We start from the raw sequence: 288,358 nt of genomic DNA, 5'->3' as shown, positions 1-288,358 counted from the left end.
CAGGTTTACAGGCAACAGCCTGATACACAGCTATCCAAATATACTTAGAATAGAAGGAATTTCCATTTGCACTTTAAAACTGAATCTATTCTTTTAACAAACACACACACAAATTCAGAAGAGTTTTGGTGAGTTTTGCTAGGCAGGAAATCCATTATGGAAGCATGGATGCATTTCCACCAAAATAGAGAGTCCTAAAGTACAGTGGTACCTCGGGTTACATATGCTTCAGGTTACAGACGCTTCAGGTTACAGACTCTGCTAACCCAGAAATAGTACCTCGGATTAAGAACTTTGCTTCAGGATGAGAACAGAAATCGTGCTCCAGCGGCGCGGCAGCAACAGGAGGCCCCATTAGCTAAAGTGGTGCTTCAAGTTAAGAACAGTTTCAGGTTAAGAACGGACCTCTGGAATGAATTAAGTACTTAACCCGAGGTACCACTGTATGTGATGTTTTTGTAGTTCATTGTTGTAGAAGTCTTCTTCCGAAACAGAGCCTATGTAGTTACAAATTCTTGATAGGGTGCAGGTAGAAGCCAACTTCCCCATTTCTCATTTCCTACTCTTATCCTTTCTGTATGTACTTCAGTCCCAGAATATTGTGGATTCTAGAAGGCAAGTGCCACTCATAAATAAGAAACATTGTTTTTAGTATGATGGCAGCTAAGCAGCAATGGTGAGGTCTTCTGGCCATCACTAACATGTGCCATATGGTTCAGAATCACCCAGAAAGCTCAGTTTAATAGGAACTCGGGATCTAACTCACCGGGAGCAAGTTACATAAATGCCACATTCCAAAAGCATGTTTTCATTGATATTATGTGTCTGCATGTTTGACATACAATATTCCCTCTTTTCTTTATATCCACAGGGTTTGTTAGTTTAAGGCGGTACCCAGAGGGCAGCTTTCTTAATGCATGATTTAGCACTGTTGCACTTAAGTAAGAAGGGGAAATCCTTCAAGGCAGAGGTACCTTCTTGCATTCATTCTCTCTCCACTGACCCACTAGCACCTGATATGTCATCTGGATTAGCAAATTTACATGGGACTTGCAGATCCCAGGGCCATTCCACACATTCATGGCAGCAAACATAGGTTTGACATAGAATGGGTATATAGACACGGACACCACTCTCTTGGCTGAGAATAAGTGTAGTTTTAAGAACTTTCTCAGTGAATGTTAGGGAAAATGTTTGTTTGTTTGAGAATTTACTCCTAGCTTTAGTGTTGGTGTATGTGCTGCTGATGCTATGGACATACATATGATCACATTGCAGACTGAGAACATTACACACACCCTATAGTCATGGGAGAGAGAGAGAGAGAGAGAGAGAGAGAGAGAGAGAGAGAGAGAGAGAGAGAGAGATCTGGAAATTTAATTCCCCCTCCTCACTCTCAGAAACAAGAGAAGGTTTTAGATCTGAATGAAGGACAAAAACATAAAACATTTGCAAGAAACAACCAAGAAAGATGACCCAAATTCAAAGCATTATCTTTGTCTTAAACAAACAAACCAAAACAGAGAAATTGTGAATTGCAAAATTTTTAATACCCGTCATCCTCCTTGGCTTCACTCAATTTTGTTTAAAACACTCTTCCATTTCCTTCTAGTTGTGAGGGTGGGAGATGGGGAGGGGCCTCACAAGTGGAGTAGCCTAGGGCCTCTCTTCATCTAAATCCGGGCCTACCTGTGGATAATCCTGATGCCTTTGCATTCCCAATGACGTTACCAGACGTTACCAGAAGTATAACGGGGTCCCAAAAGGGCTCCTAATTTCACTTGAGAACAGGCAAGCTATTTTCTGAATTTCGGAAAATGGCTCTCAGTTAGCTGGAGCAAATTTTAAATCAAGCTGAAGCAAGATGAAAGCAAAAAGTCACCATCCACCTTTATGCTGACCCACCTTTGCTACCCCACCACCTGATACTGGTGGGCCCCCTGCTGGGGTATACACTTCAAAAACAATATCTGTAACCTAAAAGCCAGATTTACTGAATTAGTTTCACTAGCAGGAGCTAGCACTAGGAGCCCGGCTACTGCAATGGGGCTTCCTCCATCTCCTTCTTTCATGTTCCCCATCAAATGGTTTGGGGGGTCAATAGAACCCCAGAACAGTGTGAAGGAGGAAGAGCGGGGAGAGTGTTACCTCAGACAAGCACTGATAGCGCAATCTCCTTAATGCTACTTTGAATTCCACCCTCTGTCTGGAAACATTTTAAGATATTGTGCTAAAATATATGTTATTACTCAGAAAACAGAAATCTGCATAACTAACCTTGGAGCACAATTGTTACTTAAGGCTCTTTCGGATAATTCTTCCCCATTCTGTCATTTGCTCTGCTTTTACTTTAGGTGTTGTGCCTCAACCTAGGGTTGTCAGTGACAATAAACTACTACAGGTACGCTATATTATTATTATCTATAACCACGAGAGCCAGGGGCAATTCTGTACTGGCACAGTTAATTGAAGACTGAGATCTCTTACATAATATATAGTCTTGGCAAGCACCACAAAAAGACTCGCAGAGAGTGGAGAGGTGTGGAACAATTTCAAAACTGATGTCTGCATCTCATCAGTTATACTATTTACGGCAAGAAAGGAAAATTTACCAGAAGAAAAAGACCTGGGCTGCAATCCATATCAACACATTGCCATGCTGAAAAATATTCAGGAGAAATCTAGAATCAGTCAGAAAGCTGGACATCAACATGTTTCTTTCCTTTTCTAAGCGTTGGTTTAACGTAAGTACAATGAGTAAATGCATTTCCCCCCCTACTTTGGCTAAATGACTTGCATAAAACGGTGCCTGAAAAAAGCATAATAAAATCATCTAATATTGTAGAGTTGGAATGGACCACAACAGTCATCTAGTCCAACCCCTACAGTCCTTTCCATCTTTCAAAAATATTTTAGTCTGATTATGAAATCATTGCACAGCTCCAAATAGCAATGGCATTTGTTTGCTTCAGGTGATTGGTCTCCTTGGTGGGGGGGGGGGGGATATACAATCAATAAAATCTTATGTGTGTCCATAAGGATTTCCTGGGCAAAGTCCTCTGGTTGCCCATTTTTCCATCTGGACCTGCTTACCTGAAAATTAAGCAAATATCAATAGACAATTATAATGACAGGAATAGAAGTGGGTCCCAAAAACACAGATCTCAGGAGACAAATGCCCAAAGGTGCATCTTCAGCAAGGTATAAAGCATTTCTATATTGTTCATTTCATTGAGATGCTTGTTGTTAGCATCTATCTGCCTCAAGACACAATAGAGTGTGCCTCGGGGGGAGTCAAACCACTGGAGAATCACAGTGCCTGCTGTGGATGTAGAAATTGGTGACTCATAACTGCTGCCTCCTGTGTTGTTTTTGCTGCATTAGGAGCACCAAAGTAAACTCTCCAGAGCACAAGCTTGGACAGTGTGTCATCTGGGCTTCCCGGATGACATGACCCCACTCTCAGCTTCACTGATGTAGTCCAAAGGAAAGCAGAGCAATTCATTTGGCACCAGCTTGGCAGCAGGATTTGCCAGAAGGAGGTATATAAGATGCCAGCTAACTGTCATGGGGACTTCACTCCAGATTTGTGTAGGGTTCACTCTTTAACCTTTTCTTCTCCCAAAGATATCCCACTAAACAGAGGGTATGAATTTTATCTCAGGGTTTACTCCCACAGACTTACTCATGAATGAGTATAGCCATAAGACAGCCAAGGTTTGGGATCAGAGTTCTCCTAGATAAGCTATCTTCCCAGGTTGATGGGCCCCATCTGTCCCTCATTATCCTATATAGCATATCCAGTAGGTGCCTTCTTGGCTGTTGGACCCACTATTGGTCTTGTCCACTCAATCCTCCAGAACCTGTATTTATATACAGAGCAAGTCCCAAACTTGCTGAGCGTTTGGGACCCATCAGCTACCCTCACCTGGTTTAGCCAGCCAGTCGAAGCCATTTCCTGGGCTGTGGCTGCTGTCACATGCTCACAGCTTTTAGGAGCCACAGGTCATGCTATGCCTGGACAAATAAGAGGATTCTGTTTCCAAGGATACATTTTCAATATCAAGGAAGTGTCAGAGAAGGGAAACCAGACTGGAAATTCAGACTGGAAACAACTCATTTGTAACTTTGTGTTCATTGTCTCATTTTAGTTTCTTTCACTCAGTTTACGCACACCAATTTTTTCCTAAGTACATCTAAATTTAGTATAGGTCAATAAAAGCTCTAGGTTTTGTTTCAAAATAGCAAAGGTAAATCTAATTTATTGTTGTCCCTGATCTGCTGTTAGAGGGATTCTTTCTGAAGTTGAAAGAAGAGGGAGAAATGCTGGCTGTTGCCTTGATGTAAGAGGTGGACAGAAAATTAATTTCTCCAAATCTGTTTTGTAGATTAAGAAATAAAATTGAAATTTCTGAAAAACTTGGTTGAAACCTTTAGACATTACTGTTTATGAGGGACTGCTTCTAGAAGAGCAAAACCACCACAACTAAAAATATTCACTTCTCAGCTACTTAATTGCATATATCATACATTCATTCAAAGGAACAGTAAGCCTCTCCTCCTCCAAGAGGGGAGGTGTTGTGGGTGGGACACGATTTCTGCATCACACAGGGCGCGTTACGCCCCCTGCCCCACTCACCTGGCTGGCGCACCACGCCCACAGGTAAGTAACCAACCGGGCGGCTTGGAGGGGGCGTGGTTTGGAGTTTAACTTACTGCTGTGCCAGCCATTCCGCCTCATTTTCCACCTTCTCGTCGCGAGTCAGCTTGGAATCAGCTAGGAGTCATCCAAAATCATCCATATTGCACTCACAAGCATCTGCTTCCCAAGAATCAGTCAAGACAAACTTACTGGTTCAACTCCAGCCTGCATCTCTGCTGGTGTCTGTCCAGACATCCACCAATGTACTGCTTCCTGACTTCTTGTAGCTGGGATATGGTAGCTGGGTAGCTGAACCCATAACCTATTGGGAATCTCAGGTACGATACAAACGCAGTGGAAGTTGCTTCCAGTATCAGTCACCCCATGGAAACAGCTTTAGGTCCATATGGTTTATTGTTGCAAAAGACAAGCCTCAGTAAAATAGTTCTGGACATAATTATATACAGCTTGTAGGTTTTTGCAGATACAGATTTAGGCAGATACATACAAGTTCAGATTCATACATTAATCACAAATATATCGTTGGAGCAGTGGGATATTACCGGAGCAACTGCCTTGGCTGACCTTGGACCTGTGATTTAATCATCCATTGGATGATTTACATTCATGAAGGAAATTAACCCCTTCCCAGGTCCAGTTACTATGCTATTCCCACTCTCAGAAGTGTGGGGAATGACATCCCAGCAGGGCGTTTCTCTATGTTAGCCCATAAATTGTGGAACTCTGTCCCTACATAGGTGTGTTTAGCATCTTCTTTGTATAGCTTTCTATATACACTGAGAACACACCTCTATACCCTGGCCTTTGGCAGTTCAAGGTATTTTGTTGTGTGAGACCTAGTTATTTTGCTGAATTTATCCTGTTCTGTTCTGTTCTGCCTGGAGTGGTTTTACTTGTTTTTATAATTCTAATGATGGGGGTCATTGTTTTGATAAAATTAATAATAAGAATACCTTTATTGTCAATGTACAACCTGTGTACAATGGAATTAAACAAGCCTCCCTCCCCCCACCCAAACACTCAATCACATTGAACTCTGTGTGCTTATCGCTCAACACACCACCTTGCAAGTCAATTGCACTATGTTATTTTCCGTTCAACAGCCTAACAGCCCACGGATAGAAGCTATTTTTTAGCCTGTTGGTACGGCTGATTATACTTCTATATCTCCTGCCCAAGGGTAGAAGATTAAAGAGGTGATGGCCGGGGTATGAGTCATCCCTGAGAATTTTTCTCGCTCTCCTAAGGCAACGGTCCCTTGTGATGTTATCTAGCAGACTCAAGGGACAGCCCATGATATCATGTGCTGTAGAGACTTTCTGTCCGTGGCTGTCAAGCCAGCATACCACACTGTGATACAATATGAAAGGAGACTTTCTATTGTGGACCAGTAAAAGGAGTTTATCAATTGTTGTTTTACATTACTCTTTCACAAGACCCTGAGGAAATGGAGTCTCTGTTGGGCCTTTCTGACCACCTGAATTATGTTGATTTTCCAAGTGAGGTCCTCGCTAAGGTAAACTCCCAGGAATCTAAAGGAAGAGACTCTCTCCACACAGCCCGCCCCCCAATATACAGTGGGGCAGGTTCCCCTCTCTTCCTCCAGAAGTCCAACACCATCTCCTTTGTCTTACTAATATTTAGGTGCAAGTTATTCTCTAAGCACCATGTAGATACTTTTTGAACCTCCCCCCAGTACGCTGTTTCATCTCCACCTGCAATTAGGCCCATTATGGTAGTATCATCTGCAAACTTAATAATTACTGTGGATGGATCAGATGATATGCAGTCATATGTGTACAATGAGTACAGGTAGAGACTTAGCACACATTGATAACTTTATGTTACATTGTTTTAACTCCCTCTCAAACCTTATGGAGAAGAGCAGGTAAAGAAAGCATATACGTTAAATAGAATAATCAATAACTGAGCAATAGGGGATCAAAGTTTCAGTTAAGTTGGCTGCTATTCAATATGAAACAAAATTCATTTTTTTATTTAATGTTAATAATTAATTTTCTTCCGTGATCATCTTTCTCTGAAAACGTGAAGACATGCAGTAGAAACAAGTTTGGCCAACACCACCTATAGATACAAATGTGGAAGTGTGAGGCACCCTCAGTCAGAGAGTACTTATTTGGAAGAACACATGTATAAAAAAGGCAATCACATTTAGACCTCATTTTCACTTATCCTGTTTCCTCTGGAGCAGAGTTATGATTTGAAACAGGATATGCATCATACTGCAGCTATCAGAATTATCTGATCTACCCTGGATTTAAAAGGGTTTGGACACTGTGGTGACAGCTGAAAATAATGAGAATCTTTGGAGCAGCCAGGAAGGAAGGAGAAAGGTCTGATCCTTGAGCATTTAAAATTTACAGTCAGAGAAGTGATGACTGTGGTGTAATAACATAAGTGTCTAAAAGCTTCTTTATGGCTTTACAACCAGAATCTTGTGACCCATTCTCATGCATAAAGGTTCTAAGAGCAAAACTCTGCACCATCTGACAATGAGCTACTTTGAGTTACATTTCTCAAAGCATTAATGAAAGGGTTTGATGAAAACATGACCCTCCAAGAAACCTATGCTGTAGGTGGTGATAAACATGGCTTCTTCTACTGTTGTTTTTGGATCTGCGCTATCTATTTCAACACAATCAAGTTCTCAACAACCCATAATGACGGTAGGCTGATGCTCTCCCACTGATCCCATTTGACCAGGCACATGTTTTACTGGCACAATGTGGAAGAGATGGTACAAAACTTCCCCATCATGTAAAATGATTGGTCCCATGGGGTTTGACTGGTCTGCTTGGATTCCACATCATTCAGAGGTAAATTGGTCCAGTGACTCAAGTATACCATGTGGGTCAGACAGAATCCATGGCAGTTCAGTTCAGTAATGAAACTCATACAAATCACCAAAGCACTCCAGAATGAGTCCTCACACCTTGGACAGATTGGACTTCTGAAGCCAGTAGTGCTCAGAATTTTACCACATGTCAGGCACTGATGTTTGGTAAAATGATCAGCATCCCCACTCCCCACAGAGATGGGAAAGCTAGTGGTTGTATCAGGTAAGCTAGAGTCAGCCACATTTAGACTTCAGTTTCACTTACGCTCTTTTCTCCGGATTAGAAAACTCTCTATGAGAGGTCAGACTGACACGACACTTTAAAAGCAGTGGGGGGGCATGATTTGGAAATGCTCTTCTTGGCATCAGCTGTGCGAAAAAAATAAGTTCTGCATGTTTGCAACTGATCCTATCTGTGGACAGCACTCATTGGATACTGCTCTGTGATGTCCCCAATTAACCTCACTGTCCTCTGCAAATTCTGGAGCAATTTTGTACTTTTAAAAAAAGGATAACATTACTATTTCTATTGATAAATTTATTACAGCAAAAGATATATGTGGATATGTACCCATGGCTTTTTAAGTGAAAATTAAAAGCAGGCAGCCTCTCTGAAATGAGCGGGGAGAGCGGGTTAAGAATAACAGCTGAACCAGCATTCAGCTTGCTGGTATGTACTTCTTCTAAATCAGCCTTTGCCACACTGGGACCTCTGGTTTGGGGCTGATGGGGCCTGTAGTCCAAATCTTCTCGAGGATACCAGGTTGCTGACGCCCTTTCCTTTCAGCTGAGAAATCCACGATAAGTTCTCTTTCTTTACTATGTTGTCTTTAACCATAAACTTCCCATAAACAAGCCTTACTTAGCTTCCTAGGTGGTTGTGAAGACAGAATGGGAAAACCCAAGAAGCTCCTCAAAGGAGGAGCGTTTACTAGTGACAAATAAATTAAAATGAATTTTGTCAGTCTTCTTCTTCTTCTTTTCAATCTTTATTTTAAAGTGCATCTGTGATTTTATTAAATGTCCTTTAGTGTGAATGTCAACATTCACAATTTACGTTCGGACATGATCACTGAGCATATCAATAGTTATGTCATTCAGTGTCATGCCTTGAAACAGCTATGCCTCCTTGATAATGAATTGAATGTAAGACTAAACTTAAGAAGGAAGCATATGCTGCACTTCTAACCCCACCCCATCGGAATGTGTTGGGACAAACTCCAAACACCTTCACGGACCTATTTTTCAGCTGTTACCTCAATTATTCAGAGTGTTCCTTCATCTGTTGACATGATCACATATTGCAGTTTTCATTTATCCTCCCTGGGCCCAACTTTCCTTCCTGTAAAACTGCATATTCTAGAAACTGAACTGTTATGAAACCACAAGGATAATTCAATAAACACATTCACTATAGCAGCGCTCTTGCCAAGTATTGCCATGGCTACAATGTAAAATAAATGGCTTGTTAAAGGAAATAACAGATAATGCACCTGATTTGATTCTGCATATAAATCCCTGTTTCAATAGAAGTTTCAGCAAAAGGACACTGCTACTGTTTCCAAGGCCACATTCACACAAATAGCTGGTTAAGTAACCTTGAATCAGCTGCCCTAATCAACATTTTGTATTTGTGTCTAACCTCCTGCTGCCACACTCTAGAAATAGAACACAGAAAAGCAGAGCACTTCAGGCCCATACTTTGATTTGTGCACAGATTGGGCCTGAAAGTAATTTCTGATCTACTCAGGTGAATGAAGTTTGCCATGTGTGTAGAGCTGAAAAAGGTGCAGGAAAGAGCAAGCAAAAGGGGATGGAGCAACTCCTATGTGAAGAACAGTTAGACCATCGGTGGAGGGGGTTAGCTTAGGAAAAAAGATGAGGGAAAGAGGACATAATACAGATGTATAAGTTAGGCAGCGAAGCTGGAGGCAGTGGCAGATCTGTGGATATCAGGCTGGGATAGAAAGGGACGATGAAGAAGCAGCAATGGTCAATACTGGATAGTTGGAACACCACTTCACACCATGCCGTTGTTGTTCCAAAAGGAACAAGTGATCTTCACTTGTTAAGTTGCTAAGCAGCTTTCTTCTGGAGTTCTGGACTTCCCAGAGGCATCTGGTTGGCCCCTATGAGAACAGGATGTTGAACTAAATGGGCCATTGGCCTGATCCAGTAGGCTCTTCTAATTATAGAATTGTAGAGTGGGAAGGAACCCTGAGGGTGTTCTTATGACTCTCTGCCATTGGTTGACTGCTGGCATGTAGAATCACAGAGGCTTAAAGAGAAACTAGTCTGATACTCTTTGTTTTGTGATAGTAAGGTGGTTCATGGGCTACATGGCCATTATAATCTGGCCTGTGGTGGGAGCGTATGCAAGTGTTAGGATAGGTGTTAGGATAGGTGATTTGAGAGGTGGAATAGGATAGCATTCTTCATTCCCATTTCTATTCAAAATTTGAATTAGTCTTGTGGTTAAACTTTTACAGTGGTCTTTGGGGCACCATGTCCTTCAATAAAATCTGATTTTAAGCTGTATTTCAGTCAATCGCTGGATTTTATGTTTTAATGTATTGTATATTTTGATGTTAGCCACCCTGAGCCTGGTTTGGCTGGGGAGGGCAGGATATAAATAAAAATAAAATTATTATTATTATTATTACTATTATTATTATTGGAATAGTCCAAATTTATGCAGTGAAAATAGAGGAATGTGAAAAAGCATGAGAATAGCAGATAATCATATCGCAAAAAAACCCAGCAAAGGTCATATTAAGGGATAATATCTGCCCAGTTAGCAAATTTCACTGATGTAAATAACGTGTGGTTCTTCAGTATGATCCAGAAAAAGTAATTACACAGGCAATTTAAAATGTGTATAAACTTTAGCATGGAAGCCAGTAAATATAATCTGATATACCTCTTGTTCTTCTCTTCTGTTAAGGTTTCAGAAACAAAACATACAATCCATTCTTTGCAGTTTGTTTAATCGGATAAAAACTAATTATTATGGTACTTGTGGGTTTTATTTGAAAGAGTTTGGCATGTCTTTGGGAAAATACAATCCGCTTCAAATAACTTTGCATTGTTCATGCATTACATTTTTCAAAAAAGATGCAATGTAAAAGAGCCAAACACTTCGAACTGCATGTCCATCAATGTTTCGTTTGAAAATCTATGTATTGGAGAGTCTTCTAACCATATTTACTCAGAAGTAAATCGTATTGAATTCAATGGGGCTTACACCCAAATAAGTGCAGTGTTTGGCCCCATCTGCAGTAAACATTTAAAGCAGTATCATACTACAGTGGTACCTTGGTTCTCAAACTTAATCCATTCCAGAAGTCCGTTCCAAAACCAAAGTGTTCCAAAACCAAGGCACGCTTTCCCATAGAAAGTAATGCAAAATGGATTAATCCATTTCAGACTTTTAAAAACAACCCCTAAAACAGCATTTTCACATGATTTTACTGTCTTACAAGACCATTAAAATGAAAGCAATAAACAATGTACTGCAGTCACACAATCAATCAGTAGCTGAACTGGGTTCCACACAGTCACAAAAACAAAACAAAAAAGAGCCACAAAAACACAAAATGAATAGCAAAAACAGACAGACCTAAGCGTAACACTCAAAACAGAAGTGTGGCACTCAAATTGGAAGTGTGGCACTCAAATTGAAGAAGAAGAAGAAGAAGAAGAAGAAGAAGAAGAAGAAGAAGAAGAAGAAGAAGAAGAGTAGTAGTTTGGATTTGATATCCCGCTTTATCACTACCCGAAGGAGTCTCAAAGCGGCTAACATTCTCCTTTCCCTTCCTCCCCCACAACAAACACTCTGTGAGGTGAGTGGGGCTGAGAGACTTCAGAGAAGTGTGACTAGCCCAAGGTTACCCAGCAGCTGCATGTGGAGGAGCGGAGATGCAAACCCAGTTCACCAGATTATGAGTCCACTGCTCTTAACCACTACACCACACTGGTATAACACTCAAAACGGAGCACGGTTTCTGAAAAAAGTTTGCAAACCAGAACACTTACTTCCAGGTTTGCAGTGTTTGGGTTCCCAGTTGTTTGAGAACCAAGGCATTTGAGAACCAAGGTACCACTGTACTTTAAACAGCCATGGTTTCCCTCAAAGAATCCTGGGAACTGTAGTCTGTTAAAGGTGGTGAAAGTTATTAAGACAGGCCTATTCCCCCTCACAAAGCTACAATTCTCAAAGTGGTTTAACAATCCATCCCGCTTCCCATGGAACTTTGTTCTTTTAAATTAGTCCTACAAAAAAAAGTCTGCAGGATGTTTTGCAGATAACTTTTAGTAAAAGGTCTGGGGGAGGGGGAGTTATTGTCCACCAAAATGCATTAATTATGTAGTCCTGAGTCAGTTACCACGAAATTTTCTAAGCCCTTGACTTCAATTGAGCAAAAACACTTTAAGGCATTCATGCTCCTAGAAAATGAAAAGATAAAGTTCTAAACACCAAAGATACAGCCACAAATGTGTTAGGTGGTGTCTTGCACTAACCCTCTACGCATGTTCTAATTTTAGCACAAATGATGTAGTGTGATATTTCCACTAAGGCAAATGTGAGGAACTGGGCAAAGCCTTTGCAAATTGCCTTGTAACACATTGGTCAAATTGTGTCCCTCCTAATCTGTAACTACATTACATCATGAGTCATTCAAAGGAAAGGGTAGAGTTTCCTGTTCAATTCATTATAGAAAACAGAGTAACATTTAGAAAGTAAAGAACAAGAAATGAGAACTGTACCTCTCAGGTACAGATCTTTTTCCCATATGATTTTCTCTCATTTTTACATCATTCTAACTAACTGGCTGCAACTTTTTTCAGCTAATTTTATTTTTTAAGTTACGGAGCTCTAAAGACAGATGTGACAGAAATCTCAAAGGAGCTCAAGCAGCAATATGCATAAAGCAGGAATGGGCAAACTGTGGTCCTCCCATCAGTCCCAGCCAGCGTGCTCAATGGGCAGGGATTACGGGAGCTGTAACCCAACAACAGATTCCTCATTTTTGGTATATGGCATCATATAGGCTGAAAGCAAGAAAGTTCACGGGGCAGCTAGGCTTACAATATATTTAAAACTATTTTGTTACATGCCAAGTGACCACCAAATTGTTTTTAACCCATATGATTAGGTGTAGCAAAATTATGATTAATTATGCACAATATGCGAAAAAGAATATATTGCACTTGTAATATGTATAAAAAGTCAGGCCTCATGTACTATATTTCTGCATCATCTTTATAGATATACATACATCAATACATACTCATATTTATACAATCATAAGTATGGTTGATTTATTGGTTTATGTGCTGTTTACATTAAGAAACTTGGGGTGTGGAGGCTTATGTATATAGTGTCATACATATAATAATTCATATAATATGTAAGGATTGTTCATAATATAATGGAAATAAGTTCGAGATTTCCCAAAAATTCCATCCCTATCTGCAATCAACGCTCAGTTCCTCTTTTGTTGTGTGCCTTTCAAATATATTTTTGCAAAGTTTCTCTTGGTGAATACTGCATTTTTCCTCCCGTCAGACTACTATATGGTGTTTTGTTATTATATGATCTAGTTAAAGAGGAACTGCCATTGTCAGAAAATTGTTTTGAGGGTTCTTAGCCTCCTGCAAAGGGTACTTTTTCTACTTTCTTCAGCTATAGCAGATCATGTTTAAATTAATCCTCCTCAATGCGGCTTTCATATGCTAACTGCTGCAATTGAAAGGCAATGTTTTGCAAAATACAAAAGCAAGGCACCAGTTTGCAAAGCATTTAAGCACATGATTAATTTGGGAGTGGGGATAAGTATGTGCTTACAACCGAACACACCTTTATGAACAGAAGATAACTTAATTGAAGGGTTCTACCTGTACGACCAGTCTCAAAATCTGCTTTTACTATTCAGCTTGCATTTCCATTTATGGTTACAAATTGGATTAGGAAGGAGCCTGTTGGTTTAATTCATTTCAGGAAATCTTAGCTAGATGAATTGTGACATGCTATGAACACTATCAAGTTGTCATTCTGATTTCCTGACTTGGCTCATGAGAGGAATTGGCTTCGGTCAATCATCTTCCTAATGGAAATGACAGAATTCTTTTCCCAGGAAAAGTTGTTCGGGTGTAGCAAAAGGAAGGAAATGACCACAACTTGTTGCAATGGGAGTGGGACAACACCCCCTGACACTTTTCTTTTATATCAAAGTTGGCATCTTTGAATGAAAAATCAATGAGTTCAACCTCAGTCCAGACAAGACTGAGATGCTCAAAAGGCCAATTGACCTCGCATGGATGGCTCATACTCCCCCTCAAAGATCACAAGCATACTTTAGGGGCTACTCTGGGACCAAGCATTGCTCTTGGATTGTGTCCACTGTGGCCTACAGTGCCTTTTTTGATGCTTCAGCCAACTGAGGCAACCCCTCGATCATTACAACCTATCTGGCCACTCTTACGCTGTCTTTCAGGCTGGATGGGTCATTGTAAATGCTACAGTTTTGGTAATAGTTGATTCACTGCTGCCTCTACTGGTGACAAATGGTACTTTTAAGCCAGAACTCTCCAATGACCTTGCGTCAATATGCAAATACATTTTTATTTCTAAGGACTTTGGCCCTTAAGTTGCCTTGTAAATATTCCGGAACTGGTTTAGAATTATTGCCTTCATTTATCTATTTCAGGGATGAGTAGTCTTTTTTAGTCTGAGGGCCACATTCCCATCTAGGAAAGCTTCTGGCGTCTACTGGCCACTTGAATGTGAATATTACATTGCCTGCACTCTCACACAACCCTCTCTTGTCTTCCATCCAGGCAAGCAAGAAGCATCATCATGAAGACTTTTTATTACTTTTCCAGCAGGGACTTTCATCTGAAGTTCCATTTTAGAAGTTATAGTTAACATACCATGCTATGCAATTAGTGAACAGGAAAAAGATTTTAAAAATAAATAAATTGTCCAGTAGCACCTTAGAGACCAACTCAGTTTGTTCTGGGTATAAGCTTTCGTGTGCATGCACACTTCTTCAGATACACTGAAGCAGAAGTCACCAGACCCTTATATATAGTGGGAGGGTGGTGTGGGGGTTTTCTCAGAAGGGTAGTAGATTGGGAAATGATTGTGCCTTCTCTGTGTGTATGCCTATGAGAGTACATTTAGACTTCAGACCTGAATGCACATTCTGGGAATAAGCTCAAGTGAGTGGGACTTAATTCTAAATAAGCATGGAGAGGATTGAACTGCACAGTGGCAAAAGAGACTTTTAAAATATGCTTTGATACTAGGGGACTTAAGCACGTTGTCTCCTCCAAAGGCAACATATGACGACTTTTAATGTGTTCAGAAAAGTAAACTCTGCAATGTGTGAAAAGACAATTTGGGGTCCTGAAAATACACACAGTGCTGTGTTACACTTATTACATAAATGTGAGCTACAGATACACTCATACCTCCAAATCACATTAACAGCACTGTGTCTTTTATAAGCATCTCCTGGTACTTATACAAAGCTACTCTCCATGGTCTCCCTTAGCTACACATGGAACCCATCTGCTTAGATATACAACATGCCTACAAGTAGCCATGTTAGTAATTTATTACAATGAGTTTCAAAGAGGTGCTCCTGGAAGGTTGCGTGAAATTTCAGCAAAATATCAAGTGATGTTTGCCAATGCTTACTCTAAAATATAGCACTTCACACGTGCTGACATCCCACAATGCCAGCTAGACCAAACAACTCTAAAGGGCAGAAAGAAAAGCAAATTCTCCTGAGCACCAAATATATGCAGACTACAGAGAAATTCAGCTGAATTTGCTATGTTATTACAGCAGTCTGATGACAAGCTATTTCATTAGTAATATCTGATATACAAGTAAAGATGGAAGAAAATGGTGTGTTCTTATATCTGAAGTTTTTCCTTACATAAACAGGATCTATTGCATTTACATGTGCCATCTTAAAAAGACAGAGAGCTAATATTGAAGTAAAATGTTCAGGCAGGGATAATGGGGCAATTTGACCTGCCTTATTGAATGTAAAAAAATGGGTTTATTCATTATACTCTGCTAAAGTAAATTGTTGGACCAGTATTCCCATAAAGACAAAAGGATCAATCAGTATAAATTAATAATAATGAAAAAAGAAAATGGAGATGGAAGATGGAAATGCTTACACACCGCTTGATGTTTATGACCACCAGGAGCAAAACTGAGAGTGATGAAGGATGAGAGGGATGAAGGAGGACAGCTGGAATAGAGCATGAGACTCTTAGTATCAGGTTCATGGGTTCAAGCCACATGTTGGGCTTATAGTTCCTGCATTGCACGCAGTTGGACTAGATGACCCTCGTGGTTCCTTCCATTTCTATGATTCTAGTCTATGAGTCACATTTAAAGGTGAACCTACCTAATTTACACTTTGTGACACAATACACAGATGTAAACACAGCCATCCTTTCAAAGTCACTTCTTCAGATTTTGCAATGCAGTCAGTTCTCCAGCAGGGTAATGTGTACAAAAATGCATATACTGGGCTAAAGCAAGATACAAATGAATATATTTGTGAACATAACACACACAAATGCATTCTATTGGAGGAAACTGCTTTGCAGAAAAGTGTATAATAGGGAAAAAGTCATACAAAAGTGTGTATAATAGGAGAAATTTGCACTAAAATGCTGGTGGGTTTTCATGGGGACTTAATAATATGATGATGATGATGATAATAATAATAATAATAATAATAATAATAATAATAATAATAACTGGAAGCTGATGTGGAATTATGGAGGACTAAAATTTGTTTGTTTTTTTAAGAGTTCAGATAGGAAAAATGTGAAACTGACAGATCTGCCCATCCCTATGGTGTCATTAACTTATAAACCAACAGTTTCTACCTGCAGACGTCTGAAAAGTTCATCCACAACAGAATCTTGGGTTTATCTGGTGTTTTTATGGAACTTTATAATAGGAAAGAATTTCATCACAAGGACTAGACTTTACTAGCAATTTTTCCTCACCCAGAATGGATGTTTTCCTCTTTGTTTCTAGTCAGAGATTCTCATTTCAGCATTTCCCATCCTGTTTACAAAATTAGAAGCACTCCTGACTTTTGGCACCACAGTTTCATATAGATAGATATATCTTCAGCATCTTTAGCAGTTCTACATGGAAATTTCTTTGCACAGGCCTGTTGCCCTGCAAGCATTTTACAGACAACAGTAGCACAGTGAGAAGAGCTTTGAAGCAGACACAATCAAAGCAAGGGGTGTGGTTGTGTCTGTGTGTGTACTTGCATGCTTGTGCATGTATTTATGCATGTGTGAGCCTAGATACATTTTGCATTCATTTCAGAAGCAGCAACCTAGGATTGCTTACTCGTTCTTGTGATTTTGTGACCTATACACCAGTGCGAAATGACAAGGTATATGTCCTGATCAAACTCAAATCAGCCACTATGGTGTAGCACAATTTCAGCTATAATGACACCCCATCCATATTCACATGCTCTCAAGTGGAGAAAGAACTCCTTCTCTCATAATACTAAAACCCAGGTTCATCCAATGTAGCTAAATGGTGGAAGATTCAGGACAGACAAAAAGAAGGACTTCTTCACACAGTGCAGAGTTAAACTATGGAATTTGCTACAAAAAGATATGGGGACTATGAGCTTTGAAAGCTTTATACAGTGGTACCTCGGGTTACATATGCTTCAGGTTACACACTCCGCTAACCCAGAAATATTATCTCAGGCTAAGAACTTTACTTCAGGATGAGAACAGAAATCGGGCTCCGGCGCCACGGCAGCAGCAGGAGGCCCCATTAGCTAAAGTGGTGCTTCAGGTTAAGAGCAGTTTCAGGTTAAGTACGGACCTCTGGAATGAACTAAGTACTTAACCCGAGGTACCACTGTAAATGGATTAGACAAATCAATGGAGGATAAGACTTATCAGAGTCGGTTTAATCTGGCCCCTGTGGCAGTTTATTTCCTGGGGTAAAATCCTAAAAAAACCTCAACAATTTCAATCCTAAAAAAAGGTCAACAACTTTGGTTGGGCCCTTCATCAAATCTGGCCCTCTTTGAAAAAAGATTGGATACCACTGGCTTAGTGTATCAGAAGCTATGGGCTACAGCTGTACTCATGAACGGTTTGTGGGATTTTCATGGGCATCTAGTTGGCTGCCGTGCGAACACGATACTGCATTAAATAAGCCTTTGACAAGGTTCTTTTTCTGTCCTTCTGCTTTGTCTCCCTTGCTCCTTGGAGCTTTAAAGTCCCTAATTAAAATACCGTATTTTTTGCACCATAACACTCACTTTTTTCCTCCTAGAAAGTAAGGGGAAATGTCTGTGCGTGTTATGGAGGGAATGCCTACGGGTGGCGGGGGGGGGGGAATTTGCTGCAGTCGTGAGCAGAGGATCCATGGTTCCCCTTCCTTCCCTCCTCCGCGGCTCTCTTTGAAACAGCAAAGCAGGAGAAGAGTCGCTGAGTGGGGAGGAGAGAGGGACAGAGAGCCTGCTTGTTTTAAAGGAGCAAAGCGGGAGAGGAGAGGAGAGGAGCCGCTTACACGAGTGTAAGCGGCTCCTGTCCGGTTGGCTCCTTTAAAGCAAGCAGGCTCTCTGTCCCTCTCTCCTCCCCACTCGCTAAATAACAGCAACGTTTTTTCAAGCAGGCTCTCTGCCTCTCTCTCCTCCCCATTTGCTAAATAGCAGCAAAGTTTTTTCAAGCAGGCTCTCTGTCTCTCTCTCCTCCCCACTTGCTAAATAGCAGCAAAGTTTTTTCAAGCAGGCTCTCTGTCTCTCTCTCCTCCCCACTCATCTTATAAGAACCTTCTCCTCTTATACCCCTCTTCTGCATTATTAACAGCATCCTTCTCCACCCACTCCACGCGTGTTCCTTGTCCCTTGAGTGCTTTTCCTTCCCTGCCCACTTAAAACATGGTTACAAAGCATGGATCCACATGGATCCTCAGGATTTTTCAACTGGGTCACCCCAAATTCACCATCAGATCACATAGCATGTCCATGGCTACAGCTGGCACCAAAAAAATCACGCACCCACTGTTGCCTGGGGCCGCAGTGGTGCAAAAACGTGGTTACAAAGCACGGATCCACATGGATCCTCAGGATTTTTGCATTGGGCTACCACAAACTCACTGTCAGTTCACATGTTTGTGGCCACAGCATGAACCACAAAAATCATACATCCACTGTTTCGTTTAGAATATTTTTTTTCTTGTTTTCCTCCTCTAAAAACTATGTGCGTGTTATGGTTGGGACCGTGTTCTAGAGCGAAAAATACAGTAATTCTGTTAATTGCCTTAGGCAATGAAAAGGAACTGAGACTACTCCAAGGCCATATTGGATCCGCTGCAAGAGATCATAGGGGTTTGCCTTACTCTGAATCCATATCATGCTGAATTTGAAAATGCCTGCATAAAGGAATAATGGCCTTTCTCTCTCAGAGGTAAGAGATGCAGGACCAGCACCAATGTTAAAGGTGATGGTTTTGCTTGCATGGAGGTAGTGCTCTGGAAAAGGCTTTACCTGGTTCTTTCTCAAGATCAGGGAGTTCTATTGAAGTGCAGGAGTCCTGCAGTCTGGATATGGGGTCGAGGAAATCAGAGTGAGGGCCGGCATAAGACAACTTTAATGGGTAGAAACAGTCAACCATTCACACAGCAGTCTTAGGTCGTCTTCTGCTCCACTGACCCTGTGGGATCACAAATGTGGTGCCCACAGACACACATGTGGCCACAGAGGCCATCCCAGGTCTCTCTGGGTCTCATCTCCCTATCCCCCCTGAAATTAGGCATGAAAAGAAGCATTCTCCTTTAGCCAAGAGAATTGGGGTGTGGGTGGGTGAGTGGGTGTTGCCCACAACAGTTTTATCCAGTTTACAAATGTGTCCACGGTTCTAAAAATATTGGCAACTCCACAAATTACTAACTTTTTGGAAAGGCCTGGCCAGTGTTCCAAATAATGTTTAAAGTGTAAACTATTGTTATCAATGCATTGGTGGGAGTTAGCTGTCTTGTTTATATAGCATGGCTGTGGAATCACTGACTGATCGTACAGTAGGGCAAGGCTAAAGCTATGTCCTGGCACAGTCATAATTTGTACAAGTCCTGCAAGATTGAAATCAGGGTACCTACTCCTAAACCAGGGTGATTGACTGTCCTTCCGACTTCTGAATATGTCGTGAAAGAGCAGCTTGCTTTGCACCCACTTAGCAAGCTAACAGTGCTGATCTCCATGCTTCAGAGAGCTTTGACTGCTGTTTTCTCCATACTGAGCTGAGGCTACAAGCACGGAAGTCAAGGAGGTCCCCCTCCAACATCCTCCCCACCCACCCCCCGTTAACAGGTCTAGGGTTGTATGATAACATTTGATTGATGGATCACTTTCCCACCTCCCAGCCCCAAGTTGGCAAACCTGATCCTCAGTGAAGGCATAATACATAAGGCCAGCACAGCAACTTTGATGGTGGTCGCATAGAAACAAACAAAAAGCAACTGAGCAAGTGAATAGGAGTTTGTTTAGAAACTGTAGGAGCCTGATGTCATCTATGGGCAATGCTCGCCCTGGCCCAGGCTTCTAAAATATGAGACACACATGTTGCACATGGTGTTTTCTCATTTGAAAATGGCACAGCCACTGCAGATTTAAAACACTGGCTGTGATCTTGGAGAGCATCCAAGAGTTATATAATTTATCAGACCTCCCCTTGCCCTTAGACATCTGGGAGGTTTGCTTCGTTTTTGAGGCTATGTGCTCCTACAGTTTCATTCGAACAGTTTCACTTCTGACCTCCCAGCCCCCACCCCACCCCTTGCACCCACCCAACCGCGAGAGTGGCTTAGCTCATGCACACAAAACCCATTTCACATAATTCCTCTGACTGACAAGGGACAGAAAATGCTCAGTGTGACACTTTCTTGTAAAAGCATAGCGGGGCGGTCTGCTGCATTATGACTCCGGGATTAGAAAAGACACGAGCAACTTTCAGGAAAGGCCAAGCTCCTGCAAGAAATATGATGAGAAAAGCTTTGTTAATGCAGCTGAAAGGCAAGATAATGATTTATTGACAGGTTGCTTTCATTTAAACAGGCTTTTGGCCAGGCTGCTTCAGTTACAGGTGGTGATACACGCTGAGGAAACAATATGTTTTCCTCAGAATTGAGGTCTAAGTTCGGAGATAAAATATAAAAAGGGGGGAAAATACACCCCAAGTAGGACAGCTGACAAAATATTGCAATGTACCCCAGTCCCTAAAAGGGTGTTCCTATTCAGGGTTCAAACCATTCTGGAACAGGAGTCATATAGTCCTGTTAAGGCATTATGCCATAGAAGAAAGCCTCGGGGGGGGGGAGGATTTCCTCCCCCCCTTTCCTTTCTATTGCTGTATGTATAGAGAGCTCCAGCTTGGAAACTGAGCATTTTATTGCTCTAGAGCAGGGGAGGAAGGACATGAGAGTTTTGGAAAGTAGGAAAGGGAAAAGCTTCCTTCCACCTGAAACATCTCTGTATGGTGCAGGGTAGCTTCCAGACCTACGTCCCCCACCCCTCTGATCCCCAGTGTACAATATTGACTATAAGCTATTGGAAGCTTGAGCAGGCACATTTCCTCTCTGCCCCACCCTCCATTTCCCCCACCCCAACTGAGAAACCATGTCTCAACTGCTTTCTGCCTCAGCTGACAGAATCACACGCCCAGCCCAACTCCTGATTCCTTGAGACTAGGGGTGGCCCTCCAGATGTTGTTCTATTTAGCCCCACCCACAGGGGTGGCCTGTCTCATTTTACCACTGAGGAATGTGCCGGCCCCTGCTGTGCCCCCTCCCACTGCCAAACACACCCACCCCACCCCTTCCACCACCACCAGAATGCCCCCTTCTCGCTGAACTCTGTGAGGGAAAGTCATTATGCAAGGTCTTGACCCTTGTCTTCTCTGCTCCAGGGGAAGGGGAAGAGAGCAGCGATGCTGTGCACCGAAACTTGGCAAGAGGAGGCTATTCCACTAGCGGTGGAAGTGGTGGGGTGGGTGGGCAATCTACTGCCAGAGGCAGCTGCTTCACCCCACCTCATGGGTAAGACAATACTGCCCACCTAGCATAGTCAGTTATCAGAGGTGATGGGAGTTGAAGTCTACCAGCATCTGGAGGGGCACAGGTTGTCCAGTCCTGCTTTGGGCCCCTCTTTTTCTCTCTCACACACACACTTTTCTCTCTCTCTCAAACACACACACTTCAGGAACACTCCAGGTTTGTTGCAGAGCTTCCTTTTCTTTATTCATGTACACACTTCTCTGTGTGCTATGTTGAAACAACTCCTTTGTTGTGATATGACTCCATTTCACTTCCAACCTGATAGGCACTCAGCCACCTGCATTTGCTAATGGGGGAATTATGTGATGCTGTGGCGGGATGCTGGTGGCGCTGTGGTCTAAACCACTGAGCCTCTTGGGCTTGCTAATCGGAAGGTTGGTGGTTTGAATCCCCATGACGGGGTGAGCTCCCATTGCTCGGTCCCAGGTCCTGCCCACCTAGCAGTGCAAAAGCACACCAGTGCAAGTAGATAAATAGGTACCACTGTGCCGGGAAGGTAAATGGCATTTTCATGCGCTCAGGTTTCTTTCACTGTGTTCTGTTGCGCCGGAAGTGGTTTAGTCATGCTGACCACATGACCTGGAAAGCTGTTTCCCTCGGCCTGAAAGCAAGATGAGCGCCACAACCCCAGTCACCTTTAACTGGACTTAACCGTCCAGGGGTCCTTTACCTACGTGATGCTGTACCAACTTTTTTGAATGTCTTTAGCCGCACAGTTTCATATATCTTTTGTAAGTGAACAAAATAAAGACATATTTAATGGAAATCCAAAGGGTATATCGGTATGTTCTATGTAATTCAGATCTTATAATTACCTGAGCTATGGAAGGCTACATTGGCTGTACATTTAAAACCATACATTTAAAACCTGAATTCTAAATCTCTGTAACCTACCCTGGGACCTGCTGGTGAAGTGCGGGGAATAAATTTATGATTATTTCTTACTGTTGTTGTTGTCATTGTTTCTCAGTCAAAGAATCTTGGGAGCTGTGGTTTTCTTGGAGTTGTAGCTCTGTAAGGGGTAAATTAATAGGATACTTTTGGGAATGTTGTGTTTTAATGAATGTCCTTTAAATGCATGGTTTGTATACAGGCCATGTGTGCATCATTTGATCTTTGTGAGGGGGGTGGTAAGGGAAATGCTATTCAAAGAACAGGACCCAGCTAGATAACAGACAGTGTAAATAGTATATCTGCAAGTCAATCTGTTTTTTAAAATCCACATTAATAGCAACAAACACACTGAACACTGATGAAAAGCCAAATGCAAATGTACAAAAACTTTAAACTGTTCAAAATCGTCTGCTCTTTCCATTGTTATTTTGACATCCTGACCTCTGCTACTGTAAAAACCAAAGAACATCTCAACACTGGGTGATATTCCAAAAGTGTTGGATTATTTTGCTTCAAGCCTACCTTGGAGCGAAATAGAAACTGAAATATTTATGGGTTGAAGTATTGGTTTTTCATCTTTGGGACCACAATTCATGTAACTCAAGCTGTATCTGACATCTTAAATAAACTCAGTTGTCTACAGACACCCACCCACTAGTTGGGCATGACATAATATGGCTGTCATGAAGAGTTTATAACTGAAATGAGAGACTTCATGGCTCTTTTTTTCCTGAAGTATAATTTCTCAATCAGGATGGAGAGGAGGAATTAGAGATGGCAGTGTCTCTGGCAGTGTAATCCCCAAAGCAGCTAAACTGTAATCCTCAAGCCACTTTGGTTTGGGGGTACACTTCTCAACTGCTTCACAACTATTTTTACTCAGAACTAGTCTAAATGCATCTGCACCAGTTGACAGCATATTAGCAAACTATCTCCCACTTTGGCCACATAAGAAAATAAATAAGTCATGACAGAAGTATAACTGAGCAGAATTTTCTTCTGGATTAGACCAAAGGCCTATCTAGTTCAGCATTTTGTTCCACTGTGGCCAACAAGATGCCTCTGGAAAACAAGTACAAGGGCAGTAGCTGTCTCTTATTGTCCTTCACATTTGTTATTCACACCACTTGTCCATGCAATTCAGTGTTGTCTTACTCCAGCCTCCAGATGTTTTATACTACAACTTCTTGACCATCTTTCCTGAACAATGGCAGTGCTGGCTGCAGCTGATGGGTGCTATAGTTCCAAATATATTGGGTAGGAATGGATATATCAATCAATTTTGGTTTCTCTCAGTTTTCCATTTCTCCAATCTTCAGTTCTCATTTCTGTAACAATTTACATTTAAAAAACCATATGACAATTTGTCAGCATTTTTGTGAAAAATTCTCTTAATAAACACATTCCTGTATGGAATTTTGACTTTTGTACACATTTGTGCATGCAGTTTTCCCTAATATAATGCATTTTTACATGTTGTTTGGTTGCAGAACATCATCGCAAAATTCAGAGAAGAGCAAAATTTAAAGGATAGCAGGATTTTGGTTCACATATTGCTTTGGGAAGGGCAAATTATGTGTTTTCTCTTTAAAGTGGAAACAAAATCTATTTTCTTCTCCATGCATCCTCCATTTCTCCTCCAGATTCTGAGGAAGACTGCCATAGACAAATTCACACTCTCTTCTCACACATTTTTTCATGTTTTCAATCCTCTCAACACATGAATACATGAAATACATGAAATTGCATGTATTGAATTGCAGGCTTAACTGTTGATAGCCAAACCAAACATTTTATATGCAAAGACAAGGACTTGGTTATCATCATAAAAAAGCTAACAGTGCAATGGTAACCTTTCTAACAGAACTAGAAACTCACCCTCAGTCAGTTCACATTTCATGCGTTATACCTTGCAGTTACAAGTGACTGCCAAGACAAAGCATGACATCTCTACAAATTAATATGCGTTTTGAATCAATATCGAGGAGAATGAGACTTCAGTCAGTGCAAGGAATCAGACTTTTGATCAATTGTCGATATCAGCTGCGTCAACTGCAATAAAACTGAAATAAGAAGCATACTGACATTATTCAAATAAGCCAAGTTCTTCAGTGCATTTAAATCCAGTGAAATTTCAGTGCAGGAGTAACATTTCAGGAGTAGACAGTGTGACTGAAGGCATTCGGCATACAATCATCAACAAAATATTTGTTTTCTGTTCTTTAATGTGTGTTTCAGTAGTAAGCTCTGGTTGACAAAATGCTTGGAAAGCGCAGTTACAAGACTCATACACCTTGGCACGCTAGGCTACAGGACCATATGTTCCCACTTCAAAACTTGTAAATACCAAGGGAAGAACTTTCATGTGGGAATCAGCCAGCAGATCTTTTTCATCCTCATGTAAATCTATAAGCTACGGAAAGGTGAGTAATTTAGGCTCCAATGGAATCACACAGTTGAGACTTTTCACCAAAATGAAATATAAACCAAATTAAAACAAAATAATTGGATGGAACCACTTGGCTTCCTAAGGATCTTGGGACATTTTGTGAGACTACAGAGAAACCTGTGGGTCAGAATGGTAATCTGCACTATTGGGGCAGCCAAAGAGATTGAAATCTCCACCAAAATGCAAACACTACAAATATCCGAGAAGTAGTTCCATTTCTAGTCGTAGAATTATTCTAAGTGAAAACACTGTTTAACTATCAGAGTTCCAGTATGTTTGTTCTGTATCAGTGCCATGAAAACTCAGCTGAAAATTCAATTGCTGATTTACATTGGTGCCCAGATGGCAGAGAAGAGTACCTGTAACCTGCATACAGATCATGTTTAGTGCTCAGATTCAGCATTTCAGAAGTCTCCCATTGAGAAACACATCCTGAAAAATGCTGCTAGCGATTTCCCCTCCTTGAATTCCCTTTAAAGCAAAAAGCACCCAATTGACCTCAACTTTTGTTTTAGGCTTTTTACTTTAGGCAAAAGTCTTAGTGACTCTGTTCCTGGGTCTTTTCAACCAGCTTCTGCAATGAAAACTCTTGGTGGCACTGAAGCACCTCCACTTTGGAAGAAAGGTAGAGGCAGCTCAGAAGTTCATCTAGAAGCTTGGGGAAGCCAGAGGCCCACCTGCTTTTCATTTCTTGGCATTTGGCTTAAGTGGGAAGCTAGCAGAAGGACCTCTCAAATCCTGATCCATGCAGCAATAGGTACAGTTGGTCCTGGCACTTGATGAGAACTGATGAACCTATACAAGTGTGTGAAACTGTTTAGTGGAAAGGGGGAATAATGGAAAAAGTTGGGTCATCTAAAATGCATGTAAAATCAAGCGGTATATAAATTTTGTGATGAAATAAATGAAACACAGAATCTGCTAGAATCTGAAGAAGTGCGCATGCACACAAAAGCTCATACCAATAACAAACTTAGTTGGTCTCTAAGGTGCTACTGGAAGGAATTTATTTAGAATCTGCTATGATTCCATATTATTATTATTAGATTTTATTATTAATTGAATTTATTATTATTATTATTATTATTATTATTATTATTATTATTATTATTATTTGAATTTATATACCACCCTTTACCCGGAGGTCTCAGGGTGGTTCATAGAATAATCAGGGCAGTTCACAGAATTGTTAGTTATTGTTATTGTTATTACCACTACCCACCCATCAAGTCCCAGGATGTATTACAACATTAAAACAACATTAAAAACAATTTTCATACCATAGAATCTGCTGCCCATCATTACATTTTGGACCAGATTCACCTTTCAATCCCCAACTGGGACAAGGCACTTACAAAGCATGAAAGCCAATTGTACTTTGAGTACAAATGAATCAAGCTGGTTGATTCAGCTGCAGCTGATTCATCTATTCAGTCTACCTCGTTCTGTGAGCCAACACAGCTACAAACACTCTGAACTAGTTTAGAACTGGAGAACAGGCACCAGGTTTGAATGTGGGAAAGATTTATTTCAGACAGCTTTGAAGGTGTTTTTATGCAATGAAATGAGCACATGAACATTTGGAGATGCCTCTGACACAGGTAGGGTGGTATTTACTAACTCAGCAGACACTCTATGAGGCGCCTTATCCCTTTGCCTTTTGGCCAACATTTATCAATTTTTCTGGCTTTTTTACCCTCTTTGTTTTAAATCATGAAAACATGTTGTTGTTGTTTTGTTCAGTGTGCCATTCCATGTAAATGCTTAGCATTATGAGAAATGTTATTCCAGCTCCTTTCCTCTGTTTATACCAAAGAAGCAAAATGGATGCTTCAGAAATTGTGGGTTTGTTAGCACTGTATTTCATGCATTATCAACTAAATATCTGGCATGACCCAGGAGGCCAGCTCCTGGAGAAGTCACTAAGACCTGGCTCTGTGCAGGCTCCCAGGCCTCATCAAGAATAAAGTTTGATTCATACAACTCCACTTCTGGTGAGTTGTTTCATAAACCACAGATGGCAATACAGACATTTGGCCCGATTCATGCATCTTGCTTCGAACTTGTCCCACCCCCTCCACTTCTTAATTGCTCTGTTATTTAAATGGGATTGTTTTTATTATGTGCTTTCATTGTGAATGTAAACATTTTAATGTTTGTGTAATGGGTTTTTACACTTTGTAAACCACTTTCAAATCTGTTTTGGCATTAAGCAGTATATAAATATAATTTAATAACAATAATAGAGTGACTTTCTGGCACAATGCTTCTTCTTCTGCATATTTATAGGAGTAATTATTTTTCTATAAATATAACCATCTTGAAAATTCTCTTTTCAACTAAAAAGCAAACTTTAATATATGCGGTCTCTTCCACAGATCAAATGTCAAGTTTTGATCATAAACAAAGCATTTTGTTGGAGGGTTTTGGGGATTTTTTTTTAATAAGTTGCACAAACACAAGGGTCAAGAGCATAGCCAGTTGTTCTTATTTTTAAAGGAATGAAATACCAAATTCTTAAATAGAGAATATGCACAAACTTCCAAACTCTTAAAGTGTTGCTAATAGGGAAAAACTGTAACTCACGCTTCATGGTGGAGGTTTTGCCTCTACAAAGGAACTGCTCTGGCTAAATTAAAAATAAGATGGAAACAGCCTATGGCCTCCACTAATGTGGCCCTAATTCAAGTCCAGTTCAGAAATTTGTAAATGCACGGAGGGGAATCTTACATCTCAAAAGAAGTGCCTTGGATAGTTATTCCTTGCAATTGGGATCCCTGTATGGTTGGAGGAACAGCCGGGTAAGTAAGCTATTTGCATTCAGCTGAAACATGGGTAGGTACCATCATGTAGGCATCTGTGCTTGGTGCATGGACAGGGACAGGGTTCGAAGTCATAACTTGTGGAAGAGAATTTCTAAATAGGGCTTCATAAATGAACAATTCAGTAATTTCTCAATAAATCCATTTTTCAGTAAGTGAGACTTAGACCCAGCATTGAAGCACCTGGGCACAATCCAGCCACAGTAATAAACTTTTGGGTCCCATTGATTTCAGTGGGAGCAAGTTAAGCATCTGCTCAATTGTCTTGTTAAAACAAATAACATGATATAAAAATGCTTACATTTGGCAGAATTGTGCCTACTGTGCCTTCTGCTGAATGCCTTTTGTTTGCTGATTCATAAACTGAATTTGTTGTCTGAGCTTGTTAAGTTGAAAAAGAGAGCAAATCTACTATACCTTGGAAGACAAACTATTTGATGGGAGGCATGTATTCAGTTTGTTTATCATTTCAAAGGTCTGGTTTCATAAATGTACTGGATTTCCTAGTCTGCTCACAAACTAATAATCTAATTAGACTGGGAAGTCTTTTTTATTTTCAAAATAATTGCCAAATTAAACTAATAACAGTGCTGTGCCTGAGAGCTGAGAAACATAAATTATAGAAGATGATGGTGATAATAATCATGTCATAATAGGTCTGGCATTTTGATGTGCAAAATTAGTGTCCGACGGCAAAGTTAGTATCTTGCGTTACAGCACAGGTGTTAATTATGGCTTTATTCATATTACTTGGCATCTGACTTAGTGAAGCTTACTATGAGAAAACGAACCATTTTGATTCTGGTATATCCATGATGCAGAGATCATGAAAACGTCAAATACAGTGGTACCTTGGTTTACGAACTTAATCCATTCCAGAGCTCCAACTTAAACCAAAGCATTCTTAAAGCAAGGTGTGCTTTCCCATTAGGGGACTCAATTTACAAATGGAACACACTCAACAGGAAGCAAAACATGCTCTGCTTCCAAGGCAAAGTTCACAAACCAAAACACCTACTTCCAGGTTTGCAGCGTCTTTAATCCAAGTTGTTCATAAACTAAGCTGTTCTTAAACCAAGGTACCACTGTAAATTTAAAAGTATGGACATGTACCCAGTAATCACAAAAGATGCATCTTACGATGAAAAAAAAAATCACACCAAAAAAGTCAGATTGCCTATATAACATTGTTCTCTAAATGGTGCTGCATTGACCAAGGAAAGATGAGATCTTGGGAATTAAAGGCAGGAAACCATATGTGAGAAATGTGAAGAATTTGGAATCACCATGAAGAAAATGCTCAAGAGCACTCTCTCCCTTTCCTGTTCAAGACCCCCTTCCAGAATCCTTTCACACAGCCATCAGCAGACTCTTTTCATAGGACAGAGTCCACAAATCCCTTCTACCCTCTCACAGGATCCGCCGGAAGTCACACCACATTTGCTTTAGAAGGCATCCCCATTACCTCAAATTTTAACTTTTGATGTGGCAGGCAATTGATAGGGATTTCAGCAATCACATTATTCTCAATTCCAAACAGTTAGGGAAGTCCACAGCAAGACCCTCTTGCAGGCGCACTGTTGATCACTTTTACACATTGAAGCTCTAGTCTTCCATTCTAATCCAAAGAAATTTGACCTTACTGAAGAATTGAAAAATTTGGCCTTTTAAAAATAGCTCATTCTTCTCATTCTCCAAGCACATATGGGATATGTCCAAAAATGCTTGCAAAGCATGAAATTAAATCGCCCCCATCCTTTTTTTAAATTCAAAAGTAATCAAACAGAAACTAGCCAAAGCATTTTTTTGGCTTGAGAACAAGGCTTTCAAATAAGAAATTCCAAACAAAGCATTACTTCCATCATTTTGTAAAATTGTAAACACCTGAAACAAGAATGTATACTGAAAGTACCTCCTGTAGTGTTTATAAAATAACCAGAGTCAGCTACTACAATAGCAAAATACTAATGCTATGTAACTGAAGATATTATATCACAGTCTAGCTAGATGCCCATCAAATGGCTGGACTGAACATGGAAATCTGTCCATATAGATGGGTTGTATCTGAGTGAGTTGATTGGTTACGTGCCATGTCTACTTTCATTTCCTATTTCCAAGCAGTTTTGAACTCCACTTTGCTCTTGTTCTCTGCTTTCTTTGTGAGCTTTACTTACCGTAATATTATTTTAAAATATGAAAGGATATCATCTGCTGACAACAGGCACTGTGAAGGAAAAGGCAGGCCTACAACCTGAGCTCAAAAAATTAGTAATTTATTTTGTGATGCACACCTAATGTGTTCAAACAAATGTCTTTTTACAGGGGCATGAAACCAAATGACACATATGTATACTGTTTATACTATTCCATTCTGTTTGAATGGTTTTATGGATTTTATAATTGTAATGGTTTGATTTGTTTTATAATTGAATATTCTATTGTTGTAATCTGTCCTGGGACTTTATAATGAGGGAGGGTGGAGGTGAGAGTAAGAAATCTTATCGATGTAACATCCAAGCAATGCTATATAATTGGTAACAGCCACATTTCAAAAACAAGGGTGAACAATGTTAAACAATGTCAACATGATACTTTAAGTGTAAACTATTTGCTTTTTCTCCAAAAGTAATAGCTTTAAAAATAATAATAAGTAATAAAATTAATTTAACAAAATCACACTCTTAAAAAATGAGGCCTCAGAGTAATATAATATGAAGTTTGAATAAGACATGGTAAACAATGCCCCTAAGATAGAACTTAGTCAAAATGTGTTTGCTGTACTTCATTCTGTGCGTGACTCTTTGTAGTTGCCAGAGTTTGGTCGCTTTGATGCTCCTTGCAATGAGTTAAATATACCTTCTGTTACTTCTGTATCAAAAGTTGCTACTACATATCAATGCTGCACTTTCATGCATATGCATCTGGTCATTGGGCTGCAATGGTTCTGCTTCATTCATTGCTTGTCAATCTGTTTTCTTTGCATTCCACTTGGTCTTTCTGTAAATACACCTCTCACTTTCTGACTCCTTCAGCACGTAATAAGCAAAGTGACCATCTTCAAAGCTGAGCAGTAACTTTTTCTCTTTTCACGAGCGATATCCTATAATTTGGTAACAATAAGGTCAGTGTCTACCTCTTTTGATTATATTTCCCGCTGGGATATTTTCCTAATTTTGACTAGGCTTTAAGATAAAGGATATTTGAAGCTAGAGGTGACATATTGAAACCCATATGTCCACAAAAAGCCTTTAAAACAGTAATGATGAAATGGGGTGTCACTAAACAGCCTCAGCCCAGTATACCTGAAGGAGCGTCTCCACCCCCATCATTCTGCCTGGACACTGAGGTCCAGCGCCGAGGGCCTTCTGGCAGTTCCCTCATTGCGAGAAGCAAAGCTACAGGAAACCAGGCAGAGGGCCTTCTCGGTAGTGGAACCTACCTTGTGGAATACCCTCCCATCAGATGTCAAAGAGATAAATAACTACCTGACATTTAGAAGATACCTGAAGGCAGCCCTGTTTATGGAAGTTTTTAATGTGGGCCTTTTTAATGTATTTTTAATCTTTGTTGGAAGCCACCCAGAGTGGCTGGGGAAGCCCAGCCAGATGGGCGGGGTACAAATAATTTATTTATTATTATTATTATTATTATTATTATTATTATTATTATTATTATTATTTCTGTTCAACCCACTTCAGATTTGTCATGTGATTTTTTTTCAATTACCTGAGCAGTCATGACATCTATTTGCAAGGTGCAATTGGTATAATGACAGTGTGTTTTTCTATTGGGAGTGGAAAAATTAATTGACATTAACACCAGTGTAGCCAAAGTTGAGAAATGGGGAGTCTGAAATAACACTTGCTCATTTTGGAACGTACAGAGTAATTATATACAAAGCCCAAGCTCTCCAAAGTGCTAATACAGCCCTTCTCACCATCCCTTGGATCTTGGCACCCACAATGCTGTTGTAGTCTACTGAAGATCACTGCTGTGCCTCTTTTCGTAGTTGTCATCACCACTCTCCCTATTTACCAGTATGTTCAAAGAGAAGGTGCTCACAAGGAGGGCAGGATGGGGAATCCTGCAGGCCTTGTCAGATTCATTACCATGTTCCCAATATTACTTACGGCAAAAATAATCAAGAACCACAACGGCAACATTAGAAGTATTATAAATACTATTCACTCATATTTATTCTATACAACGATCCATCTGCTTTTCTGGGGACAAAAGCAATGAGACAACTGATGCAATCTCTCCCTTTTTTACCAGCAACAGCAGTAAAAGTACCAATTATACAAGTTTAATGATAACACTGGTGCCACTGCTAAGGTCAGTGAGAACATATAATGAAACAAAATGAACAGCCCTGCTCAGACATTTTTGTGGGGAGAATAGACTCAAAGAATAGTCATCTTAGATAAGACTAATGGCCCATCTACTACCATATCCTGTCTCTAAGATGATATCAGGGCCAGACATCTTCTAGGAGGAAAGGAGCAAAAGGCCCATCACAGACAATTATATTCTTCAACTCAAAATGAGTGCTTGCCATTTTGAATTATAGATGTTTTTACAACCATGCAGGCATACTGAGTGACATTCTTAGGTTTCTTTATTATACACTGTATAGTAGAACATCACATTTTGGACACAAAGAGGAGGATGCTTCTGATCCAAATTATTATGGAGTGTCATGTGCCATATTGCTTTTAGCTCAGAAAGCAAGGTTTAGGGTTGTTGTTTTTTTAAAAAAAAAACTTAAATAGCAATGTATAAAATTTTGAATGGAATATTTCTGATGTCTACAGCCAGAATGGAATGTTACATTAATGAGAATAGGAGGAAATTGACACAGAGCTGACAGTCCCAGTGAAAGTCTGTTTAAAGTAAATTGGAAAGCTAAACAAGATGAAATAATAAAAGAAGGCTGGCTCTTCAGTGTGATCTAAATCAGCACAGCTGCATTATACTAATGGGGCAGTATTAAACTGGAATGTACTATAATAAAACTATCTAATTTCAAACGTATTGAAGTGTTAAAGTCTGCTGTCACCTATCACATGTTTTAAAATGCCCACTGATTTCCAGTTTGAATGACAATAACACAAGCAACAAGAGTTTTTCTGCCTACTTCTTTATCTTACCCTATATCCTGGGTTACGATTATTCAAGAATAACATTAGAGGGTGGGAAAGGACTGGTGCATTGATTTTTTTCTTCAAAACTCTGTATCTTTCCTTACTCTAGGCCAGGCACAACTATTTTCTTTACCAAAGAATACCTTAGTCTGAAGAAAAAACTAAAATCAGTTGAATGAATACAGAAGGCTGGAGCAAATATTTGAAACCTAACCACTGTTGGGTGAAGCAAGAAAATGGAGCATGTCTGACTGCCCTCTAAATCCTCTACTGTGATTTGGAGTTGTGAAAAATGCTCAGTATATACTCCTGGATTTCTGGTTTCAGCATTTGGCATTGAGAATGAACACATACACCCACTCCAGAAGAAACTGCAGAGGGGCTGTATTGATTTCCCAATACCACTCTGGACTCCAAACCTGGTCCAGATCAGGTGCCTATGCTTTGGTGCACAACACTGATGTCATCACATCACATTTCAGAGCTTGGAGGCAAATGATGCTGTATCCTTCAGGATGATAATGAGGATCCCTCTACTGATTCATGCTGTTTATATCTGGGATGATAGGCACACTGGTAAGAATGTTCCTTCAATAACTTCAGCCAGGTGTTAGGACATGGAGGGGTAGAGGGCAGCATTGCCTGTGGCACTCCTGATCATCATTGTGGTGTGGATGTGATTCATTCAAGGCACCCCAGGGTGCCCCGGCACACTGGTTGAAAACCACCGACTTACACAGTAACTTGATAATTACTTAGGAAGTAGCAGTTACGATGTGTTGCCCATGAAAAATGAACAGTAGTACATTTTTTAAAGCTGTAGGAATTATTTTAGTTGAAGCTTTAACTTTAAAATTGAATAATAAGGAGTTAGTGATGGGAATTCAATGTTCTCTCATGATTGCCAACATTATGGTTCTTTTGCTTAAAACGTGCTTACACTGTTTCTGTAATGTTTTTATTACATCATTTATATCCAGAGAATGTCATTCAATATAACAGAACACAATACCCATTTCTGAATAGACATGATGTGGCAAGTTGGTAAAAGCAGGCCCACACTGGCCGTGGATCACTGATCAGTTCAATCATTTTTTGAACTTCATGTTTATAATGCTATTTTGAGTTTTGGAGGAGATTAGGCTGATTGCCTGGGCTCTCTTCTAATTATTGGAATCGTCAGGCTAGCTTCCTGGTGAGGTGATAGCGTGGGTGATGGGCTATTAGGGGGAACAAAAGAAGGGGCTCTATTCCATATTCTAATGGGTAGTTAGAAGGACAAAGGCAGATTGGAGAGCAGACAGTTGAGTGGTGTGAGTTAGAAGCTAGAAGAAAAGCTGCAGACTGGGAAGCCAAAGAGAGTCAGAGCAATGTTTTATTTCTGTTTGAATCCAAGGTTATTGATATATCACCCAGTCTTAATCCCAGATTAATTTCCCCTGTATATTAGTTTGGACCACAATGAAAAAAGGAAGTATGAATTGACAAAGCACTAATCTCTTTCTTTCTTTCTTTCTTTCTTTCTTTCTTTCTTTCTTTCTTTCTTTCTTTTTCTTTTCCTGTGTGGCATAACCACAAATCCCATTTTAATTCTAAAAGGTAAATCCTAGCATTGTTGTTTTTGTTGTTTTAAAAGGGAGGGTGGGCTGAACATGAAGTGCCAAGGTACAATAATGCTAAAACCTTCATCTACCCAACTGTTAACACATTAAGTAAATGAACAAATATGCAACACAAAAAAGTTGATGATGAGGTGATCCAGTGCAGAGTTATATGAATTTAAATCTTACTGGAGTGCCTGACGTGCTCTGGTCCATGGGGTCACGAAGAGTCGGACACGACTAAACGACTAAACAACAACAACAAATCTTACTGAAATTGATGGGGCTTTAAGGCCCCACACAGAGTGCTTAACTTAACAGAGTGATTAACATCCCCCATCCACCACACTGAAGCAGTTTTGGATATGGCAGAGAGGCCACAGTGCTTGATGCTGTTAGGCTCCAATGGTGGAAGAGGTTCCCACAGCACCTGTCAAAGTACTGCTGCAGCAGTATTCCTGCTTGTGGTAGCCCTGGAAACCCACAAAATGACAGATCTGGGATAATCAAGGAGCTGCCCAGATCCTAAGCCAGTCCAGCTAATGGCAGTGAGACCAATCTGGGCATTTCTATAGCACCAGTCTACAGCTGGCATAGCAAAAGAAAAGCAGGGAAAACCACCCCACCTCTCTCCTGGCCAGATGTAGCAGTTGCTCCCTCAATTTGTTCAGCCCTGCCACTCCCAAATGAGAGTAAGAGTTGCTTCCAAAATCCTGCCTGGAGTCAATCAGACATACCGTAAACATCAGTTTGCAGACTTGCACCACAAGGTAAGGTGTTACGCATGGAAAGCTTATTTATTGTAGACACCAAAAACACTAAAATGCTCTCTATGTGGTCATACATGCACCATCTCTATTATGGCAGTGGGACATTGGTCATCCCTGACCATTTTTATTGAGAGAACTCTCTACAGTGGTGCCTCAGGTTACAGACACTTCAGGTTACAGAAGCTTCAGGTTACAGACTCCGCTAACCCAGAAATAGTACCTCGGGTTAAGAACTTTGCTTCAGGATGAGAACAGAAATCGTGTAGCAGCGGGAGGCCCCATTAGCTAAAGTGGTACCTCAGGTTAAGAACAGTTTCAGGTTAAGAACGAACCTCCAGAACGAATTAAGTTCTTAACCCGAGGTACCACTGTAGTTTAAAAGTTGCCCAAGCTTATGAATTTGTTTCTTTATCAAAGCTGCTTCGTGGTTCAATCTAAACTCACTGCCGTTTTCCTGAAAACAAACAAACAAAGGAACCGCTCCCCTCTCCCCTTGAATTTTCATGTAATGCTATTCTGAATTTGTCCACACCCATTGTTGACATAGTTACACTTTTTCTGTGTTGGATTCTGACATGCTCTTCTGAGAGCAGGAGCGACTGAGATGCAGCAGAGGCTCCCATTAGAGGTAGGGAGTAGATTCTATCTGCTGATCACAGTCTCCTTACATCCTCCTGTGCTCAGCTTTCCAGGTGCCACAGGTAACTTCTATCTAGGGGAAGGAGGAATTGCCAAAAATTCCCACTCCCGCCCATGAGTAGAAGTCAGTTCATGGTTGGTCTGGATCCAACAGCCTTCTGTTATTTTCCTACCCATTCTTATCTCCCATGGATTTTCTTCTGGTTCAGTCATGAATTAGTCTCTTTATGTAATTTGAAGATTATGGTGACAAAAATGAATTGCATGGAATGATTTATGTGTTAAATTAAATATTGCTCAAGAGCGGTAGCACAGCTTGAACATTCAGTCTATAACTTTCGCTCCTGATTATCCTGAAAAGAAATTAATTGAACTTGTTGCTTTCAAGTAGGTTTGACAATGACATCATCGTTCCTCCTATAGTTCTCCTTTTTTAATAATAAAAAAAATCAGCAACCTTGATGCGTATGCCAATGAAAGTTCTGCACGTACTTTGCATTCCTGTACGCCCTGTCTCTAAAGAACACTGGCACTGTAAGGGAGTTTGCCTGCAGGACACATTAAATCATGTTACATGCACTTTTGTAATTCTTCTATTAAAATGTTAGTTGGGGGGGAATAAAAGGGCATTTCCCCCCCAGTAACATCCTTCAGAGGGTTATGTTGTGGAAATAAAATAATTTCAGAGACGCTATCCAGAAAAGAAACATTGTAATGTGTTTGCTGTTTCTCAGCATATGAAACTATACAGGAAGAAAATCCTAAGGACATATGAACCCTGCTGGATCAGACTAAGGGTTCATCTTGTCCATGATCCTGCCTCTCATAGTAGCCAACCAGTTGCCTCTAAGGAGCCCATAAGCAGGGCTTGTGCGTGCCCGTAGTAATCAGTGATATGCTGCCTCTGAACATGAATGTTCTGATTAACGTTCAAGGCCAATGAACTTACTCTCCAGAAATTGGTCTGATCCACCTTTAAAGCTGGAAATATCCACACTATCACTGAATATTATAAACAATGGCACTTAAACAATGGAGTTATTTTAATTTTAAAAAATAAAGTTATAGAGTGGGACGTGTGCAATGCGAGTATGGCAGATGTGTTTAGGAATTGACTCTGGAAGTCTCTCTCCAATTCTTAAAAAAGGGGGTGGGTGGGATGTTTTCATCAGCGAAGAGGAAAGGAGTCTGCCAAGTTAAGCAAATGTGGAATCTGGGTAGGTACAGGCATATGGAACTAGATAGGAACTGAAGATGGCTTTGCTTCTTTTGTCCTAAAAGGTTTTTGATCTTCTGCAGGTCCTACTAAAAGGTAAATTGCTTTCCTTCTCTAATTTAACACATGTTTCAGAAACCAGCTCTGGTCAAAGCACTAAACCATCACAGAGATTGGAATCTTTTAAATATGTCTAAATTGTTCCTAGAGTCTTTAATGGACCACAGTGAAATTATTGAGTTAAAAGCATGGTGGAAAATGGAAGCATCAGCATTTTGTGAGTAACACCATTCCTGAGGGAGTCCCATGGCTAAAACTGCTATCTAAACACATGTTCACATTTTCCACTTTAATATTGTGGAAGCTGTTTACTTAAACACCACATGTATTAGGCAGCCATTTTTTTCTAGCCCCTCGTTACATCGTTAAATCTCTTTCCAGTGGGCATTTCAAAGCTGCTGTATAAAAAATAACACTGAAAACTTGTCACATCAAACAGAAAACAGTAGAATGAAAAAGGTGATCTATTCCTCTGCTGATCTTGACATCCCAGAGGGTCTGGAGGGAAGGAAGCAGCTTGTCAAATATTTAAATGCAGTGCTTTTTTTCTTTAAAAAAAATGTTTAGGGGTACTCTCATTTTGACTCAAGAAAATCACCATTTTATAGTTCAAATCAGGAAAGATACCGTATTTTTTGCTCTATAAGACTCACTTTTTCCCTCCTAAAAAGTAAGGGGAAATGTGTGTGCGTCTTATGGAGCGAATGCAGGCTGCGCAGCTATCCCAGAAGCCAGAACAGCAAGAGGGTTTGCTGCTTTCACTGCGCAGCGATCCCTCTTGCTGTTCTGGCTTGTGAGATTCAGAATATTTTTTTCCTTGTTTTCCTCCTCCAAAAACTAGGTGCGTCCTGTGGTCTGGTGCGTCTTATAGAGCAAAAAATACGGTAAATACAGTAAATGGACAAAAGTACAAAGATTCACAAAATGTTCATGGGTAAGGGTATGCGTACCCCTGCGTCCTCCCAGGAAAAAAGCACTGTTTAAATGTAAGAAAAGTCTCAATAACGACTTCTAATTCTGAATATGGGTGAAGTTGTTTATTATTATTATTATTATTATTATTATTATTATTATTATTAAAATCTGAACTTTATTCATTAGCATCAAGATAAAAGAAGCAATACAATAAATGTAGATAAAGTATGTAAGATACTTTGCATCATGACAATCCAGCTAAAGCTACACTCAAATCAGTGGAACAATTCATAGGGATTACTAACTTGTCCCAATGTCCTATTGATTTCAAAAGGACTTAGCCACAACTAAATTTACCTGGATCAGAGCAAATATACGGTAGGTAGAGTATACCCACAATTATATTCACAAAACTTAGCCTGTGCAATATTAGTTGCCGTTTATCATTTTCAAAAGTTTCACTCTCCTGATCCATTTCAGTTATTGCCAGCTACAATGCAAGACAAATCAAATAATTGTGGAGATCTTATGTGTGGCTGATACCAGAACAATACAGCCATGTAAAAAGAAAAAGAAAGAAACAGGCTACAAGCCAGGTACCTGTCTGGTCAAGAAGTAGGGCTTCTAGCCCTCTAAGACCACAGCCCCATACACACTTAGTTAGGAGGAAGTCCCATTGAACTCAATGGTGTATAATTTTGAGGTGGCATACAGTTAGTAATTTTTTAGACCAATGTTTACATGCAAACAACACATATGCATTGCTCTGACGTTTCACACAATTAATAAGGAAAGGATCTGGAACATCCCTCTGTGGTTTCAGAAGAAGACCTTTATTAGTATCAATGGACATGTATTAATGTGGAGGAAAGGATTTCTTCAGACTAAGTCAAAGTGTAAAGTACAAAAATTCTGAACTAGTTCCTTGGCATTCCATTAACTGAAACAGAACAATGTCATGTTACACCAGATGAAAGCCTGGATCTAAGATTCAGCATGCAAAGTGTTTTTGATTTCCAGATGAAGCCATTTCTCTTGGTGGAAAGTTCCTTTCAAATAATGTGCTACAGAATCTGGTTTCAATGGAGACTTCTAATTCTGGATATGGGTGAAGTTTGATTTTTCTTTTATTTGGTTCCAAACTTTTAAAAGCATGTCGAATGGCATTATTACTCTTTAAACCAAATGATTCCATGTACTAGCATTTGATATTAATATGATCGGGGCTCAGTAAAACAATATTTCTTATATACACAAAACCCTGGGCATCTTGTTGCCTTCAAGTGGTTGGCTCCATCTGTTATGGTGACAGTCTTATCATGTCACAGTACAAGGGCAGCATAGAGTGCATCTGGAAAGCTAAACCTTTGAGTTTGAAATGGAGACATTTGGTTAACCATTTAAAATGAAGATATAAGACTACAGATAACCATCTTAGTAACAGCTACTCATCACCATATAGGGCCAAACAGCATTTCAGAATTAGCATAAACTCATCTCCTTTTCTTTTTTTTAACTTCACCACAGACTTCCTACAGTCTGTGGTTTTGTATTTATTGTATAAGGTCACGTCACCCAGACCTAAATGTCCCAGGACCAATTTACCTCTAGTGATTGATTCTCCTTAATTCCTAGACCTAGACTGTGTACACATTACTGTTTACTCTGCTTCCAGTGTGTTCCCACCCCTGGTGTTTGAAGCTGGGTACACACAACATTAGCCACAATCCATATGTACCCCATAGTTACTTGAGAAATACTGCCATCTAATGCATTTTCCCTCACACCAGCTTCCATCCATTTTGAAAATGTAAGCTGTGGTTAGGCTGAGGTGTGTCCATTTGGACAGCCATTGTGTATGCACAGGTGACAATGCACGCACAGATGAATAGCATCATTGAATAGGAGTTTGGGGCAGGAAAACAAATCAGGTAATGCACACCTGGTGATGATATCCCTGCCACATCCCTGGTGTGTTCATAAAGCTGTGTTTTAAGCCACTACTGTGTACTGATATAGGTGATTTTCAATTTTTACAGGTTTGGGAAGTTAGTCTGGCTGATACCAGTGAGCTCCTTCCAAACCTGTAATCCTGTGTACATGGTTGGAATCTATGAGAGGAAGCCTGCTGAACTTCTTGGTGTAAAGCTCTTTATTTACACCTAAGGGTTAAAGATATATACTCATTGTTAACAGACACATGTCCTGATACCATACGGACGGTAGGTTTTATTCGTCTGAATAATGTTGGGTCTATATATGTGGTGGACATATAGGTGCAGTCAGATGTACACATTGTAACAAATCTCACTTTATCATTTTCCTCTGAGCCACAGAAAGTAAACACAATAGCATGGTAAAAGCATACTACTTGTATATCAGGAAAACAGTCCAATGTTGTGCTTGATACATTAGTATAGTGGTACCTCAGGTTAAGTACTTAATTCGTTCTGGAGGTCCGTTCTTAACCTGAAACTGTTCTTAACCTGAAGCACCACTTTAGCTAATGGGGTCTCCTGCTGCTGCCGCGCCGCCGGAGCCCAATTTCTGTTCTTATCCTGAAGCAAAGTTCTTAACCTGAAGCACTACTGTATTTCTGGGTTAGCAGAATGTGTAACCTGAAGCGTATGTAACCTGAAGCGTATGTAACCCAAGGTACCACTGTATTACAACCTCAACAGTAACTTCCATATCTGAGCAGATCTTCAAAAATCTGAAGTATCGAATGTTTTTTACTGAGACAATAAATATAGCTATCTGATACGTGACAAATTCAATGGGAAAATACAATTGAATTCCATGGACCTGGGTTTTCATATTATTTTCAGTTAGCCGAAGGGAAAAATAATAAATTAATTAACATATGGTTTCAGTTTTTTCACAACTAAACAAAAAAGAATATGAGCTGCTTTAATTGCTTATACTTTACATCTATTCAAACTCACCATGTATTGATAATGTGCTACAGAATCTGGTTTCAATTGGGTCTTCTAATTCTGGTTTCACATCAGGTTTGATGTTTCTTTTATCTGGTTCCAAATATTTTATAGCATGTCAAATGGCATTACTTACCACGAGCTAATGAGGCTAAACAATTTTACAATCTTATAACAACTATCATTTGTGAGGGTTTTTGTGCACCAGTACTATTGAAATATGGTATAGACTTTTATTTCTCATGCTTTGTTGAATCATAGAATTGCAGAATTGAAAGGGACCCCGAGCCCTGAGGGTCACGCAGTCCAACCCCCAGCAAAGCAGGAATCTCAAATAGCTCATACATGTCATATAAACCCCACCTCCCAATACAAAAACACATATGTGGAGCACTGGGGTCCTTTGCATCTGAGCAAAAGGGTATTTAGGAATAGCCATTCTTCTTTCTTCAGGTAACTTAAGCATCACTTCAGTAAAACAAAAGCAACTAAGTCTGCAAATCTGATTTACAATAATTCTGTTCATATTTTATGGACAAGCTCTGGCAACATGGGAGTAGGTGTCTACTTGCAGAAGGGGGCTTCCCCTTCCTCTTCTTCCTCTTCTCCAGCTCCCTTCCTGCAACTTGTCTCCATATAGCTGAAGTACACCCCTCCCCCATGAGCAAATTTTGAGAGTGTACAAGGGTTGAAGTGGGGAGAAACGAAACCAGAGGTCTCATTACGCAAGAGGATTTCCATTCCACAAGAGGGTGGACATTATTAGATGTTACCCTCTAACTGCAACCTGCTCTATAACCTGCTTTACACATGCAATATTACATATACAATATTATCTTCTCACTGCAACGCTAGTAGCATCTTCAGACAAGCAATGGATGTGGGCAGGTCTCCAACACAGTATTATTGTCCAACACATCATGTATTGAGGAGTGCCATAGGTGCACCAGAACTCCAGCACATGTAAGAAGCCAATGGACTGGTTCAAATATACAGAATTATGCTCCCTCTGTTGCTACTCCTTTCTATGAGTTTTTAACACTGCAAAAAGCTATATCCAAACAGCAAATTTATGTATATGAAGCATTATATATTTACATCTATGTAGTATCATGTGCCATATTGACAATGCAATAAATTATATTGTCACATAGAAAGGGTATCCTAGGAACAATTTAATTTTAGTAACTAAGTTAAATAAGTTGCGTCCTATTTTATTTAAATAAATAAATAGGAATCCTGCAAAAAAAAAGTGAACATAAAATATCCATTGAATCTATCATGCTGTTGGATATTCTGAAGACACTCAGGAAATTTATTCCACATGTGCCATATTTCATTCCAGAAAGGCTATTAAAAGTGTTGAACAAACTCATGCTTTTTTTAAATGTAAAAATGGGTGCATCATTGAGGAAAAATTCTATTTCACAATTATCAGGAGTGTGGAATCCATTATTTCTTGTAGGATTGACTAGAGATGTTCTGTACATAACCTTAGAGAAATAGCTCCCAAATGGAACTCTGTCCCTGATCCTACCAGAATAAGATTCAGATTATCCAACATTTAGTAGTTAACTGTATCTCATATAAAGCAGGGGATGGGGAACCTTTTCCAGACCTTTTTGAGCAACCTTCCAGGGTACACATGCCAGCTGTAGGAGAACCAGAGGCAAAAGTTGACAGAAACAATGGATATGATATTGACTTTGTCAAGTAGGCTAGTTTCATACCTGCTGTCATGTGTCTCTCCATTCTGGCAAACAAGAGGTTTTATTATAATTCAAGGACACATTCCAGCCAGGAAAAAACACACATAAGGGTGCTAAGGTAGGCTGGCGAGGTGTGCCTGAGAAGGAAGTGCAGGCTGAGGAGAATCGTGAGGGCCAGATAGAGCCCTGGAGGCTCAAACCTGAGGTTTCCTATCCCTGCATATAAAGGATAAGCAGTAACTCTAGTTCATTTTTATATAATCAATATATTTGTTCAGCATAATTTAGGAGTGGTTCCCTGGATGTGGCAAAGCCACTATGCTAGCTTCACTGGAGAAGGGGAGGGAAGCAGTGGAGCAGCAGGAAGGTTAGTGCAGTGCAAACACACCAGTGGAGCCAACCCACTAAACAGCTACCCACCTGCCAGGAAACTAGCTTAATGGTTCCGTCCCATCCAGCAAGGTATTCCTGGGGTAATTAGAATATCAAATATTCATATTCGCAGAACACAACTCCCTTTAGAATGATGGCACTGTAGCTAATGAATCTCCCCTTTCCCTTCTTTCTTTTTCTCTTTGCTTATACGTTCCTTCAAATTCGGGGCTTTTAAAAGCTGGCATTAATTAAACATTGTAAAGTAAGTCGCCATCAGCCCAACACCATGACGGATCAATGTGCCAAAAAGCTCAAGCAGGAGACTAAATGCAGCAGATTCCAGAGCAGACAGTAAGTGGAAAGCTGGAGAAACAATGATCCTTGTGAAATGGCCAAGTGCTGGCTCACATTTATTTCCTATGAGATAAATCCCAAACCAGCATATCACTATTTCTTTAGTGTCAGATTTGAATGGAAAGAACCAAATATTTTTCATAGGAAACCTTTCTTTCATTGAGATTGCAGCCCATTTGATCTGCCTCTTGGATATGAACACACACAAACTTAAATTGCAGAAGCACGGTCCTCAAAGGAGCAAAAGAATTATTCTCTAGGTACTTTATCAAGGTGAGATGAAGTGATTAGATCTTGGAGTGTTAATTCCAGATCCTAATGTAAACCCGAGTTGCCATACTTGGTTGGGGCCCATTTCAGAGGTTGGCACAATACTCCATCCAGACCGACATGTTGCATAATACATTATGGGCAATAAGGCTGGTTCACTAGGGAAAATGAACCTTGGTCAGCACCCACTTGTCTACTTTCTTACAAGCAATCCAAGGCTTGTCAACTTCCTCCTCCTCAGGTCTCAAGTTTTGCCCCTGTAGAACTCAGCATAGAAGATTACGGCGACAGAACTAAATCTCTTGGTTCTGCCTGTCATAACTAGGAGTCTGCCTACTGTTGACCTCTCAACCTTCTGCCCTACTCCAAGTCCCAAGGGACAACCACCACCATTGGGTAATTTAATTAACAACAATTCTATGTATTTACTAAACACACAGGTTCAGAATCAACTGCCTATAATTTCTATGGAATGTACGGTACTTTCAGTAAAAGTTCTAGGGGTTGTGGCAAAAGAGCAATTTTTCATCTGCTGTGTTGTCCTGAACACCTCCTGTGACAAATACAATCCAGTCTGAATTCTCTCTTTTTCTCTGCTATTTAAGAAATGTGCATATATATTTTTATTTCCCTTGCTTTCTGGCAATGCGTGTGCTTGCATATTATTTTCGAAACTGACCTTAGGAAGAAGGGGAAAATAAGAAAGAATATGCCTTCAGAATACTAATAGCACAGGTTATTTACTTGGAAAAGTCACAATAATAATACTAGGTTATTTGTTAAGTTACTCTGCTATTTTCTGAAGCATCCACTCTCATGCATTACCACAGTCCAGAAGGTGGGCATTTCGTGATTAAAACCATGTGTCATAAACACTGACTCTATGCTCTGTAGTCGACCGCCATGTGCTGTTGTTCATTGTGCAACCACCCTTCCTTGTGTTTTTAAAATGAATGACCTGAACTGTATTTTTCCACAACACAAGCAAACATAAAGGCCATGAAATTATGGTTTTTAAAAACATATTAGGGATTTTTAACATATTATACTTATGACTATAGTTTGCTTCAAAATAAACATTTCCAGACTCTCATCCAAAGAAACAGTTATATAATGCAGAACACATTAATTATTCCTGATTCAACTCAATATCTACATTGAACACAATGTGCTTTGTTTTCTGTTGATAAATGCTATGCAATCCTATTTAACTGTAGCTGTTATGCAAGTGAACTCTATTTTCTTCCTTCCAAATATTGAACTGAAATAAAAGAGTTGTGTGTATTTCTTGCTCTCCACACACATACATACTCAACTGTACCTATACTGTAGATTTCAGACTGTAAAATATTATGAGGAATATGTTCTCATAATATTCAGATCCAGTGGCTCTGAGTGTGCACATATGCTCCAGGAATTTCTTCTTACTCTCAAAATAATGAAGGAAATGGCCAGCACATAATAAACACACTTTAGTCAGTCCTTTGCAAGTTCTAGAAATCTAAGTAAGTGATGCAGGTGTGCCCCAATTTACACAGGGGTTATGTTCTGGGCCCCGACACACATAAGTGAAATTGTGTAAAGTGGGGAGCTCCCTCTAAAAAGCCTCTAAATAACCCCAAGGTGGCTGTCACCGATTGAAGCGAAAGCTCTGAAAAAGCTCAATATGGAGGTCAAATGGCCAAAATATTGGGAAATTTTGGAACAAGATGGAGATAGATTGAAATTGCAGAGTTTTGAAAAACTAAAAAAACAAAGTGCGTGATTGGCTTCATTGTTATTAGATAATGGAGGCATATAATTTGGACAAAAAAATTGGCTTCCAGGTGGAAAAATCAAAATTGGAAACAGAATTGTTAGAACCCAAAACTAAGACTTTGTCAAAGATGTATAACTTGCTGTTGAAATGGAATACTCAGGATGAAACGGTGAAATCTGCAATGATTAAATGGGCACAAGACATTGGACATAACATAATGATGGCTGACTGGGAACAGTTATAGACCACAGGTATGAAGTTTATGGCATGTAATGCCTTAAGAGAGAATATTATGAAAATGATATACAGGTGGTACATAACCCCAGTCAAGCTTGCAAAAATCTATCATTTGCCCGATAATAAATGTTGGAAATGTAAAGAAACTGAAGGTACAGTGGTGCCCCGCAAGACGAACGCCTCGCAAGACGGAAAACCCGCTAGACGAAAGGGTTTTCCGTTTTGGAGGCGCTTCGCAAAACGAATTTCCCTATAGGCTTCCTTCGCAAGACGAAAGCCCATAGGGAAATCTCCGGGACAGCGGGGAAGCGCAGCGCTTCTTCCCCACTGTCCTCGGACCTCCTCCGAAGGCTGGCGGTGGGGCGGAAAGCCCTTCTCCCCGCGCCAGCCTTCGGAAGGCTCCTCCGAAGGCTGGCGGTGGGGCGGAAAGCCCTTCTCCCCGCGCCAGCCTTCGGAAGGCTCCTCCGAAGGCTGGCGGTGGGGCGGAAAGCCCTTCTCCCCGCGCCAGCCTTCGGAAGGCTCCTCCGAAGGCTGGCGGTGGGGAGAAAAGCCCTTCTCCCCGCGCCAGCCTTCGGAAGGCTGCTCCGAAGGCTGGCGGTGGGGTGGAAAGCCCTTCTCCCCACGCCAGCCTTCGGATGGCTGTCCTGAAGACTTGCGGTGGGAGGAGGGTTTTCCTTCCCACCGCCAACATTCAGAATGCTGTTCTGAATGTTGGCGGTGGGGAGGAAAAACCCTCTTCCCACCGCAAGCCCCGGGAACAGAGGAGAAGCGCTGCGCCCCTTCCCCTCTGTTCCCGTACCTGTCCTGAAGGCTTGCGGTGGGGAGAAAAGCCCTTCTCCGCACCGCCAGCCTGGCAAGCGGTTTCCATAGGAACGCATTAATTGATTTTCAATGCATTCCTATGGGAAACCGTGCTTCGCAAGACGAAAAACTCGCAAGAAGAAAAAACTTGCGGAACGAATTAATTTCGTCTTGCGAGGCACCACTGTACATTCTTTTACCTTTGGTGGACATGCCCAACGATTAAGGCTTTCTGGGAAATGATATATAATGAACTGAAAAAGGTATTTAAATATACCTTCTTGAAGAAACCAGAGGCCTTTCTCCTGGGCATAGTCGGCCAATTGGTGTTAAAGGAGGACAGAATTTTCTTTATGTATGCTACAACAGCAGCAAGAATACTCATCACAAAGTATTGGAAGACACAAGATTTACCCACTCTGGAAGAATGGCAGATGAAAGTGATGGACTACATGGAATTGGCGGAAATGACTGGTAGAACCCAGACCAGGGAGAAGAGTCGGTGGCAGAAGATTGGAAGAAATTTAAAGACTATTTACAGAAGTATTGCAAAATTAATGAATGTTAGAATGATGTTTGATTGAAGTTAAGCGGTTTCTAGCTGTAATGATATAAAAGAATATGGAAAAATTGGATTTCTAAATAGGTAAAAATTTAATGTTATAATATATTAAGATCAAAGATCAGGATAATAAGGAGGGAAAGAAATTGCTGAATTAATTAATTGAATTGGAACACAAAAAAGGGAGGTATGAGGAGGTCAGGGAAACAAGGATATGAATGTAAGATATGGAAAGGTTGATTTTTTATTTTTATTTTTTTCCTTTTTTCTGTAAGGGTACTTATTTTTTTTATTCTGTATTTTTCTTGTATTTTTATTTTTGTCTTTTACTTTTGTATTTCTTGTTTTTATGTAATTCCTTTTTCTGAAACTTTAATAAATATTTTATTAAAAAAAATAAAAAGCCTCTAAATAGCTATTTCTCCCTGTTCTCCAGCTCTCTCTCCAATCCAGACCAAAATATCTAGGGTTGGACTTCCGGGTTAGCGCCTCTGGCAATAGCGGATTTCCTCTGACCGGGAGGAATCCGCTTCGTGAAACTAGGGTCTGGACGACCACGGCAAGGCGGAGACCCACTAAAAACCACAGGCGGGAGAAGCCTGTGAACGTGGGATTTGGCCAGCACCTTTTGCGCCTCCCCTACTTGCGGGGAAACCCAGTTTCGGGGATCCGGAGCGACGTGGGGTGAACGGCACGGTGCTTCAAGTTGACTGCTCTTTTCACAGAATGATGCCGCATTGCTGTTGCCAGAGAGCGCTGACTTTTTCCTGTGGACAAAAGTCAGAGATCGCTGACTTTTTCCTGTGGACAATTGGATTTTAAACAACTGCCTGTGAGTAGAGCGGAAAATTGCATTATGAAACATCTTAATTTGGCACCGAAGTGGGAAGGTCTAAACAGGAAGTCCGCCTTCCACTTTTGTAAATAGATTGAAGCAAAGACATTGCAAGCTAAAGTCTGGAAAGTCGTTTGTAAAGGACTAAATTTCCATCATTTAAAACTACCAAACCCCCCTTGGAAGCAGGAGAAGAGGGGGGAAATCCTAGACTGTTTAAACCTGCAGGAGAGAGAGTAAAGAAAGATAAATTTCCACCGTCTTGAACCTGGGAACGGGGTGTCAGAGACATACACTTTGGGGAAGTTCATTGACTGTGAATAAAACGTGTTTTGACAGATGATTAAAAAAGAGAAACATATTGATTCCAATGTATCCTTTTGCACTTAAAAGGAACAAAATATCTGAAAAACGAAAGGAATTTTGTTGCTGGATCTGCTTTTAAAAAGACTGATACAAACAGAAATTGTTTCCTCTAGAGGGAGCTTGTGAAACTGTTGCTGGAGTCGATCTGGGGAATTCTACAGCTGTGGAGATTAAAGATCGTGAGAACCAGACATTTGACCTTGAATAAGAATGTGCCCAGAAGAAGTTCTAGTGCTTGCTTTTTGCAAGACAAGTGCTTTACTGGAACAGCTTTCCTTTCCCAATTCAGGTAGGGCTCTGGTCCTCAAATTCATCTGTTTTTCTTTAAATTGCATCATATCAGATGTCAACTTATGTTCATTGAGTTGCCTTTGAATGGATGGGGCTCTCTCACACTCCAGTTGTATTGTTTTACATTCAGCAGCAAGGGTTTTCTCCCTGACTTCATCCGCAGTTTGCCGTGTCAAGGTAAATTCCTGTATCAATCTCTGGATGGTTTCTGTGTTGGTGTTCACCTTTTGTCCCAGATTGTCTGTTTTTCTGTGAAGCTGTTCCAGCGAATCATTTATTTTCACTAATGCGACCACTAAGGCCTCTTCTGTCGACATTTCATCTGTTTTTTTCCTTTCCATTTGCCATAACACTTGAGAGATTCAAGGTCATTCTCAGAGTCTCACAATTTTTATCTTGCAGCTGGAATAAAGTAACCAATTTCAGAGACTTCCACTAGGGGGAAACAGTTTCTATTTATAATAGTCAACAATGTCCCCTTTAAACGCAACTCATACAATCCAAAGTTAGTTTCAGATTTCAGTTACTTTTTACTCCTTTTTAGAAGCAGCCGGAGACAATAGAAACAATGTATTTCTCTTACTTTGCTAGCTGTCAAGGAACGTTCTAAGTGCTGTCAATGAACATTCCAAAACGTCAATCCTACTGGCAGCCCGTTCCCAGGGTCAGAGCGGCGGTATTTTAACTCCCTTCACTCTCTCCTGCAGGCATACTCAGTCCACAACTTCCCCCCTCTTCTCCTGCCTCCAAGGGGGGTTTTATGCTCTTTACCGATGGAAATTTAGTCTTTTACAAAAGGCTTTCCAAGACTTCAGCCTACAGCCTCCTTGCCTCAGTCTGTTTACAAATAGGGAAGGCGGACTTCCTGTTTTGAACCTCCCCATTTCGATGACAAATTAAACGTTTAAAATCCGATTCTCCCGTCTCAGCTCTACTCACAGGTAATTACTTTGGAGTCAAATTGTCCACAGGAAAAAGTCAATGCTCTCCGGCAACAGCTATGTGGCTTCGCTCCGTGAAAGAAGCAGACGATTCGAAGCACCGCGCTGATCACCCCACGTTGCTCCGGATCCCCGAAACCGGGTTTCCCCGTGAGTAGGGGAGGCGCAAAAGGTGCCCGCCGAATCCCACGTTCACAGGCTTCTCCCGCCTGTGATTTTTACAGGTCTCCGCCTTCGCCGTGGCGGCCAGACCCAAATATCCACGGAGCAGATTCCTCCTGGTCAGAGGAAATCCGCCATTGCCGGAGGCACCAACCCGGAAGTCTCCATAATGTCCAGAGTCCTGTGTCTTGTGGGAAAGCAGATAAGAAACAATTTATCTACTAGATTAAGTTCTCCTCCAGATTTCCTTTGTATCCTGCATTCATGGTGTTTTGTGGTCCTGAAGAGCATGGGATGGTAATACGTGATACAGCTTTCAATGCTGTTGGCATTGCAAAAGTTTCAGGGAAGTCATATGGTTTTCTTTCCAGTCAGTGAATGTAACTTCTTTTTGTCATCCTGTGACTTTTTGTACTACAAATGTTTCAACTCTGTTTGTTACACTACAGTGCAAGAGTGCCCCTCTGGCTGGCAATAATGCAATAGCAATAATGCAAATAGCATTGGGGAAGAATCAGAGCAACTAAAAATGCAGACTGTGTGGATGGTCCAATATGAATCCACTACTATTACGCCATTATTGCATCAAACACATGTTTCTAAATAAACCTGAAAAAATGCCCCCCCCCAAAAAAAAACCACCCACCCAAACACCAGTCTGGATGAGCCCTGTAAATTCTGTGTCCTTGCAGGGTTAATATTGTAAGTTCCTTTTACGTACTTTTAAATAACTGAGCTTAAAAATCAGTTCCAAGTCCTGCGTCAATTAGGCATTGCATGAAGGACCAAATTAGCAAAGCTTTTGCAAGATCCCACGAGGTGATATCTTCTCCATGTGCACACAAGCAAGCTTCAAACTGGCCAAATCGCTCTTTAAAAGGCTTGATGCTTTGTCAGAATTTCAAGTCCACTTGAATTCTACACAGTTAGAATTCCTGGCAAAGAAAATACAGAACTGAAAAAGAAAGCAGGTCCAGGAAAAAAAGTCATGGAAAAATCCTGACAGCAGCCACTGGTAAACACAGCAAAATGTGGTGTTTTGACCAAATAAGCTGCAAACGTCAGTATCGGACAGCATACCATTCCCTTATCTGATGCATTTTTAGATGGCTGTTTGAGCACTTGAATGGAAATTTGCAATTAAATAAGTTTGCAGAAATGGATGGTAATGTATGATGAAATATACTTCCAAGCTTGTCCTCCTCTGCTCCACTCGCAATACAGAGAGATGCTGAGATTTGGATGCTGCAAAATTCTTCTTGAGTGGGCTGTTAATGTCCCTTACATTCCATGATAAAAATTTATAACTACTTGCTTTTCCTACATTTCATGTACTTAAAATAAAACAGCCTCGAGAGGCTCGTTACCACACACATAACTCTCGCACTGACAATAAACTCTGCATTCCTCTCCTTAATAAGTACAGCCTTTAAAACAGTCAGGCAAGGAGAAACAGAAAGTGCATATTTCACAAATAATAAACTTCCTTTCCTTTGCCAGCCCCCTTTTCCCCCTCCCTTTCTCTTTGGTTCTTTTGTTATTAAACCACACAATGTATCCTCTATGAGGTTTTAGTTATCACTTGGAGAAAAGGAACTATTTAAAAAAGCCTAATTTTGCATTCCACTTTAACCTTGCCACTTCTTTTTCACCAAGAACACACGGTCAGTATTTCATCCAATAATATGAAGGGGACAAAAGAAATATTGGCAAAATATTTGTGAATCTTTCAGTCTCATATTTGACCAGAACTTCCCTTTGGGACTAAATTTTGTTTCTACTTCAATTTTAATATCACTTCTTAGGGGCCTTGAGTTCCTGCATATATTTCCTATGATGAATCCAAAATTCATAGAATCATAGAATCATAGAGTTGGAATAGACCACAAGGGCCATCGAGTCCAACCCCCTGCCAAGCACGAAACACCATCAGAGCACTCCTGATATATGGTTGTCAAGCCTCTGCTTAAAGACCTCCAAAGAAGGAGACTCCACCACACTCCTTGGCAGCAAATTCCACTGTCAAACAGCTCTTACTGTCAGGAAGTTCTTCCTAATGTTTAGGTGGAATCTTCTTTCTTGTAGTTTGGATCCATTGCTCCATGTCCGCTTCTCTGGAGCAGCAGAAAACAACCTTTCTCCCTCCTCTATATGACATCCTTTTATATATTTGAACATGGCTATCATATCACCCCTTAACCTCCTCTTCTCCAGGCTAAACATGCCCAGCTCCCTTAGCCGTTCCTCATTAATCACTGTCAGAGACGGGTGGAATGCGCAGTGAGCCAATTTGTCCAGTGCAGACTGTCCTCATTTTCTTTTTTTCTTCTTTCTTTTTTTAAAACGAAAGACCAATGGAAATTCTATCCTACAGAGATGAGACATATTAGTGAAAAATTCAGGATTCTAATATAGCCAAAATATTGCCTTAAAAAGCATTCACACCCAAAGCACTCTTGCAGGAATGGGGAACTCCCCAGCTGTCATTGGACTACAACTCTCATCACCCCCAGCCAGCATGGCCAGTGGCTAAAGATAATGGGAGTTGTAGTACAATGGCATCTATAGAGTCATAAATTCCCCGTTCCTGGTTTAAGGACATTAACAGACAATCTGTTATAGTGCCATAAATATACCATTGTTACTCAGGAGACCCAGAAACCTTTCCTTGAGGAAGCATTTTTATTGCTTGTGAATATGTCAGAGTGAAACGGCAGTATTTTTGTTGCTTGGAAGATGTATTTTTTTCTCAGTGAGGACAGAATTGCCATTCATAGGGCTCCATGGTATATGACTGCAGAAGCATTAGGTCCATGTATTTAGTGGCATAACCAGCTGACCCTCCTATTTCCTGAGACGTTTGGTTTTAGGGACTTTGAGCCATGGAAGCCGTTTCCATTTGAGTGGTTCAAATCTCACTGACTCACTTGGTTATCAGTGCACCATTAGTTGAGATGGGTGTACAGGACTTGGGCTAGTATTCTAATTCTTCAGAGAATCTAAGGCAGCAAAGAGAGTAAGGTGTGCCTTGTTAAGGTATGATTTGATGACAAATGTTCTGATGCAATTCCCAGTGAGGTTTTTTTGTGAATGGTGCTATGGGTGAGGAACAACTTTCATGTTTGTGTATAAATGTTGAAACGTCCCTTCCGTTCAACATGGATGTGAAGTTCCTGCACCATTTTGCCTCTAGATGAAGATGCAGTTCTCACCTCCTATGAGCTCTCCTATGGAACAGATTGTGTGCCAAAATGTCTGTGCAAATGTTTCACAGTATCCCTCTCCATGACTGTATCAGCACTCTTATACCTACTGCAGCCAACACAGTGAGGGGGGAAATTGCATGTTCACATCCTTTAAATGGCCCTTTGGGTATAACTTATGATAACTTATCTCTCTGTTTTTATCTCATCGCAGTTTTATAGGCTCTATTTTTCTGGCCATAGTTCAGGACTGGGTGTGGGCATATGACATCTAGATATGTCTGAGTAATTGTGGTTGGCAGACCCTACTACCTAGAGGCAATGCAATTCGTTCACTGGATACAGCTTAGAAGTTTGAGGCTTCTCCAGACAATGTCCACAATCCAGCACAGTTAAACATGATTAAATCCACCAAAGTCAATAATGTGCTGAGCAGATGGCCACAATTATTTTCGATGTTGTTGCCACAGTATTGTCACTGGGAGTCAAGACATTTCAAGCCCAAATAGCTGTTTTGCTGCTGAACTATCCCAAGTCACCAAGCCACTATGGCCTGCCAATGTGATTCCCTGTCATGGATTGGCTGAGCCATAGCTCAGTGACAGAACATCTGCCTTGCACACAGAAGGCCAATCCCTGGCATCTCCAGGTAGAGTTGGGAGAGACGTCTGCCTGAAACCCTGGAGAGCCACTCCCAGTCAGTGTAGGCAATGCTGAGCTAAATAGACCAATACTCTGACTCAGTATAAGGAAGAGCCTTATCCTCCCTGAGGTTGTCTACCCTTCTTTTAAAGCTATTCAAGTTGGCGGCCATCACTACATCTTGAAGCAATAGATTATGTGGTTCTATTCAGTACAGGTCCAAGACCCTTTGCCCTCTCTCATGACTTTGTAGTTCTTTAGAGCCACCTGACTTGCCTGAGGCACACGCCTGCCATAGCAGCCTTTACCTCCTTCCTTCAATGACAGTGACAATGAGCTGCTCTGTTCCTATTGCTCAGCAAGCACCTCTCTCTCTCTCTCTCTCTCTTTTTAAAGGGAGGAGCAGCAGGTCCTTGCCTTCTTCTGCAACATTATCTCCTCCCTCCCCAGCCGTACTGATTGGATGACAGGTAAAGTGCATATTGTTCAATTTGTGATCTGCATGACGGAAACCATAGCACAAGGGGGAAAGTGTGTTTTGACTGATCCTCTACAATGTTAGCAGCTGCCACCATAAAAAATATGGTGAGGGAGCTGGTGGGCTGGCCTACAGGCTATTAGTTCACCACCCTTGATATATGTCAATTCTGTCATTTATGAGCATATAAACCTAGATCATGTGGGACTTTGCATAAAGCCTTACTTATTTAAGCAACAACCATATCATTTTAATACAAACTCATCTTAGTCAATTTTCATGAGGTGGAATGTGAGAAGAATCCATTCAGTAAGGAGTGTGCAGCATTTCAGAGATTCTTCTCCTATGTAAAACATACAGAGAGAATGAGGACAAAATGATTAATAGTGTCCCACTGTCCCTTTTAGGCAAGTTCTGGGAGAAACTTCAGCAGATTTGCTCCCTTGAGGTTTCCGTGTAAAAACCAAAAATTAGCCTTGGTTCTCTCAAAAAGCCAAAGTCAAAGATTTCATAAACCTCAGCAAGCCATTCTGTAAACCAAATTCAAATGCTGCACTAACAATAACAGAACAGTGAAACTGGGTCAGTTTTGACGTATGCTAGTTCTACTCTAAGGCGTAATTTGATGACCTTTTTTACTGGTTTGGTCCCAAGTGAATCAACACAGAAAGGGAGAAGAATCCAGACATCTTCGCATGGATGTTTGCTGCTGCTGCTGCATGCTTGCTGTTTAGTGTCAGGATTACCCAGCCCTAACCCTAAATCATAGCTGTCAACTTTTCCCTTTTCTTGCGAGGAATCCTATTCGGAATAAGGGAATTTCCCTTAAAAAGGGGAAACATTGACAGCTATGCCCTAAATGGCTCAGGTTGTCAGCTATCTGTGGGAAAAGGAGAACAGCCCATTTCCCTCTCCAGCCAAACAGATCTTCGGTACTATTTTTCAGTGCCGGATTTGTTATTTACTAGGCACAACATGTGAAACCACCTTACCCTGAATGATATCATTGGTCCATCTTGCTCTGTATTCTTTCATCTTTCTGGCAGCAGCTATCCAGGGTGTCTAGCTGAGGTCCTTTCCATCAACTCCTACCTGGTCCTCTTAACTGGAGGTGCCAGGATTTGAACATGGGACCTTCTGAGTGCAAATAATGTTATTTATTACTAGAAGATAATGGCTTCTCCAGAAATGTTCCAGTCCAGCAAGGCATACCATGCATACATCTCCAGGTACTGGACGCAAGTTGGAGAGCGAAAGAGAAAATCACCTTTAGCTGGGGTGGTATTCATGTTCCAAAACTGGTTTCCATACTCAGATCACCCTGGCTATACAAGGGTGAAATGTTTCTATCAAAGTAAGGAATAAGGAGCTTGACACATTGAATTTTCTGTGTGAGACATTTTGTGATGTCTACTTGCTTAAACAATGGACCTCTGCATGAGCAATGGAGCTTCTCCTTTGTCTCTCCTCCTTTGTAGCAACCAAAACCTGCAAATTTGGGGCATGTGTGAAGAAATCCTGTTGTACACATGGATGTCTGCATGTACTACATTAGCTCTCACCCTTTGTGTGTGAATGAAATGGTACTCTTAGCATAATATTTCAATGGCCTTAAAGCTCTAGAATCAATGACCAAATATCATTTATTTTATCATCTTTCAAGGAATATGAGCACCTTCACTTCACTTGTTAATCCAGTCATAGAATCATACCAGTATGTTATTCAGCAATATTTAAACCAGATGCAGTCTGCCATTCTTTTTTTTTTTTCATTCCACTGTGCTTTGCTAAAGTGCTGCTTTCAATAAGAATTGTTGCTTCAATATATTTAAGGATCAGATGTCACCCAATTGCAGCCTCTAATGCAAGTTCTTAGGTTACTCTGGGCATCACTAAACAGTCTCTTAAGTTTGGATCTTGGAGGAAGGGTACAATTATACATGTATTATTTTCCTTAAGTAAATGTTGAATAAATCACTAGATGGATGACTTGCTGCAGAAGTGCCAAACATAGATACTTTTGGTCACATGCAACTCCCAGGCTTCATTTCTCTGTTTCCAAGCTTTGGTCACCTGAGAGCAGACATTATGACTCTAAGGCCTAGTTCACATTTTTTAAATGTTCCACTCAGAGCATCTTCTTGTCAGCACAACCTAATGAAGGAAGTAGTATCTGATCCAACAGCCCTACACTGATTTGGTCAGATGATATTTTATTGCTAATTAACTTTGCTCCTGCAAAGTTCTCTTATTGTGTGAGGAACATCTTGCAGAACACACCAAAACAAAAGAATAGGGGCACAGGAAAAGTATTGTTCTGGGCCCAGAATACCTTAGGAAACATCATTTTCATGTCCATTGAGATTACCAGGGCAGCTCTTCTCAGATCTAAAGTCTTGCTTTAGAACAGTGGTTAGATCTGCCAATAGAAGGAGCAAGCCTTTAAAATGCTGTCCCACCCACCCCAAAGAAAACATCTGAACTCATTCAAGAAACAGTTGAATGCCCTGTTGTTTAGAAAAACATTTGGAGAGCTACCTTGAGTGTTTCATTTCCTTCTCTAAACTGCAAATGCTGGCTTTTAATTTGGTTTTTTTGTTTCTTGCTTTCTGCTGTGATTTTGAAGTATACTTTATTGTCATTGCCTTTCTATCTTGTTTTGTACAGGACAGTTGTAAGCATCTTTCAGCACTGCTTGTAATGGATGATCAACATATGATTGTCATTTTCATCATCATTATCTGGGCTTGGGGGAGAGGAAGTTGTGTCTCTGTAATTTGGTGGGCATGTAGCAAATCCATGGTGGAGAAGCCTTGGGCGCTATCAAAATATATGTCCTGAGTTCCCATCCACATCTTTCTCTGTCACACAGCAGAAAATTCCCTGCAACTACATGTGTTTTAAATGACGCCCCTTGAACCTATTATAAACTGTCATAATGCATACCTGACATTATTAGGCATATTTTCCACAGGCACAAAATGTAAATCACCAGCTTGCTATTAAGCAGCAAAAATTCATATATAATTAGCTGCATTTTGGAAATGCAGTTCTATGCGGTTTTTTAAAACAAGAGTGTTCCAAGCCCACAGTCACATATTTCCATAATTTCATCATTTTTATTTGGATGTGAATACAGTTATATTGTGGCATAGAATCTGCCTCTCCCCAGCCTAAACTGTTGTCCTAAAACAATAATTTGGTTTGTGACATTCTTGGAATTAATGAATAAGAAGAGCAGCTTGAACAGGAAATAATGGAACAAATGTTTTAACAAAGCATTGGATGACTTCAATAGGTCAAGATGTAGTCAACATTTATTTATTATATAGGGGTGGAATTAATTTATGCTTATGTTAGCATTCTACTTTTGTTTGCAAAGCAGGCCAAATCTGCAAATATTGGGCCAGGAGTGGCAAAGCCAGTGCCATTTTTCTAGAAAAAGAGGTGCCAGAACTCACCATGAGCGCCTCCCTTGTTCTCTTATAATGGCAATGGCGTTTACCTGAGAGGTGCCAAAACTAAGTTCCCGTGTATTCTGGCTGGGGGGGGGGGAAACAGCTCTGAGCAAGACCTTCTCTGACAGCCCACTGCTTGGATAGTTTGTGGGCATGGAAGAGAGAAGTGGAGTGGCGGGCAAAGGGAAACAGAGAGAGAAGTGGATGGCAAGAAGAGAGTGAAATGGGATGACAGAGAAAAGAGCGTCTCCCTCACTTTTGGCTCAGGCCCATCCCCCATTAGCTTGCCACTATATTGGCCCCCAAGAGATAAGTCATGAGGGAATGTAGCCCTTGACAGAAAAAAGGCTGCCCACCTTGCATTGCTGTGTAGGGAAAGTTCTAATGTCAGGCCAGAATCTTTTATTTAAAGCTAGAAGAGCATCATAGTATTAGAGGGTGGTGCATAAAGCTAGATTCCTGAAACAGGACTGGCCAGAAGTAACACAAGCAGCTGATTCCTCATGAGTACAGCTGAGATTCACAGGGCTCTGCCTAACATCCAGAAAAGCAAGAAAGGGGAAAACATTCTGCTATTGTATTTATACAATAATAAAAGGTAATAATGCAACGAACTTCAGGATCTGAACGCTGTCGGTTTCTGTGCTGATGTGACATTTGGAGGAAAAACACGTTATTGGAAAACCAGTGTTTCATCCTGTGTTTTCCAAGGGCCTCCTCCAAATGTGTTTTTGCTGCTGAGAAGTAGAACCAAGATCCGCTTAAGACATTTTGTTGCCTGAAGTGAAGGACCTGAGGCAGCAGGCGAGATTGGGCCATGTGCAAATAGAGGAAGGCATTGTGTGGCAACAGGAGAGAATAACTGGAGTGCTCAGGAAGAACACTCAAGGCATCCCTGAGACATACAGCAGGCTAACAGGAAGCAATTTTTTCCCCACTGATCTCTTAAATGACCCTTAGTGAGGCATTGTTGTCTTTGAAGAATGTAGATGAGGGAATAGAGAAAGCTAAATTACCTTGGTAGTTTCAAAACATGCCCTAACATGTTATAGTTCTTCTGGATAATTGTCTGAGGAAAGCAAAAATGTTTTGTGCTATAGAGATGTGAAAGAGTGCAACTTTGAAATACATTCTATTAATGCAAATAAAACTATATCAGAGAATGTTTTAAATTCTCACTCCATGATAATCCTTTCAGGGTTCCCCCTCCCCCCCCCCACACACACACACTGGAGGTGCAATATGTGGCTACGGTGCTAAAATAATCCTTCCTGCCTAAAATACTGGTGGTCTGTGTTGTTCTCATTGTTAAGACCTTCAAGTAATTAAGATGAGATTTCCTTCAGTTCTTTTATTCGTTAATATTTTTAATAGTCTTGGCAGGTTTCAAAAGAAGCAGATTTTCAAATGAAATCTGTTAAACTTAGTGGTAGGAAGCTTGGTATTTACATAGATTATTCCTCTGTCCCACAACAAGCAAGCATTACCTTTGTCATTTCTATTTCTAAATGACACATTTATTTTGCAGGTTTATTTCAACTCTATATTCAGCTGCAGCTAACCATAGGTTAGGTCTGCTACTGTAAAGGGGTGAAGGATTTTCGCCTTTTAGCTGCAGTTGAAAATGTGTTCCAGAGATTTGAAGGATGCTTCAGAACTGCATGGTAAGTGACACAGATAGTCACTCACGGGGAGCAGGGAGAAGGGAAAATTGGTGAAAATTCTCTTATGCCTCCACTGGAACAAAAGCCATTCCACAATGAAAACAGCAGCCCTGGATTTCGCCCAGATCCACACCCCAAAAAGTTTGCCACCTAACAGTTCAACAAAGCAGAAGTAATAAGAGCGTAGGAAGGATGGTGGAGCTGAAAGTAAACAGATGAAGAATATATGTTTAGTTCAACTGACACATGGTCAGTTTCAGGAAGGTATCAGGGCTGTGGGATTGTGTCAAAGCATTCATGGAAAATGTGGGCTTTAGAGTAGTGCACAAATGCCCTCTCATAATTCTCCACCCTATTTGTGGACAGAGAAATTAGGAAGGGAGGCATTTTACCCATTTTCTCCAGACACACCTTCTTTACAGACCTTGAACTCCTTGTTGGCTGGCTGTGTTTCTATGTTAAAAGTGTCAGTGGATGCTTGGGTGCAAGCAAAAAGAACTGAGATCCTACCAAACAGCTATGCCAGATATGGAAATGTGAAATTAAAACAGGTATACTGAACCAAGCTAAAAGCCATGTATTTAATAGTTTTGTGGAGGAAAACATCATTTTTAATTTCTTATGTTATTTGATCAAGATTTGAAACATGGACTTTGTAGTTCAGTTACAGGTTTCACAGTCATTATCTTACATTGGGCTACTAGCTCTTTTATTAACTGGTGACTATCCTACACAGCTATTGAAGCACAAGTTGCCCAACTTTCGCCTTCTTTGTTTTTTGCATTTAATTGTCTTGGAATATACCCTGTATGCCACAGAGGTTTTCGTTTTAGGGATAGGTTCCCCATAAGTAAAAAAGAAGAATTGTATGTGTGGAAAATAGACCTGTAACCAAATAGCCAGATTCTAGGTTGTATGTTTTCTGGTGACATCAAATCAGCTCATGAAAGAACCTACTCTCAGTGTGAGCACAAGGGCTCCATTCATTGCATTGGGTAGGGCAGTACCACAAACTGTTTATTGTTCCATTGAAGCAGAGCCACTGTATGAGTGGGCTTAGCCTGTACCACCAGGTCTAGTGTCTGCAGTGTCCTAACACTTCCATGAGATGGTACAAATGGAAAATTATTCAATTTGCACCTGCAGGGAAAATAAGATGTTTTTATAACAAATAAGTGGAATCTGTTTTCACTTTCTTTCCAATTTCACCTGCTAATTTCAACCATTTTGCAGTACAGATTATGACAATTGATGTCACCTGCCACCGTTTTAAGTGGTCCCAATTGGAACTTTTGAATCTACAAACAAGCTCCTTGTACTATAGTTTCTTTCATCAATCTTCCCTGTTTTACATCTGCTATGTATATTTTATACTTCTATATAAACTCATTTCTCTTTGACCCAGAGCATATATTTTCAATGTAAACTCTCAGCTGTATAAAGACCACCTATATCTTGCCACCCACATTTTCCAAAAGTGTTTCTGAAGGAAAAGCTCTCTGTTTGCTTTTTGTAAGTCGACGGCCCTACCAATATATATAAGATGCCCCAATTGGGAAAATGATGAAGAAAACATACTTCTGTTCTGGTCCAAATCCAGAATGGGTTTTTCCCCTTCATAGTGAAAAATGCAAACATTCAAAACACATGTGGTCATTGCCTTTTGAGCTCTTGTACAGATGGCTGAATTTCAGGGGACGAGGTTCTGTAAGGGGGAAGAGCTCATTCAACACTCAAGAATATCTGTTGCTGGAGAGGGACCCTATATCAAGCTGCTTGCCATTTATTCATAACCAAGCCAGCTCTGTGCGACTTTTTGACAAGCTCTTGATAAGTCCTGGACTCAAACCTAAGATTAAGCATCTTGCAACCATTATCAGTTGGGAGTTTCACTGCCTCTCTCTTCTAATTTAATGGTAGGAATACCTTAACCCCTCACAATATACAAATCTGGAAATGGTTCTGGCTTTTTCAGTGCTACAAGTGTCAAAAAAGCTAGAAGCTAAACAACAACAACCCATTCATGGTGGTAAAAGTGTGAGGACATTCTCTGGTGTTACCTTCTGATGACAAAGGAAGAGAAGGAGCCATGTGATTAAAAAAAATTAAAATGGTTATTTATCACGTGCTACCTTTATTTTATTTTTTTGAAAAAAGTACAGCTTACAAAAGTCATAATGAAACAGCTGAAGACAATAAAGCATCTACAATGCTGGAACAGAAAAATGTAGGGAGTTACTATGCATAAGAAGAGTTTGCAAAAATACAGTTCTTCTTCACATGAAAGGGGCTGATGAAGACATAACATTAGCACAAGGATGGGCTGATTGGAACTGGAGTCCATCAAGGGTTACAGGTCCCCCATATCTGCATTGCAATGTGGGTGCAAACTTCCAAAGTCACATACATACAGCATAGGAGTGAGGATGTAAACTTGGGAGGCAAAGAGAAGGTGTTAGTATAAAAGATAGTAACCTTATGTTTGAGGATGAGTTGGAGTGGTTTCCCTGAGATTGTCCATCACATTTCTTTGGGATGGCCCATATATAGGTTGTTCCCAAAATTTATCTATTCAGGTGTATTCATCCATCTATCACTGGAAAGTAGAAGGGTGGAAATCTTCAACATCACTTAAGTGACGTTCAGTTGTGAGTACAGAAGGAGCAGGTAACTGTCTGTGGTCTCCTCTTTCCTATTCATCCATCTTTTCAGAAAGTGCTTCAACTGGTATTTTAGTTACTGTTGAACTGGAAGCAAACAAAACAACAGCCACTCACAATCCTCTTTTGGGATGCTCACCAACCTTTCTTGTGTCACCAAAAGCTGAGTGGAAGATGAGCACAATATGCAGCAATTAACTGATGAAGATTTTCATAGGGTTGAACTTTAACATTCAGCTGCTGATTCAGCTGTTAGAAGCAAAACTAAGTGGCAACCATCGTTCAAGCTATCAGAGACTGTAACTACCTGTCTTCCAAGGTAGAATGTGGCTTCCTAATACATTCCTTTCAACCCTGGTAGATGTTTAGGAAGACTCCCCACCCCACCCCCAAAGAAGCTGTGTGCCTTGAACAGTTGCATGACAGCAAAAGGTTAAACAGGTGCAAATTTCCCTATTGTAGCTCTATGTTGTAGGGGAAAATGATATTTTGATATTCTGCTTGCCATGTAGGTATTAAAGTCACCAAGTCTCTTTTGGGATGGGGGGGTGAACAGAGTATCTCTGAACTATGGCAGATGCTAAAACTGCAAGAATTCTCTCTACCAAGGAACTTGTACAATATAAATTCCAGTTGGGGGTGGGGAATAAGACAGCAAAATGCCTTCTGTGAGCTGTTTTGTCAAGCTGTGGTTTCTTCCATATTTGAATATTTGGCCCCGAATAGTGTTGGATCTGTTTCTCATAAGAATTTTTAATATGCTGCTCAGTGAAAAGAGAGAACAGAATATGATGTAACAACAGAGTATAAGCACTGAGAAAGAGATACAGATTAAGGTATCTTATTTTGGACTGGAGATAGCAGATGTTGACAAGACAACAGCTGTCCTAAGTGTGTCAACACATCCGAAATTTCCACCCACGTCTAGCCCACACATTAATGGGCAAACCCAAGGAAATCTCTGCGTTGCTAATCTCTGTAGCAGCTGCTTTTAAAAAAAGACACACACACACACACACACACACATGGTTTGTCTTCCAAAGCTTCTGCAGGGTGTGTTATCCTCCTCCTACAGGTATTCTTTCCGTTTGGAGCTGGATGATAGTTCTCAGCTGACTCTTTTTCCTTGTGCATTATGCCAGATCTCTATGTCCATTCTATATGGCAAATACATTAGTAACCTGGGTAAAAGTGTAAGTGGGGGAAGGGGGAAGCTGCTTGTTTTTATGTGGAATGATTAAAACATAAGCATAAGACCACATTGTATACATCTTTTTAAATGAAATGTCTTTGCTGCATTGCAGCAAAGATCTATCTATCCCAGTGCTATGTATTCCTCTTATCAGCCAGCTACTACCAGGAAACTCTCTGCAGGCCCAGATGATCGCTTGTAATCAGTGCCGGATTTATGTATAAGCTAAACAAGCTATAGCTTAGGGCCCCACTCTCTTGGGGGCCCCAAAAAAAGTTTGAAGGGAAAAAACTGGATGTACATTTCCAAAATATAAGATTTTTAAAACAAACAAACAAACAAACAACCCTACATACAGCAACAGTGCTTTGTGTTGTGTAGGCTCCTCATATGTAAGTAATGGGCCCCGCTTGCTGGCCTGCTTCCTAAAATATCACTGGTTTGCTCATTTCTAAAGGAACTTTTGTTATTGCCAAATACCATTGTGTTTGCATTATTAAGTTTGTTATGAATAAAAAAATCATTTTAAGTTAGAGCTTAATAATTATTTCACTATTAATATACTTCCTCTTAATTGTATTTCAGTTCAATAATTACTTTGATAAAATGCATATTTTGTTATGTGCAAATGGCTTTAGATACCTATTAGGTCTATAAATTATCATATAGCATATATTCAATGCACAAAACAGTGACAATTTGTTGTTGACAGCTGGACATATAAAGGGCCCCATTACCTTCAATAGCTTAGGGCCTCATCAAACCAGGTAATGGCACCTGGTGACCAGAGGTCTACTGCCTGATTATGGACGTTCCATTTAAGTAGAGGCTTTGCATAACTACATTATATGGTGAGGTCTTTAAAAGAAAAATGGCAGAGGCTCATACAAAGGTCTTTTCCTGTGGCAGTAATGCTGCTTTCTCTTAATCTTCAGCACCAGCCATTATCTCACAATATCAGTCATCAGATAATGGGGTAGGATCAGCTTTGGTACCATGGAACAGGCATCTGGTCGGCCACGGTGAGACCAGAATGCTGTACTATATGATCCAGCAGGCTTTTCTTATGTTTTTACATTATGCAGGCTTCTGTATTGTAGGAGCCCATGCTCAAGCATGGCAAATGAGGCTGGAGGGGGGGGGGGAGGAAGGGGATTTAAAATTGGCTAATGGCCCTCTAGATGGCAGGAGTAGAAAAGGAAGGAACTTGTGGTCCATTCCACAGTGATATTATTGGCACTGTTTAAAAAGCACTTAGACTACTAAAGCAGCCTTCATCCTCACTGCAAACCAACCACAATAAATGGATTTGGGAGAAGACTGTGTTTCCCAAGAGCTTGGTGTAGCATTTTGAGCACGCAGAGACTTCTCTGCAATCAAGTGATGATAGGGTTAGTTCAATGGCTGGTTCAGTGATGGATGCACAGACAAACCACAGCCCTCAGAGGAATCTTAGTGGTTGTCAAATGGTCAGAAAAAATCTCAGAAGTGAAGCTGTCATTAAATCTCCAGGCTCAGAAATGCAGATGGGATAATGAAAATGCAACCAGGAGTGTTGGTGAATTGACAGAATTGAGTGGAGGGCCATCAGCCTTCCTGTGGGTAAAGAAGCCCCTTGTGGTTGGTTGGTTGGTTGGTTGGTTGGTTGGTTGGTTACCAAGGCAACTGCAGTTACGGTTGTTAGAGGGTCTGGTCTCAGTTGCTTTAAACATCCAAAAATAAACAGCTTTTCTCATAAGGATCTGGTGTCTGTCTTGTGGTGGGAGCTAGAAAATACCTCTATACCACTTTTACAACAGGAAGCACATCAATTTGCTCCGTAGCACTACTAGTAACCTGATCCTTACCATGTTCCATTGATTTCAGTAGAATTTACTTCCAAGTTGGGATTCACCGTTGCAGATGCTCAGCCTTGAAGAATTGAAAGAGATCTCTAGTCCACCGGAGCGAGTTGACCCATTGAAATCAATGGACCAATTAATCATTACTAACTCAAGTCCAATTATTGCAGTTGGTCTACTGTGAGTACCACTTAGTTGAATACCACCCAAGGAATATATTATGTGTTTCTGGAGAAGGTCATTTTAAAACACGTTTCTACCTTTAGAGGGAACAGAACAGCTGATTTACACCTCTGCAATCTGAGAGAGATGTTAGCAAGAAAAAGCTAAAGGAATTGGATATGCAAAAGTAATTGATACCTTTGATATAACATGAACAAAAGCTTCCAGAAACAAAAAGTGAGATCAGCAAAGAGAGGATTGTTTTTCTTGGATGGGTTTTAGGTGCGGACTTCTTCCAAGGAAAGGTAACATGGTGACAGAAGCAGTGGTGTGAACATACAAAAACAAAAGCCTTTGATAATATTTTGACGTTTTATCATGTGACAATAAAAATTTAAAGTTCCAGGAAACTTAACAGATTTTGGAAGGGAAATGGTTATCCTTGTGATGCAGAAACTAAGGTAAAATTGATTTTCCATCTCATTTTCAAAAATAAATTGTTTCTCAGTGTTATACTGCCACCTTCAGCATGTAAACTGCTGTGGAGACATTAGCAACCTCGAGAATGGGATACATTCTGTTTCAGAATATTACTGCATGAGATTTGGAATTACTGGGGTTGAAGCAAAATACCTTCCTTATTAAGGGGTCCTTTCATTGGCAGCACCCCACCTGCTCTTCACTCCTTTTCAAATTACAATATTGTGTACTGTGGCTGACATGTACTCTGAAAGGGATTTGAAATTTGAAATACGCAACAAGAAAGCCCTGGGTCAGCTTGTCTCCCTATGATCTTGGGTGCTGTGTTGTGTCATGCTAGTGCAGAAAAGGCAATAAAATCAAATATTGTTTAAAAATAATCAGTGCCTTTAAGATGCAAGCTATGTTTTTAAAGTTATTTTGTGGGATGCTGTTTTAATTCATTCATTTACAATCATACCTCGGGTTGAAGTAGCTTCGGGATAAGTATTTTCGGGTTGTGCGCTGCGGCAACCCGGAAGTAACGGAGCACGTTACTTCCGGGTTTCACCACTTGTGCATGTGCAGATGGTCAAAATGACGTCATGCACATGTGCGGAAGCAGAAAATCGCGACGCCTAGACGTGGGTTGCATTCGCTTCTGCATGCGATCGGGGCTCCGGAATGGATCCCGTTCGCATCCAGAGGTACCATGGTAATATATCTAAAGCCTACTCCTCTTGCCTACAAAGGCTTCCCAGAGCAGCTTCCACAGAGTGTGTGCAACAAGGTCTTCAAACTGACAAGGAATTAGCTTTCATCCCAGCTATGAACATGGTTCCTATTGTAAACTGGGAGGGATATTAAAGCATCTTAGTATATGGATCAGGTTGGGCACAAGGGCTGCCACTGATCTTTCAACAGCCATCAGATATGCAGAAACTGTAAGGATTGTAGAGCAAATGCTTTGTATGCACAAGGTCCCAGGTTTAATCATTTTGAATTCTGATTCCCCTCCCAGTTAGATACCCCTCCCAGTTTCATGTCATCTGCAAATTTGATGAGCATTCCCTCAATTCCTTCATCCAAGTCATTTATAAAGACGTTGAACAACAATGGGCCCAGGACAGAACTCTACTTTGTCACATTTTTCGCAGGATGATAAGGAACCATTAATGAGCACTCTTTGGGTTTCGTCAGCCAACCAGCTAAAAACCCACCTAACAGTTACCGCATTGAACCCATATTTTACCAGCTTCCTCGCAAGAATATCATGAGGGACTTTGCCCAAAGCCTTACTGAAATCAAGATACACTATATCCACAACATTCCCCTGATCCACCAAGCTTGTAAGTCCATTAAAAATAGAGACAGATTTGTCTGGCATGACTTGTTTTTGAGAAACCCATGCTGCATCTTAGCAATCCTTTTTGAAGTGGTCAGAAACCAACTGGTAGAGCTAAGAATGTCCTCTTTCTGAAACTCTAGAAAGCAACCGTCAGACTGTGCTGAGAGTCCTGAGCTTAAATGGACCAGTGGTCTGACTTAGGATAAAACAAATTCTAATGGTCCTAAATTTGGTGAGAAAGTATTTTCACTTTACAGAGGAGTAGTAAAATTTTAGTTGGTAATGCTCTGCTCAAAGATTCAACTCCTAAATACTTTGGGATTATCCACACCAGAAGAAAATGTGGAGCCTATCCTAATGTTGTCTCAGACCTTTCTAACTTTAAATGTGGGGTTTTTCATGTTTGGGCTTTCTAAAAATAAAAAACCCTATATTTAAAGGGGAAAGTTCTGGGACAATAGTGGGATGTTGAGGATGACATGTGGACTCAGGCTGGTGCAGAGCCACATTTTCCTGTGGTGTGGACAAGCTATTAGAAGTATGCTGCACTGAGCTAATAATAATAATAATTTTATTATCTATACCCTGCCCATTTGGGTGGGTTTCCCCAGCCACTCTGGACTTTCCTACTAACTTTCCTACTAACTTCCTATTTGCATGCCTGGTGGTCAGTCTAGCTTTGAGCAGAAGGTTAAGATGAAGACTGATGTAGTGCAGCAGGCATGTCCAACAGGTAGATCATGATCTACCAGTAGATCACTGGACATCTGTGGTAGTAGATCACTGGCTCCTCTCAAAGAAGCAGCCCCTGGAAAACTGTGGTCCCCCTAAAAAAAGCTGAACATTTTTGCCCTGCATCCCAAAAGGGGCCTTTCCCTCTCCCCCAAAAAAGCTCAACAACTTTGAATGTTCCCAACCCAATTCCCCTCTCCAGATGTTTTGGACTACTATCCTAGTCCATTGGCCATGACAGCTGAGGTGGATGAAAGTTGTGGTCCAAAACATCTGGAATGCACAAGGTATGTGGAGGTAGTCTAGTAACTGAGGCACAAGTGTAAAACAAAATATGAAACGTGAGATGAAGGACCCAGTGATCCTGACAATTTATTGTGTTGTTCCAAAATCAGGCACCTAAATGAGAAATGATGTAAGAATTTGTACTAGAATGTCGTAATATATTTTGTGATGACAGTCATTCAGTGTAATGGTTATGAAAATCAGTGCACACACATAGAAAACGTTTAAAAAATAGTAATATGAATTCCCATGCATGGCTGAAATCCTGCAGACTCGGTAAACTAAGTTCTGCTAGAAAGATACAAATTATGAGTAAGCATGTTTGGAATTGAGGTGTTAAGTATATAGAGCTTTTTGTTTTGTTTTTTGTTTTTTAAATCTAATGGAACGGTGGAGCCCAAATGTATTGCTGACGTTTAATTGGTATTTCGATACTCAAGTGTACTGTGAAATATCCTGTCTCCTTCTGTCATGCAAGAGCGGCCATGGACTGGAATCAACGTACTGTGAGGTCTCCAAAGCCAATGTCACTGCCAGATGAGGTATGTGTGGACCACGCTGTAAAATACCTCAGACATCCTTTCCCCAAAGAGGGGGGGAAATGTTGATGAATTAAAAGAAAAGGCAAGGAAAGAGTGAAAGCAGGTTTTGCTAAAGGACCCTGATGGATTCTAGAATCCAGAATATTATTATTCCTGTGAGAGATCCATAGTTATTAAAGGAGTGTTGACAGGCAAAATTCCAAAAAGGGTTTAATATATGAGGAATGTATTTCTGGTCATTACCAAGAATCCAGCAATTTTATTACGAAGGGTTCAACATACTTCTTCCAAGCCCAGGGAGGCATATTAGTCACTAAAGCGAAGAGTGTGTTAATGGGTGTCACTATAAATGGAGAAACTTTTTTTACCTCTCGTCGTGAGCACCTCCACATTACCTTTTATTATATACATGGTTTCAGAAGCTTGTAAAACATTTTATAGAATTCCACAGCAATGTGCTGAAATATTGCTGCTGTAAAAGTATAAATTAGACACTTCTGGAACTTTGCGGTGGCAACGAATGCATCAGCTTTTAGTATCCCTACTGAAGTTGTAGCTCAGGATATTAGAAGTGGGACTTCCTGAATATTGCGTGGACAGGCGGAGTCCCCAGATCCCAAGCGGTCCCCCCTGTCATGTGGAACAACGACTCAAGACAACGTGCTATGGGATTAAATTGGCCACGACTTTATTAAATTTCAAATGTGGGTAGACCTTGGCTCAGGCACTGGGCGTTCTCCCTCCCCAGTCCCCAGCCGGGGACCTAGGGAGCCTCAGGGTTATCCAGTGGGGGGGGGATGGGCCGGCTCTGGAGAACATATGTTCAAGCAGAGATAGCCGCCCCCGTTACGCCACCGCCGCAGGGGAGAGCAATGACGACCTTTCAGCGTACGGTCAAAGCCTCCCTTCAGAAACCTCTTTAACGGGGAACCCTGGTATCGCCGCCGCAAAGAGGAAGATGGACTAAAGGATTCCGCCCAAGGCCTGATACCACCAAAGTTGTGATGTTTTGCTATGGGAAAGGCGAAACCTGCCAATGCAGGGAAATTCCTTTCCGGCCCTTTAACAGCGACCTTAACGTAGCAGCGCCCGCATACCTGTGAAGAAAAGTTAACCTGCAAAACCTGTGAAGAAAAGTTAACCTGCAAAATAAGACATTAACTGAGGGTGGGTAGGGTGGGAGAAGCTCTGGAGCCAAGTGAGGATTCCCAGGTAAGATCCTCCCTCTATTGTGTGGGCAGGTAATCCCTCCCCCTACCTGGCCTGGTCTCCTTGGCAACGCTTCCCCCAGGTGGGATTGGACAACTGACTGGGGTAGGCGGGGACCTCCAGGTATCCCACCTGAGGGAAGGCAAAGCCAAGCCTATGCTGATGGGGCCGCTCCAGATCTAGGGCTGTGCACGCCCACGCAAAGGGCGCCCCCGTTTTAAGCGGGGAGCGGTCATTACCACTCTTTTCAGTTGATAGAAAGTCTCTGCCCATTCGAATCTCTTCAATAATCAAAGCATATGGACACTGAATGTTGCTCATTGCCTGATATCGCACTAAACAAGCTTGGCTGTTAAAACTTATAAATATCTCATTTAAAACAATCTGCATAGTCAACATTTTGGCCAAATGCTTACTGTAGTATTGGTGGTGGATGACACATCAGTATTAAGGAAATGTGCTTGTTGCTGAAAGTTCCGCTACGATGCCTGCGAAAGATTTTATGGGTGCAATAATTTAAAATACCTTCATTCTTTTCAACAATAAAAATAACAGACAGCACAATCCTATGCTTGTTTACCTGTAAGTTCCACTAAGTTCAATGGCAGCCTGAAGTCTCCAGGGGCACTAAGACTAGGCTGCAATCCTAACACCATTTACCTGGGAGTAAACCTCATTGAATTCAATGGGACTTACTTGTGAGTAGACATGGTTAGGATTGCAGTCAAGCACATGTGTTGTAGCATACCCTGCAGTTCATTGTAGACCCATTGAAATTAATGGGCATGACTAAGTTAGATCCCTTTGATTTCAGTGATCCTACTCTGAATAAAATTTAGCTGAGTATTTTAAGCAGAACTTGGTTGGAGGGTCTCACTTGAGACTAAGGAGCGAGATGAGTATTAGAAAAAAATCTGTGTGGATAAGCTCAACAGCAAAATTTTCAGAAAATTTTATCCCTTGTTATGAATCATCTATATCTAAGGAAATTTTGCTGCTATTCCTTTGGATATTTTAAAAAGTCTGAGGTTTGGGGACAAAAATGGAAGCTGAACAGTGAAAATAGAAGATAAGGTGGTTTGATCAGTTTGTCTTGTAGTTTCCCCATAAAACTGAAAGAACAAATCACGGCTGTCCCAGAGCAATCAAGCTCACCATAGGCTATCAATATCCATGTGTTGTGGTCTGCCTGGAGCCTGATAATCAGCCATGTTTTTACAGCTCCAGTCAAGTAGTTGACATAGGGTATTGCTGAATACATGGTGGGCTGCTAATCTGACTTGGTGGTTACAAGTCCAGCAGCCTTCCTGGAGGAGTTAAACCTTTACTCCCTGCATCAAAATCTAGGGTGATGTTAGACTTTTAATGTAGCCAGGCTGCCATCATGTGGTTTATGTGGGAAATGGAAGCTGTTCTTGTGGGAAATGACTTTAGGGTTAGCAAAAGCACAGATATGAATGTGAGGTATGCATTTAACCACTTTTGTCACAGATAGAAAGTATGAAAGTTTCCACAGGAAATTGATTCCACATATATCTTTGAATTTGCTCTAATGTGCAAACTTTGACACAATAACGTGCAAACTTTGACACTGTAGCACTTTAATGATTAAGGCAGGAATCAGCAGGGCTTACTTCTGGGTGTATGTTTGTATTGTAATTCAATTACATTGTGAATTTTGTATCTTGTTTATTGTGTCGTAAGTTTTATCAGTCAATCAGTCTGTCTTTTTAAAAGTTCCACAAGACTCTTCTAATTTTGGTGCAACAGGCTAACCTTTCTGGAATTTAGCACAATAGCCCTTCTTTTCCAAGGAGCTGGACCAGGTGGGAATCCAGAGTATGAAATCTGGTAAAGAGCCACAGCACCATCTTTAGCATCAGCAAAATAGATTGCAGCAACTGGGCCTTGCAGAAGTACAGTTGCTAATGTTTAGGCCGAGCCTTAAGACTCACTTCAGTAGCAACCACCAACCCCAAAGTCAAGGTCCAACTGCCATTACAAGCCAGTTATAACAAGGTTATAAAATCGTATGTTATAGGCAGATAGTACACAACAAAAGCAATATTCTCTAAATATGTAAGATAAGAAATGTTTAATAAGAATAGCATACCCTCCAATATTTCTCCAATGAAAATAGGGACTTCCTATTCCATAATGATAATTTTACTATTTATACCCCACACATCTTACTGGGTTGCCCCCACCACTCTGGGCAGCTTCCAACATTTATTAAAAAATAATAATAATAAAACATTAAACATTAAACATTAAAAAAACTTCCCTATACAGGATTGCCTTCAGATGGCTCGGGGGGCAGATAACTCCATGCCCTCCAACATTTCTCCAATGAAAATAAGGAAAAGTGGGACATTCTGGGATCAAATCAGAAACCAGCATGGCTTCTCAAAATCAGGGACGTCTCTGAAAAATAAGGACACTTGGAGGGTCTGGAACATGCAAGCTTGCCCCACCCCCTAGATGGCATTGCATGTGCCATTTGTGCCCCTTTCCAATGCATGGTCAGTTTGAAGGTGGCATATCAGAGTATGGAAGTATATTCCCAGAACTTCCTTCAAGGAAACAAGAAGTCCTGGTCAATCAGGCTTCCCATTCCTATGATGGGAACAAAACATGACATGTATATATTGCCTTGTTCAAGCCTTGGCTTCTGTAAGCACAGCTACCCCAAACATTTTCAAAAGCCCATGCACACGCTCAGTACCCACAGGATGTAAGAATTGTTGTAAGTGGGCCTTGAGACCAAAAGGACATATCCGCCTTGACTCTGGCAAGTGTCCTGGACAATTGTGCTAGTCTTTAACTCTGTGTGTATAATTGACTTGCAATACCAAGTAGGAGTTTCAATTTTATCCTTTCCCCACATCTTAGGAAAGGGCTTTGTTTAGAAAGAGCATCTCAGACACGTTTGCATGGTGACCTTATCAATACCTAGCCTTTCTTGCTGCCAGAGAGCAGTCAGAAGAGTTGCACAGATATTAAAATATTGGGCTGATGGGTCTGAAAACACAATCGGCTGCTTTTTGAAGAAATATGGCTGCCCTACGTAATGACCTCTGGGATTTGTATTTGTCCCCCTGACTGCAACCTAATAAAAGATGGGCAGTCCATGCATGGGTAGGTCTATTCCTTTTATCTTCAGATATTAACTGAGCCAACAGAACTAAGAATGAAATCTATAGCTGAACCACATAAAATGTTGAAAATGGATTCCAAAGAAGGTACAATTTCACTGTCGTTTTACAACCTCACTGAACAGGCAGAAGTTCATTTCACACCAAGAAGCATTTTTTTTCTCTGATAGCAAACAATAGCTTAAACTTGGGGTCTCTATCAAGAAGACTAACATACTTTTTGATTTGGTGTGATAGCAAATATGCCATATAAATTACCTTTTGTGTGCACATATGACCCACTATTACTGCTCTGAGGCTCATGGTAGGAACCAAGAATCTGCTTCCTCTTGACTAGTCTGTTTAAAAAAAAACCATATTCTATTATCAATACTTGTGTTCTTACTTTTTGGCTGCTAACAACATTCCAAATAGACAGTGGACTTGCTGATAAAGCCATAACATCTCAAGCACAAAGTGACCTGCCATAAAGTTCATGATGACACATGTAGCATCATTTCAAAAGAAGGCATCCATATATAGTCATTTAACATTTGCTTTGTCTATCCTAATCCCTTAGGAATCCAAGTCATGTGAATCTGTGTGCCACCATATTGTGTCTATTTTATGCGAGTGCCTAGCAAATAACTGGCAACTGCAGCACATTTTATATAAATGAAATTATTGCACTGCAAGTTCTATAACAAAAATTTCCATGTCTGTTTTCACTGCTATCTGTGGAACATCTCTCAGGGACTTGATTACAACGAAGATCAAGCCAAAAATATTCTTGTTAGACCCATGATTTCACAATGACAATCTGCCAGGCTTGGGCTTCATATATTAGTATTTTCAAAATGGCACTAATAAGATTCCCAAAACCAAGCAGCTATGTTCTCCCAAAAAAAGTATACTACCCTAATTGTCCCTTAAAATATGAAAATCAAATCTTACGGGGTTGTGGGGGGAGAAAGGATAGAGGAGCCAGAGGCAAGAAAAACTGATGTTCTTTCTTTGCTGTATTGGAAAGTATTTGTGTGTTTACAGGGCGATTCAGAACTTGTTTTTTGAAACCACAATGTAGCACAATGTAACAGCAATCTTATATTTCAATTACATCAGCATACTACAGTTTGGGTTGTGTATTTTCAATTCACTGGTCACGCCAGTTTATAACTTGATGCTACTCCAGAAATTGTTCTCTTTCTCTTTCTTTTGCATAGACACACATGCACACACAATTTGATATTCAAGGTGGGCATCATACACAGACAGTGCCCCCTTCTGAATCACATTTTGTGCATAAAAAATGTTCTGTATTTCAGAAGACTTATCCAGCACATGGGATGTCTTCATGGTGCTGGGGCATGTCACATGTTCATGAGCATCATGACGCCCATTTGGAGGATATACTAACATATACTGAAACTAAATCAATGGATGATATCCAATGTTACTCATACTCAGAACAGAACTATTGAAATAAACAGACTTAATTTGGTCATGTGTGTCTGCTGTGACTGTCAATGAATGATTGATGCATCTGACATCATTGATGCGTCTGGCATCATTGTTTCAAGAAAGACCATTTACTGTATCCCCAGCAATGACAGTTGCTGCCTGGTGCATCTGCGGAGAAGCCTGGGGACAGGAATTGGCTGTTGTATGACCGCCAGTGGCGTCTTCAGCCTCAGCCGGTTGCAGGGTCTTTAGGGACTTTCCATTCAAATTTCGAATTTAAAACAGCCAATCAGAGCCCAGTGAAAGTTCCTCGCTTGAGACATTCCTACACCCCTCAAATGTCTTTGTCTGGTGTGATTAAGCCACTTCTGCCTTGAGGAGGAAGTGGGGCTGCGGGCTTCATGGCCCCTCCACGTGCGCAGAGGGTGGGAGGCCAGCCCTGTGCGACTGGGGGATTCCCAGCTGCGTCACTCCCCTAGCCGGCCAATTGAGTCAGTCCGGGGGTGTGGCCTGCCCCATAAAGGCAGGACACAGCCGGGGATCTCCCTCTGTTCCACCTCCACCTGCTTCAGTTTTCCCACCCTCCCGCCCTTTAAGGTTTTATTTCTTTGACCTTGCTATGGACTTTGGTTGGTCGCCGTTGAGCGGCCTGGTAGGAATTTTTCCACTTGGCAAATTGGCACCAGCCACTTGGTTTTTCGCCTACCTCGTAGCAAATCGTCACAACTTTCTGGGTATTGGTGGTTAGGCATTGGAATAGTTCTGTAGATAGAAAGAGGGGAGGTAGTGCCATCACCTGCCCCGCATATTGAAGGGTAGTCTGTTCAAGGATTCCAGGAGGTGTGGCCCTGTCTGAAGCCTAGGGAGGTTAGAGCCTAAGGCACGCCCCCTATCGGTGACCCTGGGGGAGCCCCTAGTTGATGTGCATCAGCAAGACTCCCCCTACTGGTGGTTGACCCTTCCCGGACTTCCAGCGGATGGGCTGGAGTCAAATATAGTTGGCTAGCTCCAATGCTTAAACCAATACCACTCATGACCTGTAACTAATAAAGTTGTGGCCTTTTTTAGCCCATTAACCTTAATAATTGTGTTGTGTGTCATTATTTCTACCGGGGGGGGTCGGGAACTCGCCACGCAAACAGGGCTTTTTTTTCCAGCCAGAGTTCACCAGAGCTCAGCTCTGACACCTCTCAGGTGGGTGCCATTGCCATTCTAAGAGAACAAGGAAGAAGTTCATGGTGAGCTCCAGCACCTCTTTTTCTAGAAAAACAGCACTGGTGATTAATGTCACCAGTGAGCCTGTGAGGCTGATCCCCAACCTCCCTTAACTCAAAAGGGAGTTTGGTAACCAATATTTATACCCTGATTGCCTTTAATCATTGCATAACTATATCTGCCAATGGGAGAGCCAGCAATCATGACTAGTCCACCATCATTCCTCCCTGGAGGTCCAATAGCATTTTGAATAGCTTTCAAAATGGCATTTACCAAGCTGCATCAGGGGCTGCTGTTTGAGAAACAAAAGTCCAAAGTGTCTCGGGCATATGGAGTTATTTGTGCAATTCTTTCAATCAGATCCACACAAAAATAAGTCTCATACTGAACTGTAAAGCAATAATTCATAGATTTTGGTTTCCAACCCCAACCAGCAAGGTAGTTTATTTACTGGTGTAACTGGTACAAAGAATACTGCAAATAATTTTGCCAGATTTTTTTCTTTCATTTGAATAACAAGAAAAGCAGCTCTAGGTGTACTGAAACCAGAAATTTCAGTGTTTTGTTATACTTTAATAATAGCCCAATTAATCATAAGATAAATTTAAACAGAATAGAACATATGCATTTTCTAGTTTTGCTTTTAGCAGCCAAAACAGCATTTGAGGAAAACATTTGTTTGAGCTCAGGAACATTTCCATAATTAATGCCAAATCACACTATCGCAAAGGGGAAAATATTTAAATTGGCTGTTAAAATATTCTTGATAGCAAATCTTTTCAAGCCAAATACTTGATGCTGTTTTTCACTTTAGTATGTTTTGTTCAGTGCTCATTACCACTCTAAGAATAATCATTTTTCTTTTCATAACTGCTGGACTAATTTGGTAGTTTTGTGAACATTTCACTATGTCACACAAATCACTTTGGCAAATTTACTTAAGCATGTTCTTAACTGCGCATCTTAAAGAAAAATAACCAGTGGCATAGGCCCATGACTCATATTCTTGGTAAGCTATTTATTATGTCTATGGCCATGTGCTGGTCTCCTACTCCTGCCCCAACTTCTTAGTTTGCCCCACTGAATGATGGATGGTTAAACAGAGGAAAAACCCAGCCAACTTGAACAAACAGTTCTAGCTTCTTGATATTCCTGGCCTCAATTCCAAAATCAAATAGGTTCCAGTAAGCTAACAGAGAAGGAAGCAGGGTTTTTTCTTACCACACACTAAGGAATCTTGATTATGTAATATCACATTATCTTTCAACCCAGTCTTTCAGCTTGCTGCATTTTTGTGACATTTTGATGATGACATTGCAGGTAACTCTGCTGACACTAATGGTTGAGATTGGTGCACAAGTAAAGCTGTCTCTAAAGTGGGTCTTTAAAGAGCCGTCAAAGTCAGTGCTAATTGAGAGTCAGAAGATCTGGTTTAACTGGTGCAATTGCTAAACTTTTCGGATGCCCCTTAATGTCACCACGTATCCCTAGGGAACTTTGTCAACTGTTGGGCTATGAAGTCCTATTGTGAATGCTTTAATCCTCACTTCCTAAACTTCCTAAACAGAGAATATATCCGAAAGTAACCTCAAAAAAGCATGCTTCATTTTTCAACATATGAACTAAAAGGGCAGGTAACATAGTCCATCTACTACACAATCTACTACAAAGTAGCCTTCTCAGAGTGCCTCGCTGGGGGAAGCAGAAACATTTCAGTCAATGTCTTGCTCTTCAAGCCAATGCTGGCTACTAACACTATTGCAACATCACTTCTGATAACTGATCGTTTTATGCACAGGCATTTACTGAAAAGACATAGAATCATAGAATTGTAGAGTTGGAAGGGACCAAAAGGGTCATTGCCATTCATATTATTGCCATACCAACGCAATGAGAAAAAGGAATTAGACTCCTGGGTCAGGATGTTCCCATGTTTTCCACAATTACTTTAAGTACTCACAAGTGCTAATGAGGTCCAACAAGTATATGCGATAATTAGACATGAACAGAGGAACAGGAAATCTATGGGGACCTATGAGAGACTTTAAAAAGCTCTAGAGTCAAAGTCAGAAAATAGGTAAGATTGTTGTACTAAGCAAATGGTGAAGGATATGAGGCAGCCATATGGTATTAGCCACAGTGGAGACCTGCTTGTCTAATAAAAGACACTAGGCTGTGTGTTAGTTTAAAATGAACAGCTAAGATTGTGTATGGGCACCAACTGGCCACCAAGCTTAAGCCTTGTGATTTGAATCTTTCCTCTCAATAACTTTCCAGCTTTATTTTGCTTTATTTCGATATTTGCTATAACACATTTCCACAAAAGATCAATGGAATAAAAATAACTAGAAAACAGCATAAATAAATAAACCATTTATGTTCTGCTATCTTGTCTAAAAAATCATGAAGGCAGTGAAGAACAAATCACAATAGAAAATAATACGCATAATTTGCACCAAAACAGATTTTAAAACATTGCAATATTACTATGAAGACAAACCATCCATTTTGTTTTTCTGAGCAACTTTCCAAACAACAACAGAGAGGGCTGTCTATTTACCACAATCTGAAAATATATGTGCATGTTTATAGGCGTTTCCAAGTTTCTGGAAGAGGGAGAAGGGGAAAGGGATTTGAGTTGATTCTTCACGACTGTATTTTTAACAGAACGGTTTATTTTGCCATTCAACATGTGCTGAACACATAACACTCAAGGACTCCATTCAGGAGGAGGGGGGGTTACATAGCTTTCCAGCACTAGGGGCTTATATAAGTATATAGTTGGAAGCACTCATAGTGGTATCTGCTTTTCATGCCAAGACTGATTTTTATTTGGAAGTGGAAAGAAATGAAACAAGGAAATGAATGGTATACAAAATTTAGTAACATTCTACAAGCCAAATGAAAATGTGTTGACCTCATAGAACAAGACACAGTCACTGATTGAAAATAATGTTTTATAAATGATGGCCTTAGATCTATCCATAGGCCATGACAACTCTATGGAATGATTTCCAAGTTGTTCACAGTAAGTGTTGATGGTTCTATAATGCAAACTAGCTCCAAACACCAAAGGCTGAGTTTTGAATAGATAACTTTATAACTGGGGTGGGGAACCCATGGCCCTTTGGATGTCACTGGACTACAACTCCCATCATCCTTCACTATTCGCCATGCTGGCAGGGGCGGATGGCATTTGGAGTTCAACAACATGTGGAATTACCCGTTATAACTGGTTCTATTGGATTTGGGAGGGCAGACTTGTTCAAATGAGTATTTGAAGCCATAGTCATGGCCCTATGTTAAAGATTGTGTTCTGACATTATAATATCAGGAGGGAGGAGGTCCTACAGCTTATAGTTAGAAAACAGTTCAATTGAATTATTTGAAATTTAGTAAGTTTGAGGATAGTCTATGTCAGATTTGGCATAGAAAGGATTAGAAAATGGCAATTTGTAATGAGTTAAATATGTGATGAGCAACTTCAGAAGTCAACAAGTGGTGTGGGTGGGTGGGTGTGTTTCTTTTCAGACTTTGCTGGAGTGTTTGGGGAAAATATTTCTGCATTTGCCCTGCATCTTTTGGGAAACTGCTTGTTGTGTTAGGTCAAGGGGAATGCCATTACCCATGAATTGTGTGACCTGTTTGTAGATTTATTTATTTTTAAGGCAGTTTTGTAGTCAATGTTACTCAATGAGAGCGCATAAGGATGTTCTCCGCACATGCTGTGTGTGAACCCGCTGTGAGAGAACATTAAATGTGAGAAAGGAAGAATGGGAATGAGTGACAGCCAGAGGAATATAAAAAGGTGTATCTGTGTGAAGGACAGGAATTTGGTGGGGGCAGGCCAGGCCTCAGCCTTGAAGTGTTTACAGTTTGGGTGGTTCAAGAGGATAGAGGTTAGGTGTGAAGGAAGACAGGGAGATGAAATCATGGGAGATGAGTAAGAATAGTTTGAAGGGCATGAAGAAAAGGAGGCAATATACCTGAGGTGCAAATTGGCTGGATTCTGGTGAGCAGCTTTTGAAAGTAGAGTAGAGGCTTCAGAAAAAAGAGAGGAAGGAAATTTAGGGGGCTTGAGTGTGCTTAATTTGCTGGATTTCCCATTTTTCTATTGCAACTTTTAAGACTTGCCAATTGACCTAAAAAGCCACCTAGGCCCACTCCTGCACCTTTAGCAAACATAAAATGTACAGGAATCCACTGGAGTGATTGTGTAGCACCCTGCTTGTGGTTAACGCTTAGCTGGAATGAAATATTCAATGCAGCAATAGAGAAATTAAAATAATTATTTATTTGTCAGACAAATAAATGAGAGGCACAGTGGTATATGGTTACCAAGCTCTGGCCTGGCCTCCTGCCATTATGGCCAGCACTTATATTCCCTTAATCCAGCCCCCTTTGCTCCTCCTTTGGCTGCCTCTGTCCAATCAGCCTGGTTGGATTTCCTATTGGCTGATTGCTATAACCAATCCTAAAAGATACACCCATATCCTCCTGTCCTTATATGGAACACAAAGAGCTATATATTGTTACATCTATAAATGACAAATAAGTAGTAATATATCTTACATGTGTCTCAACAAGGAATCTTAATTACCAGCTCACCTCTTGCCCTCCTTGCCCTATTGCCTTCTAAAACAAATGGTTAATCTTAAATTTTTATCTTAAACATATGTCAAGGATCTTGAGTTTCACATCAACATTGAAAGATCTCCTTCATTTGAAGGTTTCTAAACAAATGTCTGACAGCTTATATATCAGGACAGCTCGGACGGCGTCTTCCCGTCTGGCAGGGGGGGGCTCATCTGGTGGCTGACTTAATTTCAGGATACAACTCTTACAACTATATGAAATAAGAATCTAGCATTTGTTCCTTTGCATAATTACATTTAAGCAAATATATTTAATACATAACACAGGTAGCCTCTTAAAAGGAATAAGGTCTTTGTAAAGTAGAAAAGGGACTCAGTAAAAAAAGGAACACAGTAAAAAACCGCTTTAAAAGAAACCTCTTCAGTTTACACCCCCCCCCCTTCTCCAGCCAGTTGCTTTTCCCATTAGCTCTTCCCAACATTTATTGCCCTCAAACTCTCTCAGTTTAAGAAAGAAACAGCTTTAAAAGGAGACTTCCCCAAAAATGCTTTTTTTTTCTACCAGCTAAATGCTTCTCCATTTGGTCTTTTTAACCTTAGAAAGAAGATCTAGCTCATTTTACTGGGAGGCACATTGGTATTATTTTACTATTTACTCATTCCTAATTATATTTATCTCTGCCTTTGTTATCTTCTGTAACATGTAGGGTCAGTGTCCTTACTCAGTCTGTAATTCCAGCTTTTACGACTTTGAGAATTGCTTTCTGCTATACATCAAGGGGGCCCTCTTGTCTAGGAGGAAAACATTGCCAGTGTTTTCTTAAGCAGCTGATCTGCCGGGCATGAAACTTTTGAAAATCCTTAAGCTCTCTCTTTAATATACAAGTCCTGATCAAACATTAATAAAATGCAGGCTTATGCCTGATGCCTCATTCCCCCCTTTCAAGCTCAAGGACCTTCGTCCCAAGTGTCCTTGATAGCTTGACCTTCATCATATTCCTGAGGTAAAGCTCTGTATAGGGCCATGATATGAGGTAGAGTTTCATTTGAAACCATCTTGCTAATTGTACTTCTAAAACATGAAATGATACATGGCATCATACATAAAACCATTACCACTACCGTCAAGAAAAACAAGCAAGACAATAGTATCCCTTTGAGTCCTGTGACATTAGGTAACCAATTGGTGAGCCATCCCATATCCCATCCTTCCCATGTTTGTACTGGGACATGTGCTATATTCTCCATCTTTGTGGCCAACACACGGATTGCCTCACCATTATCTGAAATGTTAAAGCAACAGGCATTCCCTGTCAAGTTCAAGACTCCACATAGGCCTCCCTGCTTGGCAAGTACATAATCCATTCCCATTTTCAGCTGCAAAATGGCGGCTCTACTTTCATCCAGCTGTCGTGCAATAAGTCTCAAACTCTGGGCCGTTGCATTGGTTACAAGTTCCACTACTGCTTGCAATCGAATTATTCTGTTTAGATTATAAATAGGATCCCGTGCCCCTTGTATGAGCTCACCAGGATTCCAGGAGGCAGGATCATAATAGGCTATAATGCGCTCTGGTGGCCAATCATCAGTACCGCTCCAACTTTGGGTACTTCCCCCTGCTATATGAGAAATATCAGCGTTTCTTCGTGTACGCTTGGCCAAATTAGTGGGCATAATCCACATTGGTGGTAATACCCATCCCAGGAAACAAGTCCCACTCCATTTGGAGGGGAGTTTCTTGTATGCCCATTCTCCACATATCCACCACAACCATCGGGTCTGAGGTTTTTGGTACGTGGAGTACAGAAGGCGAAATATCAAAAGAGGTAGAGAGTTCACAGTGCAGTATGTTAGATTGCCTTTTTCTGTCACAGTTATGTTCCATACCACTTTCCATGCATGAATAAAAGGAGGTGCACAGGGCAAGGCATTCCGAGTTCGATAGGTAGTATCGTGTGCCCAGGTATTCTTAATATTATCCCAAGTATAGTGACAATGAGAAGAGCCTATTATGGTAGAATCAGCTGCATCTGATGATTTATGTACACAGAATTCCCCCTGTACAGGTATAACTCGTAATGGTTTAGTTGAGTTCCATCCGGGGAAATTCTGTATTTCTGTTTGGTGTGGTATTTCGCTTACCATACCAATGGCATCTAATGGTATCGGTAATAAGGGCATACCTCCCTCTGAATCATCTGGCCCAAGAGAGCAAACAAGGCAATTGGTCCTATTTGCAACATTGGCTACCATTTCAGCTAAACCTACCCACATATTGTGGTCATGGCGGAATCCATATTTAGTCAATTTGGTCAGATTCAAGGACCCTTCCCCTTCCCAAGGGATCAGGATTAATAATAAAATCATGTTGATGTCTAGCATATGCATTCCTTCCACAAAAGATTACCTTATTGTGATAGCAAATAAATATTAGTCCCAATATAATTCCCCCAGTGACAGAAATGGGGAACCACCAAGACCAAAACATATATCCCGAGGATCCCCAATGAGTAATATCTCTGATAATTGTTCCACAAGGGGGGGGGGGCATTCAATTAATTGTATAAGAGAATCTTTCCTTTCACAATCGCTGGTTCAGATGCTCCTCAAGCTTCAGGCGTGCGCAGGTCAGCCAGCTTCCAGGTTGTGGCTGCAGCAGGCCGGTCGTCTAATGTTGCCCGTGACCTAGCCCGTTCCCGGTAGGGCTAGATACAGGGGTTTTTGGAGAGAGTCAGTTTTAAAGGATTAGAGGGGTCACCTTTGCATGTCCAACTGCCTTCGGACTTCTTCAAACGGGAGTGATGAATCCAGGGGGTCACCTCAGCTACCTTCACCGCTGTTGGAGTAGAGAGCAAGACGGTGTAAGGTCCACGCCACTTAGGTGCAAGTGGATCACGTTTCCACTCTTTCACCCATACGCTATCGCCAGCCTGGAACTGATGAATCGGCTCGGCAATGCTGCACGGCGTGCGCTCGAGGGCCCACCTGTTAAGATAAAAAACAAACAAACAAACACGGGAGAGAGACAAAAACACGGGAGAGAGATTGCACTTGTCCCTGTGTCGCATGGTCTCCTATTTGTTTGAGGTCAGTTGGAATATCCTGAACAAAGGAGGGCGGCCTCCCATACAGGAGCTCAAAAGGTGACAACTTAAGTCTTTTTGTGGGTGTGCACCGAACACGAAACAGTGTTATGGGTAACACGTCTACCCTCCTGAGACTTTAGACATATTAGTGGGCTTCTGGCATGCCCTGCAGATACCTTGCACAAGCGTCTGGCGGTAGGTGGTAAGCCTGGCCAGGTGAATTGCATTGTTTGGATCCCAATTAGGATCTTCCAAGGGAAAGTTGTCTTGGAGATGACGGTCAATATTAAAAATATTTCCCACTCTGGCCTGCTCACGCAAATATATCTGTGCCTTTTCAATTATGTCTCTCCTTTCCTCAGTGGTGAACAGAGTATTCAGGAGCTGGCGGCAATCTGTCCAAGTAGGACTATGAGTATTTATTATTGAAGTCACCAAGTCCATCATAGCCTGAGGTTTTTCTGCAAAAGATGGGGTGTGTGTTTTCCAATTCATCAGATCCGTAGTTGTGAATGGAATGTACTGGAGGGTCGAAGTTCGAGGTGGCCGTGGTCCGAGTTGCCCGTTAACCAGCACAGGCTCCTCAAGTGCATCAAATACTCTTCTGAGAGGGGCTACTACGTGATCTTTCTCTTCGCTTTGCTCTAGGGGCCTCAAATCATAGGGGATGGTATTTGTCCCAAGGCGTTCTTTTAGCAGCCTTATACGCCTGGCTGTATTGCTTGCTGACCGATTAAGGTCTCCCTGTAACTTCTGTAATAATTCTCTAGGACTTGGATGTACAGGAGTTTGGGGTAGGCAATCAGTTGTTCCACTAAAAGAGACTGTAGATGGAGTTCTACTGGGACTCACAGATGGAATAACCGCTTCTGCTTGGGCTTTATTATAGGCCTCCAATGCCTCCTGAAGATATTTATCATAATCTATCAAGGAATCAAGTTCTGTGACTCCAGCCCCATTATTCATTCCACTTTCTTGCCTTGGGGTTACAACTGGTGGAGTGTTTGGATTAGGCTCCCTTCGATGTGGAGCATAGGGTGGAGGTGGAAGCAGCTCTTCCTCTGGTCCCTCAAAAATGGGTTTGAGTTTATTTGGCAAGATTCCTTTCCTAGCTTCGGCTTTTACAGCCAATAATTTGCATCGTTGGACTTTGCATTCCCTTATCCATGGAGGATTTTTATTTAATGTGCTCAGCCAGGAATCTATATATGAAAATTGTTCTGGGCACCCTCCAGTTTCTTTGGCGATGTTAGACCAAAGTTTGCTTACTAAATTTATATCAAAGGTTCCTTGAGATGGCCATTCAGTATTTTGCTTCGGCCACTCTAATTCACATAACGTTCTCAGGCGCTCTGGCGTCATTTTGACTCCATACGCCCCTGAGAAGGCTTTCTTAAAATTATTTAACATACATTCAAGAGGTGTATTTTCCCCTTTTGAACCCCCAACTCCCATTGTATGGCCCTGTGAAGTATCCACTCAGTCACTCACACACACGCTTCGTGGGTTTCCTTGCCTGGTGAAGTCGCCTTACCAGGAACCGAAGTACTGCCCACTCCACACTCAGGTCAGCTACAGATTGCTCTGTACTTTCTCACACATACAATGCGCTAGATACTTCACCACACACTACCTCCCAACTTTCCTTTCCCTACACCAGATCACCATCTGATGTACCCAACCACCTAGCGTACTCAGTTCCCACTTACTGAGACGCAGAAGTTTGATCAAGACTTCTCTTCCTCCCAATTAATTGGAGGGCCAAAAATCCCTTTGTGCACTTACCCTTGGTTGGTTCCGTTTCCCCCCGGTCCGTCGCCGCCAGTGAGCAGGGTATCAGACAGACGAGACTTCTGCGTTCCCCCTGGAAAAATTTACCAGTGCGCGCTGGGTAAGCAGTTTAGAGATCCTCTCTCTTGTACCCTGCCCATTAGGGCGAAGGGGCTGCGTTCCAGCAGACCACTTATCCGAGTCACAGGAGCACCATAAAATGTAGCACCCTGCTTGTGGTTAACGCTTAGCTGGAATGAAATATTCAACGCAGCAATAGAGAAATTAAAATAATTATTTATTTGTCAGACAAATAAATGAGAGGCACAGTGGTATATGGTTACCAAGCTCTGGCCTGGCCTCCTGCCATTATGGCCAGCACTTATATTCCCTTAATCCAGCCCCCTTTGCTCCTCCTTTGGCTGCCTCTGTCCAATCAGCCTGGTTGGATTTCCTATTGGCTGATTGCTATAACCAATCCTAAAAGATACACCCATATCCTCCTGTCCTTATATGGAACACAAAGAGCTATATATTGTTACATCTATAAATGACAAATAAGTAGTAATATATCTTACATGTGTCTCAACAAGGAATCTTAATTACCAGCTCACCTCTTGCCCTCCTTGCCCTATTGCCTTCTAAAACAAATGGTTAATCTTAAATTTTTATCTTAAACATATGTCAAGGATCTTGAGTTTCACATCAACATTGAAAGATCTCCTTCATTTGAAGGTTTCTAAACAAATGTCTGACAGCTTATATATCAGGACAGCTCGGACGGCGTCTTCCCGTCTGGCAGGGGGGGGCTCATCTGGTGGCTGACTTAATTTCAGGATACAACTCTTACAACTATATGAAATAAGAATCTAGCATTTGTTCCTTTGCATAATTACATTTAAGCAAATATATTTAATACATAACACAGGTAGCCTCTTAAAAGGAATAAGGTCTTTGTAAAGTAGAAAAGGGACTCAGTAAAAAAAGGAACACAGTAAAAAACCGCTTTAAAAGAAACCTCTTCAGTTTACACCCCCCCCCTTCTCCAGCCAGTTGCTTTTCCCATTAGCTCTTCCCAACATTTATTGCCCTCAAACTCTCTCAGTTTAAGAAAGAAACAGCTTTAAAAGGAGACTTCCCCAAAAATGCTTTTTTTTCTACCAGCTAAATGCTTCTCCATTTGGTCTTTTTAACCTTAGAAAGAAGATCTAGCTCATTTTACTGGGAGGCACATTGGTATTATTTTACTATTTACTCATTCCTAATTATATTTATCTCTGCCTTTGTTATCTTCTGTAACATGTAGGGTCAGTGTCCTTACTCAGTCTGTAATTCCAGCTTTTACGACTTTGAGAATTGCTTTCTGCTATACATCAAGGGGGCCCTCTTGTCTAGGAGGAAAACATTGCCAGTGTTTTCTTAAGCAGCTGATCTGCCGGGCATGAAACTTTTGAAAATCCTTAAGCTCTCTCTTTAATATACAAGTCCTGATCAAACATTAATAAAATGCAGGCTTATGCCTGATGCCTCAATTGTAGAACATGGAAACCAGCATGAACCCTCACTAATTTCACTAAGTTCACCAGTGAACTAGTTGTTATATGAAGAGAAGCAGCAGCAACCAGAGCTCATGGAACGCACCCTATTTCTCATCTCTCCCACTGAGTTTTCCATCGAGGTTCTCATTTCAGTTTGAAGTTTGCCTGATGAGAGAGTTGTTGGCACAGTCTTCTCAAACCATAATTCAATGTGGGTGGCATTGGTTGCCATTTGGGTACTTGTAACATAGAATGGTGGTTTGAATAGCATTCTGGCTTCAGTTGAATGGGTTGAATGGGTTTACTAGTGAAGACACAAAACTGGGACTTGGGTCCACTGCTGTCACTAACAGCACTCTTTTCACAAAGGTAGTGGCAAAACTGGAACTAACCACAAGTTACATTACCATACTATACCAATACTGCCTACATAACATGTCTATTGAAACCTTTGGAAAACTTTGGAAATATGATAGTACAGTGGTACCTCGGGTTACATACGCTTCAGGTTACATACGCTTAAGGTTACAGACTCTGCTAACCCAGAAATAGTACCTTGGGTTAAGAACTTTGCTTCAGGATAAGAACAGAAATCGCGCAGCGGCAGCGGGAGGCCCCATTAGCTAAAGTGGTACCTCAGGTTAAGAACAGTTTCAGGTTAAGAACAGACCTCCAGAACGAATTAAGTACTTAACCCAAGGTACCACTCTAATTGTATGTGGATATTTATTTATTTATTTTTAATTATTTAACTTACTTATCAAATACCTATCTAAGAATAAGGTGCCTCACAAGTGGAGCAGCCTAGGGTCTCTCTTCATCTAAAACCGGCCCTGGGAATAAATGAGAATCTGGAATGTAAGATTTAAGGAATCCATATTTTAAAAATGTGTTCTGAAGGAGTACAAATGAAAATTAACACCATGGAATGAAACAGTGGGTTGCCAAAAATATGCCAAAAGCTTGAGAAGTCAGTGTTTCACTTATTTTGTGGATTTTGGTATACAAATCTGTATAATTGTCAAAATGAAAAGATCATGATTAAATGTTATTGTAATGCAGAACCATGATTACGGAAAAAATGTTATTGTCATGATTGTACTGAATGCTTTGTTACTGAAATGTGGTTACTGAAATGTTGATGGGAGTACTGCATTTTTGCGCACAGTGCTGTAAAACTTAAAGTTGGCAATTCAGAATTGTATTCATTCATGTGTATTTTAATTCATGAAAGGAGGCAAATTGTTATAAAGGAACAGACATCAAGAAGAGGTATTCTGTAGGGATGTGCATCAGATTAGGACAAATCCCATATCCTAAAGAAAAACAAGATGCCGGGGGGTGTGTGATATGGGGCTTCTCAGAGGCAAAGCAGGATCCATATGAGGTGACACAAATCAAAGTAGAATTGCTAAAAATAATAGAAAGTAACATCTATAAGCTTACCATACAAGGAATAATCACCATATAGGGTGCAGTGATTGAGAAAGGGAGAAAAAAAATATGAAGTAGGGAGAGAGAAATTGGAGAGCTCCATTGTGGCTGAGTGACAAAGATTTCATTCAGAAAGTTTAAAATCATCATCATCATCATCAATCTTTATTACGGTCCAGAGACCCAACAAAACATTACAAATTAATACAGAGTTCATACCATCCACCTCCAGGTTAATCAAGCACTTTGTTTGGAATATAGGGCTCGTTAGTTTAAAATCAACTTTGTTTTATTTTATTCAGAAACTTTAAAATCAATTTTGTGCCTTTCACAAAGACCCCTGGACCTATTAGCATGTCATTTGGCAGGTTTGTTGCCCAGAGACACTTCTCTTGTGCCTTCAATTTTCAGCCCAATTGCCCACAAAACACTAGAGGAGATTACATTTAGAGAGAAGCAGTTTGTAGCAGTTAAAAACTGAAGCTAAATGGTTTACAAAATGCCTAACAGACTAGGATTAAGCTCTAATTGGCAACTATGCAAACTGAAGTGACAACATACTTGCAATTTTATTATATACTAGGGAACCACTTTCAAATAGTGGACTGTCCCCCCTCCCCCCAAAAAATCAACTTAATTTTTCATTATCCAAAATACATTTTTCTCAAAAGAACAAAGCATACCAAACAGACAACCAGTTAATTTGAACCAGGGCACGTCAAAACATGGCAGAACATATTTGCAATGCATGGCAAGAGCCCTTGTGGAATAGTCTCCACTGCATAGGGCAAAACTAGCCAAACATCTTGCAGGGGCGCAATGTTTGTCTGATGACACTCCCCCTACCTAAGAGACACATACAAGAACATAAAACAGAACTTTTTAAAATCTCCTGTGCCACATGCAGTCTGCCCAAAAGCACAACCTAAATTACTGAAGTGGTGCTCTCAGTTAAACTATTTGAAATACAGATACATGTGCCATTTCCAACAATATGATAATATTCTTTTAAAAATTCCATTTCTGAAACTTAAGCATCCATTAATATTTCATTGGATTTTTAAAAATAGCATCATTTATGCTAAACATATCAAGTGTTTGTCCTTTTGCAACAGTCAATTTTACTTCTCCTTGTTTTTCCTTCAGATTTCCATCCATCCCAAAAATATGTTCAAAATTTTATTTGCCAGCAGTATACATTTTTTTAAAAAAATTTCCATATAATTTAAAAATGTTTCAGTTACAGTTGCTCAATAAATTAACTGAGAAAGTTTGACATCTAGAGACGCCCTTGATTTTAATTAGAATTGAGGTTGCCTGATTAAATTAAGAAGTTCGTATAATGTGTTCTCTTATCCTGAAATAGAAGATGTGAGCTAAGTGATTGCATTTCAATTCCATCTGCCAAATGAGATCATCTCTAGCTTTTTGCTACTGCAAGAGCACCTCCTGCTGCTAACATTATAAAATCTGTATTGCTTGTGTCAACTGTGAGCAATGTTTATATGGCAGTGAAGCTGGATGAGCATCTTCACTGAAGATTCTTCCAGGTGTGCCTTCATGGATATGTCAGGTTTGAGGCAGCCATTACTGTGCCCCTAATATAGAAACAGGGACGTGGGTGGTGGTGTGATCTAAACCACAAAGCCTAGGGCTTGCCGATCAGAAGGTCAGTGCTTTAAACCCCCACGACGGGGGAGCTCCCGTTGTTCGGTCCCAACTCCTGCCCACCTAGCAGTTCGAAAGCACGTCAAAGTCCAAGTAGATAAATAGGTACCACCCTGGCAGGAAGGTAAACGGCATTTCTGTGCGCTGCTCTGGTTTGCCAGAAGTGGCTTAGTCATGCTGGCCACATAACTTGGAAAGCTGTCTGTGAACCAACGTCGGCTCCCTCGGCCAGTAAAGCAAGATGAGTGCGCAACCCCAGAGTTGTCCACGACTGGACCTAACGGTCAGGGGTATCTTTACCTTTTAATATAGGAACACAAGAAGTAACCATAAATTACTTTTGATGACTTAGCACTGCATTGCTGTTTGACATATTTTCCCCCTGTTTGACATATTTCCCCCCTAAGAATGCGCCTGGATCATATAAAATAATTACAACTAAGCCAATTGCACTCATGAGTAATTAATTCAGTTGTGATTTGAAACAAGACCTGGAACCATTTGATGGATTTAGCCACAAGGGACAGGTGAAATTGTAGTAAGCATTGCTCCCTCAATTGGGCTGTAAATCTATTCAAAGGAATCCAAGAAAGTTTGGCAAAATTGTGCTAAAATAAACTGACTTTTATAGAGATTGCGATTTTTATTTAAGCTATATCCTTTAAGTCCTATATATTAAGGCAACTGCAAACAACATGGAGCACTGCTCCATTGGAGCAGCAATTTACTTTAATAACATTGGTTTCCACTGCTGACAAAATGTTTTCTAAGAGACTCCGGATATAGCAAGCAATTTATAGTGCTTTGTGGAATTAAAATATATATATATATGAAAAGTGATTATTTATTTACTTAAAATGAACCACACAATAAAACCAGTTATCATCAACATATATACGTATATATATTGTATATATGTGTGCTTATGGGCTTAATTGTCAAGTTCCTCTATCAATAGTGCTGTAAAATTTCTGATGGTCACCATCTGGAATATTTCACTCAACAAAGCAAAATTGCTGGATTCTTTTAAGTATATAAACTAACCACTATAATTTTCTGGAAGAAAACCTAATTGTATTATTGCTGCAAAAGCAGAGTTGGTGAAATCTAATACCCCTTGGCTGTGCACTTAACAAAAAAGGCTTTTCTCCTTGTTCAGGGTCCAATTAACCATGAGACATTCCTGAGCAAATGCCTAGCTCCCATCCTCATTTTACCAAGGGCTTCTATCAGAACTGCTGTTTCATTAGTAGTTCCTTATCAAGGAGATTCCAAACATCAGACTGAGCTCGAACAGTTCTTCTACCTGCCGACAGTTAATGAAATGGCCACATAATGCATTTTAGTGCATCTCAGTGCTCCTCAGTTGCCATCTTGTAAACTCAGAATGAAGATATAAAAATATCTGGGTCATGTGTATCTATACATTTGCATACCAAGATGAGAGGGGGACACACATCATTCAGAAAACCCTGACAAGGCACACACAGAGACCCACCAAAAGCCCACCAAAGACTGCATAGGCAACAGAGCCCACATGCTGCTCACACATGAAAAGAGTTGATGAATTCATGATTATTAGGTCCTACCTCTCTCTACTGCAACACACACAACAATGTCACAGTGTCTCCACTTCATGAGATTAAGTAGAACAACGATCCAGCCAGGCATTCCTCCAGTCAAGATTTTAATTCCTTATGTTGCTGCCTCTGGTCCTCACTTTGCATTCAGCTCTCACCTGTGGCTTGTAGAAACTATCAGCATGTGACAACAGCCATACTCTAGGAAACAGCTTTGACTGGACATCTGAAATCAGGTAAGAGTAGCCAATGGGTCTCAAACCCTTGTTGAGTTAGGGACTTTGCCTGCATGTGAAGACAGCCGTCAGTGGGTTAAGCAGATGAGACCAGTAGTAGATCTGACAGTCAAGAAGGCAGTTACTGCACATGCTGTAGAAGGAAGTGAGGGGCAGATGGAAGGTAGACCATCTAGAAAAAAGAAAACTCATCCTAAACCTCCGCTGCTTTGCATCTGTGAGAAAAGCTTCAGGAGTAAACCCCAAGGAAAAATCCATACCAGCTACTTTGCAGGACATCATGGGGAGAAGAAAAGGCTACGGAGCAAACCCTACACAAATTTGAATTAGAGTCCCTAAAACAGTTGGATGGCGACTTCTATGCTTCCTTCTGGCAAATCCTGCAGCCAAGCTGGTACCAAATGTATTGCTCTGCTTTCCTTTGGACCACATCAACAAGGCAGCCCAGGACTTCCATACACAGTGCCCAGGCTTGTGTCCCAGGGAGGTCACATTAGTGTTGCAAACACACAGCAGTATGCTTTCATCCCTGGAGATGCACTCCGTTGTCTCTCAAGACAGATGGATGCCAACAACATGAAGTTACTCACAAGCTCTGTTTTTGAGCACTATATAAAATGGGAAGGAGAACTGTACAACCCAGAACTCACATTGATTCCACAGCCCTCTTTAGCCAAGAGAAGCTGTTTGTAGCTGACCTTCAGGAGAGGTATGTCCCTTCCACAAGTGCCTATATTTCAGAGAGTTTGACAGTGAACAGCCTAACCTCCACAAATGAGCCAAGTTTCCATCCTTCATCAACCACATATTGACTAATTGAGCTCAGAATGGGATAGATGGTTTATTTTTCTGATTCATAGGGAAAACACTTTTGATTTTTTTAAATATAGATATAGATAGATGCAGAACATAATAGATTTTCTGTACAATAAAATCTGTTCAGACTGTAAGGGGAAAGATCACATTGACAACAGACTCTTCCCTTGTGTGCTTTGGACAAGGACATGTCCATGCTTTGCAAAGTGCCAGGTTAAATGGCTCTAAATAAACGTTAACAAATTGTAGCAAGGAACACAGCTGGAAAATAGGTTTATTGGAATTATTTCTTACTAATGAAATCTAACAATCACCAAAGAGTTAAGGATCCATTCTTCACACTGTAGATAGAGACCATGTTTGCTGCAAAATAATCCCAAAGATGAACACTAACTGGGTGGGCACTTTGCAAAGTTTTTACATTTGGCCAAGAAAAACTTTCTTCAATAACAAACAGCACAGGGAGAACAGAGTCTTCTTTTTTCTTCCAATTCCCAATCAGTGTTTCTGTACAATAACAATCTTAGTTGCATGTTTGCTGCTTTTGCTTCTCTTGGGGCAACTGTCCCTTCCCTTGCCGGGTCTGCAGATGAAAGGAGCCAAGCCGGGAATTACTCAAAAAGAATGTTGGGTCAAACTACAGCGAGAAGATAGATATTGCTCTATTTTTAGCTATGATGTCTTGCCTAGAGTTTTAAAATTCTACCCTGGGCAGAACTCCTGTTCCTTCAAGTACTTAGAAACAAGGAAACATTTAATGGGGAAATATATATAAACATGAATAAACATGATCAAATTCCATCTATTGGCCTGTCTTGTCCAATCTTACTAACAACAATTCTCCTGGATCTCAGCCAATGCCTTTTCAATAAAAGCATTACCACTGCGCTATGGTCCTGCCACCAACATTGCCCCATGGCTTCTTTCATCATTAACCCAAGGGGAATTGGCAAAACTCCCATTTGCCACATTTCTCTTGGAAATGCAGCTCTCAAGCGAGGGAACAACATTTTGCTTGCCCTCTTACTGAGAGTGAGAATCCTTAAGTCAAAAAGTGTATGTTATGAACCTAGTGTAGAACAGGGCAGTAAATAAGATATGAAAGATGGGAATAGTACAGGGAGGTCTGTATGCGGATGCCACAATTGTATCATGCAGGAACAGATACCAGCTCTGAGGAAATAGTGTCAGCATCTTGTAAATTAAGGTGCCATTAAAAAAAACATGCTGCAGTTCAATACACAAAACATTTCGTTCCTGTGCAGCTATGGTTTTCAGGAAAGCTCCAGCAATAATCTCCCCTTCACTTCTTGTTTCATGCTGTGATAATTGAACACACAGCATGGGTAACTTCCCTATAGCCCATGGGTAGGCAGACTAAGGCCCGGGGGCAAGATCCGACCCAATCGCCTTCTAAATCCAGCCTGTGGACGGTCCGGGAAAAAATGAATCTCTGGGTTATTTGTGGAGCATAGGAATTCATTCTCCCCCCCCCAAAAAAAAAAAGATAGTCCGGCCCCCCACAAGGTCTGGGGGACAGTGGACTGGCCCCCTGCTGAAAAAGTTTGCTGACCCCTGCTATAGCCAGTAGCAGCCAGTGTTTGGAGCTGCCCTCCTGACACCAATATCACTGCTGTTTATGTAGACAGGGCAGAGTTCAGGGCTGTGAGGACACACTGGCAAAGCCAATTTGGCTCTGGTGAGTTGACACAGCAACTGCCCTGCCCCGCCTCATTCCTATCCAGGTATGCTGCCATCACCGCAGCGTCATCAGGGCAATTCGGCAGCTCCCCATCATGCCGGCTGCTACAGGGTGTAGTTTAGCCACTCCAACAGCAAATCCACATCAGATCCCCAATTAGTTCTTACATCACTGTGGCCAAATTACTTGTGAGTTCCCTAACAAAAATGTGCTTAGCAACTTGGCCTATGGACCATTAGTGCGTAGTAGCATTAGCAGCAGGAGCATTTAACACTTGCAGCATCTAAAAAATGCTGATATTGTTATGATTTACTGCATTTGTTAGGTGTTTTATGTGAAAAAAAGTTTTGAATCAACAACGGGGGGGGGGAATCAGTTAAAAGCAAAGTTTAAAAGACATATAAAATTCCTTTGACAATACAATAAGAAAGGCAAGTCCTACCCTATCACTCTAAAAGGGGAGTACCACAGCAGAGGCTAACTTAACCTCCAAAAGAATGAACTTCCATAGATAAAACGTAAGACCCATCAAACCCATATAATATTGTCACAGATATCATTTGTATTCCCATTGTAACTTAAATCTATGTTTGTATTAAACACCTAGAAGTAGATCCTAGAAAGTGCAGTTTGATGGAGCTCCTTTAATTAAATCAATTCTATACCCTGTTTTTCCAATGCTGATTGTCAGATCCCCAAGCTATCTTATTAAGTAGTGGGTTGACATAGCAGCCGGCACAGCGATTTCTTCAAGTAGCTCTTTATTAAGATAAGCTGGAATAGAACTGACTGCGAACAGCTCAGCCGGCCTGTATTTATAGGCAGCCGGCTGTCAACATTGTAACCACAACAGCTCAGAGTTCCCGCCTAAACTAACTGCCGCAGACCTGAGTGAAAACTATCTACAGACCTGAGTGAAAACTATATACAGTATCCCCCTGTTGGCCCAGGGTGAAAATACACTACATAACACCCCTCCCCACCGAGATAAGGCGTTAGTTACAATCGTAATGGTTTCCTTATATACAGCACTACGCGTAATGGTTCAATTAGGCACAAAAGCATATCGGTTACATTTCCCATACTTAGACCAACAGTGATACCTGTCCAACAACGTAGTCCTTTAAATGAGTTGGCCGCTTGGAAACTCTGCCAGACCGCCGGGGACTGGTAGCCAAGTCCGGAGGGCCACACAGTTCTCGCTGAGGCTGTGGTGCGACCCTAGGTGGCGTTGGAACCAACTCCCCTGGATCCGCTGCTGTGGGTGGAGCCTCCGCAAGTGGAGTGGTCTGAGTCTGTTCTGAGACGGCTTGGTTCGGCTCCACGCTGGCAGTTTGCGAGGGAGGTGTAGGTGGGGCCTCGCCATCTGTACGTGTCTCTTCTGGAGCCGCAAGCGCAGTTTGGGGCACCTCGGTAGTGTCTAAGTCGCCAACCCTGCGCCTAAGCTGGTCTATGTGCCGTCGCCACAAACGTCCGTCTTCGAGTGCCACCTGGTACGAGCGAGGTCCAGTGACTCCCACTACTGTGGCTGGCACCCAAGGGATGTCCCCCACATAGTTCCGGGCAAAGACCTGGTTTCCTGGGACAAATGACCGTGGTGCGTTGGCACAGCCTGGGGGTTCAGCCACGGCAAAGTCTGGGTGTAGCCGGTCGAGCGGTGACCTGAGGCGGCGGCCCATAAGCAGTTCAGCAGGACTCCTCCCTGTGGCCGCATGAGGCGTGATGTGTTGCACGAACAAGTATTCGGCGACCCGCTCATGCCAGTCTCCCCGGTCCAGGCGCGCCAGTGCCTCTTTTGTCGAGCGCACCATTCTTTCCGCTTGCCCGTTGCTGGATGGATGAAAAGGTGCCGTTAGGGCATGGCGGATGCCCAGTCCCAAAAGATACCGCTCAAACGTGCCTGACGTGAACTGCGGTCCGTTGTCAGAGACAAGGACATCAGGACACCCATGCGTTGCAAACAGGCCTCGCAGCACCCGGATGACAGCTTCGGTAGTGGTGGAGGGCATCAGGGCGACCTCCAGCCATTTGGAATAGGCGTCCACCACTACCATAAAGGTCCGGCCGTGAAAAGGGCCAGCCAGATCGATGTGCACCCTCGACCAGGGTGTCTTTGGCGTCTCCCAGGTGTGTCCCTTAGCTGCCGGTGGTGCAGGCCTCGACTCTTGGCACGCTTGACAGGCGGATACCCAGGCAGTGATGGCATCGTCCATATTAGGCCACCAGACGTAACACCGAGCCAACGCCTTCATTTTGACAATTCCCGGGTGGCCAACGTGCAGAGCCTCCAGGACGCGCTGACGGAGTCCCTGGGGAATCACGACGCGGTCTCCCCACAGCAGACAGCCGCGATGAGCTGAGAGTTCATGTTGTCTGGTTGCGAAGGGCTGGAACTCCGATGCAAAAGGCCCTTGTGGCCACCCCCTCCACACCCAGTTGAGCACCCGGCTGATGGTGCGATCCTGGGCAGACGCGGAGGCCACAGTGGCAGCCGATACAGGCGCTGCCGGAAGATCCTCAATCAGAAGGAGCGATGAAGCTGGAGCCGGGTCTTCCACAAATGCTGGAAGAGGGCAACGGCTGAGGGCGTCGGCATGGCCCATCGATTTCCCCGGGCGATGGATGAGCCGGTAGTGGTAGGCAGCCAGGAAAACAGTCCATCGCAGCATGCGCGGTGAGAGGACCGGTGGAGTCGGACGATCACCGGCGAGGAGGCCCAGGAGTGGCTTGTGGTCAGTGATGAGGTCAAAAGTCCTGCCATAGAGGTATTCATGGAACCTCTTCACTCCAGCCACAAGTGCCAATGCCTCCTTGTCGAGCTGGCTGTAATTCCGTTCCGTCGGAGATAGTGTCCTGGAAAAGTAGGCGAGCGGTGCTTCTCTTCCATCTGGGAAACGGTGACTAAGGACAGCACCGATGCCAAAAGGTGAGGCGTCGCAGGCAAGGACCAGCGGCCTGGATTCACTGTACTGTACCAGTACACTGTCTGAAGAAAGGAGAGCCTTGACTGCGTTGAAGGCCGCCGTCTCTCGATGACCCCAGGCCCAAGGCGTCTTAGTGCTAAGGAGTCGGTGAAGAGGCTCAGCCACAGTGGCTTTGTGGGGCAGGAACATGTTATAAAAGTTCAGCAGCCCCAGGAATGCCTGCAACTCCGTTTTGTCCTTTGGGGTGGGGGCCTGCTGGATAGCGCGGATCTTGGATGTGGTTGGATGAAGGCTGGAGGCATCGATAAGATAGCCCAGGAACTCTACCTGTGGAACGGCAATCAGGCACTTCTCCCTCTTTACCTTGAGCCCGGCCTCCTGGAACCTGGTCAGCACGGCACGGAGGCGCTCGAACAGCTGCTGGTGTGATTCTGCAGACACCAAGACGTCATCAAAATATGGTACCACGCCCGGAAGCCCTTGCAGGAGACGCTCCATAAGGCTTTGGAAGATGCCAGGAGCCACACTCACCCCGAACTGTAACCGGCGGCAACGGAATGCCCCCCGGTGGGTGACGATCGTCTGGGCTTCAGCAGTGGCATCATCGACTGGCAGTTGTTGATAGGCTTGGGCAAGGTCCAGCTTAGCGAAGACCTTACCCTCACCCAGGGAATGCAGCAGGTGTTGGACAACAGGAACCGGATAAGCGTGCTGCTGAAGTGCCTTGTTGATTGTGCACTTGTAGTCAGCGCAGATTCTCACCGACCCATCTGGCTTGACAGGCGTGACGATGGGGGTTTCCCACTTTGCGTGGTCAACGGGCTCCAAAACTCCTTGGGCGATCAGTTTGTCCAGTTGTTCGTCCACCTTAGCCTTGAGAGCAAAGGGAACCCGGCGTGGCTTAAGCTTGATGGGGGCGACTTGTGGATCAAGGCTAAAGGAGATGGGGGTACCAGTATATTGTCCCAAGGTGCCGTCAAAAACCTCGGCAAAGTCTTTGACCAGACCCTCAGTCTCTGCGTTAGAGATGCAGTTGATGCCGGTGACTTCCAGGCCGAGGGCATCAAACCAGTCTAGCCCTAGGAGGCTTGGCCGCTGACCTTCGACCACCACCAACCGGAGCAGGCCCGAAAAATCCTTGAAGGCGATCCGGAACCGGCCAACGCCTACCACGGGAATGTCGTTTCCCTGGTAGTCTCTCAGGTGTACGCGGTGAGAGTCGAGTTGCCTTTTGGATACTCTGGGTACCAGTCTTTTGATGGTGCTCCATGACACGATGGACAGGGCAGACCCGGTGTCGATCTCCATGTCACATGGAGCTCCTTCAATGAGCACCGTGACGTTCAGCTTGCGTCGCGTAGACGAGTCGGTTTGGCCAATCGTGGTTCCAGACGGGCAGCGGCAGTTGGTGAGAGCGAAACAACTTTCCTTGGCAGACTGGAGTGAAGACTTGAACTTGCGAGTCGATGAAGGGGGGGTGTCAGACGGAGCCGATCGGCAGACCTTAGCGATGTGGCCCCTTCTGGAACACCTCCTACAGATGGCGTCTCTGAATCGACACTTGGCACGGGAATGGTCGCCTCCGCAGCCAGCACATTCCGGTTGGCCCTTGGACTTCTGTTGGAGCTTCCTGCGCTCCCGCTTTGTCTGGTGCACGTCATCGTCTTCACTGGAGGATGCCTCATCACTGCTGGCCTCTTCATGATGCACCGGAACTGGCCCCCTAGCAAGACGCGGGCTGCTGGACTTGCGGATCTCCTGGGCGGAGCGTTCAGCAGCTTCTGAGGCCACAGCCTCCTCAATGGCTTTCTGTAGCGTGAGGTCTGGCTTGGCTAGGAGACGCCGTTGCAGATGGATGTCCCGGACCCCGCAGACGATTCGATCCATCAGGGCATCGTCTAAATCTCGGAACTCACAGTGCATTGCAGCCTGTCGCAGGGCGGTGGCGTAGTTGTTGATTGACTCCCCCTCTGCCTGGTTCCGGTGGTAGAACGCATGGCGGGCAGCAATCTTGGACGGCTTTGGTGCGTAGTGGTTGCGGAGCTTCTCTTGGATCGTGTCCCATGGTGTTGCCTGGACTGCTTCCGGTGCAACCAATGCTCGGGCCGTCTCAAACACCTCAGGCCCACAGAGGCTGAGGAATAGGCCCCGCTTCCGATCCACTGATACTGCTGTCAGCTCGTTGGCTTGGAGGTAGCAGTCGAACCGAGCGAGGTAGGAGTCCCATGACTCAGAGGCTGGCGCAAACGGCGGTAGAGGCACAAATGAAGCCATGATTCCGATGCCGGCGTGAAGGGCGATGGATGGAACACAGTGCTCTAGCCAGAACAGTCAGCTCTGAATTGGTTCTGCCCAGTGATTTCGCTCAGTGATTTCGCTCTGTGATTTAGCTCAGTTCAGAGGCTGGCCGCATCTGGCTGTGCTCTGATGTCCATCCAATCCCACCTTCGTCGCCAGTATTAAGTAGTGGGTTGACATAGCAGCCGGCACAGCGATTTCTTCAAGTAGCTCTTTATTAAGATAAGCTGGAATAGAACTGACTGCGAACAGCTCAGCCGGCCTGTATTTATAGGCAGCCGGCTGTCAACATTGTAACCACAACAGCTCAGAGTTCCCGCCTAAACTAACTGCCGCGGACCTGAGTGAAAACTATCTACAGACCTGAGTGAAAACTATATACAGTATCCCCCTGTTGGCCCAGGGTGAAAATACACTACATAACATATCTTCAAATTCTAATCATTATTTTTTTTACAGTTCTGTGAAAGGCATCCATCCATTCAAAACAGTGAAATTCAAGCCGTTACCATATCACACTTAATTTTATTTTGACAGCTGCAAAACCCAGTTAACTCCTCCTAAAAGTTTGTCTACAAAATGATTAATTTGACTATGGTTATTTGAGAGAACAGATTTTACTCAGACATATGAACTGACAATAAAACATACTGATGATAAACACCTTAATCCTTAGAGAGCAATTTGGCAAAGAAGTTGAAGACAATTCATCTTAAAAACACTGCTCTTTTGGTTATTAACTTTTCCATCAATGCTTAAAAAACAAACACCCCACAAAGTTGAGGGTCTATGCCTTAGTCTGCAAAAACTTTTCCAGGAAACATTTCACTGAAATTTAAATGTGGCCAGGGAACTTTTCAGTTATTTTGTTTATCCCTTTTGAAAGGCTATTAAAAAGCACACTGTATATTTTAAGTCAATCTCTGGAGGTTGGATAAAAGTCATTGATTTTATTTTGTCTTAAGACCTAGAAAATACCTTAAGACCAATTGATTTCATTGGGAGCTAAATTCAGTCATGACTAACTCATCTTAGTGATTTCAATTCGGCCTAAGTTCAATTGACTTATGTTAGGAAGGATTCAACACAATATGTCATTAGTAACATCACAAACTTCTGATCATTCTGTCAGTACAAACATTTCTTCTTGCCAGACCAATGATTCCCCACACACACACACACACACACAACTTTTTTGCAGATTCTCCTGACCCTCTGGAGTGGATTTGGAGGACATGGGGAGGCAGGCAGGGGAAAGAGAATAGGGATTGCCTCATTGCACTAGCAGGAGCCCTTGTGCTGCCTCCCACTGGGTTAATTGGTTCTGGTCCTATGTGTTTTTATTCCATCTTGTTGTAAGCCATTCTAGGGATGATGGTTGAAGAACAGAGACTGCTGTAATTTGCAGAGTCCAAAACTTATGAAAAGCCCATTTCTGAATAGAAAGAAAAAATTAGCATTATGGTAGTTGAACAGCTAAGGGACACAGGAGTTTAGCAGCTCGCTGCCCAACAGTCAGGTGAAACCTGTTGCCATGATAGCAATTTTCCATTGCTCCTTGTTTAATATTACTACTCCATTCATGTGCAGTACAAACCTAGCCTAGAAATAAAACTCTTGTCCTGTCAGTACGTGGCCAACATCACCAAAGCTACGACTTCATCACCCCCAGCTATGCACAAAATGATGTTCGATCGTATAAAAAATGTTTCTCCTTTTTCTTTACAGTATTTTATTTTTTACTGCTGCTCTTTGAAAGCTGTGCACTTTGCCTCTGGTATCCTGGAACACACCTATCTGGCCTCATTGCAGCAATTCCGTCCTCTTCATGTCCATTATGTGATAAAAAGTTCCTGTCTTGGTTGCACTAAAAAGAAGCTAAAGTTTTTTTGTTGGAAAAGCTCCAAGTATGGCTGGGTTACATGTCCCTCAGCTAAACAATGTCTCCAAATGCTAAAGGCAATTAAGCTATGTATTTTGCAGGTGATGATATCCATCAAGAAGAAAATGTTTAACTGCTGTAATATAGACTTTAATTACATGACAGAGATACCGTCAAAACAAAAATATTATTAACTTGCAAGTAGTCTTTTTAAAAAAATGAAACAGATCTGTCTCTCTTTTTGGCAACAACAGCCTGTCTTCTCTGAAGGAAAATAATCATATTTAGTTATGTAAAGGCTAAAAATAGATGGTGAACAAAATTTACCAAGAAAGGTTTAAAAGCGTGTAAAAAATCCACTACTTTTGCTGCTACTAACAACAGCGACAACAACAGACTTCACAAGCATTTAGGCAGCCAAAGCCAACATTTACCACAGCTGAATACAATGTTGGTTCTTGTATTAAACTTCAAAAGCTAGTCCTCTATAAAGATCTTTTAAAATCTACAACGTGAATTAGCTTAATATTGGTAAATCAAAATTATCAGAATTAATACAACTCTAGATTATTGGAATAATAAGATTTAATGTGTTGTTTACTTATTTTAAACAGTAGTGGTCTAGTTTTGATGACAGGTGAAGCCTTGAAGAGCGAGGTACAGAAATCTAATTCATTCTAATTTCATCATGGCTGGTGAAATCAAACTCAGGAAGGGTGTGAGAGACTAACGGCTGGTTGACAGTGGTTGCTTCACAGTGTGAGGGGATGGTGCCTGCCACCTTAGATGAGGCGGTAGAACAGCTACTACCAAAAAATGAGGCTTTGATCCAATCAATGGTCACAACTATTCACCCAGTTGCAAATGCCCTGTTTTTAGGGAAGGTGGCAGAGAGGTTTGTGGTGGAGCAACTGGACGTTCCTGGATGAGAATGATTATCTGAATCCATGCCAGCCTGGGTTTGGGAGCAAATCAGCCTTGGTTGCCGTTTGTAGAGAGGACAGAAGGAGTGCAACCCTGCTCCTTCTTCTCAAGCTTTCAGTGGCTTATGATACCATTGGCCATTGTATACTTCTGTGGCAAAACTGCAGGCTGTGCATCGATGGCATCGTTAGTGGTGGCATTGTGCTGCAGTGGCTCCATTCCTACCTATAGGGCAATGTCCAGAGAGTAACTCCAGGAGAGTGCTCCTCAGTCCTCTGGTGTTTACACTATGGAGTGCCAGAGGGCACAGTTGGGAACAGCCATTAGGAATTTTGGAATGAAGTACCATCAATATTCTGATGATACCCAGCTGTATTTCTCCATTACATCTGAGTTAGGAAAAGCTGTGGAAGCCCTGGACCAGTGTCTGAATGCAGTGGTGGACTGGATGTGAGCCAGTAAGCTGGGCTGATATCCTAGAAAGGCAGAGGCCTCGTGGGTAGATGGTTCCATATGTGGGAGATAGATTAGTTGCCTGTTTGGGATGGGGCTGCACTCCTTCTGAAGGAGCAGGTTTATAGATATTCTTTGATCCATCTTTGTCACTAGAGGCCCCAAGTGACTTGTGGCCTTCTAACAACTTTGGCTGGTACACCAGCTGCAACTATTCCTGGTTTAGGGTGGCATGGTCCATACATGCATTGGTAGCCTCAAAACACAATTATGGTAACACACTTTATGTGGGACTGCGATTGTGTCTGGTCTAAAAGATGCCACTGGTGCAGAATGCAGCAGCTACTCTCTCACAGTAACAGACTGCTGGCAATATGTATTGGTTATCAAATTGCTACCAGACTAGGTTCAAAGTCTGTGTGTTAATTCGCAAAACCCTAAACAACTTAGGCTGAAAGTACCTTAAGGTTCCATCAAATCCCAGAATCCACTTCAAAAGAAACCAAGTATATGCACCTGTCACAGAAGATATGCACTACTTTATGCACAAGTACTATAAAGAACATGTGTTTGACGCTGCACACTTATTGGGGGAATGCACATTAAACACAGTACTTCTGAGTAGGCAAGCATAGGAATACGTTGTACAACTGTTATTCCATCTACCCAGCACAGATTGACATTGTACTATTGAAAGAGCTAAATATTGCTGTATATTACTTTGCCTCGTGCAAGCAGAACTATCCTAGTCTATTAGTCATAATCTGCTAATTGAGTATCTTTAGTGCCTAGCACAAGACCTTAGGCTTCATGCAAAATCACAAGCCTATAAAACTTCACAAATACAAGTCTGTTCTTGGCCGCTGCAATTTTCCAATGTTCTTTGTAGCAGACCTGGATTCATTTTAAATCAGCATGCATGAGCCTTTGCTGAAACTAATTTTTCCTGGCCACCCAAAAGCAAACTGAAGAATTGGACTTGATCTTCAGCCTTGGCAACAACATTATATTGGCCCACCAAGTTATTCGACAGCATTGGTTGTTATGGTGTTACAAGAAACAGTCTGTTCTGTGTACATTCTGAAAGTGTATCTTGTGGATGTTGCATAATCTATTCATTTATTTGTTGTTATGTATATAGCACCATCAGCAGCAATTTTATTAGGCTGAAGCAGAGGGGGAGATGGGAAACAGGACCACACTATCAGGTTCCTCCTCCCTCCATCAAGTGTCACCTGGCTGAGGGAAAGTGGAAAGCAGGGCCACGTTATCTGGCTCTACCTCCCGCCATAGGCTATCACCTGGCTGCAACAGAAAGAAAGGTGAGAAGCAGGGCATTCCATCATCTCTTTTTATCAACACCCTTTGGCTTATCTTCCTGAACTGTTTTCATTCCATCTGCTCATTTAGAAGACCTACTATGTAACTTGAAGCGTTTGTGCCAGAGTTTGCAATCTTCCTTCTTCATACCTTTTGTTTTCTTTCAAATTGCAAGCTGTGGGCCGGGGATTTACTTGTTATAACTGACCTTATATAAGTTGCTCTAGCAGTCTTTTAGCTGAAGCTGGGGTAACATGCTTTAAAACCAATTATGTATTTTGAAAAATTGTTCATTATGCATGTGGATACCTCTTAAGATACAGGAACCAAATTTTGTATTATGGTTCCCGAGATCAAGGGGTAGGTTTTCATTTGTTTGGATACAAATGGATGCCATTTTGAATCAAGATGGCAGACTGTACCTTTGAAAACTGCACTGATTTTATTAGAATTCCCAAACTATGGAGAATGAGGTTGCTTGTAAATACATAAATGTGCATAGTGCTTTACAGAATACAATAGGACAGGTCCCTATCCAAAGGATATTCAATCAATAATCAGATACAGGGAGACAATAGAGGAGGGTGATGGAAATGGAAACAGGGATAATAATGAAAAGAATGTGTAATTATGCTTAGCTACCTAGGACCATGTCAAAGGCTTCACACAAAAAAGGATTTTGAAGAGGGATTGGAAGAGACTCCCATTCATTACCATGCTTTGTAATAACTGTACACTTCTCAAAAAAGTGAGAGAATGAAAAACAGAAAGGCAAAAGCAGAAACAGGAAATGGCTGCTGTACATTTCTTTGTAAGAGCTGGTGCTTCTAATGCCAGAAAAAACAGGCTTGCCTGTTTTAGTGTATTCAGTGGTGGGACACTTGCAGCCCTCCAGATGTTGCTGGACCACAATTTACATAATATTTGAATATTGGCTATGCCTACTACAGCTGATGGATGTGGGGAGTCCAAAATCTGTAGGACAACACACTCCCCAGCCTAGGTGTAGGCAAAAAACCACACAACTACATAGGCATTATCTGTGTGTAGGGCAGATCCCATGAGGTACAACTCAAATAAAGGAAGGCATAGTTCCACATGTAGAACTCTGGGCAGGGCTTTTTCTGTACTTCTCAGGTGGACGCCATTGCCATTATAAAAGAACAAAGGAGGCGTTCTGGCACCACTTTTTCTAGAAAAATAACACTGAATGTGGGTAGGCTCACATAGACCATCTGTGCTACACCAGCAAAGTTGGCTGAAGTGTGTACATCTGAGTTGCAACCTGTGTTGACAGCTGAATAGTTTGACTGGAAAAATCACCTAGTAGGTTACAGGCAGAAATGTACTTTCCTCCTCTACCTCTTCCCCACAAAGAGGGTGGTATGGTAGTCCACGGGCTGGATTTAACTAACTAGTCCCGCTCACAGAAGCACACATCCAGGCAGCTCCCAGCTGTTCCTCCTGAATGCCCCCACTCTACTATTGAACTTTGTTGTAGGGCAGAGTTATGTGTGCCTCGTGATCTGTCCTGTACTCTCTAAACTAGCTTGTTGCCCTAGGTGCAGCTGAAGAGGTACCCTGTGCTTGTACTGAAGAATCAACGGCTACTCCACCCACAAGAATTGGGGCACCAACTTGTCTTTTGGCTCAGATCGCAAAATGTCTTAGGATGGCCTGGGGTGGGGGGAGGCTAACAAAGGGGGCACAGGGCAGGCAGAAGGGAATGAAAGCAATCAGTGTGTTGCATACAGACGCAGTGCACTTTTACAGAAAAATCAGTCTTGTGGTACCTTTTTTATTTTATTTCATATGCATATTTTATCCAAGAAGTTCAATATAGCATACATTGTTCTCCCCCTCCCCAGTTAATCCCCACAACAACTCTGAGGTAGTTTAGATTGAGTCACCTGGTGAGCTTCATATCCAAGTGGAAAATTGAACCCAGGGATCCTAGGTCCTAGTTAAACACGCTAACTACTATCGTGACCGCCTGCCTTTGCTGCTGCCTTGTTTGGGAGAGTATGGCACGCCGCTGGCCAAAGCCACGCTAGAAATCTAGATTTCTCTGCTGATTCCCGCTCCGAGCACCCTTCACTTCTGCCCTGGAACGTTCACACTGAACCCGGAATTTGGGCTCAGTGCGAGTTGTTTATAAATCCGGACCACAGACTTCCTTCCCACGGGGTCCCTTCCCAGCAGGCAACGCACCGGAAGTTCCTGCTCAGCAAAGCAGCCCTTCTACGGCAAGAAATCTATGCTCATTGGGCAGCCGGCAGCTTTTTCTTTGGTCTTTCTGTGCCTCTCTGCAAGACTGTAAATATCCACCACCTCCGACGAAGGGATGTGTTTACATCCGGGACTTTTTTTTGCGGCTGCGCCGTTCCCCCCCCCCACCGGCCGTTACTCTCATCTTCTTAGGCGGGAAGCCGTTTGTTTAACCCTTTGCGGTGCCCCACGATGATTCCCACTCCGTGGCACCGGCACGTGGGGCCGCAGGGGCCCTTCAGCGAGGTCTACGAGCCCGCCGAAGACACTTTCCTGCTGCTGGACGCTCTGGAGAGGGACGCGGAGGAACTGAGGAGCGGCAGGTGAGGGAGCCAATGGCAGGAGGGGGGGGTGAGGATGCGCGCGCACGCAAACGGCTTTGGTGCCGGTCATTTGCATGGCTGACCCAAGTTCCTGTCAGGAGCCTTCACCTCGCGTCCTGGTCTCTCAGCTCTGGCCTCTTGGCAAAAACTGAACTCGTTGACTTCGCGTGAATTTATATTGAAGGTGCTGCAGGTGGGTTACGTTCCGAGGACGTTTTAAGACAGCGGCGTGGACCTACGGCGAAAGTGCAGAACACTATAGCAGAGCTAAACATCAAACCGAACCCACTCAAACCTCAAATTGCACTCAGTTAAACTAAAAGTGTATATCCATGCATTTGGAGTTCTTTGAAGTCTGAAAACAAAGAAAAGAAATGTTTGTGTGTGCGCCTAATGTAAGGTTACCAAACTTGTTTCAATGATTTCGGGGACACTTTTCAACTTCCTGGTAAATACTGTATTTTTCACTCTATAAGACGCACCAGACCACAAGACACACCTAGTTTTTGGAGGAGGAAAACAAGAAAAAAAATATTCTGAATCTCAGAAGCCAGAGCAGCAAGAGGGATCGCTGCACAGTGAATGCAGCAATCCCTCTTGCTGTTCTGGCTTCTGTGATAGCTGCGCAGCCTGCGTTCACTGCATAAGATGCACACACATTTCCCCTTATTTTTTAGGAGGGGAAAAAGTGAGTCTTATAGAGCAAAAAATACAGTAGATGGATTTTGTCCGGGGACTGATTTGTAAATATGGGGACTGTCCCCAGGAAACGGGGATGTCTGGTAACAGCCTAATGATGGTAAGGAGGGCATTGAACCCAGATCACAATACCCATTACTCCATCATAGCATGAAAATAAAGCAGATTCCTTAAAAGCACTCAACACACTTTTTTAAGGTTCATGTGTAAAATAATGTGCACACAACTGTTGGAATTCTGCCTGGGTCAGAGGAATGTGCCACAGCGTAGGCACCGGCAGATATTCCTGTCGACCTCCCCGCGTCTCCACTCTGCTGATAAGCAGGCGAGGTCCCGGCGATTCATCTCAGATGTGTGAGAGGAACACACCGATCTTCCTCTCTCCCCTTTGGTGTCCCCCAGAGAGGGGAAAGAAGCAGACAGAAAACTATTTACATCTTTTATTTCTGTCTCTCATATCAGTACAGAGAAACACGTCTGCACTCGACAACAGCAAGAAGAAACTCCACCCATGTACTTCCAGTACAGGTCATATGACACACACACTGAGCTAACATCCGGTGCTCAGTACGGATTGGACTGCCCCTTTGTTCCCATGGCAACAGTCACAAACATCCTGTCTGGCTTTCCAGCCACAAGCAGCTGACTGAGCTGCTGGAGCCTTTGCTTGCTGCAGCATTGGTGCTTTATGGTAACATACTCCCCCTAAAGTATCAATGCGTGCTGCGAGCAAAGCATCATCCAGAGAAGAAAACAAACAGTTGTTATACTTATAACATTCCCCTGTTGTTTCAGTTCCACCCTTGGAACTACCCGCCACTGGTTTAACCAATGTACCTCTCTGGTTGTGTGACTTCGCATTTCCTTGGTTAACAACTCTCTGTTGTGCCTTTGTCTCTGACTCAGACACAGCTTCAATCTGTCCTTGATCGTTTACAACAGCAACATATGCAAGGTTAGCAAACTCCTTTGAATACCTCTTGGGTGGTACACCCTTCGTTGCTCTCTCAGACCTTCGTAAGAGCTGCTGCTCTTCCCTGCTTTCTGGTTCAGCCTCTGAACTCTCTGGAGAACCAGTACTAAGCTTAATCAGTGGTTTATCCTCCTTTTCTGAGGGTCTAGTCATTATTTGAGATTTCCTCTCAATGACTGTGACAACTGAGCTGTCTGAGCTATCAGTGTCATCACCATCAGTACCACTGTAATCTGTGACATCAGAAAAATCATCATCAGAATCATCTGTGGAAAAAGTGTGAACAATCACTCTCTCCCGTTCAGGAGCACTCTCTAGAAACTTTGTGAGAATCACCTGATCAGATTCAGACAAAATTACTCTGTAGAGACCTTTTTCATAACCTACAAAGATGCCTCTGGCATTCTTTACACCACTTGGAGCTTCTGTTCTCACATGAGACCCGAAAACCTTGAAATAGGCAACAGAAGGTTTTCTATTAAACAGCTTCTCAAAAGGAGAACATCCCAACTCTGTTGAGACTTTTCTCAACCACACGTGAAGATAGGACGCTAGAGATTCGGCCCAATAATCATGTGGCAAATGTGAACTCAGCAATTGCGCATGCATCCCCTTTTGCAATTCTTTGTTCACCCTAACACAGACACATTTCTTCCATGCTTCTTCGGAACTAGCAAGTTTGTGTCTTATCCCTTTTCCATCCAGGAACCTCTGGAAATCCTGTAAAAGAAAAACTGGCTTGTCATCTGTGAAAAGACAATCAATGTTAGCATCATGCATACTTTTAACCTTGTCACAAAACTCCTGAAACTTTTCTAAAGTTTCCTGCGGTTTCTTAAGGACTATTTGCAAAAATACTATAAGCTGTTTGAATGTTAAGATTGTGCACGATTAAGAAACGTTATGCTTCTGCAATTTATTTAAGTAAATGATAAAGTAAGTATTGATGAAAAAACGAGATAAATTAGAAACAAAATATTATGTTTATTAAGAGTGATAAAACTAAATTACAAACTTTCGAAATTGGTAACATAATAAATTCAAAGGTACAATAAGATGTGAAACAAGATAACAAATTGCTGAACTGGCTAGAATAATGAATGCAATGTTGAGAGGATGTGAGGAGGTCCAAAAAGAAAGCGAACTGTGGAAGGACGTCGTGAAAGTTACTTAACTTTTTCTTCTTTTTCTTATTTTTCTTCATATATATATATAAAAAAAATGTTTCTTGCATGTTGCTATGTAAACAAATCTGTTAACCTATGGAAAGAAACGCAATAAAAAATTTTATAAAAAAAAAAATAAAGTTTCCTGCGGTTTCTTCATCATATAAACCCAAGAATAATTAGTGTAACAATCAACACACACAAGGTAATATTTTGCACCGCCCCTAGATGGTTCTAGAGGACCAATCACATCAGCATACACCCGCTGAAAAGCTCTGTGGACCTTCTTGGACACTTTCCTGGTGCTCACACTGGTCACACCTGCAAGAGAAATTTCGTTAGAATCAGAAGTATTACATTTCATGTAATCACTTTGATCAAAAGTCAACAAATACAGTCCATCTTTCTCTTTGGCAGTAAGAAACAGTTCTCCATCTTTGTAGATCTTGCATCTTTTAGCATCATAGTACAGTTTTAGTCCCTTCTTTGCAATCTGCGAAGCACTCAGCAGACTAAATTTCAGTTCTGGAACCAGGTAAACATCGCTTATAGTCAAGTTCAGACTATCAAGATACACAGTTCCAATTCCGGTCGCTTCCAGTTCTTGACCGTTGGCTTGTTTCACAGTGAAGCTTTGCTTCTTCAACGTCGAAAACAGTTCTCTGTGTGGGCAGAGATGCTTCGTGGCGCCCGTATCGATTATGAATGCGTTCCCAACATCTGGCGTGGTTCCTTTCGCCATCATCGCCTTTGCGGGTTTCATCTGACAGTTGGTACGGCTTTTGCTTGACGCCTCAGGCTTCGTAGAGCTGTTCTTGGCTCCTTTTGACTGTCGCGGCTTCTTACAGTTTCGCTGTAGATGCCCAGTCTGTCCACAATTGTGGCATCGGACGGCACTCAATGCTACGGCATGCTCTCCAGTAGATTCAGCAGTGGGAAGATTTGAACTCTGTTCTAGCCTCCCTCTGTCTTTCACTTCCAGTGCAGCAAGTCTGTCGTGTTCGTTCAGGACGACGGCACACACCCTTTCCGCGGTCAGATCCTGAGCAGGTAGCGAACCAAGCTGACTGGCAACAACCTTGTAGGTGCGGTTCAGGCTGTTTATCATCATGAAGCAAAACACTTCCTCCTGTAGACGGAAATTGCGTTCCACCATCTGTTGACGCAGGTACTTCATCTCTGTCAGGTGCGCTTGAACATCTCCATCAGGCGCTAATCTCAGATTGGTCAACTTCTCAAAATACAGCAACGCTGAAGAACCAGCATCTCTCTGATGCGTTGTACGCAGCGCGTTCCAAACCTCTTGCGCAAATTCCAAATGCTGTATATGCACAAGCTGTTCATCTGAGACACACAGAATTATAGCAGTCCTAGCCTTCACATTCTGTGACTCCCAAGCACGCGTTGGTGCTGCTGGGATGGGATTCTCAATCACCCCAAACAGTCTCTGATTCTGCAGCAGGGCCTTCATCTTTACAGACCAAGATGAATAATTGTCATTGGTCAGGAGGGGTGGAGAAGGCAAGCCTCCCCCCTTCTTGGCATCCATTTTGAGTCCTTGCATTGACTCTAAAACACAAGCCTCTAAAATCCAATAGCTGGCTTGTTTACTCTCTTGACACCTGGCAACTCTGACACTGGCTGCGTTGGAAAGTCCCTTCCACCAGTTCGTGAGGACCTAGTCATAACAAAACTTTGTTTTCGCCTCTCTGAGGCATAGTCTGACTGTCCAGCCCTCTCGATTAACTTTCCATTTCTCCTCTCTGAGGCACAGCCTTCTGAAGGACGTTGCTTAGCAACAGCGCATTCCTTTCCTCGGACAGGAAACCACAAAAATGCCTGGTATGCAGGCCTCTTCTAAGTTGGAGCTGCTTTCCCACACACGCTCTCCGTGAAGCAGAGAATGAATCAATCTGCATTCACTCTTCTAAGCCCTTAAAAGTCTCATACCTTAGGCATCGGCTTGGCTGTCAGCTTCTTCTTGTCAGCTTCTGGCTGCAGAGCATCAGCCTCTCAAATCAGGCCTCCATGGAGCAGAGGAGGACTATTCACCAGCCTCTCATACAGAGGTCGATGGATCGAAACCATCCTCTGCTACCACTGTTGGAATTCTGCCTGGGTCAGAGGAATGTGCCACAGCGTAGGCACCGGCAGATATTCCTGTCGACCTCCCCGCGTCTCCACTCTGCTGATAAGCAGGCGAGGTCCCGGCGATTCATCTCAGATGTGTGAGAGGAACACACCGATCTTCCTCTCTCCCCTTTGGTGTCCCCCAGAGAGGGGAAAGAAGCAGACAGAAAACTATTTACATCTTTTATTTCTGTCTCTCATATCAGTACAGAGAAACACGTCTGCACTCGACAACAGCAAGAAGAAACTCCACCCATGTACTTCCAGTACAGGTCATATGACACACACACTGAGCTAACATCCGGTGCTCAGTACGGATTGGACTGCCCCTTTGTTCCCATGGCAACAGTCACAAACATCCTGTCTGGCTTTCCAGCCACAAGCAGCTGACTGAGCTGCTGGAGCCTTTGCTTGCTGCAGCATTGGTGCTTTATGGTAACAACAACAAATGTATATGGAACCACGGGTATCATCCGGATGCATGCAGTGGCAGATGAGTTAGTTATTTTTAAAGATTTATGCCCCACCCTTGGATCACACATTTTCAAGGCAACTTACAAGAAACAGGACAACATTCACCCTTTCTTTATTTCTCACACAGCTGGCACAATCTTGAAGCTGGACAGATAGGATCAGGATATGCTTCCCACCACAAAGAGCAAGGCAGTTGCGTTCTCATCTTTGGGAACCTGCACATGTTTATTAGTAAGATTTGCAAGATTCAGCTATTTTTTTCTCTCAGAGTTGTGAGAATAGTACAACCTGGGCTCCTTGGAGGAAGGGTGTGAAAGAAATGTAGCCAAAAAACAACAGCCCGGGCTCTGGCCTGTTTTGGTGCCTGAAGCAGAAAGTTTAAATGGCAGCCCTTCTACTAATCAACATGCCACAATGCACCAGAAAGTCCCACTGGAAAAAATATTTCTTTTATTTATTAAATTTGTATAGCATTCTTCATCTGAGGGCCACAAGGTGGTTTGGAATATTAAAATACAAAAATGCATAACATAGTTACAAACAAAAACAATAACTACCCCACACAGTTTAAAAGATCTTAGGTAGTTTAATTAGCCGAAGGATTGGCAGTAAATAAATGTTTCGCCTGGTGCCTAAAGATAATGAAGGTGCCAGGGGGGGCTCTCAGGACAGCATTCCATAAGCGGGGAGCCATTGCAGAAAAGGCTCATTCTTGTATTGCTACCCTCTGGACCTCTCGTGGAGGAAGAAAGGCCTCAGATGGTGATTGCAGGGTCTGGGGGGATTCATAATGGGGAAATGTGGTCCCTCAGGTATTGGGATCCTGAGCCATTTAAGGCTTTATAGGTCAAAACTAGCACTTTGAACTGGGCCTGGAAACTAGTGCAGTCAGGCCAAAATTGGCATCATATGCTCAAACCCAGCATTCAAAACTCCCATTGTTCTAGGCACGTTTTGCGACAAGGAATTTCATTTGCACAAGTAGTTTCTGAGCTCTGGGCACAGTACTGCGCCTAAGATTTCAGATTAAAACTGCAGAGTGGAAGGAAAGGAAGATCTCTTCGTGCCTCCCCACTTCCAGCCACCTTCTGAATACTGGAGAAGAGACCCTCTTAAGAATATTAGAGGGGTGGGCAGGGGAAGCATGGCGGGTTTTTTGCAGTCTTCAGAAGAGGACTAGACCATGTGAAAAATGAATATAAGATTTTATCTGCAGTTCTTATTTTCTGTTTTGTATTCTTGTCATAAAAAGTGCGCCTGGACATTCTGTTGTTGTGCCCATAACCTAAGTTTAAGGTGCCATTTAGCCCCTAACTTTCATATCTCAGTTTCTAACACTGCTCAAAAACTGTTTTGCCCTTGTGAGCAACCTGGCCTCTGAATTCTGCACCAACTGAAGTTTCCAAACACTCTTTTTTTAATATATAAAATTTTTTATTGGTTTTTCACAATTTATATAAACACAAACAATACACGAAACAGACAACAACACATAAACAAACATGTATAATTTCCAATCCTTTTTTTCTTAAACCTTACGCCACCGACTTCCCCGTACCTCCCCTTTCTGCATCCCAATTTCCAAATTTGTTTCAGCAAATCCTCCCCCTTGAGTTTATCTAATTTTCCCTTGTTCTTTTCTTTTACTTAATCTTTTGCAGCTGTAATCCCCTTTTTTCTATAACCTCAACATTTTAGCACTCATTAATTTTACAATATTTCTTAAGATAAGTTTTAAATTTCTTCCAATCTTCTTCCGCTGTCTCTTTCCCTTGGTCTCGGATTCTGCCAGTCATTTCAGCCAATCCCATATAGTCTATCACCTTCATCTGCCATTCTTCCAGAGTGGGTAGATCCTGTGTCTTCCAATACTTTGCGATGAGTATTCTTGCTGCTGTAGTAGCATACATAAAGAAAATCCTATCCTTCTTTGGCACCAATTGGCCGACAATGCCCAAGAGAAAGGCTTCTGGTTTCTTAGGAAAAGTACATTTAAGTACCTTTTTCATTTCATTATATATCATTTCCCAGAAAGCCTTAATCTCCGGGCACGTCCACCAAAGGTGATAAAAAGTACCTTCAGTTTCTTTACATTTCCAACACTTATTATCAGGCAAATGGTAGATTTTTGCTAGCTTGACTGGGGTCATGTACCACCTGTAAATCATTTTCATAATATTCTCTCTTAAGGCATTACATGCCGTAAATTTTATACCGGTGGTCCACAACTGTTCCCAGTCAGCAAACATAATATTATGACCAATGTCTTGTGCCCACTTAATCATGGCCGATTTAACTGTTTCATCTTGTGTATTCCATTTCAGCAACAAGTTATACATTCTTGACAAATTCTTAGTATTGGGTTCTAACAGTTCTGTTTCCAATTTTGATTTCTCCACCTGGAAGCCAATTTTCGAAGTTTCCAAACACTCTTCAGAGGCAGCCCCACATATAACACATTACAGTAATCTAACCTAGAAGTTACCAGAGGATAGATGGTAGAAGTTAGGCTATATGTGTCCAGATAGGGGAGCAGCTGGGTCACCAGCTGAAGCTGATGGAAGGCACTCCGTGCCACCAAGGACACCTGAGCCTCAAGAGCATTGCTGCTGTTTCAAGGAGCCTTGAAAGTAGAATTTCCTGATGACTTGTGCCCCATGGATCAGATGTGCCTGTCTCTCACACTGCCGCTTCTAATAGCACCAAAAAACATACCACCTTACTTTATTTCCTTGTAGGGCCTTGCCAAAGCTGGTTATGTCATACTCTATAGTGTTTTGTTCCAACGTATTGGCTTTAGTTGCAGTAAGGATTGTGAACAGTTTCTGCTGAAAGGAGTTCAACCAGCCTTGTGGCAAGATTTTTCTCAGTAGTAGTACTTGAGACTCCCTTTTTAAGGTAGTGTTGCCAAGGGATTAATCTGAAACCTTATATACACAAAATATGCTCTGTTAGAACTATGGCTGTAGTCCAGCTTGATATCTAGGATACACCTGTCTTATAGTTATGACAGTTAACTGTGCTTAAGTGTGTCTAGAGCAAACATTCATCTGCAGGATGACCCACTGGTTTTGAGGCAAAACTAGAATACATACTGGCATTTACAGATGGAAAATATATAAAGAACTTTGGCTTACAGATTGTTTTGAAAGGCCATCATTAGACTGGATAAGTGCATTTCAAATAGGATTTACTAGTTTAAAAAATCAGAAGTTGAAAACTACATGGAAAATGAATTTAATCTCTTTAAAAATCAAGCTTATTAATTTATAAAAATAGAACTTAAGCTTCTTAGTGGGTATGGTCATTCCATTTAAAGTAAAGCTTACAGTGGATAATATTAATCTCTATTTTTTTCTGCAGAAAAATACATTGTATCCAGATATTTTTAAGATATGTAGTCACTGTCTGAATAGTTTATAGCGGCACAGCCCTTGTTAATCTCATTGCACCCTTATTTTTATGTCTAAAATGTTTAGCATTGAGATCTGCCTTGAAGTAGGATCTGGATCTGGAGTAGTTTCAACATTTTTGGCTTCAATTGCTGGACCCAAAGTGTTATACTTGTAAGTATTTATATGTTATTTTAAATTGTATTGTAGGATAAGTAAAGGCAGGGTGCATATGATTATTTAAATGTACCCCACACCCCTAGATCACAAAAATAGTACCATGAATTGCACTTCAGTGGCCTTTTAATTAAGTTGTATACTATAGTGGGGTTTTTTTAAAAAAACACAAAACCTTTGGGCATAAATATGTGAAGTGTAATTAAAGTCATGGGAATGTATATTTGATGCCAGTGGATCCTTCCTACAATAGACCAGTTGGGTGAAAGATGCACAGGTTGAAGCTAATACTATACATCTCCCAACTCTATGCAGCTAATTACTTGGTTCAGATATCACACCAAATCAGGGTTTGTTTTAGCAGTATTTTAGAACCTAAACCATTGAGTTTCCAAATGCATTAGAAGCAAACTATGCTTTAGACCTCTTTATCTGCTTTAGTATTCCATCCTTCCAGGACTTGGCTTCAAAGACTTATTTCTGATGCAGCTGTTCCTGGAGATGTTTACATGCTGTGCCAAATCATAAACTTCATTCACCATTGTTTTTATGGTCTTTGAACTGAGCCAGTATGTTGCATGGAAGTCCATGGTTAATCTTGGTTTAATAAAAGTTACCAGTATTCTTTTTTTCAAAGCTTGGGTGGCGCAAAATCCCTGCAGTCAGAGCAGATAGGGATATTTGAATTGTTATGCCTAACATGATATCTTAATTGTTGCCAACTACAAGAGAATACTCTTATAAGGAACTGCAACCTGTGGGTATTTATTTGTATCACATTGTGACAGTTTTAATATCACCTTATCTAAATGATATTTGATGTCCAGTTACCTTGGTTGACAAAACATTGCTTGTTTTAACTGAAATACGGCTCATTTGCTTATAGGTGTACCGATATCAACCCTCTGGCAGGTCTGTGCACTGTGGAAACAGCCATACATAATAATGTTGACATTCAGCCCATAATTACCGATCTGGTGAGATTCAAATTATAACTCATCCTTTTGATAGATAATACTGCATGCATTCATAATACCAAACACTTCACTGTGATGTGCTGATATAGCACTTTGAGTTTATATTGTTCAATAAATTAGCTTTTTTGAGGTATTTATATGCTTTTTTTTTTTACTAGTGACTTATGTTTGTAAGTTTTAATGTTATTTATTGTGAGCTACTTCCATCTCAACATTGTTGCTTGAAAAGCAGAACCCAAATATTAAATCAGATCAAGTTATAAAATGTTAATCCTTTTAATACAGAGGTACCTTTTTTCACTTCCTTTAGAAAATAATTGTAGCAAAACTATCCTCATCCAGTAATTTGGTGAGTTAATTGAAAACAACATTGTTTTTTGGTTTTGACCTTTTCTTGGAGCATAAAGGCAATGAGACAGCATTGAGACTGATAACCAGTCTTTTAATAAGATGTCAGTCTTCTGTGGCCTAACTGAAGGTCATGTGCTAAAGTTGAAGCAAACTGGAATAGCTGTAACTTTCCCCCTAACCCTGCCCCAATTTTTTTACAAAATCGTATTGAAAGTTTTACACAAGCAGGCTTGGAGAACTTTGTTGGAGAATAAAAGTTGTGTTAATTTATGTCAACTTATGTCTAGGTAACAGCATTGTTGCCACGATTGCATGGGAAAGTGGATGTACTGCTATTTAACCCACCTTATGTAGTAACCCCTTCTGCTGAGGTACGTATGCATTTGAGAAAATAGATTATCAGCCTGTTGCAGTTGGGTAGCAGTTGTTACCCACTGAATATGTTGAATTTCACTTGTCTGAAAATTTCAATTCAACTGCAGCATTTCCTAAATCTGTTCTATTAACTAGTTAATCTTGTCAAGTATTTCTGTCTTCCATTATTACTACTGTTAAGAAATTTGCACATGCATTTTCTGGATACTTGCAGCCTGATCTTATCTCAGTCACCCTTGTGTTGAATGGAGCTCTGCTTAGGTTTGCAGACTTCATATCCTGATGATTCTTCAGTAACAATAGACAGTAAGGCCATCTTGCTTTAAAAAATTGGTTAAAAAGCTAAACAGGTATGTGTGACTTAGATAATTGATTGAATTCAAATGTGTTTGACTTCACTCATTGCAAAGGTCATCTTGTTTTTATTTTGTCTAAAATGCTGCATGGTCTATCAAAGTGCAATTTTCCTTTTTCATTTATTCTAGATTCACAGTCATGGAATAGAGGCAGCATGGGCTGGAGGTAAAAATGGCAGAGAAGTTATGGACAGGCTCTTTCCACTGGTGTCAGACTTGCTTTCAGCTAGAGGATTATTTTACTTAGTTGCAATTAAAGAAAATGATCCAGGTTAGCAATACTTCTGTTCCCCCCCCCCCCTTAAACTTAAGGAGTTTACACTGAAACACTTGGCAAATATCCTAAAAACAGTTTGGCTAGTCTTTACTTTTTGCATTAAATCTTTTCAGAGAGAGGCATGCTTTAGAATAATTTTGTAATTCATTTGAATGAGTATTGGAGACAATTTTTTGCCAGACTGGATTCAGCCACTCCTATGATGCCTTATATGAGCTGTATACATCTTGTATGATTTGTCTAGTATTCAGCTACTGCTAGTGAAAGCCCTTGCAGAGAACACAGAGTCCCCCTTCTTACCATATTCACATGAATGAATTCCATATGATGAAGGGAAAGTGGGACCCCATCCCAGGTGTTCTGTGCTGGGCCAGCCTTACCCCCTAATGCTTATGCATTTAATGTGGATGGCTGCAAAGGTATATCTCATGCATAGATCCACACTCAATGTGTGGATTCTGAGGCTGTCCCAGCACAGAACATTGAGGATACAACTTCCCTTTCATCACATGAACTTTCTTCACCTGCAGGGGGCTAGAATGACCATCTTATTTCCTCTAAAAGCCATTTAGTCTCAGGCTTGGATGCTAAATGGGACTACCCAAAAATAAGGAAGACACTTTTACATATTGGGGGGGTCCTTTGGTATGCAGAAATATGTAAATTAAAACTAAAAAAAATTAAGTCCCAAATATGTCTAAAGAATGTTGAGGGCAATAGTGGGGGAAGGAAAGAAAAAAACCTGCTTGGGGCTTTAACATAGGCAAGGCAGACCTGTGGCTCTTTAGTTGTTAGTCTTCCAGCACCCAGAATTCTTGACCATTGACCATCCTAGATGGGACTGTTGGGAGACCAAGAACAACTGGAAGGCCACATGCCTCCCCTAACATCTTGCAGTAGGTATTCTGGAGGATTCGGGTCACTAGAGGGACCTGTGCCATGAGGTTACGCTTCCTTTTTTGCACTTTACCAAGATTTTTCAGGAAAAGAAATAAAAAGGTCACACGTACTCTTTCCCATTCTTCCAAAACCTTCCTTGCTTCCATCAATGCATAGGACACTTGAGTTTAGGGTTAGCTAGCCCCCAACCTAAATCCTTTAACACCATATGGTAAAGTCGACGCAAGGTGACAGGAAGATAGGGAAGAAAAAGGGGTCATACAATTTCCATTTCTGGTTCCAAAAAGTCACCCACCCCAGTTGCACTCTGAGCTCCAAACAGATTAATTTGTTTCAAGCTGTAGCTGTAAACAGCAATATTTCTGTTAAGGCAGGCATCCCCAAACTCAGCCCTCCAGCTGTTTTGGGACTGCAATTCCCACTATCCCTGACCACTGGTCCTGTTAGCTAGGGATGATGGGAGTTGTAGTCCCAAAACATCTGGAGGGCCAAGTTTGGGGATGCCTGTGTTAGGGGCTGCAACACTTCCTTGTGACTCATCACGTGCCTATTACTGCTTAGTCATGTAATGCTTGCTGTAGAATGGATTAGTGATCCATTTTTGCCCAGAGTTTCTACATCTATTTACAGGTGGCATACAGGCGAGTCAGAGGCTGCTATAATTGAATGTTAAGTAAATGTGAATCATGGAGTAGCAAAGGAACAGATTTTTCGGTTGAGAGTCAGACTGAGACTAGGTTGGCAGTGAATTATTATTACTCATTTTTTTAATAGCCAAGTGTGTAGCTCTTAAAATGAGAGAACCTTGGAAATGATAGGTAAGTGAGCCTTACACTGGTCAGGAATCAGGAGTTAAGAACCTTGCTTAGTTTTGTTCTATATCTGTTCTCACGGCAGTGCTGGTAATCTAGTATCAGCTTTCTACAGGTTTTTCTCTTTGCCAATAGGCAGGAAATCTAGCTGGGTGCATTGTGTTTGTGTGTGGGTTGTTTGTTTTTTTGTTTGTTTGTTTGCAAAATTAATGCTGAAAGAAATTTGAAGATAATTTTGACTGATAGGCTAGGACCCATCTGTTGCTTTAAACTGAGCTGTGATTTCTCATTTGTAATTGCAGATGAAATTATCAAAATATTGCAAAAATGTGGCTTAAAAGGCACCAGAGTACTTTCCAGACAAGCAGGAAGAGAAAATCTCTCGGTACTTAAATTTTGCAAGTCCTGAAGACTACCTGTTAAACAAAAACTACTCTGGAATACAGGTTGCACAAAAGACAATAATACTTGATCCTGTATTATTTTTTCCTCACAACGAAGACAGAAGTTCTTTTGATCTGGACTGAATTTCTTGAACAGAAATTTTGGAGGGCATGGTGTGCACGTACGCCATGGAAGGCGAGGAGGCTCCATGTCCTCTTTTTTTGCTCTTCAAAATATGGCACCCCTAGTATGCACAGCATTGCACTGGTGGTGTTCTAGTCTCTGGAAATGGAATTAACCAAAGCACAGAAGCTGAGGCTTTACATACCATCAGTTTTTGCCTGAGATGTCAGAATGCCTTGTTTTAATATATATATAGTAATAATAAATAATTATTAATGTAAAAGCCATATACAATTTGTATAATACCCTGATCAAACAACTTAAGATTTTTATTTGTAAATAAAGGTAAAAGTAGCGTTTCACAGCTAAATCCAACTGTGGCTGTTGATTTTCTTTGAGAAGTTCATTGAAGCAGAGAAGTCATTTCAGAAGAAGGTCTCCCGACAAAGCGGACAGGTGGATTTGTTACTAGATGTAAACCATTTGTACTGAAAGAATTAAAAAAAAAAAGTATTAAAAGCAGATTAGACATACATTTTACGTTAAATGTAAGGTTGCTAGATGAACAAGTTTTATTTATGTCTTAAATAGTTGAGTAACTATCACATGTGTGACTTCTGTGAAAATTAAAATGAAAGCCATTTCTGAAGTCTATTCAACGAAGTTTTTTGCCCATTTGGGTGCTTAAGGACTTAATTATCATATTCTAAGGCTTACTACCATATGATTTCTAATAGCTTTCCCATATGAGCATACTATACTAATATGTCCTAGTCTTTCAGTTTTCAAGAATGTCGGCTGCATAATTTCCCAAGAGTGATAGTTTACAATGCAGTATGGAAGTAAACTCTGTTTTCTTAAGGGAAAGACTTGCTACTTATTACAGGAGGATTTATCCTCTCAATTTTACTGAAACTCAACTAGTTTTGTGGATTTGACTACTCCTAAAGCCACTGAAGCTTTCTGTGTCTTCTTTTATTTAAAACTTGGTTCAGAATTTGTCTCTTCCATGTACTTACCAGACAGGCTGAATGGAACTTTTTCTTGCATGTTCTGCAAGCTTTTTTAGGGAGAGAGTAGTTAGAGCCATGTATGACTGAGAAACAGATCATACAGTCTTCAACACCCTCAAAGCGTTTATCCACATTGTTTTTCCATAATGCTAAGCCTTCCATTATACTTCCGTTCTAAAAGAAAATAAGTTGTCTCAGGAATCAATAATTCATCATTTCAAGTTTGTCTTTAGAGAATTTCACTTCTCATACTGGTTCACAGTCCTTTCAACTATTTTACAAGGAAGTTATACCATAGTTTGAAAGTTTTTTTACAGCATGGTGTCCCACCATTAATGCTGTCTACTACATAATAAAGTACTCCACTGTATCTGGTGACCATTTAGTTCTGTTGCTATAGTTTTAGCAAGAGTTGTTTTCCATAGATCAGAATCTGCCAAGCATACATTTTACTTAATAGCTATACTACACAACTTTCTTCTAAAAAAGAACAGGAGTTTTGACTGACGCAGCTGCCATTTCAATGGCAAGGGCTTTTGGGAGTGCAGACCTGACTGGATCCATGCTTGGAAAGTACTTCCCTCTCCCTGCTCAGTTAGGGACTGGACATTTTTTGCAAGTGCAAATTCAGGAGGAGGCAATTTCGGTACCCATGCGGATAGCATTCAGATTGAAGGTTCTATTGAGCTAGACAGAATGGAGCTGTCCAATGATGAGCAGCTGCCCTGCTATTCTGCACCCACCTGCTGTTCAGAGCAGGCCTAACCTGTGGATAATAATACATGGCAAGGACTAAACCATCATAGTACCTGATGAGTGAGATATGTGCTCAACTGTAGCATCCAATTGCGCCATTGCTGCACTGCTACACCAACTCTCTTTCCACTCTCAACAGTTATGGAACCCAGGGGGTAATTTGGAGGAAGCTGTATTATCAGTTCAATGAATATATCATCAACCGAGTAGGTAGCAATGACTTCTCGCGTAGCAGATCGAGCTTTTACCTGTGTGGAAAAACAAATCCATAGCAGGCAGAATACTTGTCAAAAAGGCATATAACAGATAATTTGGAATGCACCTAAAATATATACACTTGTAAAGTGTACTTGCAATATACTTCTATTCCTCCCCTCACTGAAATATGTGCAATGTTTTTAACTGTGGCCAGAAAAGAGATACTGAAAGTGGCTGCTTATAGAAGAGATCTGCCCTGGAAATGACAGCACAATATCTGCAACATTCATGAGCACAAATATCTTTCTTTTTCTATTTAATAAGCAGAAGTAACAATCCTGGAATAGTTCTGTGTGCTCCCACAAATACCAGAAGGCATTTCCAGACATTAATTTGTTGAGAGATTGATATTAACTGAAGTATCTCATACAATAGAATAATACATAGACTGCAGATGATCACTGCCCTAATTCAGAGCACTATATATGCACAAACCTGTTTTCCAGAAACAACCTTAAAGTGTGTGCTTCTGATTGAACACTCGATGGTAATTTACTTTCTACAGTATCAAACTTGTCAAAGAATGAAATAAATTTATGTAGATAAGATGATACTAACCATCATTCCATTAAACAACTGTGTACTGGTCTGCACTGAAGATATTTCTTGTAAAGAAAGTACACTGCTGACATATTTGCTTGTAAATTTATCTACAGTGTTGAAGACTCGTTTCTCGCAGCTATTCCACCAAAGACGAACCATGGCTGGCAAATCTTTTAATGTCATACAGTAAACAGAACATGCCAAATGAGGGATGTGGGAAGACAGCGATGAGGTGTCTGGATAAAAAATGGGGGAAGTGGTTTGTAAATGAGAACAGTTAAATTACATCTCCACAGTTGTTTCATACAATGAAAGGAATTCAATGTCAATTAAAGCTAAAACTATTTGGACTGACCTTTGACGTCTAAGTCAAGCTCCTCAGTAAAGTATGTTTTTACATCCTTACTTGGGAGTTCAGCTGTTGATCCTGGAAAGGCTGGATTTTCTGGCATAAGCCTGAACAGGTGATACAATAGTTTATTCAAACTCTTAGTTCTTCGTAGATATTGTGAGTAAAGAGCTCGCAGCTGGTGGTGAAACCATACAAAAATTATTCCCAATAAAATCTGTTCTCAGAAGCATTAAAACTGAAGGAATGTATACAATGGGAGTATGAAAAGGCTTGGTGGGATTCACAGCAGATTAGACAAGACTGTTTTTATACTTGCAAGGAAATTCATGGTAATGCATTGGCCAAACTATTTAAAAAAATAAGATACAACATCACAAATACATATTTCTATGGAGCAATTTAGCAATGTCAATTTGACATGTGCTGGTAAGATTGCCTTGGGTTTCATGTTGCCAGGTATGAAACATACCCTATGTGCTTCCAAGTCTTTCCTTCTTACAGCCAGATGCTACAAGACAATATCATTTATCCAAACTGGCATGAGAACAACCATAACCCTTGTTCAGATATATGAATGTACTTTTTTCTCAATGACAAAAATGACTTGGGAATACTAGTAAAATAGATAGTGGAACACCATATGACAGCTATTTTGAAGCTCCAAGTTCTGGGCAAAAAGATTTGAAATGCTTTTATTTGTACTAATGGTTTTCAAGCAAAAGGCTTGCTTATTTCCTACTGCTGTGGATTAGGAATAACTGAACACAGTTGAATTCATTTGTCAGTAGAAGGATGTGGAGAAATACATGGGTATATGTGTGTCACAGGGTGATAAAGATAAACCCTTTAATTCACCTGAGAAGATGCTGCCTTGAAGAAAGTTAGTATTAATTTCCAGGTGAGGAGGTATCCCAAAACAAGGCAAAACTCATCACTTAGTGGTTGAATAACTGCAAACTCTCCAACTGGAATGCCTTCTAGGATGTTTTCCAGTAACTCCTCCTGAGTGGCAAGCACAGTCATAAGAGCTGCTGGTGGGGACCTAAAGTCAGGGCAGCAAAGGTGTTATTTTTTTACACTCAGATCAGTTTCCATTGTACCAAACATGTAAGCACATTAAGCAATGCCATGTTATCTCAAGCATCTCAATGGAGGACTTTTTCTCCAGGAGAATTTCATTTTATTTTCATTTCCTTGATGCCAACACCTAGAATGTGCTACCAGGTGCTACCAAGGTGACAAAGAACTTCTTCCAGATCAAAATATGTGATTTGGGAGTTAAACCAGCCCTACTGAACAAGCCCAGAGCAAGGAGCAAAAAGATCTATAGAGAAATAAAGCAATTGGCTACTCCCAAGGCAGAATCGCTGCTTAAAATTGTGAATGTGTTACCCAGTTTAAAGGCTAGCTTGCCCTACTTAGAACACCATGATAGCTATATACTACCCCCCCCCCAGGAGTGGAGGTCTGAGTCCTCAACACAGAGGTTCAATGGCAGGAGACAATTACCGCCCTCACATTGTGTTTGTAGGCTTCCCATAGGTATCTGGTTGGCTATGAGAGATGGGATGCTGGACCAGATGAGACTATGGTCTGATCCAACAAGGTTCTTATGTCCCTAAATGTGAACACATCAGGAAGAAGAGAACAAACACGGAACATTACTCTTTCCCAGTTCTTTGGGCGTGTACCTTCTGCAACTATGTGACAGCTCCTGATGCGCGTGCACACACATACACACACAAACACAATACAGTGGTACCCCGCAAGACGAATGCCTCGCAAGACGGAAAACCCGCAAGACGAAAGGGTTTTCTGTTTTGGAGGCGCTTCGCAAGACGAATTTCCCTATGGGCTTGCTTCGCAAGACGAAAGCCCATAGGGAAATCTCCGGGGACCTGTTTTAAATTGCTGGCGGTCGGGAGCAAAGACTTTCGCCCACAGCCGGCCTTCAGAAGAGGTCCTGGACCTCTTCTGAAGGCCGGCGGGGGGCAAAAGTCTTTGCTCCCCCCCGCCTGCCTTCCCGGGACAGCGGAGACTTCTCCGCTGCCCCGGGCGATCTTAAAATGCTGGCGGGCGGGAGCGAAGCGTTCGCTGCCGACCCCCAGCATTTTAAAATCTCCCCGGGACAGCAGAGAAGCAGCCCCCTGCGACCCTCTCCCGGCTGGAGAGGTGACGTGCGCCTATGGCAGGAGCCTCCATAGGCGCGCGTCACCTCTCCAGCTGGGAGAGCGCGCGCGGGGCTAAAGCAGCCCCCTGCGACCCTCCCCCCGCTGGAGAGGTGACGCGCGCCTATGGCAGGAGCCTCCATAGGCGCGGGTCACCTCTCCAGCTGGGAGAGCGCGCGGGGGGCTAAAGCAGCCCCCTGAGACCCTCTCCTGGCTGGAGAGGTGACGCGCGCCTATGGCAGGAGCCTCCATAGGCGCGCGTCACCTCTCCAGCTGGGAGAGCGCGCGCGGGGCTAAAGCAGCCCCCTGCGACCCTCTCCCGGCTGGAGAGGTGACGCGCGCCTATGGCAAGCTCCGGGGACAGGAGGGCTTTGCTCCCGACCCCCAGCATTTTAAAATCTCCCCGGGACAGCAGAGACTTCGCTCCCGCCCGCCAGCATTTTAGAATCGCCCCGGGACAGCAGGGGCTTTTAAAATGCTGGCGGTCGGCAGCAAAGCCCTCCTGTCCCCGGAGCTTGCAGGGCGGGAGGTGGGAAGAAGGGCTTTTCTTCCCACCACCAGCCTTCAGAACAGCCTTCTGAAGGCTGGGGGTGGGAAGAAAAGCCCTTGTTCCCCCCCCCCAGCCTTCAGAAGAGGTCGGGGGACAGACTGTCCCCGGACCTGGTCTGAAGGCGGTTTCCCTAGGAACGCATTGATTTTCAATGCATTCCTATGGGAAACCGTGCTTCGCAAGACGAAAAACTCGCAAGAAGAAAAAACTTGCGGAACGAATTAATTTCGTCCTGCGAGGCACCACTGTATTGAGAATCACAGGTGCATCTTCCCACTTAAGCCGTGAAAATCCAAGTCTGGCAAGTGGTTGGAACATTTTAACATTCTACTATGATAGGCAGTTGCTTCATTCATTATATAAATAAAATGAAACGTACAATGATAGCTCCTCCTCTTCATCACCATAGGATTTGAGATCCTCATTGTCAAATTTAGGCAAGCCAGACATTAACCTGAAATTTAGAAAAATTAAAAAGCAGAGATTTTATCCATATTTTTAAGGCCCAACATTATCTGTTCTGAAAAGGATTTCAACATCGGATATTACTAGCAAGTAAGCACACCATTAGGTGGTGCTGTGGGTTAAACCACAGAGCCCAGGACTTGCCGATCAGAAGGTCGGCAGTTTGAATCCCCGCGACGGGGTGAGCTCCCGTTGCTCGGTCCCAGCTCCTGCCAACCTAGCAGTTCGAAAGCACGTCGAAGTGCAAGTAGATAAATAGGTACCACTCTGGCGGAAAGGAAATGGCATTTCTGTGTGCTGCTCTGGTTCGCCAGAAGCGGCTTAGTCATGCTGGCCACATGACCCAGAAGCTGTATGCCGGCTCCCTCGGCCAATAAAGCGAGATGAGCGCTGCAACCCTAGAGTTGGCCACGACTGGACCTAATGGCCCTTTACCTTTACTATAGCACACCATTATGTATTGGAATCATGTGTTTACAGAGATGCTACAAAGAAATAGCTTGCATCGTTACCCTCATCCTCAGTATTAACCCTTATTATATTTAGTGCCTGACAAAATAAATATAAGGGACACAATAGTTCAAAACTAGAGAAGATGGAAGGGCAGAGGGGTGAAAGAGACTCTGCATTCATCCCTTTGCTCTCCCTCTTCCTCTATGCCCCCTTGGTAAGTCTCTTTATTCGGAATCAGTAGAGCGATCTAGCAGATGCCTACAGGACAATAGTGGTCACCATTCCCTCTGAGAGGAGGCCAATACCATTTCGTGTAGGAGCTCCCTGGTGGACTTGATGTGGAAATAGTGGTTAGTCAGTGTGCCTTTCATCTTCAAGGCAGACCTAGAAATCAAGAAGCCCTACATAGGCTCTAGTTTGGAAAGACTGCACCTTTCAAACTAATGTGAGCAATTGGTTATGCTAATATGTTCCCTGGTCTATTTCTAAATACATATTCTATGCTATAACAAGATCAAAGTATTTATGGAGGGGATAACTTACTTATTTAACATGTGGTAGACTGTGATTTGAACAGGTCTAGCTCTGAAGAGCAGCATTGGAGAAAAAGTATTTAACAAGGTTTGCAGTTTATCAGGGAGATTTGTCTTCTGGCCAGCAACAAATTTGGCAGGAAGTTTGTGGTTCAATAACTGATCCTTTGAAATGTACATTAAAGCTTTCCCCAAAGATTTCAACATGAAATTCTGAAATGATGTTTCCAATGCATCTTTTTCTTTTCCTGTTCAGACAAGAGAATTCACAATTTTAATTCATCTTAGCAAGTTTACATTATAGAATAATTAGTTCTCCTGGAAAACTATTCAAAAAGGTAACATACAAATGTGATATTGTACTCTTAAAGGACTCCTCCGATTTATTGACAACTCATCTTGATTTAAACACATAAAGCTTATGTGGTAGTTAGACTACGTTTGGCCTTGCTAACATCTTTCCATTAAGAATTTGTTCATCCCATAATGTTCAGTATTTTTCCCATTCAATTTCCTAACCAAAAAATATATATTAAAAAAATTGATTCCTTGTGGCAGAATGTTTTACTCTACTTTAACTGTATAAACCTAAATTTCCAGTATGCCCTTGAATCCCTCCAGAAAAACAGTGACAGTCTGGAAGCACCCAGCACACTAAATTTACATGCTTTCCTGAATGGATTGCAAAAAGTGAAGTATTTCCAGAGCATGGCTGAAAGTCTCATTTTTTATCAATGAGCTTAACAGCCTAACCAGGTAAACAGACCACCACGGTACACAAACAGAACAGTCTTGGAGACTGAAAAGTTCTGTATTTCTAAGACTGTTAGATAAAACTGCAATCTTAAGATGCAGTAAAGCAGAGTGTCCAAAATATTAGTTACTTTTCCATATTATATTGTATACTTGTCATTTGCCAGACTTACTTGTAATTTTTACCAGCAAAGATAAAAGTAAACTATGAATGCCTTCAGAAAAGAATTCCTGCCATTCAGCCACGAGGTTTGGTGGAAGTTTTTCAGTGATTTCAGGAGTTGCTGCCTGGAAAAAAGCACTCGAGGCAGCACTCAAGTCGCAGCTGACACAGGCAAACACTTGCACAAGGGCAACAGGAAAGACTGCCTGGCTGTCACTTGTTGTCTGGAAAAGAAAGAAGAACATCAGGATGGGCTTTATTTTTCCTTTTTAAAAAAACAACAACTGAGGAATTTCAATAACACCCATTCAAAGAATAATTTTAATCTAAAAGTTACACATTTTCTTAAAACATTAATGACAACAAACCCTTCTATAACAAATCAAAGCAATTTCTTTAAGTATAAAAATAGATCCCAATAGTCTTTTCTCTCTCTAATGATGAAGAGAATGGCAGGATCTATATGTTGGTAAGAGTATGGTAAGAGATTGTAGGGGTTTGGAGCCTCGTGGTCCCTTCTTCCAACTCTACAATTCTACGATTCTATGTTCTATATTTCTTCTTTTACCCTCATTTTGACATGATTCTTGTTCCACATTTTTATCCATACCTCTTTGTACAAGGTCAGGTGTAACATTTATCAGTTAAGCATATTTTAGCAAAATAAACTACCAGTTACGTTTTGTTGAACATGTTGTGGAACTGGTGCACAGGACTAGATTGAGCTCAGATAATCTTAAATGTGTTCTGAAATTTTTGCTTCATAAAAGTTCAAAACATTTACTGTAGCCAATTTTACAGTAAAACCATACAATAATATTACTTAAGTTCACATGATAGGCTGTTGCCGCATATTTTAGATTTCTCAAAGGCAGGAACTGCCACCCAGTGGATTCACAAAGAAAAATATCTGCACTCTCAGGACTTCATGCAGAGGCCTTAATATCATTCCCTACATTTAAGTTTGCTTCTTACCTCTAACCAGGCCAGCATGGAACACATGACAAAATCCCACTCACTCTCCAGCAAAGTGGAAGGATCATTCAGCAACAAAGAAATAAACCGGATCATCTCTATGTTCAAGCCAAGCACCTGTGGGCTTCCTTCCCGTAGATTGCTGGGGGGCAGGGAGGAAAATTACAAAAAAGAAAATTAATCAGGCAGCGGATTTTGTAAAGTATTTTTTTTCCCAATATTTGTGAACACTGCAGAAAGCAAAGAGGAATTCCCCCTTCTCTCACACACAGGAGGAATACCTCTGTTAAGTTAATGCCTATTAAGACAAAGGGAGATCCTCTAAAAAGAAAAGTATGCTTCTTGCTACAGAAATATTGTTTACACTTACACAAATTTCAAACAGTTATTTAATTGAATTGCAGCCCTATTATAAATATAACCATTTCAGCCGTGCAACACAGGCCAGTCATAATAAAACTGTAATAAAGCTACCCACCAGCTAAAAAGAAAGCTGTCCTCATAGTCATTTCGCCAGGATATGATGATTTTTAATATTCCAGGCATTAGATCTCCATAATCAATGCTTCCACAATTCAAGCAGGAATTTAAAATAGCAAGATATCCAAAAGCTCCTAAAACAGAGTCAAATGCTAGATTTAAAATATCACATTAAATGTTATTGAAAACAACAAGAAAAGCAGTAAATTAGAAGCAGAACAAGATGTGAACACTGGTGGTTGGATGCAAGATCAGAAAAAGGTAAGTTAAATAATTCCTAACGTTCAGCTTTTAAAAGGGCATCCATATTGCATTTTCTTCAATCTGTAATAAATCAGAACTTGTCTAAAAGAAACTTAGATTTACCATTTATCTAATGAGTACGCTTAATAATATGCACCTTGGAAAAAGCACTTAACAATACACTGATTCGTCAAGAGCCTTTTCCTCTCTCATGAAGAGCAGAAGCAATTCTCAAAGGCAAGCAAACATCTAATTAAACCGGTGCATTAAAAATATGACTCCTACAAGCTAATGAAACGTTGGAGATAATATTTAAAGCACAGACCATCAGTACTGTAAAGTCCACTTTCATTGCAGGTCATTAGTTTAGCAGTGCACTGAATGACAAGCTCTTCCTTGTCTTCCTGAAGTAAAAATGGAGACAGATTCTGAAGTGTGTGCAAGTTGCCTTCCGTTAATGGAAAAAACCTGTCCAAGAAAATGACACATCAGCAGACAATCTGGAAATCAGTACGATGTCCACAGATAAAATGCAAAGTAATTCAGAAGGGCCATGAAACAGGGAAAGTTTTGTTGCAGAATTTTATGAAGAAATAGGATTTGCACAACCACAAACCAGGACCCCCAGAGCATTTATTTGAAACAGACAGGACTCTCCACCAAAGGGAATTAAAGCATATAGGAAAGGAGGGGGGATCAGGAATGCTGAAGATGTTCCATTTCTGTTTCTCATGCTATTTTACATCTATATGAAGTAACCAAGGTGATCAGGCCAAAGTGTCTTTAATAGCTCTGTCACTCATCATTTACACCTACTAGGCTTAGGGAAGCTGTAGAAATAGTGAACAGATGTCAGGAGAGAGCATGTAACTCCAACGCTGTACCAGCTGTACTGATTGACATGGGCCCAGAAGAGCTGTGGCAAAGTGCTGGTTACCTTTAAAGCTCTAAATGACTTGGGCTATCTGAAAGATCACCTGCTCCCATATGACTGTGCCTTAAGATCCGCTATAAAAGCTCTGCTTGCAGAACCGCCAGCAACATCAATAAGGCTGGTGGTTACAGAAGACATGGCATTTTCAGTGCTGTCCCCATCATTATGGAACTCCTTCGCATGGAAAGAGCAGTTGGCTCTCCTGTTGATTGTTTAAAGACTCTAAATACCTAACTTTTAACCACAATTTTAAATGATGATTTGAGGTTAGTCCGGGTTTATGTAATATAATTTGTCAGTATTTTACTATTATATTTTCTATTTTATCACTTTAAAATAGGGGCAGGAGGGTATATGGCACTGTTGTTGGGGATGGGGGGAAAGAAAAATATGGATTTTAAATGTTTTATTATGTGAACCACCTTAAGGTGTTATGGCCTGAAAGACAGTACAGGCAACTTCCCACTCGCACAAGGGTTGCATTCCTGGCTGCCGCGCATGTCAGCGGGATGTCCATCAGTCTATTCCGCCCCATTCCACCCCCTTTTGGCGCCAAAAGCAGCAGATGCGCCACCAAATATCAAAGTACGTATCAACAATACAGAATATTTTTACCATTTTGCGTTACTTGTAGCCAACAAATTGTGACCCAACAACCATATTTCATCCGAGTCATGATGCATGACATATGTTATAGGTGAAGTAATTCCATCCAAATTCAAAGCTATTGTTGTTTATTGTCTATGTTGTTTAGGAACCAGGTGCAGTGAAACATCATTTCCACCTCATACTCATGTGATACATGTGCTTCTCTTGAAGAGGGAGAAGGTCTTTATCATAGAGTGGCTCCAATTTGGAGCAAAGCTTGAAAATCCAAACAGCCTAGTTATATGATCACTAATATGCACTTTTATCACTGCCATCTGATTTTGGACCAGAGCAGTGCTGGCCATATCCTCTCTCTTTATTATGTGAGACACAATGTGGGCCTTTCCTCCCATTTCCTACTTTAATCAATGGGGCAGCAGTAGGTGTGATCACAGTCTAAGAAAAACTACAAGCCTACTATCATACCTTTCTGATGTACTGAATAGTCCTTTTATCTCACAGGATGCAATATTCTCAGTTTTTATCAATTTAGCCATGGTTAAGGCCCAAAGTCGTCCACAGTCTTTTGATCTATGGAATAATAAAGTTTCTGTGATAAATCTGGTTTATTTAAAGACAAGATAAATGTTCATTTTTATTTATTATTGATGTGAACAATTCACAAGGAGACAAACTTCAGATTAGATAACAAAAGTGATACCTGAACAGGAAGAACTGGGATATTTGTTGCTTTCTAATGAAAGCTGTTTGAGAAACAATTGTTTGTTTTTTGAGAAACAATGATTTCAAAAATAAAAAAATACCTACCTATTGAATAATATTCTTAATAGGCCATTTGTATTAGTGAGTATGCATAATTTTTCACATGAAATATCCATTACTTGCAGGTGGTGAAGGAATTCAATAAGAAGGCTGGGTGGGTTTGCTAGTTCTTCAATCCACTGTAAGGCATATAGCTGTTCTGCGACTAGAACAACAACAACAGAACAATATCTGAACAGTATAATCGAGCAAATGAATTCATTGCTAACCTTTTAATAGTTATTAAACATATAATTGAACATGGTAAAATTTATACTGCAACAATAACCAGAGGAAGCTGTTTATATAATGAACAATGTCCTTTTAATATACATGTTTCAAATTTCTAACTATTATCCCACAAATCAACTATAATCTCATTTTACAGATAGGTAAACTGAAGCTCAGAGATGGGGATATATGCGTTTGTCACCTAATTCTAAATCCAACACTCCACTTATTAGGCTACACAATAGACTGTGCAGGGCAGGAGTTCCTTGTTCGTATCAGAACTTTTATGACACTGAAAGCTTTCACACACAAGGTATTTCCTATTCATTTCAAAAGAGGAGGCGTCTCCATGTACACAAAAGAACTTTCTGCCCTACAATTAAAATAAATAGGGATGCCTGTGCATGTAACAGTGGTCTGTTTCACGTGCCACTGTTTACCATAGTTAAGTTTAACTGTGGTTTAAAGCAAAGGTTGGGAACCATTGGCTCTCCAGATGTTGCTGAACAACCCCTTCCAGCAGCCCCAGCAAGCATGACCAATGACCAGGGATGATGGGTGTTTTACTTTAGCAAGATCTTAAGGAGCCAAACGTTCCCCACATCTAGTTTAAAGGAAAACACACAGCATGCACAGAGCAAAAATTATGGCTGCTTCACTCCTTCTCTGCTCCTACTGTGGACACTGCTGCCAGCAGCTAAGGCATGGTTTGGTTTAAAGTTGCATTTGAACCTGTGCTCATTGTTTGCCTTTTTCCATACAAACCTCAAGTTGTAATCAAGCTTTGTTCTGGCCTTAGCACTTATGGCTTGTTTCAGGGAACAAACAATGAGTCTGGGAAACAATGAACATAATGTCAAGACAAACCACGGCTTAGCTCCTGGCAGCAGCAAGAGGGAGGGAGGAACTATGCTGCTGTGATTTTCAACCCATACACCAGTACACAGCACATTCACTTTTAAACCAACTGTGATTTCAAGTTATGTACACACAAGCCTAGTGTAAATCATAACACAGAAAGCATTAAAAATGCCACTCAATTATAATCCTAGCATATCTTTATCAATTCACAGTTTTCAAATATCAGTTGTCCCTTTAAAATATTTTACATAAATAAATGTATGTCACACTTCTCTTTGACAACAGGACCCTACAGAAACTGGTAAGAAAATAAATTATAAATCGCAAACAATAAGATTTTTAAAAGTTTGATTTCTTTCTTTTTTGTCACTTACTGATATTTTCAATTTTGCTTCTTTCCACTTCATGGTTTTCAACCCCTTTTCTCAGTATTAATAATGTCATTCTGCTTAACAGAGCTGCAGTACATAGGTGGCTTGGAAGTTTTCCCATGTAACAAAGCTTCTGATCTTTCACCATTTCAGGTATTTCACAATTCATACTCAGTCTTCCTTCCAAAAGTGGTTTCTTTAACCACTACAGCAACACATAGGAAGTAAAAAAGTTGAATTTAAATTTTCCCCGGAGTCATACAATATTGTATTTTTTTCATTACCGTTCACATAATAGGAATGTTGCATTAATATTATGCATTTTAATAACAATTAGCAACAATTGACTATAGTTAAAAGTTAGCACATAAAACTAATTATCAAGAGACATATTTACGGCACATAGATAACATGCACTCTTCATGCAGAATCTGGTGGCCTGCTCGTTCATGTTGCTTTAGTCGTATGTTTGTGATTGCAACAAAAAATTGGTCCCAAAAAGTTAACTGCAAATGCTGACAGTAACTATTCACTATGCAATGACACTGTGGAAACTTATATACCTCATTGGATAGAGATCTCCGCATCTTTTCCCATTCAGACTCACTTGGAGTGAGCCAATCAAAATAATCCTTCAAAGTATAAGTAGGAACTTTATCAGCTTCCAAAAGTTTAGTCAACAAGTCATGAACTGCTGTGATCAAAACCTGCAAACTGCGAAGAAACCAGGTAATTAAAAAATAATGTATTTCACATCTTTCCATACAATGACATACCTTGAATGTTAAGACTCACACCTGCATTATTACGGCACCACTGAATTTCATAACAATTTCATTTTAACTAAGTTTTGAAACCACTTTCAAATCTTGATTTACGAAGCCTTGTTCAAATTGTGGTAGCCCCAGCAAAGAAATTAAGCAGTGCACTGCTTACCTTTTAACATCCAGCGTTGAGGACTGAAGTTGGTTCTTGACCCAGAATGCAGATCTCTGCAGGAAGGTGCTGTCTTTATGCATATCGCTAAGGTGATGCACAAGTGAAGTTAAGCCACACAACCATGTGTGCTTCAGCTTATTCACAAGGAAATCTACATCAATGGGGGGGAAATGGCTGAACATTTTAACTTCTGACCATAATGGGGAAGCATTAGTCATACTGCTAAATCCACGCGCATAAGAGCAGAATCCTGTCCTTGAGAGTTACTTATGAGCATGGGATCACCCCCTCACATACTCATGGAAGCTACACACATGCAATCCGCAACACACACACACACACACACACACACACACACACACACACACACACCATATGCCTCACAAAGGCTTTGGGAAGTGCCACCTCAAGGCAGTCCAGGCACCTTGCAGCCTCAGCTCCCAACTGAGCTAGCACCCTTGCTCCATGCCTTAAGTCAATGTACTTGTCAGTAGTGACAACTTTCAGAGGATAGAATCTTTCCTCTGTCTTCCCTCACCTCATGCCAGCTCCTCTTCACTTGAATGTTGGAACTGCCACTTCCAGAGCGTTCAGGGATGATTGCCAGCACTTAGGCATTACTGGAAGCAATATTTTGCTTCAGCTGAATGCACCAGAAGAGGAACGTAGCAACACAGGAAGTTGCCTTATACTGAGTCAGACTACTGGTCCATCTAACTTAGTATTGTCTACACCAGGGGTGGGAAACCTCCAGTCTACGGGCTAAATTTGGCCTGCCAGGCCTCCCTATTTGACTTGGGAGACCATTTCCCCCAAACCACAGTCTATTTGGAGATGCTAGGAATTCAGCCAGGGATCTTCTGCTAGTAAAGTAAATGGAAAGAAGATGGAAGATACTGTTAAACTCCAACTCTCATCAGCCTTAGTAGCATAGTCAATGGCCAGGGAAGATGAGAGTCATAGTCCAGCATATGGTATTATCAACGTATATTTATTGTGCAATACCTGACAAATGTGTTGTATCCTGGCTTTGTGCACACAACTGGAAAATGGTGAGCAACAAATCTTCTGATGAAGGCATCAACAAGCATCCTTTAACTGAGCTGAAAAAGTTAGAGGCTATGTCACAGATGAAAGACACCGACGGTTCTGTGTTTCCAGCTTCTGAAAGATCCTTTGCTTTAGACAGAGCTGCTTGAAGTTTATCAATAATCCTTTTAACATAAACTTCACCAATCAAGGACTCTATTGATTAAAAAAAAGGGCACATTTTAAGTTACTCCATGATCAATGTGTGCATGCTGAAATTACAGTGCTTACAGCCTGAGGAAACTGGACCAGCAGCTCTGAGATTCTTCCTTTGGCAGATAGGTAGGTAATACTGAACTGTATTTGTTTAGCTATAAGCCATAAAAAATAGAAAACAAAAAAACACATGTAGCATTGAGTAGCAATTTAGCTCTCAATTTCCTGGTCCCCAACACAAATGATGAAAATTATGTTACTTTGTGTGTTCCTTTATCAAACAGCAAAAAGCAAACAAACTTACTAGGTGAAACAAAGTTCTCCCTGAAACTAAACTCCAACAAATATTTTTCATGGGGATCTTTACAAAGTGGGCACTGAATAATGCAATGAACAATATCATAGAATCATAGAATCATAGAGTTGGAAGAGACCACAAGGGCCATCGAGTCCAACCCCTCTGTGGCGGTTTTACAAAATGTGTTGTCTGAAGCATAATTTCTTAATCCAAAAAAGCAGAGGGCATCATATTTAATTTCTGCAAAAGTGTTCCTATGTGGAGCTAAGTTTATCAGATCCAGATAGTTAGTCTTCTGACTTAATACATGGGTACAGTCGTGAAAATCTCAAGGAATGAAATATTGAGCATATGAGTCAAATAGTCTTTCCCATGTACAAAAATCCTTAGCTATGGTTCAGATATAGACTTGATCTTGGTCAACTGGCTAGCAAGATCTCTGTCAAGTGTATGTTAATCAGCTACTTGCTTTTGGCATTCCATATCTCTGAAGCCCTGAACCTTGGCTTCTTACTGGGATCTTATAAAGAATAAATGCAATATTATATTATTCACCTTAACACCACCATTGTCTCACACTTCCCACCCATGACTAGCCTGTCTGCCAGCTCTTGCAGTTAATTTTATTCTTTACTCAGGTAAACTGAAGCCACCTACCATTTTTAATAAGCTGAGATAACACCAAGCTTAGTAGAGTCCATCTTTCTGAATGAAAAGATTCTGCTGAAGCTACTGTCGTTTTCAAACTTGTGTTGCACAAGTCATCAGCCAGAGTTACAAGCTTTTCTCCTAACACATCTCCTTTCAGCCAAGCAGAACACAATGAATGTTTCTCCGAGTTTGAACATGCCTAAAACATTAAAAATACCAAAGTATATTTTAGTGATGGTTTAATTAATGTCCAAATATACTGTACTAAATTATATAGACATGTGTCTATAGTTAATTACCAATTGTGGAAGTGATTCAGCACAGAAAGGGCTTTTTCATCTTAAGCACACACAGAAAATGAGACAGATATTTACATAAAGTGCAATAAAACTCTGTTTAAATAATCTTAAATTCATGCTTCTCTGGATACAAAACTAGTATGTGTAATCTTGGATATACCTTTTGAATTATCTGAAGAAGAATATTCCATTTCAGATCCATCTGAAACAAAAACAGAAAAAAGAGAGAACATCAACAATGTGACAAGTAGAAACTTAAAACAATTTGTGTGAAAAGTTTAACATTTATAGCCAATGTAGCATAATGGTTAGAGTACTGGACTAAGGTATGGGAGACCTGGGTTCAAATCTTCCCTAAGTTGAGCTCCTTGCAGGGAAGGTAGGATACAAATACAGTGGTACCTCGGGTTAAGAACTTAATTCGTTCTGGAAGTCCGTTCTTAACCTGAAACTGTTCTTAACCTGAAGCACCACTTTAGCTAAAACTGAGAGGCTTCCTTGCAAGTGGTTCTGCCGGTGGGGAAGCCACATTTCCCCCTTAAAGTAGCCATGTCGCACTGTCATCAGAATCATGGCAGGTGGAAATGTGGGACAGAGCCTTCTCATCCTCAAAACTGCTCCAGGGGGTTGAGAGAGAACATACTGGGCAATTTGGGAGTGCATGGAGAAAGGAGAGGAAGGGGAAGCCCTGTTGCATAAGTGGATCTCCACTCGTGCTGTGTTGGATACAACCCTAACTTTCTAAATTTAAATATGACATGACTAAATTAGCATAGGTATTAGACATTTTTTTCTTTTCCAATCCTAAATATCCAAAATGTTTCATTTCAAATCTGAATTACATTAGAGAAAACTGAAATTCATAGCCAGCAAGTTAAAACAATTACTAATCCAAACTGTTAAACTTCTCTCACCACCAGTCTACAAAATCATAGCAAATCGAATACAGTGGAACCTTGGGTTGCGAACGTGATCCATGCGGGAGGCACGTTCGCAACCCGCAGCATCCACAACCCGCAGCACTGCGTCTGTGCACGTACGTGATGCAATTCAGCGCTTCTGCGCATGTGCAAAGCGTGATTTAGTGCTTCTGTGCATGCGTGAGCGCCAAAACCTGGAAGTAACCCATTCAGGTACTTCTGGGTTTTGGCGCGTCCGTAACCCAAAAACGTGCAACCCGCAGCTATCACAACCTGAGGTATGACTGTAGTTCAGTTGGTAGGTAAAGCATGAGACTTTTAATCTCAGGGCTGTGGGCCCGAGCCCCTCAATGGGTGAAGGATTCCTGCATTGCAGGGGGTTGGACTAGAATATCCTTGTGGTCCCTTCCAACTCTACAATTCTATGAAACTTATTTTTAAGAAAGTGTACCTTTGTTAAGTCATTTAGAATGTTTTCTCTCTCTGGGGCACTGCTGCAGCAATGGAGGACACTATACAAAATATCAACCAGGAAATCTGTCTCTTTTCTCCAGTCTTCTTTCAGCCAACCAATTAGATTTTCATAGAGAAATTGGATAGAAGGATTTTCATACTGAAGCTTTGCAACTTCCTGAATACTGGTCCTATTCTCCAACAGCACCTGGAAAACTCTACTGGAGGCAAAGTTACTTAGGAGAGCAGAGAGGAACTTTAAGTGCCGGTCAGACCTTTGTTCATTGGTATACACAATACTCAGTTCTGCAAGTTTACAAACTAAATCTTCTAAAGGCTCTTTCTGTAGAGGGGAAAGATGTTGTGCATGAATAAGAGTCCCAGGATCATTGCTGCTTCTCATATCAACAACATTTTCATGTTCAGTGTTGCTTTCAGGTTCATCATCTTCTGCAAACCTGATCTTCACAGCTTTTCTTCTGCTTGGTTTTATCTTATTTTCTGGGTTCTGAAGGATTTGTAGCAAAGAGGACACAGCAGCCAAAGATTTCTCATCTGCGTCTATTACATCAATGTGCCCCACACATATAGTTGAAAGGCCATCCCAAAAGTCCGACAATATTCTCTGGAAAGTGGGAGCAGCTCCATCACCACTTGAAATTTCTGCTCGCATATTCCAAAAGCGCAAGGCGTCTGCTACCTCAAAAAACAAAGGTCCATTTTGTAACCTGGGCTCTTTAATCACTGTGTCAATGAGGGGAACTAGCTGTAAAGAGAAAATACATTCATTTTAGTGCAGAGATTAAACTAGGACATGATGTAGAAAATGCTGATCACTACAAAAAGTGACCCTTCCTTTTGGTGATTTCCACCCATGTACCCAAGTATGGTGAAAAGAGGGTGGGAGAGGGAGAAGTGGGATGTGTCCAGGCTGCAACCTAATTTGCTGTGCTGTTGCCATAGGCAATGAAAATCGTCACAGCAAACAGAAAACTTAACAAAATGGGGGTTGTGAGAAGGAGAAGAGAATGGTATAGCTAGGTCTGCCATACATCCGGGATTTCTGGAAGGTGTCCAGTAGAAGTCCCGTTTTGGGGGGTGTTTTTGTAAACACCCAAAGCTTTGGGGTTTGTCTAAAAAGAGCTCAACAGTTGTGGGGTCTTCCTAAGAAAAGCTCAACAACTTTTGAGGTCTCCTGGATGTTACTTTTTGAAAGATGGCAACCTAGGCATAGCTATAGCTATAGCAGCAGCAGCAGCAGCAGCAGCAGTGCGAAAAGCGACAGATAAATATAAATATTCTGAAAGGTATTTACCACAGACCTAGTTCATTTAGCTGTTCGCACAATCCTTAGCATCAATGAGCTGGAGACGATGCACATGAGGAGCTGCCCTCCCCAGTTGATTGACAGGGTGAGGGGAGTGTACTTGCCAGCACCAAACACTGTTTAGCAGACTGAGGGAAGCACAACAGTCGGTCTAAACTGGGCTCCCCACAGTCTGCCAAACAACTAGTTGGGGAGCTCAGGTGAAAACTGTGGGTGGGTGTAAATTTGCCTGTAACTTGAGTAACTCAAGGCAGGCTGTAAGGAATGAGCTAACCGGGGAGTGGGGTGGAGGGAATTTAAGTTGCTGGGTAGCTGGTAGTGAACTTGGAGCCTGTGGGTTGACCACCTGTGATCTAACATATTTATTTGTTTTAGCCTAGGAAGTATTGCAGTCATAAAGGTGGTGAAGAGGGCCACTTGTGGCTATCTCCTATTCAAATTCCTTGCATCAGAGAGTATTTCAGCCATTTTATTACAGATATTTAGGCAACTGACTAAAACTCAAATTACTAAAAATTATTAGAAGTAAGTGATATATTCCCATGAAAAAATACCTGATCATTTATAAGCATTTCTTGAATTTTAATTTCTTCTTCTTCTTCACCTATATTCTGTAGCACTGTAAATCGTAAACATTCCATGAAAGCCGAAAGGATTGCTGAACATTCTGAACGGCTAGCCATAGCTCTTTCAGTCAACAACCTAGACAAACACAAAATTGAGAAACATTATAAATTTCATTTATAGTTTTGAATTCAAATGTAATCAAAGAGCCTGATTTAACTAACAGTTCCCACTAGCAGTTGCCTGCAAGCTTGTGCTGACAGAACGGTCTCCTTAGCGCTATGTTGAATTCTTCCCAATGAATGCTATAGCTTTACACTGTGCTGAAAGTGCACTGATTGGAAAATCAGAAGCACAGAACTAGATTAGAAGAACAAAGAACAATATTTTTAAAATAGTAATCAATGTATTACTATGATGGGTGCATTGAAGTATACAGAGCACTGTTGTTTAGCATCTACAATTGTAAAATGTGTTTAAATTATAGGATGCATTTGATCGTGTCACACAGCAGGTGAAGTAGATCTGGGGAGCGAAGGTGAAAAGGGTCTCTCTTCCTGCAACACCAGTGGATACGACCCATTTGGATATTACCCACTATACATTCCCCTTCATTTCCAAACATGTACATGGCGATCTTTAATCAAAAAAGAACTAGCTGTTCATACCCTTGAATTATGGTGGTGAAAAATGTTCTACAATAGTCCAGCTTCGGTTCTGTAATACCATGAGGTATCTTGCTAATGAAAGGCAAGAGATTAGGATATATAATTGTAGCAAGACCACGTCCTCCTTCTCGAAGGACTGCCCATATTTTAGGCAGGACTCCCTTTTTTGCATTCACATGACTCCAACAATCCTACAGAACAACACAAGGTTCAGAAGTAAATTAAAGACTACTCAGCTAGCTTGGAAAGAGCAACCTAACAAATGCATAATCTATTTCATGGAGTAGCCCTCTGGGCCACACTGCAAAAGAAGCATGCTAATTTGACATACTCACAAATTTGAAAGTTAATGAACGTTCTAAGAGACAACAGGAAAATAAATGTTAAGTGAGGTGATATTTAAGCAGAACTTAAACTAGACCTCTTTTCAGGAAGTTGGGGCCTATATAATATTTGCTTCTACATCAAAGTAATGACATAGTTTTATGAACTCAATTTTCCACGTTTTTGAAATTAATATTCAGCCAAGTGATCAAACTTTTGCAGAACTACTCAGCCTACATTTCACATATTGCAAGTTGTAATAATTGTGGGTTCTGGTTCTACATAAGCAGATCTCCTGAAACTGATCTGTGAATTATCAGTCTAATGAAAGAGTCAAAACGTCAGAGGTTTTTGAGTGTGCTAGCTGAACTAAAGAGAAGCATGCAGTGGGACTAAGCTGGTGCCTACGCACTGAATAATATCAATTACTTTTAAAGAAGCATGGTCTGCATACATGGGTAGGCAAACTAAGGACCCTGGGCCGGATCCGGCCCGCAGACGGTCCAGGAATCAGCATGTTTTTACACGAATAGAATGTGTCCTTTTATTTAAAATGCATCTCTGGGTTATTTGTGGGGCAAAGGAATTCTTTCATTTTTTCCCCTTCAAAATATAGTCCAGCCCCCCACAAGGTCTGAGGGATGGTGGACCGGCCCCCTGCTGAAAAAGTTTGCTGACCCCTGGAAACAAGTCCCTGAGAATTGTGAGAAATAATGCTTCCATTTAGCCCACTGTATTACCTCAATAGCAGTAAGGACATGAAGTGCAGCTTCCCAAAGAGCAGGGCAAACAATGGCATCACTGTCATCAATGCTGAGAAGAACCGCTGGGCAAACTCTTGAAGCTTCAGCTTTCATTGACTCAGGAATGTACTGACAAAAAGCAGAAATCAGCCCAAAAAAAGCTGAACGAACCTGAAGGAGAGGAAGGAGAGGGAAATTTAAACATTTTCAAGCAGACACTATGGACTGTAACAGGGTTATGACCTCCATATCTTGGCAATCCATGTAAAAATTCAGCAATGTACCATATTTTTTGCTCTATAAGACTCACTTTTTCCCTCCTAAAAAGTAAGGGGAAATGTGTGTGCATCTTATGGAGCAAATGCAGGCTGCACAGCTATCCCAGAAGCCAGAACAGCAAGAGGGATTGCTGCTTTCACTGCGCAGCGATCCCTCTTGCTGTTCTGGCTTCTGAAATTCAGAATATTTTTTTTCTTGTTTTCCTCCTCCAAAAACTAGGTGCATCTTGTGGTCTGGTGCGTCTTATAGAGTGAAAAATACGGTATATGAAAAGGCCAAAAAAAAAAGTGAATGAAAGCAAAGGGTTCAGAACAGATAATCATGACTGACACCATTTTTAAGATCCGTTTTAGAAAGTGGACAAAAAGATAAACATACCGGTGGGGAGTTGTGCTTCCCGTATTTCCAAAATTTGTTTTGAGTCAGCAGAGGTTTAAGTTTCTCCTCCAATGAACTATTCTCATTACTGGGCAACATACAAATCAATTTCTTTAAAGCTAACAAAGAACATGTCAGAATTCGAAAGAATTTGGCCTCCCTTTCTTCCTCTGGCACAGTTCTATTAAAACAAAAGAATTGAATATATAAGCTATATAGTTTTACAGTTCAGTCATGAACACAATTTTCATATTTGATTTTAAATCATTTGTTAAAAAGGATAGCACAACCTCACTCTGAAAGCTAGTCCCTCTCTGAATATCCCACATGGTAAAGGTAAAGGTAAAGGTACCCCTGCCCGTTACGGGCCAGTCTTGACAGACTCTGGGGTTTGTGCGCCCATCTCACTCTATAGGCCGTGGGCCAGCGCTGTCCGGAGACACTTCCGGGTCACGTGGCCAGCGTGACAAAGCTGCATCTGGCGAGCCAGCGCAGCACACGGAACGCCGTTTACCTTCCCGCTGGTAAGCGGTACCTATTTATCTACTTGCACCCAGGGGTGCTTTCGAACTGCTAGGTTGGCAGGCGCTGGGACCGAGCAGCGGGAGCGCACCCCGCCGCGGGGATTCGAACCGCCAACCTTTCGATCGGCAAGCCCTAGGCGCTGAGGCTTTTACCCACAGCGCCACCCGCGTCCCTTATCCCACATGGTACATATACATAAAAATATCAATCTGAGAGGTCTGAGAAACAGCATTAGTCTTAGAAATAATGAAAAGCTTTTTACTAATCATCACTACCAATATTGCACTACCAAATTAAATTCATCTTCTAATTCACTCTAGACATTATATGTCCTTTGTCAGGAAGCAAAATTATAACAATTTTTTTCAAGCATAAGTTCTCACAAGCAAACCAAACTACTAGACCAATCTGCATTGGCTCCGGGGCAGATACTAGCGAGGGGAGGAGGCGCATTGTGCGCCCCGACACTCCTCACTGTGGCGGGCGCTGTACTGGCTGTGACGTCGCATGGGGGCGGTGCGTGCATTAGTCACGCACCGTCCCGACATCACCTTCCCGCCCGCTGTCAGATCGTGGCTCCGGAGATATATTTGTTTTAAATGTCGCAATGGTTTTGCGGCTCCCAGTTGTTGTTTTTTCTTCGGAAACGGGTCCAAGTGGCTCTTTTTGTCTTAAAGGTTGCAGACCCCTGTACTAGACCAATCAGCATTGACTGTGAAATATTAAAAAGAAGGCAGTGTTCTAAACATACTATTGCTTTAATCCAGCAGTGCTCTGAAAGCAAGATAGATAGATAGTACACACAAAACTCCCATATATGCAAGGGCTTCTATTTAAGTGAACGAGGAAGTCTCCTTTATATATATGCACACAAAATTCTGGACAGGGAGAAATGCTTCCCATAATTTGATATAATGGATATGAAACACGCTTCTAAGTTTTACATATTTATTGTGAATTAATACAAAACAAACATATTTATATAGAGGTACATACTGTGGATCACTTAGTGTATCAGGTGTTTCTTTCAAAAGGTGATCTTGGAGTACCTAGAGAAGAATCAACTAGATGTCCTTAAATGGAAAATAAAATTATGCCATGCTCATAGAAAAGTTAATATTAAGTTTTATAAACCAAAACAATTACAACATTTTGTTTCTTTCATCTTAGAATTTCCAAACTGTGAATCACTTCAAAATTAATGAGGAACAAATGTGTGACTTTGTGTATTTTTCCTTCTTGGTTAAACAAGCTCAACTATGCATGCCAGGAGCATCACAGCTTCTATTTTGATAATATCAGCAGCTACAAGTAAAAATGGCCAACAAGTAAAAATGAATTTGCATTTCTAACACCTTTTCTCTCTCACTAATATTCACTGCCTAAATTGGAGCGTCACAATGCATTATGATGTTTTATGATGGGTATGAGGGGCAGCAAGTCTTGGATTCACACATTCCTGCCTCCCACTCCTGTGTGGTCAAGAAAATACATAAAAGCTTTTCTTTTGTTTTCAGTAAAATAGCAGCCTTCCTCTTCATCTGAACTGGGGATTGTAGTTTAATACTAAGTCTCAAAACAAGTCAACTTCAAACCATCGGTTATGAAATTGGTTTGTCTTGAAACTAATTATAGTGAAAACAATGATCCTGGTTTTAGACAAAACTTTCTCTGTCCATACTACATCTGAAATAATTAAGAAAAGAACAGAATATATATTTCATGTAATTAAGAATCAAACTCAAAACTAGAGGTATATCTAATGTGACAACAACAATAACTTATTATTTATACCCCGCCCATCTGGCTGGGTTTCCCCAGCCACTCTGGGCACCTTCCAACAAAATATTAAAAATACATTAAAACACCAGTCATTAAAAGCTTCCTAAACAGGGCTGCCTTCAGATGTCTTCTAAACGAAAGATAGTTGTTTTTCTCTTTGACATCTGATGGGAGGGCGTTCCACAGGGCGGGTGCACTACCGAGAAGGCCCTCTGCCTGGTTCTTTTCAATCTTTTAAAAAGCCAAAACGCAACTAACATAAACCTTTAACATAGTCATACAGACTGGAAAACTCACATTCAGAATTTCATCTTTACAAAATACTAAGGCTTCAGGCTGTTTGCTTGGTGGAAAGGCTTTTTCAAATGCCACTTTAGCTGCTGACGCTGCGGGAGAGTAAGTATCACACTGAGCTATCAGCCAGTGTCCCATAAGACTTCTTAAATGAGGAGCCAAATGTTTCTTAACTTTCAAAATAAGCTGCTCAAAAGCTTGCTGTGTTGCTTCTCTGACCCGACGATCATGATCCTACAATAAATATTGGGGGGGAAACCATAGGTAACTATATATATAAATAAACAGGCATACTATACAGATGTACCACTTAAGAGCTCAGTATTTATATTAGTCTCTCAGTTTCTGGAGCAAAAAATCAAAAGCTACTTGGCATCAATTCTGACATTTAAAAACCAAGGTAAAGGTAGAAGGACCCCTGACCGTTAGGTCCAGTCGCGGACAACTCTGGGGTTGTGGCACTCATCTCGCTTTATTGACCGAGGGAGCCAGCGTACAGCTTCCGGGTCATGTGGCCAGCATGACTAAGCCACTTCTGGTGAACCAGAGCAGCGCACGGAAATGCCGTTTACCTTCCTGCCGGAGCGGTACCTATTTATCTACAAGAGCCAGTGTGGTGTGGTGGTTAAGAGCGGTAGTCACGTAATCTGGGAAACCGGGTTCGAGTCTCCGCTCCTCCACATACAGCTGCTGGGTGACCTTGGGCCAGTCACACTTCTGTGAAGTCTCTCAGCCCCACTCACCTCACAGAGTGTTTGTTGTGGGGGAGGAAGGGAAAGGAGAATGTTAGCCGCTTTGAGACTCCTGAAGGGGAGTGAAAGGCGGGATATCAAATCCAAACTCCTCTTCTTCTTCTTCTTCTTGCACTTTGACGTGCTTTCGAACTGCTATGTTGGCAGGAGCAGGGACAAAGCAATGGGAGCTCACCCCGTTGCGGGAATTCGAACCGCCGACCTTCTGATCGGCAAGCCCTAGGCTCTGTGGTTTAGACCACAGCACCACCCACGTCCCTAAACCAAGGTATACAATATTATCTCAAGCTTTCCCATACTCCTTTGTAAATATGAGTCGTTCATAAAGCACAAAGTAGTTCTATACCAAGTCACAAACTTTCTTCAAAACTAATCATACCCAGTACAATAGAACCATGCACTGATTTCTTTGACAATTGTCAGAGGTATAAACCTGTCCATATTCACCATAATCCAAGAGTTTAATACTTACAACAGATATTTTACAATAAATTCTAGGCCAATACGGTAGGACTCCTTTAACAATCTCTGTTTCTCTCTCCTTACACATTGTTCCAAATTCTTGCATAGCCTGAAATTAAAAAAGAGAAAATGAGCATGATTTCCAAACACTGATAGTCTATTATCCTTCCCATATGCTTTATGACTGCACTTGTCTCTACACATGCAACTTTAAAGACTGGGGTAACCTTTTTCACATCACTTTCCATCAGCTCTGGATAACTATTTTACAGAACATGCTAAAACCATGTAAGGCCTAAACATAATATAAAACGAAGGATATCAAGTATTTGTTGAAATCCTCCATTCCTACCCTTCAACTACAATCAGTGCAAGCATATATGCATTTCTTTGTGAGTAAGTCCCACTCAACTCAGTAGGACTTACTTCTGAATATACACATGTATAGGATATACAGCCTGGAACCTTGTGAATCACTTGGTAACCCAAAGACTAAGGGTGAATTCTATCCACATTTACTTGAGAGTAAGTTCAACTGAGTTATAATGGGATTTATATACGAGTAAACAAGCTACATCTCTTGTTGACATACATGGGACTTGCATCATGATATTATACTTAGTTTACATAAGCAAGCCCATCAAGTTTAGATGGACTTAATTCCAAATAAAGTTGCAATCCTAGGCTTGCCTAACCATTAAAATATGCAGCTAAACAAATCACACAATACCATATAGTGCAACAAACCATTTGTTACAAATAAACTGAAAGTAACTGTTTCTTTCTCCGGTGTATTTCTATCCTCATGTTATTTGTCTAAACTTGCTTTAAGTAGCATATTAATAAATAATTACTAGGCATTTAAGAGCAGTACAACAAACCTACTTTCAATTTGGTTGTAACATCTCTCTTGGAAAGTTTTCTCAGCACCATTCGAAAGTCAGCATCCACAAGGCTATCTATTTCTTCAGCGCCTTGAATCGCAGGGACATAGCCTAGGTCACTTGAAGATGTGCCGAAGCCAACAAACCCAGGAACACTTCCTCGTTCTTTGGCAAGAAGTTCTGCTGCTCTACCACTGCTAGAGGGCTATTTTTTTAAAGAAAGGGAGAGAGAGAGAGAGAAATGGAGAGCTTACTTTTACAGAACAATTCTAAAATTTCTGTTTACCGACAACCATTTTGGGGCATATTTTTGTGCCCCAACAGCTGCAATTCTTTATCTTATGACTGAAAGAACTAATCCAACTGGCCCAAAACCATTATTCTCATTAGTTGCACTGCTGCTTCTTCAAGTCTTAACCCAACACTTTTTTCTGTGCTCACAACTCTATTCTCTCTAGAAGCCTACATTTTAGATAAATTCCAAAAGAATAGCCATGCAAGTCTGTTATAGCAAAAACGACGAGTCCCGGAATCTTAAAATTATCACAATAATTATATTTGTCCTTAAGCTACTACAGGATTCTTGTTATGTTTACATTTAGAACAGTTTGGACTGCATTGTTGGGGAACTCTCATGTCCATCCCTCTCCTGCCAGATACACACAGTGACCCCGTTAGCACATAACAACAAGCCAAACCAGGGCTTAACAAGAACATGTGAGTGTGAAGGTTCCCAGAGAACAGATCACAATGATTTTAACAATAGGGAAAACAAGAAATGGAGAGCAGGAAGAGGCAAATATATCAAAGCTACAGAAGCCTTGTTCAAACACTGGTCATAGGTAGGAATGAACACACGGGCACAAGAATTGGGAACACACCAGCAAGTCCCATCCCCGATTTCCACACATTCAGCAGATTATGCACAGTGTCCGCACATTCTATTTTTCAAGGATATTTATAAGGGACTGTACGCATATAGACTTTTTGCACTAGTTCCAAAAAATGTGGAGTTCAAAGGTGGGACGAGTAGAGTGTCAGTAAGAAGCCAACCCCCTACTTCCTGCTTGGAATAAACACTTGAACATTGTTGGGGAGGGGGAAATGGGAAACAGGAAGATAATACAGGATGATCTTAAAGCAAAAAAATCTATGCAGTTAATTGCATTTATGCCTGTTAAAAATCAAGGCTCTGCAGAGCTTCTGGCTACCTTATCCTCACAAGAAACCTGTAAATTGGTTGGGCTGAAGGATTATGTGAATACAGATAACCATTTAATTGCAGCAACATACTATAAGGTACATGTAAAAAATTGCAGCAATATACTATAAGGTACAGATTGGAAAACTGTCAATCTGTATTGTTGTACAAAGTGATAAGGATAATTTTACCACATTTCAACACCTAACTTGGGGAGCAGGAGAGTGCTAAAATGCTCCTTAACACTTGATAGGGCAATACAGATGACAAAATTACCAGTTTGATAATTTACAACTTGGTATACAGCTGCCCCTGTTTATGTGTAGTGATCTGAGCTTCATTGCTAAGCACAGATTGGAACACAAGTCACGTCCAGTACTCTTATCCACCATACCAGGAATATATTACACAGTTAAGTGTGTTAGATTAGCTGTACTCACAGTAATAGCAGGGAAAGAGACTGAAGTAGAAAGGGATGCAGCCTTTCTTTATATTACATGTTTATGGCAAAGTGGCGAGGGAAACCGATTCCTGTAAGCTAAAAAACGGAGCCAAGGACAGGGGTTCTTCCGAACTAATTGTCAAATACAAAGTCAAGATCATATGGACGTGGCGCGACGAAAGAAAATCAAGAAGCCCTAGCAAAAAAAAGCTTGCCCTCTGAGAACTGTCGTGCTTTCAACTCTCCTTATTGATCCGAGTGTGATCTGGACACTATTTACAAACTTGCAACTGCTAAAAGGCCTCGGACAGGAAGAATTCATCCTCCCTTTGGAGAGGGTTTTATGATACTGGTGATGGCATACGCCGCCTCTTTCCCCCGCTCCTCCCTGCCCCGACAGACGTTGAATCACGCAGCCCTTGAAAGAGAAGGCTGTGGGAACCAGGCTCTCCTACACGTGTACGCCAAAGGGGAAAGCAGGCCCGTGCTGGATGGGGAAAGCTGTTGCCGTTTTTGATTCAGTTCCCTCCGGGGGCGAACACATAACATACCCACATGCCCCTCACTCACCCGCACGTTGCCCTTCGTTCGCTGCTTGTTCTTGCCTCCCATGGCGGCGGCGAAGTCGGAAGCAAGCAGGCAGCCCGGCCCAAGGCAGCTGGTCCCGGGCAACAGACGTGGGGAAAGGAGGGACGGCGCTTCCGGGCTCGATGGCGGAGAGGCCGCCCCCGGAGACCGGAGTCTCCTCCCCTCTCGCGCCTCCCTCGCTTATTCTTGCTCTTCCACCGAATCACGCCTCTTTCATAACCGCTTTGGGAGCTCGAGACGCGGCTCGTGGGGGTTGAATTCAACCCCGTTTGTCTTCTAGGTCCCAACCACTTTGATGAGCCTAAATACGGGGCTGTTCTTCCCCCCGGTTCTTCCACTTTCCTCTGTTCTTCCCGCCTGTCGATATTATTAGACTGCAAGCTTCTTCGAGAACATGCAGTCGCCGGATTTACGTATAAGCTTAAACAAACTATAGCTTAGGGCCCCACTCTCTTGGGGGGCCCAAAAAAAAATTAAAGGGGAAAAAACCTGGATGTACATTTCCAAAATATAAGATAAAAAACAAATAAAATAAAACCTACATACAGCAATAGTGGCAAATGGCTTTAGATACCTGTCAGGTCCATAAATTACCATATAGCATATATTCAACACACACACAAAAATAACAATTTGTTGTTGACAAAGGACAGCTGGTCATATAAAGGGCCCCATTACCTTCAGTAGCTTAGGGCCTCATCAGACCTAAATCTGGCCCTGCCTGTGCCTTTGGGCTCTGCAGCAGAATCAAGACTATGGGGTTTACACATTTTGGTCCGCAATCTGCTCACCAAGAATAATTGTGCTGTTCTTTTTTGTTGTTGTAAAAAAAAAGTCATTTTCACAGGCACAGGCAGGGTTCAGTCTCACGTAGATTCCTCTGATACCCCACTCAGACCATATATGTCAACTCCTAGGGGCCAAGGTTCCTTCGGTTCCCCACCCCACCCCACATTGATGGACGTTACCATTCAAACGGTGTGCGTGTCCCGTGTCTAGTGATCAAATGTGAAGGGCAGGGCTTACCTCCCCGCCCGGCCCCCACATTTCATTCAAGTTGGCACCCCTGCCTCAGACACTTCATGTGTGCCCTGATAAATAGGGCTTTTAAAAAACAAGTGATCTTAGTAGCATACATGGAATCTGACAGGAGGATTTTTTTTCCAGTTTAGGATTAGGATAGTGTTCAAATTATGTACTGGAGAACTCAGGGGCTCATTGGGGGTAGTTCAATGGAGGATCTGTAAGGTGGATCTTTCCCTGAAAGCCTGCTCATTGCTAATTATTTTCCCTGTAACATGCCGCTGTAGGATACTGGATGCTTAAAAGTTGTACTATAGGTACAACAGTGACAACAATGACAACAGTGAGGCCTTAGACTCCTGACCTACAGATGTTCTACATATAAGCATATGCTCAGGAACTTCCAAGTTTCACAGAAGATGGAAACATAAAGCATAATGGCTGAAATACCTTCTATAGGATTAGGGATAGCCATCATATATTTGACATAAGCTTTTATATTTTACAACTCTATCATATTCCTCTTACTTACTTTTTTCCAAACCACCTTATCATTTTGGTTGCTCTTTTCTCCACCTTTTCAGCTCCATAGTATCCTTTCTGAGATGTGGCAACTAAAACAGTACATAGTATGCCAACTGAGGTCGCACAATAGATTTATATAAATGCATAATAATATTGGCAGTGTTATTTTCATTCCCTTTTCTAACAATCTCTAAAAAGGAATTCACCTTTTTCATAGCTGCCACACATTGGGTTGACATGTGTTGCCACCAGAGTGACAGCCAGCTGTAAGAGGTGTAGCAGACCTGTCATAAAGGTTTTGCCTATCTATGAGTAACACAAGCACAACCTACCTACCTACACAATTTTGCTACCCCTAAAGTGGAAACATGATGATGTAGTTAACCTTGCAAGTGGGTTATGTGAAAAAATAGCTGTATTTTGTGATGTGCAGACAAGAACATATAGAAGTTCATACCTGAAAAATGCTGTTTAGCAAAACTAACTGTAGTTAGTTTTATCAAAGCCTATTTATTTCAACGAGTTTCTTAATTCTGCAAAGGATTAGGCTACATAGATATTTGAGATTATGGGAATTATTTAGATGAATAGATCAACTGCATTGCTTTTATTGTTTGTCATTAGCATTAAAATGTTATCTTAAATTAAAATCAAACTTATTTTTTTAAAAGTAAAAACATTGGGCAAGATCCAACATTACACCAGTGGATATGATTGGATTTTCTCCTGCCAACCCACTCCCCAAAATGCTCCAGAAGGTCCCACAACACATTTGGGATGAAAAGGGGAGGGGAGGAGGCACAAGACCTGTTGTCATAAACAGAAGCGGGACACCACAATTACAGGTCACCCACAGAGGACTGCTAAAGTTTAATTTAAGTGTTCCATGTGATTTTTCCACCTCTTGATGATCTATTGTCCTTCAACTCCAAAGTACAGTTGAAAAATATCACCACATCCACTGTCAAGTAAAAAATGATACAATTGTCCCAAATCCATGTGATTTCCTCTGGCACCATGTGCATCAAATATTTTTTCTTCAAAAGCAAAAAACTTCTTTTGTTTTCCCATTTCAGCTTCAGTCCCTTCTAAGCAAATGTCTTCTCTGTGACGTATTAAAATTCTCTGCCATGATAATCTTCTGATTCTAAATTCAAGGAGAGAATCACAAATTTAGAAAACACAATAAGCCCTACCAACTAAAATTACTTCTGACTTCGTCCTGTTGAGGCCAATGGAATTTATTAGTCACAAATCCTAGTGTTTTCAATAGAACTTAAGACATGGGCTAATATATTCTGAAACTGTAAAAGGAACAATATTACAAAAATGTGACAAACCTTTCTTTATATATTCTTAGAAGCAAAGCGTTGCATTTATTACACCACAGTATCCATTACAATACTCCTAAATCTGTTTTCTATTATATCCTATTATAATGAAAGTGGGTAACTTATATAAATTACAGGGGAAACCCTCCTAGGCACTTATAGAGTTGGAAGAGACCACAAGGTTTATCTAGCTCAATCTACTGCAATGCAGGAATCTTTCGCCAAATGTGGGGTGGGGCTTGAACCAACTCTACCAACTTTAATATATTTATATATGTAACCCCTTACTAAATAAATAGATTCTAGGTCAGCCTCCTTGCCACTGAGGGGACTATGATTTGAAAAGAGCCTATTTTCAGTACAGTGGTACCTCGCAAGACGAATGCCTCGCAAGACGGAAAACTCGCAAAACGAAAGGGTTTTTTGTTTTTTGAGCTGCTTCGCAAGACGATTTTCCCTATGGGCTTGCTTCGCAAGACGGAAACGTCTTGCAAGTTTGTTTCCTTTTTCTTAACACCGTTAATACAGTTGCGACTTGACTTCAAGGAGCAACTCATAGCACGCGGTGTGGTAGCCTTTTTTGAGGTTTTTGAAGACTTTGGTGATTTTTGAAGCTTTTCCAAAACTTTTCCAACACCGTGCTTCGCAAGACGAAAAAAATCGCAAGATGACAAAACTCGCGGAACGAATTAATTTTGTCTTGCGAGGCACCACTGTATTCACATTCCATGTTAGTGGTTGAGGTGATGAATATTTTCTCTTGAAAGAAAGAGGTTGTGAGAAACAGAATGAAGTCACTGGTGAAGACTAGAAGCCATTTACTAGTTTATACAGTGGTACCTCAGGTTAAGTACTTAATTCGTTCTGGAGGTCCGTTCTTAACCTGAAACTGTTCTTAACCTGAAGCACCACTTTAGCTAATGGCAGCCAGAGCACAATTTCTGTTCTCATCCTGAAGCAAAGTTCTTAACCTGAGGTAGTATTTCTGGGTTAGCGGAGTCTGTAACCTGAAGCGTATATAACCTGAAGCATATGTAACCCGAGGTACCACTGTAGTTCCTGAGCATACTTATACTGCCTTCCTCACAATGCCACCAGAAAGATTTTGGCAACAAAAAGAGGCCTGAACCATGGCTTGAAAGTTTCTTCTGACATTAAGATCTTGGATTGCAACTATGTCTGGTCTCAAGACATAAATGGAATTCATACAATTCCTATATTGTTACTGATTTAAGGTCACATCCACATTGTGCATTTAAAACAGATGGCTTCCTCCAAGGAATCATGGGAACTGTAGCGTGTTAAGGGTGCTGGGAATTGTAGCCCTCTGGGTGGTAAGCTACAGTTGCCATGTTTAAGTCATGTGTTTTAAATTTGTGAATTTAAATACGGTACCCTCCAGATCTTGTAGACTACAACTCCCAGCACCCTTTAGTGACCATCGTATTTCTACAAACCTTTGAAAACCTGTATTCAATGCCTTGGTCACCCACATGCGGCTCTACATCTCTTGCCTCTACTTCATAAGTTTTCTCAGTTTCTTCTGCCAACAGAGAGCTTTCCATCATGTTTTTCTTGGTGATGAAACAGTCACTGACAATCTCATCATGCCATCCCTCTTCTGTGAGGTATGCGCACACAGGATCAAGCAACTGCCTAATCACAGTGCTAAATTATGGTGCTGTAAAGTATAACTGGCAGAATAAGCACAGGAAGGATTCTGAATATACAGTGAAAAATATTAGTTTCAGGAATTTATGACTGAAGTAAACCACCAAAAGGTAGCAACTCAAGAATGCAAGATATAAAGTGAGAAACAAACCTTGCCCAAAACTCCTCACACAGGCTCTGCTGGCCCTCTACACAAATGATACCTGGTTTCCCAGGCATGCTAAATCCAGACAGAGAGAGTTCCTTAGCCCAATCAACTATATTCTTTCTTTTGTGCTTGTTATAAATGTGATGACTGTAAATCCATAGTCTAGTGAAAACATTATCTGACTTCTGAATACTTGATTTCATCATGCTGGAAGATGAGGGATCTCTGCTGATGTAAGCAGTGCCATGTTCTTTAATCCATTCTCTTGCACTTAATATGCAGACGTCACCAGCACAATGTGTCTTCAAGTAGGTTATAAGATCTGTGTTCAGCTGTACCTGCTGTGATCGGCTTATAGATGGAGATCTAAAGGGGGAGAAATGATGGCATTGTTTAGAATACAAATGAAAGGATTTAAAAAATGGAAAAATCTAGTTTTCCTTAATTATTGGGAATGCTCTGGGGTGACCTTAGGCTCACACAATCTCCTTCCCTTTCTTTCTTCTTTGTGTGTGAGGGATAAAGTTTAAAGATTCCATTTGTGTTTTTTTTTTGGGGGGGGGGGATACATCCCTGAATTCTCACTGCAGTCATTAGAATTATTATACTGCATATGACAGTTAAATGCAGACTTTATGTTACAACAGAATAAACAATGCATTTCAACCTTTAGGCCACTTTTCTCTATATCAAAATATGTAGTACCTGATAGTAATTTCTGGAAGAACAGCTGGGTATTTTAATGGGAAAGCACAAAACAAAGAAAGTGGAATCTAGAAAGGAATTCAAAGAAACAGAGATTACTAAATATCTAGTCTCAAATACCATACTTCATTCAGAACGGTGATGCCTTACCTTATTTCCATCTGCAGTCTCTAATTCTAAATTCAATGTAAACTGTATTTTTGATGATGGCACTTCCAAGGTGCATCTGTCAATGTGATCCTTCAGTTCTGCTAAAGCCAGTTGATCAGTCACTTTAAATTCATCTTCATTGGGGAACATACTAGAAAGCAAATCTAATTCAGAAAGTTGTAGTTCAGCCTCTTCCAAGTTGCTCATTTTAGATATGTTTATGTGATTCCTAAACAAGTTAGAGGGAAATAGTGTTAGTATTTGCAGCTTCTGGTGCTGTATATGGCTATATTTGATGGGACAAACACATGAAATCTTTAACTGGTTCCAGAATATTACCATTAATTTCTATGTCATTTTTCCACATTGAAGGAATTGAAACACAGATTCCCATCAACATCTATTTTATTGGCAGCCCAGTAATATGCACATTCACTTCCAAATGACTGCACTGGATTGTAAATTTGCATCCCAATCCTATGCATGTTCACTGTGATAAGTGTGGTTTACAGTGCATTCCTACACACAACCCAATACTGAAGTTTAAGACAGCAAGTAGTAGTTTCCTCAAGTGGAGGGGGAGTGCAGCAAAGACCCAAGTTTCAAGTGAAAAACTACTGCCAGTAGTTACCCTACTGACTGTGGGAGGAGGCACCTTTGGATAAACTAGATTCAAAACCTTGTGGACTATGCCTCAGTTATGCCAGCCAGGAGCTAGAATAGCAAAACTCATACAGAAAAATACCACACACAAACACACACACTCATATTTTGACCTGGCCAGTTCCAAGCCAACAGGATTTGGGATGCAAGGGGCAAGCAGCTACTTTTCTGATCTCTAACCAGGATGAGGATCACTCTGATACTCCAAGATAAACTTGCATGTGACTGCAGCCTTACAGTGCAATCCTGTATATGCATATTCAGCAACAAGTCATATGGAGTTATATGAGATTTACTCCCAAGTAAGTGGATACAGGGCTACAGCCTTAGGTTCACGGATTATGGATCACTGATGAGTTTATCTTGTAGGTTATATGAGTTTCCAAAGAACAGTTAACAAAGATTTGAGGTATACATTGAAAAAATTTAGATCAGCGCCTGAAAAAGATTGCATAAGCATGGGCCACGTGGCACATTCTTATGCATGTTTACTCAGAGGTATCTACCACATAGCCAGAGCCTTCACCCAATCAAATGTTAAATAGATATGCCTTTTGCACTAGCTGATCATTTACATTTTCACACAGCAATTCTATGCGTGTTTACTCAGAAGCAATAGTCTCAATAGCGGTGTATTTGGATTGCAACCCCGGATGTTTAAACACTCAACCCTACATTTTTTCATATTTCCAACTATCCAGGTCATCCTAAATTCGGCACTTCCGTTTCTGTGTAAGCAGACAGTCATCAGGGCATTTCTTTCTTTCTGATTAAGGGTTGATATTCCACGTTAGTGATAGGATAGAACCACTGCAATCAACTGATTTATTTTAAGTAGGACTCCAATGACCCTGTTTCCATATTGTTAGATACAGATACACGGAAATATAAATCGAGCTCCACCCGATCCCAAATTAAAATATCGTGACCGCTTGCCTTTGCTGCTATCTTGTGATGGGGTGGGAGGAGCGGGAGAGAGCACGCTGGCCAAAACCACACTAAAAACCTGGATTTCTCAGCAAAGCTCCCGCCTACGAGCACCCTTCCCTTCTGCCCTGGAAAGTTCACAGCGAACCCGGAAGCTGGACTCGGTGCGGCTTGTTTATCCTTCGGTTCACTTTAGATCTGGACCACAGACTTCCTCCCAGGGAGTCCCTTCCCGGCAGCCAACGCACCGGAAGTTCCTGCTCAGTAAAGCGGCCCTTCTATGGTAAGAAATCTATGCTCGGCGAACCGTCAACCACTCACACACACACACTTTTTTTGTGCCGCTCTACACAGGACTGTTGATATCCACCTCAGACGCAGAGATATGTCGCGAACCGTTTAAATCCGGGAGGTTTCTTTCCGGCTAAGGAGCGCGGGCGACACCTCGGGACTCCTTCGCTCCATGCTGCGCAGTTGCTCGCTCTCCCCCCCCCTTTGCCCTTACCGGCCGCTTCATTTACTTTCGTCTTCTTCTCAGTGACGCAACTCAGGAACGTTTTCCTATTGGCTCTGGCTTTTGTCAGTAAGGGCAGACTAGGCGGGGTTAAGGTGACGTGACCAATCAAAGCTGTGGACTGCCTCCCACCCGGCAAGTTGCGGCGCGTTCTGGTAGAAATTGCAGCGAAGCTCGTTTTCTGAAGGGAGAGGAGAGCTGGGCCAGTCGCGAGCTGCGTGTTTCTCCCTCGACTCTCAGACGGTGACGCGCCGCAGAGGCTGCCACGGAGCGGTGGGGACTGTTGGTCTCTCCAGGCATGCGGGGTTTTATTTGTATCTCCTTCACCAGACTTTTCGCTTAAAGGCTTGCGGGTGAGTAGTACCGTCCCTCTTAAGCCCATGTAGTCGCAAAGGAGGAGGAGGAGGCGGCGGCGGCAGTGTCAGGTCTGCCTTGGCTTGGCTTTCTTGGAGAGGCAGAATATTTTGCCCTTCTAACCTGAGGCTGCCAATTTCTGAAGGGCTCTGCTCCTGGGTATGGAGGGAAGGGAGGATAAGGTTTTGTGTGACTGCGCAGGAACACGAGCTGGGTCCAAGAAGTGCAGCACTCCGTATCCGGTTAAGCAAAGTGGCCAATTCTCTTGCTGGTCTTTGGTCCTGCGCCTGTTAAAGGCAGCAGGACATGCAGAAGTTTCGCAGGGGGGCTGTTTCCTTAAGATGGAAAGGCAGGCTTTGGGAAAGACAGGATTTGGCCCCGCAATAATTTGAGCGCGCTCCCTGCCATTAACGTGCGCTAAGCAAATGGCACTGGCCAAGCAAGTCACGGGGATAAGAAGTCGTTGTTGTTGTTTAGTCGTGTCCGACTCTTCGTGACCCCATGGACCAGAGCACACCAGGCACTCCTGTCTTCCACTGCCTCCCGCAGTTTGGTCAAAAGAAGTCGTAGGGAAATGTTTTCACCTGTTTTAAGGTCTGCATGCAGGGCAGGTTAGCTATTTACAGTACAGTATTCCCAACACTTGGTTTTATTTGTGGTTTTTTATACAGTGGTGCCTCGCAAGACGAAATTAATTCGTTCCGCAAGTCTCTTCGTCTTGCGAGCTTTTCGTCTTGCGATGCACGGTTTCCCATAGGAATGCATTGAAAATCAATTAATGCGTTCCTAGGGAAACCGCCTTCAGACCAGGTCCGGGGACAGTCTGTCCCCGGACCTCTTCTGAAGGCTGGGGGGGGGGGGACAAGGGCTTTTCTTCCCACCCCCAGCATTTTAAAAAACCCCGGGACAGTGGAGGACTTCTCCGCTGTCCGGGCGATCTTAAAATGCTGGCGGGCGGCATTTTAAAATCGCCCCGGACAGTGGAGGACTTCTCCGCTGTCCGGGGCGATTTAAAAGCCCCTGGGAAGGCAGGCAGGGGGGAACAAAGACTTTCGCCCCCTGCCCGCCTTCAGAAGGTGTTCCCACCCCCCCGCCCGGCTTCGCAGCAGCGCTACGAAGCCTGGCAGCTGGGGCAGGTGCTCCCGCCCCCCCTCCCCACTTCGGAACAGCGTTCCGAAGTGGGGCGGCTGGGGCAACTGTTCCCGCCCCCCCTCCCCACTTCGGAACAGCGTTCCGAAGTGGGGCGGCTGGGGCAGCTGTTCCCGCCCCCCCTCCCCACTTCGGAACAGCGTTCCGAAGTGGGGCGGATGGGGCAGCTGCTCCCGCCCCCCCTCCCCACTTCGGAACAGCGTTCCGAAGTGGGGCGGATGGGGCAGCTGCTCCCGCCCCCCCTCCCCACTTCGGAACAACTCCCCTGTCCCGGGGAGATTTTAAAATGCTGGGGGTCGGGAGCGTTCGCTGCCGACCCCCAGCATTTTAAAACGCTGTTCCGAAGCGGGGGGCGGGAACATCTGCCCCAGCCGCCCCACTTCGGAACGCTGTTCCGAAGGGGGGAGGGGGGCCGGGAACAGCTGCCCCATCCGCCCCACTTCGGAACGCTGTTCCGAAGTGGGGAGGGGGGGCGGGAACAGCTGCCCTATCCGCCCCACTTCGGAACGCTGTTCCGAAGGGGGGCGGGAACAGCTGCCCCATCCGCCCCACTTCGGAACGCTGTTCCGAAGGGGGGAGGGGGGCGGGAACAGCTGCCCCATCCGCCCCACTTCGGAAAGCTGTTCCGAAGTGGGGAGGGGGGGCGGGGAGAAGTCCTCCGCTGTCCCAGGGTTTTTTAAAATGCTGGGGGTGGGAAGAAAAGCCCTTGTCCCCCCCCCCCCCAGCCTTCAGAAGAGGTCCGGGGACAGACTGTCCCCGGACCTGGTCTGAAGGCGGTTTCCCTAGGAACGCATTAATTGATTTTCAATGCATTCCTATGGGAAACCGTGCATCGCAAGACGAAAAAACCGCAAGACGAAGAGACTTGCGGAACGAATTAATTTCGTCTTGCGAGGCACCACTGTAAAACTGACATTAGGAATCACAAGACAGAGAAACCAGTAGGAGAACACTTCAATCTCCCAGGACATTCAATACAAGATCTCAAAGCACCTGTCTTATTACAAAAGAATTTCAGAAATAGACTTGAAAGAGAAGTTGCTGAATTAGAACTTATTACCAAACTGAAAACTATGGAGAGACCTGGTCTGAATAGAGATATTGGATTCTTGTCTCATTACACATGCTAAAGCTATTTTTGGTCATCTGCATACTATCCCTTGCTTTTTCCTGTAGGACTAAATGCAGTCGTCAACATGTTTACCATACCCACTGAGCCAATCACCCATCCCCTACTACCCTTCTGAGAAATACCCCACCCCACCCTCCCACTATATACAGTGGATGCTTGGGTGCGAACGTGATCTGTGTGGGATGCATGTTCGCAACCTGCGTCTGTGCATGCACGGGTTGCGATTTGGCTCTTCTGCGACCACCTAAACCCGGAAGTAACCCGTTCCGGTACTTTCGGGTTTCGGTGGTCCACAACCTGAAAAGACGCAACCTGAAGCGGCTGTAACCCGAGGTATGACTGTATAAGGGTCTGGTGACTTCTGCTTCAGTGTATCTGAAGAAGTGTGCATGTACACGAAAGCTTATACCAGAACAAACTTAGCTGGTCTATAAGGTGTTACTGGACAATTTGAAATATTAAAAAGACAATTTGAAATACAGTGGTACCCCGCAAGACGAATGCCTCGCAAGACGGAAAACCCGCAAGACGAAAGGGTTTTCTGTTTTGGAGGCGCTTCGCAAGACGAATTTCCCTATGGGCTTGCATCGCAAGACGAAAGCCCATAGGGAAATGCTGGCGGTCGGGAGCAAAGACTTTCGCCCACAGCCGGCCTTCAGAAGAGGACCTCTTCTGAAGGCCGGCGGGGGGCAAAAGTCTTTGCTCCCCCCCGCCTGCCCCGGGCGATCTTAAAATGCTGGCGGGCGGGAGCGAAGCGTTCGCTGCCGACCCCCAGCATTTTAAAATCTCCAAGGGACAGCAGAGAAGTCTCTGTCCCGGGGAGATCTTAAAATGCTGGCGGGCGGGAGCGAAGCGTTCGCTGCCGACCCCCAGCATTTTAAAATCTCCCCGGGACACGGGGAGATTTTAAAATGATGGGGGCCGGCAGCGAACCCTTCGCTCCCGCCCGCCAGCATTTTAAGATCGCCGGGGCAGGCGGGGGGAAGGCAGGCGGGGGGGGGAGCAAAGACTTTTGCCCCCCGCCGGCCTTCAGAAGAGGTCCTCTTCTGAAGCCGGCTGTGGGCGAAAGTCTTTGCTCCCGACCGCCAGCATTTCCCTATGGGCTTTCGTCTTGCGATGCAAGCCCATAGGGAAATTCGTCTTGCGAAGCGCCTCCAAAACAGAAAACCCTTTCGTCTTGCGGGTTTTCCGTCTTGCGAGGCATTCGTCTTGCGGGGTACCACTGTATGTTCATTTATCCTTTGGCGTAGGGTTTGGCCTGTTTGTCCAATATAGAGAGCTGAAGGGCACTGCTTCTAACATTTTGTATGCCATCAAATGCCAGCAGTAACACACTTGAGACGAAACAGGTGTTTTCCTCCCTTCACAGCATCCCAGTTGCTAATAATTCAGTGGATGCAAGGGAATGAGGATGTGTCCCAAACTGCTCAATAGCCATGCTTGTGTGAGCATTTGCTTGTCTTATGTCATAAGAAAGGGCCTTAAATTTTAAACTTTATGCACTGAATTGTGTTTGACTCCTGTCAGAACGTGAGACTCTTAATCTCAGGGTCATGGGTTCAAGCCCCCTGTTGGGTTAAAAGATTCCTGCATTGCAGGGGGTTGAACTAGATTACCCTTGGGATCCCTTCCAACTCCAGAATTCTGGGAAACTAATTGAGTTAAAAGCGAGAAAGAAGCAGAAATATGGACTTGTAATATGGACTTACATCAGTGTAAAAGAGACTGCTCTTCCCTTTTCCAGGGGTGCTGTTTCCACCCCAGAGATTGCGGTGAGTAATAGTGCAGAAAGTTGAGCAAAGTACTCCAGGGATTCGACCAACACTGAATTTGTTTTTGTAAGGAGGAGAAGCCGGAATAGGTAGACTATTTTGAAAACATGTCTAAAATTGTCACAGTAGTCATTCTTGAGTAATCCCTACAGCAGTACAATTTGATTATACTGTATTTGCAGAAAGTCTATTTGTCAGCATGTATCCCTGCTGTGCAGGCAGTCTATGGGGATTGGAATATGAAAAGCCCTAAACTGGTGTTCATTCATAGTTAACATACACAAAAATACATTTACCTTTCTGATTACTGTTGTGTTAATAAAAAAAATAAGATTAGGAAATGAAAGCTGCTATAGGCATGGCCAGCAGATCTTTGTTGTTCAGATTATTTTTTTAAATAGTCAAAAGTTTGCTCTGTGTCCTGGCTATTCCATATTGTACACATGAAGCTAAGTCACATGTTTCTCTGGATAATTTCCAAAATAGAATGTAAGTTCTATATAATCAAGCTAACCTGTCATTTGCCCAGGGAAGCAGCAACAATAGGAGCAAAATATGTACAAGCATGTAGAATATGTGGTAGAGGTAACAACAAATCAAGACCACCAAAACCTGTACTACTGAAGTTTGTGCTGGCAAATAAACATGTTCCCTAATATTTTCTGCTGCAGAATGTTACCTGCTTCTGAGTGTTCCCAATACAACAGAGAGTACATTTTAAAGTATCTAAATCAGAGCTTTCCAAACTGTGTGTCACGACACGTTAATGTGTTGGCTGCAGTGTTAGTTTAAGCTCCGGTTTGCTAGTAAAACTGAATTTCTGTGACAAGACATGATTCATGTCCCAAAAGTGTGTCACCAACTTGAAAAGTTTGGAAAGCTCTGATCTAAATCCACACCCTTATATTGTAGCATTTTGTAGTTTAATATGTGATACCCCATCAGACTAGCTTAACCTGCTGTGCTAGAACATGACACTTCATATTTAGCCCCTGAAATATTATCTGCTGCACTTGTATGCATGTCAGTAATTTTATTTATTACATTTATATCCTACTTTTCCCCAAAGAAGCTCAGGGCAATACACAGGGGGCTCTCACATTTTATCCTCTCAACAACACTATTGTGACAAAGAAAAAATGACTTGCCTGTGACTACCCAGAGAGCTTTAGGGTTAAGCATGGATTTGAACTCAGTATCTTTGCAGTCAAAAGTCCAATGCTATATTATAGACTGCATGAACACTCTCATTGAGTTGCAGCCTTCCTGTACACAGTGGCACATTTAAGGGATCAAATCTTGGCTTGATAAGCCAAGATACAAATAACCTTCTGGTAACAGCTTTGTTTCTTCACAGGACAAGTAACCTACAGTTAACCATAGCTTCCAGTTATATCCAGATTTGAAACTGGTTAGCAGCTTCTAAACAAGTCAGGATATGGAATCCAATGTCAAAAAATGGCATGCAATCAAGCAAAAAAATAATAGTTTCTCGGTTCAAGTGTAATGAGAAACTATGATTAAGTGAAGTTTCCTGAAGTGGGGGGAGCAGTGTGGCTACATGCAAGTGCCTGAAGCTCATGCATATCTCAGCTTCTCAAGCTGACATTTGGTTATCTGAATATGCCCAATATATTCCTAAAATGTATTCTGCTGTTAAACAAATTTGTATACAGTACTTTGTGCAAACCTTTCAGCTGGATTTTGGGCTTGCTTGGTTGCAGTGTTGCCACTTTCAACCTCAATTTCCAAGGACTGATATACAAGAAAGGAAAATATGGCTGGTGACACAAAAACTACCCCACTTGCTCCATGGCACATCATTATGTTCAGAGTTCACCATCACCTTGAGGAATTGGGTCTTGAATGTCTTCTTGTGTAGTTGCTTTTAGTTTTTTAGGTCTCCTTCAAAATTGAGAATGATATTTCTTTCTCTTTTAGGCCATACATGTTTGATGTGAAATAAAACCTTGGAGCAGCAGCATGGGAAAAAGACGAACAAAGGGGAAAAACATGCCACCAGATGACTCACCGGATGTAGCAGGTATGCTTTGTAATTGTAATACTGTCAATCAGTTTCATAGCTCCGAGGAAGAAAGAGTTTATACTCTTATTTCCTTGGCAGAAATGTAATATCTTAAAGGTGTTTGTCCTAGTGCAAATCAAATAATGTAGAGAACAACAGTATTTAAATTCATATTTAAGGGGCAATCTCATGATTTAATTTACAGTAGGCCTTGGACTTGCCAAGGGAAAGGTTTGCCCTTCTCAGTGAAATTTATGGGTTAACATTTACGTGTGCCCAACTCCTGTTGACTTCATTGCCTAGTTTTATCTGAGTTGGAACAAAACATCTGACACTTAGCTTGGAACCCTGATGCTGTATGATCATAGTCATGATGAGAAGATTAAACAGCAGTGTAGCTTTACCCTCAGTATGAAATGGCATAATTACTTTTCTTCTCCTGCCTGAACCTCCCTGTGTAAAGACAGGTTTGTTGTGCTTGTGATCCCATTATTTCCGATTCTTAAATAAATAATATCTATTTATTCAGTTATTAAATCTCTTTTGATGGATATATGACAAAAATAGGACATTGGAATGGGGCTTGGGAAAGGACACAGCATTAAGACCATGTCAGAAAGAAGGCAGTAATATTGGGTTATATAAGTTCATGCAGTTAAAGGAAGACACAGTATTCTTTTAAAGAAAAAATGTTTTAAGAACAAATAAAACAGGTCTTGCTCAGAGAGCTATAGAGCTTTCATTTTGTACAAAAATTCACAAGCTCTGCTGGAAGCTTTAGTAGAGCAGCACCAGCAACTATTACTTCTTCTCACAGTTCTTTGGCTATACAGTGGTACCACGGGTTACATATGCTTCAGGTTACATACTCCGCTAACTCAGAAATAGTACCTCGGCTTAAGAACTTTACTTCAGGGTGAGAACAGAAATCGCGCAGCAGCAGCGGGAGGCCCCATTCGCTAAATTGGTGCTTCAGGTTAAGAACAGTTTAAGGTTAAGAACGTACCTCCGGAACGAATTAAGTACATAACCAGAGGTACCACTGTATGCCTTAGGTTTTTGTTCATTTATCACACCAGTGTCTCACAGTGCACCCAGGAAGCTACTGTGGCAGATGTAGAATTGTATCATTTTTGTTCTCACAACAACTCTGTGAGGTAGGTTGGGTTGCAGGACAATAATTTGCCCAAAGCCACCAGGGGAGTTGCACTGTACAGCAGAGATTTGAGTATCTCTACCCCTACACCACATTCGTTCTAAATAATGTCCCTTTTAAATTTGCCTTGCCTTGTTGAAACTTCCCAATAGAACCTGTATGCAAGCACCTTCGCAAAGGATTGGAACAAGGTGGCCTGAAAAAGGTGTTGCAGAATGTGGACTGGAGCTCCTGCCAGGATTGCCGAACATCAGACAGTGAGACCCGTGAGAAATCTGAAGAGAAAGCAGAAGACGGACCTTCAATATGGTTATGCCTGAAATGTGGCCACACGGTATTTCTTTCCCTATAATATGCATACCAAGGGTGGGAAATGTATAATTGCTTTGTTTCATTAGCACTTAACAGTACTCCTTATAGTGGAACTATTCCTTATTGCAACTATTTGAAGGTTTCACTTTAAAAAGTTTAATTCAATAACTGTTGACTTGCAACCTTTATTGTATTTGCAACTGTTGCTATTCCAGGGCTGTGGCAGAAATTCTCAAGAAAAACATGCCATAAAGCATTATGAAACACCAAGATCAGATCCTCATTGTTTGGTTCTCAGTTTGGACAACTGGAGTGTATGGTGAGTTTGTCAATATTCCAGTTAGAAGGCTACATGGTTTCCCCCCCTAAAAGTTATTGGAATTATTATGTAACCTTTTGTGCAGTGTACCTGACTTATTTTATTTACCATTTCTGTCATGCTTTGGCTGCATACTTAGTTTTCTCTCTTCCTCCTGTATGAGGGGGTCATCTTACACCATCTTCCTATAGAAACCATTATGCAGCCCTTATTCTGAAAATGTGCCAGCACACATGGAGTGCAACATATAACAAAAAAGGGAATCGCTACCTAAATTCTTGTGTTGTCATACTAATTAAGCACCTTGTAATTCATCCCAAACATTCTTTCATATTTTCAGCGGCAGTAACATGGTTTATCATAAATGCTTTCTATTTTCTTGAGAGGCTTCACCGCTATAGTGATTCTGCACCCCTTTCCCATCTTGCCATAGCACTTGTGTTGTAAATTGTTTATAAATATCTCTGAAACATACACAAAATCTTATACATCAGAAATTAAGGATTAAATAGTACATGATAACTAGTAGCAATAATAAAGTACTAAGATTGTGTTAATCTTGTATTGATTTATTAGGAAGCAAGAACTCTGCGACTCTGTGAGACTTATAAGTGAACTTACTAGAATTTGCTGCTAATACAGATTTAATTCATTGATTTATACAATATATCAAGTTTAGTCTTAAAATTGCTGTATTTGTCTACTGTGCAAAATTGTTTGTAATAGACAACAGCTTCTGAGAACTTAATAGCTGGACATTTTGTAGTAAAGAAATGCAAAATTCTAGCTGATTTTATATATATATATGGATCGGATAACCACTTTCATATCATATGTGAATACAAATTTAGATTGAAATGTATCTACATCATGATATGCACTTTATTTTGAAGCCAGCTGCACTGGGTTTCTGGGTGTTTTTTTTATTTATCTTCTTTTCTCCTTTTTGTGGACGCAGGTGCTATTTGTGTGACAACGATGTGCCATACAATAGTAATGGTCAATTGGGCCAGCTTGTGGACTATGTTAGAAAACAAGCACAGGTGAACATGCAGAATACAGGTAAGTTCTGACATCATTGGGATGTGCCTACTGATTTAGAAATTGATGGGTTCTTTGTTCACTGTCACCTTCCAGACTAGAATGTACTAGAAATGTCAATTTACCTTTGTTATCTGTAGCAATGAATAGACCCTAGGAGGTCTACCTCTGAGTAGTATTAGTAATTGCTGCATCCTAACATCTCTCAGTTTATTGCATTTTGAAACACAAAATGAATTGTTTTTATTTCAGCATCAAAAGAAGAAGAAAACAAGCCATTGGAAAATAAAAAAATAAAGGACCACCGAAATGAGGAAGAGAGGGAGAAAAAAGAGATATTGATGAAGGACAACAAACTTCATTTAAATGGCAATGCAGAAGTGACAGTGAAGGGCCTCAGTAACCTGGGGAATACCTGTTTCTTTAATGCAGTTCTGCAGGTATGATGGAGATTCCTAGCAATTCCTAGATTCCTCATCTCACCCAACCCCCATTTGTGCTGAAGTAGCAACAGGAGCTTAATTGCTTACCAGTTCTGTTTCTTGACAAATATCAAGTTGCAAGCTCTTATCTTTTAAATCCCTGTATAGCCAGTATGATGAAATGTATTATCCTGAATGCATTTGTCTGATTGCTGGGGAACAAAACCTCTTAGGGTAGGCTTTGTCCTGAATGCCAATAGCGTGAATTGGACAAGTGGGAAAAATTTTGTGGGAAAATGATTGTCATTTTTCTTGCTGACAATCTTGTTCGCTGCCTTTATTTGAATAAATTGTGGTCTCAAAAGGATTTTGAACATAAGGAAATAAGTTTCTAGGTATGACTGCGAGTTCCCAGACGTGTTAATCATTGACTCTAAAAAAAATTCCCTGCAGAACTTATCACAAACACCAGTTCTGAGAGAGCTGCTAAAGGAGGTTAAAATGCCGGACTTGGCAGTTACACTTGAACCACCAGAATTCTCAATAACGGTATGTTAGCTGTTGTTTTATGGTGTATTAAAAATTTTAAGAGGTGGATTTAAGCAAGCTTTACCAAAAAGCCTGTGTCTGAATTTTGGGGATGGCCAGGTCAGTTGACGCAGTGGCCTGCTTCAGATGCAATGGCTTAGTGCTAAATGAATAAGCCCCAGGCTCATTTACTACGTCATCCTGCTCCTGTGTTATAATGCTGAAGATATCAGAAGCTTTCATTTCAGTTTCTAGCTAACCACAGTTGAGCATCATGTCCAAGCCTGAACAGATGTGTTTAGCCTTAATTAGTTTCAGAAAACAAACCCATGATAGCTGCTTTTCAACCCCTTGACCCATGTCCCAGGCATTTTCTTTCCTCATGGTTCCCTAACCCTCATGACTAGCTGTGTGAAGGAGAGGGTCAGAAATTCCCATTGTGTGGCAATTCTTTTGCTAGTGCTGTGCTGGATACAGGCTACAAAAATACACACACATTTTGCTGAGGGCAATCCAGATGTTTTTCTATATCGCTTCAAATGAATGAATGGCAAATTACTTTTTAAAATGTATGTAATACAAATGTTCTCTTTGTGTGGTGTTCAGGAACCCATGATAGTTACACTTGATCAGCCAAGACCTCTTACACTAGCCATGTGTCAGTTTCTGACAGAAATGCAAGAGACTAAAAAAGGAACTGTGACCCCCAAAGAACTCTTCTCTCAGATCTGTAAAAAGTGAGTATCTGCCTGAGTTGTAATGTTAATATTGAAAAGCTTATATAAAACAGTGAATTGCATATATTGGTTGGTCTGTAGAGCAATTTGATTGGGTTAAGGCATTTTAAGTTGTATTTCTTCCTGTACATCATGAGATGTTAGCATTGTCTTATAAATACTTGAAGCTGAAAACAGGCTTCATGTCCACATGTCTCAGTTTCAGTCATGATTAGTTTATGCCACAATGAACAAGAAAAGGCCTACAGATTATGGTTTGCTGGGAATAAAACAAATCACAACCCCAGGTTTGGACATAACCCCAAGCCAGGGATCATGACTTGTTCCCCCACCCATGATTGGGAGGAGCAAAGCAACCAAGATCACGACATTCATGGTAAACTATTACCAAGGCCAGTGGTATCGATTTCTAATTAGACATGCAAAGGATTATGCTGTACATTTATTTAAGAAAATTACATGTTTGATCTTTATGATGACTGCCAAAATTATGTAAGGAACAATAAAATGAAACAAGTAAGTTTCTTTTTTATAACTTCCTAGAATAATGTAAAAAACAAAAGGAGATCTGTTAAATGATGTGAGCCTTTGTTTTTCCCTACCAAGTTATTTTCCCACTTTTTAAATGTTTCTATGTCCTTACTGTAATATTTTGAATTTAAATCTTCATCCTTTATGTTGTTATATTTAACAGAGCTATACGATTTAAAGGTTATCAACAGCAAGACAGCCAGGAACTGCTTCGCTATTTATTAGATGGGATGCGGACAGAAGAAATCCAAGTAAGTATCTAGTACAGAATGTCTGCAGCCTGGAACTCCCTTTCCTCTTAGTGCACAAAGAGCATTGAGGAGAATGGTGGGGCAGAACAAAGGTCAAGTGGGTGGTTCAGCCCCACCGCGCCATCCACTGCTGCTTACTGGGAAAGGTGTCTATGCTTAATTCTGAGTAAATATGCATGAAATTGGGCTGTCACAGAATCAGAAATGTGAAAAAATATGTGTATATTAATGGAGAGTATTTATTTCATGACACCTTTCAGTATTGGCAAATGTGCCCATAGGCCCCAAACGCTTGGAAACCCCTGCTTTATAATACCAGAATATGTAGAGTAGCTATCTGTTTCTACTGTTAAGGTGGTGATTAAACTTGATGTTTAGTAGAATAAACAACAACAAAAATGTTTAGCTTTGTTACAATTTACAATTATATATATTTCTAGCGTATTTCTGCTGGAATTTTTAAGGCACTCAATAATTCTACTGATAAAGAAAATGAAGAACTAAAAAAGAAAATCAAAGGTAATAACTTCTATCAGTTCCTCACCTTGGGCATTGTTTCTTTATTACTTTTGGTATCCAAAGAGTTACATATGAAACATATGCATATTCTGCCCTATCACAACTACAAAAAAAGGCTGCTGAGGATTCTCCAGAAAAGGATGTGATAAGTGCCAGGGGAAATTATTGGGGAAATTAATTTTCTTCCTGCCTTATGTGCATGCAGAGGTGCCTTCCACTCACACCAGATCCTTGTTGATAAATAAATAACTGAAAGTTGCATCAAAATTGCTTGGCAGTCGAAAGCACTTTCAAAAGTGGGTTGTGATATGGGGAAGTGGGGCTGTTTCATGTGTTTAATAATTCCAGTGGACATGAGCATATGCTTTGGATCTTTTTCGATTCCAACCCATCTATTCACTGGAGAAAAACAATAATTAATATATAGAATGTTCACCGTACCATTGGGAACTATTATTCAACTCCATGTCACTTCTCCTTTCCTAAGGAGCTATAATGTCTCCATGATGCTCATTGGTTGGGAGTGGGGCTATCATCTTGTTCAACTCAGTGTAGCTCTTAATACAATAACATCCTCAAATTAAGATAAAGTTTTAATGCTTTCTCTTAATATTTCAGAGTATGAAAAGGGAAAGGTGACACTGAGCTTTGTGGACCGTATTTTTGGTGGAGAATTAACAAGCACAATCATGTGTGAGGAGTGCCAAACTGTAAGTGGCTTTCCTTTTTGATATAACCTAAATAGCTTATAAATTTGGTGGCAAGCAGAATGACACAAGGGCTCTCTTTGCTGTTGCTGACTTGAGATTTCTATAATGACCTACATCCCAGACACTACCTTTGATGGGGGAATGAAGTGTGCATGAGTATATCCTATAGTTCTACAAGTGTTCTTGCAGAATTGGAAATCGTATAAGCTGGAGGAGCTGCTGTATAAGATTTCCAGTCACCTATTGGCTTTTACTTGTAATTCCAAAAAAATGTTGGTATTTACATTCAGGTGAAAGAATAGAGCGATAATAGCAGCCCAGTCTGCTTTTGTATCTCGCTTTCCTACTTTCAAGAATGGGACTTCTTATCCTTCTTTGGCACCTAATCTTAGCTTTGAGCACTCTCTCTCTCACACAGCACTGGGATCCCCCACCCCTCGAAGCTGGGGATTATTTTTCAATAAACTTATTTTCACATAACTGAAGATATAATGGTTGTTCTTAAACTCAGGCAATTTTTCTAATACTATGATAAAATGTGTATTTCAGATTTCATTAGTGCACGAGTCATTCCTTGATTTGTCACTCCCTGTCTTAAATGAGGTAAGATCAGATTGCTTTTGTTTTTAGGCTGTTGTGCTCATGGAATGACTTCGTTTGTGCATCAAAACTTCCCTTCCCTCTGTTTCCCCCACATGCTTCCCACAACTCCCCCAGCCCTCCAGAGCAGATGGTGGGGGGTTCAGCGAGAGGAGTGGGAGGAGAACTTCAATTGTTCAAACAGAAGTCATTCTACAGTTGGTATCCTTGTGCTCACAGAAGAGCTTTTGATCTAGTAGACATCTTTGTTAAAAGAAGAGGAAGGGAAGCAATTTTTGCCAATTCCTCTTCCAGCCCCAAGAATCCCCTGAAAATCATTTCCAAAAAGCAGGAGACCCTCCAGAACAGCATGGAAGATAGCATAGGATTGCAGAAGAGAGAATAATATGAAATTGATTTCCATCTTCTGTCAGTAGCAGAGGCATCCACTGGATGAAAGTTCTGCATATATGAGGAGAGGGGTTGCTGATTCCCCCCCACCCATCAGCATAGGTGCTGTGTACTTCAAGGGACATGCTTCAATTTTTTTAGGGAGGGTGGGACAGTGAAGTGTGCAGTAAGAGAATTTCCAAAATCAGGCATGCAGCTGTACAAATTTATATGTGTACTACCATTTATTACATTTTATGGGTGCTTGCTCTCAAGCCCATCACTTATATGGGGTTCCTAAAAAGCTAATGGAATAAACCATTCCTCCATGCTAAAACAGCAGGGACGAGGATCCTTTACCCCTCAAGAAATTGTCCAACTCCCATAAGCCCAGCTGGTGGTCAGAAATGTAGTCCAGCAACATCGGCAGCAGTGCTTGGCATGCTGGTTTCTCCTGCCTTCATCAGTGAGATAGTATGTAAAGGAAAGCCCTACCGATTGTTCTTAAATTTGTTATGAACAGTAGAAATATCCAGCTGAATATTCCCTTTTCCCCCCATCCTGTTTTCCTTTGTTCATTTGATGTGCCAGTCTCAACCCAAATATTGGGGTTGACGTCCCACCATGTCTCTGAACTGTTTATCGCTTTCTTTTTAAGGGTGGCAAGAAAAAACCCAATAATAATAATAGTAATGTTAGAAAGATGCAGGAAAAAGAGATTGAAGATGATGAAGACAACACAGGGAATGATTGTTATTTCAAGGAGAGAGAGGAGACTCCTGGTACAAGTAAGCATCTCCTGAAAAAGGCAAAGAAAATGGCCAAAAAGCAATCAAAGGTTAGTATAGTAGCAAAGCAGAAAGCAGTTCTGTACACTTACCACTTATATACGGATGGTTGAAGAGTTGCTACTAGTACTGCTCTGAGCATTATAGGGTGTTGGTAGGGGAGTTAAGAAAGCCCCCCCCCCCGCCCACATTCTCCTACTCTTGTGCAGCTAGCTGCTTACTCCTGTTTTACACAGCCTTTGTTTTTCTCCCATCTCCTGCTGTTTGCGTATCTGTTTAACTTGTAAAGACTTCGTCACTGCAGAATCACATGACAGTCGCGGATCACCTAACAAACATATTACGCTGCAATGTAGCCATATAACTGATAGTGAACACAGGCCTCTTACTGCTCTTATTCTGAATAGAATAGAAGGTATGCATCCCTGTTGCCCAGGCATTAAGGCCAGTGCTCTATCTTGCCAGATTGCACTGGCTGTTTCATTGCTCATCTGGACTGTGTAGCAACATTTTCACCCCAGTCCAGTTTTTAAAGTTGAGCATAGTTTTATGTGACTAAATGCATATATTTGTACTGCATTACTTTCCGATAGGCATCCCCATCCACATTCTGTATCTGCTAACCAAGTGTTGAGAGAGCATTGGCATTATTCTAGCCAACATGGCAAATTGTCAAGGAGATTGCTAATTTGTAAAATGGTGGAATATCTGCTCTTAAAACAGCAGTGAGGACCACCCTTGTTCAGCTTCCATTAGCATTGGCCAGAATGGCCAGTGGTGAGGGATGATGGGGGGGGCGGTGTAGCCAAGCATTAGTAGAGCCACAGGTTCCCATCCCTGCCTTAGGTGCTTCCTTCCCACAAATTGTTGTAAATCCCTTATTTTTACCTGTTGTTTTAAGTTCCTTTGGCTGAACTACCGAACTATTTCATCTACACCAGATCATGGTTTGTCCTTAAGTTTGAAGATAGCCTTACTGTTTACAGCTCGTAAGAGCATCTATATGTAAATTACAGTGGTGCCCCGCAAGACGAACACCTCGGAAGACGAAAAACTCGCTAGACGAAGGAGTTTTTCATTTTCTTAGCTGCTTCGCAAGACGCATTTCCCTATGGGCTTGCTTCGCAAAACGAAGCTTGCCCCGCAAGCTCCGGGGATAGCGGGGAAGCGCAGCGCGTGTTCCCCGCTGTCCCCGGACCTCTTTTGAAGCAAGGGGCGGCGGGGAGAAGATCGCTTCTCCCCGTTGCCAGCCCCACAATCTCCGCGGCACTTCCCCTCTGTCCCCGGACGGTCTCCATAGGAACGCATTGATTGATTTTCAATGCATTCCTATGGGAAACCGTGCTTCGCAAGACGAAAAACTCGCAAGAAGAAAAAACTTGCAGAACGAATTAATTTCGTCTTGCGAGGCACCACTGTAACTTGGAAGTTCAGTTTATACCAAACTTAAATGCCGTATCATTTTATATATCTCTGTGCAGCACAAATTAGGATAACTGTCCTTTTGGTACCCTTAATTTCTTGTATTTCCTTTGACAGAACCAACGCCGCCAGCAAAAAATGCAAGAAAAGGTAATCCCACTAACAGATATCTGTGCCACTGAAAAAACGGAAGGTGATCATGATTGCAGCAGTGAAACTGTAGGAAATGATTCTGAGGGTACTAGCCTAAAACAAGACGAGGAGTCATGTAACCCATGTGAAGAGCAGTGCCTGGATCAGAAAGAGAGTATGAATGAGCAAGAGGGAACATCTGAAGTACAGAATGCTGAAGTACAGAATGAAAATACAGGAAGTTCTGACCAAGAGGCAAACAATGAAGCCACAATGGCTGTTACCACAGAAGGCTTGGTTTCTGCTGTACAGTGTATTAATAAACGTGACAATCTGCCTGCCAAACGCAATAGTCTTGATGAAGATGAGGATATCACCAACGGCTTTAACAAATTAGCTTTGGATGAAGAGCCTAGTGACGATTCAGAAAGCTTGAATGATCTTCACGATTCTGAGACAAAAATGTATGAAGTAGTAAATGAGGATCCAGAAACAGCATTTTGTACCCTTGCAAACAGAGAAGCTATGAACACAGAAGAAGGTTCAGTGCTTCATTGCTTATATCAGTTCACTCATAATGAGAAACTTTGTGAGAACAATAAACTGCTGTGTGATGTATGCACACAGAGGCAAGTTTGTGGACCAAAGACCTCTGGAAAAAGTATGCTCTTAAATATTTTCTTACCATGTCAGCCTAGCATATATGACTTCACAGGGAGGGAAGTAGGAAGTGTGTGTATAGCTGTTATAAAGGCATAGACAACTGCATGTAGTAGTGTCCTACGTAATCCTAGAGAATTGGAGATAGTCGTTTAGAGTGAGTATACAATTTGGCTGAAGTTGTATTTTTGAAAACTAATCACATAGTGACAAAACTGAATGGGAGTAGCAGCTTTGATATTTGTTTATTCAAAAACAGTTTTTCCCCAGATGTTTTGGACCACAGTTCCCAAGCTTCCAGCTTGGACTGATAGGAGCTGTAGTCAAAAACATCTTCAAGGTACAAAGTTGGTAAAGGCTGGTATACATTAATTTGTTTGTATTTTGAATGTTACATATTTATAAAGGTCATTGTGAAATTGAGCTGTTTTCAGTCAAAGCAGTAAAAGTTTTAGCATGCCTGAAGTCTCAAATTATGTGATCCATTATATTGCGTTAGAACAATTCCATGACAGCGTTCTTTAAAATCTAATATTTTTTTTTCCCCTTTTGTTCTGCAGATGTCAAGAAACATGTATACACTAATGCCAAAAAACAAATGCTTATTTCTCTCGCTCCTCCAATTCTAACGCTTCATTTAAAAAGATTTCAACAGGTATAAATGTTTCTGTAAAATAAGTTTTAAGTCCTTGGCTTCATCATTGTAAGCAGCATTGCTAACAGGAAAATACTCGAGAGAGAAACTGGGAAAATTCTTATTGCCATATTACAATTATATTTGAGATATAAAAGAAATAATTTAAATTTCTAAGAATTCTTGTCTTGAAGATCAGAAGCTTTGTTCTTAAATCACTAGATTGTGTCATTTGTATGCATTTTATTCGACACTGTCTCTGCTCTCCTTCTAGACTGGATATAATCTCCAAAAAGTGAACAAGCACATAAAATTTCCTGAAGTAATGGACTTGGCTCCTTTCTGCTCAGTTAAGTGCAAGGTAAGCAAAGAGAAAGTCTATTTAAATTTCCACCATTTTTCACTAGCCTATTTCTCATGCAGAAGAACAGCTTTAAAAAGTCAGCTCACACAAGTTTAACTTGTGTGCATAAAATCTTGTGTGTATCCAGTAAAGAGATGCTTACTATGTGTATGTGAGCATTCAAAACCTGATAGCAGCCTGTGCTTTTCATATATCTGATCCTATCTTTCTACAGCAGAACTTTATCCCTCCTTCCAGTCCCAAATATCCATTTGTTTCTTGAAGCATCCCAGTGGAAATAGCCATCATTGTCTCAAACTCAGTACATCAAAGACCCAACCTTTTCTCTGAAACCCACCCCTCATAATTTCTGGCTTCTGCCTTCCCTTGAGTGCCCCAGTGTGACCTTAAAGTAAGCCTAATGTGATGAGGGTGACTGGTTTGTAATAACCATATTTCTCTCCTGGCCATCATGCTGTTTCTTTCATTCTAGATCTGACTCATTTAATTGTGAGCTCTATGAAAACAAGTTATTCTAGTTCCCCCATATACTAGATAGCCCAGACACTGCTTTTGGGGTAAGATGATCCCCTGGTATTCCCTCAGTCCTGGACCACTAGGCTTCTATCGGCACCTAAAATAAACACTTTGCCCTGTTCAAATACATGCTACTGAACATTCTTAGGGCTCACCCACACCACTTTGTTTTTGATAGCCAGGCTGCTCACTGGGGAAAGATGGGTCTGAGCACAAAACATGTCATGGCCTAACTATACTGGCTACCAATTAGTTTCTGGGCCTAATTCAAATTGCTGGTTTTGACCTATGAAGTCTAAAGGGGCTCAGGGCTGCACTACATCAGACTGCCTCTCCCCACGTGAACCAACCTAAGCCCTACGCTCTCACCTGAGGCTCTTTTCTCCGTTGGTGATAACACATGCCTTTGCAGTGGTGCCCGCTTTGTCCAAGGAGGTATGCTTAGCATCATCACTCCTTTTTTAGGCGCCAGGCAAAAATATGGGTTATTCACCTAGGCTTTTGATTGTAATTTTCGTGGGGTGGGATCTATTTAGATATGATTTGTGTATTTTGGGCTGTTTTATCCTTTAATTTTTAGTCTCATTCTTAGCCAAATTGTTTTATTATTCACCTTTTTCTATGTTTTTGTTTGAAATGCTCCTTTTATTAATAGATAAATGCTGTCCCTTATAGTGTTTCCTCTTTAATTGTTTAATTAGCTGAGCTTAGTTATAATGAAAAGATAATTGTATACTAGTGCGGAAGAATGACCAAATGTTACGATTTTTGCTGATGCATTATAAAATCAACCTTCTTGAAGTATTTTGGATATATTGTTTTCACAGAATGTTGTAGAGGGCAGTTCAAGAGTATTGTACTCTTTGTATGGTATTGTTGAACATAGTGGCACTATGAGATCTGGTCACTATACTGCCTATGTGAAGACGAAAGCTACTAACAACCAACTTTCTGATCTTGTCCTCCATAGCAAGTTTGCACAAAGTAAGTAGCACCAGTGTTTTTACCCTAGATGACCAATGTAAAATTACTTTCTTGCTAAATTACTGGAATTTAATGACACACCTCTTTTTTTCTGTTCAGCTTCAGAGACTGAATCATCCAAAGGACAATGGTTTCATATTAGTGATACACATGTGCAAGCAGTGCCTCTAGCCAAAGTGCTGAATTCACAAGCATATCTTCTATTCTATGAAAGACTACTGTAAATGAGCCATTTTCTTTTACAGCTGATTTGAAACCAAGGAAAGTTGCACCAAAAAAAAAAAAAGCTATCATGTTCCATTAACCTGATCCTCAATCTACACTGGTTTTGTCTTACCCACATCTGAACAGAACTTACATGCTTTTAAATAAAAAATAAATGTTTTATCTAACATGAATTTAAATGTGACATTTTTACCTCTTTCACAAACATTCTAGTGCTAAATGGATGCAGAAGTAGGGCTCTTGTTCTCTTAAAAGTAGGCACAACTTTTTGCCGAGGGCCACATGTAACTAAGGCTATTAATACACATGTGCCCATTTACTTCCCAACAGCAACACGGAAGTGTTGGAGGAATTGGGAGCAGTGGAAGTTAAAAGGTGCTCTTAATGTCCCTGTACTAGGTATAGGAACATGTTTTTTGCCTACCTGTGCCTTAAAGGCTTAGACCGCAATACAGGTGTCTTCTAATGCAACTCGGGAATGTGCCAAATGAAATTACCTATTCCGCTTGTTGAAACATGATGACTTGTAGCCACTAGGAGAGAGGAACATAACTGGCCATGGATATGTTTTCTATGAAGGGTGGTGGCAGGATGTATATAGTATTTGTGGGGCCTAGAAGAGAAACCAATTTGCAGCAATTCCTTGTGGGGGGAAAAATGCTTGGCTTAATTGGCAGTCTAGTCTCATTACTCCACATGGGTAACAGAAAATAGATTTACCCCACATAGGATCATAACCTAAGCAGGAGCAACGTGGGCTTAGATAGATGAGAACAGCAAACAATTCACCGGGACTTACTGCTAGGACAAGGTATTCCATCTAAGACTGTTCCATTGAAAGAAGGTGACTTCCTGCAGGAAGTCAATTCCAGAATCTTTCCTGGTTTTAATTGGATAGCAGGCCAATGGCAGAGGTCGTAATTTGCTGAGTGGACTGTAAACCTGTTAGTGATGCCCATTAATTTCAGTGCGTATGCTTTGAGTATGACTGACATTAGATATAGTCCTATCTTTCTGTAATATTGAATAGGATTTATTACCACATTCAGAACAATTTTTTACTGAAACAGTTTTTATTGAAATGGTACAAGACAAGCTAAGTCTCATAATTTAAAGGTGAGTAACACATATGACAAGATACACTACTCCTTAAGCAGTACTCTGAAAGTGTTCAATCACTGTGGTCATCATCCAATTCCTTCTTTCCTGTTGGTGGTTTGGGGCCACCAGCTGGTTTTGCCATGATGATCTGCAAGCAAAAGTAGTTGTTAGATCTACATTTTTACATAGAATGCACTTCAGCTGAATTAAGGTATGACAGAATTGATTTGATATGTATCTTTTGCCTCATCTCTTACATACTGCCATAATTAGTATTACAGAAAGGTTATGCAATGAAAAATGCATTCAACCCATAAGTCTTGAGCATAGCTCCAGGACTGTTTTTGCTATTTTATAAAATATTGATTAAAATTGTAGAAATCAATCAGCCTAACAAGGAAAAGCAAAACCCTCTTGGCTGCTCTTATTGCATCTCAAAAAGCACCCATCTCCTTTGCAGGTGTCAGTTGAACAAGACTGCTATACCCACACTGCTAAGCAGCATGGGGATAGCACTGTTGTCATGAGGAATTGTCTCCAAGAAGCAGTGATTGTCTGCTGTAAGTTTAGATTTCTGTAGATACATGCTTAGCATGAATGCCAAAAATGGAAATCGCAGAATGCATTTCCTACAAAAGACACAAAAAACCTGGGGTGTTTTGGGTGCATTGTGTGGTAACCAAGACAAAGTGTTAATGTTCTGTAAAAAAATTCAACTTCAATAACTTGCAAAATATGTAAGATTAGCACAGAAATAATGTTTCTAATAGTGTAAACTAAGTCATGCATATTAGTCTATAGAATAATTCTTCAAACCATGTTTTAGGAATATTAACAGTGTTGTGCACCCTTTCTCAAGCAGTTTGTTAAATTGTGATGTAGCCTACACATACGTGGAAGTGGAAGCAAAAATACACTCATCAGCACCAGGCAGAGGAATTCATGCAAAGTCTCGTTCCTTGCCAACATGAGCCATGATACTAAATCTTACTTCACACTACTGTTCAGGTCCATCTTTCCAGTCATCCTTGTCCCAATGTTCTGAAGCTTTAGGGGCTTTTGGACCACCTGCTGCTTTTGCCATAATAATCTATAGGAATTTCACATCAAGCACAGAATTCCACCAAGTTTCGATTTTAAAAGTATTTATGTAAGAGTCTGTATAATCCTTTACTGTATGAAACTGATCATTTGAAAACAGAAGCCGACCAGAAGACTACACACTGCCACATTAAGTTAGACCTTCAACTTTAACCAAATCATATGAAGCATACATAACCTAACAATACTCTAGCAGCTTCCATACCGTATTGATTTAGCCCGATAACCTGAAGCAATAAAAAAGCCTATTACACCAACTTACCTGATCAACTCTTAGGACAGTTACTGCAGCATTTGTAGCCAGCTTAATGGCCCAGAACTTCCCAAGGTATGTGTCTAATACACCAGCTTCCAACATATCTTTCACAGCTGCAGGTTCAGCCTGCCAAATGTTAGAAAAAGAGTTCAGCACCTTAACTTTCTGAGCAGATACGGGATTACAACGAGAGTTCCACTGATGTCAGTAAGAGTTAAAGGTGCTAAGAATCTGCCCATGGAACAAAATGGACAGCTAGCGGGTATTAATATTGATAATAAAGTCCATAGTATTTTGCATTGAAAGAAAACAATATTTCCCTATCTTAAAAAATCTGCAAGCCTTACATCACACACAGAACAGCTAGAATAGGAAGGTCATTAAAATACCTGTAAAAGGATTAACAAAACAAGTGGAGTTTTCCCCCCTTAAGCCTCCCCAATTGGCACATGAAGCAGTTCTGGCCAAACCTACCAGTCATCCACCTAATCTGTCAGGTGCAGGACAGGTAAAGCTGCAGCACAGCCAAATTCAAAAGGAAGAAGCTGGAGTATGCTCTAACTACATACGCACTATGCCTTTAAAGAACATTTCTGTCTTCAAAAATCCTGGGCATTGTACAGTCCCAGTAACTCTTAAACCACAAAATTAATCAAGGAGAAAATGTGTTTTGCCTGTGCTTTAAAAGTATAGTGTGTATGCAGCCTAAGTGTACTCCCAATTTTTCCTTTACAGATGTGTCCATTCTAGAGTGATCCAGAATTCACACACACACACCCTGCAACCATAGATAAAGAGTACTGTTCCCTTGCAGACACTCTCCTAGGGATGGCATTCCAGAACGCTGCTACCACCACAAACATGTTATGCTGGGCATTAGCCTTACCTCAATATCAAACCCAACATTTTTGTTGCCTTCTTGATGTACAGCGTAGAGCTTAGAAATAAGTTCATTAGCCTTAACTCCAGAATTTTCAGCCAGGGCTCGGGGTATAGCTTCAAATGCCTCAGCAAATTTCTTGATTGCATACTGATCAAGACCTGGACAAGTCTAAAGACAGAATTGGGTTTTAAGTTGCATTATATGGAAAGTTAAATTTAGTAAAGATATTAAGTTTGTAGCTTACCTCTCCATATGACGTGATCTGCTTAGCCAACTCTATCTCTGTTGCACCACCACCTGGAACAAGACGCTTATCCTGCAAAAGAGTTGAAGCAACTTTTTCAAGTCTATTTTAAAATTTCTCTCTCTCTCTTCCTTTATATTTATTTTATCAGTATACTGTCTCATATCCCCCTGTCCCAACTAAGACAGGGGGAGGAGACAACATACTGCACCAAACAAACTAAAAAACAAAACAAAACGAGAGTGTATTGTAACCCATTTTAGTCGTAAGTAAGCAGTAAACAATTATTGTAAACTGCTTTTTTATAGCAGTACATAAATATTTTTTATGAATAAATAAGGTCCTGGTGAACAGAATGGTCTACCAGGCTCCAAAAGAACTACAAGCAGGTGCTAGGTGAGCCTCACTGGGAAGAATATTCCACAGCTAGAGTGTCCATACCAAAAAGGCCCTTTCCCAGAATGGTTACCCAGTTCACTTCATTTTTTTTGGCAGCACTAAGAGGATGCGGGTGGCACTGTGGTTTAAACTTCAGCGCCTAGGACTTGCCAATCGCATGGTCGGCGGTTCGAATCCCCGCGGCGGGGTGAGCTCCCGTCATTCGGTCCCAGCTCCTGACCACCTAGCAGTTCGAAAGCACCCTTAAGTGCAAGTAGATAAATAGGTACCGCTTTATAGCGGGGAAGGTAAATGGCGTTTCCGTGTGCTGCTCTGGTGCCGGTTCGCCAGAGCAGCTTCGTCACGCTGGCCACGTGACCCGGACGTGTCTGCGGACAGCGCTGGCTCCCGGCCTCTAGATTGAGATGAGCGCACAACCCTAGAGTCTGTCAAGACTGGCCCGTACGGGCAGTGGTACCTTTACCTTTTAAGACGGTAACATCATAGTAAGTTAGCATATCCTTCTTACAGGGTAGCAGATGATAATGACCTTGTGAGGGGATGAACAGCACAGCTGGATGAGGAGCTGGTGAGTGGCATTATCCTCACCTATCGCCTTTGCACACCTGGAATTGTTCCCTCAGAGTTGGGAGGTAAATGGCTCAGGGTAGGGAATTGCCAAGCCAGAGAAGATTACAATGACTACTTTATTTGCCCCCTTTGGGGGGGAAAGGGTGTTCTCATCTGTCAATTGGGCCACTCAATTTCACATACCATCCCCACCCCAAATTTGGCCCACCTGACACTGACACGTGTATCACTGTAAACTTAAAACCTTAACTTCTCTCACCCTGAACCAGAGAGTGTCACTCTGGTCTACTGGGGGTAGTATATACTATTGTATATTCCTGTATGGCAGCATTTCTGCAACTGCACACAATTAACTTTGCATTTTAACAAGCCAGTAAAATAATGCTCCTCTATATTCCTGCATTGCAGTGGGCTGAACTTATATGAACCTCGGGGTCCCTTCCAACTCTACAATTCTGCGTAGCACTTTACTCACCCGTGTGAGTACTTTGAAAGTGTTGACACCATCATCAATTGCTCTTTCCACATCATCCATAAGATTCTCTGTAGAGCCACGAATTACTATTGTAGAAATGGCACCATCTTCCTTTTCTGCAGGAAAATATATCAAGGTTTGACTTGTGAAATCTGACTAAATGCAAAGTTTCTATATGCACTGTATTAAAGATAACAAGTATACTAAAATAATAAACATACCATGTTTAAACACAACTACTTGTGTTTCCCCAACTTCTGACAAACACACACTGTCACAGTAACCAATTTCTTCTAGATTAGGTGGTGTCTGGGAAGGAAAAAGGAGGATTATGTCTATGAAAGGAGTAGGTTTTAAGAAAACGTCTGCTGTTCTCGCTACATCTGCTGTTCTTGCTACATACCAGTCTGGGGAGGGCTGTGGCACCAACAGTTTTACATAGTCTCCTGAGATCCCACTTAGAATTCAGCCTTTAAGAAAGGAGATAAAATAGTGTTCAGGTGTAATTTTCATAATCTAGAAATTCTTGTTAGTACCAAACCAATTTTTCCAGGAATGTTCCCTATCAACATTTTACTTCCTGCAAAGACCCTGTTCTAGGGCCTTTTAAAATAATAATAATAATAATAATAATAATAATAATAATAATAATAATAATAATAATGCTCTCTATCTAGAAAATGGGAATTTGTCTTGTATAAACACTGAAAGCACCAGTCTCTCTTAAGCAATCCAGAACACACATTCTTTCCTAAGAATGTAAGTAGTACCTGCAAGATGAGACCAAAGTATACCAAGCCCAGCAGTCTGCAATATCCCAGCAGGTACTAGCAGTCCACCAACAGACTGCAATTTACCATCTGCCTCTCACCACTGTGCTGTTTAGGAACAAGCAGGGATTCTGGTAATGGTTCAAGGACAGTGCCCCTCCATCAGGTCTTGATTGGTAACAGAAGCATTAAAGTGCATTTCATTATTGATGAAAAAAAATTGACAAATAATCGAACATATGTACACCTTATCATCATCATCCAAACTACCTGAAAACCAAAACCATGTTAACTGCACACTGGACTTAAATGCAATCCCTTCCATCATCAGAAAAGTGACAGAAAAGTAAAATTCTAAAGAAAATTTGCCACAAATTGAAGAGGGGACAATTTAAGGGCAAAAATGGTACAAAATAAAATGATGAACTGCTCTGTGCCATGATCCTGACTTGCACTGAGTACTTTCCACCCACTCACCCCCATCTGTGGCTGTTCAGAAAGAGGAAAACACACACACACACGGGGATAATCTTGGTTGAAGTCATAATGGGATGAAACATATGCACTAATTTACACTTTAGGAAACAAATATGCTATGTATTTCAGTTAAATAGGCCAAGAAATGCAAACAATTTACATCTTTGCACAACTTACCTGAGTAACATAATATTATATTTGTTAGCATAATGAAGTGCCATGTCTGCCACTTTTCCTCCTGTAACTACAACATTTACACCAGAATCAGCAATGCTCTTGACTTGTAACTCCAGTAAGTTTTCCTCTCCTCTGCTAAAATTTGTCAGCTCAGCAGCATTCTTGAGGAGTACAGTTCCCTGCAATTATAAAGCCATCATTTTCCCCATCGTTCTCATCTTCAACTCCTAGTATGTTTTAATACAATTAACCTGAAAAACAGGCAATTCCAGAAGTGACAGCTATCATAGACCCATATTCTAAGTAATGCACATATAGATCAACAGCAACATGTGTCTCCAGGATCTCTAAAGTGTTTAGCAGACTTCAAGTACAAGGACCGAGCTGCTGAAGAAACTAGAAAAAGTGATTTATGAATCATGGATATGGTGTTTTTGCACAAGGGTTTTTTGGGGAGCATTCCAAATGAACCAGTGTCAGGTATGTTCATCTAAAGAGCCTAACATGGAAGGACTTCAGACACTTCTACTACCACCAACCAAAAGTTTACTGAATCACGGAAATATAGGACAGACACTCCATGAAAGGACTGCCTGCTGAAATCCCAGCCCAGATAAAATCAGCCAAAAATCTGTAGTCATTTTACTAATTTACTTACACACACGCACCATTCTTGTGGCATAACTGGAAAATATGCAACAAGAGATTGCATTTTGAAAAGGGCTGCAGCAATTTATCTAGTTGCAGCACCACTTTTTACAGTCACAATAATAGGACTGTCCCTCTCTGTGCTAACCAAAGTTTCGCCATATCGGCCCCTGTGAGCAGAACTGCACAAAGGAAGGTAGCTCTTGGCCTGGTTCACCATGCAAATGCAGACACGGAAAGGATCACCTTGAGAAAATAAGCAACTACTATATATATGTATAGACATGCTGCTGCCTCATACATATTTAATACTTCCAAAGAATGGGAAACCATACCTTAGTTTCTGTTATCATACCATCAAAAGGGCAAGAATACACAGCTATTTTGGCATCTTTGACAGAAGTAACATCACCTTCAGTTTCTTTTTTAAAAACCATGCCATGCAATACTGTAGAAGCACAAATGCCAGAACCCTGAAAAGAACAGATTATAATTACCATTCCATCCAAGTTAAGCCACTGAAATCACACTGAGTTGGATCTAGACTGTCATACTTGGGAGTAGAGTTCATTGATTTTAAGAGACCTACTGCAAAGTCTGAATACAACTATTTTTTTTACTTTAATTAAATTAATGTGCTATTTAATGTGAAAGCATACCTGAACTCTGATTGTATCTGCTTAGGAACAGTTAAATTGCTACAATTTAAAGCATTTGTTTTATCATTCTTATGTTTCCATTTCAACACAGCAAATGATTCCCTACTCTAGATCTTCCCAATCTTCCACACTGATATTTGAAGAGAAATGCTAATTATCTAATTGAAGAGAAATTCATTATCTTATTGACTGAAAGCCAGAACTCTTTCTTTTCTGCGAAATCTACTTTCGAATTTCAGAATCGGTATGTATCCATACCTACATATGAAGTCTCTAATCTCCCAGGAAAACGATATAGGAACAGTCTACTAAAAATACACAGATGGTATGTTTTTTACACCCTCTCCTGTTTTTGGCCCCAACCAAAGTTCAGACAGAACTGCTTTTCTTCAAGGTTACCATAACTAAAGCTGCAACCCTCAAGCATAGTGACCAGAAGGCAAGTTCCAGTGAAACAAAGTGCCTTCAATGTTGAGTATTACAGTACTGAAAGGAAAAGAAAGAATGACTTACTATGATCTTGCACACTCTGATGTTGTCAACATTAAAGTGACCCGACTCAGGGAAAATAGAGACTGTGAGAGAGCGAAAAATGAAAAGTAACATGTTTTTAGGAAGCATTGTTAAGATAGCAAGTCATCTAATTTAGTTATTTTATTAATTACATGCCACAGAATCTGTGGAAATGGCGCCAGTGACAATATTATGCTTTATAATATGAACAAGTAAGTGTTACTCTATTTTAGACACTGTTGCAGCTTGACAAGAGCAGCTCAGGAAAATACAGTGGTACCTCGGTTTAAGAACAGCCCTGTTTATGAACTATTCGGTTTATGAACTCCGCAAAACCCCAAGCAGTGTCCTGGTTTGCGAACTTTACCTCGGTCTAAGAACAGAAGCCAAATGGTGGAAGGGCACCGGCAGTGGGAGGCCTCATTAGGGAAAGCGTAACTCAGTTTAAGAACAGTTTCGGTTTAAGAGTGGGCCTCCAAAATGGATTAAGTTCATAAACAGAGGTACCACAGTACTGAACTGAAAAACGACATCCAACAAGAAATTAAGACAAGTGACTTTCACTACAAAAAACAAGCTTGAAACTAACATGAAAATATTTAAGGTATCAAAAACAAAATACTATGTTTAGATAAAAAAAAAATGACATATACTTACCACATGCCTGAGCAATAAGCTTAGTAAGAAATATTTCACTGCCACATTGTTTGCTCATTATTGAAGTTTGCAGCAAAGATGACACTTCTTCAACATCCCGAAGATTCTTTGCAGAGCAGCACACTAGATCAGGAAGTATCTCTAAGGCTTTCTTCAAAGCTTTTTCATAGCCTTCAATTACCTAAAATTAAAGACACTAGAATGTCTGTACTGTAATGCATAAGTTGTTAAAAGTTCAAAGTCAGTTTGATATCTTAACCTCACAAAGGGTTGGATTCAGACTTCCCAGGAATAAAACTCTGCCAACTGGACTCTTCCATAAGCAGAAGCAGGGAAAGTGACCAGTTTTCCCTGAAGCCCCATTCCACACAAAAAGAGACATTTTATTTAGACAGGCACATCTGGATCCAACCCAATCTCCACAAGGCAAAATAGGACACAACTAGGAATGGAAAAAATAAGAGGATAAGCAAGAGACTGAGTTTCATACACAATTATTCAAAGATCCTAGAATACTAATTTGAATTGCAATAATCTGAACAAAATAAAAGATTACCTCTGAAACAGAAAGTCCCATTCTTAGAAGCTCCTCTGCATGTTCTAGGAGGGCTCCAGCAAACACAAGAACAAAATTTGTTCCATCACCAACTTCTTGCTCTTGCATGTGAGAAGCCAAGACAATCATTTTTGCAGCTGGATGTTGAACCTGTTGAAGATTTTATATCAGAGAACACTATTAAGCACACTTGTGTATATTCAAGTAACTAATAGCATGCTTCAATATGTATTACGCTGCATTACAAATTCAAAACATTTAACTAATTCAGTGCACCTACATCTTATTATGTGGCAACAGTCATTAAAACACATATGTGAAATAGCAAAACTTTGGCGTAATTAACAAGTTCTTCATACAATCTTAGCAGCGCACATTTCTTATAATCATGCTAATTCAACCCTGATATGCACACAGCTGCCTGTGCCACAAATTTCTACCCATCCCATACACCCCACCCAAAGGTGTCTTTGGACCCCTTCACAGGGAAACAACACAAGCCTAGAAAAGCTTAGCTTGTAACAGATAGCATATACAATGTTTCGCCATAAATAATCCCCATGTACAAGTCAATATATCCTTAGCACACTACAAATGAATAAGGCAGGAAGGAATTTACCTCCAACTCTCTTAGGATGGTAGCAGCATCATTAGTAACAAAAAGCTTCTCCAAATGATTGATAACCATTTTGTTCATCCCTTAAAAAAAAAAGAACACCTCAAGTATGTGAATGACAATTTAATATAACTAGACAGTGTTATAAAATGTGAATTAGTTTCAGGATTTAATTCTATCTAATTATCCAAACAAATCATGGCATTGTTCCTGGGTTTATCAACAAACAAAAGCATCATAAGCTGTATTTCTTAATACATACTACTTAGTCACTCTAAACTCTTTTTAAGGTTATAATTTATGAATATTTTAAAAAGTCTTACCATTTGGTCCATAGGCTGTGCGAGTTGTTTGAGCAAGCTCTTTACATGCCTGAATATTTCGAAATACAGCTTCTTCTAATCCTGAATAATGCTACAGACACAAAACAAAGTATTTTAAATTAAAGTACATGAAAAAGTGTAATATAGTAATAATTGCATGACTAGGTCAAAAATGTTGGTGACTATGTGAAGGAGTAGATGCCAGGGCCACAGCCCCCAGGACTCCAGGGCTATTTGAAGACATTGGCTGTGCGTTTAAAAATCACAGGTCTAGAATCATACAAGTGAGATATAAAAACGAAGACTCGTGATTCTATATCAGGGGTCAGCAAACTTTTTTCAGCAGGGGGCAGGTCCACTGTCCCTCAGACCTTGTGGGGAGCCGGAATATTTGGGGGGTGGATGAATGAATTCCTATGCCCTACAAATAACCCAGAGATGCATTTTAAATAAAAGCACATATTCTACTCATGTAAAAACATGCTGATTCCCGGACCATCCGCAGGCCAGATTCAGAAGGCAATTGAGCCAGATCTGGCCCCGGGCCTTAGTTTGTCTATCCATGTTCTATATCAAATACAGGTTTGCAGAAGTTTACTCGCCATCTTTAAGAAAAGGCAATGAACACTGAATTAAGCCAGTCTTCCACTGTGCCTACAAACTACTGCTCACCAAGTTGTAATCCTGAACTGGCATACAGGCCAACTGAACAGTCAAACATTTCAAGAATGCCACTGTATAGTTGGTGGCTTATTTTTGTTTGATTGATTGATTAAAGTGTCATTTGTTATCAAGGGGAGGTAAAAGAATAGCTTGGCCACCTAGCCCTATAGCAGTCAGGAGTGAATCTAAAAGCATAGCAAAGTTTATCCCAGAGGCTACCCATTACAGGTGCAAGGATCTCCAAATAGAAATAGATGAAAACATCATTGTCACTGTCAACATGTCGAACTAGGCCCCAGCTTCAAAGATTAACTCAGTCATAAGACTCATATACCGTACTATAAAACTCTTACTATAAACACAAGTAAAACACCAAGTACAGTGGTACCTCAGGTTACAGATGGTTCAGGTTACAAACTCCGCTAACCCAAAGTAGTATCTCGGGTTACAAGCTTTCCCCCAGGATGAGAACGGAAATCGTGCTCCTGCAGTGTGGGAGGCCCCATTAGCAAAAGCGCGCCTCAAGTTAAGAACCGTTTCGGGTTAAGAACAGACCTCCGGAACAAGTTATGTTTGTAACCCAAGGTACCACTATACAGGATGTGAAAGCTCCTGAATCCTTTCCACATATGTGACCTACAATGGAAGTACATGGACCATGCAGTCACGAGTTGTGTACAGTTGAGCTGCACAGGTGTCTTAAGCCAACCATTCCCACTCCTCCATCACCAGGGCTGCTAAGTTCAGGGTGGCAGGAGGAAACGCAGCATCCTGTCGTACTCTGAGCCTACGGCCATGGAGGTGGAAGAACAACGTGTGGGCATTCCAGCTCAGAAGAGTGAACACAGGAAGCGGCACAAAGCATCCCTGACACAAATTTGAAAGGAAAGTGGCAAGCCAAGCAGCAAAGCAGCGGCTGCCTTAGCTCTGGGCCGGTTCTGCTTCAGAATCGGAACCTAGCAACTCCCTTCAACGAAAAAGTCCGCCGCCGACCGCGAACTTCGCGCGTGCCCATGACGTCAGCTAACGCGAAAAGACGTCACCGTCGCCCACCCCTCTCCCGCGCGCGAGCCCTCCAGTTGCTAGGCAGCGGGCGCGCCAATGGGTGCGGCGAGAGAGACGTCAGGTGACATGGAAGGGGCCTGAATGAAATCTTAGGGCGTGTCCGTTGTGACCCCCCTTCGGAAAGCGGGGGTTGGAGGGGGAAAGCGCGTTAATTCTTCAGGCGACTGTTAACCGCCAGTGAGCGCGCGCCAAGCTAACGGGCTTCCAGTCCACGGGCGATGGGGCCCAGTAGCCCCGCCTCCTCGGAAGCGCCGGGCTGAGGCGTCGCTTCTGGAACCTTCCGCGTTTCTTCGCCGCCACGCTCGCGAGCTTCTCTCTCTCTCTCTCTCTCTCTCTCTCTCACACACACACACACACACACACACACACAATCACCCACCTTCGCTCCGTCTTTCAGCATTTGGGCGAAGCCCGGGGCCTTCGGAACGTGCATCGCCATCTCTGCGAGATCGCGAGCCACACGCGGCCGTGCACACAAGAAAAGGAAGAGAGACGCCGAGGAAGAGTGGCGGCGCGCGCAGCTCCCGCTTCACACGCAGGCGCAGAAGAAGGAGGGGAGGAGACTCAAGGAAATGGCTTCTGGGAGCAGAAGGCGGGAGGGATTGAGCATGCGCAGCCGGAGGTCCGCGTCGGTTTCCCTGCCCGACTCCGAAGGCGCTTTTCCCCCTGCATTGCCGTAGAGCGGCGCCAGAGGCCCGCTTGTTCCTCTCGCTCCTCGCCTTTGCCGTTTCCACTCCAGACTTGGCGCCTGGAATGTTTTCGGCTCCCTAATCTTAAACGCATAAATCTTAGATCGTTTCTGAACCAGATTTGATTGGGGGGAGGGGGCGCTTGACTGCAAACCACGTGTCACATTGAAATAAATAGGAGGAATGAGTCATGATTTAGTTCTCATTGGTTTCAGTGGGGCTTAGGCTGCAATTCCGACCCCACTTACTTGGAAGTCTTCTTTTTCTTTCACTTCTTTGGTGATCACTCTTAGCCGAGTAAGATTGTCTTCATAAACACAGTTTTAACAGTGTTTCCCCAAGTGACTGGAGGCCAATTCTGGGTCCACATATCCTTCCACAGTGGGGACATTGGTTTCTGGGCGGGAGCTGATCACGGTGAGGGTTTGCCAAGCGTCTTAGCATGTTTCTCCCTTGCGTCCTGAGTTCGAGGGTCTTCAAAGCCCATGATACCTTTGGTAAAGGCTGTTCTCCAACTAGAGCGCTCACAGGCCAGTGTTTCCCAGTTATCAGTGTTTATACTACATTTTTTTAGATTTGCCTTGAGACCGTCTTTAAACCTCTTGTTGACCACCAGCATTACGCTTTCCATTTTTAAGTTCGGAATAGAGTAGTTGCTTTGGAAGACTATCATCAAGTATCCGCACAACATGACCAGTCCAAAGAAGTTGATGTTGAAGAATCATTGCTTCAACACTGGTGATCTTTGCTTCTTCCAGTAGCAAAGTATTAGTTTGCCGCACAGCCATTGCCGGAGAGCGCTGAGTTTTTCCTGTGGACAATTGGATTTAAAACAAGTACCCGTGAGTAGAAACGGAAAATTGGATCAAGAAATATCTTAATTTGGCACCGAAGCGGGAAGGTTCAAAACAGGAAGTCTGCCTTCCACTTTTTGTACATAGACTGAAGCAAAAACCTGAAGCTAAAGTCTGGAAAGTCGTTTAAGAAGTTTAAATTTCCTTCATTTTTAATTACTGAAACCCCCTTGGAAGCAGGAGAAAAGGGGGGGGGCTTTGTTTAACGCTTGCAGGAGAGGGAGTGAAGAAAGATAAGTTTCCGCCGTCTCTAACCTGGGAACGGGGTGTCAGAGACAAGAAATTCTTGGAGAGGTTCATTGACTGTGAATGGAATACTTTGACAGATAGCTAAAGAAGAGAAATAAATTGATTCCAATGTTGCCTTCTGCATTCTAAAGAAACAAAATATCTGAAAAATGAAAGTAATTTTCCTTTGTTGGACTTGCCTTAAAAAAATGGATACAAATAGAAATTGTCTCCTCTAGAGGGAGCTTGCTAAATTGTTGCTGCGTCTACTTGAGGACTCTACAGCTGTGAGATTAAGATCGTGGGACCAGTCCTTTTTGACCTTGACTAAATATGAGCTGGGAGGAAGTTTTGGTGCTTGCTTTATGCAAGACAAGTGCCTTGCTGGAACAGATGCATGAGAAGATGGAGTTGATAAATGAGAAAATGGATTTGATGACTGTTGTGGTTAATAACTGTGGGCAAACAGGGAATATTGATACAGAAACTATTCAGGGACCAACTCAGGAACCTGTACTGATTGGGCAAGTGCAGAAGATAATGGAGGAGGTTGCGGTTGCACCTCAAATAATACAAATGGAGAGACCCGAGGCCCTACAGGAGCATAAGCCGCTGTCTTTGAAGATTGAAGTTGGAGTCGGCCAGGGGGAGTCTGGAGCTGAGGAGGTTCTTAACTTTGGAGAGACCTCGAAATATGTTTTTAAATATTTTTTGGACTACATTGATGATTGTGGGGAGTGGGACTGTGGGGAATGGGCTGGTTGGATGAAGGGAGACGAAGATAATTTTGGGTTGGAATCCCCCAGAGACCTACTCCCCAACGAGAAAGGAAAGAAACTAAGAAAGAGACCAACAAAAGACAAGGAAAAGTGCAAGTATAAACAAGAAGAAGAAGATCTGCAGAAGGGACATGGAAGAGACTTAAGGGCCTCGGACATTAGATTACCAGGTTGATGGACTAGATGGAATGGACAGTAAGGACTGACACAACCCGAGACCAGGAAGAAGAGACGTTGGATGAAGATTGGAAGAAAATTTATAAAGATTTTTTTTTTTTTTTAGGGAATTAGCCTAAAATTAATGAACATTAGGGAAAATGTTGGAATGAAACTATATGACTCTAGTAGAAAAGATATCAGGAGTTATGTATAATCAAGTATTAAGCGTTAAGTTCTAAAGTATTTTTTGGTAAGATAAGGTTAAATAACTTAAGGTAATTTGAATAACAGAATATTGGGAAAGGATGGAAAGGATTTGTTGAGTTAATTGGTTAAATTGTCAAGATAAATTATTTAGTAAAAATTGAGAAAGATGGAAAGAATTTGCTGAAATAATCAATCAAACTAGAATACAAAAAGGGAGGTGTGAGGAGGTCAATGAAACAAGCAAATGGAAGTTAAAGATATGTAATATGGGATTTGTGTCTTTTTCCCCTTTTTTATCTTTTTGCTGTATTGTTGCATTGGTTTTTATGTCTTGTTTTTTTTTTGTTTTTTTCTATGTATTGTAGTGTTTTTAATTTTTTTTTCTGTAATTTTGAAATTATTAATAAATATAAAAAAAGAAATCTAGGAAGTTAACAATGGTTGGAAAGGCAGATTATTGAAACTTTATAGATAGTAAATTATGGTTCAATTCTAAACACTTGTGAATCTTAAACATCATGGGCATTTAATTACTGTTTATTTTCCATTTACTACCTCATGTTCAAACACAATAGTAAAGGCTACTCTGCTGGCCACCATAGAAGGATCAATTTGCCATTTAAATTATCCGGTGTCTTTTTAACCCTGCATCCAGCCAAGGTTTTTGCCAGTACAGGTATAGTAATATAAAAGAAACTGATACTTAAGCAGCCACAAGGGGGCGAACTTCCCTTTATTTATACTGTATGTAGGCCTTTTTGCATTACCATGTTGGGGCTGCATCATAAAGTGCAGTACAGTGGTACCTCGCAAGACGAATGCCTCGCAAGACGGAAAACTCGCAAAACGAAAGGGTTTTTGGTTTTTTGAGCTGCTTCGCAAGACGATTTTCCCTATGGGCTTGCTTCGCAAGATGGAAACGTCTTGCAAGTTTGTTTCCTTTTTCTTAACACCGTTAATACAGTTGTGACTTGACTTCGAGGAGCAACTCATAGCATGCGGTGTGGTAGCCTTTTTTGAGGTTTTTGAAGACTTTGGTGATTTTTGAAGCTTTTCCAAAACTTTTCCAACACCGTGCTTCGCAAGACGAAAAAACTCGCGGAACAAATTAATTTCATCTTGCGAGGCACCACTGTAGAAGGAAATAATGGACTCACACTTATCTTTTGCACCATGCTTTCTAGGCACAGGTCTGTGATTTCCTGGAAAAGCAGGGGCCTATGACTAGAAAATGCGGAGGGAAATTCGTGTGGATCAGCCCGGAGTGAGGTTTATGCTACATGAGAATATGATTCTTCCTTTTACATCAAAAAAAACCCACAAACAAACAAAACTTGAAGCAACCTAGGAAGGCTGCATCTGAGCAGAAGAATGGTGGTGGAGAGAATGTGATTTCCTCTCAAGAAGAAGAAGAGGTGGGGAAGAATATGTACAAGTTAAACAAAAAAGTTTAACCTGTACATATTCTTTTTCCCCACAGCCCATAAAGAAACATACAAGGTCTCGTGTTTTTATGTTGTGAACTAACCTGAGATCTACAGATGAAGAGAAGTATACAAATTTAATAAATAAGTAATAAAATGTAGAGCTGTATATTGGATCATGTATTGTTCTTGAAAAGTGCAAATTAGGTAAGGTTGCCAAATTTCTCCCCATTCCTACTTTCTTTTTTTAAAAAAATATACGCTTTTCCAGTGTTCTGATGACACTTCATGTTTTCCTATCATACATTGTTTCTATACAGACTCCCCAACCCAGCACTCTGAGGCCTTTTCCCCCATTCCTGCTTTTATGCCGCAGAAAAAACCCCTACCTCTTGAAGTACAACTGTTTGAAATATTGGAAATTTCTACTTTTGTTGTAGTAGGGGTGGGGAATGGGGCTCCCAGAAAGTAGCAGATTGAAAAGATCTTTGGGAAGAGAAATGGCCTGAAAATGAGCCTGGTCAATGACAGAAAAGTTACAAGGAAAGCATGTGTGTTGGGAAGAAGAGTCTCAGGCCGAGTGAGATACGTTGGGTTTTGGAGCCTTGCTTCAGCTGGTCTTTCTGAGATTTGGGGCAAGGTGTCATCAAGTCAGCTGGTGATATCCAGCTCTATTTCTCTGTAACATCTGAATCAGGGGAGGCTATGCAAGCCATGGACTGGTGCCTGGACTCAGTGGTGGGCTGGATGAGAGCCAAAAAACTGACTCTGAATAACTGGCCACATGGAGGCTCCGTGGTGGAGCCCTGATAATCCTTTAGGTTAAGAGTTGGTTTTATGTTTGCACATACGTTCATTTCCCCTTTCATTACATAATAAAAACTAAAAGCAAAGACAGCAGATGAATACTTTCATATTCTGAGGAGCAAGACTATGAAACTAAAAAGCTTTGAGCACACAGTATTCATATGAACAGTGTTGGTGGTTAGAGCAGATAATCAGTGTAGACTTGCTCCTCCATCTGTTTCTGGGGGGTTTTTTTTGAAAAAAATTGTCCCTTCCTCCCTTGTCAAATGTACCTGAAAGCAATAGTGAAAATTAGCAGTGATGAAAATGCAGGGAGCCACTTGCAAACACTTCATCTATAAGGAGCACTGGATTTGGTATACTGAGAAAATATTTTGAAAGTTCCAGAGGTAATTAAACACACAACCCCCCCCCCCGAGAAAATGGTTATTTCATTCAAGAAGGTAGAGTCACCAAATGTTTCAATAACAACTCAAGAAAGCTGGCATCCCAGAGCTTTGCTTTGGTGCTTATATAAAAATATATAAACGTTTTAGTTGATATTTCAGACTAACAGGTTGTGACCTAATTCTAATGGTTGTTCCATCGGCACATACAAGAAGCCATGACATTATGATAGATCAGGTCAAGTCTGCCACACAGATATTTAAGAGCTGAGTTCCCAATGTCATACTCAAATATTAAAGCATCTTCTTAAAATGTCTTCCTCATAACATCTGACTAAAATAAGAGTGAAAAAGCATGTGTCCCCACACACTTAGAATATGTCTTGAATACTTATTTGAGGCTCAGCATCTGGTCATGACTTTGAGTTGGCCTTGATCTTTATTTAGCCACACTATATTCTGCAGGGTGCTTGGCCTTGATAGAGGACCATCCAAAGGTCACAGACTTGGCTGTTGGCAGTTGCCCTCTTTTTACCAGCCAAAATCTATTACTGTACAAATGGAAATCCCCAGATTATGTGCACCTTAGTTTTGACAAATTTAATGAGTGCTCATTAAGGTTTATTTTTGAAGAAAAAAATGCAAAAGTTTGGAAATAATAAAACACCAGAAAATTTAAGCGATGATAGGATAAAAATATGAAATCATTTCTCAAACTGTTGGATTAGCACTGCAATAGATGCCATTGTATGCGGGTGTAGTTTTTTGTATGTGAACAAGTCTCCAAAAAACACTTGGGGGGTATTCAACTAATTTTTTCTCAGAGTAGACCCATTGAAATTAAGGTATTTAACACCATCATTTTAAGTCATTTCAGTGGGTGTACTCTTGAGTAAAACTAAGCTGAATACTATCGTTGAAGCTTATTTTTAACCATAAAATTATGATTTAAAAAATGTGTGTTGGAAGCTGCTGCCATGACCCTATTTTTGGCAGCAGCTTGTATTCAGACCTAGATTAGGAGAGACCTGTGAGATCAGAAGTACCAGTGGTAAAGGCCATGGGACAGATAGCCACAGCCACAAGCCCCAACACTGGGCCTGAGCAACAGGTTCTCAGTCAATATACCCCCAAACAAGCATATCCAGAGACCACAACCCCTGTTGCTAAGGTCCACAAGCAACTAACCATCTCCCCATACTCCTCACTGCTGAATCACTAGTGCAGACAACAAACCAGAAGAGAACTAATGAAGAGGAGATAGAGTACTGTACTGGGCTCTAGACCAGGAGGCTAATACTTTTAAGATCATCACATTAGAGAAAAAGACTGATTTAGACTCCAGAGTTTCATAGAACCATAGAATTTTAGCGTTGGAAGGGACCCTGAGGGTCATCTAGTCCAACCCCCTGCAATGCAGAAATCTCAGCTTGATCATACATGACAAATGACCATCAAAATGACCATGACAAATGAAGTCCATCACTTCTCTCGGGAGCCTGTTCTGTTGTTGTATCAGTCTGTTGGAAAGTTCTTCCTGATATTTTTGTGGGTGAAAGCTTCATTGAAGCTCTACGAGGTTCTTGAGCTCTGACTAATACCACCAATTAGATTTCATTGCCGTCAGGTGACTTGATGTGCCCCCTTTCAGGGCAGAATATCTACCGCATTTACTCTATTTGCTGAATTCATTTATTAAAGCATTCTTAATTGAGTAAAGGCATGTTCCTGATGAAATGGCAATGGATTTATAAAAAACAGTTGTTTACAAAATATTAGCTGGCATTCATCATCTAAGAACAAGCATTCCTCCTGGCTTACACAGGTGGGAATGCCTCTTGGTGCAATACATGTGGGCATCATCTAAGAATATAACAGTCCCCAAATACTGACTCGTTTTCTTATGTTTATAACGTTGACCTTCCAGGGCACATGTCTGAGATCAGGAAGAGTGAAAGACAAGTCAAATGTAAAAGGTGAGAACTAAAAATAATGGAATTGCACAAGACAAACCATTAGCTCAACATAAACGGGATATATAAACAAAATCAGTAGTTCCATACTTTCTGCCTTCAGGTTCCTCTGGTGAGGAGCCCTTGCATTGCAGAGAATTCTGGGCACACATTCAGCTTGTGCAGGATACTGGCCGGGCATCTTGGAACAATATGCAGCAGCTGCACATTTCAGAAGGGCATAGTAGTGATGGGCAACCTGTTTTTCAGGGAAGCCTGTCTGCCATTTCAGGTCATTTCATTGAGGGAATCTGAGAAGGGGCCTTGCTTCAAAACAACTGACCCAAACCTTTGCTGGAGCAATAAACTCAAATATGTAAGAGTTGCTTAGATACGAAACATAAATACCATGTGATTCATGTTGTGACTAGGGAACGCAGAGAAATTGTCTCTGAATATGAAGCATAGGGGACAGATTAAATAAAAATTGGCAGGTATAATAAAACAATTGATCTTATGTAGGAAGTTTCAAGATGCCGTTTAACTTTCAATGGACGGGACTGGAAAGCAACATCCTTCTGGAAAAGAATCCTAGAATCATAGAGTTGGAAGAGACCACAAGGGCCATCGAGTCCAACCCCCTGCCAAGCAGGAAACACCATCAGAGCACTCCTGACATATGGTTGTCAAGCCTCTGCTTAAAGACCTCCAAGGAAGGAGACTCCACCACACTCCTTGGCAGCAAATTCCACTGTCGAACAGCTCTTACTGTCAGGAAGTTCTTCCTAATGTTTAGGTGGAATCTTCTTTCTTGTAGTTTGGATCCATTGCTCCGTGTCCGCTTCTCTGGAGCAGCAGAAAACAACCTTTCTCCCTCCTCTATGTGACATCCTTTTATATATTTGAACATGGCTATCATATCACCCCTTAACCTCCTCAGAGAATCAGAGAATATGCAGAGTTTGCGGTTCTGCTTGGATATTAATCAGATTTCATTTTCTGGCTCCATATGTAAATGTATGACTACTTGAGAGGCAGGCAGCCAAAAAGATGTTGCTGCTTTTTTCACCTTAATCTGCCAACCTCTGCGCATTTCACAAAGACTATTTACCCCAATATAGCTATACCAATCAATTCATTTCTGAAGTTTGCAAAATGTCCAAAAATGTCACCTTCTTTTTAGCATTGTCTATAGCCAATACTGTCTGGATATCACCAGACATAAATACTAAACAATATTAACATTTACCTTCACCAAGTTGTAGTGGTAGACAAATGTTTGGGTGGCAAAGAGATGTCCTTATAAAGTAGATAAAGTAAGCACATCTCTATGTATAAAGAACATGAGCCATTTCTGCCTCAGACAGGCACATTTGGCTATAAGAAAATAGTGATGACACTGCACAAAATGGAATCTCAGCCAACTGTGAAACCATGAAACACGGACCATATGCCTTAAGGGTACAACATATGGTTTGATGAAGAAAATGTTACACACTATAATTGGTATGATTTGTTCAGCTGTTCTCCAGCTATGTCAGTTGGGACAAGGAAATGCACTCAAAATTCTCCTCAGAATCGTCCTCTGTTAATCAATGGCTATAAGAAAATACTGGAGTTTATAGACAAATGTTTGGGTGGCTGGCAAAAAAGATGTCAAAAGATATTTTTCTGTTCTTGTGGCTCCCTGTGAGCAGGACTATTTTTATAGCAATTTTTATTATTTATACAATTTCTTGCCTACCCTTCACTATAAGGTTCCAGGACAGGTTACAATATAATATAAAATTAAAAATCAATAAAACAAGTAAAACTGTTCCAATCATAACAAAACAGTGTAGCGAGTAAAGTAAATAAGTAAAACAATTCTCACATGCCAGATCTAGTGAAGAGCATTTCAGGAGAATAATTTATTTTACTTTATTTATTCATGAAACGGGGTAGGATCTTGTTAAATACCAGGACTGTTACAGCAAGAGACAAGTTGGATTGAGTTGTACCCTCTTGATTTCCTGAAGCAAGCCTGCTAAGGAAAGAATTAAAAAATTAACCTGGACATAGACAGGTGAGCAGTGAAGGCCATAGGGAGGCAGGGACAGAAATAAGGCTCCCTAGGAACAGAGAGATGGAGGAAATATGGTCCAAGATATTGTGAGGTGCTGCAAAGCCTGCTGGGAAAGAAAGCTGGATTTGTCATTATTTCAGCACCCACTAAACTACTGCTTTTCTTAGGCAATATTTCTATGTACATTCCCACCACTGGTGGACATCTCAGCACTTAACTGATATTGCTCAGTATTTAAAATTATATATATTATTTTTATTATTACTGAACCCATAATCTTTAACCAGTTAGCCCCCTGTAGTCTTAAAACACAACATCTTGTATAAAGAACTTCTCAAATATGTTCTCTTGGTGGCGGTGTTTCCCTCTCTTTGGTGCCCTGCTTATCTTGTGATGTTAAAGGAACTGCTTCAAGTTACAGCAAATGCACTCATAAAGGATATATTCGGGTTGGGGTTCTCTTTTGATACTAGAAAAAAGGGGAAGTCAAGCGTCAGGATGGGTCTTTCATCAACAGCAAAAAAGAGTGCACTATTCTTAGGCAATATGTTCCTTTGAAAATATTGCAATTTTTGTATTGAAAATGGGGGAGAGCCATAGCTCACAGCAGAGAGCATGCTTTGCACATACAGGACCCAAGGTTCAGTTTGTGGCCTCTTCAGATAAGGCTGGGGAAAGCTCCTGCTGAATTAGATACAGTGATACCTCAGGTTAAGAACTTAATTTGTTTTGGAGGGCTGTTCTTAACCTGCAACTGTTCTTAACCTGAGGTACCACTTTAGCTAATGGGGCCTCCCGCTGCTGCTGCCGCCGCCACACAATTTCTGTTGTCATCCTGAAGCATTTTGTCACCCCCCTCAGTGGTGACACCCAGGGCGGCCCACACCTGCCACACTCTCTTCCTCCGCGCCTGCACAGGATCCAAAATATACACGATATTTGTCACGTTTTTGAAAGTGTGCTGAACCTGGGCATTGTGCTATCTGTCTCACTTGGGACCTCACACCAGTTTGTTTGTTTGTTTGTTTGTTTGTTTGTTTGTTTGTTTACTGAAAATTCCTCTCTCCTGGCCTCTGTTTGCGCCTGTGTTTACTGCAAACAGAAACTTGGGGGCAAAGCAGCACGAAAAGCTGTGAGGCCCCATGGCTGTTTCTTCTCCAAAAGCACCCAGGTTAATCATGCGTGTTTAAACATGCAATGTTATCCCCATGTCATTTGGGCCTCAGTGAACGCCACAGCAAGGTGTAGCGTCTCAATTCCTTCCAGCTATGCTGATTAAAAGTACAAGTATAGCTATTCAAAAACAATAGAGGCTCCTTAGTGCCCCCCACCCCGCTCCTTTAAAGCATGCTTTAAACCTTACATTAAATCTTTTGGACCCTCTTTGTAACTATTCCGTGTCTCCTGAGCATATGAAGTTGCCATCATTAGAGCAATGTTGTTTCCATTCTGAATATTCGTCCTGTTTTGTTTTCAGGGAGGTTCTCATTTGTTTGTGGGGAGGTCAGATGATGTTGCATCATGCAAGTGCTATTCCACATTCCCAAGTGTACTTCTCTGCAAAAAGTGTGATCTTTGGGGGAAGTGGGTTTGTTGCACAAGACTTTCAAGGGGTCAAAAGATGTGAACCAATCCTTCCGGATCAAATAAGGTGCAGTAATTAGAATGTCAGGCTAGAACTGAGATAACCTTATTTCAACTCAGACATGAATCTCTTTCTCTGCCCACTGTCCCCATGGCCCTTGGCTTTAAATAACTGCATTATAAGCATAAACAGAACATACATGTCTTTCCTTATTTCTGCGTTTAAATTCTAAGAAAAGCTCCGCATCTTGAATTTTTTGTGCCTACAGGCAATATGAGCTCTATCCTGTGACTAAAATATATATCTAGGGATGAGAATGTTGGATGGGGCTTGTCTTGTCAGCAGACACACCCAGTTCAAGATTAGTAAAGGATCGTAAGATATAAATCCACCAATCCGTTTGTCTCATAATGTACCATAAGAAGGCAAGAAATAAGCTGTTAATATAGCCCCTCCCCCCATATTCCAGAGTAGTTGTTATGACTGAGAGCAGCATATTCTGAAGGCTGTGTCAAACTGTTAGCTTCTGCTCAAACTGTGTTCATGCCTTACAAGTGAATATTGAGGCTAGAGTTAAAATGTTAAACTCCAAAATGTGTACTTAATGCTCAACAAACCAGGTGCTGAATATCTTCAAAACAAAGATCCTGATTTTGACTTCATTATAATAGACTAGCCGTATAAGTAACTCCACCAGTGAACAATGCATTTTCATTTCTGCCGTTTTAGGAAAAAACATATATACCATATTTTTTGCTCTATAAGACTCAGGCTGCTCTATAAGAATGCAGGCTGCACAGCCATCACAGAAGCCAGAACAGCAAGAGGGATTGCTGCTTTTACTGCACAGTGATCCCTCTTGCTGTTCTGGCTTCTGAGATTCAGAATATTTTTTTTCTTGTTTTCCTCCTCCAAAAACTAGGTGTGTCTTGTGGTCTGGTGCGTCTTATAGAGTGAAAAATACAGTACTCTTTTCCATACATTATGTGCCCACAGAACACGTGTGCTTTGAGAGTGGCACTGAATTTTCCTAAAGTCATTTCAAATGTCGAAATGAATGAGCATCAGTTGGCAACAGAACCTGCTGCCACAATGTCACCCTCCTGCCTCGGCACATTTGTTCTCAGTGCGCATAATGTATGAAAGGGGCTGGTGTTTTCCTCCATCTCCTTTGAACACTGTCATCCAAGTGTCAGAACATGTCAAAGTTTATTTTTATAGGCTGACTAATCACCTCAGACACTGTTTCATCTTTGGTGAGGTCATACACTACCCGAACACTACTCGGGCTAAGGGACTGTAACGAGGTGAAAGTAGTGCAGTTAAAAAATAGAAGAGGACAGGTGTTTTATTAGGCAGAAGATTCTGGCCTTTATTTACATATGCAAGGCAATGAATACTTCAGGCTAAATAAATAAACGAATAAAATTACAAACTTGTCAAACTCCCAGTGTCAATAAGTTGTAACGTTTCTAATTCAGGAGATGATAATGTTGGAATGTGTGATGACTAAAACATGATACGTTGTATGTCATCCCTGGAGATGAGCTTACGTTTCATAATATGATCCATGATTGAAAGAATTTTGCTCTGGTACCAAACAGTTGATGACTAGAACACATTGGCAGGAAACAGTACATAGCACAACTGCCCCTGTTCCTAAAGGAAGAACAAGAGGGATTATCAGCATTCTGTCCTCCCCACAATACTGACAAGGTACCCAACTGTATAGCCTGTATGTTACAGCTTTTTAAAATCCTGATTTATTTCAGGATGGCACATATGATTAAGAACTGCAGGAACTGGAAAACGTTTCCAATGTCTTCTAATCCAAATGCTGGTTGGCAACACCCAGGGATAAACAGAGGGGCCTGTGGGGAGCTCAAGATCGATCCATAATACATTAAAGATCAAATGGGGAAGAGACCCCAGCTATAATGAAAATACACATTTCCAGAATACAGTGGTACCTCGGGTTAAGAACTTAATTCATTCTGGAGGTCCATTCTTAACCTGAAACTGTTCTTAACCTGAGGTACCACTTCAGCTAATGGGGCCTCCCGCTGCTGCCATGCCGCCAAACGATTTCTGTTCTCATCCTGAAGCAAAGTTCCTAACTATTTCTGGGTTAGCGGGGTCTCTAACCTGAAGCGTCTGTAACCCAAGGTTGTTGTTGTTTAGTCGTTTAGTCGTGTCCGACTCTTCGTGACCCCATGGACCAGAGCACACCAGGCACTCCTGTCTTCCACTGCCTCCCGCAGTTTGGTCAGTCTCATGTTTGTAGCTTCGAGAACACTGTCCAACCATCTCGTCCTCTGTTGTCCCCTTCTCCTTGTGCCCTCAATCTTTCCCAACATCAGGGTCTTTTCCAGGGAGTCTTCTCTTCTCATGAGGTGGCCAAAGTATTGGAGCCTCAGCTTCAGGATCTGTCCTTCCAGTGAGCACTCAGGGCGGATTTCCTTCAGAATGGATAGGTTTGATCTTCTTGCAGTCCATGGGACTCTCAAGAGTCTCCTCCAGCACCATAATTCAAAAGCATCAATTCTTCAGCGAGGTACCCAAGGTACCACTGTATTATAGACTGGTAAAAGAATTAGAATAGGGGTGAGGAAACTTTAGAGCCCTAAACAGTTTGGCCCAAGCTATTTATTGGACTGCCATCCTTCCTGCACTTTTAACATCTGCTTCAGGGACTCTCCTACTGTGCCCACTTCACAGATTGGTCAGGTGAATGGCCAAAGGGCACCAGTCTTTCTGTATGGTGGCCCCATGGCTACAGAATTTCCTTCCATTGGACTTGTATCAGGTTTCTAAGTTGCAGGCTTTTCAGAAGGCCCTGAATATATTTTTCTGATGGTCTTCCAGGCATGGTTTTAGTAGCTGGGTGATGGTCTGGTTGAATTAAAAGAATTATGTGGAGCGCTGTTGTAGAGGTCCAAAAACTGTATGCAATAGGGATGAACAGATTTGGCAGTTTTAGTTCTTTCCGTTTCTGTTTTTCCCATCTGAAATTCAGTTGTCCACATTTCTGCAGCCATTTGCTTTAAAAACAAAAACAAGTCCTCAGAGGAGAAAGTTTGGAACAAACCTCAGTGTGGTGCATCCTCATGCCCTGGGTCAGTTTGAACAGTACATCACAAAAAATGCAAGATGAATATGACATCAATATCTTACGTTTTTCATCCCTCCCCTATCCATAGCAACACCATTGATAACCTAGTCACTCTTCCCCAATGTTGACTGTCACCCATGTCATAAATACAACAGTATTTCCGGATGACTGTTCATTGTGTAAAGTCCTTGAACTTAGATTTAAATCTGTTTCAAGTCCTCTAGATATGTGTTGTCTCTGTGCCCAGGTGGGTGACTTGCCACCCTCAGCAGTTAATAATCTCTGAAAATAGATTAAAGTTGGCAGAGGATGGCGGACTAAAAACTCTTAAGGTAGTCTTTGGGGATTTGTGAAAAACCATATTTAGTTACTTCAGCTATATAGTTACGAGATGTAAATATTACGAACATGGAACACATTTGTATTTTATTTGTTTCCTCTGTTTACACAGCAGTGTTCTGCTAGACAAGTGCTTGAAAAATTGATAAATACAGTGACACAGATAAGCAATTTCTTGTATACATTTCTTCATGATGCTGATGTTTTGAAGTAGCTCTCTGAATACTTGGATTCATGGTGGGCTAGTAACTCAGCCCATTCTGGCTCAACCCATTCTCAGAAAAATCTTGCTGTTGACTTGTTGTGATCTCATATGCCAAAGTTCAAACTGAGATAGAAGGTCTATCTGTAACAAGTTCAGTTTACCATGCACCTTTATGCAACTGGCTGAGCAGTAATTTGGCATTTACTGCTAATTTCCTGGGAAAGGACTCCTTGAAAGAGGTTATGTGAAGTAGTGCTTACTATGTCTATTCTGCTGGGCATAAACAATTGCATAAGAGTACTCTGTTCTGAAGGATTAGCCTCCAAATGCCACTGTTAATGTGTCTTAATATAGGATTGTCACTTCTCAGTCTTTGGGGCAAAACATAAAGTAATTTAATAGCTCTTTGTGGCTGCAGTGCTGTACACGTTTACCTGGGGACAACGCGTTGCACATGTCTCTGAGTAGACATGTTTAGGATCGTGCTATAATTAAATGTACAAACAGAAGACGAGCAAAGTATATGTAGATGGATGTTGATGTATCTTTTTTTTTAGTGGGTGTGATAGGAAATAAGATATCTTAAGTCATCTATATATTGATGACTTTCATATGCATTATTATGAACCTTGCACATTCCATACTTTATCATGCATCAATGTATTTCTGAAAATAAAAAATAATAATAGAAAGTAGCCAAGTACTGTTATGGCAATTGATATTATCACATGTAAACTGAACAGATATTTTCACCGTAAACCTTTGTACAGCCTGAAAATATTTGCTCAGCAGCCTTTGATACCTGGTGGTTGTTCCAAATGAGAGTTTGTGTCACCCTGTCTGTCACCTGGTAACAAACAGCCTTGGGAAGCTGCAAGCCTGGCTGTTCCTTTGTGGAGGGGGGATGTTATTTTAAGATTCATAGTGTCTGTCTTATTGCCTACCTGATATTCCCTGCTTAACTTGTATATATCTAAGAAAAATATATTGCAAAACCTGTTCCGTTCCCTCACCCCAGTAACTGATATTGTAAGGCAGCTCAGAAATGCTCTACCACAGCAGTCAGAAAAAAGCAGCACTTTACAGCTACTATTAATATGGGAGTTAAAAATATATATTTATACATATAAGCATGATTCCATAAATAACTTTCAAAAGGTAATGCAACATAACTTCAGTGTAATCATGATTGTATAATAATTTAAATGTAAAATAATTTCAACATGTTATATAGACTGAGGAAGGATATATACATACTGAGGAAGGATATATACATATTGTCATGGGGGGGACGTTTGGTGAGACTGTGCAATTTACTAGTTATTAGCTTGCTTGTATTTTCAGCAGTTCTAAGCTTTCACATAAAACATCAGTTGTAAACTCTATGATTTATGAAAACATATTGCTTCTCTTCCGTTTCGGGCAGTGTAATTCCGGAATGGCTATAGACATGCCTTAAGAAAAATATTAATAGACCCTTAGTATACAGTGCATCTAAGAATAGCCCATTGTCTCTTCATTGCTGCAGGTCTATCATCTCATTTATTGGATGGTATCATTTTACTGAGCCCGGTCTGAAGCAGCAAACATCTAACCTAGTTGTTCGCTTTCATAGCAGCAGTAACAGCAGCGGGAGCTATCATCTGATAGTTTGCTTGCAGCCGGTTCAAGTTGGCAATGTCACCCAAGCTGATTTGAGACGCAGACATTTTTGCTGACTGGAGTCAGGCTATCTTTTCCAGTTTGCTGGAATAGACACAGACACTGATTGGGTCATGCTGAAAACATTCCAGTCCTATGAAGCAAGTCTGTTTGTATATTTTAGGTTTGGCAGGACTAATGAATTAAAAATCTTGGACTCTTGACAGTTCACCGCTTTAATAATGCCTCTGATGGAAGGATTTTTTGCCCCATGAAGCATGACAACACTGTAATCCTTCGTTGTTGGAAAGGAAGGGAAGGGAAGAAACGGTGAAATTGTGAAGGGAAACGGAAAAGGGTGGTCCTCAGGGACTGAAAAGCCTATGGGAAGTGCAGGTAGCAGCATGTTGCCCTGACAGCTGTTTCAACTTCTCAGACCTTGTCAGTTGCTGCTATGTAGCAGGTGCAGCCTTTTCTTCTATTGAATCTTTACTCCATAAAGGCAGCGACAAGCCAAGGCAGTGGCCAGCCCTGGATTATACAAGTGCAGACACTACTAAGTGAGGTAAGGCAACAGGTGTGAAAACTGAACTAACTGATTGAGTTGTAACCACACTTAACTTGAGTTCTGTTGCAGATTTTTTTTTTTTTAAAAAAAGTAAGGATCACTCAGTTTCACAGGCAATTGAACTGAAGAACTGTTTCCTTGGGATTTTTTTTTTTTCAAATTGAAAGCTTTTAGGTTTCATCAGGAGAGAGGGAAAAGGGATATATTTGAGGCAATTCTTTTTAATTTAGCTCACTGATGCTGTTCACACAGAGAATGTTGTGAATGAACTTTCCGTCCTTTCTTTGCATAGATTCATTTTGTTTCATTCTCTGAGAGGAAGACCTTTTGGGATTCTTTCGTAAAGTACAGAGAAAACTATATGTATGTATTGTGTACAGGAAAAGTAGTTGCCTTTCTGAAAAGTGGAAAACCAAATGTTTTAAAAGAAACTGACATTACCAGGATAAGAGAATGGCTTTTTAAAACAAATGGCTTTGCTACAAAAACATTTTAGCTTTGTACTCAAAATCCTTGTGCTTTTTAACATATAAATTGTTTCATAGCTTGATCACTTTTTAACATGCCTTTCATGCATTGTTCCAAGCTCTCCAAAGGATGAACACAGGAGACTCGTGGAGGGAAAAGTGATGATGATGTTGGTTTTCCAAATATATAACCTTTCTTTCATTCACGCTTCCTGTCTGTTTTGCAGTAGGTTAGTTTGGCCATAATACTGTGAGCAATAAATTATAATTATGTATCTATACCATCTCAAATGCTTTTGTGATTGTAAAGAAGAGAAAATAAAGCAGTACTGTATTTAAACTCAATAAGAATATTTAATCATACATGTATAGATATGATTTTAAATAATTGATAGTAAGCTAAGTGATGCATCAATAATATTTATTATGCAGTTTTAATAGCCTGGTAGTTAAGCTAAAGAATATGGATCTAAGTTTGGTTTATTTGCATTGACTAAGGTATAACTTGAGTTCCCAAACCTTTATATGTAAGTCTAAAGATTTTGGCAAGCTCTCTTCAGAACTAACACTGTTACAACCTGTGTTTGTGTAGCTATTAGCGGATTTAGATATTGCTGTGATCATCTTACAGCATCTCTGAGAGATATGGGACATATCATAGAACTTCTCACAGCAAACATCTTTCAAAACAAACAATGTACTTACTGCTTGTGCTTTAGTAGACCAGGTACACTAACTTTGGTAATTTAGGGTATTGCATTTTAATAGTCTAAATGGGTCACTTTGAGGTTGAACACAATTTGTTCAATGTGTTAGTCTTCCGGAGCCTGCAAATTGCATTAGTGTGTCATCCTGAAATGAATGACAACACTCCTTGGCTTAAGCACATGTTTAAATGCTTTTCACAACTAGGATAGTGTTACAGTTGCTAGATAAATGCTGAAAGAACAAGGTACACTGGAAAATAGATGCGGGCTGGCCAAATTTATGCCTACTACCACAACATCCTATGCTGTTAGAGAATGGTGTTAAGGATGTTTTTGTGTGTGAACTAGTTCTTGCTATCAAAGATTTTTTTAAGTGCTTCAAAATATAAAATATAAAATACAATGGCCATAAGACTGCAAAGTCCAGACTTTCTGAAAGTTCTTGCAGTTTTAAGAGCTGCATTTAATTTTTCCAGGTGAAATGTTAAAAGTGAATCTACCCAGTCTGCACTTTCAGAAACAATGTGTGAACCAAAATTTGGAGATTCTTCTCCAAATTTTGCAATGCAATTCTGCAGCTTGTGCACAAAAATGCATATATTAGGGTAAAGTAATGAAAATAACATACAAAATTGCATTGCATCAGGGAAAATTGTGTTGCAGAATTATGTGTATTAGTCGAAATTGTATAGAAAAATAGACTTTTTCATTTGGGTGTTTTGTCACAAATTGATAGGAAAATGTGGAGCTGAACTTAAGATTGGAAAAATGAGAAACTAAAATTGACAGATTCCCCCATCTCTACCAGTGATGTTTGAACAAACCAGTCCCCTGCTATTACATTAAAAGTATAGCATTAGAAGGAGGCAGAGCAATGAGTTGTTTTTTCCACCAGCTAAATGCCATACTAACTACAGGACAGGCCAATGGCAGAATATAAATGCACCTTGCTTACATTGCTGAGTATGTAATTTACAACTGACTCAGTAGATTTAATTCTTTGTTAGTCACTTAATATTATAGCAGCAGTGTAGAAGTTATAGATTTGTGGGGAAATCTGGTATCTGTATACAAATCGCATGGTTTCTGAACAGATCACTCTCTGACCCAGTAGTCACATTTTCTGGAATGGTGCTCCAAATGGTGATAATCGGCTGCAATGAGCAAATAAGTGGCTGGCTTCAAACTTAATAAACTTATTTTATCGTGGGCTCATTTAATGTAGAATTAAAACAAGTTAGTTGCACTCATGAAATCTGTTAGGTTACAGACATATCTGTTTGTCTAAAAATTTACACTGTAAGCATCAGAACACCTGGTTTAAATGTACTTTAGGTGGCTTTTTAGAGTTGGGGGGAGGATCTCTGAACTGTGGGCCGCTCTTGGTCTCCTGGGGGGATATAAGTTAGCCTGTGAGGCCATCTTTCAGAAACCACATCCACCAGCTGGTGTCACTTGGGTTGGAAGGGCAGGGTAAATCCTGCATGCAGTAGGGAACAGGAGCACACAACTGAGCAGTGCTCAGTTTGGCAGGATTCCATACAGCCTCCTTCGATCAGGAAGGGGTTTGCATTAAAACCTCAGCTAAAACAAATGTGCCCCCCCCCTTTGTTTAGCAGGAGTTTCTATTCAAACCTCTTCCTGATTCAGGAAGGATTGCATCACAGGCCCTGCTAAAATGGAGGTGGGAAACCTTAGTTTTAGCAGCACCTTGAACCTGACATCATGGTGTCATCAGGTGGTTGCTGTCCAATCTGGATAAGGATGTGGCCCATGGAGCTCGAAAGGTTCCCCTGCCATGTTTTAGAGGATGCAGGACAACTCATTTACAGTAGTGCTTCAGGTTACATACGCTTCAGGTTACAGACTCCGCTAACCCAGAAATAGTGCTTTAGGTTAAGAACTTTGCTTCAGGATAAGAACAGAAATTGTGCTCTGGCGGCGCGGCAGCAGCAGGAGGCCCCCATTAGCTAAAGTGGTGCTTCAGGTTAAAAACCAGTTTCAGGTAAAGAACGGACCTCCGGAACGAATTAAGTACTTAACCAGAGGTATCACTTTATATTCGTCTAGATATACCAGTGATCTGACCTATTGCAAGATACCATTGTATATTAATACTGCCAATTTGTTTTTTTGTTTTTTTTTTATACTGCCAATTTGTAAGCAAAACCCATTCGTAAAGCAATTGGCTGTTTTGTGCCAAATAATTGTTTCCCTGACTTTTTCACTGTCGTTTTGTTTAATGGGTGTTCTCCACTACCTTCGTTGATCAATCTTTGGTTGTTGGTGGTAGTGTTTTTAAAATGCCTTAAACTGCACAAAAACCTGTAGAAATATCTCAGATGATAATGCTTAGAAAGGACTGGCCACAGATCAATTATGCATTTCCACATACCTAAACCCATTTTGTAGACATATATAATTGCACTAAATCCTGCATTGTCCTAGGAAAAGCCAAGAATGGCAGCCAAATACAGTGAGTTTCTCTGAAAAATTGTCTTGGCTAGCAATTGTTCAATGGAAGACTTGGATTTGCCTGGAAATATATATGGTGCCTGTGCTCTGCCTCTCTCTGCACATTGTGGACCTTATATGTGAAAGAATCATGACAGGGAATTTACTTGCAGGTAATTATGCTTTGCAATATTCCTGAACTTGAGAGAGGATTACATCAGAGAAGTTATGAAGATATTTGAAGAACATTAAAATCACATTGCATTGGCTTCTCAAGACCCATAAAATATGCAATATTTATATTTTGCAGCTGGAACACATAAGTAAACGCATAGGCTCAAGTGCCCACATGATCACCACCGCAAGGGTACCTGCTGATAAACCGATACGAATTGCCTTCAGTCTAAATGACTCCGCAGGTAAAATTCAAATTTATTAAAGGTTCTTTGTCCTGGTTGTCCATTATTGCCACAAATTGGCACTTCAGTGTCACAGTTTGATTTTTCTTTGGTGTTTGAAATGATTTGGTCTCGTTGTTGTTGTTGTTGTTGTTGTTGTTGTTGTTGTTGTTGTTGTTGTTGTTGTTGTTGTTATATTTATATTTATATACCGCCCTAAACCCAGAGGTCTCATCCATCCATCAAGTTGTTATAATCTCGTTAGCAAACCTGTTTCGTTGAAATTGTTTATCAGGGCTATTACTTTCAACAACAACAGAAAGACACAAGCCTAGCAAAGCAGCAGACCGACATTACAGAATTCTAGGTGGATCTTTAGAAGGACAACAGAGAGAGAGAGAGATAGTATGAAAAAACGAGATTGGGTAAAAAAATACCTTCCTGACCAAATTGAGGGAAGCTCTCAGGAAACAGCTGGTCTGGATTGTATGTTCCCTCAGAAACAAAAGAAGTAAAAAGTTGGTTGACATTGTTCTTTATATTACTGCTGACTATTTGTTTAGTTTTGCAGCCTAAAGTGCAGGGTGGGGGGAGAGAGAGTTCTGTCATGTACGTGTTATACTCCCTCTGCATAATTTATGTGGAAAAGTTGTGTATGACTTAGTTTTCTGAAGGTTTTATAATAATTGCTGCATTAACCATTGGTGTCAAAGGTTGTTTTTTTTAATGACTAAGATTAATTTCAGGTCCTGAAAGGACTCCTGTACCTTTGAGTCCCTGTGAATGAAACTACAATTAATAATAGTAATAAAAATAAAAATAATTTATACCCCGTCCATCTGGCTGGGTTTCCCCAGCCACTCTGCGGATAAAACATCAAACGTTAAAAACTTCCCTAAACAGGACTGCCTTCAGGTGTCTTCTAAAAGTCAGATATGCCATTTGGTGTTTTGTTCTTAGTTGTAAAATGTTTGCTTTTTGTTTAGACTATAAGCTTCAAGGCTCAGTAGAGCGATCGCCTCGGGCAGCAGATTCTACTGGGTGGGAAGCAGTGGGAAGGTGTTGGACAACAGAGCTGTGCATGCTGCGGACCTGTACAGCCCTTAACCCAGCCTTTGGGTGTTGTGCCATCACCAGTGTTGAAGCATGATTCAACTGCCTGCTGGCTCAGTCCCCACCCCTGCTGGAGGGGTGGAGTGGTCACTTTTCCTTTGACTCAGGCAGCAAAATTTTATTGGGCCTGCCCTACTTGCAGGGGAGTTGAAAAGGTCAGACCAGGAAACAGGAATTTACGAGGAGGGAGAAGCAACTCGGTTAGAGAACAAGAATCTTTAAAACTTTTGTGAAGCAAAGATGCTGAGTGGAGGTGTTGGAATATATATATATGTGAGGCTGGCAAACAATGTTTAATGTTTTATCATGATTATATATATGCTGGAAGCCGTCCAGAGTGGCTGGGGAACCCAGTCCGATGGCAGGGTACAACTATTATTATTATTATTATTATTATTATTATTATTATTATTATTATTATTATTATTAGAGAGAGCCAGAAATCAAGAGAAGCTAGGATGGAGAGTGATGCAAAGGATCCACCGTGCAAGGACTAAGAAGCTGAGCTGAAAGTGAGGAGGCTGGGTGATGCACTGCAGTGGACTAGAATGAGCAGAAGAAATGGCTTTTTGGTCATGGGTAAAGCAAGGAAATAGGCTAAACAAGTTTAGGTGGCTCCCCCCCCCCCAGTTGTTCTTATGGTTAACGGCTAAATCTGTTTTAAAATTTATTTTGCTCTACCCCAAACCATTATTACAACAACAGAGTTGACAACTTGACTAAACTCTACAGCAAAGGTGGGAACCAGTGGTGGTCCTGAGGTTGTTGAATTACACTTCTCATGTCCTTGACCATTGGCCATGCTGGCTGGGGCTGATGAGAGTTAGAACCCAACCAGTGGTTCCCCACCTCTGTACACTATAGCTCATTGGTGATGGAGCACATCTTTGAATTCAGAAGGTACCAGGTTCGATTCCTGGCATCTTGAATGAAAGAAATATTGGGTGACAAGTAACGTGAAATACCTTGTGCTTAAGACCTGAGAGAACTGCAGTCAGAGTATGTAACTCTAGGCTATATCAGCCAGCTCAGACCATGAGATCAATCAGGAGAGCTTTGCTTGTAGTCCTGCCAGTGAGTATTGCTCTCGGTATTTGAATGGTGGGCAGGGCCTTCTCAGTAATTGCACCCTGATTTTGGAACTCTCTCCCTTTAGAGGCATGGATGGCACCATCATTGCTGACCCTCTGTCATCTAGTCAAGTCCTTTCTGTTCTCTGAGGCTTTTAGACGAGTTGTGTAGCTAAGGTTGCCATATTTCAAAAAGTGAAAATCTGGACGCAAAAGTTGTCAAAACAAAATTAAGGGGTTTTTTTTTGCCAAGCTTGTTGAGCTGGGCACTGTTGGGCACTGTTTCTGGACCGAATCCCAGCTACCCTTTTCTTCATTGTTTATACTGGTTGCTTTTATTTTAAAATGTATCTGGTTTTCATATTTCTTTTTATTGTTAAAACCCACTTTGAGACTTTGGATGAAAAGCTGTCTAAAAATCATATAAATAATTTAAATTTAAAGAATTGGGTAAAGTCCGACCTGTCCAATATAATGCAGCTTTCTATGATTAAAATGTTCTTCATAAATTGTATGGAATTGGATATATACCACTGATGGCGATCCCAGGTTCAATCCATGGCATTTCCAAATCATATACAATTAAATTAAGGTAAAGGTAAAGCAGGGAGTGGGTGGTGCTAAACCACTGAGCCTCTTGGGCTTGCTGATCGGAAGGTCGACAGTTCGAATCCCCATGACTGAGTGAGCTCCCGTTGCTCTGTCGCAGCTCCTGCCAACCTAGCAGTTCGAAAGCACGCCAGTGCAAGTAGATAAATACGTACTGCTGTGGCAGGAAGGTAAATGGTGTTTCCTTCCACTCTGGTTTCCTTCACGGTGTCCTGTTGTGCCAGAAATTGTTAAGTCATGCTGGCCACATGACCCAGAAAGCTGTCTGTGAACAAACACTGGCTCCTATCGGCCTGAAGCGAGATGAACGCCGCACCCCATAGTCACCTTTGACTGGACTTAACTATCTAGAGGTCATTTACCTTTACCTTTTTTACCACTATTAAATTGTTTAAAATATTGTGTAAAGAAATACTCAAGTTAGAAATGAAAATAGTTGTATGGGCTTCTTGAGTTGCCAAAAGAAGTATCAGTATCCAATATCCTTGTCAAAATGCTTTATAACTACCCAGTTGTTCTACCAATGTGACTGGAGTCATGTGTTGCCTTTCCTTTTGGCCTTTCATTGTGATGCAACTTTCTTCTTTTAGAATATTTGGTTTGATTTTTTAAAAATGCACAAAGGGTTCTGCTGCGAAAGTGAAACACTTGCAACTGACAATAAAGATGTTGCATAAAATTCAGAAAGTAACAGCCCTTATCATAAGCTTGCTTATTGAGGACTCCAGTGTTAATTATGAGAAGGTAATTAACATGCCCAATATTTAAATAGCCACCCTAGGGGAGACAGAAGGATTAGGACCACAGTGCACAACATGTAAGGGATTTAACCCTTTCTCCTCATTACGGTCCTGATGAAAATCCCATCAGCACCAATGAGTATTAGGGCTGGAGGAGATTTTGATTGGGACCATGAGATAACCTCCCCTCCATGTGATATTTATTTTTTTAAAACTGTCAATATTAATTGTTTAGGCACAAGTAGCATCACAACTAGTTGAGGCTTCTGAAGATAGACCTAACGGCTGTAGAGAAGTAGAGCAGACGTACTTTCATCTCTTTGGAATCAAACCTTTTCTTTGTGGGGGGAAATAGTTCCGGTTTGCAGCAAAAGCTACTTGTGGGTAGTGCTGATTGGCTATTGGTCATTACATCACAGGGAGCACTCCTCCCCAGCCCCTTGGGAATCCTCTGAGCAGCTTGTGTGAAAAGAACTGTTTTGAAAATGTTTTCTTTAAAACAATTGTGCAAAGGATTAAAACACATATGTAGTACTTTAAAAAAAGCAAAGAAAACTTGCACCTAGGGATGGATAAATTTGTAAACTTTGGATTCTCTCAGTTTCCCATTTTTCCAGTCTTGAGTCAGTTTCTCTGCAGTTCCGCATCAGCTTGTGATTTATTTATTTTTTAAAGTTCTCATGAAAATTCATCAACATTTTAGTGTGAATTTCTCCAGATATGCACATTTTTGCAAGCAAATTTACCTAATGCCATGCATTTTTGAATGTTTTTTTAACTAATATATTCATATTTATACCTACTGTCCCCTAATATACACATTTTTACACATTATTTGGTTATAGAACAGCACTGCAAAATTTGGAAAAGTGAGAATTGCGAGTGAAAGCTGTGTTTCAGTTTGCATACTGTGATTTAGGGCTTATCCACACTTACCTTTGGCCCCACTCTTTCCAGCCAGAGGTCCACGCCTTAACTCTCCATGTCTCAGTATTTTTTCTTTTGTCCTGAGCTTTCCCCATGAAAACCCACTCTTTAAAGTTGAATTGGAGCAAATGCCAGTTCGGGATTTCTGTGGCTTGACATTTGCTCCAACTGAGCTTTAAAGAGTGCATTTTCACAGGGAAACTCTGGAGAAAAAAGGGGTGTGCTTGGATATGGAGCTTTAAATTGCAGGCTATGCCTGGAAGGAGCAGAGGAAAGGTAAGTTTGGATAAGCCCTTTGGGAGTTCTGTGTTAAAATGTCAACCCAACTGCATTTATCCCCCATACCTACTTGCAGTCCACCTGGAACACTGGCTGGAAAAGCAAGTCTGGTGCCTGACTCAGCAGCTGACTTGATAGAATGAGCATTGGCATCCAAATTCCAATACCAAGAGGAAGCTGGGTTGGCCACTGTAGCTGAAAAACCAGCTGCAATTCTACTTTTAAAATATTAGGTCTGACTTCACGGACACTTCTTGCCAAGCATGCTTAGAATTGAAGGTTTAGGACTTTTCCAGACTCTTCATGGACATCTGTGGGAATCTTTCCAGGACCAGGCAAAACATATATATACATAACTAGCACTGTTTCTGGTAGACCTGGTGACTAAGTGGCAACAAGGCTTAGACACCAGGTCCACTAAGCTGGGTAGACCTGGCCTCTGAAAAACAATATCAAATCTAATCCTTCAGTGCTTTCCAGTAGGAATCTAATGTTCATCAACAGGTAGACCTGGTGTCCAGATGACATCCTACAATCTATGGTGAAAGCTGTTAATTTTACCTCTCCAGCTATTAATTGCACTGGGTAGATTCACTATTGCCCAATTACAGCTACATTAAAATCCAGGATTTCTGAATTAACAATAATAATAATGCCTTTAACATAGGAAAGATTATTTCCAGCCATACTTGCCTTTATTTCTTGAAAGAACTTAGTTGGCCAAAGAAACAATAGACGTATTACAGTGTGATATTAGTGAGCCATTTGATATCATATCACATAACATGCATATAAATAAGCCAGAGATATTTAGATTCAACCAGATGCAGGAAGAATAAAGCCTTGAGCCCACACCAAACCCACCAAAGCTTTCTCCTTAGCCCAAGCAGTCTCATGCTGCCTTGTGGCAACCAGCCAGGGATCTAGTCATTCCATTCTCATTCCAGGAGAAAAGGAGAATGTCACCACTACCCAGCTGTCCACTCTTGACATTCTGCTATAGTAATATTTGATGGTCCTTCCTCTTTTGTCCTCTGGTATGATCCCAGAATACAAACTACATGTTCTGACTATCTCAGTATGAACTGTATTGATGCTGCATTTTTAGTCCTCTGTCCCTATAAAATACATGCAAGTGGCAGTCAGGAGAGATCAGGCCTCTGTTTGCATGTACAGTGGTGCCTCGGGTTACATATGCTTCAGGTTACATGCGCTTCAGGTTACAGACTCCGCTAACCCAGAAATAGTGCTTCAGGTTAAGAACTTTGCTTCAGGATAAGAACAGAAATCATGCTCCGGCGGCGCGGCGGCAGCAGGAGGCCTCATTAGCTAAAGTGATGCTTCAGGTTAAGAACAGTTTCAGGTTAAGAACAGACCTCTGGAACGAATTAAGTACTTAACCCGAGGTACCACTGTACTGTAAGAATAATAGAATCATATAATTGTATTATTGGAACGGACGGTCATCCATTCTTGAGCTGGGAAAATGCATAGAAGAACTTGACTTCAACAGGCAGCAGCACAAGCCATGTTCAAGCCCACTGAAGTAACAAGCTGAAGCAGAGAGTTGTGCTATGTGAAACCATAAAGTTCTGGAAGGTTTTATATGCATACTGTTGACCATACATACATACATAATTTTATTTGAATGCCGCCTTTCCACAGTTCAAACCATGCTCAAGGTGCCTTACAACATAAAAAATACGTAACTGCAACATAACAAAAGTCATAAACAATAAATAAACATTAAAAAATACAATTAAACCAAACAATTTTCACATAAATCACAACAAGATCTATAAAAAAGATACAAAAAACCAGCAGCAACAACCCTACCCCCCAAAAAAAACCCCAAACACCCCAGCCCAAGACTATAGCTAGTGTTTATCTATGACCTTTATGAGTCTTGATTCCTTATTTTTAGGGGAAATGGATGCAGTCATTAGGCTTAGACTTAATGGAACCAATGTGTCATTTTTATTATTTTTTTAGATTATCTGTAAAACTGTGAGAAAGTACTAAGTTGAATTTCATGATTCCCTAAGTCCAGTGGCATTTAGTGCTGTCATTCAATGGGCTACTATCCAAGAAGGCAGCCTCAGGCTTCTTCACAACTGTACGTTACATATTTGATGTGGTCAAATATGTGGTCATGTGATGGATGAAGCCCTAAAGGTGATTCCATGTACAGTAAAATCATTTGCAAAGAGCTGCAACCCTTCGCAGACCCACCCACCCCCCAAGCAAAGCATATCCGTTTCTTCCAAATTCTCTGTTTCTATTGTAGAGCCTATGCTCTGCAGGGGTTGGGAACTTTTTTTTAAAGAAGAACTGCATTCCCATCTGGGCAGTCTTCCCAAGGGCCACACGCCAGTGATGACCAAGGTCAGAGGCAAATGTCAAGTTTCACCTTGTACATCAGGTTGTTTTATACCCACACGCACACACCCATCTCTATCATCCACCCATGCAACTAGAGTTCAAAGACACATTCCAGCCAGACAAAAACACTCAAGGGGGTTGTGAAGTAGGGCTGCTGAGAGCTATGGCCTGAGGAGAGTGGGTGTGACAGAGAGCTAGATAGAGGCGCCCAGGGGCCATATTTGGTATTCAGGTCCCCCCCCCCTTCTTTAAGTAATTGACCATATATATGTTTGTATAAGATGGGAAAGAAATATAAGCATGCACGTTTTTTCTATGCTTTACATCAGCTGATGATGTAGCCTGCCTCTTAATAATTGTTAAGATTTCAAAATAATAAATTACATTTCTTTTCTTTTCAGATGATACACCCCCTGAGAATGCTTTTCCTTTGGCTTTTCCAGATTTAGAAAAGCAGCTCCAGGTGACTCTTTTATTTAATACAAAAATCCGTAGTGTGAACTACGATTATTTATAACTATCAAAAATGAACTTCTCCTGTTGTAGTGAGTGATTGTCAATGTATGTACTCAAACTATAAAAATGAAAAGCATGGAAATATAGGCTGTTAGACTTTTAAAATATGCCGTTGTGAGTTCCAAAACTTCCCTCTTCTCTTCACATAGAAAAAGACCACATGTTACGAACTCTCCAAAGCTCAGGTTCATGTGCTTTTCCATGCAGCATTTAGAAAAGTTGCACGGGCAGCAATATTCTTAAATTATACTATTGGTATAGGAACTTAAGAGATGCATGTTAGAGCCATGTTGAGCTTCTCTGAGCTTCTCTGAGAGCCAGTGTGGTGTAGTGGTTAAGAGCGGTAGTCACGTAATCTGGGTAACCGGGTTCGCGTCTCCGCTCCTCCACATGCAGCTGCTGGGTGACCTTGGGCCAGTCACACTTCTCTGAAGTCTCTCAGCCCCACTCACCTCACAGAGTGTTTGTTGTGGGGGAGGAAGGGAAAGGAGATTGTTAGCCGTTTTGAGACTCCTGAAGGGGAGTGAAAGGCGGGATATCAAATCCAAACTCTTCTTCTTCTTCTTCTTCTCTGGTAGACTGAGGTACAACAGTAGGCTTGATTACCTTTCACCCAAAGTGAGGAGAAAGTGACCTAACCAAGCCTGGCAGGACAACTTACTCTGTGGTATTAACCCCTTCATGCATGAATTAGACTTAAGCATGTTGGTCACATGAGGCTGATTAGCCCACATTTATAAAGTGAAATATCTCTTCCTGAGACAATGGGAGGCCTTCAGGTAGCAAAAACAAAGAAATTTCATCCCACCTTGAGCAGTATTAGGAGGTGATTTAATTTTGAGGCAACCTTTCCAGACACCTTAAAAGATACCTTTCATCCGACTGAAACTCTTTGTTTTCTTTCTCATTCCCCTCTGGATCTTTCTCCCAGCCGCCATATATCTCCATCTTTTCACCCCAAGAGACGGCAGATGGCAGCTGTAAAGCAGTTCTATGCTGAAATCTGTGCCCTGATTTCTACACACACACACACACACACACACACACACACACACAATCATCAGTGAAAGAGGCTTCCAGTGTTCTGCCTCACTATCAGGGCACTTGAGAATTTCTCTAGAATGTCTGTTAGCTTACCTTTTCATTGTGAGGGGGCCAAGGGTGCTGGGTGAGTTATTCTTTCCAGTAAATATTTCTCTAGTACTCTGCATTCTCCCAAGCTGCCTGCACTTCCTGATCTAAAAAGGCACATGGGAGTAGTTACTCAGGCTAGCTTTCCTGGAGCTTAAGTGAAGCACAGGCACCCAGGAAGTCTGCAAAATGCAGTCCTCTGATGAGATGATGTGCAGAATAAAAGAAAGGATACTTCACCCACCTCAGAAGTGAGGTGCTTCGCATCACCTATGAGAATTTCATTGAAATCAACTCTCCCATTTTATAATTTTTGGACGCAGTTTCTTTTATCATTGACCAACAGAGAATAGTTTTAAAAATGCAGGAGAAATTCTTGGCTCCACACTAGTTTAAAGGTGAAAGGAGCAGAAGGCGAGGGACAGAATCTTTCACCCACCAAGAATGTCAGTCCAAAAAGGGTGAACTGCCTTTTTTATTTTTTTAAGAAAAAGTAGATGGAGCTGCAATTCAGCTCATGAATTCTACAGTGCAGTCCTATGCATATTTACACAGAAGAAAGTTCTGTTGCAGCTGTAGTGAAACAGTGTCTTTTATTCCTTCCACATTTCAGTACTGAATCCAACCCTTCTGCAGTAGGAGAAATGTTGCATAAAGTTAATAATGATGAGCAGGAAAAGGGAGAAGCCCTGAGGTCCGGAAAGGCAAGGGGTCTCCCTTTAGGAACTGAATCTGTGGTCCATTAGTTAATATTTATTGGGGGAAGTGAATGGCACTGTTACCAACACAGTGCCTGTGGTATATCTGCAATGTATGCATGCTAATACCAGTCAGCTATGTATACGTATATTGTATGCTGCACTATGCAAGCAAGAATAAGATTTAACAGTTTTAAAATTATCCTTACCAGCCAGGTATAATCTTTTAAATTTGCAGAAGGCTTGGAGAGACAATAAAGTTTCCTGTCATCAACCTTTTTTATATTGTTGAACTAGGAGCAGCCTAATAAATTTACATAAAAAACATGTCCCAGTAAGGACAAGAACTTTGCTGAATATAGACGGCTTGAAGTACATGTTCAAGTGCGTCACTAGAATAAGAACACAGATCCAGATTGAGATCATGCATCTAGAAAAAGAAAGAATGCACTTTCCACATTTGGTTATTTGCAGCAAACGACCTCTGCTCTTTTCTCTTTCCTTAAATAAAATCTAGACCAGAAGCTTTCTAGCAAACATTAGTTCAAAATGTGGAAATTCTGCTACCCCACCTTCCATCAGTTTGGTCCCACTTGCTCCCCTTAAAGCTGCCTGGTCAAAATGTTACAGTGACAGTAGGCATTTTAACCAGCTGTCTGTAGACTTTGCAGTGTGATGTTCTCTTTGCTGGCTCCCTTGCCTTGCACCTTCTAGTGGGTACATGAATCCTTTGGTCCCTAGGCCCCTTTCACATAACATTTCCCACCTCCCCATGGGTCATTTCGCATGTTACCAAGTTTCCCGCCCAATGTACACTTAAGCAGTCACTGCCTGTGTTATGTACTGAAGTTCTCACCTTGGGCCAGCAGGGGGATACTGTAGATAGTTATGCAAATGAAGGATCGAAAAGTGACGTTCAGTGATTGGATAGTTTTGTATGCAAATGAAGGATCGAAAAGTGACGTTCAGTGATTGGATAGTTTTAGAAAATGGCAACAGTTGCATTGTTCTGGAGCTCTATATAAGCAGGCTGACTGAGCTCCTCAGCCTAGTTCTGTTCTGGCATCTGAATAAAGAAGAGCTGTTTAAAGAATCGCTGTGTCGTCTGACATGTTCGCCCACAACTTAACAGCCTGTATGATAGCAAACATGTATTTGCCACAAAGAAACTTTGCATTTCTCAGTATTCACTTGAAATGCAGGGGCCATCGCAGGTGTTCAAATATGATGTAAAAATCTTGAAATGCACATTTGTGAATGAAATAAATATACAAGAATGCATCTCTTTCAGATATGCATGCTTCTTCAGTCCACTTTATATATGACATTTAGAAATACAGGGGGAAAGGGTGTGTGTCAGGCTTCCTCAAACTCGGCCCTCCAGTCCCATGATCCTCCCTACAAGTCCCATGATCCCTAGCTAGCAGGACCAGTGGTGAGGAATGATGGGAATTGTAGTCTCAAAACCTCTGGGGGGCCGAGGTTGAGGAAGCCTGATGTATGCCGTAAATGCAGAGCAAGTATTTAGTTCTGAATACATCAATCAGGCAAATGTGTATTCTTTCCTGTATTCCTCTTTCTTTGTTTTCTGTGCCATGGTTTTTCCTGCAAAGGAAAATAAAAAACAGCGACAGAGAAGGTTTTAGATAATTAATAGAAGTCTGATTTATAAGTGCTGGGAAACTCAGTTCTTACATTTCTATTCCAGTACAGCCTGTATAATCTAACAGTCATTTGCTGCCTGATGATATTGTGAATGGTTCAATGCAAGTTCATATGTGTTTGGAAGTATTTAAGATTTTCTGAACATGGTTTTGACACAGATGAACCTGATCAAAACAGGACAGCTACATGCTTTCCACCTCACATTTAGATCTGACTATGGTAGGGGACAGACTAAATTGGACGGGCATCTCTAAAGATACAAGATGGAGGCCACTTGAGCTATTAAAATTTCAGTAAGCAATCCATGCAAGTGGCTGACTAAAAATGACATTGGGGGAATGAGAGGCATGGAAAGAAGGAAATGACAGATTTGTTAGACAGATGGGCTGCCTTTCTCTTTATAGGAGGCCAGGGGTGGATGGAGAAAGATACAGGCTGCCTAAATCCAGAATAAAAAGTTTTCTAGTTTTGGAAAGGGGATTTACTGAGAGGATAACAATAGAAACATTCATGAAAGCCTGAACATATTATAAGGCAAGTTGAGTACTGGGCACAAACCAGAAGTATGCATTTGGTTACTTTTTAAATAGCCAAGAAAACTATAGATGGCCATTAATCGAAACCATGCACTAATTAAGCGTAACATCAAGCCTATGTTTATTTTCACTATCTTTGTTTCACACGAGAACCACTGTTATCACTTCCATTTGTTCTTTTCTCTTACCCCCAGATTTAGCTTTATATTTGGGGACACAGTCATTTCCCCCCGCTCCCTCAGCCAAAGCACATTTAGCCTCCTAAGCCCTCACTGTAGAACTATAGTCTCACATTTTCAGAATCTCTGTTATGTTTATCCTGCCCTTTGTTGCTATTTTTTAAAACCTGTCCTTGCCCTTTACAAATGTCCTGGTCTTTACAGATGTCTTGTTTCCTGTCCAAAAACTAAACAGTGGGTGCTTTTATGAGCATTTCAAATCTCAAACATCTTTCTCTTTGGTTTCCTGCATCCAACAAACTGTACTAGTGTTTCTTTTAGGCCCTTACCTAGTAATGGATAGTTCTTTTGGAGGAGTGGGTCATGTTTGGAGAAAACCCAGGTGGTATTCAATTGAATTTTACTTCAGAGTAAATCTATTGAAATTAATGGACCTTAGTTAATCATGTTCATTAACTTCACTAGGTCTACTCTGAGCAAAATTTAGTTCTGATCTGAAAGTCTCTGGTGTTTGCTGAACTAGACCATCCTTTGCCCATCTGATGCCCTCCAGTTGATTTTGATTGCCAGCTCCAATCCAACCTAGCTTGATCAGTCTGATGGGAGTTGTGATCCAAAGGGCACTGGGCTGGCGAAGGCTGAATGGGATTGTGGAATTCAAGCTCCACACAGGTGTTGGTAACAAAACTGGTTTCCTAATGGTGTTCTATGTAGGCACTTGGCAGTAATGGCCCTACCATTAAGCAGAGTGCAACTGCCTCCTCTGCTGGTCATTCCTGGCAGGTGGGGAGCAGTGGCAGCCTATGGTAGGACAGATCAGTGTGTCCCAGGTAATCTGCCCTGCATCCCTAAGCTAACCTGCTGCCCTCAGGTGTGGTGAAAGATGCTGTCCTGGCATCAGGGTTGAAGTAAGACAGAACTGCCACTCTCCTCAGCTTCTATATTTGGCCTCGTGAAGTGTCTGAATCCCAGGTACTGGAAACCACAGGAGGAAGGAGTCCTACTTGGGGGCATCTGGTTGGCCCCTGTGAGAAAATAATGTTGGACTAGATGGGTCTTTGGCCTGATACAGCAGGCTCTTCTTACATTCTTAAGTTTTCATATCCTTCGTGTGAGACAGCATAATGTTTTGGGCCAGCCCTTCAGGGTTCTTAGAGGACTCTTGCAGTAGAGCTACTGCTAGACCAACGGAAGGGGGTCAGGAATCTAGAACAGTGTTTCCCAACCACTGTTCCGCGGCACACTAGTGTGCCGCGAGATGTTGCCTGGTGTGCCGCGGGAAAAATTAAAAAATTCGAAAGATAGCTTCATATCCGGAGAGGCGGCCTTCAGGCGAGTTTTAATTTTAATTTTCCTTCTCCCACTTAATGCCCCACGCTCGCCCGAGCAGCTTGCAGTCCTTGGTAACCACGGCGACCCGAGGGAGGGGAGGGAACAGGGAAGTCGAGGGCGGCGGCGAGCCGCGATGACGTCAGTGGGCCGCGCCGCCTCGCCCTGGCACGGTGTGAGAGCCCCGGCTAGTGGCGCGAGCTTCGGAATAAGTGGGATCCGCGTGCGCGAGACCGAGATCGCGGGTAAGGAGCTCAGCCCTGGGCAGGAGGAAGCGGGGCCGCGCGTGTGGGCCACATCCCCACAGAGAGCGAGCCTCCCCCAGCCCACCACTCCGGGCAGGTCCACTCGCATGAGGGGGCGGCGATGGCGACGGCCGGCAGCTTGCCTGCAATGCCATCCCTCGAGCAGGCGAGGAGCCCGGAGGCTACCAGATGCGAGTCCTCTTTCCCACCCTGCTCGGGAGTCCAGAGCACTTGGTCGCATTCAGGATCTAGAGTGGGGAAGCGGGGCTTGTGTCTGGGCTGGACACATTGGGCTGCCTGTGCCGCTCGACCTGCGGGGAGAAATCAGGGTGGGAGTCACGACCGTGAGGCAGGGCTGCCAAGTGTGGCAGAAGAGGACACAGCCGTCGCACCTGTCCTTAGGTAGGAGCTTCTTCCGTGTCGACCTGCTGCCCTAAAGTCTGGGCTTTTTTCTTGGCTTTTTGGCGGTTGGCACAGAAGGAAGGCAAGGGGGAGGGAAAAAAATTGAAACTTACACTTTTGTGCGTCCCTCCTGGCGTGGCGCTGCGCGCTGACGTCACGGGGCTGTTATGGTGGTGTGCCTCGAGATTTTTTTCATGAAACAAGTGTGCCTTTGCCCAAAAAAGGTTGGGAAACACTGATCTAGAAGCTGGGTTAATTTGTGGTGCCTAAATACAACCCACATTGTTTACTCCATTGATGAGAGAAATGCACCCTGAGCCTGTTCAGGGGCACTTTGATTTATTCCTACACCTTATGCTCTAGGTCAGGAGTTGCTTATATGGCACCTCTAGGTGCACATGCATTCACAAAAGCTTTCCTTAGTGTCCACAGGGGCCTCCTCTCGCCCCAGCTGAAATTAGACCTGAAAGAAGCATTTTATTGTAGCTAATATACTAGGTTGTGGTGTGTGCTTGGTTGGTGGGGGCATGGTACTTTCTCCAGTTTCCCCCAAAAGGTTGGCAACTGCTGTTCTAGGTTAATTCCAGATATTGAAAACAAATGTGGGGGCTGTGTACCCTGGTGAACAGGGTACAGCCCCCACAAATTATGCCCCGTACCTTGGAAGATGTGGCCTCATTCCTAAGGATAGGAATTTTGACTTGCCATAGTTTCCCATTCTCATAGATAATATATACACAAATCCTAGAGTATCTCTGCTCATAACAATAGCCTTTCCCTAAATGTTTATGTGCTAAGAGCTTTTGTTGTGTCCCCTCATGCAGTCCCTATAAAAATTACTGAAGGAACAGTGACTGACTGCTTGATGTCCACTTTAACCTTTTGTATCTCCCATGGCTTTATGTGTAGCCAGTCTTTAGAAGGAAAATATTGGTGACAGAAAAGCCCAGTGGTGAGAAGGTCAGGTTTGGAAGTAGGTAAAACCATGTTCAGATTGAAGGAGAGAAGATGTTTAAGATCTTACCGCACACACTGGACAAGGGGTATGGAAATAGCAATAATATTTACACTAAACTCAGAGAATTACAAGCAGGCATCTGCTTCTTTGTTGTAGCGTTATCACTTATTTAGGTGAAATCATTTGCCATTCTTCTTTTAGTGAACTCTTATTGAAGTGACATATTGAAGGTTAGCGAAAATACTATGCCATTTTAAAAGGCTGAATGCAAGTATGAATGTGCTGTGCCACTCCCAACAAAGTGACTCCAAGTATTTTTCGCCACAAATAGAGGAGCCTAAAAAGAGGGAGCAGGGTTAGAAATAGATTCTCTTTTAGATCAGAGGAATGCTGTGTGCTTCTCAACTGGGCAACAAACTGAGTCAAGATGAATGAAAAAAGTATTTTCTTTTTCTACTTAAGCAGCTTGTTGCTGTATAGTGAGAAGTTTACTTACCCTTTTCAAAGTGTGTTACACACAGCCCATGGTAACAGACAAATTGTGGCCACTGATTTTTGTCTGAATTAAGGTGCTGCTCATTCAAAGGCACAGAAAGATGTCTCCAGAATAACTACTGAATGATGATCTAGATCATATCAGAATACTTTTATTTACTAGACTTACAATGTCTCATAGAGTTCAGTGGGGGGTTACTCTCAGATAAGGGAGGATAGGGTTCCAGCCTTAGGCTGCAATTGTATGTGTACTTGGGAATAAATCCCACTCTAGACAGTGGAACTTGCTGTAGGTCTAGCCATGTGCAGGACAATAACATATTATTGAAGGTCTTAACCTCCAAAAAGGATGATCTGAGGTACTTGTGGTCCTCCAGATTTAGTTGGGCCTCTAACTTCCATCAACCTCAACCAGCAGGACCAATGGGAGTTGTAGTCCAACAGTACCTGAAGGCCACAGGTTTTCCCCTACCCCCCCCCATATAAAAACTAAGATTAGTTTCAGGGGTATATAATCGCCTTTTTGTGATGGAAAGAACACAACACTGCAAACTCTTCCCTGCATCTTAACATTGCAGGAGAAGGTCAGTAGTAGAATAAAAGCTCTCCTTTGGCCAGATTGTCCACCAATGCTGATCTTTAGGAACTGTTTCCAAACCCAGGGCAAGAAGCCTAGAATAAAATTTAAAATATTAACGGATGCAAAGGAAAGAGGCGGATTTGCCCTGCCAGACCTTAAACTTTACTATGAATCAGCAGCTTTTTGCTGGTTGAAAGAATGGCTACTTCTGGAAAACACAGACATTTTGGATTTAGAAGGTTTTAATAATGTATTTGGATGGCATGCATACTTGTGGTATGATAAGGTCAAAGCACACAAAGCATTTAAAAACCATATTGTCAGGAAAGCATTGTTTAATGTTTGGATAAGATATAAGGACCTACTGGAAAATAAAACCCCAAGGTGGTTGTCACCGATGGAAGCGAAAGCTCAGAAAAAGCTCAATATGGAGGTCAAATGGCCGAAATATTGGGAAATTTTGGAACAAGATGGAGATAGACTGAAACTGCAGAGTTTTGAGAAATTAAAAAACAAAGTGCGAGACTGGCTTCATTATTATCTGATAATGGAGACATATAATTTGGACAAGAAAATTGGCTTCCAGGTGGAAAAATCAAAATTAGAAACAGAACTGTTAGAACCCAAAACTAAGATTTTGTCAAAGATGTATAACTTGCTGTTGAAATGGAATACTCAGGATGAAACTGTGAAATCTGCTATGATTAAATGGGCACAAGATGTTGGACATAACATTATGATGGCTGACTGGGAACAGTTATGGACCACAGGTATGAAGTTTACGGCATGTAATGCCTTAAGAGAGAATATTATGAAAATGATATACAGGTGGTACATGAAACCAGTCAAGCTTGCAAAAATCTATTGCTTGCCCGACAATAAATGTTGGAAATGTAAAGAAACTGAAGGTACATTCTTTCACCTTTGGTGGACGTGCCCAAGGATTAAGGCTTTCTGGGAGATGATATATAATGAAATGAAAAAGGTATTTAAATATACCTTCCTGAAGAAACCAGAGGCCTTTCTCCTGGGCATAGTCGGCCAATTGGTGTTAAAGAAGGATAGAACTTTCTTTATGTACGCTACAACAGCAGCAAGAATACTTATTGCAAAGTACTAGAAGACACAAGATTTACCCACCCTGGAAGAATGGCAGATGAAGGTGATGGACTATATGGAATTGGCGGAAATGACTGGCAGAATCCGAGACCAGGGAGAAGAGTCGGTGGAAGAAGATTGGAAAAAGTTTAAAGACTATTTACAGAAATATTGTTCTAACATTCATTAATTTTACGATGTTGGATAGAAATTAAGTGGTTTTTAGCTGTAATTTTATAAGGGAATATGAAAAATGGATTACTAATAGGTAAAAATTTAATGTTACAATATTTTAAGATTAAAGACTAGGATAAATAAAGAGGGGAAGGATTTGCTGAACTAACAAATTGAATTGGAATACAAAAAAGGGAGGCGTGAGGAGGTCCGGGAAACAAGCTAATGAAAAATAAGTAATGGAAAGATTGAGGTTTTTTTAACTGTTTTTCATTTTGTGTTTTTCTTTTTTTTTTCATTTTGTAATATCTTAAAAATCTTAATAAATATATTTTTTTTAAAAATGGAACTGTTGCCAAACCTACAAAGCCCCCCGCCCCCACCCGCGGAATCAATGCAAAGTATTTTATAAATAAATCAATGAACCCTCCTTAGACAGTGTTGACATGCATAGGACATATTTAGGGGTGGAGGGGTGATGTCTCCTTAAGAGAAGAATGTGTGGAATTCCTGTCTGGAAATTTCCAGAAGATTAGCAGTAAGTATGCTACCTTCTAGCTTAACCCACTTCTTGTGGTCTGAATTTCAACGGGCAATAACTGAGAGACGTATGAAGTGAACTGAGGAAGTGGTGGGTGCATCACGTAGTTCATTTTCCATTGTGCCTCAGCCTACATTGATGCAGTGAAAATGAAAAATAATGGGAACATAAAAGCATACCTCATCAGAAGCTAGAGCAGGGGTAGGCAACCCAAGGCTCGTGGGCTGGGTGCAGCCCAATTGCCTTCTCAGGAATCAGCGTGTTTTTACATGAGTAGAATGTGTCCTTTTATTTAAAATGCATCTCTGGGTTATTTGTGGGGCATAGGAATTCATTCATTCCCCCCCCCCAAATATGGTCCGGCCCACCACATGGTCTGAGGGACGATGGACCGGCCCACAGCTGAAAAAGGTTGCTGACCCCTGAGCTAGAGGATGTGCTCCCTGAACCATGAATTGTGATACATAAACAGTTCCTCAGCAGCTGTAGGTGTCTTGCTGTCCTCATAGGGACAGAGATTGGGTGGGGCAAGGCTGCAGCAAAATCAGGGCAGTTCTGGCAACCTGGAGAGCCCCTCCCAGCAACCCAGAACTTGCTTGACCTTAGCTCAGCCACCATATTCACTCCTGTCCTGACAAGTTCTGTGCCACCAGGAGAACATCTCTTCTGCCCTCTTCCTGAGCCATCACTGGGGTTCTGTAGTATTGAAGAGCATGAATATTAAACTATTTGTTGCATCATTAGTTATGAGTGCAATGACCAACCCAAGTAGTAGGAAGTTCTCATCTTTCCCACTCCCCATCCCAGTTATTGTTGCCTGGAGTACTACATCAGAATTTCAGCCTTTCCTCACTTGTCCATCATCTGCATCTGTTAGACTCAGTTGCCTTGACCCTGAGATGCTGTGCTTGAATCCTGCTTGCTGGTTTCCCACAGGCATCTGACTGGCCACTGTGAGAACAGGATGATGGACTAGATGGGCATTGGCCTGATCCAACAGGCTCTTGCTATGTCCTTGTGGGAAATGCTCTACATTTGATATGATTAACAAAATGCAAGGCTGTACATGAATTGGATTGTGATGTTATCTGTGTTGTAAGTCATGGGCTATGGAAGGTCATAGCCAAACCACCAGGGCTCTAGTTGTGAGAGGTATTAGCCCAGGTTTGGATTTTTATATATTTAGGAATAATTGGTCATTCTTACATTGCCTTCTGTGTTCCGTAATTTAGCTTATGTTGCTTTGTTGCATTATTTAATTAAATAATTATTATAAAGCCAAAGCTGTTATTCATAAATATGTATAATGTGAATGTTCCATAGAATCAATGAGATCCTTAATACCATTTGCCAATTAATACAGTACTACTATTCTTATAACAGATGCGGAGGGTGTCTTTTTTTTAAGCTAATACTTTCATGACACAATGCTCCACTCATTATAAGAACACAAATGATTATATTAAAATAACATCTCAGTTTAAATTTCATTTCTGATTATTCATCTGAATGCTAAAGACCTTAAACTATTTCCCCCTTTATGTTTATTAAGCCTCTACCTCCTTGCCATGACTCAAAGGAATCTATGCAGGTGTTCAAACAGCACTGCCAAATAGCAGAAGAATACTATGAAGTCAAAAAGGAAATTGCACTGCTTGAAGAAAGAAAGTAAGTGTGTTTTTCCTTTTCTAAATAACTGTCGTATACTCAGAAAGGTAACATCTGCATGAAGAATTTCTGTGTTAATCAAAGAGACTAGTAAAAATTAAATGAGTGACATCTAACTAAGTTATGCTGAGAGTAAACTAGTTTATTTAAATGGGTCTTCCCTGAATATGACTAACACAGGATATCATTCGGGGGGGGCACAAAGAGAGAAATTTCTTGTGTTCCTCCCAAGTGTGTTATTTCTTTTTCTGCATTGTCTGTCTACACTGCAAGCTTAAAGGTTAAATTCACAGAGGCATCCATAGGCAAGAGAAAAGCAATCATAAATTCATGTCCTGTGACCTGGAGAGGTTGGGGTGCGTATCATTCATGGATTTTGTCCTTACCTGTTTTGAGTATGGAGTCTTGGCATGTCACCAATACCATCTGGTCAGAAGATTATTTGGATCTAAAAATTGCCATCTAACACATTGACTCTCAAGACAATGTACTGTTCTGTGGATGGTTTTGGCCCATGTATCTGATGGCCTTGGGTATCAGGCTATCTTGTCATATCACTTCCCACTATGGTTCCCACTCTTCTTTTGATATTTTGTCTGAAATCTTGGAGAATTGTTGTCAATCTGCATAGACAATATTGAACTAGATAGGTCAATAGTTTGGCTCCATCTAAATCAGCTTCCTATGTTCCTATTTGGGAGGAGAAGATGTGATTAATTGGAAAATCAAAACCAAAGGTTTGTCTAAACATTACCCATATACATGTATTCAGTTTATTCACGGAGGATTAAGCTTTCAATGTGAGTTATATAATATTTACATTTTAGATTTGACCACTTTTTAGGGTTCATATGTCACAGCCAGTGTTTTTCTTCTTCCTGTTTCTTATTCTGTAACTCACCCTGATACAGAAGTCTTCTGCTAACTAAGAGTTCACAGAACAGCATTTTAATGTGTTTCCCTTCTTTTCATAGTTCTTAGGATCCAAGCCAAAGGGACTCAAAGGACATTTAAAAATCTCTCTCTTTTTCCAGAAGGGAGCTGATCTCTAGGCTAGATCAAGCTGAGAAAGAAAACATGGATGCTGCTCAGCTGACTAAGGAGTATGCAGACCTGACAGAAGAAAACCGGACACTGAAGCTGGCCCAGACGCAATGTGTCGAACAGCTGGAGAAGCTTAGAATACAGTATCAAAAGAGGCAAGGATCGTCATAACTTTGAATGAACCTGTCTGAGCCAAAAAAATCTGGGCTCCTGTTCTGTGCTAGGCAAGTGTTCCTTCCCCCTCCAAGGTTTCCTCTGATATGTTGGAACACTTCACTTGCAGAATATGCAAATGTCTAAAATGGATTTAATGCTTGCCAGCCTCTAGCTTAATATGTATATTTTTATTTGTTATATAATAGATATTTTATTTCAAGGAACATAATTGAATGCTTATCTATCCCCATTCTATGTTCAAATGGATCAGTCTGAATATATTTCTTCCAATTTTAGGAAGATACAAGCACACTAGAAACTGATTTGAATAGTCTCTGTGTTGGAAAGTGGACCATACTAAGGCATATTAGTAGGAACACTGTTAAATATGGGGAACACGGGAGCACACGCCTGTTCTTTCATGAACCTAAACAGCTTATGGGAGAAAAACTAGTTTGTTTATCTGACAATATGTGCCAAAGGGCAATCATACACTGAATAACTTTTAAAAACTAGTAACCTGGCACCTCAATCACTTTCTTTAAATAACTATTGCTGTAATCCTATACAAAGTTACCTGGGACTAAGTCCTATTATGCTCATTGGGACTTTCTTCTGAGTAGACTTGCATAGGAACGCACTGCAAATTGGAAACAGTGATTTGTACAACTTTGATGTAGCAAGGAAATGGAAAAGTGCACATTTCCTTGTACAGTACTGTACCAATCTTAACGTTTTCCTTGAAAGTCAGCCCCATTGATCTTAAACTTACCTTAATGAGCTTGTAGTCCTCCCAAGAGGAGGTCCTACAGATATTTCAGTGATAGGACTTGCTTCTCAATATAAGTGTGCTCAGAATCAGAATGTTTATGTAATCCAAATTAATAATAATAATTTTATTATTTATACCCTGCCCATCTGGCTGGGTTTCCCCAGCCACTCTGCATGGCTTACAGCATATATAAAAACATAGTAAAACATCAAACATTAAAAACTTCCCAATTAGGGCTGCCTTCAGATGTCTTCTAAAAGTTGTGTGGTTCTTTATCTCCTTGACATCTGAAGGAAGGGCGTTCCCCAGGGAAATAATAACTTTTTCTCTGCATGACACCTTGGATTTGTCTATGTAGACTTTCCAGGTGTGGTTCCATGCAGTGAGCCAGCTGTTTGAATGTTGGTGCCATGCACACATACAGATCAACATAGGTCAGTTTTCACACACCATCTTCTTGGCTGCCTGCCAAGTCTGAGTCTGAGTGATAACAGTGTGAGAAACCAGTTTGGGTGACATTTCGAAGCTGATTTAGTGCATCGCAAAGTCTGACTAAGAACTGGGGCAGGAAGCCTTGTGGGAATCAGCCTATATTGCCACATAGATACATCTTCAAGCCAAAGTACATGACTTCAGATGAGATCTGTGATTGGATGTCCTGACTTTCCTTCTCATTTTTTTCATCTTAAAAACACTCCTACGCCTGCCCATCCCACCATTTCAATCAGGATCACAGTGCAGAGGGAGGCAAAAGTGTAACCAGATTTCATAACTGGAGATAAAGGAGCTCTTGAGAAAAGTACAATCTAAAATGTGTGTCTGTGTGTATGAGAGAGAGAGAGAAAGAGACTTTTGCATTGCCCTATGTAAATGACAGCCCTATGCATTGTCAGACAAAAATATTACTGAATCCCAGGCAATTCTGAGCATACTTTTAAATCAGATCCATTAATATTGGTGAGCCTTAGTTCTAAGTATATGCGGTTAGGATCAGGATATTAAAATTATTTGTCATCTTTTTGGCATACAAGAAATAAAAAAGAACATGAAGATATTAGAGTGGTGAATGGTTAAGATTATATAGTTGTCAGTTGGAGCCCCAATCCAAAAAGCATCACTTGGAAGTAAGTTCAGTAATGGGATTTCCTTTTGGGTAATGTGTTTAGGTTTGTGGTGTAAAAGTAGTGTAGTATCCGTATCAATTTTCTAGGAGAAATAGCTAAGCATAAAAGATTAATATCAAGTATTTCCTTCCTCTATTGGTAACTCTGTTTTCATGAATCAGCTAAAAATTCTTTGTTATACTTCCATTTCTATTCATACAGTATTTTTTTCATTAAAATACAATTTTAAAAGTTACTTTGTTCCTGAATTTCCTTTCTCCTTTGTTCCTGAATTTCCTTTCTTCTGTTAGTAAGTCGTAGGTCTGACTGAGATGTGTGAATTGCTTATATATTATAAGGTTTTCCCTAAGTACAGTACCTTAAACTGGTAGCAATGGTTCTGGTTCATGTACATTCTACAATGGCTCCAACTCAACTACTGTAAAGTGCATTGTAAATTCTCATTAAATTAATGGTAGATTTGTGGTGACTTAAACCCTATTGATTTAAACTGGGTTTAAATGCATTTCACTTTACTTGGGTTAGGGTCTACTGTGTGACAAACTAAATTTTCCCCAATCTTGGTGAAATTTGTGTGTGGAATTAGCATCCTACGAGTTACAAAGGTTTGTACCTCATTTAAAGAGTTTTACAGCTGGCCATTTTTTTACTCTCCTCTTCATTTTCAGAACCTTTCCCCATTTCCTTCTTTTTAAAGTTCTTAATGTGTATCCTGGCATGGTGAATTCATTCATAAAATTTCTAAACCTAGCTATTCCATCATTCTAGAACACAGCTATTTCCACCCCTGTCTCAAGCCAACTTTAGGAAGGGTTTGATTGGCTACGCAGGTAAAATTTTACAATTTCAGCATTATTTAGAGAAAACAAAAATGAGGGAAAGGTTACAACATTTCAGGATTTTTAAGGCTGTCAATGGCTATTAGCCATGGTGGCTAGGTTCTACTTTCAGTATCAGAGATTATATGCCTCTGAATATTAGTTATCGGGCAACACGAGTGAGGAGAGTGGTGTTGTACTCCTGTCCTTTTTGAAGGCTTCCTATAGGCATCTGCTTGGCTGCTGTGAGAATTCTGGACTAGATGGGCCTTTATCCCCCAGGGCTTAGTTGGTAAAATAAAAGCAAATGTGATGTCTATATTTAATATTATGGAATGGAAATATATGTTGGGCTGTAACTACATAAACAGTTTTCTATAGGTTGGTCATATTTTGGTTGCCTCTCAATATAGATCTCAATTACAGCACCTGTGCTACGTCATTCATCTGCACAAAGAATCAGAAGCTTCTGCAAATGCAACACATTGCCCTCTTCACTTCAGTGAAAACCACATATCTGTGTCGAAACAAAATAAAAAAATTCCTTCCTGTAGCACCTTAGGGACCAACTAAGTTTGTTATTGGTATGAACTTTTGTGTGCATGCACACGTCTTCAGATACACGAAAGCTCATACCAATAACAAACTTAGTTGGTCTCTAAGGTGCTACTGGAAGGAATTTTTTAATTTTGTTTCGACTACGGCAGACCAACACGGCTACCTACCTGTAACATATCTGTGTGTTCATGTGAATGGGCATGCAGGTCTCTTGCCTCCGTGGAAATGAATGAGACGCTCTCATCCCTTGCAAGATGTCAGATGTCACAACATCATGGATTATCTATGTAGGAATTCATAAACTACAAAATGTGTGTGTGTGTAAATAATATATTATATATATTTAAGATTGTGGAATAAAAAAGAAAATGCTTTCTCATATAGGAAAATAATGGTCACCCCGTCTGAAGAGCTGGCAATATGTTGTGGGGTAGGGGTTAAGCCTATGATTCAGTCAGTTTTTCATCTAAAATTGTCAAGCCTAGGAGGACAATGTGAATGTGGTTCCTAACTTACATCCAGAGCATTTGGTTGGCAACATAATAATACATTTTTAAAAATATGTTCTTCCACATGTAGCAAATGTTCAATATGTTTTTCTTAAATATTCCAGGCAGTAAGGATATGAGTCATGCAATGTTGAAACTGCCAGATAAGAGAGTGACTGTAGCATTTTGCAAAGCTGGAATTGAAATAACAATATTTTGAGGTACTGACAACTTCTTGGGGAATTATCCTCTTTGAAAAGGTTATAAATATATACAAAAAAGCAGTTTGATGCTACAACAGTTCAAGTTGGGCAACCAGGGACAAAACAGGTAAACTGCAGACTCCACAAAATGGAGCCACCTCTAATCTCTCCAACATTTTGTTTGCATTCTGCTGCTTGTACAGGTACAGAATTTCCACAGAGGCTGCTTTAGGGGCTGGCTGTGTCAGGAATTCAGTCCATGTTCTATTCATTGTACATTTCTTAGAGAAGCTACACCAGAAAGAACTTTACTCTCTAGAAGTTCTGAGCTGAAGAAAAGGGCATAAAACCCCATTATATGGTTTGATCTGGTTGGTGGACTCTTCTGCCACATTGCTGTCAAGAAGGATTCAACAAATTTGAGTTGTTGTAAAAGTTATTGCTTCTCAACCCCCCCCCCAAAAAAAACCCCAAGCAAATAAAACTGGAGAGATATTCTGGGAATAGCATTTGGTCCTCAGTGTAAACATACGTCACAGTTCCCAGAAATAGTCACTTCTTCTTACACAATCACATGTGAGGGTGAAACTTAAACTGCTTTGGGAGCAATCCCGTGAAAGCTGAGTGTTTTTAATTCTCATTGATTTTAATGGAACTTGAAAATGTTTCATTTAACCTTTATTATTAGTTGGACCTTTATTGTGTTTGTAGTTTACATACCACAGGATTTTGTTAGATAAAGTTGTGTTCTGCCTGAAGGTACAGGCTCACAGCTTAGGGATGCTCCTTAATTCATTTTTGCCAGTAGAGGTTCAAGTTGCACATGGTGCCTTTTACTCAGGAAAAAATATACTACAGAAGGGAGTTTATGAATTGCTTTGTATCACTGAGGCACTGATCAAAACCAAGCTCTCTTGGGGTTGCGAAAGACTGCTCCTCAGTTGGAGCAGTGGTATTAAGAAACACATGGCTAGGAAAGATAAGCAGTTTTAAGTTGAGTAGCTTAAAAATACACTAGTTATGCAGTGAGCTCAGACCAACCATGAGATGTGCAGCTGAAAAAACAAAATGACTATTTTGGTTTGATGTTAAGCATTTGAAACTTTTTGTCTATTGATGCCCATTCCTATTTTAAGCGTTTCTATTATTTTAAGTTTATCTCTTATTTAATATCATTCTGGAGGACACAAGGGGGATGTAAAACCTCAGCGCCTAGGACTTGTCGATCGCATGGTCGGCGGTTCGAATCCTCGTGGCGGGGTGTGCTCCCGTTGCTCGGTCCCAGCGCCTGCCAACCGAGCAGTTCGAAAGCACCCCCGGGTACAAGTAGATAAATAGGGACCGCTTACTAGCGGGAAGGTAAACGGCGTTTCCGTGTGCGGCTCTGGCTCGCCAGAGCAGCGATGTCACGCTGGCCACGTGACCCGGAAGTGTCTGCAGACAGCATTGGCTCCCGGCCTATAGAGTGAGATGAGTGCCACAACCCCAGAGTCTGGCAAGACTGGCCCGTACGGGCAGGGGTACCTTTACCTTTACCTTTTTAAAAGTCATAGAATGATAGTGAAATACAGCCACACCCTTTCTTGTATAAGAAGTTACCCTTCCCCAGTAAATACCACTTTTTCAAAGGCAAATGAAAAAGAAGGAATCATCACCACCATCTATAAACCAATACTAAATGCACTAAGACCTTGTTCTTGTTTGAGGTTTACTTGCAATGGCTTCCAACCTTCACTATTTAGCTTCCCCCCCCTTTTTTTTTTTGTATCAGCAAATGAGAATGCTATGGACTTATGCAGTCGATATGCATGTAAGGGAAGCTGATGTAAAGGCAGTATCTAGGGTAAAATGCAGCAGCTCAAAAATTCCCTGGGGCAAAATATTATCATATTGCACCGCCGCTGAAAGAATTGCATTGGCTACCAATTAGGACCCAGCTAAGTTCAAGATGTTGGTACCAGTGTACAAAGCCCTATACACATTGGCACTAGAATATCTAAAAATATTGTCTCATCCTCTACATGCCCAACTGTGTGCTGTGTTCTACAGTAAAGGGCATCTGTTCTGCATGTTGGATGAAGGAATTGAGGGGATGCTCATCAAATTTGCAGATGACACCAAACTATGAGGGGCAGCCAAGGATGCAGAAAACAGAACTGGGATTCAATGTGACCATAACAAATTGGAGAACTGGGCCAAAACTAACAAAATTAATTTCAGTAGGGATAAATATAACGTTCTACACTTAGGCAGGAAGAACCAGCTGCATAAATATAGGATTGGGGACCTGGCTTTCCAGTAGTACATGTGAAAAGGATTTAGAGGTTTTAGTAGATCACAGGCTTAACATGACTCAACAGTGTGATGCAGCAGCAAAAAAAGCTAATCCAATGCAGACTTTGGTAATCTTTCATAACATGGCGCCCTGTGCAAGGCTAATATTTGGTACCCCCAGATAGATCTCTTCAATTATCAATCTTCTCAATTCTGTGCCCCCTCAGCTCAGCGCCCCATGCAGGGGAACCACCCACACTGCCCTAAATCCATCATTGTTTCTAGGTTGCATCAACAGAAGTATGGTGTCACAATCGTGGGAAATTATAGTCCCGCTCTATTCTGCCTTAAGTACCACACCTTAAGTACTATGTCCAGTTCTTGGCACCACAATTTAAGAAGGATATTGACAAGCTGGAACGTATGCAGAGGAGGGCAACCAAGATGATTAAGCATCTGGAAACCAGCTTTATGAGGAATGGTTGAAGGAGCTGGGTATGTTTAGCTTGGTAAAGAGGAGACTAAGAGCAAGTATGACAGCCATTTTTAAATATCTAAAGGACTGTCACATGTATGATGAAGCAAGCTTGTTTCCTCCTCCAGGGGCTAGGACCAGAAGCAATAGATTCAAGTTACAATAAAGAAGATTCTGGCTAAATATCAGGAAGAACTTTCTGACTGTAAGAGCTGTTCAACAGCGGAACGGACTCCTTTGGGAGATGGTGGATTCTCCTTCCTTGGAGATTTTTAAGCAGAGGTTTTTATGATATAGTTGAGAATCTGGCATCACAGGGGATTGCACTAGATGACTTTCAGGGTTACTTCCAACGCTACAGTTTTACAATTCTATGATTTCTTGACCAACTTACATAAATGACAAATATCAATTACTATCTGTTGAGACATCAAATCAGTGTCTGCCCTTAAATACACCATCATTGTGAAATCTGGCAGAGAGTAGTGGATTGTAAACTCTAGTGGATTGTAAAATTCTTCAAACCTAATCTCTCAAAAACAAAAAGTACCCAGAAAAACATTGTCATGTCTCCAGTCAGCAGTTTCTTTTTTTGTGCTGCCTCATTTCCTTTACAGTTGAAATGAAGACAAATAAGCAGAACTATAGACATTTCTGAAAACTATGTTTAAATAGGTATTCATTTAATTCAGGGGTGGAGAATCTGTTTGGCTCCACAGGCCAGATTCTTTACATGTGGACCGCTTCATTTGCATTGTGTTTACATTGAAATGTAGGGGGTAGAACAACATAATGGCAAGCAATGTAATTAACTGCATAATTTACATAAGATACATATTTTCACCATAGCAGCCAGCAAGACAGTGGCTAGATCTAGACACATCAAGTAAGTGTTTCAGTTTAAAGTGTTGTAAATTTAAACGTGGGTGGTGCTGTGGTCTAAATCACAGAGCCTAGGGCTTGCTGATCAGAAGGTCGGCGGTTCGAATCCCCGCAACGGGGTGAGCTCCCGTTGCTCGGTCCCTGCTCCTGCCAACCTAGCAGTTCGAAAGCACATCAAAGTGCAAGTAGATAAATAGGTACTGCTCCGGCAGGAAGGTAAACAGCGTTTCGGTGCGCTGCTCTGGTTCGCCAGAAGCAGCTTAGTCATGCTGGCCACATGACCCGGAAGCTGTATGCCGGCTCCCTCGGCCAGTAAAGCGAGATGAGCGCCGCAACCCCAGAGTCGTCCGTGACTGGACCTTACGGTCAGGGATCCCTTTACCTTTACTAAATTTAAACGAAGAAAATGGGTAGAGAAAACGGGACTCCACATCACCATCTGGTGGTACAATGTTATATCACATATACAACACATATAAATTGCTTTTTCTTTACCAGTCTAGCTGAGTCCAATGTTGTTTTTGACAGAAGGTGAATGGCAGTGAAATGGAAACAATGCTGCATATGACAGATACAGGGAGGAATGGAAAACGATGCCTTCTTGAACACCTACTCCCATCACTGATATAATAGTGGAATACCTCAGATATGTGTAAATGGAAGGTGTTGGTGCTGCTGTTCTGCTGGGGAAGATATGCCAATGGAATGGCTGAAACAGATTTGAGTTGTGAGTAGGAAAGGGATGTTCACAGGGGAAGATCAGACTTAGGCCATAGCCTCTTTTCCTCTATGACCACGCTCCCTTGGATAGTGTAACTTCACACTCCAGGTCCACACCCAGTGCAATGAACTTCCCTCCCACTTACTTCACTGGTGGTGGTAGGCAAGGAGAGAAAAAAATTAACCACCATAATGGCAACGACTGCCATTATGCTGCCACTTTCAGACTACATGAAAGCACTGTTCCTATTCATGAGATGCTGGCTGCATTGAAGGGACTATGGTTTGAATTGTGCTTAGGGTCTGTTTGCATCCATTAGTTATTCTGCACAGGGCCTGCACATGTACTGCTTTCATGATTGTTGGCTCTCTTCATGCAATCAAGGTCCCTGCAAAACTCAGGATTTCAAACAATGTGGAGAACAACTATGCGTACTGTGCATGTGTAAACTCTGCACAAGATGTGTGTGAGAAGTTTGGGGTGGAGCCTATTGCCCCAATTCCATGTGGCTTCAGACTTGTGGGAATAGAATGGAATCTAGCTTGGACAGATAGCAGTGCCATCTTCCAATCTGTTTAGTTCAGCTCTCTGCTATTGTGGTGATTTCAGTCATATTTTAATGCTGTAAAAAGGCAATATTCAACAGTATTCCCTCAGCTTGTAGCACCCTTCTACCTTCCCCTGTTCTGGCTTCCTGAACCCCCTGGTATTGCAATTTAGGAATAGTCTGGTTTGTGGGCAAACGTTTCAATAATATTAATAAAGTGTCCTCTATTGTTATGTTCTCAGGATGAAAATTATGAATTTCTAGAGTAAAGCGTAACAGCACAGTCATTGTGAAACTAACATTTTGTTTTTTGCAGCAATATCTTCCTTCTGAACCTTTAAGGTGAACCCATTTTGCTGTGTCATTCTAAAGAAGCAAGTCCTTACTCATGCTGTTTGTCTTACCAGTGTGAAACCACAAAGTATCATAATAACCCAAGTTAAAAGTGTAGCAAAAATGTGTTAATATGTTCTAATGTGGCTTAGAAAAAAAATACTCTTTGTCTCGTTCTCAACCTGTGTTTTAATGAATTCAGTAAGTGTGCAAGGCTTGACAGCGTTTCCTTCCACCTATCAAATTGGTGGTCCCAATAAGATAGTTGGCAAACTGACCCTGGGAGCAAACCTCAGAATTGCATGGAGTCACATGGGCACCTTAAACACTCAGATCACGTTCAAGGAATGTCCCTGTACCCACCACAGGTGAATTTGGATCTTAGAAAATACAAAAGACGTTGCTTTCTTTTAATTAAGGTGGGGTCATGCGTACTGAATGGAAGCCATCATTGACAAGGCTGAATTCGAGGTGTTGCCTGGATTAAATGTGGCAATGGGTATGGAAGATTATTAGGCCTGCACATGCATAACTCGTTGGTCATATGTTCATTACTGCAGGGGGATTCCCGTTCACATCAGCCGCTCTGGAGAAGAGGTCTGGCAAGAACCAGTGGGGCTTTCCTACTCGACTTGGGCTGCCTCTGATGTCTTACACTCATGCTGAGCTCTTTATTCAGAGTGAACTCAGAGTTCCAGTTAAACTGGCCTTCTTTTTAATTATTAATCTTTGGATAATAATTCCAGCATCTCCTCTACTTAATGGGCAGGATTTTGTGGCACTGCAGCATGTGAGCTCCCTCCACTGGCAGTTTATTTTAAATTAAATATGGAATGTGGAGTTACTCCTTTTTCTTTCTTTGAAGAACCCGAGGTTCTTGCCATTTTATCCTCACAAAGTCCCTGTGAGGTATATTAAACTGAAAGTGTGTGATTAGCCCATTGTCACCTATTGGGCTTAATTATTATTATTATTTTATTAATTTCTTTAATTAGTCACTTTTTGCAAAAAAAAAAAAAAGCCTCAAAGCAACTTTACAAAAATAAATGACTATGGATCTGAATCCAGGTCTTCTACCCATGAGGCCATGCTGTTTTTCCTCCTGCCTCTGCTAACAAATCATACCATGAAATAAAAAAAGGAAGCTGACATGCATACAATCAATTTCTACTTGACAATACTGTATTTGACAGCAGCAAAATAATAGGTTGCCTGTTGTCAATATTGGACTGGTCAATTGTCTGATATGCCAAGCTCATTGCTGATATAATTTGAGAGGTGAGATACTAGGAAGGCCAATGGAAGTGGCCCCATATTTTTTTTTAAAGAACTGAAATCATTCCAAATATTTAGGGGCTTGATGAATTAAACAGAGTAAACTCTGAACCAGCAGCTGTTTTGTGTGTGAAAGGTCTGGAATAGTACTAATTATAGCAGAATCAACAGTCACCATCATCAATGGACAAATACACAGTTGAATTATGATTATTATTTCTCCTAATTAGACTGATCATATTTGCTTTCCACCTAGTTTTATTACAGTGCATTTTTGCCATGCAGTATAAACTGAATAATTCACATAATATGAATTTGAAGGAAGACAGAAGAGATGGCTTGGACCTTGTTCTGTTTTAAGCTAAGTTTAATGAATGCAAGATCTTGAGAAGACCAGATGCAAGCAAGGGCAGGATGTTATGCCTGTAAAAATGGTGTAGAAGAGAGAGAATGTCAGTAGGGTCGGCTTTTATTATGTCTCCAACACTTTGACATACCAGTAATAAGCAACATTGAAAAAAAATACCTTTGCATCTGGCACCACTATTTTGGAACAAGTAACACAGCACTTCTTTGCTATGACATAAGTTTCTAATTGGAACACCGCAACATACGCAAAAAAGTGAAATAAAATAATTCCCTGTGAACTACGTTATAGGCAATGAACGATATGTGACCTGTACAGTAGCTATTTTTATTAGGTACAGATAAAGGTTATTTCTGTTGGTGTGGGCCAATCAAAACATGTATTTTATATTCTTTATCCTTTGGCCTTTACTTCAGTTGATCATAGTAACTGCCATCTAGCAAATGTTAGGCTTCTAAAGAATTAGATTATTTGTAGAGTACATACTGATATATGTTCATATAAATAGCTATAAATTGCCACAGAAAAAGTAGCTGTTGCACAGCTCCTTCCTTCTCAAAGGCTTTGAAGGAAGCTGCCAGAAGAGGTCCATCAATCCACTTCAAAACTATTAAGGAGAACATGCAAGATTTGCATAATTTGTCACACATTTCACTAATGAAATGACTGGATGGCATTGTTTTGTTGCTCTGTGGGAGAGCAAATAGCAGTATAATTAAAGTGTTTCCTCTTCTTTTTATCATTATAACGTCTTACATTTGAAGACCAAAGGCAGAATAGAAAAATCTGGGTAAATCAGTAGCCTTCAATCATTCGGACCTGAACTTGAAGCAAAAATATGCATCACTGACCCATTACTTATACTTATTATTTTATTGCATATTGCATAGTACTCTTGCACGCACAAAGACTGAGCTGCTGCAGCTACCCATCTACTGAGTAATTCAAAGTACTCTTGTCACCTTAACAATAATAGCTTTCCCCAAAGAATTATGGGAAACATAGTTTAAGGGTGCTGGGAACTGTAGGGCAGCAAATTGTTATCCGTTTACTTTAATACTGTATTTATTAGGTGCCAGGGACGGGGGAAGAAACATTCGCGACATTTTTCCGCCTCGTGTGCCTAACTAACTCGACCAGCCTTGGGTACTACTATGGAAGGCAACATTTGCCGCTCCGCCTCAGGCGGCGAAACGCCTCGAGGCGACCCTTCTCCCCACACGAGCGCAGCAGAGAGGGACCGACTTCCGCTCCCTCGCATTCGGCGGCGCGGAGGGGGCCTCGCTCGGAACGTCAACGGACGCATTCACAGGAGGGAGCGCATGCGCAGCTGAGGGAGTAGGCGGGGACACCGAGGCGGGGCTGGGAGGAGGGAGCCGAGGGAGGAGGGCGAGCGTCAGCTGGCGCCAGCGCCCAATCGGCGAAGAGCTCGTGGAGGCGGCTGTGATGTTGTCACCTGACTGTTGTCGGGCAGCGCAGCGCCTGGAGAAGCCGCGGCGGAGCTGGCCCCGAGGCAGGGGGTCGAAGTGGCTCAGGCTCGCTTGAGGGAGCTGCGGGTGAGTAAGATGGCCGGCGGCGCTGGGGCGGAGGTGGAGGGAGAAACCCTCGCGCGGGCGGAGCGGGGACAGCGCGGCAGGGAGGGCGAGAGCGCAGGCGCACAACTCGCGAGAGGCTCCCCAGAGTCTGCATGTTTTCCTCCGCGTCCGGGTGGCGGGGGGTGGAGCAGGGCGAGGACGAGGCTCGGCTGCCCTTTCCAGCCCAGGCTGAGAAGTGACTCGAGGGGCGGGTGGCGGAGTCGTGGAGGCGGCGGTGTCCGGGCTACAGGCATAGACGCGCCTTCGCCGGGCTCTGGGTGCCTCGCGGTGGCTCCGCCAGTGTCCGTCCCCCCCCCCCCGCACTCCGTGTAATCTCTTCGGGGCAGAGACCCATCCCTCCTGCTCCTTCGACCTTGTGATTATAGAGTCCGGTTGCCGGACCTGGGAGGGGGGGCAGTCCGTGTGCCTTTTCTCCTGTGAGCCGGACTGACAATAAGACCCGCTGGCCACAGAGAGAGTCACAAGGAGCTGGGTTGGTTTGCTGTGGACGAACCATCGCATTCTACTGCAGTCTAAAACTAAACACTCTGACTAACAATAAGGTTCGTCTGGGCATAGTTGGACTTGGTTTTATGTCTTCCGTTTGAATAACGTCAGAATAACTCGCATTGCCTGGGCCTACGGAATGCAACCTTTTAAGCCTACCTGACAGCTTCGTTTGAACGCCTGCTTTCTCCTGCTACATTCCATCTCAAGACTTTGTGCCCGATGCACTCGCATGGCTTTCCTGCCAGCCACGCTTGGTTTACTATCAGACCTGAAATGCTTTGTCTGTGTTTTGTGGCATTGTGATTGGCCTAATAGCGATTTTAGAATTCTGTGGGTGGTGAACAGTAGTTTTAAAAGCCACAACTTTTAAAAAGTGCAAGCAGCAAACAAATAATTACAAATAGAAAATAAAAGCAATCCAAACCACTGGCAGCATTGAGTGAATGTGCTTAAAATGCAGCTTGAAGGATGCAACCCTTAACACACTTAAGGTATGTTCACTTTATCGCTTGCTCTGAATCCAGTGTGCAGTATTCTCCCACTGCCAATTTTGGAAGCAGTATCTACATTGATCCATTATTTTCTTGAGAAACACTGCTGTTTTTCTGCTGAAAAACACTGATGAGTTTTTCTTCAAACCAGCTAAAATCCAACTGGGTTGGAATAGAACAATAGAATCAAAGAATTGGAGAGTTGGAAGGGATAAGTGGTAATAGCATTTAAGACAACAATCACACATGCACGAAGAATGCACATGTGCAGATAATAGCTTCATGAACATGAGTTTTTTGGGGGGTGGTTTGCAAGGGCATGGAAGCCAAAAAGGTCATGCATGCCATGTGAAGACATCCTTACCCCCTCTCTGTGGTGTGAGCAACACTATGCACATGTGGCTAGAAACACAGTAGGGAGAAATTATTTCACTGTGTTTAAGCTGCAAATGTGAACATACCCTTAATGATAAATCATTGTAGAAACTGTGTCCAAGTAAACATGTGCAGGATCAGCTGATCCCATATCTTCTGTGGACAGGATCATGAGGTTAGTTTGAAACATTGAGTGTTCCTCTTAGGGACGTTGATAAAATGTGATGTCAAGAAGTTGAGTTAGTACAGTGGTACCTTAGGTTATGTACTTAATTCGTTCCGGAGGTCCGTTCTTAACCTGAAACTGTTCTTAATCTGAAGCACCACTTTAGCTAATGGGGCCTCCTGCTGCTGCCGCGCCGCCGGAGCCCGATTTCTGTTCTTATCCTGAAGCAAAGTTCTTAACCTGAAGCACTATTTCTGGGTTAGCGGAGTGTGTAACCTGAAGTGTATGTAACCTGAGGTACCACTGTATTGTGAAGTGGAATGCTTCAAATTATAAAGAAAGTAGCCAAACATGTCTACTTGTAATGGGGGAGAAACCCATTGGATTTAGTAGCTTCATCTGACAGGTGAACATAGTAGATTAAAAGGCCAGTACAGTACTTGAATGAGATCTTAATATGTCCCCTTGGTTGCACTTTGGCGAGGTCTGTTACAGATATATTACACCTGAATTAAACAAAAAGCTTAATTGTGTTTTCCAAAAGATCTCTAGGCTCATGAAAAACTGCCAAGGTAAGGTAAACAATAAGCTGTGCCTTCTTTCCTCCTCCTGTTGTCTTTATTTTTCTTGGCAGCATGACATAAGTGTCTGCTGTACCACAATAGATAAACAAGCCCAACTACATTTCATATCATTCCTCCCTCCCCTCCCCCGTTTGAATTTGTGCCTCTGAATGCATGTTGGCTACGCTTGTTCTGTTACAAGATTTAGAAACAAATATAAAGTGTTCATTTTAAATCCCATAAAACAACAGAAAATATAACAGATAAGGAAATCTCTTTGAGGCCTGCCTAAACCTGTATTTAGTAAACTTCTGAAGGCAAAAATTAACTTGTTTTTGTTTATCGCCTTCAGCTCCAAATTCTGCACAGAGTGGTCTTGGCTACTGTTTTATCATGGACAGATTGTTTTATTTCAATTTTCTAAAATGTATTTGTGATTTCATTATTATCGTCTATCACTTTGAACTTCATGGAAAATTGTCCAATAATATAGTAAATGAACCAAGTAGTTTAAAGCCTAGATCTCCCAACTTGGCCCATATAAGGTATTTTCTTCCAATAAATAATAATGCTTAATCATAAACACCTGCATTGTAAGTCCATTGATTTCATTTGACCATAAGCATCTTGCCACTAATGAGACCTTTTTCATTCTGACAAGGGTTCCTGCCCTTCTGAAACCTCAATAAGGACAGAGGTTCTCCCTGATGTTACCATATGTTTTGGAAGGACTCTGAAATCACTGAGATGTTGCTGAGATGTTGGAGCATCTCTGAGGCTTATCCAAACAGGGAGAAACCTACTCCTTCTATCTTGGAGCTGGAAAGAGCTTGGGGACATAACTCCCACAGTCACACTTCACTCGGGAGGTGACTGGAGTACCTTTCAAGCTTAGTAGGAAATATATAAAATCCCATGCTTTCCATTTGGATGAAGGACAGAGTTGGAGGTGGATATAAATTTGTGTATCCTTGAATATAAGTGTGCTTAGTCTGCAATAGTGTACATTGTTTGAATAGGTTGACATGGGAATAAGCACCACTGAACTTTATGGAGCTTACTTTTTGTTTAAAATATACTCAGGATTGGACTATTAGGAGAGCAGTTCTCAAAGGATGAGTTGGGTTGTACTTGAGAGCGTGGAGCACCTGAAAGTGGAGAGTTCAAAGTTCCAGGTATGGATTGGATTCTGAAGTACTTGGAGCTTTCTTCCTCACCAGCCAATATCTGGTTGGGTTCTATGCACTCAGTAAAGGACTTCCACCAATCAGCATTAGATTTGTACAAGGAATGCACTTCCTACTCCATGATTCCAATTTGATTTGGGAAGGAAGAGCTGGTCTTTGGATTAAGCCAGATGGTCTATACTATTTCCCCCCCTCTAATTACAGTGTTGGTGTTGGACCAGTATAAGCAACTCTGCACAGTAATCTTCACGCATTCAATCAGATTGCAGTGTGGTGAGCACATGGGAAGTTCAGAAAGTCTAGAAAGACCTTGCAGCTCTAAGTTGTGCATGCTTACTCAAAAGCAAACTGAGTTGCTTCCTACTATTTTACAGTAGTCTATTGACTGATAACTCAAAAGTGTGATGAGGTTTAGGGATGATACAATTTGTGGTGACACAGAATTATCTGTAGACAACGTGTCAATGGCATACTGATTGTTTTTAAAGTTGACTTTAACTCTGTACAGTATAAGAGTATAATGTTTACAGTATAAGAGTATAATGTTTCAGTCGAAAGGAAGCACATTTGTAAATGAAGCCTAACACCTTCAAAACTAATATTTGGATACCCAGTCGTGGAATCTTACACATATTTTCTTGGAAATAATCCACACTGAGTTCAATATGCCCTAATCACAAGTAAGTACAATGGTACCTCGGGTTACAGATGCTTCAGGTTACGCGATTCCGAGTTACGCACCGTGCCGAACCCGGAAGTACCGGAATGGGTTACGGCGCTCACGCGTGCACAGAAGTGCTAAATCGCGCTTTGCGCATGCACCGAAGCGTGACCTGTGCGTGCGCAGACGCGGCGCTGCGGGTTGCGAACGTGCCCCCCGCACGGATCACATTTGCAAGGTTCCACTGTATGTATTGGATTTCAGTTTTAATGAGTGGCAGATTTCTGTTGTTCATTTTAGTGTGGCAATACTAATTAGCTTCTTCTTAAACTTATTGGAAATAAATTCCTAAAACTGTCAAGTAATTTGTTTGGGACTGGGATACCAAGTTACAACCCTGTATTCAGGGGATGAACCTAATATTGGCCAGGCAGCAGTGGGGCTTAACGGAATAATAGACTATTGTTACATCTGCAGCCCCCCCTTTCGCGTCATGGACCTCCACAGCTGTGGCGTCTCCTCACCAGTGGAGCCCTCCTGGGCAGAGGGGCACCTGTGCCTCATCTAGATCTTCCATCATGGTGCATCAGGGGTTTTGATTGCTCTGCCCAGTGGACACAAATTTACAGGATTGCAGCTGCAAGCTAAGCAGTTTCAAGCACGTTGAATTAAGAGGTGTTAGGATAAGGTTTCAAACACTTCAAATTAAGAGGTTTTAGGATAATACTAATTTGCATGCTAATTTGAAAAGCCCTGGAGTCATTTGTTGCAGTTAAGACTTGTAAGAACGGGTCACATTTTCACTAATTACTATTAGAGCTGCTTTGCGTAAAAATACCTTTGCATTTTTTACATCCTGAATGAGGTTATATAGTAAGGCTTCAACTAAATATAAGTTGAACTCTCTAAAATCAGTTTATATGTGCACTCCCTCATATTGTATGAAGCTTTGACTTTAAAAAATTGTAACACAGAGCATGATTTCTATACCTATTATTGAAACAGACATTGAAAAGCTATGATGTCCCCAAATTTCCAATTTATGTGGGTCTCTCTGATAAGTAGACACATGTATACCCTAGGTTCCCTTTAGATGAAGAGCAGGATATAAATTAAATAAAATAAACAAACAAACTCTTCTCATTGTATTTTTTTTCATGGGGCTGGCTTTTAGGAACACTTTAATGTAAGGAGAAAACATTCTTAACTCTTTAACTTCCAGAAGCAATGCAATTCTATCCAAGCATCATATTTGGCAGCTCTGTGGGTGATAGCAACCAACAGAAGGGTTAAATGTGGTTCTTTTGGGGAGTTTTCTTCTCCTAGTTTCTGGCATGATTATTATTGATACATATCCTACTATCTAGCTCTGGGGCTCATAAACTTTTTACCCCCCCCCCCAGGGCTTCCTTGTGAAAGCTGAAAATTATCAGTTAGCAATTACATTGACATCACTTTCTGTTGACTCTTTGCTGCAACATTTTCCTTGTGGCGAGAAGTTCAATAGCTCAGCTTTCCTGTAGCCAAGTATAAATATTTTTTCCTCCCATTCTTTTGTCCTTCAATACCCTCTTTTTCTTTTTCCTCTCTGAAATGGCCATCATCTTTTCCTCCTGCCCACTGAACATCTCTTGTTTCCTGGCCATGTTCACTCAACAGGCAAAGAGCAAAGAGCTGCTGTTGCAGACATTAATTATAGACTCATAGAACTGTAGAATTGGAAGGGACCCCCCCAAAAAATCCTGGACAGTTGGCCATACAACTCTCTTTTAAAAAAATCCAACTCTCTCTAAAAGCTTCCAATGGAGAAGAGTCCATCGCTTTCCAAGGGAGTCTCTTCCACTGTCAAACAGCTCTTATTTCCAGGAAGTTCTTCCTAATGTTTGGTTGAAAGAATTGCATGTTTAAGAGCACTTACACAGAACAATAATGCAAATTATGTTAATTGTTATTATTTCCCTCAAAGAGCTCAAAGTAGTATACATGGTTCTCCCATCTCAGTTTCTATCCCCACAAGTAGACTAGTTTGATAATAAAGGGGTGACTAGACCAAGGTCACCCAGTGATCTTCATGGCTTTAGCAGGTATCTCTCCTAGTTTGACAGTCTGACAACATAATTTGTCACCGTACCTAATGATACAGATTTCTTCCAAGTGTGTATTTGTGAGATCTGTTATGGACTCAGTTAAGGTGCCTATTTATTTTAACATTGGTTCACAACATTAATAAACATTCATTTTTATCATGTTAATATATATCTCCTGTGTATATTCATTACACTAATATCCTCCAGGGAGCTCAGGGAAATATAACAATTCTGAGAAGCAAGTTAGACTGAGAGATAATGGCTGGCCCAAGCTCATCTAGCAGGATTTCAGGCTGAGTGTTGTTGTTGTTTATTTAAAAAATGGTTCTTCCCGGACCTAGTCCAACCATTTCCCCCAGTTTATATGCATTAATCATTTCAACATCCCAAAATCTAGAATATGTTTCTAATCATATAGTAGTTCTACCCACCCCATAACAGTCGTTAAAATGCTTGCAATGGATTGCCATAATAACCAAATGCTTATAAATTGAGTAATAGGAAAAAAATTCTGGTCACTTTAAAGTAAGGTTGCTCAAGTGAGGCAGTAACTTTTTCAGTAAAATGCTGTTTCATGCCATGTCAGCATAACATAATGAATCAGCAGCTCTTAACTATTGCAGGCACTCATTCAAAGCGTATCTCTTCCTCCATAAACGGGGAGGTGGTTGGGGTGGGGTTAGATAGCCAACTGTCATTTAATAGCTACTGCTACTTGTCTATGTAAATGTCCTAACTGGACAGCTTTTATCCCCCCATATTTTACACCAGTTTGGAAATGCGTTGTCAACAAAAGAAAATATTTTTAGGTTGGATTGTCAGATGCATCTATATTAAATCTGTACACTTTTCTTCTTTGAATACAGTATTATCCGGTTGCCTTTATTCTGTTAGTTAACATTGCAATAATCTTGTTTTATATTGGACAGCAATATTGCATGGTGGAAACCTTTGTGTTGCAACTTAAGGCACTATTCTTCTCCCTAGACACTAATTAATGAAAGTTGTGCAGTGTCTTTGTGGGGAAAACCACCAATGTATAGTTAAATTAGATCTTAGTCAGTTCTGAAATGGAAGTCTTTGCTTGAGTCAATGCAGATTTTCTGTTCAAGGCTTGGGCTCAGTATAGACCTGTGGTTTAGTGGTAGCTTGATTCTCAACGTTACAACATTATAAACTAATTCTTTCCTTCTTCTGAAACTTAAATCTTTTCCATACATCATGGTTGAATACATGATATTGCAGTCCAAGATACTTTCCAAAAAATTAGGAAGACTTTTATTAATTTTATTTTAGTTTTAAAAAACTTTCCCCAAAGGTACAGGGAAGCAACAGCATATTTATAAAGGTTTAATTTTACAAAGTAACATGTCCATTTTTTTCACATTTATACTACCTTTCGATCCTAATTCAGTCCTAAGCACTACCTTGGGGATGTCTTACTAAGGAACTTTTCATAGTCTTCTAGTTTGTTTTACGTATGTTTACAATCTCCTGTGACTTAGAATAGAGCAGGTTCAAAACACAGATACAATGTAGCACACCTTATAATTTGGGTTTTTAGCAAAGGCAGTCATGAGATGTTTTCCGAACATGAATGTGGGCAATTGTGGGATATCCTGGCAACCAGAATATGCCTTTCTTAAGGGTAAATACTATTCCCCATGTCCTGCATGGAGGACTAGATTTGTATGTGTGTAGTATATGTGAAAGAACAGCAACACTTCTGTTCTGGAACAGCATGCCCAGGGGCCATATTCATTGAAAGAACTCATTTGTGCTGGGTGAAAAACTAGAAGCTGTAATGATCTGCTCCCACTTTCTGAATTTGTGTATCCACTTAACTTTTATGGCCGATTCAGTGTCTCCTTGTGGCTCCTGAGATGTGTGACACAGTGGTACCTCGGGTTACATACGCTTCAGGTTACATACACTTCAGGTTACAGACTCTGCTAACTCAGAAATAGTGCTTCAGGTTAAGAACTTTGCTTCAGGATGAGAGCAGAAATCGTGCTCCGGCGGCGCGACGGCAGCAGGAGGCCCCATCAGCTAAAGTGGTGCTTCAGGTTAAGAACAGTTTCAGGTTAAGAACGGACCTCCAGAATGAATTAAGTACTTAACCTGAGGTACCACTGTACCTTTTAATGTACCCTTTTCCTTGAAGTTTGGTGCATGTGTGACTACTAAAGATGTGGTGTTAGTTTTTTTAATTTGACATGTGGAATTTCGTTAGGATATGAAGGCGGAAGTGTTCCCAAAGCTGACACTGACTGTTCTTCTAAGTCTGCAATGATCCCTCCACCAAGATTCTGTATCCTACACCATTTCTAATATTGGAGCCCATAAATTTAAAAGAGCATTCATTCTGTTTGCTTCCTCAACAGACCTGTTTGTTAAAGTTCAAGTTACATTTGTACAGACTCGCTCAGGCAATGCGGTTGCACAATTTACCCTGCATAAGCAGAATGTATTTAGCTAGAGAGATACGCAAGGAAGAAATGACTCAGCTTGATAAAAAATTCAGGTATGACTCCTTCAATGTGAAGTTCTGCCCCCACCCCTTATGCAGTCTTGTAAACTGAGCACATTTTGATGGAGACAGGTGATAAGAAATAGCTTGCTGTTTTTCATAATTAGGCTTAAAAGAGCTGATATTAATATTGCCATCCAATGGAGGGCAGCGGAGGGTATGGCTTGGCCTTACAGTGATTCAAGAGCTACGGTTGGTCAATCCATTTATTAGGTAGTTGGTAAACAGCTTGGATTTTACAAACTTTATCCAGTGTCCATAAACGGTAAGCCATCACAGATGCTAAGGCACTGGTGTACTATGCCGTTGAAAACCCAAGTCTGTCAAGAGATTAGCTGCTATATTTCGCACCAGATGAAGTTTATGAATCCTATGTAGAACATTTTACAGTAACATAGTCCTGCAGTTAGAAAGATATGCAGCTAGTTTACCAGGTTTTGAGTGAGTTTCAGCCATCTGTCTCCAGTTATCAGGCAGAGTTGGTGAAAGAATCTTCTGTCAAAAAAAAACATGGGCTGAAAAGTGTTATGTTGTGATACTTTTTAAATTAACATTTTCATTAAACAGAAAATTGAAGGGAGCTAGTAATTAGAAGCATTTTTGCATTAAATTTATGCAGCTTCTGTTTTATACCAAATGAAAGTTCTGCTTAGGGTGTGGGTAGATGAACTTTGATCTACATCTTCAGTGGTTTGAAACTTCCTTTTTTCAGTCTACGTAGCAAATTTCCTATGTACATTGTTAGCTTGGTACACAGTTACAACTACCTTAGATTGTTGTGGTTTTGTGTTTGGCTTTTATGTGTGTGGTGATTTAAAAAACCCAACAACACTCAACTTGATCTTAACATTTAAAATAAAACTACTACTACTACTACCATATATGTGTCAGCTATTGGTCACAACAAAAATAAATAAAAGCACTGAGACAACAGAATAGAACAGATATACAGCATACATGTACTTGAATAGTGATACATCTTTGCCTCAGACCACAAATCAACACCCTGGGTAATCTAAACTATCCTAACTTTTTAGAGGATGAAAATGATTGTAAGCAGGGAGCCAGGCAGGCCTCCTGGCAAAGGCCTTTCAGTTGGATTTTAAAAATCGTAACAATATTTATTTACTGTTTTATCATATATCACACTCGTTTACAACAAAATGAAAATATAAAACCAAACAATAAAATCGTGAAAAGTGAATATAAATTCAAAACAAACTAAATTTATGCTTGTGGGAGGCAGTGGAAGAGAGGAGTGCCTGGCGTGCTCTGGTTCATGGGGTCATGAAGAGTCGGACACGACTAAAGACAACAAATTTAATGTTGTTCACCTGATTAGATCACATATGCAGGTTATAAAATGCATCTATTAAGAATTGACTTGTTTAGTGGTGACATATCTTCTGCAATGTTTTTTCTTGGTTTAGATTCCTTTAACTTTATGGTGTTCTGTATTATTGAGCATTCTGTAAAAAAACTTTTCCTTTATCTCAGGTGTGAAGAATAGAAGCATGTTCCCTCTGAGATCTTCATCCACAGACGTGATACAGAATGTCTTTAAGTGAAAGGAACAGTGTGGTTTTTGCATATGAATCTTCAGTACACAGTGCCAATGTTCTGCTTAGTCTTGACGAACAGAGAAAGCAAGACCTTTTTTGTGATGTTACCATCTTAGTGGAAGATCAGCGATTTCGGGCCCATCGCTCTGTGCTTGCAGCCTGCAGCAATTACTTCCGTTCAAGAATTGCGGGTCAGTTGGAACCTGATCTTATTATTTTACCTGAAGAGGTAAGTGCTGCTGCTGCTGCTGCTAGCTAACTCACTTCCTATGTATGCTATTCTACCTACTCACATGTTAAAAATGTTGTTCCTGCTCAAGGTGGTGTAGATATTACAATTAGTGAAAGCATACAAGTGATGTTTAGAATTACTATGTCAAGCAGCCATAGAATGATCTTCTGGGAGGACAGAAAACCTTCTGTATTAGTATTAATGATTTGACTTAGTAGCTGCCTATTACAGAAAGTCTCTTAAGCAACTTACAATAAGGTTAAACGCCAAAAAGCAATGACATGAAGAACATCATTATTATTGCAGTTAATTAATTAATTTTGTATACTGGCCTCCATCTGTACATCTCAGGGAGGTTCACATTGTAAAAATACAAGGTAAAAACACAAGATACACTATAAGGTACATTTCAGTAAAACAGTACACTAACTTGCAAGCAGACAGACTTCTAACCAACATGTCACATTCTGTCAAATGCCTGGGAGAACAGATATGTTTTAATCTGGTGCTTGTTGATTATTCCAAGATTATAAAGTCTATGAATACTTTGTGCCCTGTATGAGATAAAATAGAGGATGATCCAATCTCCTGCCACATCTTTCCCTCACTAATTTCTTCCTCCACATGCAGAGAAGTTTGGAGGACTCAAAGAGCTTCATGTGCATATTTTCATGCTCACGATTATCCCCTTCAGTTTATATCAAGTGTAAATCTGCAGATAATTGCATCAGCCACTCCTTATTTCAAGGGTGTTTGTCAATAGTGTGAGAAAACAGATGTATAAGTTTCTTTTCCTACTAAATATACAAATACAGGCTCACTCATGTTGAAAGGTTCTGAGTTTATAAGGAAGAGCTTAACAGAAACTTTCATGATTCCCAGACAACCATGTAAACAGTTCTCTAGAATAACCACAATTACATTAATTCTGAAACTGACAAAAAGAACTTCTCTTGCTATGCAGTCCTTCTACATGCACTTCCTCTATTTTCTTCCACTTGAATTTCCATTTCTGTAGCTCCTCAATGTAAATTTTTCTCTTTCTGTAAAAGGGGAAAAAAGTATATAGAATTCCTACAACAAATGTAATAGATGGTAAGCCACCGTTTGCTTGTGTCTTGAACAGTCTTAAGTGTGTTGCATCCTGGTGTAGTGTCCTGTTCTACAGCTAACTTCTTTTTTTGAATACTCTAGGAACCTAAAAACTAATACAGTGGTACCTCTAGTTACAAACACTTCGGGTTACAGACTCAAGTAACCTGGAAGTAGTACCTCGGGTTAAGAACTTTGCCCCAGGATGAGAACAGAAATTACGCGGCAGCAACAGGAGGCCCCATTAGCTAAAGCGGTATCTCACGTTAAGAACGAGCCTCCAGAACTAAATAAGTTCGTAACCAGAGGTACCACTGTACGAGTTTTTTATTATATGTGTTCTTGTACAGTTTAGCCACTATTCTCTCCAAGAAGTGTAATCCAGGCAAAGTAGTGGGTGTGCTTCAGTCAAGCCACCAGTGTCACAATGCTTGTGGTACCCTATAAATCATTGCTGTGGCATCTCCAACTCCTAGAAATTGTCTGTCCATGCTCTTCTGTAATAAAAACATCGTTCATACAGCAGAGATAGCTTAGTAATAGCACCAGGAGACAACATCATAGGGATCAATATCTGTACTTTTACAAATCCATTATATTCCAAATGAATTTACTTTAAAATTTTAACAGAATGCATTGAATTAATTTAGGGCTTGGTCTAAAGGTACATATTGCTGAAGTGAAATCTACTTCAAGATCCATATCCTTTTTGCAGGAAAGATGTGTGAAACAAAAATAGATTATCCATCTGCCTTTCAATAATTATTATTAAATTTTGCATGTTTTAATATCAGTTTTGCATTTTGGTAGAACAATTCCAGGGTTTCCTTTCATGGAGGAAATATGATGTGTTGGCATTGACTCAAAAGTGGAATACACACACACACACACACACACCCCTCCATAGTCCCACTTTTGTTGCTCAGTTAGTTTCCAAAGAATGTGAGTACTAAATACCTACTCCTAACGGGCACTGAAACATAGTGGTACATGGCCATCACATACCTCCTCCATTCTTACCCCCTCAGATCTTAGAGCAGCAATGGCTGCACGTAGAATGAGTTCCTTATTTCAGCCCCTTTGAGCATGTTTCTTTCCTTTATACTGCAACTTTACCACCATGTTTGCATTCCACGTAATGTATTGATGTTTTCACAAAACCCAATGAAACATCTGTGTAATATATGTGTGTTCCAGGTTACCAGTTTTGCATGCTTAGACTTCTAGTCTTCAGCTTCCAATCCTTCAACTCTTTTCATTAGTCTGGTAACATCAATCTCTAGTACGTCTCCTCATTACTTCATTCTTCACTCTCTTCTTACCTGCTTTATTCTTTTCCTTTGCACCTGCATGCATATACTGCCTATGTGTTTGGCTGCAGTTACAAGATGCATTGCTCTTTCAGAAGTATTTTAGTATAACATTGCATAGGATAAGTTGGAATGCCCTATGTATAAAAATGGATTTTCAGGACAGATTGTGCCGAGGTGCTTTAAGAGTGAAAATACTTCTATAAAAAGCTGTAAAAAGTGAAAAATAAAATGCAATCTGATTACTATTCCTTTGTAGCCGCAAAAAACTTTAGGTGTTGAGCCACCATGTAACAAATGTACCTATATAGAATTTATAGCAGTTCTACAAAGCGTTATTTGTAATAAAATTCTGTATAGTCAAAGTGTCCTGCCAAATATGCATTTGTTCTTTTATTGAAAGTTTTGATTGATTCTCTTCTTATATTTTCTAGTGTACATTGTAGCATTTGTTTGTCTAGCAATGAGACTGTTTGAGAGTAAGCAAGCCAAAAATAAGTCTGGTTATTTAGAAGCAGTTTTAATCATAACTTGTTAATGGTTCACATTGCTAAACAGGAAGGGTTAATTTTCATACAAGTGTCATTTTTGTCTTTTGCAGGTTAGAAATTTAACATGCATCTTTTTGCTCCTCTTCCCTGCAACAGGTAACACTAAATGGATTCGAACCTTTGCTTCAATTTGCATACACATCCAAACTTATTTTAGATAAAGACAATGTGGCTGAAGTCTGCAAGTGTGCAGAGTTTTTGGGAGTTCATGACATTGAGGAATCTTGCTTTCAGTTTCTTAAATTCAAATTCCTGGACCATAAATCCGGCCGGCGGGAATATCTCCCCCAAAAATGTTGTAAACAGCGCTGTCAGAAAGAGCTTCATAAAATAGATGCTGATGATGGGGCTCTAGAAATAGATGGTGTGGATGACATTTTACAAAATAAACGCATTCAAAATCCTCAGTTGAATGCCTGCAAAAATGAACAAAATTTGGAAATGTCTACTCTGCAAGATAATGCCAGTCAGACCTGTGAGTCTGTATCAGAAAGGGGTCATGTCTTTGGTTTAGAGTCCCTATATCCCAAATACAGGAAGTTCCAAAAAGCTTTAGGAAATGATAAAGTCGCTATTTCGGAGTCCAACTCCAGTATTAAAGAGATTGCATCCGTTCATCAGACTGAATCAAATACTACTGGTGCTATAAAGAAATCTTGTGACTGTGCAGCTGTGCAGCCAGTCGCAAAATGTGAAGATGCTCAGGTAGAGATGGAAGAAGATGGGAAAGAAGAGTTCATAAAAGAGACAACCCCTCTGTTCCAAAGTATTGAATGCTCTGTGGAGAAGATGGATTCTGCTTTTGCCCCCCACAGTTTTTCTGTTGCCACTCATGGACTTTATTCTGCCTCTTTCTTAAATGCATACGATCAATGTTGTAATTTGACTTTGAGTGGTATTCAGAGCAATACAGAGGTAGCTGAAAAAAATTGCATTGTTTCCGGAGCTGGAAGTTGCAAATCAGTGAATGAAAACGTTGAGGGCCCATCTTTGAAATCTCATTTGTGCGACAGAGAAAATGTGAACAGCAGTTCGCCTAGTAATCGCAGCAGTGTGGAGAGAGAGATAGCAGAACAGCTAGCAAAAGGATTTTGGAGTGATGTTTACAGCACAGATCCAGCGTGTCAAGTCAGCTTGTCTCCTGCGTCATCAAAAGACTTTACAGAGCAGGTCTGTTCCGAAAAGAAAACAGAGTGCCCATGGTTAGGTATTAGGATCAGTGACAGTCCTGAGCATGGCCCTCAAAGAACTTTTACAACTTTGAGCTCCGTCACTTGCCCCTTCATCAGTAATCTTGGAACTGAAAACAGCACTGATAATAATAGTGGAGACTGTGTTCCAGAGCAGCAATCAGATCAGTGCCCTTATACCTGTGTGATAAACCTGGAAGAAGAATCCGAAACTGATACAGAAGGAGATAGTGAATCCTGTTCTGCCAGAGAACAGGAATGTGAGGTGAGAATGTACAAAGTATCCCCTTTTCTGTCTTAAAAGTTGCATTTTATAATTCAGAGAGCTCTTTCACTTTATTACTGGAAAGTTTAAAAGAAAGCTTAAGAGTTTCCTCACTTTAAAACGAACAAAGGTTTTATATAATGACAGCTTTTGTTTGCAATAGTAAATGAATTTGTTTAGGAAGTAAATTCTGTTGAAATGGGTTGCGTAATTGTGCTCATTTTGCACTTGCAACACCTGCCTTAAGAAGTATATTAAGTTTTGAAAGATGAACTAGCTGTTGGGATTGAAGAAGCACTTGTATTTTTAGACTTAGTTTTCCACCATGCGTACCTGCAGCTAAAGGTACTTCCCCATAACCGGTTCCAAGATAATAATCACCAGAATGGAATTGTCACTGCCTAGGGCTTGCCGATCAGAAGGTTGGCAGTTCGAATTCCCGCAACGGGGTGAGCTCCCGTTGCTCGGTCCCTGCTCCTGCCAACCTAGCAGTTCGAAAGCATGAAGTGTAAGTAGGTAAGGAAAGGTAAACGGCGTTTCCGTGTGCTGCTCTGGTTCACCAGAAGCGGCTTAGTCATGATGGCTACATGACCCGGAAGCTGTACGCCGGCCCCCTCGGCCAGTAAAGTGAGATGAGCGCTGCAACCCCAGAGTCATCCACGACTGGACCTAATGGTCAGGGGTCCCTTTACCTTTACCTTTAAGCACTGTAACACAGTACAATTGATACTGGATTCTGGTATGAAAATGTCAGTTTTGCATAATTTCTGTCCTCCAAAGAAATATAATTGTTGAACAATTAGATATTTTATTGCAGCTAATGTAAATTTCTTTCCACAAGCCACACAAAATAGCATTTGTGATCGTGTTCCCAACCAGATTGCATGGTGGTCTCTCAAAAGACTCCCCTTTCAAAATTTGAGATCATGCACAGGCCACACTTACTATGGATATAAATACGGGTCATTTTGTATTGTGCGGCAGCTGCCTTACTAACATCTGTCTACATAGGTAGATGTGAACCATTGAACTTTTTTGCTTCCGGGCTGCCCAGTACTCTTGCATGTGTACGCACACTTTCTCTAAAGGTGTCTAGGCACAGCTCCTCTTCTGCACAGGCATGCTCTTAATATAATGTGATCAATCTCTTATCATCACCCTCCCAACCACAGACTGGACCAACCTAGGTTCTACTTAGAACAGCATTGTGGTTCTCCCACATACTTGCTCTTAACTGATTATTGAATTTCCCTGTATTCAGTTTAGTGAACTGAACGGTGACAAGCAAACCACCCCTACAGCTTGCCCCACTAATTCCGGAGATTGGCTATACATTCTAATTGCTCACATATCATGCACAGTATGGCTTTCTAAAGTGGAGCTAGGTTTTGACCACATCAATATTTTCAAGGTGTTTGGTCTTCATCTTTGAAGAACCCTGCTGCTCTTAAGTTCCTCTCATACTTAACATACCGTATTCAGAATGGCTAATATTCAGACCTGCTGAAAAGGTTTAAATTAACTTCATGTTTAAATGCTCATGTTCCTCACTTTTTGCTAAGGATTGCTACTTCAAATGCCAAACATTTATACAGAAATTCCTCATTATTGCAGATTTAGTTAGATAAAATACCATTCCTTTCCATGTGCTGCTCTAAATATTAGCACTATAAGCATACAAAGTGGTTGTGTTTCTTTCTGAATATGACTCTTAAGGTGATTAGATATATATTTTAACTTTTAAGCTGTTAATGTACCAATCAATTAGAAAGCAAGTATTGAGATTGTTTTTGCTGTTTTTTGGCCTTGTAACCATTCACGTAAATGATTGCACTAGGACATGGGTCTCCACATTTTGAAACACAGTAGGGTGTGCAAGTTTCTAAAGCTATATTTACTTTCCAGGTAAAGCTGCCATTTAATCCACAGAAGATAATTTCTCTTTCTAGAAATGACTTTCAGTCATTTCTAAAAATGCACAAATTGACGCCAGAAGAGCTGGACTGTATCCATGATATTAGAAGGCGAAGTAAAAATAGAATTGCCGCACAGCGCTGTCGTAAGCGAAAGCTTGACTGCATACAGAACCTTGAGTGTGAAATAGAGAAACTGGTATGTGTGAAAAGCATTTTTAAACCTACATTTTCAAAAGAATCCTGGATCATTTTTGCCACACCTGTCGATTCCTTTCATCATGGTTGTAAGTTTTCAGAGATAGCTGTATTGTTGAGCAGCCTGAGATCTTTCTGACTCCCATTCTCTTTATACCCTCACCTGAACTGCAACTATAGCAAAGTGTCTGATGGGCAGTAAGTAGCTGGAGGGAGAAGCTGTGTACACGGAGGTGGCAGTGCAGAACTGTGCATTCCAGAGATGAGCTGGCAACGTGCAAGGAGAAGCTGAGCACAAGAAGGCTGCTGCATTGACTCCCTTCTGTCAGGCTAGCCACCTACTTCATTTACAGCTAGAGCAGTAGCTGTACCACAGTCACCTTCACCATCTGTTTTTGCATTTTCATTGCTACACTTCTTTCTGCTAAGCAGTGCCAGGGAGCTGCTTTAATGGTGAACATAACGGTAGCAGTGTATGGAGGATTGTGTGTTTTCGCTCTTTACAGGCTCTGGAGCAGCCTTTCTCAACCTGTGGGTCCCCAGATGTTGTTGAACTACAACTCCCATCACCCCAGCTAGCAAGGCCAGAGCTCAGGGATGATGGGAGTTGTAGTCCAACAACATCTGGGAACCTACAGGTTGAGAACCGCTGCTCTGGAGGTTGTGTTTCTTTTAGGGAGATTGAGGTCATGTTGCCTCACCAATAGCAACTGTATCAGTGATGGGGGAAATTCTGTGATGGTCAAAGTGTGTCTTTTAAAAGGGTTAGAAGGTCCCATCCTGTTGCCTCCCCAGTAAATTTGATGAGTCTTTTCTTACTTCTTGAAAAACTTTACATTTTTCCTGGTATCTCTATAGGGTATTGTAGGGGATAATAATAACCTTACTGGTGGCAAGTATCTTGATGGAGGGAATTTTGAAAAATGTCCTGAAAATCTCCTTAGTGCTGCTGTCTTTCTGTTTCTGAATGTGTGTTGGATCTGAGGTATATATTTGACCCTGGTGTTTGGTATGTGGTGTCATGCCAACAAAACAAATTGCTTTACAAGTCAGTGGTAATTCGTAACTCTGCCTAAAAGAGCAGTCCCTGAGTCATTTGTAGTAAAGATGCCATTTACTGTAGCAAGGACTCTTTCATCCAGAGTACACACTTTATCAGAAACAAAAAGACACTTCTAATCCACACAGGCTAACTAGTGTTGCATTTCTTCCCATTTTTATTCATACATCTTAGAAGTGAAAATCATAACGACATGCTACCCTATTACTTTATAAATATCATTCACACAACGGCTAAGGGAGCTGGGCATGTTTAGCCTGGAGAAGAGGAGGTTAAGGGGTGATATGATAGCCATGTTCAAAGATATAAAAGGATGTCACATAGAGGAGGGAGAAAGGTTGTTTTCTGCTGCTCCAGAGAAGCGGACACGGAGCAATGGATCCAAACTACAAGAAAGAAGATTCCACCTAAACATTAGGAAGAACTTCCTGACAGTAAGAGCTGTTTGACAGTGGAATTTGCTGCCAAGGAGTGTGGTGGAGTCTCCTACTTTGGAGGTCTTTAAGCAGAGGCTTGACAACCATATGTCAGGAGTGCTCTGATGGTGTTTCCTGCTTGGCAGGGGGTTGGACTCGATGGCCCTTGTGGTCTATTCCAACTCTATGATTCTATGATTCTAACTGATTGTTAGAACACAATTATGCTATTAAAGAGAGAAGCTGCTGGAAACATTAGTAGGTAATTGAGTACCCAAGTTTTGAAACTTGACTGTCGATTGACTATTTTTTACCACTACTTCTTGTTGTGTATGCTTCTTCAGCCCTAAGTATATGTAGCTATCTGTGTAGAGCCTATTGCTATGGGAAATCTGGATTATTGCCACCCACCTAATAGCTCTGTGTTGGAGCATCATAAACATGGCTGCTAATAAAATGCCTAACATTTTGTTCCTTCTGGTACAAACACATTCACATAGGGCTGTAAGCTTGTAGACTATGTTATTGTAAGTCTTTAAAATAAAATGCAGTAGCTAGAATTAGATTTCCCTGCTCAGTTTACCTAGTTGTGTTTGTGAAGGTGTGCTTCCTCCAGTTGCTTATGTGAAGTGGTCCACAGATTATTTGGTCTGATACTCATCATGTCAGAAAATTCCATCATTTACATGAGTTAAGGAGCAAGAGTCTAGGAAACATTAAGAGACATGGGTATCTTCAGACAGAACAGCACTCTTCAGCATGCTGCATTTTGTCCAAGGAATACCAGTTATCTACACTGCTACCTTTAAATGGATTGAAAGTTCAGTGTATCACCCTTTCACAAATATAGCCAATTAGATTGCTGAATTAGACCACTTGAATTAAAGCTGCACATAAGTAACATTCTAGCTTTACTTTTGAGCTGTGATCATATTCCCACCTCCTTTGGAACCACATTGAACTCAGTACTTATATGTATGGGAGTAGCTATTAGTATTGTTTTAACACTGTTCGTGAACTTGTGTTACATTTCATTGTAATTTTTGCAAATGACTACACATCAAGCCATCTAGTGTCATCCATTATTGTTTTTTTCTAAACTAATCCACACACCTGGAAGTAAAATTTAACTTTGATTTAAAAAATAAAATAAAGCTGCACAGTGCATTTCAGAATAAAGCATACTGCATTTCAGAGCAAAGTACCAAACTTATAACTCTTTTGTTTTTCTGTAGCAAAATGAAAAAGAGAACTTGCTGAAGGAGAAAGATCAAATTTTGTCAACACTGGTTGAGACAAAGCAGAATCTGACAGGACTTTGCCAACAAGTATGCAAGGAAGCAGCACTGAGTCATGAGCAAATACAGATTCTTGCAAAATATTCTGCCTCTGATTGTCCACTTTCGTTTTTGGTCCCAGAGAAGGAACAACCAGCACCAGCTGATGTTATGTCTGCAACGCCATTGTGTGTAGAATTATCTGCAGGCCTTTCTGTTGCATCAACAAATGATTAGAGTTCCACTTACCAAATGTAAAAGGAGCATGTGATACAGATATGATCAAGCACAAAAAATTGTCCAGTTCCTTTAATAATATCTGAGAAAACATTGTGTCCAAAGAGGTGTGCAGAACAGTATTGGTCTTGCCAGTTTTCATCAATGAATGATAAATGCACTACAGAAAAAACGTATTTTTGTCACACTCATACTAACAGGTTTAAAAGATTGGTTGCTTAGGAGGAATAGTGTGCATCTGCTTATGCTTAACTATCCACCATTCTCTGTGAACCCTAAAAGTAATTATGGGCTTCTCTCTTCTGACATGTGAAGGAGCTGTTGTGCAATTTAGGCTGCCAGTGCCATATGAATCAAAATAACTGGAACAATTTGCCTTCTTAAAAATTCCCTCAAGTATCCAGCCTAGATGTGTTTCAAATGAATAAATGCACCTGGTGACACATCTTTGGGAATAGTGGGTCATTTCATTAGAGGCTTTCCCCATTCTTGACATGTTGTTCTTTCATGTTCTCCAAGGGTGGCACCCAGTGCTGCGACAGTGGGGTTCTGTTGACATAGTGGGACTCTTGTTTCCTTTCCTCCCCCAAACACCCACCAAATCTGCTTGGGGGACTGGAGTGGACAGGAGAGGAAATTCCATTCTATCCCTTGGGCAAAAGTCCTTAGGCATTGTTGGATACTGCCCCCAATACGTGAGGTTCTGCTTGACATAAAATTTGTGCTTCTTGCTTGAGATTTGATAAGTGGTTATAAGGAGAATTAAAATGATCAAGTATTCTAGAAGGATTTCAGCTTTTACTATTAATAGTGGGACCAGTTCGGATGTATTTAAAAACTATTCTCTTAAATGGATAGTTAATTTATATTCAGTTTTCATTGTCTTGTTCTTCACTTATAAAAATAGAATCACTTCGATTCTTCAATAGTTCTAACTATTAAAAATAAGCAAATAGAGAATTTTATAGTAGGCTTCTCTGCATTGTATTAATTACAGAAAATCCATATAAAATCTGTAATTGCTCTTAATAACAGAAGCTTTATCTACAGAACCTCAAATATTTTTGCTGGTTTACAAATGCAAAAGCCAATGGAATTCTTCATTTCCTACCTCAAAACAGGCATCTGTTTTTATACCTATGTTTGGAATATGATCATCTTTCTATAACTGCTTTGCAAGATTTTAGCATAGTAGACCTGCTATTTCTTAACATGCTAAGATATTGGTTAAGTTAGTGTTGACTTTAGCCTCTAGGAAAGTAAAATTGCATTTTATAAAATATAATGCGAACATACATGGGGAACATTTGGCCAAATACATAATCTGAACAGTACTTTTAATAACCAGCATGTATTACAAAAACTACACTACCTCACAGAATGATTTCAAGATCATTCAAAGCTGCAGTGGTATTCATAAATACTTGTCACGAATTAGCATTATGATTTACACAGCTTACAGACTTTTGACTTTATTGTGGAAGTTCCTCTCTAAGTTCATTTGTTTTCTTTTGTGTATGTTCAATTCCATTGTGATAATTTTAGGGAAGGATTCTAGCATTTTGGGTGTTGTGTGCATTTAATAAGGCACTTACTCTTGAAAAGTGCACATAACTTCTGTCCTAGGAGTCATATGCTTCAACTTCCTTCTTGATCCACCCTGTTCCTTTCTGACAAATCAGTTAGCAGTGCCAAATTTGTTTAGGCTTATAATGTAAAACTTATACTTTAAAGAAGTAGCTCTGTTTTGAAAGGATGTAATATTGACATAATTGCTTTTGAGATACAGCTAAGTGTCAATACTGTAAACTAAATTGTATCTGTAGGGAACTGGATTTTCTATGGGCTGGCTAGTGTTGAGGTTGACAGGGACAGTCTGGCTTAAGTCTCTGTCTCTCAAAAGCCAAGTAACAAAGAGTCTGGAAGACTGGATTATTGTCCAGTAGAGCAGTGCATCAGAGCCTGCACTGCATTCTTGCTGTTGGTTAATAAATTTACTGAGTGGTATTCAACTAGTTTTACTCTCTGTCAATTTTTTGAAATTAATGGAGCTAACATAGTCATGTTTGCTAATTTCTTTGGGTCTATGTTAAGTAAAACTTAATTGAATACCACTCATGGTCTGTGAATTGAAGCTCCAGGTTCAGTTCACATTTTTATAGGAATTGTTAAATATGCTCAGTTTCTAATACCTAATTGAAAAAAGGAGGTGGTTTAATACCTAATCAGCTACCTCTAGGAAAGTTTGTACAGTGATGCCTCAGGTTGTGTGCAAACACTGAATGGCTAAAACATCAACTTGCAAATATTGGAATGAACTTCAATGGCAATTTTAATATACAAGACTCTCAGGTAAAATGTGTATTTTTTTTAGTTTCAGCCAAGAACATTCAGTTTTGAACTTGTAATATATTTGCATCAAGGCATGTCAAAAGTAGTTTAAAATATTTTGGGCAAATTGTTAGGTGTTCTAACAACAAAACAGCATCAAGATTGTAAAAAAACGACTCTCCATTAATTACAATTGATTTTATATCTTTCATAGTTCAGTGTTTTCTAATGCAATAAAAACCACTACCCTTTCTAAGGAGGTCTTCATTTTTGTAAAATTTTGTAAAAATTTTGGCATTGTAGAATTGATGCATACTGATCGATTCATTTAGTACTACTAAAGCTGAACTCTGGAAATAACATTATTTATACAGTTTATATAATATATTAAAGCAGCAAATATTACTGAATTGGAATAAAACTCCTAAAAACTCACTTTCCTGAGTCTCATTCTTAACTTGGAGAAACAAACATAATTTGTTACTGTGGTTAAGCTTTGGGTCATAAAACTATCTGTTTCTTAGGAAGTTTCAGAAATCCTTGCTTATAAGGGCTTACTCATACAGTGATGTAGTTCAGACATAGAAAAAACATGGTTTCATGCCATGTGAATTAAGCCACCTTGTGTGGCTGTAAAGAGATTATAAGGTTTTGCTTCCACTTTTGAACAAAACACAATTCCTTTTTATTTATACTTTGCTTTGTTTAAACCAAGAATGTGGAGCTTCTTTCAGTCTCAGAGCTGCTTTTCCTCATGGGTAAATGGGCAATCTTCCAGGGGTGGGTATGTCCTGATTTTTTTTTTTTTTTTTTGAGGAAGGGGTAAAATGTAAAGGGAGGTGGTTTGGTCAATTGTAAGGTGAAGGGAATTAGCAATGGGGTGACGGGTGACATGAGCAGGAGCACATCCCTGTGTTCTTATATTACAGTGGTACCTCTGGTTAAGAACTTAATTTGTTCTGGAGGTCCGTTCTTAACCTGAAACTGTTCTTAACCTGAGGTACCACTTTAGCTAATGGGGCCTCCCGCTGCTACACGATTTCTGTTCTCATCCTGAAGCAAAGTTCTTAATCCAAGGTACTATTTCTGGGCTAGCGGAGTCTGTAACCTGAAGCGTCTGTAACCCGAGGTACCACTGTACTTTGTAATACAGGCAACTCCCAATTTACATGGGGGTTACGTTCTAAGGCACCACTCATTTAAGTGAAAACACATATATTTGAAACACCATTGAAAAAGCCTGTAAACATCCCATTCCGCTCCTGTACTGCCTCATTCTGTCCCTTTGTGTGATGTCACTTTCAGATTCGATGTGATGTGTGTATGTGCAGTTGTGCACATATAGAACGCTTGTAGATGAAGAGTTGCCTGTAGCTGCAAACTGGTTGAAAGGTGGGATATAAATTTGCCGAACTAAATCATGCCTGGGCACACCTGAAATCCATATGCTGATGTAATATTGTGCATGTAATTCAAACCTTACCCCTCCAAGTGTAGGGTGATTGTGTTTTAATTTATTTTGATTAGTCTCCACCTTTCACAGAACCATAGAGTTAGAAAGAACTTCGGAATTCATATAATCCAGTCCACAGCTCAGTGCACAATCTGCATTGCAGGATGCAATGACAGCATCCCTGACAGATGGTAATCTGGCCTCTTCTTAAATACCTGCAGCAAATGAGAGCCCATCAACTCCCCTCCATTACTGAATGGCTCTTAGCATTGGGGAAACTTCTTATGTTCAGCAGCCATCTGTTAAACCATTGGTTCTAGATATGTCCTCTGGAGCAACAGAGAACAAGACTGCTCCATGTTTTGTGTGATAGCCCTTCAGATATTTGAAGACCACTATGAGGATTCCCTCCTTACTTTAATCTCTTCAAGCTAGTCAAGTTAGTTGGACATCTATAAAAGTTAGAAAGCAAAATGTGGAGGCAACATTCTAAGACTGACTCGGCAGATCCAGAACTACTGCTGTTGCTAAGCAAGCAGAGGGAAGGAATGTGAGGCATATCCTGCATCTTCCATAATAAAATGGTTTGCTTTCTCTCAACAGGTGCAGCTTGCAGGCAAAAGTACAAGTACAGGAACAAAGCAGATGATGCCTTGTGGCTTTAATAGCTGTGTGGGAGGCATAAATTAAATAGGGTAAGCCTATTCTAGTATGGAAATATCAATTATGAGAGAAGGTTCTGTTTTCCATTACTTGTACATTCTGCTGTACAGTGGTACCTCGGGTTAAGTACTTAATTCGTTCCGGAGGTCCGTTCTTAACCTGAAACTGTTCTTAACCTGAAGCACCACTTTAGCTAATGGGGCCTCCCGCTGCTACCGCACCGCCGGAGCACGATTTCTGTTTTCATCCTGAAGCAAAGTTCTTAACCTGAAGCACTATTTCTGGGTTAGCGGAGTCTGAAACCTGAAGCGTATGTAACCTGAAGCATATGTAACCTGTGGTACCACTGTACATTACTTGTGTGTGGCCCCTGTTTTACCTTTAGACCCTATACTTCAACACAGCTTGTAATGTAGGGTTGCCATATTTCAAAAAGTAAAGACCAGGTAGTTTTGAGGAAACCACCAAAATTGTTAAGCGTCTTTTAGGAAAACCCAAAAGTTATTGAGTTGATGTCCCCCGGACATCAATTCCGCCTTTGAAATCCCGGTAATGTCAGGGGAAATTCGGATGTATGGCAGCCCTATTATAATGTTCTGAGAACTGATTTATTTATTTATCACCAAAGATAAGCTTTATAAGCTAAAAAAGTTCAGCTCTATGAACTTGAACTAGTTTGTAGGAGTATGAACATTAGCTTGAACTAGCATCTTTTGGTACAGGGTTAACATGAGCTAGAGCTTGCTCCTTTTTAAAATGAATTTTCCAAGCATTGGTGAAGAGTTATTATACAATCTTACTTCCCATGAAGCTACCAGGAAGCAAGCTAAGAATTGTCATTCAGTGGTGATCACAGCCATCCTTTTAATAGTGTCACAAAGAGCTGTGTATTACAGAGGGAAGTACAGCAAGTGAATTCTGCTTGCTATATAGACTTCATGCAGTCAGTATCAATTTGCTAAGATTTTACAGTGAAATGTCTCATATCACTCAATTTTCTTGCTTGACCTTGACATCAGCAAGTCAGTTTCTTGATTTTATTGTTACTCTTTTGCCTCAAGTACAACATAGCATATCTATCTCTCTCTCTCTCTTATCTATCTATCTATCTATCTATCTATCTATCTATCTATCTTTCTTCCCAATTTGCAAGAAGGCAGAGAGTGCAAGAAGGAGAGCCACAAGGCATCTCCTTTTTCAAAACCTGGTAAATGCATTGATTAAAAACAAAACAAAAAAAACTTATTTGTGACCAAACTCTACAAATTTGGGAAATTGAGTCATGGCTCAACAGACGTGTCCCCGATCTGTAACAATGTTGTGCAATGTCACAAATTGTGGTTGCTTACAACTTGCCCTCCATGCACCCACCCTTTTGCTTAGTCATTCAGGACCTTGAAACTGGTTCGGTAGCAGATGGGTTTTGTATGCAGTTTTGCATAACATTTGTTTATTATTTTCACTGGAAAACAGCATCACAAAATTTGGAGAAGTGCAAATACATAGCTGTATTTTGGTTCAAGAAGTTAATAAAGTAGGCCGATGTACAAAATGAATGGAATTAATTTCTCCCTCATACCTACCTCTAGGATAGCTGTGAGCAACCCCTGACCTTTCAGATGTTGCAAGACCCCAGCAGCTCACCTGTTATCAAGGGCCACTGGGATTATAGTTGAGCAACATCTGGAAGGCTGTAGGTTCCCTCTGAACAGCTTGGGACCATCATGAGGACACCTCAAGGTTAGCTTTTACTCACATGAGCTTTTTTAAACATTAAGATATGTCTGCAGAAGCCCTTATTCTCAGTATATTTCAACAGTTCACTCATCAAGGGAAAATGAAGACTATTAAAAAAAAAAGTTGCAGACCAGTTAAGGATATTTGTTTAGTCAGTCACAACTATTTCATTGAAACACAAAAAAAATTAAAATTACACACAAAAAAAGACAACATTACAAAAAAGAGAAAAAAAGACAGAAACACAAAAAGAAAAAGAGAAAATAAAACCATCATTTTCAAATTCTCCAATTTCCGTTACCTTCTTTCCATGACCTCCTCCTCCTCCCATCTCTTGCATCTTAATTAATAATTGTCACAGCAAATCCTTTCCATAATTCATAATATTTTATCATTACGTTACCTTATTCTATTATCATCTTGTCTTATAAAAGCAACCTTAGAGCTTAAAACTTAAATCTTTTTTGCCATTCTCATAACCATTACCTTTTTGCCAAATCCTTTAGACATTTTTACAAGAGCCAAGTAATTTCATCTCAACATTTTCCCAAAATTCATAAAACATTTCTAGTAGTAATAATATAAAAAGATACAATAAAATAAAAGCAATCCAATCTTCTTCCAGCGTCCCCTCCCCCCGGTCCTGGGATTGTCAGTCTTTTTTTGTCCCATTAGTCTGGCACATTAACCTGGTGCTCTTATATCCGAGGCCTTTAAATCTCTTCCATGTCCCTTTCGCAGCTCTTCTTCATATTTTCCTTTCACTCGCGGGAACTCCAGCTTAATAGTGTTTTTGACCCTTTTCAGCAAATCAGCCCTTTTCTCACAGTCCAGACTAAGCTCCATGTGATGTTTAAAAACATATTTCAAATTCCCTCCAAAATTGAAAGTCCCAACAACTCCAAACCTCTGATGGCCCATTACCAGACTCGGAAAGTCCAACCATCCCTGCAAAGGGGGGGGGGTGTCAATCCAACCCCCCATTTCCAGTTCAATCCAAACTTTATCTTTCCAAATCTGGTTTTTTCCAAGTTCATTTATAAGATCCAAAGGCTCATTTTCCTGCTGGGCCAAAAGTCCCTCCATCCCTGGCGTCCCAGATTCATCAAGGTCCTCTTCTTTCAGTTGTTCTGTCATGGCACGCTCCTGTTTTGGTTCCTCGGTGGGCTCCATATGATTTCCCACTACCTGTTCAAAGGTTCTGGCCGCATTAGTCATAAAGTCCATCTTCTGACTTAACTGATCCAATAGGGCATTTATTTTACAGAAAGCACCCAACAGTGCTTCTGAGGGCTTGTCCTGCAAGGTCACAGAATTCTTTACCACAGTTGCAATCAGTAACAGCTGCAAGTTCCCAGGATTTAGTTACAATTTCACAGTTCCCCTCTAGGGGGAAAAACTTCAGATTGTCCTTTTCCTTGGAAACAATAGCAACAGAGTTTCTTCTTTAAGATATTTTGTCCATATTTGTTCTTTTGAAAGACGAAAGGAAACAATGAAATCACAATATTTCCCCCCTTTTAACTGTCAAAGCATTTGTTTCTGGTCAATGAGCTTCAATCATCAAATCTGACACCCCGCTCCAGGGTCAGGACAGTGGAAAATTACTTTACTTTAACTTTATTTCCGCAGGTTTAAACAACTCAGTAAACGTCCCCCTTCTTCTCCTGCTTCCAAAGGGGGGTTCCACAATTTTGAATGATGAGAGACGATCCTTTAAAAGTAATTTTTAAGGCTCTAGTTTACGTTGTCTTTGCTTTGTTATAACTACAAGAGAACGGAAGGGTGACTTCCTGTTTAGCCCTTTCCGTTTCAGTACCAAATTAGGGTAAATTTTAGAGTCCAAGTTCCTTTTATTTCGCCAATTCTTGTTTAAAATCCGGGTATTTAGCGTTCCAGTACTCACGGTTAGTTATTTTCGATGCCAAATTGTCCCAGGAAAAAGGCAGCGCTCTCTGGCAACGGCTGTGCGGCTTCGCTCCGCAGAAAAAGCAAACGACTCACAGCACCGCGCCACTTCCCCCTCTTCACTTCGGAGCCCGATTCTGGGTTCCTTAGTGGGTTGGGGGGCGCTAAAGGTGCCCGCTGAGTCCCACGGTCACAGGCTTCATCCGCCTGTGATTTTCAGAAGGGTCCCCGCTACGCCGCAGCGGAAAAGACCCGTTTCGTGCAGAGCTTGTCCCTCCAGTTCAGAGGGAGTCCGCCATTACCGGAGGCGCCACCCCGGAAGTCCAGTCACAACTATTTCAGACCCACCTTTCAGTATACAAGTCAAGGGTTGCTTACAAGTAACCTAAAATTTCCCATTGAAATATCCAGGCAGCTGCCATCTTTGTATTTCTATAGCTAATTTAACTCTCCTGATTTATCTCTCCACATTCCAAGCTGTTGGTGAGCCCAGTTGAAGGGGATTTTCCTCAGGTAGGTTCAGCTGGGTCTGAAATCAATAACTTTTCAGCACCTGATTAAATCCTTTTTATTGCTGTTCTTAATCTGGTTTCATATTGAAATAGTGCTCTGTTGAATTTGAATAGTAGTAGTAGTAGTAGAAGAAGATTATGATGGTTGGCAGTTTCTGTGGAAGCTCTTGGCCTGAACTTGCTTAAACTAAATGAATTTTTCAAGTCAGCTTACAGAGGCACAATAAAACAAAGTACAAATTGGTAGTTTTAACAAACGTGAAAAGTGTTTAAAAGCATCAACAGTGACAATCTAACAGATGAGTAAGAAGCAGTAATCTGAAAAGCCTGGTGAAAGGAAAATGGTTCCTGCTTGTCTAAACAAAGGCCACTGTACCTCTGTTTGAAGACTGTTCCGTATGTTGTCTGCCTCCACAACTAATTTGAGTAATGTTTATGGTTAATTTGATGGCTGAGGGACCCAGGCAAAGGCCTTGGGAGTAGAATAAAGTTTTTGCACAGGGCAGGGGTGATCCTTGAGATATTCTGACACTGGGCCATAACACCAACCTGAGCCCAGAAGTAGGCTGCTGTAGTGTAAGGCTTGATGGTTGTTCAGTGGGGTTTCCCTGTCTCCTCTCTTCTTCTGCAGCATTTTACCCCCACCCCCCAAGCTGCTCCTGAGGTGACGTCACATAACTCTGGAACTATGCTGGCTGGGGCTACAGCAGGGCAGAGCTTTGATTTAATGCCACATTTCTGTCTCCATGACTATGACAAGTTCCCTATAAAGATTGTCTAAATTTAGCTTTACTTCAAAAAAAGGGGGGGGAAGGGTTTTGTAGTCAGCCGTTATTAGTGATGGCTTTGTGCTAGCACAAAGCACTTCCTTCGTGCACCAATGGAAGCGAAGGCACAGAAAAAACTCAATATGGAGGCCAAATGGCCGAAATACTGGGAAATTTTGGAACAAGATGGAGACAGAATAAAATTGCAGAGCTTTGAAAAATTGAAAAAGTGTGAGATTGGCTCCATTATTACCAAATAATGGAGGCTTACAATTTGGACAAAAAAGTTGGTTTCCAGGTGGAAAAATCAAAATTGGAAACAGAATTGTTGGATCCAAAAATTAAGAATTTGTCAAGAATGTATAACTTGCTGTTGAAATGGAATACTCAGGATGAAACGGTGAAATCAGCTATGATTAAATGGGCACAAGATGTTGGACATAACATAATGATGGCTGACTGGGAACAGTTATGGACCACAGGTATGAAATTCACGGCATGTAATGCCTTAAGAGAAAATTTAATGAAAATGATTTATAGGTGGTACATGACACCAGTCAAGCTTGCAAAAATTTACCATTTGCCCGACAATAAATGTTGGAAATGTAATGAGACTGAAGGTACATTTTTTCACCTTTGGTGGACATGCCCAAGGATTAAGACATTCTGGGAGATGATTTATAACAAAATGAAAAAGATATTTAAATATACTTTTCTGAAGAAACCAGAGGCCTTTCTCCTGGTCATGGTCGGCCAATTGGTGCCAAAGAAGGATAGAACTTTTTTTATGTATGCAACAACAGCAGCAAGAATACTCATCGCGACGTATTGGAAGACACAAGATTTACCCACCCAGGAAGAATGGCAGATGAAGTTGATGGACTATATGGAACTGGCGGAAATGACTGGCAGAATCCGAGACCAGGGAGAAGAATCGGTGGAAGAAGACTGGAAAAAGTTTAAAGACTATTTACAGAAATACTGTAAAATTAATGAACGTTAGAAAAATGTTGGAATGAAGTTATATGGCTTTAGTAGAAATGTTATAAGGAATTAAGTATAGATAGATTAATAGAGTATTAAAGGGAAAAATAAGGTTAGAATGTGTTAAGATAATTATAGGATAGAAAACAGAGGAAGATGGAAAGGAATTGCTGAAACAATTAATAGAAGTGGAATACAAAAAGGGAGGTGTGAGGAGGTCGTGGAAATAAGTGAATGAAAGATAAGATATTGAAATTGGATTGTGTTTTAAATGGTTTTTGTTTTGTTAGTTTGTGTTAGTGTTTTGTAGTGTTTTTTGTATTGTATTGTATTGGTTTTTTTGGTTTTTTGTAGTGTTGTGTTTAAACTGTTGAAAAATTAATAAATATTATTTTTTTAAAAACAAAGCACTTCCTTTGTGCAACCAGTTTCCACTAATTCTCCCCGCAACATACACAGCCAGGCCCTGTGCCCCTGGGAAACTGCTGCTGAGGGCTGCGCTGCCCTGTGCCGCTGCCTGAGGGAGATGTAGCACAGATGGCTGAAGCTGGTGGGGAGGAATCAGTTATAACGGGATGCCCTGCCTTGTATGAGCAGAAAGTGTGGGGGTCTTTGGCCCTGCAGATGTTGTTGAACTTCAGATCCCGCCATCCCTGACCCCCAGCCAAGCTTGCTGGGGCTGATGGGAGTTGTAGTTCAGCAACTCCTTTTAAATATAAGTCAGTAAGACCTACAAATCAAAGCAATTTTCGAAGGGCCAAAGGTTCCCCACACCTGCACTACTGCAAAGCCATCATGGTACACAACTGTTAGGTTCCAGGCCAAAGATTGGTTCAGATGCGTGACTTTCTGCCATTTTCGTCTCATTCATGTTATGCTTAATCTGGGCAGTATAATGTGTGAGTAGGTGCTTAAGTTATCCAGCCCATTTTGGCATATATTTTCTCTATCAGCAAAGCCTAAAATGTTAGAGGGAAAGTCATTTTTACATAAACTTGTTGGGTGGGTGCGCATGCATGATGTGCATGCCTTGACTTGGTATAATTGAGGTTTATTCCAAGGATGGTTGCTGTCACTTGCCAACTTTGAACAGAAGGTGGCAGCAGTCTCTTGCACACTGCCTGCAGCACTAGCCCGGTGCTTAGTCCATGCTGTTAACTAAATCAAAAGGATAGAGGTATTAAATCACAAACAGAGAATTAATTCATGAACTTGGCAATTAAGCAGGCTTCATGTAGAAGCAAAGTCATAATCACATTTAATAATGCAGAATCCAAAATTAGAAGTCCCAGGTATGACTTTCTGAGCCTTCCGAATTAGATTTAATGACTTTTAAGCATAGCATGCTGCCTTTAGGAAAGCAGGACACAAAAACGGAGACAATCAGATGATGAACAATAGGGCTCTGTTTTAGTCTGCAGTATTTCTAAATGATTCAAAATGGCTTCACAGAATCGTAGTTCAACCCTCTGCAGTGCAGGAATCTTTTGCCCAACCCCATGACCAAGGGATTAAGAGTCTCATGTTCTTGGAAGAGAGAGCAGTGTGTGCCATGGAATCTGTCTTGTGCCACCTTACCTGCCCTGCCCTCAGGTGTTGGTGGTGGACATGGTCTCATTGCCAGTGCTGATAACAGTTGGCAGCCATGGACAGGGTGGGCAGCACTCTTCAACTCAGGCCCTGTCAGTAGACTCAGTACAGTAGATTTCTCGCCACAGGCACCCAATAGCTATCTTAGGTAATCATTTTATATGAATCGGGGAGTTACACATAAGTGCACTCTGAACACGATAGTCCTCAGTCCAACCACAGAATGTCCAGTCTATGAAAAAGAGTACCAGAGGGGAGATTATGCTCTCAAGTTAAATAGTTTACCTTCCCAATTAAGGAAGCATGACTGCTTAGTGGGGTAAAAAACAGTATCAGCTGACAGCAATCTCTTCCAGAAGAAAAATAAACCTTGCCCCATTGTTGCCTGCTAGCTAATGTTAGCTCATTAAATGTATCATTTCAAACCACCCATTTCATCTGCTGTTAAGGCAAGTTTAAGGATTTAAAAATGATATCAAAGAATGAAGTTCAAAGGAAAATCACAGTTGTGTGGTATTAAATATCGCAGGGCATAATTCTATTATGAAACTGACTGGTTCCTTAACCCCGAAAAGGTTCCAACTGGATACCCCTTTATTAATCATAACCACTGTTAATGTATGTATAGCCTCGAATAGCTCTGCATGTGTGATTTGCTGAATGAAATGCCAAAATAAAGTGTCTGGAGACTGATTCATTCTTAAACTCTAGACTCAGAAAGGTGATGTACAAAAAATGAAAAATACTCAGAATTATAAACTCACTCCTTCTTTCACTAAATGCTTATCAATCGTTTTATTCCCTTTCTGCAAGAAATGTACCGCATTTACATCCCTCTCACACTATCTCTCACATACTTATACTCAATGTCAATAAAATCCATACTGTTCTGACAGTATGCTCTTACCAAACAGTGATGCTATCATATTCCTCAATATACATAGTATATCTATTTTTCATACATTCCATCAACAGGAGCCATTTACTTATAAATTTTGTCTTCCATCCCACAATCAAAACAAAGCTCTGGGTTTCTCATTTCCACCACTTTCCAAATTTTAACTAGCCATTCTTTAATTGTCGGTTTTAGCTCTTCCATTTTTGGGATTCTAACAAACGGGCAGCAACATTTAACTATTAAGACTGCCTAGGTTTTTACACACTTCTTGACATAGAATCCCAAAGTGTCTACTCCACATTTCTGTTACATTACACGGGTTATTTTCACATGCTGAAATTTATTTCTTCATGACATCCCCTTGTTTAGAATTTTGATAGCCCAACAGATGTAATGTGTGTGTGAGCTTTATTAATTTGAGAAAACAAAATTAAGCTTATACTCCTCCATCTGGCACTGAGCAAATAATTACTGTTCAATGTTAATCTGTGTTTTCTTTTGCAGATTTAGCGTGAGTGATGTCAATTTTGATTGCATTAGGAGTAAGCCAATAAAGGGGAGTGAGAAGCTTTGGAGTTCATTACAAAGGTTTCATTCATTTCAAATGCAACTCAAGGCAATATGTAAAGAATTCTTCCAGCGCAGCTCTTGTGTAGGTGTGTTGTCATAATATGGGGTACGGGTTCAAGGTTTGGAGATTACTATAGGCATATAGCAAGTACTTTTGGGAATCTTCCCATAGAGATTCTATTTGAGTAAAGACTTTGATCATAGAAGAATTATATGAAAATCCTACACCACATTGTGCTACTTTAAATATTGAATTAAGGAGAAAGCTTCTTTCTTTCTTTCTTTCTTTCTTTCTTTCTTTCTTTCTTTCTTTCTTTCAGACCACCCTTTGGAGAACACATAAATATTTGCTCTTTGATATGACTTAATCTTTCTCTCAGTTAGATTTATTGGGAGTGTGTGATCCCACAGCTACAACTGCTTCAGCAACTGTGAGAGCACCCCCAGGGAAAATTGGAACTGCTGGTGATGAGCTTTAAAGTCCCAAATGGCTGGGGACCAGAATCACTTCCCACACTATGAATTCCTTGGTGTTGCTCAGATATTACTCTTCTACTCTTGGCTGTAAATAGAGTTTTAAAAAATGGCTGTTCCACACTGTTTAGGGAAGTTTTAAATGTTTGATGTTTTATTGTATTTTTAATATTTTGTTGGAAGCTGCCCAGAGTGGCTGGGGTATAAATGAATTATTATTATTACTACTACTACTACTACTGCACTTGATAATGTACAACATTTCTGTTAATAGCCAGGGTGGCCATTTAAACATCACCAAAAAGGAGACACAGCAGCATAAAACATACATGTGATGATTTATATGTATGTTTACTTTTTTCATAAAATTTATACACTGCTTGATTGTAAGAAACCCCGAAGTGGTTTACACAAAAGATAAAGCAAGAAAATCAAAAGTTAAAACACTAATACATGTTAAAATTAGTATAGATACAGATTTTGAAATATAGTGGTACCGTGGTTTAAGAACAGCTTAGTTTATGAACAACTCGGATTAAGAACGCTGCAAATCCGCAAGTAGGTGTTTTGGTTTATGAACTTTCCTTGGAATAAGAATGTGTTTCGCTTTCTGTTGAATGTGTTTCATTTGTAAATTGAGTCCCCTGCTGCTATGGGAAAGCATGCCTTGGTTTAAGAAAGCTTTGGTTTAAGAACAGACTTCTGGAAAGGATTAAGTTCGCAAACCAAGGTACCACTGTAAGTACTATAACTTAATAGAAATGCCATAGGGAGGAAGACTGTACCCAGGTGACTTGAGTACCTGCTCATTCTGTGGTTCAGGTGCTGTTGGTGAGCAACTATAAGACACCTCCTAGTTTTAATTATCTTTAAACCACCCCGGTTGCTTCATATAGAGGACTCCTTAAACAGAGGGCTCTCTTCTGTAAAGTAAGACACATGGCCACTGCATTAACATCTGACAAGGCCCATCCACACAGTGAAGTATGAGGAAGGCCATTTGATGAGACCCCTCTAAGATGTAGTGGGCGGAAGACAAACTTCCTTTTAGTGCTAGAACACAAGTACTGTCGTCCATCAGCACTTTTTACACATCTTAGTGCTCTGGGTTACAGAATGCACAGGGCTTCTTATTTCTGAACTCCAAAGCTTAGTGCAAGAGAAGGGGCTTTTCCCCTTCCACTCTCTTATGGAATAAAGCTTTGAAAGCCATAAAGCTTTGAAAGCAGCGAGGGTTTCATGCTTAGATCTGAGCAAAAATTGCCACTTAAAACTGTACTGGGGTGCAACGTTGCTAAATTTTCTTTGGGTGGCAGAGAATTACTTCAACAAGTAGGTGGAGCTAAGTGTAAACATCAGTTGAGCTTTTTCTCAGCAGCAGCAGCAACTGTAATGTCAGCCTAGCAGATGTTTTGCATCTACCTCAAATGCCTCAAACCTGGCATTGTTCTGGAGTATTGTTATGGGTGTGTATGTGGAGAGGTGGGGTTATGGCCACCAGAAAAACAACAGGGATTCAGAGGTATACTGCTGTAGTACATAGCCATAAGGCTACTAGGTATTGATAGTCTTATACTCCATAAATTTATCCCTCACCCTTTTAAAGGCATCCAAGAGGCCATTGCTACAACTTGTAGGAATTAATTCTGCATTTGCCTCTCTGCCCAACACCCACCTTTATTGGAAGATCTTGCTTTCTAATATTATGAGAAAGGAAGGGAAAACATTATTTTTTCACTTTCCCCATACTGTGCATAACTGTACACACTTCTGTCATGTTTTCCTCCTTACTAACCTTTCTTCAATATTAAAAATTCAACTTTGGGTCTTATAAATCAGCACAGCCTCTTGCTGCTTTCAAAACCTCACAATTCAACCATCAACATGACTAATAGAAGGGAGGGACACTCTCCCCACTTTCAGTGGGCCTGTGCAGGCTTTGCAGAGCTCTCTGACTCAACACAAGGCCCATGAATGCCCTGTCCCACCTCAGTTGAAACTAAGGAATGTAGCGAGAAAACAAAAAGCATTAAGTGTTCACAGTACTTGTGTTTCATCACAATAAGGAAGTCTGTGGAAGGGAGAGTCAGCAGTAAATAGAATCGCTGAGGTTGCAGTGTTTCAGGGTTTTCCCTCCAGTCCGAATGCATTAGATCTAAAAAGGAACAAAACAAAAGAACAATGGTTTGCTGACAACACCCTCTATATGATCAGTAGGGAGTGAGTGGACCAAAAAAAGCAATTGGCTACTATAAAAGTAGCTCAGGTTATCGGAACCATCTCCTGTATCAGGGATGGAGAACCTGTGGCCCTCCAAATGTTGTTGGATTCCCAACTCCCGACAGCTCCAGCCAGCATGACCAATGGTCCCTGCCCTATATGTGTTCCAGATCTTCAGAAGAGGGCCTTCTGTATTCCTCGCCACATCTGTAAACTTTCTTTTGGTGTCCCCCACCACCACCCTGTTGCCTCCTACGGACAAGAGGTAAACAATCCCCATAGTTCTCTTCTGTGCCTGGCTCAAACATTCCCATTCCCCTCTCCAAAGACCATCTGATTTACAAGAAATATATCATTTCCAATCTAAATGTTGGCTGCCTTTCAGCTGATAGCAAATGTTTATTACTAGGCATAAAACTCTGTAAATAGCCATTTATAACTGAAACACTGATGAAACTAAGCAATAAAACTAGACAGCACATCAATTCCAATGTAGTTGCCTGCTCCTTGTGCTGGACCACACACACACACACACACACACACACACACACACACACCAATTTATAACACAGTCCTACATATGTCTGCTCAGAAGTAAGTGCCATTGAGTTCAGTGTACTTATTCTTAGGTAAGCATGGGATTGCATGCACTATTATGTTACTTATTTCCTCTATGCTGGATTATAAGAAACAGTTGTAAATTTCTCAGATGTTTATATGAAGAAGTGGTAATCCTCAAGGTCACCTAGTCTTCCCAAATAATCCCATTAACATAAATGGGAATAGAATTTGACAATTAACTCTTCTGCTCATTGTATTGATATGCACATATTTATTTGCTTTTTAAATGACAAGACTAGGAAATTGTTGCTTCCAAAGCAGGAGGGAAAGCACCCATCTGTGAGTCTTCTTTTCCTTTCAAGGATATTGACAATTTCCAGTGTAAATAAATAAGTTCTCTCTGACTAAACAAAACAGTAAGTACAAATGCATCTGCGAAAAATATACTTATTTCAGCATATGCTCCCTATTACCAATTATGTCAAATCATGCTTGTGAATTAAAGGCAGGAACTGAAACAGATGAGTAGTAAAACTCACACTGAGAGAGAGAGAAATTCTCACAGTGTGATTTACAGAACAGGTTGTGGCTAGTATAGTGGACTCATAAAAACAAATATAATTCAGTTGGAATTTAATGAGACACTGTTTTGGCCAAGGACAATCCCTTTCTATCTGAAGCCTACCTTTTGTCTGACTCAAGGCTTTTTTCTTTCTGCCCAGAAAATGTCAAAAGAATCTTACTTTGTAAAGCATGATGGAGATCCAATGAGCTGCCAGGGCCCCAGCAGAATTTTTCATATATATAATTTTGTCCTGGGTTCAAAAGGCTATCTTAGAATCTGTTTCAGTTGAACAACCTGCTTTCCAGAAGTTCACCTGGGCTGATCTGTGTCCATATGGATAGCTGTAGAAAGCAAGCAGTTCCCCAGATTCCATCCGCTCAATCCATCTGTTCTCTTTCTCTCTTATCCAAAGAGAGGCTCCAGAGCAGGGATCGGGAAACTTTTCTAGATGTTGCTCCCTGTCCCATCTGAGGGCCTTCTAGTGATCCCCTTACTGCGTGAAGTGAAACTACAAAAAACCAGACAGAAGGCATTATGGGTAGTTGCACCTGCCCTGTGGAGTACCCTCCCAATAGATGTCAAATAATTATACAACTATATAATTTTTCCTAGACATCTGGAGGCAGCCCTGTTTTGGGAAGCTTTTGATGTTTGATGTTGTTTTTCCTGTATTTTTGTTGGGAGCCCCCCAGAGTGGTTGAGACAACCCAATCAGATGTGTGTGCTAAACTGGGTAGACTAGGAGGTGGAGTTGAGGAAGGGTGGGGCCCGGGGAGAACCCTGAGGACCAGAGAAAGAGATATCTGAAGGGCCACGCTGCACCCCTGGGCCTGAGATTTCCCCACTCTTACACTAAAGGTAAACAAGCTAAGTACTTAAAATTGTCATTCAGGGCACCTGTTTTGCTGAGTTCTCTCACAATATTGCCAGGCAGGCAGGACTTCCAGAAAATAAACTGACTTTTGCCACAAAAGGGGACCTCACACACCCAGGGGGACATATCACCTGCTTCTTCCCTCTTGGGAGCCAGACCCTTAAGTATCTCAACAATATCTCTATCATATATAAAATTGTAAAGATCTCGTCACACTGCACTTCACTTGGCCACAGAAAGGTGGCGGTAAAAACTACAGCATGGATATCCCAGGAGAGGAGGGATCTAGAGGATGGAAATGCAAGCCCAGGCAATGTGAGGAAGACAGAACTGGAGGAAGGAGATGTGGACTGTTGAGCATGGGGACAGCCTGGGCAAGATGTTGTCAAAATGGAAAAATCTCAGCCAAATCAAGCAACACTTTCCACTTCTCTTACTGAAGAATTACATGTATTTGATCAATTTTTCACATTTTGTAGTATATGCTTTTTCTGTTAGAATGAAGCAAAATTGCCAGATATATTGTTTCCCCTTGTAAAAGCTATTTAATGAGCTGAAAGCATGACAAACATTAAGTGGTAATCTTGCCCTGCCAAGTCTTGTGAATATAATTAATGCATGTGCAATAAGGCATGGGTTTATGTAAATAATGAATGTCCTTTGTTTTTAATGTGTTCTGTTTTAAATAGCATTACATTAACATCACACTCAATTTTATCTATAGGCCTGGGAAGCAGAACAAATCAGGTAGGCTGGGTATTTGCTTACAATTATAGAATGAATTTTACGAAAGAGCAGGGTATAAATCCCTGTACAAACAAACAAACAAAGTAAATAGGTTGTTCCTCACCCCATCTCCACAGTTCACCTGTTTCTACTTTGCTTTGATCCAACAAAAGGATAGATGAGCACAATCAGAAGTGAGTCAAGCAGCCACTTACTGTAGAAAATAAATACAATTACAAAAGTAGGTACAAGTGGCTCTAGAGACTAGCTTCCTGCAGGTGCCTTTAGAGTAGAGGTACTGCTATAACAGGCCTACATAATTTACCTCACTGCAGCCCACAAGGTACACATTGTGGATTTCCAAGTTCTTGACAACACCATCCTCCATTTTAAAATTTCTGATGAAGATCAAGCATATCAAGTAAACTGCAGTACATGGCTGGGGACAACCTTTAGTTTGATGTTTGTTGTTGCCCAAGGTTGAATCATATGGTGATGAGGATGCCACGTAGAATGCCTAGTTTCCGAAATCTTTGGGAAGGTCCAAAGGCAAGGGAATGGTTCAGTATGTCCAAACGAAAGGAAAAGCCAGGGCCTTTGTTTTCTCATATGATGACCCAGATCATCACAAGTGTTGTCCTACACATTCCACAAAATAGGCATCTCTTTCAAAGTGTCCCACATCACAGACTGTAATCCAGGTGTGTCAAACTCAAATTCATCGGGGGCCGCATCAGCGGTTTGGTCACCCTCAAAGGGCCGGTTGTATCTGTAGGACTATGTGTCCACTCTTTATTATCATAAATTATTGTCACTGCATTCAATTATTACTGTTTTTTTGTAATAATGTAAGTAATAACTAGCTCTGAAAGCAGAAACATAGTCAGAATAATGGCAAGTAGATATTCAATTATTGTACAGTTTATTGAAAAATGATTTTTAGTAACAGACAGTAATTTTTTTTTTTAAACATACAAATATTGCCAAACACTGTTTATTACACATATGGCTTGTCTCCATTAATCACAAACATGTATTCACTTTCCCATCTCTCCTGAAATTGACTTCCCTCTGCATCAACTTTTCTTTTCTTGGACACTTTTGGGTTATTTGATTGTAGTTTATGGTCCCTATACCACTGTAAAGTGACACGGAAGTGGTCAGTATATCCAAAGTTTACCGCTCACACTTTTAAACAGAATAATAAGCAGACCCCCCCTAATAAGCAGACCCCCCCCCCACATACATCATATGTACTTACAGTACAGGAGAGAAGGGTTCAGGCAGCCGTTGGATCTGTCACATCACAGGATGGCATGCGCTCAATATAAAAACAAGTGGAGGTTTCCTGAATGCATGTAAAGTGGAGGTTTCCTGTGTAGAACGGCTGGCGCCGCTAGAGGGCAGACGTTCTCTGGCTTGTAGGCTGACGCGCATGCGCTGAAGAGGCGGCTTTCTTGTGTCCAAAAAAAAAAAGCGAGAATAAAAGGTGAAAGCTGGCGGCCGGCGGCGGCTACATGGGCCACATGACGAGGTCTGGCGGGCCGGATTCAGCCCGTGGGCCTTGTATTTGACACCTGTGCTGTAATCCAAAACAGCTCCTCTGTCTTCCACCCACAGATTGATGCCAACACTCCTCCAATGTGGAGCTCTCTGTTTTGCCTGCCAAAAAGAGAGGAGGTGGGATTCCCAGTTATGGTAGTCTATGGAAGGCCACAAAGCAGGGTGAGGAAGGACTGAAACGGGGACTGAAACAGCCCCAAATTCACCAGATCCCAAGCCAGCCCCACTGCCATCACTTGGCAGCCATAGCTAAGCATGAATGTGTGAGCATGCAGCTACTTGCAGTAGAAATAGTGGCTGCTTTGATTCTCCCCAAGCCATCCTGCTATGCTACCTGTAGCTAAAAGGTGGTCTGGCTTAGCCATCCATCTGAACCTGAACTTGTGGTTTATCTTGCTCCAGATAAACCACAAGCTGTAGCTAAAGTTAATTCTTGACAGACCACCAAAGAATTAGATAACGTATAGTCTAGTTTGGCTCTCATTAGGTCTTAATAAATTTACATCAGCATATGTGAATGTTAAGCAAATAAATTGTGGTTTAGAGCTAACAAACACAGAAGCCCAAATGTTCCTTCGGTGCAAAGATCCCAGCAATAATATGGCTTCAAAATCTACTTCTGTTTACATAAAATCTGCCCCATAATAACATGCGGAGACTACTTTTTTTAGGAAGATATATAGCAATCATGAACAGAAGGGATTCAGAAACATACTGTCATTTATTACAGCTACTGTATCCATTACTGCATGGAACATCAAGTAAGTATATTATAGGAATGCTTAATTATTCCAAACATGGATTTAGATGAAAGGAATCCATCAACATAACTTTTAAATAGCCATACCCATGTTTATAATTTCTGTTTGTTGCAGCCTTCCCTGAATTAATATTACCCATCTGATATTTTTAAAGGAATCTGATTGTCCATCTAGCAGCTGGCTACATTAAAAGTGTTACGTTTATATAGCTTTAAGGCAGTAGACTTTTTGTGCTTGACATAATAGAACATTGCCTTGTGGCTGTGAGTGTAACAGGCCCTTTTCAAAACTTAGCAGTTCTTCTGTATCACTCAGCTTGCTTGGTCATGAGGAGATTTTGCTAGTATTCCTGAAGGATATTTGTCGAGTGATGGGCTTCTCATTTCTGAGTTATCTCTCTCAAGTGAAGGAATACTGTCTGCTGAAAATCTATGGATTATGTGAATTACCTTGGGCAAATGCTTTGCAAAACGTTGTGACAGAATTCAGAAAACTATTTCATTCAGTTAATATTATTTTTTAAATCCCCCCAAATATATTTAGATTCTATTTATGGCAAGAAAAAGAAATTAATTATTCTGTCATATATTGTAGCTTTTGATGAAAGCTGGCAAGAGATTAGTGCAGTCTCTGGAGATGGCTTATTATTTTCAATTATTTAAGAACACATAGGAAGACAGCCTTACAATCAAATATACTAGAAATAAATGTAAAGTTGGAGGGGGAGAAGACCCCCAGTACAATCCTAATCAGTCTAGTCAGAAGTAAGCACTACTGAATTTAATGGAACTGGCTCTTTAAGGTAAGTGTGCAGAAGTACAGACTTAACTGGATGGGAAAAATAAATACAAATGTGTATGACTGACTACTCTGTATTGGATGATTCATAGATGAATAGTATACAGATTCCATAAATAGTGTCTCCATGTATTAAAACCTCTGGAAAATCAGGACCCTATGAGATGCAGGGAGCCTCCACTTTCAGAGGAGGAAGTTCATCCTCCAGTCCATGGAGACCGACATGGTTTCTCTCTCTCTCTCTCTCTCTCTCTCTCTCTCTCTCTCTCTCTCTCTCTCTAAAACATAATGACTGAAGAGAGCTAGAATGTCTGCCTGTCTTCACCCTAAGCCGAAGTTTAGAATGAGAGGCCCATATATTAATAAACTATTAGCGTTATTGGTCATACCTTTTTCTTAAGACCATAACTTTTGTCTTGCATTTCAGCATGGCTGAGAGGTAGACCAGAAGACGGGCACTGGAGATGGGGCACCATAAAGCCGTAGTCCACTAACCTTCAGTGGAAAGCATTATGTATTCAGCGTTTTTCCAAGCTCCAGGCTCTCATGCCACAGAAAGCCACTTTTCAGACTTGGTGGTTTGAGCATCTTATCTTCGATCCTGTGGGTTTGTGTGTTGCTTTTTAGAGTTCAGCTGTACTAATAAAAAGATATCCATACTCCAAAGGTACATTGTTTCTGTTGTCATGCCTTCTCTCCCAGAATCTTGAAAATTGCAGTTTTGTGAGGCGCTGAGAATGGGAAGTTGATAGTCCACTCCTTAAAGAACCACAGTTCCTAGGGCTCCTTAAGGTAAGGAAATCAGTATTACTATTAGATCGTTTTAAGTCTAGGAGTGGGGAACTGTTGGCCCTCCAATTGTTGTTGGACTCCAACTTCCACTGGCCCCTGTCAGTATGACCAATGATCAAGGATGATGGGAATTGTAGTCCATCACCACCTGGAAGGCCACAGGTTCCACATCTGTAGTCTAGATGTGGTTTTGCCATCACTTGTTTCTGGTGGTGTTTTTGTTTTAACTGTTTTAAGTCATCTGTGCTGTTTGCTTGATTTTGAGAGACACAAAGGAGTTTGAAATAAGACATATTCAAGAATTTGATACTGGTCTCGTTCTAAAAGTGGAATGGCTTTCTTTTAATATTATAAAAATACACATGAACTCTTTCTCACTCTTGTAGTGGATTTCATCCTTTGGGGTGACAGAGGGAGGGAAGGCACAAGAACATATATATTGGATGAAAGAGAATCTGACCATTTAACATACACGCTTTCCTATAATCCCTTCCTGCTCTGGTCATTTATATTTGCTCTTGCTGGAAAGGAAGAAAGGGGAGCAAAGCAGCTGTGTACTAGAGGCAGGTCATGGGTCTCTAATCTTCTATTTGCTACATATAAGATTAAAGATCTGCTTTGAGTTTTGATTAAGAATTCAAAGTTAAGAGATTAAATACCCGCAAGCCAAATTAAAGAGGTTTAAATCCAATCTCAGAATTCATCAACCTACCAAAATTTTAAGCTGTCATTACAACATAGGATTGTGCAAAGCTCTCCTGAATCTTGATTTGATGTCCTTTAGTCCTCGCTATTTCTTTCTCTTTACACTGTGAGAAAGCTATTGCTGTGCTTTAGTGTTCATTTCACCTAGAATCTACTAGTTAAATATCCACTGTGTCTTTTGTGATCCGCCACCTAAATAGCCACAACCACAGCATACCATTCTACATTGTGTCTTGTCCCTAACTATATTAGAATTTTGCTCTTTTAGGGAATAAGAGAAAGCCTTCCTAATAATTCACCTTGTTCTGCAATATGTCCCTTCTATATCCTCACTTGCCTTGATTATTGAAAAAGATATGTCGAGTTATAAGAAAAGGGGGAATGCAGTAAATAAAATGGCTGATTAATTTTGTGATTAAAGACTGTAACTAATGCACATTCCTGATGATAATCAGGAAATATTTCAGATAAACTTGACAAAGATAAATTATTTCTAAAATGGGTAAAGATTAATCTCTGAATCCTTCTACCCCAAATCTCCCCAAAGAAATTATGCAATGATCTATATTCAGGAACTTTCAGAATTCTATTTTTGGTTGGGTTTCAGTCACAAAGCAGCAAATTCAGGCTGTGCTATTAAAGTTGATTTGGAAGTCTTGCACAACATACCCACTTCCCCCGCAAATCAGACTTGTTGCCATAAGGAGAATGCAAACAAATCGGAAAGAATGCTCAATGGAGCCATCTAACTTTCCCACAAACTTTGTGCAAATAAATCAGGATTAATGCTCAATATCTAGGCTGTCTGTAAATTACCTAAATCAGGGCAACCCAACTTTTCATACCGAGTGCACCGGAAGAATATATTTTGACATGTTAGCGGCAGGCTGCACATTGCCTTGTTGCACAGGTGAGGGGAGGCGAGGCCAATATTTTATGCCCTGCCCCCTCCAGCCCTCTCGCTACCTTCCCACAGCCAGATGAGCTGAGAGGCTCTGGCAGGGTCTTAGAGTTCCCTGATCTCCTTCCCAAAGCCCAGTAAAGCCCAGCGTCTTGTTTACCTGGCTTTGGGATGGCAACGTGAGGGCTGGGGAGGGGATGTCAAATGTTGTCAAGGGCTGCCCCAAAAGCCCTTGAGGACCACATGTTGGACAGTCCTGACCTAAACTACAGTGGTACCTTGGGTTAAGAACTTAATTCGTTCTGTAGGTCCATTCTTAACCTGAAACTGTTCTTAACCTGAGGTACCACTTTAGCTAATGGGGCCTCCTGCTGCCGCTGCACCACAGCCATGCGATTTCTGTTCTCATCCTGAACCAAAGTTCTTCTTAACCCGAGGTACTATTTCTGGGTTAGCGGAGTCTGTAACCTGAAGCGTCTGTAACCCGAGGTACCACTGCTTGCATTTTTTCTTATTGTAATGTTTTGGGTCTTTTCCATTTGGGTACTGTTCTGTTTTTAAAGTAGATGGTAAGTTCTTGCAATTAAAATAATAATATTTTACTGGCTATGACTGTAACCACTTGTATGTATTGCACTGGAGATTACCTCTACTCAAAATGATTCCCAGAACACTGTGTTGTGTGTGAAATGACCCATGGAGAAAAACTCCATATAAACCTGGTATTGCAGGGAAATTAGTAGAATAAGAAGAATGCTACTTGGCTAATTTTCATAACACTGTATGAATGCACACAATAAAATGCAAATACTCTACTGTTTTGTTGAAAACATCAGATTAATATTAAGGATGTGTCAGGTGAGCTCTAAAACAAGGCAATTAAGTTATTTGTCAGAGTTTCCCCCCAGTTAATTTACATAGTTAAATGCAACACTAGTCTTTATGGCACACTGTTTCTCTTTGTTTCATATTAGCATAAATAAAAGTGAATTATGTTATTTCCTTGTGAAGCTGTACTGTATAAACAGTAGTTTATATTGCATCCTGGATGGGAAAGCACTGTAAAAGCCTGACTAACCACACTTAGGCCTCAGTAACCCCTCTAATAGCAAAGTTAAATGCTAGCCTGTGGATATAAAGGGTGTCTTTCCAGGCAACCAAGAAAGATCAAAAGAAAGTCTCTGCGGATGGTAAAGTATCCTTGCAGAAAAATAGTGTGTGGGACTCAAAACAAGCTCCCTGACAAATGTTCCTTGGCCACAAGCTGTTCCTATGTGCATGCGTTAGCTGCGAGGGAATATCCCCAGTAGCTGAAGGCAGCATACATATGCTAGCCC

At 41.1% G+C, this 288,358-nt stretch overlaps 7 protein-coding genes and 3 long non-coding RNA genes across 17 annotated transcripts in view; 6 read left to right on the top strand and 4 right to left on the bottom strand.

Annotated features, from left to right (window-relative positions):
• The window catches only part of LOC308589218, a 12,675-nt gene extending 10,332 nt beyond the window's left edge, over positions 1-2,343 (bottom strand). The window contains exons 1-2 of the long non-coding RNA XR_014009162.1: positions 2,278-2,343; positions 1,690-1,854 (exon numbers count right to left, since the gene is read on the bottom strand). This is a non-coding gene — a long non-coding RNA (uncharacterized lncRNA). The remainder of the gene's footprint in view (positions 1-1,689; positions 1,855-2,277) is intronic.
• A 103,549-nt stretch (positions 2,344-105,892) lies between these two features.
• On the top strand, positions 105,893-120,200 carry HEMK2 (HemK methyltransferase 2, ETF1 glutamine and histone H4 lysine). Its single transcript, XM_081199721.1, has 6 exons — positions 105,893-106,264; positions 115,186-115,272; positions 116,162-116,252; positions 116,891-116,974; positions 117,464-117,605; positions 119,626-120,200. Exons 1-6 carry the CDS (start codon positions 106,134-106,136, stop codon positions 119,730-119,732), a joined length of 642 nt encoding a protein of 213 aa, XP_081055847.1. The 5' UTR covers positions 105,893-106,133; the 3' UTR covers positions 119,733-120,200.
• LTN1 (listerin E3 ubiquitin protein ligase 1) lies at positions 120,125-149,543 on the bottom strand. The gene is made up of 30 exons (XM_081199570.1): positions 149,343-149,543; positions 147,131-147,334; positions 146,256-146,354; positions 145,035-145,265; positions 143,952-144,004; positions 142,431-142,611; positions 141,771-141,944; positions 140,707-140,897; positions 140,029-140,176; positions 138,146-138,913; positions 136,935-136,976; positions 136,482-136,674; positions 135,287-135,526; positions 134,279-134,432; positions 133,906-134,056; positions 133,346-133,547; positions 131,886-132,045; positions 131,544-131,648; positions 129,861-130,003; positions 129,291-129,426; positions 128,813-128,954; positions 127,848-128,061; positions 126,932-127,169; positions 125,850-125,924; positions 123,608-123,794; positions 122,756-122,927; positions 122,416-122,636; positions 121,653-121,847; positions 120,850-121,017; positions 120,125-120,318 (listed from the first exon to the last, which is right to left on the bottom strand). The coding sequence occupies exons 1-30, from the start codon at positions 149,382-149,384 to the stop codon at positions 120,256-120,258; spliced, it is 5,292 nt and encodes a 1,763-aa protein (XP_081055696.1). The 5' UTR covers positions 149,385-149,543; the 3' UTR covers positions 120,125-120,255.
• Positions 149,544-151,718: 2,175 nt separating this feature from the next.
• RWDD2B (RWD domain containing 2B) lies at positions 151,719-157,013 on the bottom strand. 4 transcript variants are annotated; one of them, XM_081199708.1, is made up of 5 exons: positions 156,874-157,013; positions 154,914-155,142; positions 154,764-154,831; positions 154,062-154,424; positions 151,719-152,055 (listed from the first exon to the last, which is right to left on the bottom strand). In XM_081199708.1, exons 2-5 carry the CDS (start codon positions 155,118-155,120, stop codon positions 151,821-151,823), a joined length of 873 nt encoding a protein of 290 aa, XP_081055834.1. In that variant the 5' UTR covers positions 155,121-155,142; positions 156,874-157,013; the 3' UTR covers positions 151,719-151,820. The 4 variants fall into 4 exon arrangements, with proteins under 4 accessions (XP_081055834.1, XP_081055835.1, XP_081055836.1 ...); XM_081199709.1 differs by having other exon boundaries at positions 156,835-157,009; XM_081199710.1 differs by lacking the exon at positions 156,874-157,013 and adding an exon at positions 156,583-156,719.
• USP16 (ubiquitin specific peptidase 16) lies at positions 156,714-176,843 on the top strand. Of its 2 annotated transcripts, none has more exons than XM_081199631.1 (18): positions 156,714-156,786; positions 163,366-163,468; positions 164,759-164,940; positions 165,134-165,237; positions 166,196-166,299; positions 166,531-166,718; positions 167,154-167,249; positions 167,835-167,965; positions 168,660-168,747; positions 169,188-169,266; positions 169,885-169,976; positions 170,526-170,579; positions 171,604-171,783; positions 173,273-173,948; positions 174,508-174,602; positions 174,856-174,942; positions 176,289-176,445; positions 176,545-176,843. In XM_081199631.1, the coding sequence occupies exons 2-18, from the start codon at positions 163,408-163,410 to the stop codon at positions 176,667-176,669; spliced, it is 2,499 nt and encodes an 832-aa protein (XP_081055757.1). In that variant the 5' UTR covers positions 156,714-156,786; positions 163,366-163,407; the 3' UTR covers positions 176,670-176,843. The 2 variants fall into 2 exon arrangements, with proteins under 2 accessions (XP_081055757.1, XP_081055756.1); XM_081199630.1 differs by lacking the exon at positions 156,714-156,786 and adding an exon at positions 157,186-157,370.
• Positions 176,844-177,724: 881 nt separating this feature from the next.
• CCT8 (chaperonin containing TCP1 subunit 8) lies at positions 177,725-189,564 on the bottom strand. 2 transcript variants are annotated; one of them, XM_081199649.1, is made up of 16 exons: positions 189,203-189,564; positions 187,096-187,186; positions 186,776-186,855; positions 186,157-186,306; positions 185,601-185,781; positions 184,944-185,005; positions 184,107-184,244; positions 183,124-183,302; positions 182,103-182,169; positions 181,921-182,008; positions 181,700-181,815; positions 180,256-180,327; positions 180,015-180,179; positions 179,135-179,254; positions 178,763-178,861; positions 177,725-177,919 (listed from the first exon to the last, which is right to left on the bottom strand). In XM_081199649.1, the coding sequence occupies exons 1-15, from the start codon at positions 189,260-189,262 to the stop codon at positions 178,769-178,771; spliced, it is 1,662 nt and encodes a 553-aa protein (XP_081055775.1). In that variant the 5' UTR covers positions 189,263-189,564; the 3' UTR covers positions 177,725-177,919; positions 178,763-178,768. The 2 variants fall into 2 exon arrangements, with proteins under 2 accessions (XP_081055775.1, XP_081055776.1); XM_081199650.1 differs by lacking the exon at positions 178,763-178,861 and having other exon boundaries at positions 189,203-189,561.
• Positions 189,565-192,172: 2,608 nt separating this feature from the next.
• LOC308589209 lies at positions 192,173-192,983 on the top strand. Its single transcript, XR_014009156.1, has 2 exons — positions 192,173-192,528; positions 192,866-192,983. It is a non-coding gene; the product is annotated as an uncharacterized lncRNA (long non-coding RNA).
• Positions 192,984-205,387: 12,404 nt separating this feature from the next.
• Positions 205,388-232,515, top strand: MAP3K7CL (MAP3K7 C-terminal like). Of its 3 annotated transcripts, none has more exons than XM_081199725.1 (5): positions 205,395-205,820; positions 209,762-209,870; positions 217,371-217,432; positions 229,069-229,184; positions 230,219-232,515. In XM_081199725.1, exons 2-5 carry the CDS (start codon positions 209,801-209,803, stop codon positions 230,397-230,399), a joined length of 429 nt encoding a protein of 142 aa, XP_081055851.1. In that variant the 5' UTR covers positions 205,395-205,820; positions 209,762-209,800; the 3' UTR covers positions 230,400-232,515. The 3 variants fall into 3 exon arrangements, with proteins under 3 accessions (XP_081055853.1, XP_081055851.1, XP_081055852.1); XM_081199726.1 differs by lacking the exon at positions 205,395-205,820 and adding an exon at positions 209,472-209,624; XM_081199727.1 differs by lacking the exon at positions 209,762-209,870 and having other exon boundaries at positions 205,388-205,820.
• Positions 232,516-232,545: 30 nt separating this feature from the next.
• On the top strand, positions 232,546-234,797 carry LOC308590051. Its single transcript, XR_014009638.1, has 2 exons — positions 232,546-233,110; positions 234,270-234,797. It is a non-coding gene; the product is annotated as an uncharacterized lncRNA (long non-coding RNA).
• A 7,819-nt stretch (positions 234,798-242,616) lies between these two features.
• Positions 242,617-265,434, top strand: BACH1 (BTB domain and CNC homolog 1). The gene is given in 8 exon segments (XM_081199531.1): positions 242,617-242,777; positions 252,863-253,156; positions 256,209-257,567; positions 259,473-259,679; positions 262,390-262,663; positions 262,666-262,704; positions 262,707-262,724; positions 262,727-265,434. Coding segments are annotated over 7 exon segments (2,298 nt in total). The 5' UTR covers positions 242,617-242,777; positions 252,863-252,919; the 3' UTR covers positions 262,891-265,434.
• Positions 265,435-288,358: the final 22,924 nt, after the last annotated feature.

Source organism: Podarcis bocagei (genome assembly GCF_964188305.1).
Source record: "Podarcis bocagei genome assembly, chromosome: 6".
Lineage (NCBI taxonomy): Eukaryota > Metazoa > Chordata > Lepidosauria > Squamata > Lacertidae > Podarcis > Podarcis bocagei.
Note: the sequence above shows the minus strand (reverse complement) of the source record. Positions and strands in the feature narration are given on the sequence as shown.

Bases quoted from the DNA above. Each gene is read 5' to 3' on its own strand.
- HEMK2 (XM_081199721.1), top strand. From the start codon at position 106,134: ATGATTCCCACTCCGTGGCACCGGCACGTGGGGCCGCAGGGGCCCTTC. The intron at 115,273-116,161 runs GTAAGTATTTAT...ATTTGCTTATAG, and splicing joins GGACCCAAAGTGTTATACTT to GTGTACCGATATCAACCCTC. The intron at 117,606-119,625 runs GTTAGCAATACT...TTGTAATTGCAG, and splicing joins AATTAAAGAAAATGATCCAG to ATGAAATTATCAAAATATTG.
- LTN1 (XM_081199570.1), bottom strand. From the start codon at position 149,384: ATGGGAGGCAAGAACAAGCAGCGAACGAAGGGCAACGTGCGG. The intron at 134,057-134,278 runs GTAAGCAGTGCA...GTTTCTTCGCAG, and splicing joins TCAACGCTGGATGTTAAAAG to TTTGCAGGTTTTGATCACAG. The intron at 133,548-133,905 runs GTATATAAGTTT...GTGTTGCTGTAG, and splicing joins GGAGATCTCTATCCAATGAG to TGGTTAAAGAAACCACTTTT.
- RWDD2B (XM_081199707.1), bottom strand. The intron at 154,425-154,763 runs GTACTACATATT...CTCCCCCTTTAG, and splicing joins CTTCCAGAAATTACTATCAG to ATCTCCATCTATAAGCCGAT. The intron at 152,056-154,061 runs GTTTGTTTCTCA...CCTTGAATTTAG, and splicing joins TGTGAGGAGTTTTGGGCAAG to AATCAGAAGATTATCATGGC.
- USP16 (XM_081199631.1), top strand. From the start codon at position 163,408: ATGGGAAAAAGACGAACAAAGGGGAAAAACATGCCACCAGATGACTCA. The intron at 163,469-164,758 runs GTATGCTTTGTA...ACTTCCCAATAG, and splicing joins TGACTCACCGGATGTAGCAG to AACCTGTATGCAAGCACCTT. The intron at 174,943-176,288 runs GTAAGCAAAGAG...TTGTTTTCACAG, and splicing joins TCTGCTCAGTTAAGTGCAAG to AATGTTGTAGAGGGCAGTTC.
- CCT8 (XM_081199649.1), bottom strand. From the start codon at position 189,262: ATGGCGATGCACGTTCCGAAGGCCCCGGGCTTCGCCCAAATGCTGAAA. The intron at 186,856-187,095 runs GTAAGACTTTTT...TTTTTTTTTAAG, and splicing joins CACAGCCTATGGACCAAATG to GGATGAACAAAATGGTTATC. The intron at 179,255-180,014 runs GTAAGGCTAATG...AACATTTGGCAG, and splicing joins ATGTTGGGTTTGATATTGAG to GCTGAACCTGCAGCTGTGAA.
- MAP3K7CL (XM_081199725.1), top strand. From the start codon at position 209,801: ATGATCACCACCGCAAGGGTACCTGCTGATAAACCGATACGAATTGCC. The intron at 209,871-217,370 runs GTAAAATTCAAA...TTTTCTTTTCAG, and splicing joins CAGTCTAAATGACTCCGCAG to ATGATACACCCCCTGAGAAT. The intron at 229,185-230,218 runs GTAAGTGTGTTT...CTCTTTTTCCAG, and splicing joins GCACTGCTTGAAGAAAGAAA to AAGGGAGCTGATCTCTAGGC.